Genomic DNA, 206,582 nt, shown 5'->3' with positions numbered 1-206,582 from the left:
AGAGGGAAGACGTTTCGTTCGTGCAAAAAAGTTGTCTTCCCTTCAATTGCATTGAAACGCATTTCCATCCGGTGTCCCTTGCCAGCTTGGGGCAACGTTGCAAGCGCCAGGGGAAGACAAATGGAGAACGTTCAGTCGGCTCCAAGTGCACAAAGATTTCAGCGCCGGCGAAGCGACAGAGAGAGAGAGAAGTGCGCATTGAAAGAAAGAGCCCAAGGCGCCAATGAGCGCCCCGCTTCCACTCCGGTCATTGCGTAAAAGTCAACATTTAGCCCTGGTCAAGACTTGAGTCGAAAATGACACTTTTTCTTTTTTTGGGGGGGGGCAGTAATTCATGCCTTTGTCGTGCCCGGCTCGATGACTGCAATGTCAGCCAGTCCTCCATGAAGCCCCTTCAGCTGCTCCAGAACGCCGCCGCTCGCCTCTTGGCTGGTACTCGAAAGAGGGAGCGCAGAACTCCTGCTCTGGCTCTCAGTCAACAGGTGGCGAATCGATTTTGACGTGGTCGGGAGTTCCTCCACGACAGAGTTGGAGGAAAGCTTCAGAGAACCGTCAGCACTTCCCGCCAGCGGCTCGTGCTGAGGAGGCGCGGGCAGGAGCTGCGCGGCCTGTCTGGCCAGAAGCCCCGACGGCGAGCTCTTCCAAAGGCCTCCCCGAGACAACAAACAGGACAGTGGTGTTTATTATTCCCTTGTTTTTCCTGCTTGATCCCTCTAGGCACCCCCCCCCCAAAAAAAGCAAAGAATTCAGCGTGAAAGCAAAACGTGGATGAAGGAAGCCGCGGCAGTTTGGCAGCACGGCGCACTCGGGGTTCGCACGTCTGCCTCCCTGTCGAGAGGTCGCCAAACATCAGCGTTCAAGAACCCAGCACTAATTTGACGTCGATCTTCAGTCAATCGCAGCTGACATTGCCCCCCCCCCCACCCCCCTGATGAGTTGCCGGTCCATCGGAGGACATTGGATGAAAAACCACCCTCCCCTGGGACCATTCCCCCCAGTTTTTGGCAAGGACGGAAGGGCCGCTTTGTGCAAGGCGCTAACGTCAGTCCAGAAAGCACTTTGAGATCGGTCGGATCGGTCATCGGCTTTCCGTTCGAGGGATTTTTTTTTTTGCGGGTGGCCAACAGCCCCGGATCGCACCCAATAGATCCGACTCTGCCCTCCCCAAGAGTTGATTCTCAAAAAGGCAACCACAACAGCGTGATTCCACGCAAGAAAGCAGGACAAACAAGCCACCCCCCCCCCCTCCCGTGCCCACGCGCAGGCAAAAGGCAAAACAGGAACGTCTGGCCTGCAAACGGCACATGACAAAGTGCAAACGCCCAAAATAAGCGCAAGCGCTCCCACATTCTTTTCGGCCACTTCATGACAGAGGACGTCCCGTCCAAACATGCATCCATCTTCTTGGACTCCGCCTCCCTCCTGTCAAATAAAAAAAAAAAAAACAATGTTTGCAATTGCCAAAGCGGCAAGAGCAGCCAGATGAAGAGCGAGCGTCGGCCACTAATAACGAGCATGTGCTCAAGGGGCCGTTTTTTGCGGCTGGCCTCGGAACGGTTGCCATCGATCTCCTTATCTCGCCCGGCGGGTTGTTCAACTGGCGAGTTGCTCCCTTTCATCCGCGCTCAGATGGCCTTTGTCCCGCTTGACTCGGAAGAGAGGGGAGGGAAATGTGGCTTGAACGCTTGGCGTGGACTTGAGCTGTCCCCGGACAATCTTTGCTCAATCCGCAAATGGGGGCCGCTTGAAAACGGATGTGGGCGTTTCCCCTCTTAACTCATTCTGTAGCATCCAATTCTAGACCAAGTCTGAAAAGACGCCTAAAAACGTCTTTGGGAGTGAAGGAGTTAAGGCGTAGACGTATGCAATCATGCGGCAACTATTCAAACATCTGGATTTGATCCTGGGGCCCCGAGTATGCGGAGCGCTCCGAAAGAACGTTGATCTGGATGTCGTTAAGATGGACGAGAACGGCAGAGTCGGGAAGCAGCTCGATGCCTTGATCCAGCCAGCAAGAACGACCTTTTGGTCTTTGCCCGTCTCTGACGTGAGCATTGCGGGCTTCGTTTGCAGTGGATCGACTCTGGTCTTGAACCAGCAATTGAAAACAAACTGGGCCCCATCCTGACAAACGGAGGCCAAATGTTGAAAGGCTCGCCGCCGCCGGCGTCATTTGAAGGAAGGGCGTCGGGGAGGAATCGCAGCTCCACCTCAGCGGAGGCCAATTGCCGGCGCGATTGGGACTCGAGGGCCCGCCCGGCCCGTTCGGGGAACTCAAAGCGAGAGCCGCCGGTTTTGCGTTTGCTTTCCGCCAGGATTTTTTTGCGGTGGCGGCATTCCACTATCTCGACAACATCCGCTTTATCGCTTGACAAGAGCTCAGTGTGCTCCATCAGAGGCCTGGCGCTCATGACCCAGTTAGCGCGGGAGCGACGGACAGAGAATCTTTTTTTCCCCCTGCGCTCTCAACATCACGCAGATGCGAAGCATGTGACACGCACGCTAAAAAAAGCTAAAGTAGGAATGCTGCGGTCATTGTGTTGCCTAACGTGCAACGGCGCTTGCAAAACGCCATGCGTCACCTTCTTCTTTTGTCTTCTTTTCATACGACTGGAAAAGTCAAGCAAAGAAATGCCAGTCGATGGACACGTCGGGTCGGCGCGGCCTCGTGAGCCCCGACGCGAGTCTGCCTGGAAAAGGCCCGTCGCGCCGACTCTCCGCTGAAGCTGCCGCGGAGGCTTCCAAACCACGGCGCCGTTGAAAACAAAAGCTCTCCGACACGGCATCCGTCCAAAGTCAGCACGCTAGCGAGCGGACGGCAGGTCAAGTGTCTGCCGCCACCTAGCGGCTCATTCGGGGAATGACCGGTCGCCGGTCAATCGACAAATCAAAGTCGGCTGACGTTTCTTTGGAGAAAATTGACCTTTAATAAACATCGGCAGTGACCTCGAGCGGGCTGGCGTTCGTCCTCCGACAAAAGACCCATCAGCGATCGCGTTTCTACCGCACGGTGGTACAAAAAGATGGACGGGAGGCGGCGCGGGGTATCCGGCCTTCCGAATGAATCACGCCAGTGACTCACGCGGTGCGGGACAGAAAGACTACAGGGCCGGACATCCGACTCCGATCACAAAAACGCCCACGATGAGAAAGTCAACAAGGATGTTTGGACTCCCGATGAAGTTGGCGAATGAAGTTGGGCTCGCCGGGCTAAGACAAACGAGCAACGTCGGTAGCGGCTACACGTAGATGCGGCCGCGGGCTCGTCCGCGCCGTCGGTGGAAAACAAACAAATGAAATGCAACCTTGAAATGGGGGGCGGGGGGGCGGTTCGTCACTAAATGGAAGCCAAGTGGACAGAGTAAAAGCCAGGCCCAGTCTTAACAAGTGGACCTGAAATGGTGTAGCCTGCATAGAAGAATCAAGTCCCTCATGCGGAAAGACCAGAAGAAATATACCAAGAAAATCAGCTCTCGGCCACCCGCTCCAAAGTTTTTTTTTTGCAGTTCTGTAGCTTCGGCGCAGAGTCCTCCCGGTAACGCAGTACGTCTTTGGTGAGTGGTTCCCGGGGGGTCGTCGGCGCGAGACCGGGCTCGACGGGTTGCCGGGAGAGGTCTCCGCAAACAAATCTTTGGGTTTGCTCGGAGGGATTTTGGAGGCGGAGCGAATGGGCGCAGGCGCGGCGGCCTACAACTGCTGCTGCACCAGTCGCCTGTAATGCGGCATGACTTTGCTTTCTGGCAGGTAGAGGGCCATCTCCAGGGCCACCAGGATGGTGAACTCAAAGCTGATCAGCTCCCGTCTGCCGATCCTGAAGCGCTCCTCCAGCTTCTGCTCAAGACAAACGCTTTGCTCAACTTCAATTTGTACATTTAAGAAGAAAAATATATATATATATTTTTTGCTTTTTGGCCATGCTTTTGATCTAACGGACATCATTCGGCTTCATCTCAAGTTACTAGGCACTTGGATCGCAAGGTCACCAGTTGATGCGCCATCATTTCAGGCCGTTGATGAAAGTCGCTGCTGCCATCTAGTGGCGGAAAGTCGCAAGCTCGCGCCCAAGTCAAGTTTTGCGCTTGAATCCCAAAAGCGCAACGATTTGGACTGGCCAAATACCCAAACAGACTCGCAAATATGTTCGAGGGGCTCGCTTGCCACGTGCAAACGGAGCCACGAGCTATCGACTTGCGCGCCGTAGTCTTTTTTGGGGGGGAGTGGGGGTAGAATTGGGCTGCCATTTGTAATTTGGGCATTTTATTTTGGCTGCACTCTGCAGTGCGTGCTTTCCCTTGGGCGTTTTGTTCTACCCCGTGGAATTGTGGGAAAATGCTACATTGGTTCCCTTTAGCCTAGCTTGGAACCTATTTGCGAGTAGGTTTCACTCTGACTCGTGTTCACTCACCTGTTCACACAATAGCTAGGCATGTTATTGTTTGAAACTATTTATTTAGTACCTTCTTGGTACTCTAAATTGGTGTGTGTGTGTGCGTGTGTGAGAGTCTTACGTCGATGAGTTGTACGACCTCCTGCTTCCTTAGATCGCTGCTGATCTTGGCGGCCAATAGGATGCAGGCGGCCGACACCAACTTCCTGTTCAATCAAGTCAAACAAAGCGGAAGGTTCGACTTGAGCTCATTGGAAAAGAAAAACGACTCGAGTTGCAATGACGACGCGCCAACACCAGAGGGAGCCAACGAGTCACATTTGATTGGATTTTTTTTTTTTTAGAGCGCGCAGCGGTTGGCGACGGCGAAGGAAGGAAGGAATGCTTCTTTTGTGAGCAACGCAAAAGGAGGCCTACCTGTTGTGCTTGTTGAGTCGCCCTTGCAACACCAACTTCTCAAAGTAGACGAAGGCCATGGCCATGGTGGCGGGCTGCAGGCCGCAATCCTCGCCCACCGAGCGCATCTCTCGCTTCAGGCTGAGACGCAGAGAAGCAAAAGATGCACAGCAATTTTGGGAGCAAGCGCCACAGCCCCCCCCCCCCCCCCCCCCTTGGCCATTTTCGTTGGCGTCACCTTACCTGCGGATCTTGCTCAGGGTGAGTTTGATGTGTGGAAACTTCTCCTTGAATGTCTCGTTCATGTCTTTCTTCAGATCGGAGGGTTTGACATATTCGATGACGGTGGTCTGCGAGAAGGCCGAGGAAAGGTTCGCTTTTCACGCCTCACTTTGCAGCTTCCTCGCGGCCGACGATTGACACGCACGCGGCACGGCCGCCGCCGTCGTGAAAATCCGCCCGGACGGATTAAGCGAACGCTGTTGGTTGGAATGGATCCCGCTAAGCTGCTGCCTAGCGCGCGCCGACCGCTAAGCCGACATGAAGGCGGTCGCCGCGCATGCGCGCGCAGCTAATTGCCACTTCTTGACCGTCACCGTTTTCCCAGAGGACGTTTTTGAGAAGCTTTTGGATCAAGGTCAAAACAAGAAGCGGGGCAAAAATCATTTTAGCATCCCAAAGGAGAAATGGTCCGAGTTCAAGCGGCTCTGGGTTTTTTGCCGCAATGCGAGGACGGGCGCGGCAAAGTTTGTTTCCCCGATGGAGCGGTCAGACGTCTCCACGTTTTTGCTGCCAACGAGCAAAATGAGGACCGGGCGACGTCTCGGATGCCAAGCGGCCACGTGTCGATCGATCTGTTGTAAGCATCTGCATTGAAGAAAAAGCTTCTCACCATGTAAGAGGCAAAGATCAGCACCCGCTTGTGCTTGCCGCAAGGCCACTGGGGGTCGCTGAGGACGTTTGGGTCGTACTCGCTCACGTCCTCCGCTCCTGCAACAACAGGAGAGATGCGGGTTGCCAATCCGGCCCGATGCAAGGAAACCAGCGCGAATCCTGAAACAAAACTGCGGCCGCGGGGTCGATCGAAGAAACACGCTTTGTGGCTATTTTTCTTTTTTTTTTTTTTTTTATTTTCGACGCTGCCATTTTCTCTTTGACCGCAAATGAACATGGCTCCGAAGTCTGGATGACGAAGAATCGTGCTCTACCGAGGTCGAGTCCCACCGCGGCGTTGAGCCGGCTCGGGGGCAAGCCGCCGGCGGGCGCGCCGCACCCGCTCCTCCAGAGGGGAACCCGCGGCGTCGGGTCGGCGGCGGACGAGGCCTCGCGCCTGACCAGGGCGTCGGTGGGGTACAGGAAGCGGGCGTACGACACCGACTGGACGAGAGGCAAAGAGAGGCTCAGGCGACGAGGGCTCTCGGCCGCGCGGGCGCTCGCGGGCGTACCCGGTTGTACGTCTCCATGTGGAAACCCTCCAGCGCCGTCATCTCCAGGGAGGTGGAAATATTCCCCGACGAGTGTCTCCGCCGGGGGTGGCTCAACGTGGGCTCGCTGGAGACGTGGGGGGGGCGGCACACAAAGACATTGGTCGGATGGCAAAGGTGGAAGGTGATGTGGGGCGCGCGTGTGTGAGTGCGCCTACCTGAGGTAAAAGCTTTCTCCGTACGGCAGAACGGAAAAGGCGGCACACAGGGACCTTTTGGCGCAGATCAACACGATCCTGAAAACAACAAAAGGGCACACTCGCCCATCACGTTCCGGTGGAAAAAGTCAAGAGCAGGCCATCGCTGGCCATTTCATCTCATCGCAACGTGTCGGAAGACATTTTTGACCCAGCAGAGGCTCCAAGAAGACAGAGTGCGGCCGTTCTTTGTCTTGCGGTGCCTCGAGCAGAGCTCATGCTTTGAGGCCCGGCGCATTTAGGAGCCCCCACGTGACACGCGCAGCATCTTTTCTTTTCTCATTGTGACAAGTGAGCTACAAACGGCAACGACGGCGCCGCTCACGCCGAGCGTCTATTTTGGTCCGCCGCGAGTCTACGATGACGCCGCGGCCGGCGCTCCTTCCCCCGAGCCGCACGTCGGATTCGCTCCGTCTGCAAGCTAGTGCGAGAATAGAACACGAGAGGGAGAAGAAGAAAAAAAAAGAAGCACAAAGCGGCTTGGAAAGCGCTTCAAACGCGAGATCGCGGCAAGGCGTCCGACACCGATTTCTTGCCTCTGCCTTGAGAACTTTTCCTGTGCGGGAGAATGACATTTTTGGGGTGGGGGAGGGGGGCGAGTGTTTTCACAGTGCGAATGTCATTGCCCGATGACAATCAGGTCTTCTTTTTTTTTTTTTATTCTCCAAGACAAATGATTCCACATCAATGTCAGAATCGGAACATTCAACGCCATCGACGTCGAGACACGTCATTTAGCTAAGGGCGCTGAGATTTGGCCGTCAAAAGGCGTTCCTCCCTCCATCTTCTTTTTGCTCTTCTCTAGCTGGGAAGCGCTTTCACTCAAGCTCAAAACATTCCTTCTGCTTGACTTGTGACCCCCGCCCTCACCCCGCCCCCTCCAAAAAAAAAATGTTCTCAGCTTATTGTAGAAACTATAACAAGAGCGCCCAAACATCTCCCCAGTGTGGGACAAATCAAGGATATTGATGGAGAAAAAAGCCGGGCGACGGCGCTCCGGGCGCTTTTGTCTCACCTGCTGCCTCTGGTGTCGTACTGCTTCATGTTTTTGATGAAGTGGATCTTCTTGGCGGGTCGCGGCCGGGGAGAACCGCCCGAGAGGTTTCGGGTCCTGCAGTAGAAAGTCGGCAATCAAGACCTCAGAGAGCGACATAAAGGACACGCCGGGCCGAGGAGAGTGACAGCAAAACCTGAAAGATTTTGAGGATTGGGGGGGGCTGTTTGTTTGTTATTATTTCTTGCAAATTGATGGCGATACAAAGAAAGCAACGACCACCGCAGTCCTTCGCTTCTCATCCACTCCAAGCGTTTGCCGCGGCGACCATCTGCTTGAGGTTGAACGGCGTCGTTGACCTCGCGGATTAAAACGCAGGAAAAAAAAAAAAAAAGCAGGCCAAGGAGATCGGCCCAATGACGTGGCGGCGGTTACGCAAGCGCTGCGACGTCAGCGCGGCGGGCACGCGGCAGCGCCTGCGAGGGACTCGGCTCGCGTGCCTCCTTCCCGACAGTCGGCCATTTCCAAAGTGCGCTTTGGGCTTCGGTGATGGTTGGCCGTCGCTCATCACCGCTACGCTTTCCTTTCCCTGTCGGGTGATGGAGAAGAAATCGGATTTTCGACCCCCCCCCCCCCCCCCCCAAAACTGGCAACATGCCATCTATGTGGACTTGAAACATTTCTAAAATCCTCCGGAGCAAATACATTCAGGGGAACCCACCCCCCTCCCCCCACGACAACAACTTCTTTGCCGAGCTAAGCCCCATATCGATCTATGGCGCTCGGGTTCGAGAACGGGGGCGCGGGTGGAAAATGGGCCCAACGCAGCCGACGGCAGGCGCGAGCCGTGGCTCCTTCTCATCGGAGTCCTTCCGGCCAATCAGCAATCAAGCCCATCTCCACGCCACTTTTGCCAAGTCCCCGGGGGGCCACGCGAGCGTGAGAGAAAGCCTCCTTCTAAATGCGTCCCGGCATCCGAGCCTTTCCCACGAGAACCCGCCGGCTTCTTTCCTCCCTCGCCCATGTTGTGGAAACTGGCGTGGGAATGGAAAAATCTGTGAGGACAACGATGGCCGTTGCCGTTGATGATGAAGCGCGCACGTGCGCGCGCCGATGCCCCCGAGCCAAGTACCAAGTAGAAGTAACTAAAGTAACTAAAGTAACTAAAGTGAGGCTCAGAGGGTATCTCCCACTGAACATTGGGCCAGCCTCCTCCAAACTCACTTGTATTCTTTGGCATTCCACTCGGCATGACTTGGATTTGTTCTTGCTTTTACTGTTTGGTGCTTTCTACCGCCTTTATTACTCATTTGTCTTGTATGTTCAATTGCTCCATGTACAGCGATCATTTGCGCAGCCCGTCGTCACGTGCAATCGGACGTCTTCGTGCCACGGCACGCGGCAAACGTCCGTTGATCTTGACGAGCTGAGCACGTGTCCTTACCGCTGGCATCCGCGTGAGAAACAAAAAAAAGAGAAAAAAAGAAAAAAAAAGCCCCAAAGCATTTTGCGCTCATTTGACTTGACGCCGACTGTGGTTTTCTCCTCCCCCGCTTCCTCTCAACAGAGACGGCACTTGGCAATTGGGCGCTTCGGCCGGCCGCCGTTTCCAGATTCTCCCATCGGCCGTTTTGAAGGAGTCCGTGAGAAAATCTTCCTTTTAAGAATCGCCGGCGGTGGCGCTCGCGATTGGGGAATGACCGAAAGGAGTTGAGGAAGTGTGACAAACTGGAGCAAAACCGTTCCCTGACTTCAGCAGCTCTCATGAAGTTGCGCTCGTTTTGCCTCACCAAAAGACGCCCCCCATCCTCGATGGAAACGGGGAAAGAGATGCGGCGCTTTTTGGCATCGATGACGGCGCACAATTAAAGCTCACGTTTCGATCACATCCACGTTTGACTCGGGGTTGTTCTGCTCTTCATTGGAAACAGACTTACAGTACGCAGCCTCGAGTTTGCGTTAGTTGCCGTGCACTGCGATTTGGGCTTTTCGACCATTGTGTATTTTATGTTGGGGACGACGTGCGCAAATGAACTTTCTGCTGGAATTCCGCTCGAATCTTTTGATCTTGATTCATGTGCGCCATGCGCACATTGGCCATGAATGAATTCCTTTTTTTTTGTCTAGAAAGGGCAAACGTTTTTCACTCGGGTGACAAGCATTTTTGAATTCTTCAATCCTTTGTTTCCCCTCGGTTGTGCTTTTATCATCCTGAACATGTTTGCACTTGACTTTTGTTTTGAACATTAATTTATACAACGTTTGCGAAGTAATAAAGGACATCATCCTAGCTTTCGCTTTAGAGGGGGCTCGCGTCTTTCTTGCCAAGCAAACAAGGAAGAAGAAGTTGCGCTCTCGCCTCGCTCTCGCCTCGCTCTCGCCTCGTCTCTTGCGCTCACCTTTGCCGCAGGTCGGAGGACAGCGAGTTGCAGCTGTGCACCGACAGCAGCGTGGACGACTTCCGCGGTGCCGCGGGCGAAGGCAGCAGGCTGCCGTCGGACGGCGACGGCGACGGCGAGAGCAGGTGTCCGTCGGCCGCCGAGGGCGCCGAGTCCCTGCGGCGCCCGAGCGGCAGCTCCGGGCGCCCCGCGTCGGAAGGCAGGACGACGATGGGCGGCACGGCCGGGAGCCCGGCGCCCGTCCGCCGCGTCGCCGTCGTCTTTTTCGCCTCCCCGCAGATGACGGAAGTCGACAAAGTGGCCGCCGAGCGCGTCCCGTCGTCGCTCCGCGGCTCCGCGAGCGTGGCGGAAGCCGCCTCGCTCGGCTCCGCGACGGCGTCGTGGCGCCGCCGGGTCCCTCCCCGCTCGGCCGAGCCGCTCCGCGCGGGGCGGCCGTCCAGCGAGATGTTGGAGAGGAACAAAAGAGCGGCTCGTCTCCGCTTGGAATTCTCGCGGTTCCTCCGGGTCTGCTCCCGAGTCTGGCTCTTTGTGGCGCTCCCGAGCTGGCCGCAAGCGGCGGCCGCCGCCGCCATGCTGCGCGTCGCGGCGCCGAGCTCGTCCGCTTGGGAATCGCACTCCCAACTGTCAAATCCCTTTTACCCGGCGCGAGAAGAGCTTTAGCCCTCCCGCGCTCCCATTGGACCAAAACTGGCCTGCGTCATGACGTTGCCCTACGTCGTCTTCCGGGACCGGCCGAAAAAAAACAACAACAAAAGAAAACATGACGCCCGGCGGGAAAAAAAAAAGAACAACAAAACATGACGCCGTCATTTGACTGGACTTCAAGCGGGGAGTTTGACACTTTATTCAACCGACAGCGAGCCACTTATCGGGAAGTGACTCATGTCAAATGACGCATTTGCTCAAATGACCTTTGACGAGTTATGATTAATAGCGACTGGTGAAAACGCCGATCCTGTTCATGATTTGTCAATTTGATACCCATCTGGAATCAACACGCATCCGAGCAGTTTATTTAAAAAAAAAAAATAATTCTCCCAAATTGCTAGGAAATGTGAGCTCCCGGGCCGCGTGCCGGTCGCGTGGTCCTTGGCTTCTGTCGTGCCGATGACTTTTTCACAGGGTTTGTAAACGGGTGGAGCCGGGCTACATCCAAGTGACAAAATGAGAGTGACGACCTCCGAGCCGAGCTGAACAGATGTGACAGGATGCTGAGGCGTGAGCGGTGTCGCCGCGCCTCTGCCCGACAGCAACTTTGATTAGCCCTCAGCACGTCGCCGCCGTTACGAAACCGCAGAGGATTTGCTCGCACTGATCCCTTGAGTGACGCCGCTGCTGTCGGGACACTAAATATAGGCGGGTGGAATCCCCGCAAGGCCAACGTCTGTGGTGGCACGCGTGCCCTCTGATCGCAAATGTCTGAAAGGCAACAAATGAAATCCCAATGACCGTCCGGCTGCTCTCATGGGCTGACAGCTGCTCATCCAAATCAGACATCAGTTAACATCGACTGGGGGCGGGGGGGCGACCCCAGGGTGGCCGGATGAGGGCCAGGGCGCAGCACCCAGAGTCCTTGGCCTGCATGTCGTGCCGTCAGCCCTTAGTGACCTTTTCACCCTGACGTGCTGGCCTGTATTTGCATTTCGACAGGCAAAAAGAGATCTGGCGGCTAGTTAGCGTGATCATCGGGGTGGGGTCGGATCATGAATCGACTTTTTTTTGCGCAGACTTACCGAAATGGACGTCTTTGGCAAGCAGGCCGTTCCTCTTGTTTGGCTGATGACTCCAAGAAAACCCACGCGAATGTTTTCGACATACCTGAGGCTGTGAGAACATGTTGGAGCTTTGCTGCCAGTCTGTGCCTTTACAAGAAGTTGGCCAACGACTTGCGGCATCCTCTTCAACGACGGTTTCCAGAAGAAAATGCTCTTCTTTTTTTTTTAAATAATAATTTGGCAGCGCAACCCTGAGCGGTCGTCCGTCGGAAGTCACATTCTAGCAGTTGTTTTTGACTGATTCTCCGTTTTGGTTGACTTCCGGTGACAGCCTTAGAGCACCCCCTGTCGGCTGGCATTTTCACTGCAGCCTTTGCATCGCTGTTTCATGGCTTGAAAACATTCCGTGTTTCCAGGAATCTTTTGAAAAGTGAAAAAGATCAATCGGCTCCCTTTTTGTGTCGACGGGGCAAGATGGTCGCAACATCCATCGTGAGGTTGGAGTGAAAGCGCTTCGGAAAGCAAGTCTCCCAAATGGTTTCCTTGCGCTGTCCGTTTTTCCGTCATGGTTTCAGTCGGCTCCTTTTCATTGGCCCGCTTGTTAAATGTCTCTGGTTTGCAAATGCTTCCAAATGGAGTCATTTGAATGCTATCAATGCGCCATTTCGAGTCAACGCCATCAGCAAAGTAAGCAAATTTGACGACATGAGAATGCTGCTGCAAATGTCAATCGGCTATCGACGGAAAGTGTAGCTGCGCACATGGCCGGGAAGGCCCGAGCGCCTCGGCCGCCATCAACGCATGACTGAGGGACGATTCAAAGACGAGCCTGAGCTTGCCCTTACCGGTGACTTTTTGTTGTTGTTCTTGTTGCTGCTCTCAGAAAAGCCTCAGCATAATGTGAGCGGCCTTTTCATGTCTCGCCCGTGTCGCCCGTGTCTTTTTTTTTGGGGGGGGGTACACGTGCCATTCTGCGTCAGCGGGCCGATGGTGCCGCCGATACTGGCCCAGGGGCGCTCGCAAAGATCAATGACGGCACTCTAATCCGCCGACGAGCGCGGCTCTCGCGATGGCACACAAACACAACGGGCGCACTGAACGCCGGCGTTCCCGCGCCTGCAAGAAGAAGAAAAAAGAAAAAGAAAAAGGTCGGCCTATTACATCACCGCTTTGCCTGACGCACAGCGAGTCTGGCAGAGGTCGCGGGGTCGGCCCGGCGCTGAGGAAGCAATGCACCATGGGAAGATTGTGAAATGTGGCCTGCACATTTCAACAAACGCAAAGAAGTGTTTGTTTTTTCACATCCGTCGCATTCCATAGTCATCGCCTTGATGAGAAAAGAATGGGGGGGGGGTCTCCAATGAGCTTCACATCCTATCGCTACAGGAAGGGCCCCAACGCCCTCTGCTGGGGAGGCGATAGGAGATAACGATAGACGAGATGGTGTGCTGGTCAGAGCACAGGTAGGAAGAGACGGGAATTCCAGGGGGGGGTTCAATATTCTTTACTGGGGGGTGTTAACATGAATACGGAGAAATACAAACTATAGGGTGATGTTGGTTGAGGAGGGACGCTCAGGAGGACTGAAGAGCCATCGAGTAGAGGTTTAGGTGATTGCATTTCTGGAAAACATTGAAAACAATTTCGCCTTTTTTTTGTTGTTGTTGAAAATGTCGGTCTTCCTTAAAAGCCAGCGTGTTTTGGCAACAGGAGCTTTCTTGCGCGGGGCTGCGAGTCCAACGTCAACCAAGCGACTTGAATCACAGGTAGTAGTCCTCTTCCTCAATATCGGCGTGCGCGTCCCCGAAGCCCAGGGCTTGGATGTCGTGTGTGATGTCGCTGATGCGGCGGTTGAACTCCTGAGACCCCGACGTCACCGAGCAACTGTCGTATCTGCCGGCAGGAAAAAAAGAAAAAAAGGCCATTAAAGCAAGTTCAAATTGCGGCAAGAGGCGCGGCCCGAGCCCCCGCGAGGCAGCGAGCAAGGATTGCCACGTCAAGGCGACCCCGCCTCTCGTACCCTCTGACGGCGCTGGCCGAGGTGTTGCTCATGCTGCGCTTGATGCGTCCAAAGCTGTCGGTCAAAATTCCACCCTCGCGGATGCCGATGCTTTCCAGGAAGCTCTCAAACACGCCCGCGTCCTTGTCCGGGATGAACGGCCGCATACCTGCCGGGGCAAAGGGGGCTTTTGTCAAAGGCCCGACATTCTTGGATTCCACTTGGAATCGGCGAGGGCTTCCGATTCGGCTCAGAAGTGAGAGTCGGCTTCTCACCCAAAAGCAGAAACTTGCGCTCGTCCCCGTACAGCCGGAGCAGCTCGGAGCAGAAGTGGCCAACGTCGGAGCCCAGCCGGTATTCTCGCAAAAACGCCGCAAAGTGTTGCAACTCTGCGGCGCTCAGCTTGTTCCTCAGCTGCGGGCGCACGGCAAGAGAGTCTCGTGAGCGGACGAACAATCTCGCCGTGCCCGGCGGACATTTCCAGAGCATTCCATCGACAACGCCGGAGACTGATGGAAAAAATGTCTCGGGCCTCGGCGATGGAATGACGCGCAAACGATTGCGGAAAGCACCGTCGTCATGTAGTCCTGCATGAGCGCCAGGGGGGCGTCGCTCCGGAAGGCGTCGTCGACCGAAGCCACGCCCCCGTGGGAGTCCTGCGCCGAAAGCGACGAGCTCTCGCTGTACGTCTCGCCGTAGTAGAGCTCAAAGGCATCCTGGGATCCGTCGCTAAAGGGGACGAGAAACCGCAGGAGGTCGCGGATGAGCGAAGCGCAAATCCACGGCTGACCGTCGGGCGGCCGCAAAACCCGACTGACTGAGAGCTGCAGAATTCCGCCTCGTAGCCGTACGAGGCGTCCGTCAGGCAGCTGTCACCTGTCGCAGATGTAAAGAGTTACCGGCGGCCCCGTGGCCAAGGGGCTCCAAAAACCTTTTTTTTGTGGGTGTTGCTCAAGCCGCAGTTCAACGCTTCCACTGACTTCTCTGCAGCCAGTAGCGGTCCGGCACGGTGTGGTGAAATCCCGCTCTGTCCACGCACTCGATGGTCTGATGGCCGTAAATGATCTGGAACATCTGGCAGATCAGTGAGCAGTACTCCTCGGCGGCGTCCTGAACGCACACAAGGTTCAAAAGGTCACGGAAAGAGACCAGAACTTCGGTCAAAGCAGAGGTCGGGTCAGCAGGTCGCCACAAACTCTTGGGGCTTGGGGAAACGTATTTCGGGCTCACCCACCCGGTTGTCGACGGCCAGGACGACGAGGTTGCAGTAGGCGTCGGGGCACGGGGTGGGCTCCAGCGGGTTGTGGTTCCTCCTCTCCCAGCTTCCGTAGCTCTTGCCCCTCTCCCAGCTGCCCGTGCAGGCCCGGCGCCGCTCCCAGCTGCCCGCGCCGCCGCCGCCACCCGTTCCTGCTCCCGCTCCACGCCTCTCCCAGCTCCCCCCGCCCGCGGGCGCCGAGCCGCCGGCCGGCCTGGGCCGTCGGCTCTCCCAGCTGCCGCCCGTCTTGCGGCCGGCCTGTCTCCTCTCCCAGCTGCCCCCCGCTCGCTTCCTTTCCAAGCTCCCTCCGCCGCCGCTTCCTCCCCCTCCTCGTTCCAGGCTCTGGTTTTTGTCGTGGCCGCTCCTGGACAGCGAGGGCCTCCAGTCCACTCCGCAGATGGTGTGCCGGCGCTCCATGGTCCCGCCGGAAGGTCGCGGGTCGGCGTCGCAGCTCACCGTTTGACGCCGGCCGTCGATGCCCGTCGGATTCTTTCGGTCCAGGCTGTTGTCGCCGGCGACCACCGTGTCCACGTTTAGACCTGAATCGCACGCGTGCATCACAACGCTCGTATTTAGTCACGAAAACCAAACGGGATGGCCGGGACGGGACCGCGTAAAGGCGGGACCGAACGATGGGGCTGGCGAAAGTCGCCGGGACTCCCCCGCTTGAAGGAAAAACGTCGTACGCTGTGGGATATGGGCCCTTCATTGCCGGTTCTCATTTGCGCTGGCTTGAAGCCAGCTCCCCGACTGCGTAGGCCCCAATCGACACCTCCCGGATCGCCAGATGGCACTGAGCCCACAAGGCGTTCCGCTCGATACCGTCCTAGGCACATTGCACTTTTATTCGAGGGTGGCCTCAAACATTGGCCGTCCCGTTTTACTCCTTCTTCGCTCCCGGCTGGCGTCAAAAGCAAAAGGTGGCCTTTTGGGGCTTGAGATGCGGAGGGATGATTTGCTGAAGTTGTGGATGGCGAGCCCACCTGTCTTGAGGACCAGCAGGTGCAGCGCGTCGTCTCTCAGGTAGGATGCGGCGGCGACCTCGTGCGTGGGAATCCTCATCAGCAGCTTCTCGTTGTCTCTCCACGTCAGCAGCAGGCAGCGAGCGGACAGACTCAAGATGCAGTCCTGCTCCGCGCTGGTCTTGGACGGGAGGACCCTCAGCTGCTGCTCACCGACACAGCTCCGTCAGCGCCACGGCGCCACCGCTCACCAAATTCCCTTTCGAATGACCGTTCGGACTTGCGGAGAGCAAACGTCAGCCGCTGGAAGACGCGAGTCGCATTTTACAAGCTGACTTTTCCGGTGCCGCTTTCGGTTACTTTGGAACCGACCGCCGACGACTTTCCGTTGCGGCAGATGATCCGACTGAAAACGATCGGCGATTGGTTATCCGGCACAACGATGATGATCGGGATCGATCGTCCGTTTCCACTTTGGCGACCGCAGCGACGGATATATCATTGGACAAAGCACGCCGCGTGGTCGACCGAAGCGGAAGCGAAGCCAGAGGCGGCCATCTTACGTTGCCACTCGCTCGCTTCAATGCGTGCTCGTCCGAAGCGGAAGCGAAGCCGGAGGCGGCCATCTTACGTTGCCGCTCGCTCGCTTCAATGCGTGCGCGTCCGAAGCGGAAGCGAAGCCGGAGGCGGCCATCTTACGTTGCCGCTCGCTCGCTTCAATACGTCGTCGACTTCTCCGCGGCGTTTTCTCCTCGTTTCTTTTCTCCGCAACGGAAATGCCACCGTGTGAGTCCGAGAGAAGCGCTACATGCACGTTTCATCGGTACGAATGCAATTTTTTATACTTTACACCTGGGAGAGAAAGGCCATCCATCCATCCATCCATCATCTACCGCTTATCCGGGGCCGGGTCGCGGGGGCAACAGCTTTAGCAGGGAAGCCCAGACTTCCCTCTCCCTAGCTACTTCTTCCAGCTCTCCCCGGGGGATCCCGAGGCGTTCCCAGGCCAGCTGGGTGACATAGTCTCTCCAGCGTGTCCTGGGTCTTCCTCGGGGTCTCCTCCCGGTGGGACATGCCCGGAACACCTCACCAGGGAGGCGCTCAGGAGGCATCCGAATCAGATGCCCAAGCCACCTCATCTGGCTCCTCTCGATGTGGAGGAGAAGCGGCTCGACTCTGAGCCCCTCCCGGATGACCGAGCTTCTCACCTTATCTCTAAGGGAGAGCCCGGACACCCTGCGGAGAAAACTCATTTCGGCCGCTTGTATCCGGGATCTCGTTCTTTCGGTCACGACCCATAGCTCGTGGCCATAGATGAGGGTTGGGACGTAGATCGACCGGTAAATTGAGAGCTTCGCCCTTTGGCTCAGCTCCTTCTTCACCACGACAGACCGATACAACGTCCGCATCACAGCAGATGCTGCACCGATCCGCCTGTCGATCTCTCGCTCCCTCCTGCCCTCACTCGTGAACAAGACCCCAAGATACTTAAACTCCTCCACTTGGGGCAAGATCTCCCCCCCGACCCGGAGGGGGCACTCCACCCTTTTCCGACTGAGGACCATGGTTTCAGATTTGGAGGTGCTGATTTTCATCCCAACCGCTTCACACTCGGCTGCGAAACGCTCCAGTGAGAGTTGTAGAGCCCCGTTTGAAGGAGCCAACAGCACCACATCATCTGCAAAAAGCAGGGATGTAATACTGAGGCCCCCAAAACGGACTCCCTCAACGCTTCGGATGCGCCTAGAAATTCTGTCCATAAAGGTTATGAACAGAATCGGCGACAAAGGGCAGCCTTGGCGGAGTCCTACCCCCACTGGAAACGATTCCGACTTACTGCCGGCAATGCGAACCAAACTCTGACATCGGTGGTATAGTGACCGAACAGCCCGTATCAGGGGGTTCGGTACCCCATACCCACGAAGCACCCCCCACAGAACTCCCCGAGGGACACGGTCAAACGCCTTCTCCAAGTCCACAAAACACATGTAGACTGGTTGGGCGAATTCCCACATACCCTCAAGGACCCTGCTAAGGGTGTAGAGCTGGTCCACTGTTCCACGGCCGGGACGAAAACCACACTGCTCCTCCTCAATCTGAGGCTCGACTTCCTGACGGACCCTCCTCTCCAGCACCCCTGAATAGACCTTACCAGGGAGGCTGAGGAGTGTGATCCCTCTGTAGTTGGAACACACCCTCCGGTCCCCCTTTTTAAAAAGAGGGACTACCACCCCGGTCTGCCAATCCAGAGGCACTCTCCCTGTTGACCACGCGATGTTGCAGAGGCGTGTCAACCAGGACAGCCCCACAACATCCAGAGCCTTGAGGAACTCCGGGCGGATCTCATCCACCCCTGGGGCCTTGCCACCGAGGAGCTTTTTAACCACATCGGTGACTTCAACCACAGAGATAGGAGAGCCCACCTCAGAGTCCTCGGGCTCTGCTTCCTCCAAGGAAGGCGTGTTGGTGGAGTTGAGGAGGTCTTCGAAGTACTCTGCCCACCGGTTCACAACGTCCCGAGTCGAAGTCAGCAGCGCCCCATCCCCACTGTACACAGTGTTAGTGGTGCACTGCTTCCCCCTCCTGAGACGTCGGAGGGTGGACCAGAATTTCCTCGAAGCCGTCCGGAAGTCGGCTTCCATGGCCTCACCGAACTCTTCCCACGCTCGGGTTTTTGCCTCGGCGACCACCGAAGCCGCGGTCCGCTTGGCCAGTCGATACCTGTCAGCTGCCTCTGGGGTCCCACAGGCCATAAAGGCTCGATAGGACTCCTTCTTCAGCTTGACGGCATCCCTTACTGCTGGTGTCCACCAGCGAGTACGGGGATTGCCGCCACGACAGGCACCAACCACCTTACGGCCACAACTCAGATTGGCCGCCTCAACAATAGAGGCACGGAACATGGTCCACTCGGGCTCAATGTCCCCCGCCTCCCCCGGAACATGGGAAAAGCTCTGTCGAAGGTGGGAGTTGAAACTCCTTCTGACAGGGGATTCCGCCAGACGCTCCCAACAAACCCTCACGATACGTTTGGGTCTGCCAGGACGGACTGGCATCTTCCCCCACCATCGGAGCCTACTCACCACCAGGTGGTGATCAGTTGACAGCTCCGCCCCTCTCTTCACCCGAGTGTCCAGAACATGCGGCCGCAAATCCGATGATACAACTACAAAGTCGATCATCGAACTGCGGCCTAGGGTGTCCTGGTGCCAAGTGCACATATGGACACCCTTATGTTTGAACAAGGTGTTCGTTATGGACAATCCGTGGCGAGCACAGAAGTCCAATAACAAAACACCACTCGAGTTCTGATCGGGGGGGCCGTTCCTCCCAATCACGCCCCTCCAAGTCTCACTGTCATTGCCCACGTGAGCATTGAAGTCCCCCAGCAGAACAAGGGAGTCCCCAGCAGGAGTACTCTCCAGCACACCCTCCAAGGACTCCAAAAAGGGTGGGTATGCTGAGCTGCTGTTTGGTGCATATGCACAAACAACAGTCAGTACCCGTCCACCCACCCGAAGGCGGAGGGAGGCAACCCTCTCGTCTACCGGTGTGAACCCCAATGTACAGGCACTGAGCCGGGGGGCAATGAGTATGCCCACACCTGCTCTGCGCCTCTCACCGTGAGCAACTCCAGAGTGGAAGAGAGTCCAACCCCTCTCGAGAGAACTGGTACCAGAACCCAAGCTGTGTGTGGAGGCAAGTCCGACTATATCCAGTCGGAAATTCTCTGCCTCACACACCAGCTCGGGCTCCTTCCCTGCCAGAGAGGTGACATTCCATGTCCCAAGAGCTAGCTTCTGCAGCCGAGGATCGGACCGCCAGGGTCCCCGTCTTTGGCTGCCGCCCAGCTCACATAGCACCCGACCCCTTTGGCCCCTCTCATGGGTGGTGAGCCCATGTGAAGGGGGACCCACGTTGCCTCTTCGGGCTGTGCCCGGCCGGGCCCCATGGGTGTAGGCCCGGCCACCAGGCGCTTGCCAACGAGCCCCACCTCCAGGCCTGGCTCCAGAGTGGGGCCCCGGTGACCCGCGTCCGGGCAAGGGAAACCTTGGTCCATATATTGTAGTCATCATAAGGGTCTATGAGCCATGCTTTGTCTGGCCCCTCACCTAGAACCTGTTTGCCATGGGTGACCCTGCCAGGGGCATAAAGCCCCAGACAACTTAGCTCCTAGGATCATCGGGACACGCAAACCCCTCCACCACGGTAAGGTGACGGCTCACGGAGGGGGAGAGAAAGGCCGTCCCAGTTAATTTCGGTCGAGAGGGCAGAGGTCAGTTGCTGTTGCACGAGTATTCAGCCAACCTCTCGCAACAAGGATAGAGAAGAGATGCAAATTCTTAATACCGTACCTGTCAGGGCAGCTGGATTTAAAATAAAATCGGTGTCACCCATAAAAGGACTCATAATAACGGAGGAAGATCAGTTGAAGATTATTCCCAAAATGAGTTTGGCGACTAACCCTGGCTGTGTCCAGCAGTTGCAGCAGTTCATCTCGACTGGATGGGTTCAGAGAAACCGAGACCCAGGTCAGGTGAGCCAGAAACTGAGGGGGGGGGGATTGATGTCGTCAGAAGAGCGGGCAGCATACCAACAGCCCAAATAATAAGCACGTCCTTTTGTACAGGACGTGGCCAAAGCAACTTGCGAGAGGCTCCCCCAGGAAAAACAGTCCATGAACAAAATCCAACCCCGGAGCCCTCTCATGCCAAATGAATGGATCAGAGAAGGCCCAACGATTGGCTTCAAAGAACTCCTACCTTCACCTCCTTCTCCACATAGTCGAAGATGAGTCTTTCGGGGTGGATGAGGAAGTCGGGGGGGTAGAGCGGGACGGTGTGCAGGGGACGCCGGTAAACGCTGCCTCGCTCCGCCGGCCTGCGGCTGGCTTTGGACCACACCAGACGCTTGATGGGAGACACCAAACCCTGGGCGAGCGCACCGCACGCAGAGGAAAAAAATCGATTGGCGGTGGCAAGAAGCCTTGCACGAGATCCCTTCTCGAGTGTGTGCTAGAAAGAGGGGAGGCCAAAGATATCTGCCGCAACCAAGCAACATTTTACGATCGGCAGAGACCATTCTGAGTCGACTTGCCAGTTTTTTTCCCCCTATGAGTTGATGTGCAAAATATCTGCAAGGCCACCGACGTGCGTATCATCACGTAGAACGAAAAAATCCTCCGGAAGCAAATGTAAGGGCTGACAAAAAAAAATAAAATCTACTATTTACCTTTTTGGATTTCTTGGGTTCATAATCCATGGCAGCAGGTTGGCCACTTCCCTGCACACTTTCCTAATCCACTCTGACAATTTTGCAATTGCTTCAACTTGCTGTGGGATTTTTTTCCCGTCGCCACTTCGATGTCTCCAAATCCTTGTTCTTTGCCTCTCTGCACTGAGTGTTTTGTCACCATATTGTTGGGATACGGACACACACGCACACACACACACACAAAAGGGGACGGCAGGAAGCGAAGGAAGGCCACTTCCTGTCCAATAGGAAACTCCACCACAGGCTGATAAGGCCCAGTATCACACACACACACACACACACAATGAAGAAAGATGGCGGGGAAAATTGTCTTGTTGCTCCATTATGGTGCCCTGTATTTATCAGACCCAATCAAAACTTGACTCTCCAGGTCCTCCTTACGTGAATGGTTTTGTTGTTCGGGTTGACAGATGACTCCTCAAATCATCAACGTGTTCAATCACACCCTCGTCCCGTGATGCTAATGGTAGCCGGCACTGATTGTTCATTTGGAGGTTCTTCAAGGGCCCCCCCCCGTCCGCACGCCGTTTCTCACTCAGGACAGGGCACCCTCGTGCAAGTTTCCAAAGCAGCCGACAGAGGTCGCTGTCCCCCGTAAAAAAGCACCCGCGGCGTGAAAATGGAGACGTTAGCCGCTAGCTGTTGAGGCTGTGCCTTTTCTGTGTTGCGTGACGGACCAAAGGTCTTTGGTGTTTTCAACATGGATGTGAAAGTTTCCCGTCACGGCCAAAAAATAGTCGTCAGTGCCTCCAGCAGTTCCTCAAAACTCGGATTGCACTTTTGGGGGCTCGCTAGCAAATTTCTTTGAGATCAACGAATGAGTGCAATCTTCACGCGGGAATATATATCTTTGATAATTATCGGCAATTTTTTTCGGTCACGTTAATTCTTGTGAAAATGATTTATGGGGCATCGTTTTGTTTTGTTTTTTGGATGAAGTTGTGTAGTCATGGAATGCTGATGCGCAATCATTTCCGGGTAGCCTGTTTGTTTCTATGAGGAAGGGGGGCGTGGTTATTGTCGTTCCGTTTTTTTTCATGATTGTTTGATCCCTGCAAGTTTGGAGCATTTTTTTTTCAATGCTCGTGTAAGTTGAGGGGTTCGTCAACGCGGCAACGACCTGAGCGTGGTTTCATTGTCGGGTCCGTTGACTTTTGTTGCGCGGCCTCGCGCTCTTGCCGCCTGATTGGTCGGGCCGCCATTTCGTCACGAGTGGCGCGGCCGCGGAAGCCGGCGAGTCTCGGGGAACGCGCGCGGGCACGAGCTGCCAGCCTGCCTCGCCGGCTTCTCCGAGCCGCTGCCGCCCGGACTCGGCGCGAGAGGACGGCGTCGGCGGAGCTCTCCCGGCGGGGGGCCTCCGGGGCCCGGCCGAGAGCGAGCTGGTCAAGAGGGCGGCGGCCTTCCTCAAGCGCTCCGGTCGGAGTAAAAGCGAGCAGAGCTCCGATTCGCCGAACCGACGGCCGTTGGAAATGAACGGCCACGCCCCCTCTTCCTACGTCAGTAGCGATAATGACTCTGAATTGGACGACGCGGACATGAGGAAAGAACTTCACAAGCTGAGAGAAAAGTAAGTTGACCCGCACGCACACCCTGAACCGGTCGCCAGCCCATCGCAAGTCACACTTTGCGTTCACACCTGGGGAGGGACAATGTTTTCGAAAGGTGGGGGGGGGGGGGAGTCCTTCAAAGCTGCCTCCTCGTGAGGGTTTAGCAAAAGAAAAATCACACAAGCGCCATTGCCGCAAAGTTGAGCAAAGCATCCGACGGAGCTGTGGAGAAACCGGATGCGCTCCACTAATAGGAAGGTTTTTTTTTTGTTTTTTGTTTTTACCAATGTGAGCAGGCACATGAAGGAGATATCGGAACTCCAGGCCTTCCAGAGGAGCGAGATCGAGCGTCTGTACCGAGAGGTGGGCAAATGGCCGCCCCCCAACGCGGGCCTGCCCCACGCCGCGCCTCCCTGCGGCCGCCGGCGCAAGGCCGCCAAACACAAAGTCAAGGCGGGAAAATTGCTCAATCCGGTGGTGCAGCAGCTCAAAAGCCATCTCGGCGCCGACGCGGCCCAGAGAAAAGGTGGGCGGCTTTCGCTGCGGGGGGGGGGGCGCCCAAAAGCCGCCCAAAAGCCGCCCAAAAGCCGCCCGTGCGGGGATTCCACGCGGCAATGTTTGCTTTGGTCTTCTCGTCCCACCAAAGGGGAAAGTTCTGGAAGTTCCTCGGGATCCCCCGCCAGGAGTTGGGTGCCGTCCGAGCGCTCCGCCGGCTCCGGCGGGCGGCGCGGCGCCAGCCCCGAGCGAGTCCACATCTGCCAACCGCGTTCCTTCAAAGGCTCTTTCTCCTCGGACAACATCCACGCGGGCCAACGCGCTGACGGCACCGCGAACTTGACGAGCCGAGGTATGATTAGACTCCAACTCTTATGATTAGATTGAATTTTATTTTTTTCCTACAAAAAAGTCTGAAGTTTCTTCTCTTCTCTCCTCTGATATGATTTTCTCACAGGCTGGACAGTTTACCACCAAACGTCGGAGAGAGTCGCCTTTCAACCCAGTAGCAAACCACGCGCTCGATTCCTCAGCGGACCCGTGTCTGTGTCCATCTGTTTGTATTCGTTCCTTCCTCTGCTTCATTGCCACAATCTTGATTGTAGACGAGCGCGACTTGGGCGCTTGGCGTTTTCCGGACGTCGCCGCACAGTTGTTTTGCATTCTCGGTTTGTCCTGAAACGTCGGCTTAAAGGCAGACGCTTCTGCCGAGCTTTTTGCGAGTCGCCCGTCAAATTGGCCCGTCGGAGGCACGCAAAGCTCCGCCCTCCCCTGCTTCGTTGTTGGAGAAGAGGGCGAGCAAATCAAAGAGGAGACAAAAAGAAGCCGAGGCCTTGTTGGCGGCCTTCCCGCCGGATGGGAAGCCGGCCTTTTTCTCCCCTTTGCCAGCTCAATAAAGATAAGATAAGATAAGATATCCTTTATTCATCCCACACTGGGGAAATTTACAGCCTCCAGCAGCAAGAATGTATGTAGAAAGACGAAAGAAGAAAGAGAAAAAAAAAACAACAACAAACATCTTTCAATTAAATACAATATGAACACAGACGATAAAAATTATTATTATGATTATGATTGTTATTTTTTATTCAATGTGCACGTTGCCGATGTCTTGGGCCTAATGCTCTCCGTCTTGTGCTCTTGTACCTCTTTGTAGGGTCCACACTGAAACGACTATGTCTAGGCAAAGAGCGCAGTCATAGTAACTAATCTCATTTACTTGCTTGCAGCCACCCCCCCCCAAAAAAAAAATCCCTTTTCATTTTTCATTCACGTGTGTGCACGTCATTTTTTCATTTTTTTTCCTGCACTTGAAAATGCAATTGTAGTCGTGCTTGCTCCTGAGATTGTTCAGTTGACACGTTTTGGACGGGGGGGGTTTGCATGCTCATTTGTGTCATTGCCTGCATCCTGTGGCGGCCATTTGTGACTGTCCTGTTGTGATTGTCTGGCCAAAAGTGTTGGTGAATACGGCACCTTTGCTCTTTCATAGCGCGCATTTGCGTCAGCCCGACGTCTTTTCTTCAGGGTCTTCGCTCCGCGCCGCCGCCGCCGCCACGGCCGCACCCTCGCCGCCGTCGCCTCGGCTCCAGACGAACAACGGCAACAATAAGAAAAGACGCTTTCGCGAGGACCTGCGCCAGTTGGCAGACGACCGGGCGAAGGAGGCGGCGGCCCATCGCCGGCCCCCCTCCTTCAGATCAAAAAACAGAGGCGCCCAAACTCCGCCGGGACTAGCTAACCCGGAGGCCGCGCTACGTCATCGGCGTGTTGGGACCGCGTCCCCGCAACGACCGCTTAGAGACGAACGAAGGACGTGCGTGCTTCTCGTCAAATGCGCTCCTTTTTCATCTTTGACGGAGCACTTTCCATTTCGGTCGGCCGCACTTTCAACACTAGTCCAAAACCTGCGGCTTTGGTTTCAGACACCAACTGGTATTCACCTTGACGGAATGTCGTGCCTTGAACCTTCAACTTGTTCTTCTGTCCCTGATTTCACAGCTCGCTTGAGTCAAGTCTTTTTCTTTTTCACTGTAGCGGACATGTTTTGGGTGGTTTTTTGCTTCGGAATGCCGTTGTCGCACTGCAATATTGACACAGCAAATGCTCTTCTTCAAACCATCAAATGACTTTTTTTCAGGGGGGGGGGGGGCTCCTCTCCTTTGGCAGTATGTTGTGGTGATGAAAGACACTGTTGCCGCCCAAAGGAAAAAATGAATGAAGGAGGCAGGACGCTGCAAGCGGACGCGAGCCTCTTTCGGGTCAAACGGTTCTTGTTTTGCTGCTTGTCTCGTTTTCATAGACGGCGGCACAAGATTTGCACAATTTATTCTTGCGCTTTTATTTTGAAGCGTTTGCCATTCTTACAGCTCAGCAAAAAGCGCGGACGTTTCTTAAACCTATCAAGGATCTTTGCAAGCTGTGAATTGTACAGAGTCGTCAACAGTCTATTTTGTTCCACTTTGTGCAGGGGTGGCTTGGGAGTCGCGGTATCAATTCGCTTGGAATTGGGACTTTAGTAGTCATTTATGCAGAATCCTCTACTTTGGGGAGTTACGGTACTTCCGGTTGAAAGAGACTTTTGTTCTCTGGCATTTCTCTCTGGGCGCTTCTGCTTTGTTTTTGTTTGTTCTGCGTAGAGGACTCACTGGACAAATTTGGGTGGCGGCTGGCGTTCCCTCACAGTTAATACGCTCCCATGGAGGGGGGGGGGGGGGTTTACTTAGACCTGCCACGCTGCGTCACTCATCCGACCCGCTGCACTGTTTGATCGTGTTGAGAGACAAATAAATATTTTCAGTCTGACGGTCACATTGGATTGTTTTGATTTGAAACGAAGCACCCGGCCACTCTTATTAACGTGTCGGGATGAGAGGCTCGGATGATGGATGGATGGACCGAAGGCACCCCTCTAGTGGTTCATGGTAGACTGCTTTCAATGTTGCTTTTAATCCAGTGCTGCGTTTATTTTAAGTACGGTACTTTTGAATCCAACCTTTTACAACTCTTACTTTTCAAACATTTATTTCGTTATTTTGTATGACTTGTGCACTACATTTGAATTGAACGGTTAGGGTCGTTACACCCCCATCTGCTTCCATTTTTCAGATTACAATCCCATGAAATACAAATTTCCGGACTCATTTAAAACACGGTGGCGTCAATATGTTTTGGAATTTTATTTTAGTTTATGAATAAACACGTTCCACCAAGACGGCAGTTTTCGATTTCGTGAGGTCGAAGACGGATAGTCTACAAAGCGGCAGATTCGCTCGGACGCGACATGAGAACGATGTTGATCACACGGGATTACAAAGGCCAATTAAACAAGTTGATACGAACCCCCAAAATGTGACCCAGTAACAAAGGCGAAAACAGAGAGGGGGGGGGGGTCTGGGAAAGGATCCCTGTTTTCCCGCTTTGTGTGTCGAATGTGCCGACGGGCGCCCAAGACGACGGCGTTGTTGGAGCAATGGCGGCCCCCTTTGTGATTCGGCCCAACTGACCGAATCGTTCGTTTCTCTCCGACTTTTTCTTTTTGGATTTCTTTTCCGCACGCAATGCAACGCCCGCGAGAGGACATTGTTTCCTGAAACAACCGCGCGCTCGCCTCAAACGTCGTCTCCTGGGACCCGGGAACCACTCGGCGTCGATGCGTGAGCCTCGGAAGGCTCGGTGCGATGCGATGGAAGGGGTAAGTGAACGTCGCTTGCTATCCGCCAGTAAATGAAAGACTGGGAGAATAAAGCAGCGAGTGTTTGGGCCCCGCTTGGCGGGCGGCTGCTTTGTGGCGTTTCGTGGCTCGTCGGGGGGAACATTAGCTGACGCCGGCAGGCGTAGCGCTAAATTCCAAACCGAGCGCAATGTTGTCATTCGGATGCTCAGCGGGGACCGAGTCGAGACTGGAGCCGAGCGGTGAGGTGCTCGTCGCCGTTGGAGGGAAAGGCTGATCGAAAGTCAACTTGCGGACCGAATGTCCTTGTTCGCCTTTCGATCGGCTAAAAAGAGTTCCCAAATCCCCCCCGCAACGCCCCCGGGTTGGAAGCTAACAAATGCTCGCAAATGCAGTAAACGAGCGTCCCAGATCGCGCGAAACAAGCCGAGCGACCGCCGAAAACGCTCGTGTGGTTCTTTTTGTGCTTTTTGCACTTCAGACGCGTGTTGAACACGAACACGCGTGGGGGGTGCTCACGAGCTCGATTGCGGCGACAAGTGGCCCCGTGCTACGCTAACGTTAGCTTTGCTGACGTGCGGAAGTTTGGTCCTCAACTCGCTGTTAGTGTACACAAGTCGACCGAAAGCACGTTTCGCTGCGACAAAAAAAAGCTCACTCGCCACATATGCGCCGTACACACCCGGAAGGCGAGAATTCGTCCATTTCAGTTAGCTTTGTTGACACATTCGACATTCGCCAATACGGAAAGGAAAAATAAATCAACTTTGGCTATTGCCTCTGGCACGCGTAGCAATGTATCCAGATGTTTTAGTATCGTTTACACCTCCGACGTCATCGCCGGCCACCAGAAACGGTTTTGCCCCCCCGCCCCTAGTTTAAGCCAACTCGAGTTCGAAAATATGCGAAATGTACTACTAGGACCTAAAGCCTTCGAACATAGTCACCATCCAATGCCGTAACTTGGGTGCAATATCAATGATATGCAAACGAGTGTCGTCGGGTATCTTTATGTTTCTGTCAAAACACGAACTTGGAGTTGCACACCGATTTCGGGAGGGGGGGGACCATTTGATTTGTGTCTTTTGGGACACCGGTCAAGGAGTTATTCTGACACCTTTACCCCGCGCACAACAGACGACAGGGCGGCGTAAAATGTCCCGCCTCGTTTTCAGATGTAAACCCGAGCAGCGTCCGAGCCGGCCGCGGCCGCCGTTGGCGTGATGGGACTGGACTTTGACGTCAAGACCTTCTGCCACAACCTGCGGGCCAGCAAGCCGCCTTACGAGTGTCCCGTGGAGAGCTGCCGGAAGGTCTACAAGAGCTACAGCGGCATCGAGTACCACCTGTACCACTATGACCACGACAACCCGCCGCCCGCGCAGGCCGCGCCCCACAAGAAGCGCAAGGGGCGGCCGCCTCGCGCGCCGCTCGCCGGCTCGCCGGATCCGGACGAGGGCGGGCCGGAGCAAGGGGCGGGGCCGGGGCGCGGCGGGAGCTCGCCCCGCAGCCCCGGTCGCTCGGAGCCGTCGCGCTCCCCGGGCAGGGACGCCATGACCTACGCCCAGGCGCAGCGCATGGTGGAGCTGGAGATCCAAGGCCGCGTTCACCGCATCAGCATCTTCGAGAACATCGACGTGGTGTCGGAGGAGGACAGCGACGGCGAAGACGACCCGCCGTCCGTCCCGGGCGTCCACTCGGCGGGGGCGTGCAACGGGAGCGACGGCGGCGAGGCGGGCGGCGCCGGCGGCAACGAGCGGCCCGACGTCGCGTCCTCCAACGGGGGCAAAGCCACGCCCAAGTCTGGCAAGCATAAGAGCAAAGAAAAGAAGAAGGAGGGCTCGGCCTACCACCACGGCGCCCAGTCGGGCCCCGCCGTCAAGCTGCCGGAGGCCGTCTTCCGCGAACTGGACCAAGACAGGCCCGACGCGCCCCCGCGCCCGTCCTCTTACTACAGGTCAGATTTGCCTATTTAAAAAATGGATTCATGAATGAAGCGGATTCCAAACAAACAAAGAAAAAGGGGGCTACGATTTCAAATCGACAGTGCAGAAAATGGAGGAAGTTTGTCAAAGTGATGGCGCCGACTCGCTCGGCCCCGCCTCTTCCAGGCGCGCCGACGCGGCATTTTCTGTGGGCCAATTTCGGGGGCTTGAAATTCATTTGGATTGTGTTGCAGAGCTCCGTCGAAAAGTATACAGGACCTAAACTTTGTATGTTAGGGGGGGGGGGGGGGCGGCTAAGTGTAGCCTGGGTCGGGAGTGGACCCGTGCAAGGTGGCGTCCGTGTGACCGGCGCCGCGGGGGCCTTTGACTTCAGGTACATGGACAAGTCGGTGGAGGAGCTGGACGAGGAGGTGGAGTACGACATCGACGAGGAGGACTACATCTGGCTGGACATCATGAACGACAAGCGGCGGATGGACGGCGTCACGCCCATTCCTCAGGAGGTCTTCGAGTACCTCATGGACCGTCTGGAGAAGGAGTCCTACTTTGAAAGCCACAACAAGGTACCGCCGCACTGCCGGGTGCGCCCGCCAGGGCCATTTGGAGCTGCGCTCCTTTCCCTTTTTCATCGGAGCCATTCTTGCTCTTTTCTTGCGGGTGGGGGCAGCTTTAAACCGGCGCTCTCGAATATCGCCCTCATTAGTGGTAACCATTTTCAGATTTTTTTTTTCAAGTCATTGTTTGACTATTTTGATGAGAGACCACAAAATGAGTCAATTAATTGAAAGCAACACGGAGAAGATAAACAATCATGCCGAAAGTCTAATCCCAAAAGAATTTGATTTGATTGAAGGAAATTGATAGTTTTCCTTCAATCAACAATAAGATAAGATAAGATATCTTTAGAAATTTACAGCCTCCAGCAATGGTTCATCGTTGATTATTCCATCGCTTCATGAAATAATGGGGTCAAAACGTGTATTACAAAATAGGGATTGCTCGGCCAACTCCGCGTCTCAAGGCGGCGTGCTTTGCTTGGTACCAGGCGGACCCGAGCTCGCTGATCGACGAGGACGCCGTCTGCTGCATTTGCAACGACGGCGAGTGTCAGAACAGCAACGTGATCCTCTTCTGCGACATGTGCAACCTGGCCGTCCACCAGGAGTGCTACGGCGTGCCCTACATCCCGGAGGGCCAGTGGCTGTGTCGCCGCTGCCTGCAGTCGCCCAGTCGGGCGGTGGACTGCGCCCTGTGCCCCAACAAGGGAGGAGCCTTCAAACAGACGGACGACGCGCGCTGGGCTCACGTGGTGTGCGCCCTCTGGATCCCGGAGGTCAGCTTCCATGTAGCCGACGCGACCCCGAGCGCCGCGCGTAGGTTCCCCCCCCCCCCCCCTTCCAAACGCACAAGCCGCGCCGTCGCTCGCAAACGGAAAGCCACTTTGGACTTTTCGGCCTTATTTGGACCTATGTCACCGAATCGGCCGTCCTCGGGCCGCGGCGAGAGCATTCCGGCATTTGACAGCGATTGCCCCCCGCTTTCCATTTTTCAAGCTTTTTTTTTTTTTTTCGCCGCTCGTCAGGTGTGCTTCGCCAACACCGTCTTCCTGGAGCCCATCGACAGCATCGAGCACATCCCCCCCGCGCGCTGGAAGCTGACCTGCTACATCTGCAAGCAGCGGGGCTCCGGCGCCTGCATCCAGTGCCACAAAGCCAACTGCTACACCGCCTTCCACGTCACCTGCGCGCAGCAAGCCGGCCTCTACATGAAAATGGAGCCCGTCCGAGAGACGGGGGCCAACGGAACCTCCTTCAGCGTGCGTAAGACGGCCTACTGCGACATCCACACGCCTCCGGGATCGGCCCGGCCCGCCGGGGGGCCGGGCGGCGCCAGCGCCGGCTCCTCGCAGAGCGAAGGTGAACCGGAGGAGGACGACGAGCCCGCCGCGGGCCACGACGACGACTCCAGGGGCTGGAGCTCGGAGCGGGCCAAGCGGGCCAAGGCCAAGTCTCGGCTGAAGATGAAGAGAGCCAGGAAGATCTTGGCCGAGAGACGGGCGGCCGCTCCCGTGGTGTCCGTCCCCTGCATTCCCCCTCACAGGTACTGTGTAAAAGAACACGTGTGAGACTAAACGGAACAAAATGTGCGAGTGGCGATAGCGGAGCTCTCCGGAGCGATCGGATACTCGTCAGGCGAGCTCATTTGTGATGTTTGATTTAATTCAGGCTGAGCAAAATCACCAGCAACTTAACGGTGCCCAGGAAGAGCCAGTTCATGCAACGGCTTCACAGCTACTGGACCCTGAAGAGGCAAAGCCGCAACGGCGTCCCGCTGCTGCGGCGCCTTCAAACGCACCTGCAGTCCCAACGGCACCCGGAGCCCGTCCCGCCGCAGCCGTCGGCCCAACTTCCCGCGGTACGTGGCCGGCCGCTCCGCGTCGCCGTCTCTCGCCGACCGCGCGCCTCACCCCGTCCGCGTTTGATCTCGCCGCCGCAGAGGGACGGCGAGGAGAAACAAACGCTTCTGAAGGAGCAACTCAAGGCGTGGCAGCGACTGCGACACGACCTGGAGAGAGCCCGGCTGCTCGTGGAACTCATCCGCAAGAGGGAAAAACTCAAGAGGGAGACGGTGAGATTGCGCGCCGGTGATTTCAATTGGCCAAAATAAATAGGCCTTGGGGGTCCTCCGGGGCCCCCATCTGAAGAGCGAAACGCCGTTCGGCCGGAGGGCAAGAGGCGCGAACGGAGCCGCGTCTCAACCCGGTGACCTTTGAAAGGCCGCAGGTCGGGTCTAAGCGAGGCGCGTGACGGGTGCGCTCGCTTGAACCTCCTTTTCTGCGTTCAGATTAAAATGCAGCAGATGGTGCTGGAGATGCAACTGACTCCCCTCCTGGTGCTGCTGAGGAGCACGCTGGACCAGTTGCAGGAGAGGGACACCAACAACTTCTTCACTGAGCCCGTGCCTCTTGCGGAGGTCAGTGGGGGTGCGGGGTGGGCCGTCGAGAGCGCGTCCCGCGGGAACGTCTTCCTAGCCGCGCAGCGCGAAACCCGGGCTTTCCGCGCAAAACTGGCTTTGCCCGCTGTGGCCGCAGGTGCCGGACTACCTGGACCATATTGACACTCCCATGGACTTCCAGACCATGTGGAACCGTCTGGAAAGCCACCGCTATCTGACTTTTGAGGCCTTCGAGGGCGACTTTGGCCTCATCGTCAACAACTGCCTCAAGTACAACGCCAAGGACACGGTGTTCTACCGGGCCGCCCTGCGCCTCCGGGAGATGGGCGGAGTGGTCATCAGGAGCGCCAGGCGGCAAGCGGACAGGATCGGCTTCGACTACGAGACCGGCATGCACCTGCCCCGGGAGGCCAGTCCTGACACCCGACGGGCGCTGGAGAGGGAGCGCCAGCGGGAGCGGGAACGAGAGCGGGAACGCGAGCGAGAACGAGACTGGCCGCTGTCGTCCAACGAAGACGGTGAGCCGGCCGCTGCGGACAAAACTAGCCTGTCGTCCTTGAATGCGTCGCTTTGCTCCGCGCACACGCAAACGCACGCAAAACAAATGTGGCTTTCAGATGCAATTTTGAATGCATTTGTCCAACTGCTCTTATTTCGCTACTTTTCGACAACAACTGAATCTGGGCCGCCCGATGCGTCCATCCGCAGACTGCTTGCGAGGGTGAAATGGGGGCGTGCATTTTTGGTGTAGCATCCCACCCGTTTCACTTTTGCCCCAAAAGTATTTTTCAAAACTCAAATAAAAAAGCAGGTCACCCCCCATCGCCGCAAGGAGCTAGCGCTCGGCATCAAACGGTCAGCCTCAACTGACGCGTTCAAAAGTTTCGGGGCGGCCCGATGAAGTTGACTCGTAGTTTTCACCTCTTTTTGGCCGCGCGGATCCCTCCACAGAGCTCCTGGTGCCGGAGAACAGGCGGCGCTTGCCTCTGGAGGAGCAGCTGCTCTACGTGCAGGCGCGGCTGGAGGAGGCCAGCTCGGGGAAGCACAGCATCGGCCAGTCCCGCCGGGCCAAAGCTCTGCGCAAGGAGCTCAGCATCATCAAGAGGAAACTGGCGCACCAGCGAGAAGGCGCCCCGGGCGGGGCCCGCGATTCCCTCGGGGGAGGACCCGGCGCCGATCGAGCTTCGCTCCCGCATCGCCCGTCGTCGGCGGGCCGCCACGACGAAGGCGAAGAGAGCAGCAGTCAAGAGCTGGGCGGAAAGGGTCGGTACCGCCGTCCCTCGCCGATTCACCTCTCGCCGAGTCGCTGAAAAACTCCGTTTGATCCCAAAATCCAATCTTTGCAAATTTGTTTTTTTTTTTTTAATGCTTTTCGTGGTGATGTTGGGAGACAAGGTTGAAATTGTTTGGGAAAACTACAGATAAAGGCAGGAATAAAATTTCGGGGGGGGGGGGGGTTGTCGATTGCATTTATTAATGTTGTTTTAGGCTTTATTGTGTTTGAGTCCCACTCCTATTTGTCGTGGTTTGTCACTCTCACCAGATCTGAGCGCGTCGTCGTCCGCCTTGGCTCCGGAGGTGGGTCGCCGGACGTCCGTTCTCTTCTCCAAGAAGAATCCCAAAATGGCCGGCCCTCCCAAAAGGCCCGGACGCCCCCCCAAAAACCGGGATCCGGGCTACGTGGCGGCAGGGGTGGCCCCCAGCCCCATCGGGCCCCCTCAGTTGCCCATGCTGTCGCCGGGCAGGCAAAGGAAGCGTCCCCGCAGCCCCCGCACCAGCTCCACCTCCGACAGCGACAGCGACAATGATGATCTGCTGCCAGGTACTTTTGTGCGATTTTTTTTTTTCTACTCCGGCCAACTCCCCAAAATACTTTCCTGCTAGTGACCATCATTTTGTATATATTATGTTATATAATAATTACATGTAAATACAAGTGAGCTGTACTGGCAGCACTTACTGGACAAAACCAAAAAAAATTAAACAGTTTCAGCTTCATTCAGTACTTTTTTGATATACCACCAGAGGGCGCTTTATTGGTGCCCGCGCCACACTTTGGAAATGAATGACAGCTGATTTCTCCCGCGTGTCCGTCTTTGCTTCGGGGATGCCTTTTTCTTTGTCAAAGCGTACTCTTCAAGTCGCCATGAAATCCAGTTGTTTTTCCTCCCTGCGGACGGCGCCGGATGCCGTCGCGGACACGTTGCGATGAGCGGCGTATCCCCTCATCCGTCAGGCCCGCGTCGCCTCAACATTTCCGCTCCGACGCGCAGGTCTGCCCAGCAACGGATTCGATGGGGGGAACCAGCCCGTGACGGAGAGCTTCCGCGTGTACCGAAACGACACGCGTCTTCCGCGCTCCAGCTCCGACTCCGAGTCCACCAGCAGCAGCAGCAGCAGCGCCGCCTCGGACCGGACCAGGTCAGATGTCCCTTGTTGCGATCGAGCGCTGACCGACGCGGGGGGGGGGGGGCGGCCTTGCCGTCTCACCGCGCCAAAATGGCGCATCTTCATCCAGACCTACTCGAGCCCACGTTTGAAACGGGTGGCGAAGGTTTGCGAACTCCCCCTGAAACCAAATTGCAGGAGGGAGTACCGCGCACAGTTTATCTCCGTGCCCGCGGCTTTAAGAGGCGGGGCCTGTAGGGTTGCAAATGCGGCTGTTGGGCCCGGCGTTCTTGCCCAAATCACAATGGCGATGGCGTTCCCTTGAACGGCCCCGAGTCCGGATCGGAAGCGTGAACCCGCCCCCGATATCATCCTGGGCGCTCCGGCGTGTGCCGTCACGGACCCGATTCTCCTCTTGTGTCGACAGCACCACGCCGTCGAAGCAGGGCCGCGGAAAGGCGTCCTTCTCGCGCTCCGCCTTCCAGGAGGACAGCAGCGAGGAGACCTCCGGCACGGAAAACGAGTCGTACTCGGTCGGAGGCTCCCGGGGAGTTTCGCACCGTGAGTCTGTGGGAGGGAGTGGGGGGGAAGACGAGAAGGTGGCGCCGCGCTCACCCCGCCCCCTTTTTTGTTTTGCGGCCGTCAGTGGTGCGCGGACGGGCGCGGGCGGGCTGCTGGATGACGTCGGACGACTACGCGTCGTTGGAGGCGCTGGACTTGGTGTGGGCCAAGTGCCGAGGCTACCCTTCGTACCCCGCCTTGGTGAGTCCCGCGCGACGTCGGGCTGCGGCCGCGGCGCCTTGAACACGGTGACCGCTGTGCGCAGATCATCGACCCCAAAATGCCCCGCGAGGGCGTGTTCCACCGCGGCGTCCCCATCCCCGTGCCCCCGCTGGACGTCCTCAAACTCGGGGAGCAAATGACCCAGGAAGCCCGCGAGCACCTCTTCCTGGTCCTCTTCTTCGACAACAAGAGAACCTGGTGAGCGCTTCGCTCGTCTTTATTCCGCCAAAGGCGTCGCCCGCCGCGGTTCTCGTCCACGTCTTCGTGGCGGCAAGGAAAGGGAACTTGGCTTTGTCCGTTTGAAGGTACTTGCCGGTCCAAATATTTTGACTCCACATTGGCAGCAGCGTCACGCTTGCATCGTGCAGTGTGTGTGTGTGTGTGTTTGATCAAATGGATTCTTGCCCAAGTCAAGCAGAGGGCATTCTTGATCTGTCAGCTGGAACAAAGCGCTTACCGAACGTTGGGGAACCCCCCCCCCCAAATAAAATAAATAAATAAATAAATAACAATGATGCACATCACATCAAATATTGACATTGAAAGGTCAATCCATTTGCATGAAGCTTTGAACAACAGTGGTGGGTTTTTTTTTTTTGTGGGTGGGGGCAGGATGGGGGGCTGGACAGCATTTGCTGCAATCGTGTTCATTTTGTTCCCGGATTCGTGCGGACGCCGGCCGCGTGTGACATGAGGAGAAAAGAGAGCGGTCGGGTTCCCCCCTTTCTCTCTCTGTGCACACAGGTGGCCCATTTCTGTGAAACGCTCTTTGATGATTCGCTGAGCTTGCGTCGAAAGCGGGCCAGCCAGCCACATGCGTGTGCGCACTTGGGGGAAAATGTGAAGCGCCGGGCGGGGGTGCGGTTTTCGGTGGTTGAAAGGGGGCGGGCTTGAGGCGCCGACCGTGTTTGATGCGATGCTGCCGTGAGCGCGCGCCTCAGCTTTTCCTTCCAACGTGACGACACGTCGAGCGCAAATGTCAACGGTAGGCTGTGACCTTTTGAAATCGCTGCGCTGGTGCATCGCGAGGGGCTTCATGCTGTTGATGGCCACTCCTACCGGATGTTTGCGCCAAAATTCGGCACAAAGCAACGACGAGTCCGCGACGCGGCTAGCGCAAACCATTTTGCTCGCGGTGAGCGCTGCACACGGTCCTCGAGGCGATCGCCAAAGTCACTTTCATGATGTGCAACTTTCCACGATCGAACAGTCATAACCAAGATATGAGAAGCAACGGCACCCTCCCTCCTCATGCTGCGCACCGTCAGCTTTTTTAACGAACCTTGTGGCCCATCTCAAATGTTTCTTCGTGTGACGGGCCGCTGAAAAATGGACGGCGGCTCGCAAATGGCCCCCGAGCCCGAGTTTGGACTTGAGCAATATGCATGTCATTGATCGCATTTTGGAAGGAACTTGCGCAATGCTGCTGACCAAACTAAACGGCTCACGGCTTGAAACTTGATCTGTTTAAAAAAGAAAGGGGGGGGGGGGAGCACACCGGAAAGTCAAGTTGAACGGCATCGCGCCCGACTGACATTCCTTTTCTTGTTTTCTCTGCGCGCGCGTTTGCGCGGGCGTTTCCAAACGCAGGCAGTGGCTGCCGCGCTCCAAGCTGGTGCCGCTGGGCGTGGACCAGGTGCTGGACAAGGATAAGATGCTGGAGGGCCGCAAGTCCAACATCCGCAAGTCGGTGCAGGTGGCCTACCACCGGGCCATGCAGCACCGCAGCAAAGTGCAAGGAGACCCCAGCAGCGAGACCAGCGACAGCGACTGAAAGCGCCGGCCGGCTTCTCACCGCAACGGCCCACGTCCTCTTGAAATCTGCAAGCTGGCGCCGCGGAAACAGCCCGCCGCGGTCGTCCTCTTTTTCTTTTTTTTATTTAATCAGACATGTGAAATGTAATTAAAAGCACGTGCCGAATTGTGTACAAAGAGGAGGCCAGAAAAGTGGCCGCGCGGCGCAGGCAAAAAGCCGCCTTCAACCAAGCACGTCCGCCTTCGGACACCAAACAAAGCAGAAAGTAATTCCGCCTAATTTATTCAGCGCGCGGCTCTTTGGCGAGCCCCTGCCGACACTCGGCCATCTTTTTAAAACGTCACCTTCACAATCATGATGTCACTAGTAATCCCGACACTTCCCGTTTGGAAGCTTTTGTAATGCCGCGCAGGTCGGCGACCCCAAGTGAGGCGGCAACGCCACGGCCTCACTGATGCTTTGTCCCAAGATGAGCGCTTTACAAGTTTTATATTCATGCAGCTGGCAGAGGTTTTTAATAAAAAAAAATTAAAAAACACACACACAATGGAAATGTGTGCCGCGCTGTGCTTTTGTGTGTCTCGACTGTTGTTTGTTGATGTGTTTTTCTGCTCGTTGGTGGCTCCACTCCAAATGTCAGCGACACAACAAACGAGAAGAACAAAAGAGAAAAACTTTCACAATGACCAGTTTGGCCAGTTTGACGCATACGTCATGCGGGTCAAAATGGCGATGGAAACGAGAGGATCCGAGTTTGGCGTCATCGTGACGTCATTCGACGCGACAGACAATTGGCGGCGCGAAACGAGACGCGATCATGGCTTCGAGCGTCCCAAACTTTTGAGAGATGTCTGATAAGTACAGGGGGCAACCCCCCTCTGTCTTTGCAGAAGATAGGGACTGGGGCCACCTGTGAAGATCTGCATGTAATTGACGCCCCCCCCCCCCAAAAAAAGTTCGCGAACAACTGTTTCCACGCGTGCCGAACTGCGAGTATGTGTGGGCTGCCTCGACATTATTGTGAAACAAGCTAGCAATAGCATTAGCTTCAGATTCTACACTCCACGTGCCGGAGACTCTCCCAGATGACGGGAGGGGGGGGGGGAACCCTGGAGTGGTCGCAAAGAGACAAGAGCATTCACATTCACACCAATTGATTGACGAATCTCGATTGTTGTTTTGTGGCTGCGGCGAGAGGCGGCGTCAAGCGCCGCGACGAGAAACGCTCCAGGGAGGGACGCCACGCCCACTCGGCGCTCGGCGACCGGCCCCACGAGCGACGAGTCAAGTGTCGTTTCTCGTTCGGCATTTGGCTCCAAAGCGACGATGCGACCGGAAAGTTGGCGCCTGGCTTCCCTCGTCGTCGTCGTCGTCGTCGGGTTGCTGCTTCCCCACCGCGGCGACAGCTTGTCGTGTCAGGTGAGCGAGTGCCGAACGAGCGCAGTCACGGAGGACTCGTTTGCTCCGAGCAGGAAAGAAACGGAAAAGAAAACGTTCGCCCCTGTCCAAAGTGCATTCTTCACCTTACTTGTGCTCCCGTTGAAGTAGCTCCTTTGGACAAATAAAAATCGCCCCCCCCGAGCTGATTCGGAAACGTTTTCGCCGCATGTTTTCTTGATAATGAGCTCAATGACTTGAATTCTTGAAAACGGTGTCCCGACGACAACGACGCTCCTCTGGAATGTCGCTCTCCTAGAAATGAAAGAAAACAAGGTGCTCGAATCATTAATCCACCGACTGCAGATAGCTGTCCTTTGCACTTATGTAAAAATGTTCCTTACTTTTGTCACGGTTAAAAGATGAATAAAAAAAGCACTACGTCATCATCATTTGTCCGTTCCGCGATTGAAGAGAAAAAATGAAATTATGATCAAAGTTCACCCATGTGAGTCGGAGTGTGTGACGTCAGCAAACTGTGTCATTTGTTCACAAAGTGCGGCGCGGCGGCAAACATTTTCAGCGGTCGTTTGATTTAAAAAAAAAAACGCAGGTCGAAAATCATTGCGTTTTGTGTTTCTTCTTACGCCACTAGAGGGCCCACGAAAGCGGTGAGTCAAGTCACGTCCTGGCAATTTGTCTTCCTGTTGCCGTCATGATGATGCATGTTGACATGTTGGGCAGCCCCCGAGGCGGAGGGCTGCCCCGTCAAGACCGCCCGCCATCCCTCCGTCAGCAATTGCGTCAGCGTCCAGGTGCGGATTCAACACGCAGGTAGGAGGCGCCGCGTAGCCGCGTAGGCGCTCGTCACGAGCCGAGTCGTCGCGGTGGGACGGGACGAAAGCAAATGTTTGCCCGTTCCAGACTTGAGTCTGGCCCCCACCATCGAAATCACCTCCTTGACAAAAGAGACCATCCGGCCCGTCTTCAAATACAAGAGAACAAGGAAAAAGGTTCGCCAGCCCCCTCGTTTTCTCCCATTCTTTGTTCCTCTTCATCATCATCTTCCTCACCCGCGTCACCCCTTTTGATGTGTGTGTGTGTGTGTGTGTCGTGGCGCCATCGGAAGAACGGCAATGAAATTCAAGTGCTGTGTCACGAGAGCTCCGAGCGGCCCGGGCCGCACGTCAACGCCACTTTGAGCTCGGTAATGTCTTTCGGCCTCCATTTTGAGCCCCTTTTCGACACGCCGACGGGTCGCCGGTACTCAGGAGGCGGGCGCTGGTCTTTCTTCCAGTGGGAGCTGCTTATCGACTGCGTGGAGACCAAGGGCCGGCTCCCGCTCAGCGTGTCCTACAGCGCCGCGTCGGTGCGCTGCAGCCTCAACTACACTCTACCAGGTAGCGGGTGGGACGTAGCGCCGGATCCTCGGGAGACTTTAGGGCCTTCCGTTAGCCTGCCGTGCATGTTTTGGGGCTCGCGTGATGAAAGGGGAGCACCCGGAGAAAAGCGGGCCCGAGGCCGCCACGGAACGCCTCGTAACGCAAAGCCGCAGAGCGCTAAAGTCTCAGCACAGTGGGAAAATGATAGCCACCGAGATCTTGGTGGCTTTTTGGCGGGTGCTCCGGCCAATTTGTGCTATACCAGCACATTTTTCTGATTCCATCCGTACCGCATCGTCACGGAGGCGTGTCAAATCTCGCTGGCCGTTCCCGGCGCAGCCAAACAAAAGTCGACTTCCCGGTCGCGGGGGAATCGTTGACTTTGCTCGGTTGCCCGATGACGGAGGAGGTTGGCGGAAGCCGCAGGGAATGCGTGCGCTATCTCCCGTGTGACTCCAGAGGCCGTGGCCGACTTCTCCGTGTCTGTGGATCGCGCCTCCAAATCCATCAACGTGACGGTGCTGTCGGAGAGCAAAGTCCTCGCCAGGTGGTGCTACAAGCAGAGCGCCCACTACTGCGTCCAACGCCGCCCTTCCAACATCACCGTCGTAAGCGTGGCCGGCACGCGAGCGCCCAAACGCAACATTTCCTGTGATTTGCTTTTCTTTTTTGTACCTCCCAGATGGACCCGTCTCGGAGCCGCTGGGCCCTGCTGGGCTTCCCGTTCCTGCTTCCTTGCGTCTGCGTGCAAGTACGTTCGCCCCCCCCCCATCTCGCCTTACGTCATCGAACGGCGCCATATTGGGAATTGGATTTCCCGCGGCGGCGGCCTCGGTCGGGAGTCGCTGCCGTCACGTCTCCTCTTGCGTCGGCAGGTTTTTTCCACCCACGCGGACCCCCTCCGCAAGACGGCGTGTCCTCTGCAAGGCCTCCCGATCGCCGGTGAGTACGGCGGACGGCACGAGAGAGTCGGCGCCGGCGTTTTTGGCTTTTTGTCAAACGCGCACGGCTCGTCGGCAGACGCGGCGGCGGACGTGTGGCCGTCTTCCGCCGTCACGCTGTACCGGTCCAGCCTGACTTTGAGCTCGGCGTGCCCCGCCCGCGACTTCCCCGTCTCGGCGTCCCTCTGCTGGAGGCGCCACCCGGACGTCTGCGTGCCCTCGCCCGACTCCAGCCTCCTCGCGCGGGAAGACGGGACCGACCTGGTACGTTGCTTTGGCGCCGGCGGGCCTCTGGCCGACTTGCCGCCGGATCAACTGACGGAGACCGCCCGTCGTGTGCCCCCCCCCCCCTCGCAGATCTTTGACATCTCCGCGGTGGATCGACACCCTCGGATCTGCGTGAAGGTGAGAGCGCCGTCGCGGCCTCCGGGCGGAAGGTGCCCCCGATGCCCGCCTGGTTTCCTTGCCCCTCAAAGAAGGGAGGTGGCCATCTTTTGACCTTTGACCTTTGACAGCAAAAAAAAAAAAAAAAGGCTTCATTGGCCCGCTGATTTTCCCCGTCTGCTTTTGTGCTTGCAGTTTTCCCTGGGGGGCAGCCACAACGTCTCGTGCCCCTTCCGGGCCGGTGAGTTCAATCTTGTTGACTTTTGTCTCAACGCCCCCCCCCCCCCCCCATCCTCGCAAAGCGTGACGCGCGCCCCCCTCCCCTGTGTTGCAGAGACGCCGTCGTGGCGGGTTTCTCTCCGAGCCGGCCCGTCCATCGACGTGGAGTCGTCGGCGGCCGCCACCTTCCGGGCTCAGGCGTGCGTGCCGAGCGCCGGGGGGTGCGCGGCCCGCGGGCCCGTCCGCGCCGTGGCGGTGGTGAGCGGCCAAAAGGAGGCGGACCGGCCACGCTGGCGCCGCGGCGGGACCTGAAAGCTGCCTTTTTGTCTCCGGCAGGAGGCGGCGTCGGCCGGCCGGATCCACGTGCCCCTCGGCTGGGCGGGCGAGGGAGCGTGCGTGCAGGTAACGTCGGAGCGCCGCCCGACGCCGCCCAACTTTCGCGTCTCACGGCTTGAATTGGCGCAGGTGTGGCAGTCCTCTCCCGCCCTGAAGGGCCGAAGAATCCTGTGCCCGCACCGTGAGTACGCTCGACGCCCCCCCGTTGTCGTTCCCCGCGCGACCGGTGGTGCGCCGCCTCTGTTTGCGCAGGTACTCGCGGCAGGCGGGGTGCGCGGGCGGCGGCGGCTTTCTTCCTCCTCGCCGCGCTGGCCTTCTCGGCCGTTCTTCTCCGCTCCCTCGTGACGAAGAGAGCGACGGGTCAGTGGCGTCTTTTCATTCTTTTCCGGAAACGGCCGGCGCCGGTTTCTGCGTGAGAACGCCGGAGGACTCACTCATGCGGAATTTCCTCTGCGGTCTCCCCCCGCGCAGCTCGGCTGTCCATCGGCAAGCCGGTGCTGCTGGTGTGCTCGTCGTGGCGCCACGTTTCGGCCGCCCGCGCTCTGGCTTCTCTGCTCGGCGGGGATCTGAACGCCACGGTGCACCTGGCCCTGGGCGGGGCGGGCGGCGTGGCCGACCTGGGCCCGCTGCCCTGGCTCTACGGCCGCTGGGAGGCCGTGCGGGAGGCGCGAGGAAAAGTCTTGATCGTCTGGAGTCCCGAGGCCAACCGGACCTACGGCAAGTGGAGGCGGCGGTGGCGCGGCGACGAGGCCCACGGGCCTTCCCCGCGCCAGCCGGAGAAAGATGGCGCCGACGAGCGGCCCGCCGACGTGTACCGGCCCTCCGCCGTCATCCCGACCGTGTTCGAGGCTGCCCTGACGTGTCTGGAGGGGGCGCAGCGCCGGCGCCAAGGCAGAGAAGTCGCCCTGGTCTACTTCCGAGGCCTGGGCCGCAGCGGGGACATCCCTCGGAGCTTCCGGAACCTCCCTCGCTACGGCCTCCCGCGGGACTTGGCCCGCCTCGTCCGGGAGCTCGGAGGCCCGAGGGCGACGGAAAAGACGCCGCGGTGGCGCTGTCTGCGCCGACTGCTTTCAACGGGGGCGTCCGTGTGGCTGGAGCGGCGGTTGGCCCACAGACTGCGCACGCCGCTGCCTCCCGTGCAAAAGAAGAGCCGATTCCAAAAATATGGCTTCTTCAGGGTCTTGCCGGCAGAAAGCGCGACGGACGGCGCGGAAGCGGCGGTCAAGCTCGTGTGACTCCCGATGTTCCCGCGGAGAGCCTGACACTTCTCGCTGACGGCAACTCCGCCCTTGGTGTCCTTTGCCGCGCCAAGTAAGGCAAAAGCGTTTCTGGCTCCGAGGTGCGGGCCCTTCGCTCGCTGCCGTAACCGAGCCGCCGCCGAGCCCCTTTCGGGCCGATCCGTACGAAGGAGCGCCGACGGCGAGTGGCAAGTGGCATCCGTGTTGCCAACGCTGAGGTGGTCGCCGGCCACTGGGAAGTACGACGCCTCTTCGGAAGAAAAAAAAAGGGGGGTCAGGCTCTGGAAAGAGGACATCGATGGTTTGAAAGTGGAGGCAGGCCAGGAGGCTTCCGACACCGCCGATCTCCCACGATACAAAGGCGTCCTTTCATCCCTGACAAAAAAAAAAAAAAATCAATGATTGAGCCTCGGACATCCGCCAACCAACATGGCCTCTTGTGGCCCCATTCACACGGAAACACATTTTAGCGTCTCCACAAAGCTTTATTCTTGTTTTCAGTTGAGGTCCCCGGGCGCGTGTTTTTCTTTTTCCTTTTCGCACTTCCACATTTGTTAGGAGAACGTTTTACAAATATAAATATTCTGCCACAGTAGTAGTAGTAACCCGTTTTGGTTGGGTCGGCGTTACTGCCAGATTAATTGTTATTGATTTATTTAGAGATGTTTTTTTTAAAGTAAACCCGGCGGGGGGCAATGTGGTACAGTAGTCCAATTTCAAACAGAATAAAAGATCTGCTTTGTTTTGTGTTGTTCGTTTTTCGCTGTTTTCCGTGTTGTGGCGTCATCAGTATTTGAATGGCCCTGATTGGTCGATAGACCATCTCCGGGATTTTGGGGCGGGACTTGTGCTGCGTTCGCGGAAGATGGGAAGTCGGGATTTCCGAGTAGGATCATTCGGACTTTCCCCGAATGCGGCATCAGCCCCCAGCTCAAAAGAAACGCTCGTCGTTCATTCAAGAGTGCGGACGTCCGACCGAACAAATCAGCCAAGCTTTACTCTGCGATGGCTGCACAGACGGCGCGTTCGCCCGGGCTTTCCCCCAAAATATGACTGCGCCTTTTGCGAGCGCCGGACGAACGGAAAGGACGTCGGGTCGACGAGGAGGCGTTCAAAGCTTCGACTTGTCGAGGTAACGACAACTGCAGCTAACGGTTAGCCATCTTCCGCCGCTTCTAATATGACCGCCGCCCCCGCCCCAACAGCACCGGCCTATTTAGTGCGTTTCGTGGCTTCACGCCAAAAACAAAAACGGGCAGGGCAGCAAAGTAAGCTGAGCTAAGCTTCGGTGCAGATGCTGTGCTGACTCACACGGGAAGGAAAGACGTATACAGAGTCGTATACAGTGCAATGGATATATGCATGGATATATAATCTGTACATTTGGTGGCATGCATTGTTAACTCGTTGTCGTGTTTCTTTTCTGGCCGTGTTGTTGTGCGAAGCGCCATGCGGCGGGCCTGGCCAATCCTGCCCACCCTGATCCTGCTGTCGCTCGCGAGGGTCCGCGCGGCCCCGTGCCACACCTGCCAGAAACTGGTGGAGAGTTTCATCAAGGTAGCGCGCTTGCATTTGCGCACGTCGCCCCGCCACTTGGTCATGGACGGCGCTTTTCCAGGGCTTGGAGAGAACGGCCAACAAGAACTTTGGGGGAGGCAACACGGCCTGGGAAGAGGACAAGCTGGCCAAGTATGCGAGCAGGTCGGTCGCCGCGTCCGCACGCCGTCCAATTTGGCGACGGGAAGAAACGGACCAAAACCTTCGAAGCGCACCTCGCGTCCCTCGAACAAAAAAGGCTTCACATTAAGGAAGTCGTAGTCATAATGAACGCCATCCGAATTCGTCCTTCTTTTCTCAATGTAGCTTCTCTACATACGGAAATGTTCATTGAACTCTTTGCGATGAACATTTTGACTCTGTAGCGAGACTCGTCTCCTGGAGATCGTGGAGAGCGCGTGCGACCAGAGCGACTTTGAATGCAACCGCCTGCTGGAGCGCATCGAAGACCAGGTGGAGACGTGGTGGTTCCACAGGTAACGGATGCCGCTCAAATCCTCTTCTGCCTACTTAATGGCGACGTCGCTGCCTCCACTTACAAAAAAAAACTGTGAGTCAAGGCAGGAGTGTTTTTTCTTTGCGGCGCAGGCAGCGGGAGGCGCCCGACCTGTCGGAGTGGTTGTGCATCGAGCAGTTGCGCCTGTGCTGTCCTCGCGGGCGCTTCGGACCCGACTGCGAAGGTTGGCCCGAAGGCTCGGCCCTTCGCCATCATCAAAAGGTGACGCGAGCGCGCGCTAACGCTTTTCCCACGCAGAGTGTCCGTCGGGGCCCGGCGGCGTGTGTGGCGGTTTGGGCCGCTGCGAGGGCGAGGGCACCCGAACGGGGGACGGCCAATGCGTGTGTGACCCCGGATACGCCGGCCCGCTTTGTCGTGACTGTGCCGACGGCTACTACGCGGACAGAAGCGCCAACGCCACCGACATAGCCTGCGCAGGTACCCGATTTCCGCCTCGGCTCAAGTTGACCCCGGTCACCTCGCCGCGAACGGGACGAGAGCGCGCACCTGTAAAATCCGCCGCCATCGATATGGGTAACCCCTCATTTTGGCGAAAGGTGAAAACGACGAGGTCGGATTTCCATTAACCCATCGCTGGGCAAACTGCGGCCCGCGGTCCAGATCAGGCCCCTTGGTCTCTTTAATCCGGCCCTCCGAAGATTGGTACACAATTATGGTTTGATTGCATTCATTTCGCTTGGCCTTGTAATGACAAGTATTTCAACACCAGGTGGCGCACAGGGAGGGCGGGGAAGACGAAGAAAGAGGGAAAAAGTCATGACCATGGAAGGGAAAGTGATATGTAACTGATTAAACGAAGCGGGTAACAAAGTACGAAAGATTCAGGAGACATCCGGAGTCGGAAAGACTCAAATCTATGAGAAGCGATTCTTACTCGGTCCGATTCAGGCCATTTCCATGCTCAGAGTGAATTGCTTGTGGCTCAAGTAAATGAACATTTCCTAGAATGGTTTGATTGTTATCATGTTCAAAACTTTCCGCAAACTGGACCACTAATCAGAGTCGGAGAGCAGTCAAATGTGTGCTCAACGGAGCGTGAACAACGGGGGGCTCGGTACGCATCCTTGAGGAGCACCGCTGCCGAGTGTCATGGTGGAGGAGAATGTTCCACTATCACTGGCATACAAAGACATTGTGCCAACTTCTTTATTTTCTATTTCTAACTTTTGGCCCGGCCCTCCACAATATTTTCTGCTTCTCATTTGGCCCCCCCGGGAAAATAATTGCCCACCCCTGCCTTAACCCCTACCCGGCAAGGCAAAAAAAAAAAAACCTCAAAAGACCCCATGTGGAGGATGCCGACATTTGACGGCGTCTTGTCGTATCCAACAAGAAGAAGCGAGACGCCGCCCCCCCCCCCCCCAGCCTCTCTGAACCCAGAAGAAATCTCCAGAGTGGTGCCTGCGAGTGGTCTTGCGCCGCTCAGTCGGTGCAAATTGCGTCCGACAACAAGAACACAAAGAAGAAGCCTCAAGTCAAATTGGGCAGTCACGTGGCTCGGGGAGTCGGGGGGGGGGGGGGGGGGATGACGGCAGCGATGGTTGCCTCATTGCGCTGGGCCTTTCCTTTCGTCCGCAGCCTGCTTCCACTCGTGTAAGAAATGCGGCGGGCCGCAGGACTACAAGTGCCTGGACTGCAAAGCGGGCTGGATGCTTCACGACAACAAGTGCGTGGGTGAGTGGCCTCCGTCGGCCCTTTTGTGGCACCTTTTGTTCCGCCAGCGCACTGGTGGGCGTGTGCTTTCTAGACGTGGACGAGTGCGGCACCGAGCTCTCCCGTTGTCCCTCCAACACGTACTGCCACAACACGGACGGCTCTTACGACTGCAGAGGTAAGCGAGCGCCCGCGGCCCAGCCGGCCTCGCCCGGAGCCTGACTTTGCGGCGGGCGGGCGTCTTTTCAGGCTGCGACCAGGCCTGCGTGGGCTGCATGGGCAGCGGCCCCGCCCGCTGCAAGAAATGCGCGCGTGGTTACAAGCTGAGAGGAGCCAAGTGTCAAGGTGAGGCCGGGATTTGCCCCCCCACCCCCCGCCGAGGCTTTGCGTCCTGTAAAACGCCTTCTCGCGGCAGATGTGGACGAATGCGGCCAAGGCGCCACGCCCTGCCCGGGACTCAACGAGGCCTGCATCAACGACTTGGGCTCCTTCCACTGCGACTGCGCCGACGGCTTCATCAGGAGAGACAGCATCTGCGTTGACAACAAAGCTCCCGGTACGTCGGCGCCGACGCCACTCGTCTGCCGCCGTGACGCTCCTTATTTTTTATTTTTTTTCCCCCACGCCTCCCCTCAGCCGGTCCGGAGAAGGGCCTGTTTGACGACATGACGGAGGACGAGGTTCAGGTCCTGCAGCAGATGTTCTTCGGCGTGGTCATCTGCGCCTTGGCCACGCTGGCCGCCAAAGGCGACATGGTTTTTACCGCCATTTTCATCGGGGGCGTGGCCGCCATGGCCGGCTACTGGCTGACGGAGAAGGGCGACGACGTGCTGGACGGATTCCTGAAGGCCCGCTAGGATCATTGACACCCCCCCCCACTGCATGTCGGCTCAGGGAGGCAGGCCTGCTTGCAGCTGCTTTGAAGGGAAACGCTTCAATCATGAGGATGCCGGCCGTTTGTGTTGCCTGGAATTGATTTGGAAAGTTTGGAGCCTCAGACGCAGAACCATGCGGCGCCGTTCCAGATGTCACGCATGTACAAAGTGCTTTTTTGGGTCAGCAAATGAAGATTCCTGGAAGGGCAGGTAGCAAAACGTTGAGGTCAAAGAAGGACACGGGAAGCCGAGGCGCGCTCCATTTGCCTCACGAGACATCCGCTTTGTTCGTGGCAACGGTATGAAGCCCGCAATCGAGTGTTTCAAGTGCGAGCGATCAATTTTTTTTGGGGGGGGGGGGTCACAAGCGACCATTGAGGATTCTGGCACAAATTAGATTTTTTTTCCCCCCGCGTTACATCTGGCGCGCTGCGCTAACGCACTTTCCAAGTCGCGCTTTCATTTGACCCTGTATGGACAGTCCGTATGGTCCGTCTGCCGCCGCTTGAGTTGTCACGTTTGGGCGGCAAAAAGTTCATTCTGCGCCTTTTCAATAAACGCAACACAAGACAAGTCTGGCTGCGTTGACGTTTGTTGCGTACGTCATGGCGGGAGGGAAGAGACACAATGGAAACGAGTCTCTCGACGTTGATTGGGGGATTGGACGCGGGACGCTGATCAACAGCACCCGTGAGGCAGAAAAAAAAAAACACGTTGGATTTTTTCTTATTTGCATTTTCTGTTTTGGAGTTAGGCGGCCCGGTAGTCCAGTGGCTAGCACGTGGGCTTCACAGTGCAGAGGTACCGGGTTCGATTCCAGCTCCGGCCTCCCTGTGTGGAGTTTGCATGTTCCCCCCGGGCCTGCGTGGGTTTTCTCCGGGTGCTCCGGTTTCCTCCCACATTCCAAAAACATGCATGGCAGGCTGATTGGACGCTCTAAATTGTCCCTAGGGGGCGACTGTGAGCGTGGATGGTTGTTCGTCTATGTGTGCCCTGCGATTGGCTGGCAACCGATTCAGGGTGTCCCCCGCCTACTGCCCGGAGACAGCTGGGATAGGCTCCAGCACCCCCCCCCCCCCCCGCGACCCTAGTGAGGATCAAGCGGTACGGAAGATGTTTTGGAGTTGAAGCCACATAAGAAGCATTCGCCGTGCAAAGCACCTTTTTTTGGGTTTGGGGGTGAAGCTCTTTATTCACAGCGATGACGACGTTGCATCAATGATTGTCATCCTGAAAAGTGGATGCGAACCTGCGAGTCATCAAACAGGCGAGACAAACAACAAAAACACAATTTATTGTCCCTTTTGAGTTGGGCTTTAAAATGCAAATCTTGCCGCGAGGACTGAAAGCCGTTGATGTGGACGCGTCGTCTTCAGATTCCCAGCGCCTCCTGGTTTTGCCACAGCCAGGCGTGATATTTGTTCAACATGTGATCGTCGGGCGTCACCTGGAACAAAAGACGGCAGGGCCAAGATGGGCACCCCAAGTCCCCCCCCCACTCCCAAACTGAGAGAAATGGCGACTGACCTGCCTCCATTCTTCCACGCAGAAGATCCTGTAGGAATCGTTGCCGTACTTCCCGATGCCGTGCAGCTCCACGGGGTAGCGCCACGCTTTGCTCAAGTATTCGTCTGCGCGCAGCACAAGATCAACGTCCAAGCGCGCCCAAGCTGACGTCAAAGTCAAAGGCGAGCGAGCGAGGATTTGCGGGCGGCTGCTCGGAGAGGACAAGAATTTCATTCACCCGAGAATCTGATGAGGATTTTGGCCCGAAGCTGAAAAAGGCCCAGCGGCTTGAGGAGCTGCGACAAGAGCTCGCGGTCGGCCCGGCGCGCCGCCTCCGCAGACGGATAGCGCTCAAAGAATTGCCAGAGGAGCGGAATGGCCGTCTTACCTGCACACACACACACACGAGACGTTTTTGCTCCCGCCAAAGTGCATGCGAATGTTGCGTTTTGGCCAGCTTACCGCTGGTCTTATTGAGAAAAATGGTGGCCACCAGCAGTTTCCAGGCGTTATGGAAAAGGAGTTCTTGGACAAGGTGGAACGGAGAACGAGGAGGTGTCCACTTCTTGAAGGCCTTTCTTCGAGGGGGGCTGGGACCTTCACACACACACACATATGGCAGAGATGACATCGGCCACATCATTCACGCACGGCCGGTCCCGACGCACCTTTCCCACTGAAGTAAGGGCTCCTTGTGCGTTTGTCTTGGGAACTTTGGCTCTGTGCTCCTACAAACACAACAACGCCACGTGAGCATGAGTGGAAGAAGGTGGTGGGGGCTCATTTGGACACCCCTGACTGACGTTGCGGCTTACTGTTCTTGGGATGCGCCACTTTTTTGCTTCCAGCAGTCGCATCAGACGGGAAGTCCTCCTGTCGGTCGTCGAGGGCAACCTTCCATCTTGGATTCGGTTCGCCCTCCATCCGCTCCTCAGCTTCACCCGCCTCGACGGCGTCCGCATCGGGAGGTTTGCCGCACGTCCGCCGCGCTCTTGGCGGGCCCGGCCTGTCAGTCGCTTGGCTCTCAGCTGCATGGCCTTTGTGGGAGGAGCTTGCCCTTTTCACTGCTTTCGGAGGCGGAGCCAGTCTTTTGAATGCGTCCTCCGGGACGTCCCGCTCGCCATCTCGGGTTTGTTTTTCTCCAACAGGGAGACACTGCGTGCACGGCGCTGTGAAATCCAAGAGGTTGATGTCCACGTTTTGAGCCTTTTTGACAAGGAACGCTCGCAGAGAAGCTCTTGATCGAAACCTCTGCCCGCGGGGACTTGAAAACAGAAACGTACGCTTGGTTGGGCGGCGCACGGCCGAGTCAACGCGCTTGGCTCGACGGAGGCCATTACCTGCAGATGTACACGTCCGCTTTTCCCGCCGTCTTGCCCGCTCGGCGCCGCCGAACCTCCCTGGTCCAACCTTCGGGCAGTGGGGGCTGGTGGCAGCACGCGCACCCATCCATCTGGGTTCCACTTTCTAGCTGCGCATACAAACAAAAACCCTGAAATGTGTGGAACGTTTCTGCTGCATTTCAATGAGAATTCAAGCTGGGGGATTTGGGAAAGGTCGCACACGAGAAACTTTCATTGTAATTCTTCCATCCATCCATTTGCTGATCCGCCGTATGTCGAACCAGTTTGGAAAGAATACAAAGAGTACAGATACATGCCAAGAAGGACTTGAGTCCACACGCACGGTTCGTACGAAAGCGCAACTCGAAGTACGAAGGGTTGATCAATTGGGGTGCGCTCTATCGCCGCACGGGGGCACTACAAGGTCCCTTAGCGTTTGATGGGGCAGAAGAAGAGCCCTCCTGATCCGCGGTTGTTTTGTCGCTAAAATTGCTACGAAAATCCTTACTTTCCCCAGACCTTTGCCAGAAAAGCAATCGTTTCCATATAAACGTGCTTTCCTCGACGCGCCGGATCAATCAACAGCAGCGTCGAGTGGTTTGATTTCAATCAATTGGCGATCCCGCTTAGCATCCCGCCGACTGCTTTCGGGAGACAGCTTTGACGTCACGAGCGAGCAGGAAGCAGGAAGTGTGAAGCAGGAAGTGAGTCTGCGTCTGCGCGCCCCTCCCCCGCCCCCGGGAGTCCTGACTGGAGAAGCCAACATGAGCAAGTGAGCGGGCTAACAACCTGTGGATCCAAATTCGAGTTGGAACCTGTCAAGAAATGAGAGCCGTCTTGGTCTGGAAAGAAACAACACGTCAGCATTGGTGAGCGTCTTTGCCTTGCGTTTACGTCATCGTCATGACCGGGCAGGATGCGAAGCCGCGCGATTAGCAACAGCGGTTGCTATGCCAACCGCTCCTAAGCCAACTAGCTGTGTGTTGCTAGGTTAACTAGCAACCTACTAGTGTAGGTTAGCACGGCGCAGGACAACTGACACCATTTGCTTCATCGCAATGCTTAACCCCGTAGGAATGCTAGTTTACACATTGTGCTTTTTTGGTGACACAATTGGACGTTTAGTCAGTGCTAACATTGAGAGGCTAGTTAGCACGTTCGAGTCAAGGGGATGTCACATGTAGGGTTTGCGGGCCAGATCGGGCCCTCCATGTCCATCCATCCATCCATTCATCCATTTTCGACACCGATTATCCCGAAGACAGGCGTTTCCTTGCCGTGTGATGGATGTATGGCCCCGGTCATCGACTTAACAATGTTGCGTCTGTTTTTCCGCTGCACGTCTGAAGCAAAGGTTTCAATCCGACTCTTTCCTTGCAGTGTTTATGACCTTGCCTTCAAGCCAGATGGCACTCAAGTCGTAGTGGCGGCGGGCCTCCATGTCCTGGTAAGTTGCGACGCGTGCCGTGCTGCTGGATCAACAGCAGTCGAATTGCTGGTGTCCAACTCAAGGCCCCGGAGCCGGATCGTGTGTCGACTTGGATGAACCTCACTAAAATCTGGCCCGAAATTGTCTCATCTTCCGAGCCGCTTGATCCTCACTAGGGTCGCGGGGGGTGCTGGAGCCCATCCCAGCCGTCTCCGGGCAGTAGGCGGGGGACACCCTGAATCGGTTGCCAGCCAATCGCAGGGCACACAGAGACAACCATCCACGCCCACACTCATACCGAGGGACAATTTAGAGCGTCCAATCAGCCTGCCATGCATATTTTTGGAATGTGGGAGGAAACCGGAGCACCCGGAGAAAACCCACGCAGGCCCGGGGAGAACATGCAAACTCCACACAGGGAGGCCGGAGCTGGAATTGAACCCGCTACCTCTGCACTGTGAAGCCCACGTGCTAACCACTGGACTACCGGGCCGCCTCCGAAATTGTCTCATCCCCCACAAAAAAAAAAACGGACTCATCCATTCATTTGTTGAGTAATAATGCAATATTTTTGCGGATTCACAACGTTGCACCCAACGTTCCCTCTTAATTTTCCATCCGTCTGAGCATTGACGCTCCTCGCAGCGCGTTGAGCAACGTCAGACATGCAGTCGTCGTCCAACGATTAACAGCTGACGTTTAGCTTTCCGATCGACGTATTCTTTCATTGATTTATTTATTATATCATATTTATTTGACGATAGGGCTGCCATTTTCTCCCTTGGAAGTGGTCTGAATGAAATGTATTTCGGGCTCCTTGCCCGATCGATCAGTCGAGTGTGACTTGTCAGCTCCTTGGCAAATGCTGTGTCTGTGGCAGGTGTACGACGCCTCGGACGGAACCATTATTCAACCTTTAAAAGGACACAAAGATGTCGTCTACTGTGTGGCTTATGCCAAGGACGGTAAGGAACTCATTAGTCTTTTTGCGATTTGGCATCTCTTTCTTTTTGTCCCGGCCGCTCACTGTCGTCTTGCAAACCGCCTTTTTGCGCAGGTAAAAGGTTTGCCTCCGGCTCAGCAGACAAGAGCATCATAATATGGACGTCTAAACTGGAGGGGATTTTGAAGTACACGTAAGTGGCGTGTCATTCCGCCTTGTGAACGAAACGCCATTTTGGAAACGTGACTTTGCCGCTGGTTGGTCTTCCCCCTTTAGCCACTACGACTCCATCCAGTGCGTTGCCTACAACCCGGTCACTCACCAACTCGCTTCCTGTTCCTCCGGCGACTTTGGTCAGCGCGCGCGTTGAGTTTGCGTCGCCGGCGGTTCTTGCGAACGATGTTTGGCGAGCGTCAGCGGTCTCCTTTCCCCTCGCAGGCCTTTGGTCGCCGGAGCAAAAGTCGGTGAACAAACACAAAGTGAGCAGCAAGATAACATGTTGCGGGTGAGTCAAGGGGGCTTCCTTCCGTCAACCACTTGCGTCAAGCGCGCCTGCGTAATGGAAGCGTTTGGCCGCAGGTGGACCAACGACGGGCAGTACCTTGCTCTCGGCATGATGAACGGCGTGGTGAGCATTCGCAACAAGAACGGCGAGGAAAAGGTCAAGATCGAGCGCCCGGGAAGCTGCGCCGCCCCGGTCTGGTCCATCGCGTGGAACCCATCCAAGTGAGTCTCGTCCGTCCGTCCGTCCGTCCCTCCGCCTTGAATTGGATGAAAACGGGAGCGTTTCGGGAGGGCGGTTCCACATCGGCCCGACAGGTGGCAGCAGATAGCCAAGAATCTGAGGCAGGGATGAGACGTGACGACAAGTGACAACCATTCACGCTTGCGCTTCAGTGCGGTTTTTTTTCAGACACTTCAGCTTCTAGCAAACTTTTGGACAAGGCAAATGATGACAAATAAAAATGACAAATAACGCTTTTCTCATCTTATCCTTCAGAACAATTGCTAATCATCTTTCGCGAGGACGTCGATGATGTGAATGATTTTCCGCCATCGTTTTCAAAAATGATTTCGAAAGGCAGCAAACCGTCGCTCAAATCTCGAATGTGCTTGCATTGTCAAATGACAACGACGCAATCGCAGTGCCTGATCCCTGGCGAGCTCACCGTGGTCTTTGGACTGTCCGCTGACCTCTGCCATCGCAACGGCTCCCGAGCGCGAGTTGTTTTGCGGCCTCGCACCTGTGAAAGTATTGACCGTATAAAAAGACGTGCCGTCACGTGAGCATCCGGCGAAGCGCCATGTTTGCCTCCCCTGCTAACGTGTGTTCTTCGCTGTGCTTCCCGAGGGACGAGCAACATGACGTTCTGGCCGTGGCCGACTGGGGTCAGAAGCTTTCCTTCTATCAACTCAGTGGAAAGCAGGTGACTGTCCCGAGCGCCATGACACACCCTCCGTCGTTTATGAGGGAGCGACGGAGGGGGTGTGTGTGCATGATAAATCAGAGGCGTGCCTTTTCAGCCGTCTCTTTTTGTGTCTGCGCCAGATTGGAAAGGACCGGACTCTGTCGTACGACCCGTGTTGCGTCAGTTACTTCTCCAAGGGCGAGTACATCGTCATGGGCGGCTCCGACAAGCAGGCGTCCCTCTACACCAAAGACGGCGTGCGACTGGGCGTCATTGGCGAGCAGAATTCCCGGGTGTGCGCCTGCCGGGTCAAGCCCGACTCCAATTTTATGGTGAGGCTTTTTCATCCCGCCCCCCCCTTTCCCTGCGTGTGGATGTTCCAACCACAGGAACATTCTCCCACCCTCGCAGTCTTTTCCTGGATGTGCTAATGAGATGCGGTGCGACGTTGCCGCGGTGTCTTGTGCAGGTGATGGGCTGCCAAGACGGGACGATCGCCTGCTACCAGCTCAACTTCAGTACGGTTCACGGCCTGTACAAGGATCGCTACGCGTATCGAGACAACATGACCGACGTCATTGTCCAGCACCTCATCACCGAAGGAAAAGGTGCGCTTTTGCTCCAGCAACCCACCGCGACAATCATGAAACTCGCGCGGTTGCCATTTGGACTCGCGTGACTTACGAGGATGATCCTTACAAGGGTCACGGGGCTTGCACCTCGGGACAATTTGGAGTGTTCAATCAGCCCGCCACACCTGTTTTTGTCATTTGGGAGGACCCGCAGAAAAGCCACGCTGGCACGGGGAGAATACGCAAACTCCACAGAACCAAAACCTGCGCCTCTGCGCGCCTAGCTCGACGTGCTAACCGGTCGACCGCCTCGCCACCCCATACGTCAAACATTTCATTCAAAACAAACAAAACCAAACAGTCATCGCACTGACCACATTGGAATGGGCCGGTTTATTGCTCACTTCACATGTTTCAACAATGGAGACCACCAAAAGGCACTAAATGAAGCTTCCTGAAGCTTCATTTGTCCTTTGATGGACACATTTCATTGTTTACGCATCAAAACACAAAAATACAAAATTTCAAAGGTGAACTTGGGTTTTGTTTGGTTATTTTATTTATATATACTATATATATATATATATATATATACACACACATACTGTATGTATATAAAACACACACACACACGGTATGTGAACAACTTTTAATTCTTATCCTTGCTTTCTTCTTCAGTGAGGATCAAGTGCGGGGAGCTGGTGAAGAAAATCGCCATCTACAAAAACCGTCTGGCCATCCAGCTGCCCGAGAAGATAATCATCTACGAGCTTTTCTCCGAGGACGCTTCGGACATGCGCTACCGCATCAAAGAGAAAATCCTCAAGAAGTTTGAGTGCAACCTGCTGGTGGTCTGCTCCAATCACATTGTCCTGTGTCAGGTTGGAATGGAAGGGCTTCGCCGTTTCTTTTGTAGCCGAGGGCGACCGCGGAGGCTCTTTTTGCCGAGCGATTTGACGCAGAGCGAGCGTCCCGCAATTTGGTGCTCGGTAAACGTTGCGCGGGCCCCGTCTCGCCACGACTCGTCGCAACCCCCAAATAGTCAGTCAAGGCAAAGGACCACGTGAAGGCCATCCACTGTGTGTCCTGAGGAGAAGCTGCCATAACACGTAGCTTACCTCCTTTTAAATCATTCCCATCTTCCTCGCACACACACACACACACACACACACTTGCGCGTGCTGGAGGTTGATCCTTTGGACGGCTTTTCGACACTCCAAATGGGCTGTTTTCACGTGGGATGTCGGCCTCGACGTCAAAGCAAATCTTTTGTTTATCTTTCCAGCGTCCTGTTTGTACTCTTGTTTGAATAAAAGAGCGGTCGCCAAAAAAAGAAGGTGCTTGAAGGAAATGAGGCAGGTGATTTACACACTGTGACGTGATGTCAAGCCAAGCGCTTTGCGCCGATGTGTTTTCCAGGAGAAGCGGCTTCAGTGTCTGTCTTTCGCCAGCGTCAAGGAAAAAGAATGGCTCATGGAGTCTCTCATTCGCTACATCAAAGTCATGGGTGGGCCGCCGGGCCGGGAAGGCCTCCTGGTGGGCTTGAAAAACGGAGCGGTGAGTATGTCCGCATCTTTGGGGAAAATACAGGGAGCCCAACAGGAGCTGCGTTTCTCCCGCAGATCCTCAAGATTTTCGTGGACAACCCCTTTCCCATCACGCTGCTCAAGTTGTCGACGTCGGTGCGATGCCTGGACATGAGCGCCTCGCGCAAAAAGCTGGCGGTGGTGGACGAGCACAACACTCTCCTGGTCTACGACATTATCAGCAAAGAACTGCTTTTTCAGGTGGGTGAGCGGCGCGGGTGGCCGGCCACCCGCGTTTCCCCCACCGAAAGAACACAACGCCGTGTGTTTACCTGGGATAGAAAGCGTCGACACCCCCCCCTGTTCAAATGGTCGATTTTTCTGATGGGAAAAAAATGGCAGACCAACAGCAAGTCTTCTTGTCTTTTTTTTAAGATAAGATAAGATAAGATAAGAAAAACCTTTATTAGTCTCGCAATGGAGAAATTCCAGATTCACAGCAGCAAAGTTATGAAAGGATGAAGGAGAACAACAAAATATAGGAGCTGCTGGAAAGGCAGCCACTCTCGCGGCGCCATTTTGAAGTCAAAATAACAAAAATAACACAAGACAACACATAGGACACAGACAGTCGTTCAATCTTCACCAATTTTCTGCATACACTTTGTTGTCTGAAGCAGTTCTAGATGAAAGAGGAGAGGATCAAAGTGTCCTTTCACCAGTGGATCAGAGATGAAAATGTGCACACGTCTGCTACAAGCTAAGTTTTGAAAGCAAACACAAAGCTGTAGCATCCATTGATGAAAAGAGATTAGTTCACTTCTCCTGTCCCACGTAATCCGCTTCAAACTCCAAGCCGCGACTCCCAGCTCCAAATCCGCATCGGCACTCCGCGCCAACGCTCCTTTCTTCTCATCGTCGGCTCCTCAAGACCTCCATCCATCCAGCCGCAGACCGTTCAACAGCACCGATCTCTCCGCTTTTTTGGTTTTTTGAGCAGATGTGTTTCTTTGTTTCTTTTTGCGTTGCCTCCAGGAGCCAAATGCTAACAGCGTGGCCTGGAACACCCAGTGCGAGGCCATGCTGTGCTTCTCCGGCAACGGCTACCTGAACATCAAGGCCAGCAACTTCCCCGTCCACCAGCAGAAGATGCAAGGCTTCATGGTGGGCTTCAACGGCTCCAAAATCTTCTGTCTCCACGTCTATTCCATGTCTGCCGTGGAGGTCCCTCAGGTGGGTGCGCCCAGAGCGCCTCAAAAAAAAGGGCTCGCCCCACCAACGTCACGCGGCCACCGTCGCGCGTTGATGTTGGCTTCCGCTTTGTTTTCCCGCCAGTCGGCCCCCATGTACCAGTACCTGGAGCGCAAGCTGTTTAAGGAGGCCCACCAAATCGCCTGTTTAGGCGTGACGGACAGCGATTGGAGGGATCTGGCCAGCGAAGCTCTGGAGGGCCTCGATTTGGAGATTGCCAAGAAGGCAAGTTACCCCCCCCCCAACGTCAGAAAGATTCCGCCTCATCATTTCCTGCAAATGTTTTTTGCGGGCCCACAAGTCACGGCTGGGGGAGGCCCGGCGGATTCCCGGACCCCCGTTTGAGAACCGCCGACATTAGCCACGTGTCCGTTTTGAACGTTCGATCCACCATTTTGTGCGCGCGTGGCGGCAGGCGGCATGTAAATCCTCTCGGCTGCGTTGCAGGCCTTCATTCGGATACAAGACCTTCGCTACTTGGAGCTCATCGACAGCATTGAGGTAAGAGACGCTCCTTTGCTCACCTTCATTTTCAGGCTCTTTTTAATCCTTTGTGCGCTTGCCAAAGCTGACGGAAGCACGCCACGATCAAATTCGGTGCCACATAACGTGAATGTCAAATTCTTGGTGTCATGAATTGTCATGACGTGCCCACAAAAGATTGGAAAGAATGAGCTCAAGCGTGTGTGTGTGTGTGTGTGTGATTGTCAGGCGAGGAAGAAGAGGGGCGAGAACGACAACGACTCGTTCCTGGCCGACATCTACGCCTACCAGGGGAAATTCCACGAGGCGGCCAAGCTCTACAAGCGCACCGGGCAGGAGCCCAAAGCTTTGGGCATGTACACTGACCTGCGCATGTTCGACTACGCCAAGGTGATCCAATCGGCCGTCAAGAACGCGTTCGCGCGAGCGCGTCGGACCTTCCCATGCGGGAGCTCTTTTTACGGCCCGTCGTCTCCTCATAAATCTTCCTGTGCATATCATGCGAACAGCACGCGGCGTGCTTTTACACGCGCATTCTTTCTCGACGCAACGCTATTTCTGGAGCACTTAGAAACCAGCTCGGCTGCGGACAGTAAAAAGCACAAAAACCGTCCCCCTAAAAACCAAGTCTCGTGACGATTCAAACATTAGAAACGAGTCTCGAGGCGAGTTTGAAAGATGGCCAGCGAGGTGGAGGGCGGGGGAGGTCTGTTCATCCCGAAGAGAGGGAGCGGCAACCCAAAAGGCTCCATCCCCTCGGAGCTTAGTTCTCGGGACCCGTAATGGCGTCCGGTCCGCAGACCGAGAGGTCGGGTGGGGCCAGGCCATTTCAAGATCAATTCAAGGATGTTGAGAAGAACTGGAAAAAAGGAGCCAGCGGAGTGACGCGCGCCCTCTTGATACGAGTACCAGGCAAGGGCCGAGCCGCGGCATTATGGAGCAACTGGATAGGAGGCTCGGCTGGCTCCAAAGTCAAGTGCGCTTGAATTTTCCGGCCGCGTTGTGACGAAGGCACACGTGACCGTTTCAAACACTCAAGAGTTGTAAATGGAGCGTCTGGTATTCCGCGGATTCCTCGGCGCTCGCTTGGTGTTGGAGAAAAACATTTCCGATTAGACCAGGCGGAAAACGAGGGCGGTCTGATCATTCCCCCCCCCCCCCCCCCCCCACTGAAGATGACGACGCGCGTTTGTTTGCACGTTGCAGGACTACGTCGGGGCGGCGGACCCAAAGACGTCTCGCATCCTGATGGCCAAGCAGGCCGACTGGGCCAAGTGCAGCAAGGAGCCGCAGGCGGCGGCCGAGATGTACATCTCGGCCGGAGAGAATCTCAAAGCCATCGAGGTTTTGGGAGAGCACGGCTGGGCCGACATGTAGGTGCCTTCGGGGATGGAGCCGTTGGTTGCCGTCGGTTACCAACGTTGTCACGCTGTTGCCTAATTGCTTTGAGTGGAGGATCATTCACTCCCAAAGACGTTTAAACGTCTTTTCAGACTCGGTCTAGAATTGGCTGCTAGCGAAGGAGTTAAAGTTGCCGTGACCTCAGAAAACAGAAGTTTGGCTCTTGTGGATGGCACCGAAGGCCTCATCCACAAGCTGCCCATGGAGCTCCTGCAGCTGGGATGTATTTTGATTTCCTCCTTTTCTCCAGGCTGATCGACTTGGCTCGCAAGCTGGACAAGGCGGAACGGGAACCGCTGGCCAAATGCGCCTCCTATTTCAAGAAGCTGAAGCACCACGGCTACGCCTCGGAGACGTATTCCAAGATGGGCGACTTGCGGGCCCTGGTGCAGCTCCATGTGGAAAGCCAGCATTGGGACGAGGTCTGGCCCCTTTCTTCTCACATCCACTTTTAACGCGTCACCGAACGTGCGCCACAACTTAGCGCCTCGCCTGACTTTGATATGACATCAAATTGTTGGCATCGCCTGATTTTTTTTTTTGAACAAGGTCGCGCCTCCACCGTTTTGTCTTCTCAGGCTTTCTCACTGGCGGAGAAGCACCCCCAGTTCAAAAACGATGTCTTTGTGCCTTACGCTCAGTGGCTGGCTGAGAACGACCGTTTCGAGGAGGCGCAAAAAGGTGAGCGGATGCGATTTGTCTCCGCATGAGCGGAGCACCTTTTGGTTAGCGTAAAGAGTTGTCCTCTTCCCAGCCCGACGGCAAGATAGGACTGAGAGAGAGGGCCCAACGATGTCGAGGACGCGTTAGCATGTTTTTGGCATAGCCCTTGAACAAGCCAACAGCCCCCCCAGCTGCGCTTTTTCCGGGCAGGATTGGCGGCGGGCCGCGGTTGCGTCAAGCTGCTTCTAATTACACTCTGACAGCGGCGCTAGCTAACGATAGCGCGCGCGCGCACATGTTGCCGTTTGCCCGCGGCAAATTCTTTAGCGCTGAGCGGAGAGCTTTGGCGCCAAACGACAACAATCGGGGCCGTGGCTGAAATGAGGCCTCGGCGCTGACGACGCTCCGGCTTTGACTCCCTAGCGTTTCACAAGGCCGGGCGACAGAACGAAGCCGTCAGAGTGCTGGAGCAGCTGACCCGCAACGCGGTGGTGGAGAGGCGCTTTGATGACGCCGGCTACTACTACTGGATGCTCTCCATGCAGTGTCTGGACATCGCCAGAGGTGAGGCCCGCCGCGTCCCGACGCCTCTCGGATTGGTCGTTTTGTTTCGTTCTCTCTCCCACTCTGTCTCCTAACAACAGAAAACCAAGATCAGCGAGATGAAATGCTGACAAAGTTTGAACATTTCCAGACGCTTGCAGAGCTCTACCATGTCTACCACCCGATTCAGCGCTACACGGTGAGAGCGCTTTGCCCATTGCCCGCACCACCTCCAAATTGGTTACCGTCTTGTCATCGTCGGCTTGCTCACGCTGGCCACCTTCTGGTACTCGGCGGTAGTGACCAGCAGCCATCCTGTCTTTTTTTTTTTTTTTTTTTGTCTTCAGGATGAGCCCTTCAGTTCCCTGATGCCAGAGACGCTGTTCAACATCTGCAGGTTCCTCCTGAGCAACCTCCCCAAGGACAAGCCGCCGCCGGGCATTTTTAAGGTGTATCCTTCCCTTCCGCACAGCGCCCCAAGCGGCCAGTCCGCGCCGGTGCAACTTGCGATGACGCCGGTGATGATGGCCAATGATTAAAAAAAATCATTTTTAAATCACGTCTGCATGGCAACACAACTATGCGGACCCTCAGACGAGCATGATTCTCGGCAGTTGTTGTTTTTTTTTTTTTTATCCTTGACGTGCTCCCAAGTAACACCTTGTACGCTTTGGCCAAGCAAAGTCGCAAACTGGGCGCCTACAAGCTGGCCCGACTTTGCTACGAGAAGCTGCAGAAGCTGCACATTCCGTCGCGCTTTCAGGAGTGCATCGAACTGGACAGCCTCACCATCCGGGCCAAGCCTTTTCACGACAGCGAGGTTCGTGGCGCGGCGGCCGCTCATCGCTCTTGCGTTCACGCCCGTGACACCTTTTCCCTTTCCTCTCCTTTCCAAAAAGGAACTGACGGAAGCCTTGATGTGTTACCGCTGCTCCAACAAGCCGCTGCTGAACAACCAGGGCACGGCGTGCCTCAACTGCAAGCAGCCTTTCATCTACTCGGCCTCGTCGTACGGTGAGCGCCGCCGCCGCGGGCGCCATGACGACGACGCCCGACGGCGGACTTTGAACATCCCGAGCGGTCGTGTGCGCAGAGGTGCTGCCGCTGGTGCAGTTCTACTTGGAGGAAGGCGTCGGCGACGAGGAAGCCGTGTCTCTGATCGACCTGGAAGTCCCTCATGCCGAGCGGAGCGACGCGCCCTGGCGGCATCTGGACAACGGTAAGCCAAATACGCTTTTGCTCACCGCGCCGCTTCTTTGAGCTAAGCCGCCGCCGCCGCTAAGTCATCTTAGCCGTGGCGCTAATAGGGTTAGCGTGTCTCATCTTAATGACGCTAACCCCGGAGAGCCGCCAGCCCGAGGGGGGGGGACTAAAGCCGCGTTAGCCAGCGGGACGCTCAAGGGCAGCGAGGCCCCCGGCTCTCTGCCGGCCCCCAAACAACCGAGGTGGCGCTTTCGACACCTAAGCTCTTTAAGTCGAGGCAAAGAGGCCGCAAGACCGCCTTAAGCTTTTGACAAAGCCAAACGCGCCCGCGGCCGGCCGAATGACAATCGAGTCACATGTCATTCGGGTGAGGGAGATCCCATTTGAGGTGGGAGGGCCTTTATTTTCAGGGGTGGGGGGGCTCTAAACGATGGCAAGAAGCAAATCAAATCATTCGGGAGGAAAATGGGCATCACCGAATGCTTTGTTTTGGTTTCCGTGGGCGCCGCAAGCACTATTTGTTTGCAAGCCCCTGGAAACGGACATAAGCACGTTCAGCACCGGGATCGCCGAACGGGCTCGGTCAGCGTTTGTGGTGCGCTTTCAGATGCGCAGGTGTTAAAGATGGACGACGGTTTGGAAGATGCCGAAGAAGACCCCTTCACCCCCAAGATGATCTTTGAGGTAAGAAAGGAGAGAAGGGCGGCTGGCGCGGCGTCGTCGCTGTGCCAGAGGACGAGGCGCAGGAGGCGCGTGACCCTTTCCTCCGAGCAGCAGGGCGGCTCGCACTTCGTCCCCGTCAAGGTGAATCGTTCGGTGCTGCGCTCCATGAGCAGGAGGGACGTCCTGATCAAGCGCTGGCCGGCGCCGCTCAAATGGGAGTACTTCCGCTCGCTGCTTCCTGACGTCAGCATCACCATGTGCCCCGCCTGCTTCAAGGTACGCGGCTGGCAAAAAGTGGCCCGACGCTCTCCTGGCGCCCGGTGGCGGGCGGCGACGCGTCCTTTTGCGCTTCCCGACGATGCTGCGCTTTTGCTTCCGGGCAGATGTTCCACAGTGAAGACTACGAGCTTCTGCTGCTCCAGCACAACCGCTGTCCGTTCTGTCGGAGGCCCATCGATGAGCCCAACTGACGGACGGGCGACTCCTGCGCGGGGGCTTCCTCTCACGCATCGCCCGAGACCACCGAGCCGGGCGGGGGCCGTTCCTCCCGAGCGCGCCGGCCGCGCAGCCCGCGTCCCCGCGGACGGAAAGGCCAATGTATGAATGTCCAAAGATGTTCCGGCCTTTCTTTGGACTCGGCGTCTCCGCCCGGGAACCGTAACATATGTTTCATATTCCTTCCCGGTCAGCAAAGGCATCTGGCCCGGATTCAGCATGAAGCTGGCACAGCTGGCCTGGCATAATGCATGTGGGCCCAACACGGCCCAGGAGTGGCAAAGGCGGCACTGGCTTGACTCTGGCAAACCGGTTGTGGAGTGAAGTATTTGGGCCAGAAATCAATTTACAACTCAGGGCCCATATATGGCCGGCCAGTATTGAGCCACCCTTAAATGCAGTTTCACATTTATTTTTTCAAAACGCAGCCTTGTTTTACAATTGCACGCCGATGCGGAATTACATTCAGCACACACACACACACACACACACACATACGCGCGAGGTTCAATCAGGCCCGCAGGGTAATTTACAAATGAAAAAAAATGCATAAAAGACACCGAATTAATATTTTTAATAAGGTCCAATTCATTGAGTATCCGCTAGGGGACACTGTTTTTGACCAGAGAAGAAGACAACAGCAGCCTCAGTCCGTTACGGAGACAGACCCGTGACAGCAGACGCTAGCAATAGCAAACATTTACCGGTACACATTTAATAGCACACTCAATAGTTTGTAAGGTGTAGGCAGGGATTACATTTAGATTTTATATGCACGTGTAAATGGTTTAAAACTTCCTTTCTTTATACATCTTGTTTAACCAAAGTGCATGACTATATTTTTCAATACCAATTACTTGTTAAAAGTTTGTACAATCAATGGGATCAGTTGTTCACATTTGTTGACGGAAATGTAAGGTGCTTCATGAAATGTTTTGTAAAAGATACGTTCATTAAATTTCAACATTTTCCGAATGTTCTTGTGCTTCTTTATACCAAAAAAAAAGGAAAGACATTGTTTTGGTTGTTTATAGCAAAGTATGGTATCCTTTATGGCACCGTTTTGAGCCGAAAAAAACCCGACCATGTATAGTAAGGCGTTTTTAGCGGAAAAAAACGACCATGTATAGTCAGGCGTTTTTGGCCGAAAAAAAACGACCATGTATAGTAAGGCATTTTTAGCCGGAAAAAAATGACCATGTATAGTAAGGTGTTTTTTTCCATCAAAAACGCCTTACTATATACATGGTCGGGTTTTTTTTGGCTAAAAACGCCTTACTATACATGGTTGTTTTTTTGGGGGACTAAAAACGCCTTACTATACATGATCGTTTTTTTCGGCTCAAAACGCCTTACTATACATGGTCGTTTTTTTGGGGGACTAAAAACGCCTTACTATACCTGGTCGTTTTTTGGGGGGCTAAAAACGCCTTACTATACATGGTCGGGTTTTTTTCGGCTCAAAACGCCTTACTATACATGATCGTTTTTTGGGGGGCTAAAAACGCCTTACAATACATGGTTATTTTTTTGGGGGACTAAAAACGCCTTACTATACATGGTCGGGTTTTTTTCGGCTCAAAACGCCTTACTATACATGATCGTTTTTTGGGGGGCTAAAAACGCCTTACAATACATGGTTATTTTTTTGGGGGACTAAAAACGCCTTACTATACATGATCGTTTTTTTCGGCTCAAAACGCCTTACTTTTGGGGGGCTAAAAACGCCTTACTATACATGGTTGTTTTTTTGGGGGACTTAAAAACGCCTTACTATACATGATCGTTTTTTTCGGCTCAAAACGCCTTACTATACATGGTCGTTTATTTGGGGGACTAAAAACGCCTTACTATACCTGGTCGTTTTTTGGGGGGCTAAAAACGCCTTACTATACATGGTCGGGTTTTTTTCGGCTCAAAACGCCTTACTATACATGATCGTTTTTTGGGGGGCTAAAAACGCCTTACTATACATGGTTGTTTTTTTTTTTTTTGGGAGGGGTGTCAAGGGAACAACACCACTCGCCCCCCCTCCCCCACCTCCCCCGAGGGACATTTTTCCAACCGGTATAGCTCTCCCATCCCTCGTGGCATCAGTTTTTTTGAGCCACTCTTGCAAAGGCTCGTCGTCGCTCAATCAAGGCCACCATGGCGCTAAAATAACGCTGAGGAAAGCAAGCAACGTCACACGGCCACATCCAGCCAACGTCAGCGCCTGAATAAAGTCGCCCAATTCCTGAAGCCGCTTTTCATTTTGTCTCTCTCTCTCTCTCTCGCTCGGAGGTCACAGAGAGGAGACAAGGCCGAGATTGCGCTAATTCCATTTTTGCACGTGGCCCCGTAATCCCCCCCCGCGCGTCAAGTTAAAAGGTGGCTCGGGGGGCCGCAGAGCTCGTCTTCATCCCGTCAGACTACCTTGTCCCACCGTCGCGGCCATGAACGGCACGGAGGGAGCCGACTTTTACGTGCCCATGTCCAACAAGACGGGGCTGGTGCGCAGCCCCTTCGAGTACCCGCAGTACTACCTGGCGGAGCCCTGGAAGTACTCGCTGGTGGCGGCCTACATGCTCTTCCTCATCGTCAGCGCCCTGCCCATCAACGCGCTGACGCTGTACGTGACCTTCCAGCACAAGAAGCTGCGCACGCCGCTCAACTACGCCCTGCTCAACCTGGCCGTGGCCGACCTCTGCATGGTGCTGGGGGGCTTCACCGTCACGCTGCACGCTGCCCTGCGCGGCTACTTCAGCCTGGGCGTCGTCGGCTGCTACGTGGAAGGCTTCTTCGCCACGCTCGGAGGTCGGAGGTCGGGGCGTGCGTGGCGCCGTCAAATCCCGCGGCGCGCTCAGCCGTCTTTGCGTCTCGCCGCCGCCGTTTGTTTGCAGGCGAGGTGGCCCTGTGGTCCCTGGTGCTCTTGGCCATCGAGCGCTACCTGGTGGTGTGCAAACCCATGAGCAACTTCCGCTTCGGGGAGAAGCACGCCGTCTGCGGCCTGGCGCTCACCTGGATCATGGCTTTGACCTGCGCCGCGCCCCCCCTGCTGGGATGGTCGCGGTACGACGCGCTTCGGCTCCATTCGTTGCGGATGTTGTCGATTGACTTGCGCCGCGAGGCCCCGCCGTGTCATTTTGCACCGGACGGCAAATGGCATTGCGAGGCAAAATGGCCGCCCGCTGAGATGTGTCAAAACACCGCTTGAAACTCCATTCAATAATTGCTCAAACTATTCCCATTGTGCCCCCCCCCCCTCCACCGTGGTGACGCCACGGGTGGCTTTTGCGCACGCAGGTACATCCCAGAGGGAATGCAGTGTTCGTGCGGCATCGACTACTACACGCCCAAACCGGAGATCCGCAACGGCTCGTTTGTGGTCTACATGTTCGTGGTGCATTTTGTCATCCCTCTTGGCGTCATCTTCTTCTGCTACAGCCGCCTGCTGTGCACCGTCAGAGCGGTACGGCACCCACGCACACCCAAAACGGCCTCGTTTCTACTAATAATCAAAAGCATGGAGGGGGGTGGTGTAAAAAATGGCCCGAAAAAAGTGACTCGAATGTGCCCGCCCACACCTCGGAGCGTCTCAAGGACACCAAAGGGCGGGGTGGGGGCGGGGGGGGGGGGCGCGCCAAGGCTTTTGCCAGCACGCCGGCATGGAGCCGAGGCATCCAGCTGAAAGCAAGTCTGCTGCCTCACTGCGTCACCCTCATGAATAATAAGCCGGCAAGCCTTCATAATTCATGCGTTCATCCTCGAGTGCTCTTGTTACTAATGGAAGCGGAATTTGTGACAAAAGTGCTGAGTTTGTTTTTACACCACAGCTGGCAAAACGATTCGCACTCACAAAAGAGGAATTACAAGTGCGGCTGGTGGTGGGAAAAGTAACAAAAATAAATTTGTTTGCCGCGCGCGTGTCCAGGCGGCGCAGCAGCAGCAGGAGTCGGAGAGCACGCAGCGGGCCGAGAAGGAGGTGACCCGCATGGTGGTCGTCATGGTGATCGCCTTCCTGGTGTGTTGGGTGCCGTACGCCAGCGTGGCCTGGTACATCTTTGCCAACCGGGGCATCCAATTCGGGCCCGTCTTCATGACGGCGCCCGCTTTCTTTGCCAAGGGCGCCGCCCTCTACAACCCCGTCATCTACATCCTGCTCAACAAGCAGGTGAGCACGCTTTGCCGTGACAATATTTGAAATGAGTCCCCCCCCCCCGCCCCCTCCCTCACAACATATGTATGATAGGATGCCACTGGGAGCAAAATGCCACTGATGCAATGTTTGTTGTTGTCTGTACATCACGGGTAGAAGGTCAGAGGAAGTTTTTTTTTGGGGGGGGGGGGCACGCTCGGGCCCCCTTCGGCGTCAACCCCGGTGCGGTGGGTCACACCCCTGTGTTTGTTGTTCCTTCAGTTCCGCAACTACATGATCACCACCGTGTGCTGCGGCAAGAACCCGTTTGGAGACGAAGACGACGCGGCGGCCGCCGCCCTCTCCAAAACGCAGATCTCGTCCGTTGCCTCCAGTCAGGTGGCCCCCGCTTGAGATGTGCATCCCGACTGTCTCAAAGGCGCCCATTATAACCCCCCCCCACCCCCCACGCATCCCTGGTGTCCCATCTGTCCCTTCTTAAAATCCACTGTCACTGCCCACAGCCAGCAAGTACCACATATATATTTACCCCCCCCCCCCCAGCCCCCCCTTTTTTGGGGGGCGGGGGGTGACTTTCCTAATCCGCATCCCCTCGTGCCTGCTGCCGCTCTTCGGCAACGCGGAGCCGTTTTGTCGTGCCGCCGGCCAGCGCGCAAATGATGCTAGCGAGCGGCTAATCCGCTTTGAATGGACGAATGTGACAGCGTAGCGAATGCCGCTAAAGGAACATTCAGGCCTTGTGACGTTTCAACGTGAAGGCCGTCAGGAAGGAAATAAACGGTTGCTTTCAAAACGACATTTCGGTCCTAGGTCCTTAAGCCGGAGGCTGGCAAACTTTTCGGGTCCGGAGAAATATTTGTCTTTTGGACGAAACGCCAAATAAACATAGCTAGCATGTCGTGAGCCGATTAGCATCGTTGCCTGTTGGAACTTTTTTTTTTTCGCTAAAACGAGACAAACGGCTCAACAACATGGAAGACGACTTGCCTGACTTAACAAAATGTCCTTCTTATTCATGTTGTCACACAAAATTAAGAATGACTCTTATGCTAGTAGGCTAATGCTAATGGGGCATCCCTAAATGCCATTTTGGTTCTTTTCTGGGGTGATGTCAACATATCACATTTCAACAGAAACATTCATGACTCATGACATTTAAAAATAATAATAATTTCCCACCGCACTTGAGCAAATAAGTGGCCTCTTTAGTTCCTGGGAATTTTGGCTTCTTCTTCCGGATGACTCGCATGCGGCCTGCTTTACGGCTTGCGCAAGCCATCATTCGGTCAAGCCGAGGTAGCTGCTCGCAAACCGCACATTCTTCCCAGAGGTCACCCGGCCTCCCCGATAAATTTTCCATGTTTCCGTGTTTGCAAACATTGCCTCCAAGATGACGTCAGTGTTGTTTGAAAGACCAGCGTTCGTAATTGCCTCCTCAGTCCAATTCTCACGCCGTCAAGCTTGTAAGCGTAACTTTGTAACTCAAGTCCCGCCCACTTTTGCTCATTTGCCTCCCTCGGTTGAAACATTGGCAGAATTTTTCCATGTGGGAAAAAAAGCCACGGTGCCATTTGGCAGAGCAGATGGCGGCGACGGTACAGGCACAATGGAAGCGCACACGCCGTTGTTTATTTCATCCGCGCTCATTTGGCATCACAAATACAGTCGTAGGAGACATTTCTCTTGAGATAATAGATCACGTTTCCCGCGCGCGCGGACGGACGGACGGACGGACGGACGGCTTCGCCGGCGTTTGAAGACCAGCGACTTCGCTGGTCTCGACACGTCTCCGCTTTGCCCGCAAAGCACGCGGGGACAAAAATGTTCAAAGCACTGACGGCGATGAGTCCCACCTGAGAACGTTACAGGCGTTACCGACGACGACGACGACGACGACGACGGCTCCTACGGGCGGTCGGACGGCCGCTCCAAAACACGACGACACATCTCTAAATATTGCTATGGACACGATATCATACAGCGCAGTGCATCATTGGGCTCGTTCCCTCGGGGAAAGGTTCAGTGCATCAAGACCGGCCGGGCCTCGGGTCCCCAAGTCTCTTCTCGGACTCCCTTTCGAAGCCGGACGCCTTTTAAATGGGGGGAAAAGGGGGGGGGGGGGGGGGGGGGGCTCCACACTGTGCTTCAATCCTGGCAAAAAGGCAATAGCGAAGGCCAATAGGATGGAGGATGGAGGGGGGGGGCGGAGACTCAGGCCTCGCTGCAACACTCGTAGATGTTGTCCTCCACCAGGGCGACAACCTGCTCGAACTTGTGCTGCAGTTGAGTGCGACGAGCCATCGGGTTGCACTCCAGGGCGTTGGTCACCTGGACACAAGCGCAGCGCCCCCCCCCCCCAAAAAAGCAGACTTTGAGGCCACGCAAAGTGACACCGTTGCCTTGACTTCAGGTTCGGACAGGCCCACGCAGGTGGAGAAGAATCTCGCTGCTGAGGGACTCGCTCGGCCGAAGATACCGCACGCCCATAGTGTCTGTCTACAAGCCCTGCCGCACCATTTCTGTTCAAATCTCCACGGTACGAACAACACCGCTTAGTGCTCGGACCTCATTACGGACCTTATTTCCCATCATTCCAAGCAGGAATTGGAGTCTTTTTTGGGGGGGGGACTGTGGCTCTCCTTTTGCCACATGTGCATGCAGGAGAGGGACAGCAACAAAACAACCCCCCCAAAAATGGCGTCCGCGTTTGAGTGTTGAACGACAAAACGCTTTTGCGATCCAAATCGAAACTTGATCGGGCTTGTCAAGACGCCCCATTGGGGGAAAAGCACGCCCCCGCACCAACTCCAGCACTCGGCGTGAGCGGGAGGGGGGGCAAGAAGAAGCTCCTACCTGGTTCCTGTATCTCTTGGCGTACTTGTAGATCTCCGTCAAGGCCAGGTTGGTGTTGAATTCATTGCGGTACTTCTGCAAGAGAGTTGGGCCGTCAGGGAGGCGGTGCCCGGCGGCGCCCGGCGGGGGGGGGGGGGGGGGGGTGGCACTCACCCGAGACTCCTCGGCCAGGTGAGCGTTCATCTCCTGCTCGCTGAGAGGCGGCATCTCCTGGATCTGCCGGTAGTAGCACTGCACCCGCTTCTTGTACTCGGGGATTTCCTTGGCGTAGAGCAGCTTGTTGGTTGGAGAATCCTGAAAAAGGGACAAAAGGCTCGTCCACGCCAAACGCTCGCAACTTGTCAAACGCGCGTTGCGTCCGTCGCCTCGCCTCGCCTCGCCACAAAAGGCCTCCCCCCTTGATAGACAAAGTCGCTCCTCCCGATCGCGAAGCCTCTCACATCCTGTTCGCAAGGTCACTTCCTGCCGTTTGCCCGTCTGTTTGCCAACCCCCCCCCCGTGACCTCTCACCCCTGCGTGAGTGTGCTTCTTGCCAGATAAGAGGGTTTCCGTGGCAACGGGCTTGCTGTTTGCCGTGGCTGAGCGTGTCCTGCTCTGCCCCCCCCCCCCGGCCCCCCTCACTGTTCTCATCATTCTCAACATTCTTCCGCAAAATGTGGGGAAGGAAGTCAGTCAGCGAGAGACAGGAAGCAGAGGCTCGGTTGGGGCCCCGATCCCGAAGCCTACTCAAAGGGGGCGTCGGCCTCAAAGGTCAAACGCAGCGCCGACCGCGGGCGAGGGGGCGGACGGACGGCTACGTTGCGGTTTTGCGCGCGGCGTCCGACCCGTTTTTCGATCAGAGCGGCGGCTCGGCGCCGTCGGCAGATCCGGCGGGCTGGTACCGACCTTTCCCAGCTGCAGGTCGGAAACGGAGCAGGCGTCAATGAAGGCCTGCGCGATGACGGACAGACACGCGTCCATGTGATCCGTCTTGTCGATGTCAAAGACGAACTGGGGATTCTTCAGGATGTTGACCCAGAATCGCAGCGGTAAACTGTTGGGAGGGCGGGCGGGGGGTGCGGGGGTGAGGGGCTCTCTCAAAAGCTGGCCAGCCGACCGGCGGGGCTCACCTGTTGGTTTTCCAGATGTGGAGGGTGTCCGGGTCGGTGATGCCCCGTTTGTCGGCCTGCTCCTCCAGGAAGTCAAAGAAGTATTTGACCGCCAGCGGGGGCCGTTCCGGGGGGATGCTGAGGATGGCCTGGAACAGGTCGTCCAAGAACTTCTGGAGCGTTCCCTTGGGGAGGAGCGGACGGGCGGGGTCAGGAGAAGGAAAAGCCACGCCCCCCGATCCCTCCGAAAGCATCCCGCCGAGAGCGCACGCTCACTTTGGTGGACAGGAGGCGCGTCAGGTAGATTTCGGGCAGCACCTTCTTGCGCCGGCTCTGCCCGTGCGACTTCTTGGGCTCCGTCGGCTCGTCGTGCGGGAGGACCTGCAAACGCCGGCGGCAGGCTCACGGTCAAAAAGCCGTTCCCAAAAAGCGAGCGTTGACCCGGCAAATCCCAGAACTCATTATCCCGCCGTCAAAGGGCCGCGATCTCGGCAGAAAAGAGCTTAAGCCGCATAAGCGCCGCATAAGCGCCGCTCTTTCCCCGCGGCGGCTTTTCCTTTTCACCTCCATCTCGGCGCGTTGCCAAAGCGACCGCCTTGAGAATTCGCCGGCGCTCACTCACCAAGTGGACGTACTTTTCCGTGTCCAGGTCTTTGACTAGGGAGAGACCCAAAAAAAAAAAATCAAGATTGTCCAATCGACAAGAGAGAGAATGAGAGAAGACGGCTGAAGGCGAGCGGCGGCGAGGGAGGAAAAAAAAAGAAAATTCACAAAAGAAGCCAAAACAAAACGACATTGCGAGCGGGGCAGAAAGTGATGAAAGGGGGGGGCCGCAAGGCGAAGGACGCTGTCGGGCAGCGCCAAGGGCAGAGATGATGAATGAAAGGCGAGAAAAGGAAGAGAGACGCGCGCACAACATTTATTTCTAAGTCCCGATTTCACACCACAAAAACAGCCACAAGGCCTTGCTTGCGACAAACGCCGCCCTTCTTCCGTTTGCGCTCAAGGTCATGCGAGCGAGCGACGTACCTCTCCCGAGCACCTTCTCCTTCTTGTCTTGCAGGCTCATGGCGAGCGACGCCCCTTCCGGGATCTGGAGAGGGAAAGCCCACAGAAGAGGCCGCAAGGTCAGAGGCCGCAAGGTCAGAGGCCGCAAGGTCAGAGGTCGCAAGGTCAGAGGCCGGCGTCGGGCCAGCGGGGAACCGTCGGCGTCGCGCCGGCCTGCGTGGAAAAAGACGGCCAGCCTTCGCTCGGTCCGGCCCGCGGCGCGCCGCTACTCTCGCCGCTAAACTAAACACGGGGGGCACTTAACGCGCGCGGGGAAGAGGTCAAACATTTGAATGGACCCGGGATCGGCTTTCCAAGCAAGTGAGCAACCTCCCGCCGTGGACTTGTTCCCACCGTGAGACCCCCCCACATGGACACTTTGTCAAGGGCCGACACAAACTAGCACGGGCGCCAACGCTGCGGATTGCCGTTCTTTGCTAGCGCCGCGGGTGAAATCAAAGCTTTATGCGGCGAGTGCGGACCGCTGACCGCTAACGACATCCGCCGATGCAGATGGGGCGAAAAGGTGACCCGAAGGACACCCGAAATCTGTCAACGCAAAGACGGGGCGCCAACACTTCTGAGGAGGGGCCGCCGCAGTCGCACCTGGTAATGGAAGACGGTGTTGAGTTTCTTGCGGCCGTCCTCCATGAGCGAGGAGTTGTCCAGGTCCTGCAGAGCTTTGCCGTTGCTGCCCGAGTCGAACCACTCTGTGGGGACGCGAGACGACAAGCGTCGGCGTTTCTGGGCGGACGGCCAATCAAAAAAGGAGGACGGGCGTCGCCCTTACCCAGGTCCACGTCTTGCGCTCGGGGCCACTGGGAGAAGGGCAAGTTCTTGTAAAAGGCTTCGATGATTTTCTCCTTCACTTGGCAGATGGTGTCGGTGTTCATCACCTTGACGGCCAGCGAGTCCACGCCGCAACCCTGGAAGGACACGTTGATGTTCTGCAAAACAAAACGACAAAGGCGCCGTGAAGCCAAGCGGCCCCTCGGCTTCGGGGAAGGCCGACGGCGGCGGCGGCGGCGGGAGGCCCCCACCTGCGGCTTGGCTTCAATGTTCTCGCGCAGCAGCCACTCCTCGTTGAGGGTGTAGCGCGCTTTGCCCGTGATGGCGTCGATGGAGCCCTTGTTGATCTGCTGCTTGATGGCGCACAGCAGCAGGAAGAAGGGCTCGCCCACCGTTTCCTGAAGCGGCCGTCCGATAGCGTTAGCGGCGCGCCACGCCTCAGCCCCCCCCCCCCACCGAGCCGCCGTTCTCACTTTGAGGTAGCTGTACATGCAGATGGACATCCAGTTGGTCAGCATTTTCTCCACCACCGACTCGGTGCGGCGCAGCATCAGCTTGGGGTTCTTGGAGGCCGAGGCGTCGATCAGGTCCACCAGGAGGTCTTTCATGATGCCCGTGTAGTACTCCAGCTTGCCGTGCAGGGCGATGGTCAGCAGGGAGGCCAGACTGCACCTGCCGAGGACCCGACAGACGCAGCGGCCCAAGCTTCAGACGCTGACCATCCTTGCTCTGTGGCGCCCTCCGCTGAGGCGCACTTGAATTGCGCAATCAACTTGCAAGCCCTTTTTGGACTCGCAAATAGCGCCCCTGAAAAATCTTGCAACCGATGGCCCAATGGATGCTTTTAGCCCTTTTGCAATTAAAAAAAGAGACCTGGTGCCGGTTCTTGGGAAGAACGCGTTTGGCCAAGTAGGAGCGACGGTCATGAGGTCAAAGGTCAGCGCTTGACCCCAAAACATCATCATGCAGTCTTTTGCCTTTTCTACTTTCTCAGCTTCAAGATCAAAAGCGGCACGCTTAGCGCGGGAGGCGCCCGCTTACCGGTCGCGCACAGCAAAGTCCTTCTGCTGCTCCAAGGCGTGGACGAAGGTGATGAGGAAGTGCTTGTTGTTGAGGAGGGTGGCGAACAGCGCCATGCCTTCCTCCACGTTGGCTCTGCTCGGGCTGGAGGCCTGAGGGCGGCAAAGCGGTATTAGGCCGTGTCGGCCCGGTTTGTCGGCCCTTTGTGCATCCTAAACACGCAGAGCCCCCCCCCCCCCGCCCCCCCCCCCCCTCGGGCGCAGCAACCAGAGAGAGGCTGACAGAGGTGCGCATGAAGATAAATGCTCGCGCCTGAGAGATTTAATTTACGTGACCTGGAAAGCCTTCCCGGGAAGACGATGTGGGCGAAGGGCGCTTTGTCACCATCAGACGCCCCCCCCCCACCCCCCACCTCCTGATTGTTACTTTGTCTTGTAATGGGCGGACGGCTGCGAAAGGGCCCGCCCTCCACCGCAAAACAAGAAGCTAAAGGTCGGGCCCCGTTTGGCATCGGACCCCCCACCCCAATTCCGCCAGGCCCCGGCGCCGCCAGGAGCCAAACGGAGGCGCCTTCACCCGAGAGCGCGGCGTCAAATTTTCCTCACCTGCCAGTCCCGCAAGAGCGGGTGCGTCTCCGGCAGGGCTCGAGGCCCCGAAGAATCGTACTCGTAGGTGGGCTGCACCAGACTCCTCTCGTAATCGGAGAACATCTGAAATCAAAGCCGGCCGCGGTCACATATCGTTTGGTAGTTTGTGCCATTCTTGAATGGCCTTTTTTGGGGGGGCTGCCAAAAGGAAAAGGCGAGTGTGTGTGTGTAAATGAGAAAAGTGATAAAAGTGAGAGCGGTGACCTTGGGGAAGAAGGTGCGCATGACAAAGTGTTTGTACTCCAGGAAGGGGATGCCTTGGCTGCGGTTCAGCTCCTTGGTCAGGTCGGTCATGTCCGTCTGCAGCTCCGCAAAGCCTGAAAGGACCAATGGCAAGTCAGACACCCGTTTTGCCCCGCCCCCTTTCCGCCACGTCTTCTATTTCCAAATCAAGGTCATTTGAATTTGGGTTTATTTTCTCATCTCTTCCCACAGCGGGTAACGCGTGAGCAGCCCCGAAGCCGGCGGGGAGGACTCGCCGGCTCCGCCCCCCCCCCCCCCCCGCCGCTTCGCTTTTGCGGCCTTTTCATTCCTCCCACCAAGATGTGCGCCTTGAAATTCTCCGATGCCATTTCAGTCGTGAAGAGATTCTCGCATGGGCTCATTTCACGTCGTCCTCCTCCTCACGTCGCAGGCCCAGTCGGGGTTTTATTCCCGTTTCTTCACAAAATCAAATGATCTGCGCTTTCTTCCTCATTTCGGGGCGAGAACTGAACGTTGCATTTCACGGAGACTTGGGAAAGGGAGCCGGGTGGGACCAAAGTCCGTCATGTCGCCGACATTGAAGACGTTGAGCGTCATCCGGGTCTCGGATCAAAGCCGCAACTCGTGATTGGCCCAAAGAGCCCAGCTCCCCTTCCTGTCAGCGCCCCCCCCCGCCCCCCTCCACTTCTGCTTTTCCTCAGACTGGACGCCTCGTTCGGCCATCCCTCTTCCTCTATCTCAAAGGCATCAATTTGAGAGAGCGGCCTTGGCCGAGCTTGAGCTCGGGCCAGGGCGCGCGGTGAGGCGGCCTCGGCCCGTCTCGCCGCGTCACCGTTGAAAACGCAACAAACACCGACAAGCGGAAAAGTGCGCCAAACAACACCCGCAAACATGGGAACATGGGTGTGTGTGTGTGTGTGTGTGCACTCGTTTCCATGTTTTGAGGGGACATAAAAAAATTGGAAACACAGTCTTGGGGACCATTTTTCTTATGGGGACAAAAAAGCAGGTCCCCATAAGAATAACATATAAAAAGCATCAGAGGGCTGCCCTGAATGTGCCTGTGAAGTTTTTAGCAAAAACCCACAAGTCACCATTTTTTACTGATTGTGTGTGTGTACATGGTGCTCAGCAGCCCCCCCACATGGTTAGTGCTATTGCACTCACTCCTCCACACACACACACACTTTGCATATGCCCCGCCCATTTGTGTGTGTGTGTGTGTGTGTGTGTGTGTTGCATTAAACAGACCTTTGCGGATCTCCTCTCTGATCTGGGACTCCATCTCTTCCATTTGGAGTAAAGTTTTCTGCCAGTAGCGTTCGGCCCTTCGACTCTTTGTACAGTACACCACGAGGGCTGGGGGGGGACACACACAGACGTGACGTTGTTTTTTTTTTTTCTGCTATTGTTATTCTAATTTTGCTCCGCGCTCACGGCCGCTGGTCAAGGCGCGCCCGGCCACAAAGGCACGCGATGGATTTCCCCAACGAGCGCGCTTCGATCCGACCGTCCGCCAAGACGATGGCCGTGGGCTAAACAAGGCGGCCTTTTGCGCCGCCCGAGCGAGCCCCACGTGGATTTTCTTACCCGCCGTGCAGAGCAGCAGCAGGACGCAGCAGACCACGATGGACACCACGATGGCCAGCTCGCTGCCGCCCAGCTGCACTTTGGCCACGGTGTGCCGGAAGTTGCCCACTTGCACCTGCCATTGGAGGAGAGCGGCCCGGAAAAGATGACACGCACATCTTGCAATACATTCGTGTATTGTATTGTATTGTATTGTATTGCGCTTTCTGCCTGGCGCGGGCCCACATGATTGGCCGCAGCTGGCACAAGTAGTCACGTTCTGTGTACGGATCTGACAACTAAAGATCAAATTGTGAAATTAGAGGGAGTGATTGCATTCTTGCATTCGAGAAGACCCCCCCCCAACACCCCATCCTGCGAGCTAGCGTGGACTCATCTTCAAGCCGTCATCTCGGGCCAGCGCGGCAGATTTACATCAAAGCGCCTTCCGCCAGCCATTTGGGCGATACTTCGCTTAGGTTTCAAAACCGCCGAGGTGTCATTTTGGGAGGGGGCGGGTTTGATGGCACGCTGGGCTGAAATTGCCATTGTGGCACCCCCGCTGCTGCATCACAGCAACATGACAAAGTGTCCCGTTGAATTAAGGGCCAGCTGATGTTCCTTTTCTCATCATGAACTCAAGCCGCTGTCGCTGTGGGGAGACGGGTTGCGAAAAAGAAAGGGGCGGGGGGAGCATCCCAAGCAAACATGAAAAAGCCGTTGTCAAACATTTTGTTTTGAGGAACTGGCAGAAGGAACAACAGACTTGATACAAAAGCCCGCAAGAAAAAGGCTGCGCTTTGACAGCAGCGGAGAAGACAGACTTTTTTTTTTCTTTTCTTTTCAAGGGCTGCATTTCAACGTACCCCGTTGACGGCCTTTGCAAGGTTTCACGTCAGCCGACGACTTTGTAACGTCCACGTCACTGTCACAACTGCATTTTTGCCACATGGCCTTGCCTGCGACAAACGGCAGGAAGCGAACCGCCGGAGGCAGCTGGGCCAAATTGGCAAAGTTAGCGACAGAACCACGGCCCACATGGTGGCCAAGCGATAGAAAGACCATCGTCGACGGCTCGGCCAAATGGCTCAAGTTGCCGATTTTGACCGCGCTCTGTCACGGCGGCAAAGAAAGACGGAACGATCGTCGACTGCAATGGGATTGGCCGCTTTGCCTTTTCGGACATTGTCGCCGGGCTGGACGGGAAGCTCCGAGGCGTGCTGAAGAAATCAAGCGAGGCGAGGATGCGCCGGTGCACCTCTCTGACAAATGAGCGCGTGCAGAGTCGCATGACACACGCTGAGCCAGATGTGACAAGAGAAGGACTTCTTCTTGCGCCTCGTGACCAGTCAGCAGGCGAGGACGGTCTCGCCTCATCGGCTGAGGGCCGAGGTTCGTTGAGGGAGAGAAAAGAAAACATTTCATTAAAAAAAAAAAAAGAAGAAGAAGAAGAAAGCGCCTCCCTCCAAATCGGTTTCTTCTTGGGAATCAATGTCGAGCGCAAGAGAGACCTCACTTTGCTCCGTTTTTATTTCCAGACAATGTGGGAAAAACACAACCGGCGTGTGTTGTTGCGCAGCCCGAAACAAATATTTCTGTTTCTGGACCCCCCCCCCCCCCCCCCCAAAAAAAAAAAGAAAATGGGGAAATGGTTTTTGCAGCAGGCAGCACTCTGGCGGCAGACTGACATTGCTTCCGGAGCAACGGAGCCAAAAAGAGGGAACGCGAGCAGCCGGGACGCCAACGTCTGCTTTTCTGGCGACGCAACTGGCGTGCAAGGGAGGTCACGCCCTCCGGTTCGGAGTCAGCCCACAGTTGGCGGAAAGATCCCGAATAACCTCAAGGAGCAAAGGCAAAGCGCTCGCGGAATTCGGCCGTCGGATGAGGAGGTCCGTGCCGTCAATCCGGGCAAGGGAAAAAAAGTCCATTGGTTGCGGCCATATCCCTCCCCCCTCGTGGTGACTGCTTCGGAGCCCGGGCCGCCGCGCGAGCACTTACGGTGACGGGCATCTCGGTCTCCCGGGAGCTCAGCAGGCCGCCGATGGTGCAGTGGAAAAGTTGGTCGTTGTGGAAGCTGATGTTGCACGGGTAGGGGCCGACCATCACAGAGTATTCGTCCGGCATCAGCTCCAGATCGCTGGGCCCTTTCTGCCGTGGGGAGAAAAAAAAAAACACACACACACAGGCGGCCGTCAGGGGCCTCGCGCACAGGAAGCCGGCGGACGTCCCTTCGGCTCGGAGCGGCAAACCGGCCCGCCAAGTGAGACGGCCGAGACTAGAAAAACAAAATCTGCTGCCGACTGCCCAAAAGAAGTTTCTCAGGCCCTTTGCCGGACGACGTCGGTCGGAAAAAACAACAGAGCCGTCGCTCGCCGCGGACACCGCAACCCCCCCCACCGCCCCCAACTCGATCCTCCTGCTAAACGCATCATTGGTGAAAGCTTCACAAAACGTCGAGCCACGGAACGGCTTTTATGGCCACGGAAAACCAGCCATCCAACCAGCCCATCAAGTCCTACTCGTGGCTTGGCACCCCCATTTTTACGGGAAACGTATCAGGAATGTTTCTCAGCTTTTTTTTTAGGTAAATGGGATGAACGAGAAAAGAAAAACTGTCGTCATGATGCAAGATAAGAACCACAATGAGAGCCTCATCGGATGTTAAATCCCCGACTTGATGCTTTGATAAGAACAAAAATTACACACACACACACATTCCTGCACTTGTGGCACAGTGAGGACCGAGTAAAAAGGCCTACAAAGCGAGGACCACCCTTTCTGCTTGACAAAGAAATGAAAAAGACACATTTCTAGACACAGGAGGGCGCCCTTAGGCAATACATTCCTTTAGATTAAATAAAACACCAAAGGTTAAGAAAAAGTTTTTAACTAGATAAGTGAGGACCGGGCACTGTCGTGAGTACAAGAACACACACACGCTTGTGTATCTATATTCTAGGTTGCTTTTGCAGTCCAACGACAGCAAGAGAAAAGCCAAGGAAATGTGACAATTTGCTTTTGGCGCAGCCAAGTGGCAAACGTGCGGCTTTGTTTGCGAGACGCTTTGTTTTCAAATTCAGGCTGCACTTTTTTTTTTTCCGCAATTCACTTGCTGACCACAAGGACGGGATTACCAACTGGGAACCAGGCCAAAGTAAGGAAAGTGAGAGCCAATTTGGATGCAAGTGAAATCCACCACCCCCCCCTCTTTTTTTTTCCCAAAAAGTGAGGAAGCGTGCGCGTGCGTGTTTATCGCCAGTGTGCTTCCTCGCTGCCTGAAGGCCCTCTCCTGTCGCCAGCGCAGGATGCGCAGGATGCCGCCTCCCAGGACTCTGTCAACAAGTCCTTCCCAATCCAAACACAGCACACGCTGACATCAAAAGCAAAACAAAAATAGGGGCGGGGGGGCTAGTTTCTGACTTCGGGTCAAGCCGTCCGAAAAGAAAACAAGGCAATCGGACGTCGGGTTAGCGTTAACGTCAATCCTCCCCAATGAGTTTTTGGATGAAGGCGCTGGTGCGACTCACATTGATGATGAGCGTCAGCTGCTCCCCCGGGTGATGTTTGATCAACTTTTCCTTGTTGGCCGTGAAGAACTGCGGGTCCTCCACGTATTCCAACGGGAAGCGACCCGTGCGCGGCTCCTCTTCATCCTCCTCCTCCTCCTCCTCCTCCTCGGCGTCGCCGTCAGAGGGGGAGGGGCGCTCCCCCGCGTAGAGGACTCCATTCAGGTAGAACTGCACCGAGGTGGGCCGGGACTGAGCGGAGGGCGGCGACGGGCATGTGATGGCGGCGGGCGAAACCACGGCGCACACCTGCAAGGAGATCAGAGCACTTTAGCGCTTTAGCGTAGCGGAGCCGGCCGCTTTGCGCGTCATCGTTTGTTTCCCAGACGGGCGCCGGCGAGGGCGTTTTGGCTCACCGTTTGTCCGATTCCCGCCACCTGCATGGTGGCGCTCTGCACCAGGTCAAATCCGTGGCCCGCCACCGTGATGGTCCTGCCGCCGCTGCAACGCACGCACGCACATCAAGACCAATTGCGTTTCTTTCTTTCTTCGGGGGAAGGGGTCCTCGGGCGCGGCCCACCTGAGGAAGCTCCTGCCGGGCTTGATGAAGCCGATGGTGGGGTTCTTCTCGTACGCGTACGTGGCGGCCAGTCGCTCCCGCTGGCACGGCGCGTCCTCAAACTGGACGCAGAGCGGCACCGTGCCGCCGTCGCCCGCCTGCGGGGCCGGCGGCATGGTGCACTCCAGGGCGTCGTCTCGTTGCCTAAGAGACCGCGGGCAAAGGAGCGCCTGGTTGCCTCTTTTGCGAGCGACGCGGCCGAGAGGACGCAAGCGCGGCGCCGCCGCCGACTCACTCGGTGATGACGCATTCCAGCGTGTCGTTGATGACGACTCGAACCCGAGAACCGGTCGCCAGGTGTTCCCCGTTGATGGTCACTCTGGTTCCTCCGGCGCGGGAGCCTTTCCCGGGCTCCACGGAGACCACCTTGGGGACCTGAAAGCGCAGACGAGGCCAAAGTCCGCGTTGACAGCGTGAAGCGGGATGAGCGCGGACCCACGACAGCCATTGTGTGTGTTTGGGGCGCCGCGGTGGCTGCAGGGAGCCGGATGTTTCCTTCCTGGGGCTCGCAGACAAATATCCTGTCTCCCGCTTCTTTTTGCCTCGCCTCGCTTTCGAGCGGGGCCGCCGACACAAATATGCGAGGGCCAAGAGGGCCCCCGTTTTTTCACGTGGGCTTGAAATCGCTTGTTTGCGATTGTTCGGGGGCTTTCCGCGCCAGGAGCGAAGGATAAAATAAGACGAGAGCGGCGGCTTTTACGGCTCGTTCGGCCGCGGCCGACTCTTCTCGGGACGGGTCAATTAAGGTCAAGGTCAACTAACGAGCGGAGGCGGCGGACATGATTTGTTTTTCCTAGCTGCTGGCTCGCAGCTGCGCTACACGTCGGAAGATTCCCACACCGAGCCGTAAAGCGCATCTGTTAACACTCGGCCGGCTCGCCGTGGGGGGTCGGGGGGGGGGGTCGCCGCGGGATACGCGAGGGAAGGGAAGAACGCGGAAGCCGGCGAGGCCCATACTACTCACCAAGTAGGAGAAGCTTTCCTTGGACTTGCCCGTCCCGCCCTGATCCACGTCCACTCGCACCGGGTCCGTCCCGTCCGACGGAGACCTCCCGGTGATGCACACCAGCCTGCGCAAATCAAAAGACAAGGAGGGGGAGGGGGTTAGAACACTCGCACGTTGGGGGGGTGGGGGTCGGACGAAGTGACGCATGGCAGTGGTGGGCCCCGCCCACAGCTGCCGTGAATGCAATGACGGGCTTCGGCGGAGCGCGACCAGATAACGCTTTTCATTTCAGCTCCGATGCCTTCGGAAAAGGTTATGACGGCCGACCTCGCCGTCGCCATGGTGACGCCGCGATAATCCCGTTGACGGGGTGTCATTTCAAGGGAGAAGCGTCTCGCATACAAAGAGTGGCGTGAAGGCGGGAAAAAGGTGGGGGTCCTCAGCGGCTGACGGACCCCTGGGGCTTGACTGACCAACTGAAGCCAAATTTACAGATGGAAGCGTGGGGAAAATAACCAGTGGGGGGGGGGGGGGGGTATTCGGTCATACTTACTCGACAGAGACGGAGTAGAGCTCGGGCACGAGTGCGCACGGGACCTCTCCGATGGACACTTTGACCGCTTGGGCCCGGCGACCCAGGTTCTTGCCCTGCACCGTCAGGCGGGTGCCCCCCTCCACTGGACCCCCCAGCGGGAAGATCTGAAAGAAACCCAGAGACACAACGAATCCCATCAGCGATGAGGAGGAAGGAGGCGCACGTTGAGGCGGGGGCTGTCGGCAGAACATTTTCAGCGGGGCGGCGGCCAGGGTAGCGTGGCATTTGGCGGAGGCGTGGCCATAACGGGCGCCCCCGCCCACTTGCACATTTGCATGCAACGCAAGGCAAAAAACAAAAACAAAAACAAAACACTCCACCTACACCTCAAGTATGTGGGTGAATGATGAATCTTAGCGCCCCCCCACCCCCATTGACCCCCCCCCCATAGACCCCCTCCCACCCCCATGACCTTCTCATGACACCTCTGCGTTATTAGCTTGGCGAGTGAGAATGAAAACAGATCTCGTCGAGAGGGCGAGATAACATTTCGGCACGCCGATGATCTCCCGCCCCCCAAGAGCGACGGAGCGGCTCAAGATGGAGTCGCCTTCCGCCGCGGTGCCAAAACACGAGCGCGGCTTTGATTTGACAGCCATGACGGGACAGGAAACGGCCTCGTCGTCTCGGCTGCTCACATTACCTAGCGCCACATAACTCATGCCGGACGTTTGCGTTTCAAAACGGCAAAGCCGCATTCCTCGGCTCGGCCTCCGACGGAGCTCGGTTGAAATTACGATCGGGGCGACGCGCGTGTCTTATCGAAACTTATCGATTGTATTCAAGAAATGCTAATTATGATGACGATCAGAAAATTGAAATAAAAAAGGAGGAAGGGCTCTCAATGATGAAAGCCCATTCCAAGGGTTTCCAGAAACAAGCGCGGACAAGGAAAAAAAAAAAGGGTGGGGGGCTCCGGCTTGTAGTATGTCGGACGGATAGAGAAGTGGCGAGGGAAAGTTAATCCTTTTCTTTGGAGCGCAAGCCCTCAAAAATCGCAGCCACCGATTGGTCTTGCGTCATCCATACGCCCCCGCTGAGCCGCAGCGCCGCTTCCCGTCCGGCGGCCCGCCGCCCTCCGGGGGGCGCAAACTCTGCCCGTGTGCATGCGTGTGTATGAGGGAGGAAGAGTGAGAGCTTTGCAACAATGGTCTGCTCACGCGGGGGGGGGGATGGAGCGCAGCTCACTTGAGTCACGGAAGACGTCGACCTCAGTTAGCGTGGCAGCATCCCGTTTGTCGCGCGGCACTGACAGCCCAAGGGGGGGGGGACGCCTCTCTCTGTGGACAGTGTGTGTGTGTGTGTATGTTTGTATTCTCCCGGGCAACTCGGGCTTTTATCTCCAGGAAGTTCAGGCCGATTGGGCCTCATGTGAGCCGTGCTAGCCAGACCGCCCGCTGGGGGGGGGGGTGTCACTCGGCTAACGTCAGCAAACGGCTGAGCGCTAAACACACTCGCTACTGTGGCAACAACAACCTCCGCCAAATCATCTCGTAGCAAATAATCACATCGCTAGATGGAGCCAAAGTGAGCGTCGGCCCGGGATTCGGGGTCGCGGAGGGGGGGGGACATTAGCGTTGCCACGCGCCAGAAAGCCCTTCGGACGTGGCATCAGCAGCCGAGCCCGGACATCCCGACGGCTCACAAACGAACCCGGCCAGGGTGGTCTCGAACGCGGGGCGCTCGTGCGTCGATCTTACCTTGTGGATCTCGGGCGGCGGGCACCGCCGCGAGACGGGCTGACAGTCGGCCTCCAGTCGGCATCCGTCGTCGCACCAGCCGCAGAGGTGGCCCCCTTCCTGGCGGCCCCAGCACTGCGAGCAGTCGCCGCTGCCCACGCCGCAGTTGTACACCTCCACTGGAAGCAAAGGTTATGCGCATGTTATTCATATGATATCTTTTTTGTATTCACTTTGACTTTCCCCCCCCCAAATTATTTGGAAAAATGCAAAAGCTGCGGGGGCGCACGATCCGCATCGTCGCAAGTTGTTAGCGCTCGCTAACCTGCTAATCTGCAATTGCAGCTCGCCATCGAGCCGTTTGTTTCGTTATCGTCATTCCAAGTTTGTTTTCGCCGATGGCACTGACAAGAATGGCCGTGCGGAGCGCCGCCGGAAGCCTTTTCAAACGTAGCGGAAAGACGTCGCAAAAGTGCGTCCCGCGCCGCCATGTCAGGTCTCGACCAAGCTAGGCGGCAATTTGCCATTTGCAAACCGTCACGTGGACCTTATTTGGGCTTTCGTTGACGGCCGTTGCTCATCGTGGCACATGCGCGAGGTTGCTCGCTCGGAATGTGGATCTTGGCTCCAACAAGGTTGGCCACCCCCCCTCCCTCGGGGATTTACGGGATGGAATGCGTCACAATCATAACGGAGGTGTTAAGTGGCCAAAGGAGAGGAATTGCTTTCGTATGTCGCTCGACTTTGGAGGTCCGCACGTCTTCCAAAAAGAACGAGTGGAAATGGATGTGGCCCCCCACCCCCCCCCAAAAGCCACAGCCGGCGTTGTGCGAGAAGCACCGTCCTCCATTCCCTTTGTGAGCATCTGCGCATGGGATCGCGGCTGTGTCCCATGAAGAAGTCTGTTCTGTTTTTGTTTGGACTTGCGATGACTCAGCGGACTCGTCATGTCCGTCAAATTGGAATTTGGACCGTTTGGTACTTTTGGCAGGGCCCGCCTGCGAGCCGCGCATCTGGAAGGCCCGGCTTGTGACTCGAGCACCGACGGCAGAAGGTCACGTCCACGCTCGGCCGTCATGGCGACCGAAACGTTCTTGCAATTCCTTGGAGCCGACGATCATGAAGTGTAATTAGCTAGCGGCCGCGCGGAAAATGACGACTGATGTGTCGCGATACCCAAATTAGTGTTGTTAGCGCTATGTCTCGGAGAGCAAAGACTTCCTTTTTCTGCCACCCCCAAAAATCTCAGCGGGCATTGTTTTTGAAGTGGTGTGAGCAGAGGCGGGGGTTGGGGGGGGCTGGAAATCCTTACCTTTGATAGGCTGGGGGCTGTCCACAAAGGCGCCCTGGCGAAGGCCCCCCCTCCTCCTCAGGTTGAGCTGGTAAAGGCGATTGCTCCCGTCGGAGGTCAGCTGCACGGGCACAGGGGGCGTTAGAAACGCGCACCCAAGCGCCCGCTCGCGCCAAAGCGCTTTTCTCGAGCGAAGGGACTCGCCGGCTGCCGTCACATTACCGTCACGCCGCTGCACTCGACGGCGGAGCTGTTCAGCCACGTGGCGCGGTATCGCCGCTCCGTCCCAAAGTCGCACTCCAGCTCCTCGCCCTGGAACCAGAAACACTCGCTGTGTGTGTGTGTGTGTGTGTGTGTGTGTGTAGACATTGGTTTGTGGCTCGGAGCCTGTCGCCATAGCAACGCCCAGGAAAAGGACGCAAAAGGCCAGCCAGGTTAGACAAGGGCCCGACCACGCCTGGCAATTTGTCGGCCCTTCATTGTGAGAGCATCGAGTCCTTCTGGGTGAAAATGACTCTGTTCAGATTGGGTGGTATGCGCCGACGAGAAGGCAAACGCCAAAAGGCGGGTTTTGCTACGGCGCTGGCCAAAAAACATCCATCTGCGCCATGTTCGGCTTGAGGCAAATCCACCATATGCTTCGGTTTTAGTCCAGCGCAGCATGGATGTTGGCTCGAGTCCACATTGCGACTTAAAACGTGTTTGTGTGTGTGCGCGTGTGAGAGAGAGAAGTACCTCCTGAACGTTCCTCAAGGATACGGCAAAGTCCCGGGCCGCCCCCGACGGCGACGGAGGAACCTCGGCGGACAGCAGCCTGGGACAGGAAGCCACGTCCTGCGGTGAGGCGGCGGCACAGGAAGTGACAAAGGCCGGTTAAGAAAGACAATGGGTGGGCTGCTGCGCGCATCCGCTAACCCAAAATACTTGTCCTGTTTTTCTGGAGCTGCAGCAGGAAATGAGAGGCTGAAGTCTCACTCGGGGGGGGGAAACGACACCCGCCTCAATTAGAAAAGGCGCTGAGGGATGGGGGAGGAAAAACAGGCCCGCTGGACAGCACAAATGAAAACAATGGTTCGGCCCTGCGTCGCCATTAAAAGGGACTCCCATTTGAAAGGGGGGGGGGGGGGAACTTTCCATCGCCCTCGGAATAAAGCGTCCGCAAAAGGATCTGTGGATTCACGTGACGATAGCATACGCAAATCCAGCGGCCGTTTTCAAGGGGCCGCGTGACGCCAAAGCAAAGCTCCCAAAGCTTCGTTAGCACGGAAGCTAACCGCGGACGTTAGCACGGAAGCTAACTGCAAAAAGTCGCTACGCAGCTGGAACCCACGACCAGAGAGCAACCAACCAAATGCCAGCGAGCGTGAGGGAGCCGGTAAACCCACTTGCCACGTTAGAAACACCCGGCAGCAAGCCTACTGGACACGTCGCAAACTAGCATACAACCGGCTAGCAACGAGACCCGACAAAATGCCACCCAAACGGAAGCAAGACACAAAGCAGGAAGAGGATTCCCGCGGCACGCCTGCTTTTTCTTCTTGGGCTTTTCACTTGGTTGATTTTTTTTTTTTTTTTTTTTTATTTTATTATTTTTGCAGACTCGAGTTGCGATCGGAAGCTCGTTACCTTTCCGATTTCAACACGTGTCAATCATTGTGGGAGCCCCGCCCCGAATCTCCGCACACAAACCATCGCGGATGGAGAGAGCGGGGGCGGGGCTAACGCCGATCGGCCCGCCTTCTTCTCATGCCGAGATCCTCAAGGCGGAAGGTGCGACTGACTTACCTCCAGGAGGTCGCTCCGGCTCTCATCTTGAGCGGAGACGCATCGCTGCTTCTCTGGCTCCCAGTAGCACTTCCACGTCGCGCTCAGGCAGCTGACGCAGCTGACGGACGGACAACGGAGGCAAAGGGTCAAGGGTCACAAAGAGGAACATTTGCAGCCCGCTCGGCCCATTCGTTGCACAAAAACCAAAGAGATTGCGAAAAGTTAAAAAAAAAAAAAAAGGGGGAAGTGAAGATGAGTCACGGCGATCATGCCGCGGTGACAACACATTCCAGGCGCAAGGTCAAAGCGGCTACAAAGACAACATTTGACAAACGGTGAAAATGACGAGGCACCGCGGGATTGGGTGAATGAAAAAGGAAGAAGAATGGCCGTCGCCGGGCAGACGGCGCGCCCACGTGACCCCAACGCGTGATGCTTAACGAGGTCTGATTGTGACGCTCTTAATTAACGCTCAACACAACGCGGCTCATCTGGTAACACATCACACGTTGACGTATTAATTTTGAAGTCCGGGACAGACCGCACCCAAAACGGTTTTTGGTGGGATCGTCTGCGCGGTCTGCAAGAGACACGCCCATTATTTTTGGGTCCGCCATATCAGGAGGAAAGCCATCATGTGTCTCTAACTGGGGGGGGGGGGGCGCTTTGGATTTCCCCAGTGGATGACACGCATGGCCCTTAATCGACACGCAATCTGTCGGAGTGGAGGAAAGGCTGAAAATAACCCCCCCCCCCCGTTTGCGGATGTGTCGAGCTTTTCTGGCATCACCTAAAAAAGTACGAAAAGTGCCGTGGCGCGCGTGTGCGCGCGTGCATGTTTTGCCCCCAGGAAGAGACAGATGTCTCACACCGGGAATGACAACGCCTCCGGTAATAGCGACACTCTCACAAGCTTTCAAATTGGAAGGACTCAGGTGTGTGTGTGTGTGGGGGAGGGGGGGGCGGCAGGGGGGGCTGACAACATGTAATGGAAAAGTGCGGACGTGTGTGAGAAGTGATTTGAAGCAGACGACCTTCTCGCGACTCTTATCAGCTGCGGCGTTTCCGTTTTCACAAGACTAGCTTTGTGTTCAGCGTAGCAACACGTATGCTACCCCCCCCCCCCCCCCACACACACACACACACACACAAACGTGCACTGTGGAGATGGCCGCCATTTCCCATTTGCAGCTCGGAGGGCTTTTGGGAGACTTTGAACAGGATGTCGGCGTGTTGCTCTCCCAAAGGACTTTTGAGAACAGCTGTTTTCGTGACTTCCTTTTCAAGTGTTTTGGATTCGCTCTCAGAAGAAGTGCGATTGTTTGAAAAGGCTTCACTTGAGTCGCTTTTTTACTTATTTATGTTTTTCAGAAGGAGGGGTGCGTTTGTCGCGTGCAAAAAACGACTCGACAACATGATAAAGGTGAAGATTTTCACGTCCGTGAGCCTCACGCTCAAGTCAGGCCGCTTCCGATGCCGTCCGCAAGCCCCGCCCCCCACAGCCACGTCCAGGCTAAATACACAAGCGCACATCCTCAATCACGTGTCTGTCAGAGAGAGGTCGCTTCGGGAGAGAAGATGGCTTTCAAACGGGGACAAAGAGCAGCCGCACAAGAAAGCGAGAAACAATATGGAGGTGCCAAAACCTGAGACGCAAAACATGGAAGGTGTTTGCTTAAGGGAAGTGAGAAGCGAGAGGGAGGGAGGGAGGGAGGGAGGGAGGGAGCGTCGTCATGTGTGTGTGTGTGTGTGTGTTCCTAAGAGATGGAAAGCGAGTGGGAGGGCAGCTTAGGTGTTTGTCCTCGTCGGTGCGCTGGTGGAATGCTGAGCTCTGGTTACCATTAAGTCCACATAAAAGAGGCGCGAGAGGAGCAAAATACCCGCGCGCACAATCTCCCCCCCCCCCCCCCACGTTCGCATGCCTGCTACGTCATGAGTAGAAGCGGCGAGCTTTGAAAACGTCTTTTCGGGACAACATCTGTCCACTGTTTATCGTCAGGGTACACGAGTGACCCGAACATGAGCGGCGCAGGCATGCGGACACAAACATGGCCGCCGGTTGTGGAACACACACACACACACATGCACGTGCACACGCACACACACATGGTTGCTTTCTGAGAAAATAAAGTTGTCCGGAGAAACATGCGGCTCAGATCGCTTGCGCGGTCTTTGTGGAAAAGATCTTCTGCGGAGTGGAGGAAGTTTGCGGTTAAGATGGCCGAAAACTCGCTTTTCTTTGATTTATTTTTTGTTGTTGTCGTTCTTCCCCCCTCCCCCCCTCTAATGTGAAACTTCTCTGAACTCGGCATGGAGTCCACTCGGGTGCTCGGAAGGGGCTTTCCGGCCAACCGCTTCTTGTTGTCTCTTTATGGCTCTTTCCACTGCGACTGCACTTAAGGCTAAAATTCAAATGTCACGGCGCCGTGTCCACTGACAGGCACAAAAAGCGCAGGCGCGCTTGTGTATTTAGCGTGGACGCGCCTGTGGGGTGGGGGAGGGCTCGCAGACGGCATCAGAAGTGGCCCGACTGCTGCGGATTTGCATTCGATCTGCAATTGCAATCGGCGGACACAAAAGTAGCGCAGATTGGCCGCTAGCGGGTGACGCCCAAAGACGACATCTTTGTGGATTAGCGGCCCTCGTCGTGATGAAAACGCGACGCAACGGAGCAGCTCGCCGGCTCTCATCCTGCGAGAACTCATTATCACCTTGGCTGCAAACCGTCGTCGACTTTCACACGCGCGCGCAAATTGGGTGAAGGCTCGCACACGTCCACCTGCGAGCGTCGCGCCTTCGCACCTCGCCGCCGTCTCTAAAGAAAAGCGCTCGCGATTCCCTCCAACAATCGACGCACGCGCGATGGTGCTCGTCAGATAAACGGGATCCTCGCCTCCGTGCTTGGGCCAGCTGGACGGCCCTCCAGATAGGAGAAAAGCAAAAACAAACATCCAGCCCGAGCGGCCAGACAGACATCTCCAATTTCCTTTGGCTTAGCGTGACGGCGTATTCATCGCACGTTTGATCCCGCGCCGGGAAACCTTGAGCCCACCAAATAGAAAGGAAGCCCCCGCAGGGGAACGTGACAGTACTATTTACCCGCCGAGGCCCAGATAGGAAAAGCAGGGGGCGGAGGGCGGCGCTCTGAGACCCCCCCCCCCCCCCCCCCCCCCGATTGAAGGCATAAAAGCAGGCATTACGGCAGACGACAACCTGAGTGATTTTGGGCAGGGGTCGTCGCTGCTAGCTAACGTGTGAAGCCGCTGGCCGTCGACAGGCTAAGCTAGCGTGGCTAACGTCGATTAGCGCGCGACCCATTTCGACTGTTTATGATCTTCGGTTACACGGCGGTCTCACGGTGTCGCGTCATGCGCGCCGGTCGAGCATTCCCAGACCCAAATGGAGTCCGGCAGAGTCGTACCAGAACACAACCGTACCAGTTTTCTTCCCCCGATAACTGACAAAATGGTGGCAGGCAAGGATTCGCATCACATCAAGATTTCCGTGACTAACCCATCGATTGCTCATGTGACAATGTTCAGGCGAGGACGGCGATACGGCTTTTGCGCTCAACACAGCAGGAAAGCGTCACGCCGGAAAAACGGGACTTTGACTGGTTACGGTGCGGTCGCGTGGGATCACAATGCGGCGCGACTCACGAGGTTTTGGGGTTGATCGCTCCGGTCCGCCCGCAATCGTAGACGACGAAGCTTCCGGACACCACGGATGTACCGTTCACTTTGATCGCCAGCGAGACCGTCAGATGATCTGCCAAAATAAAAGCACGCAGACAATTTGTCAAGCAACATTTGCTGCTTTCAGCAGCCCGTGACGGGACATCGCCCCCCCATTTATTCCTTTGTAAGTGGTCCGACTCAGGAAGGGGGCGCAAAAGTGAGTTTGCCTCAATCGTGTAAAAAAAAAAAAAAAAAGCTGAAGAGTACACCGATTGCAGCGATTGTCCCAATCCTCAGGCACAGTGATGAAAAAAGCGGGAAGGGGCGGGGCCTGGACGGGGCGACCAATCACAACAAGTAAGACGTCATACACGTCCAATCGCAGGGCTGTTTACAATCGGAAGATGGAAAGACTGATCGGGAGAGCTCGTGAAAACTCCACGATAAGGTACCTGACCCCCCCCCCCTAAAACTTTTCTCAACGGATTTAGACGATTGACAAAAATGATCAATTTAAGGCGCGCGGCTCACCTGTGCCCGGGAGGATGGGCCGGTAGTTTTGCAGCGAGAGGAGGGGGCACGTCTGGATCTGGGCGGGGCCGCGGCCCAGGTGCAAGGTGGCGGCCGTCCACAGACCCGGCCCGTATTCGCACTCCACCCGGAAGCCCACCAGGTCGGGAACCACGCCGTTGATCAGGATTCCCACGTCCTGAGGCACAAACCCCCCCCCCCAAAAAAAAAGCTCAGAGCAAGCCTCTCCGACGCGAGTCCATTTTGGGCAAGGTGATGTCAACGTGGGAAAAACGGAGAGGAAGTGCCAGAGCAAATCTTCCAAGGCTGGACAAATACCAACGGAAGGCCATCGCAAACACCGCCACAAAAATGCCTCTTCAAAAGCTCTCCTATTGTTCGGGGCCATGAAATCATTTCCCGGCCAAGGCGCCCCCCCGCCCCCCGACTTCCTGCCTGCCGCTTCCCGTTTGAGCTGCGCTTCCTGCCCGACGCACCCACGTAACGGATTAATCCGCGAGTAACGAAGCAATTAATGACGCGTGGTCTTTGAGCCCACGGGGAGGGCACGACAGACTTGATGCCAAAAGAGATGAAGATCAGCCGGGGGGGGGGGGGGGGGGGGGGCGATCGAGTCGGTCAAGAGAGCAATTCCGGATTGTCGCTAGCATCTGGTTCATTTTCTCGACTTTCTGTACAATGTGTTGGGGGGCAAAGAGTTGAAGATAATAGACGCAGATCATTTTTCTCACGTCGCGTGCCGCTGAAAAACGGACGCTGGCCCGCAAGTGGCCCCCGGGCCGTCGTTTGGACACCGCTGCTCTGGTGCTATGTGAAAGAATTACCGCATTAAATGTTCAAATTGTGCCGTAACATTCACTCAAGTGTGTCCACTCAAATGAGTTGAGTACAGCTACGGTTGCATTAGCGATGAAGTACAGTTCCCCCCCCCCCCAAACATTTATATGATTAACATTTGTATTTAATTTGTTTGGAACTTGTACTTGAGAACAAAGTCTTTTTCGCCATCTCATTGATCTTTGGGAACTGTGGCCCGTTGAGAGATGAAAGGTGATGCGCGTATGTGGGTGTGTGTGGGTGCACCTTGATGTCTGCGGTGATGCTTATCTCCGGGGGCGTCAGGGTCATAGAAGGACACTGGTGGGGGCCCTCACCCATGGCGATCCAGGCGCGTGCCAAGGCTCCCCGGGCGCACTCCTTCTGCATGCTACACCTGCACAAACGGGTGGAGCCAGCCTTTGATGGACAAGTCGGGTTAGCGCGCGTCGCTTGCGGCTCACGTGACCAAGTACGCCCCTTCCCCGCCCCTTTTGTCACGGGACTGCACAGCGCGCCCGCGGAAGCAGTTGCTCATTGCGGCGATTCCGCCCGCCTCCCTGCTGGGAATGCATCCAGCACGCCTGCGATGCTCGTAGCTCACCTGTCACGTTGCCGCGACAACCTTGACTCCGGGTCACATCACGAGCGTCGCCATGGTAACCCCTCCCGGAGGCGCTGCCATGGCGGCCGGCCCGTAATCCAGGGAAACGAGCCATTCTTCAAGCCCCCCCTCGCCGTTTCTCCAAACACGCACGCATGTCATGGGCACACCACAGAACAACGCCACCTAGCATCCGGGGGACCCCATTCAGCCGCACTCCAACGCACTCCACAACGAGTGCGGTGCACCGCCACCCCGCCACCTCCTTTGCGGTCGTCGCAAAGTGCGTGCGCGTGACCGCAGGCTCTCGCCTCTGCCGAGTCTCGTCCCATTGGAACCGGGCGGGGGCTGAGAACGGTCACGAGGTCAGCCGCTGTGATAAAAATAGCACTAAGTGGCTCTGACAGCCACCCGAAAATAATAAAATCCCCTCCACAATCTCACAAATTGCAAACAGACACTTGAACAGACGGTTGCGGCCATGTTGAAGCGTGCTCATCTCTCCACTCACCTCAGGCCTGACTGTCATCATCGCAAAACAAGAAAGGAAATATTTACAACACAAGACATCCTAATTTATTTCGTGCTTTCACAACAGTTGTAGCCGGGATGTAGAGATGAAATATATATACAGCATATACTGTATATGTTTATGTATTTATTTACACACACACACACACACATTCCTGCACTTGTGGCACAGTGAGGACCGAGTAAAAAGGCCTACAAAGCGAGGACCACCCTTTCTGCTTGACAAAGAAATGAAAAAGACACATTTCTAGACACAGGAGAGGGCGCCCTTAGGCAATACATTCCTTTAGATTAAATAAAACACCAAAGGTTAAGAAAAAGTTTTTAACTCGATAAGTGAGGACCGGGCACTGGCCATGCGTTCTTAATGATTTTGAAGTAGATTAGGTGCCGTTCACCTTACTAAACATTTAATGATGTCAATTTATAATCAGATATGTTATTTTTAAACAGTTTATTAACAGGGTACTGTCATCATTGCAAAACAAGAAAGGAAATATTTACAACACAATACATCCTAATTTATTTCGTGCTTTCACAACAGTTGTAGCCGGGATGTAGAGATGAAATATATATACAGTACATACTGTATATGTTTATTTATTTATTTACACACACACACACACACACACACACAGAGGAAGTGAGCCTCTGACGGCAAATGACAAACATCTTTTCCCATTTTCCGGTGACAAGTTCCAGTGAGGCAAAGAGTCGATGTTATCCGCGTGCTAGCGCCGGGGAAAACGTCGTGACCTTTCATCTCAGAGGGAAAACACGAACAAATACGCGATTCGGCTTGCAGACCGCTGAAGCTGCAACGGGACTAAACGGATCAAATCGATTCCGGGACGGCGTCGGCTTCTCGCGGGTCCAATAAGCGACTCCAAGCGCGAGGCGACACGCAGGCTAAGCAAATCCAAAAGGCGTGCGTTGGAAAGCGCCACTTCAAATAAACACAGTCAACATACGCGGCCAAAATAGAACCCGCGAAAACTCATCCCCGCCGCACGCACGCTTCAGATAAGGTGGCAAGCGACTCGAGACTGCTAAATGTGAGGCGGCACCTCCGCGCCCCCCCGATAAGGCCCATGATTTGCACAAGAGACGCCGTTCGATTCCAATCGAGAAATTGAAGTGCTCTCTGAAACATGAAATATTTGATCAAGGAGCGAGCGTTCTCGCCGACGTGGCTCCCTCCGCAGACGACGATGCTTCGTGTTTTGCGTCAAGCGCAAACACGGAGACGGCGGCGGCCGCTGGCGGCGTCTTGGAGGCCCAGACCGGCGGTGATATATCACACGCTCTGATATTTGCTTGTCAAAAGAGCCAGTGTGCGCTCCCCCTCCCGCCACAATCAACGCGCCTTTGTCGGAGGGGGGGGGGGGGGGGGGTGGAAAGGGGGTCAAGACGCGGAGGATGACTGAGGGATGGCCAAATTCTGGAAGCTACCGGAAAATCTGAACGTGCGCAAGAGAGAGAGAGCGAGAAAAGGAGCCGAGGAGAGAACCAAAGTGCAGCCAAGCGAGAGACAAAGAAGGAGAGGAGACAAGGAGATGACAGGCTGAGCGCTCCTCGGCGCTAAAGTCACTCGCTCATCCGACGTGCTTTCATCACGCCGGCGAGCGACTCTTGCTCTCTTTGACTGGGCCTCTCACACACACACAATGCCGCTCGACTGAGAGCTGGCGAAGACACAGCGAGCAAAGCCCCGTCCGCCCTCCCCATGCCCCAAAAACAAGCCCAGAAGAGCTGCAAGTGCACACACCCGGCCGACGAGAGGCCCGCCGAGACAACTCATTCATTCATTCATCTTCCATACCGCTTGATCCTCACTAGGGTCGCGGGGGGTGCTGGAGCCCATTCCAGCTCTCTCCGGGCAGGAGGCGGGGGACACCCTGAACCGCTTGCCAGCCAATCACAGGGCACACAAAGACGAACAACCATCCACGCTCACACTCACACCTAGGGACAATTTAGAGTGTTCAATTGGCCTGCCAAGCATATTTTTGGAATGTGGGAGGAAACCGGAGCACCCGGAGAAAACCCACGCGGGCCCGGAGAGAACATGCAAACTCCACACAGGGAGGCCGGAGCTGGAATCGAACCCGGTACCTCTGCACTGTGAAGCCCACGTGCTAACCACTGGACTACCGGGCCGCCCGCCGAGACAACTCTCTGGCCAAAATCCCAAATGTCGTCTTGCGTCTTCCAAAGCGTACGGCGGCGAGAAAAAGTCTTTTTGGCCCCTTCCTGATCTCTTGGCATACTGATGATGGCACACAAAGGTTTCACTTCATCAAACCAATTTTCGTAGCACAAAGAAACGAGCCAGGCAATACAAAGCCCACTTTCCAAATCATGATTTCATTCCCCAAGGGAGAAAAAAAAAAAACATTCTTATCTATCTGGCTCTGTGTGAAAAAGTCATTGCTCCCCCCCACCCCCCATCCCCGCTTGTGAAATCACTGAGTAAGTGCGACTTACGACAGTTTCAGGAAAGCCAAGTTCAATTTCACAGGCGACACCCGCGCATCACATTTGTCAACAAATCACATCAATAGAATCCGTCAGGCCAAGTCAAGTCGGCGACAAGATCTCAATGAAGGTGGGGAAGAATTCTTTTGCAACGGGCGGGCGCAAATTGCTTAATGGCGCGCAAGTACGCTCGGGGGCGCCAGCTTACCTATTTTCCAACGTGCACCATCCGCAGTGGGCGTCAGCCGCTCCCAAACAGTCGCCGCAGCTCGTCCACTGCTCGCACTGGGCCACTTGGACACGCAGCATCTGCTCAAAAAGCACAAACCCTCAGCAGATGCCAAAAGGGAATGATCAGCGCTCGTCCCAAAAATGAAGAAAGCCCAAGCCCAAAAGTGAACACACTCGCTCAAGTCGAGCTGGCTGAGAAGGAGAAGAAAGGCCGAACGGGCGTCTTACGTGGTGCGAGGTCATCACATAAAGATAGCTCCTGTCATTGGGATCAAAGGTCATGATGTGGTGGACGGCTTCGCCGGCCGGCAGCTTCAGGGTCCGCTGGCTGGCCGACGTCATGTTTGGAGTGAGAGTCACCTGCGGAACACGAGTGGCGTGGCGTTACGAAACGGAAGACGTAAAGTATGACATCAGAACTTTCCGCGATGATGTCACGGAGGCCATTCGGAAACGAAGCCCCCCGGCCCCAGTGAGCGCACAACAGGCCGCACGCCCGGACAAGAAGCAGGCCTGACGTTGCAGGAAATCAATTCAATTCTGGACTAGAAGATGACAAAATGCTCATCTCTGTACACGAGTTAGCAAGTGAGTGCAGTGTACTGCGTTTTGCCTTTGGGTTCCATACGGTTTGGACGTTTACATCCTGAAATGAATCGCTCCAACAAACACGTTTAAGTCAATCAAAGGATTTAATTCAAAAGAATTTCAAAGTGGCCCTTGTCTGCTTGTGTGGAAGAAAAGCTTTGGACACCCGCCCCATATAGCAGAGTGGCAAAAATGTCGACGCCGACGACAATGAATGAATTGTCTTACACTTGAGGGCAGGGTACACGACCCTCAAGCTGGATATCAAATAAACGCTCAAGTTCGTTCATCGGAAAGACAACAAAACCACCAGTATGTATTTCAAGCTCGTGATCTACAGAATTACCTCATTAAAATGACCGGACTGTGGCCGCAATGAACTATTTGCTGTCCGCAGACCGGTACTGGGCCGCACGGAGATTTTTTGTTTTTGTTTTTGCTGGACGTCAGTCAAACACGCCACCAGCCCGTCAACTACCCTCCAAAGGGCAATAGAAATACGGCTGGGTGATTATATGATCGAAATTCGGGACATTACGCGGCCAGCTGAGAGCAAATGGACTCCATCAGACGTGACGTAAAACTCGCGCGACTCTCGCGCATCGGAGTCCCTCTCCTATATGGTGGCTTCGCAAGTTGAAATCAACAGAATGAAAGCCAAGAAATTAAAGAAGCCCAAAACAGAAAGTAATCGTCACAACTTGACCAAACGGCCAGCTAGCTTAGAAATTAACGAAGCCCAAAACAGAAAGTAATCGTCACAATTTGACCAAACGGCCATCTAGCTAAACGCGCGAACGACGGGCGACTACGACATCCAAAGACGAAGCCATTTGGACAAGAGAAGCTCCTCCCCTGACCACCACGAGTAGGAAGCCGTCGTGCGCGCGACGGCTTTTCCTACTCGTTGAATCTTTTCAACAAGTAGCACCTTAGCAGCGATCAAGCGGAAAGCTTGTTCGCACAGTCTGCCCCCGTAAACGTGATCAGTTTAGTCACTCACAACTAGCCGGCAACCACATCTTTTGATCAGCACGTTTGCAAGTAGCAATGATGCTAACGCTGTATATAGCATCATCCGGCCATTTTATCCTCACATGGGTCACGGGGGGGTTAGGGTTAGGGTCCATGCCACTTCAAAATGATGATGTTGACATGATAAGGCATATTTTACTAGTCCTTTTCTTTGTAGTTTACAGCATGCGTTTGTCTCAACTGGTTAGCGACACAAAAAAGGTTGGGGACCGCTGCTGTATGGGGCCTCTCTGTGGTGGCCACAGCTGGGCTCCATACAAGAAGGGATAAGAAAAAGAAGAAGGTCCCATTGTGCGTCTACAGAGCCCCTAAATAAAGTGACATGGAAGGGGGAAAAAAAACAACTTGGCGTGCATTTCCCTACGTGCCCCCGTGAATGTTCAGATGGTTTCCATGAAGAGCAGGAGAGGGACAGGTGGTGGTGGGCAAAGATAAAGTCTGCTTGTTTACAAAATGAATCACTGCAGTCACAATCAAACTCTGTGTGTGTGTGTGTGAAGGGTATTAGTAGGTTAGTCGCAGTATGTCTGTAACATTAGGTTAGCAGATAGGAAATTAGCTGAGACGGGGGGGGGGGAGTTCTTTGATTTGGAAAAAAAAAAAAAAGGCCTGTAATTCCAAATGACTTGATCACGAGCTGCCTCCAAACGCAACCAAAGAGCCATCGTAATTTAATCTGCGCCAGCGCGGGTCCCCCCCGCCCTGTTTTTCGTCGCAGCCACAATCGCATTACGCCCGCTAACAGCTCCATTAAGCTCGGCAACTGCCCGCCACTCGCTGTCCTCGGGGTAGCCGCGCACGCGCTCGCACTGGCGGACCGCGACGGAGCGACACCATGGGGGCAAATGTTAGCGAGGCGCACCCCTTCGTTTGTTCATTCAGTCGTCGTAGGTCGGGCTCGAGCAGGGGTCGGCGACCTTTCGGAAGGTGACAGCGACTGATTCATGCCTTATTTGTTGGTCTCTATTGGGTTTTTCTGTTTGTTTTTTGGCCATGTAAAGCGGTTTTATTATTTCCATTATTATCACTTCTCCGACATTCCGAGGAAAAGACAACGTGCCATCGCTCGCTACAAATGTTACGATTCTATTCCTGTCAATGTATTCTGTTAAGTGCTCGACAGTCTAATTGTTTTGCAAGGCCCTTTATTCAAGATGCAGCTGTTATGGAAGCGCCATAGAAATCAAGAGAGACGCATGGATGTGTCAACAGCTATTTTTAGTGCGGGCCAATCGGGCGCCCTTGTCTCAAGTCCCCGTCAGCCATGATTATTATTATTTTTTTTGTCTTTGTCTTCCCAAGACATTTTTGACATCACAAGCCTGCATTTGGGGGGGGGGGGTGTCACATTTAAGCACACTTGCCGTGGAATCTGTTTTCGCCAGAGCAGAACAGGAATGACCTCCTGATTTGTGTGTAAGACTCATGCGAAAGCAGGCGAGAGCCAACATAAGCGGCGGGGAGCTTTTCTGGCGGCAATGTGGCAATTACGTGGGGGCTGGACCGGCAGCAGCTCAACGACGCAGCCAACTGGCGGGAGCCGCCGAGCGAAAAAAAGGCCGGATGGTTCGCGCGTGGACTCGTTTCCAGCTGTTGAACCGTCAACCAAGGTAGTATGTTAGCATCAGCGGCTAACTAGCGCCGATCACCAGATAGACGAGCGACTTCCAAAAATCAGACAGTTCGGCACCCCCGAGCCGCCGCCCATGGCGCTCGCAGGTGGAGCCAGCCCGGTCGGGGGTGACCGAGAATGTGCTTGGGACAGAATTCAGGAATGCTGTTAATTGGATGGGAACTTTGTTTTTTTTTCCTCTCTCCACCAGCTGCGGGCGTCGGAGGCGGTCGCAACAAAGCCCGAGCACTTCAGACGTGGCCAAGCCAGCTTGTTAACATGTTTCGGCTGCTGTGTCACGCTGGAAGGCAACAGTTATTGGGACCACATCAAGGGGCAGGATACCTCATGACTGACTGGGGCACGGGGGAGGTGGGGGGTCATTGGGGGAGAGAGGATCATATATGTGAGTGAACAATCTCTCGAGGCCAGAGGGCGGCCATGTTACGACGCCACTGTTCCTGACAAATGTGAGTGAACGATCTCTCGAAGCCAGAGGGCGGCCATGTTACGACGCCACTGTTCCTAACAACTTGTTATTTTGTTACCACTTCAAACACAGTCATGGGTGCGTGACTGATGCTCGGAGAATGAACTTTGATTTTTTTGGATGGACTATTCACCTCTTTTCACTAACCTTGTGGCCCATGTCTCAAGGCATTTTTCGTTTTGTTTTTTTGTTTGTTTTTGGGCATGTTGCGGGCCGCTGAAAAATGGATGGCGGGCCGCATATGGCCCCGAGGCCTTATGTTTGCCAGAGAGACCGAAAATCAAGTGAAAACGCCAAGGAAGATCAATATATTCAAGGTGGGCGGGCCCAGCCGGTGGCAACGTAAGATGGCCGCCGTCGCCAAGTCATTCATGTGGCACTGAGACGGACGGACCTACTTGCAATCCAATTCTGTTCTGAAAATAGCTCACCAGGGCACAGGACATTGAGATTTCCGAGGGGTGTCATTCCAAACACCTCTCAAAATAATGAACTGCATCTTGTTATGCTTCCAACCCTGTCCGATGAAGGGGGATCATGATTGCGGGGAGTCATAGCCGCGATCATTGTGTTCACATGGATGAATCTCAACAAATTGTTAGCAAGAACATCCCGCCGCTCAAGGTCCCAGAATTTGTTGATATGGCTCGCCGAGAAGTAGCACCCACGTGCTCGCATTACGTGCGTCTTACCTTTCGAAGTCGTCCGTTGGAGGTTCCCAGAAAGAGCGCGGTGTGGTTGAGCACGTCGTCCACGGCCACGGAGCTCAAGCCATTGTATTGGAGCAAAGGAAGCGCCCTGAGGGGCCTCCGCAGGGCCAGGGGGTGCTGCAGGTGAGCCGCGCCGCAGTCCAGCTGCTCCGGCTGCAGCTGCAACAAACACACACGCGGGCGGCCAAAAAATGAACGAAAAAAAAGAGACCAACAAGCCGAGTGATGCAAGCGAATGAGTCGGACGAGGGCTGATCACAATGAGCCGCTCGAGGCTTCGAAACCGCTCACGGCTTTGTGGAAAGCCCTACAAAGAAAAAAAAGCGTCTTCAACACTCATCGCGCTCTGCTTTTGTCACACGCAGGCAGCAGATCGACCAACAGTGCCACGCTAGAATGAGCACCGCCGTCGATGGGGAACCAAAATGTCAACAAACATAAAAATAGCAAGCATGGATATTTGCACAGTGGTTTCACACAGGCTAATGGACTGGCGGCTTTCCCTCCCTCCTCATAAATTGTGGGCGCTTGTCGCCGGGTGCCGGCCTTCACGCCGCACAGCGCTGGAAATGCTCGCCACTAATTAGTCAGGAATTCAGTAGAGATGTCTGTCTCTCTCCGACCAAACGAGATCACTGAGGAGAATGTGGGCACAAGGAGATTTTTTTTAAAGGGGTGGCGAGGGGGTGACCTGACAGCAGAAGGGTCGAGGGGCCGGCCTTACTTTTGCTCTCCGCTGTCACTCAAACCCACAATTTCCAAAACGTTGCAATTGCGTTCCCTCAAATTCCCTTTGTAGTGACTGGCCACTTGGGAATGAGTGACTGATTGGACTCATTCAGCATCCCCTGCTCCCCAATCACCGCAATGAGCAATTAGCTCTTTGGGGAAGGTTTTTGTTTGTGTGTGTGTGTGTGTGTGTGTTGTGGCCTCTAGAAAATCTGGTCAACTAAAGACTGAAGCATGATGATGTCTCGACATAGTCGTTTGGTGCGCTAAGCCTTTCTATTTAGCTGACAGAACCTTTTGTGTTTGCCTTGTTTGCACTGAGTCACTATATGCTGTGTGGCGTTCCACAGGGCTCCATTCTGGGGCCTCTGCTGTTCACAGCGGATCTGCTCCCATTGGGTTCCATCTGAAGGAAACGCGGTATTTCCTTCCACTGCTATGTCCGATTGATGTCCCGCTCAGCAAAAAAGTCGCTTTCTCGCGGAGGCCATTTTGATCCTCTCTGGAGGAAATCAAGACCTGGATGCGGTGGTGGTTTGAAAGTGCTCGAGACATACACTTGAGTTGAGTTCTCTGATTTAGCAGTACAGACTCTCCACCAATCGCAACGTTTCGAGACGCAAATGCGTCAAAATTAGCACAGCCATCAGCTGCTCTACCCTGTTGTGGAGAAATTTCGAGGCCTTTGTTGAGCGCTTCCTCCGCCGGTGCGAAACTTCCACAGAAATGGCGTCATGTTGTCCGAGACTGCGCGCAAAGTACTCTGGGCGCGCTTCATTTCAGTGACACAACTACCAAAGAGAAAACAAGGCTGGCGAAAGGAAGGCGACGACGCGGCGTGAAATGTCCTTCCGGGGGAAATATTGCGTTTTGGTATGCATGAGGAATTGCCGTTGGAGAGCGACCAACGGCGCAGTCATTTGACTTGGATGGTGTTTGATGACACTCTTACTTACTTTGGACATAAAATACAAAGAGGCCTTTGTTTCACGCCCCCCCCCCCCCGCCCCTCCCCCATTCATACAAAGATGCTACTGTCGGATACGACGATAAGGATGAGTTATGAGCATGCGTGCCATATGCATCAGGAATGCTTTTTTTTGGGGGGGGGGGTTGAACTGAGTGACGTCAAAGGCTCACATGTCAAGACGTCAGGCGAAATTGCAAGTGAGAGACGGCGTTTGCAAGGACACAACTCCGTTTGGCCGCTTTTGAAGAACGACTGAAGAAACGTTTCCGCGGCAAAGACCTTTTCACACGGATTGGCCCACAAAGCGGTGGAGATGATTTTGTTGCCGGACGCATTCCTTTTGTGCTTTCCGCCGTGTGACCGTGCTATCGTGTCACACGGAGAAATAAAATCAAGATCACGTCGTGTACTTCGAAAGGCAAGATAGCATCTCCATTTGTGTGCGTACCAGAAAGACAACAGAGCCCTTTTTATTGGCAAATTGTTGAGGATTTTTTTTTGGGAGGGGGGGGGGGGTGGCCAAGGGCCTTCTATCTCGCAGAAAGATCCGGCTCCGCAAATAACAGCAGACGCACTTCCGCATCAGAACCCCCCCCCCCCACAAAAAAAGAAAAACAGATGACCAACAGTTACTTGAGGCTCGTTCATGTGACGCCTTCATCACTCGAGCACAAAGTGGAGGAAAATGGAATCATCTTTTTTCACGACAGTCTTTTGAAGATCAATGATGTGACTCGTTTCGTCGTGAATGATTTATTTGTATCGTTGAATAGGGAATAAAGTTCAACAATAGCCAAAACAAGTAATCCCTGCTTTGTCGCGGGGGTTCCCTCCCCAAAATAACCCGCGGCAAGCAAAATCCGTCAAGTCGTCGCCATTATTTATTGCAATTATGACGTATACAAAACTGTATCGGATGAAACCAAAGATGACAACTTTTCAGGCCCAAGCGTTTGAAAAAAATTGACAACTGACAGTTTTTAGGAATACTCGACCGACCGTTTCGTCGACATTGTGAGTATTGTCACGGAGCAAATTTGGCGAGCCGTACGGCGGCGAGGCGCAAAGGCTCTACAGGCCCTTAGCCAATCAGGTTGCAGAACACGACGCAATCGTGATAGCGACACATGACAGTAATGGCAGCTATTTTTCTGACAGCGTCCCGCTTCTCACTCTGCCCACCGTGGCCTTTTTGAACTAACCTTGTGGCCTGTGTCAAATGTCATTTGCAGTTGTTTTTCTTTTTCTCGCGGGCCGCTAAAAAATGGACGGCGGGTCACAAATAGCCCCCGGTCCGTCGATTGGACCCCAGTGGCAATTTCGTCGCAGGGACAGAAAATAAAGTGGAAATGTATTCAAGTTAGGCGGCTTAGCGAGCGTCAAGGTAAAATGGCCGCCGCTGGCTTCACTTCCCCCGTGCGGGGGTATTGGGGGGGGGAATCCCCACGAAGATGCACACGCACACATCCGGCACAAATCCCCGAGTCGCGGCGACCACTGACCTTCTTGTCGGGAAACCTCATTTCGAAGCAACCGCATATTGTAGCGCATTTGTTTTTAGCGTAGCGCAAACAACGCGACGTGATTGTCGAGGAAGAAGCTTGAAAAGATTCACCTGGTGGAGATTTGAAAGGCTCTTGACGATGATCTGGCCCCATTTATTGAGCGCACTCGCAAAGACTGTCCGCGCTCTGCTTTTTAGCATTCCGAAATGAGAAAGAGAGTCGGCTACGATTTTGCGCTTGCTAACCAACCACTAAAATGACATTGGGAACAAATTAGGTGCACGTGCACAAACTACGAGCTCTTCATATATTTCCAGTTGCCAATGCATGCATGACCCCCCCCCCCCCGCGCCCCCCTCGATCCTAACCCAACAACAAAACAAAATAATCCCATAGTGTCGTTTTCAAGGGCTCTGAATAAGAAACGAGGTTAAATCCAAGAACTCGTTTTGTGCGTAGTTTGTAAAGGGGGGGGGGGGGGGAGTTTGCCGGAGAGCGCGAGTCACTCACCACCAGGTTCCACTTCTGGACGCAGGCGGCCCCCGAGCCCTGGATGACGCTGTCCAGCACCCGCACGTCTCCGGCGGGCGAGTTGGAGCAGCTCCTGCGGCCTCGGCGGATCTCCTCCTCGACGTCGGCAAAGTTGAAGGCGCACAGGGCCGTCCTGCGGTCGCCCTTGGAGAAGACCCCGAAGAGGAAGGCCTCGGCGCGCACGTCGGCCGGGTAGACGGACAGCAGCCGGTTGTAAATGTCGCCGTCGCGCCCGCACTGGAGCGGCAGCTGGATGTAGGACTCGGTGAGCTTGCGGCTCTCGGGCCCGTTGGGCTTTTGGCCGGCGGCGGCGGCGGCGTCCAGGCAGATCCTGGCCAGGACGCTGTTGGGCCGGCTCTCCTTGTGGCCCGTCTTGGCGTCGTTGTTGAAGGCGATGTAGGAGTAGGCGCGGCGGTGGAAGGCGCGCACAAAGTGCAGCTGGTTTTTGGCCTTGGCCTCCTGCTTGATCTTGAAGACGTTGTCCTCGGACGGGTTGATGTCGTAGGTGAAGAGCCTGGCCAGGTCGCGCACGTCGAAGGAGCGGATGGCGATTTCCGGGGTGTTTTCGAAGCGCAGGTCCTCCTTGCTGTGGTTCTTGGGGAAGTAGCGCGTGCCGGCGCCGGTGTAGGTGGCGGCCACCAGCAGCCGGGTGTCGCCGCCGGAGCGCAGCAGCAGCCCCACGGTGGAGGCGTCCGGGTGGTTGGCGGCGATGTTGAGCATGCTGGGGAAGACGGTCTTGTCGCCGGCGGGCGGGAACTCCACGGCCGCCCGCGAGACGTTGGCCAGCTGGCGCAGCTCGCAGAAGCCCTGGTACACGGAGCCGCACGCCAGCACGACGCCCTGCCGCCCGTCGAGCTCCAGCAGCTTGTTGTGGTTGTCCGTCGGCCACTTGGCGTGCTGGCACGGCGCCTGCGGCAGCTGCGGCGCGTGGCACAACAGGTTGTCCTCCACCGGGCCCGTGCTGCGGTGCGCCTCCACGCGCAGGGCGGCGTCCAGCTGGTACAGGCTGTTGACGGTGGCCACGTACACCCTCCCGGACGCCGCGTCCACCGCGAAGTTATTGGTGCGGTTCGGCGCGTAGAACTGCCGCTGGACGCGCGGCGCGCCCGCGCCCGACGAAGAAGAAGCGGCAGCCTCCGGAGAGGAAGCCGCGAGCGCGCCGAGCAGCACGAGAGCGATCCCCATCGGAGGTGGCATCTTTCCTTCTGGCCGCCTTTCGCGTCTTCTGGGCCGGGGGGCGCATTGAGCGGCGACTAAATTTGCCTGCTCCTTCCCGGGGGCGACAATCCGAGAGGAAAGGCTGCTTCCTGCTTCGCGCCTCGCGCCTCGACCCGGAGTGACGCGATAAGGCGAGTCGTGCTTCCTCTCACCCCCCTCACACCCCCCCCCCCTCGCTTTCATTTCACGTCGCACGCTGCCTCCTCTGGCCCTCTCTTGGAGTGGAGCGAGCGCAAATAAATGCGAGCCGAACGCGTTCGTCCTTCCCTCCTTGGCTGAGCCGATGAAGGCGGGCGGTTTTCGGCTCAACCAAAATAGTGGCGGCGCCGCTGTCACAAAAACTCCATTTCAAAGCCAAACGAACGAAGGAATAGTTTTCGCCCCCGTTCGTGGGGCCGGGTCGGACTGCTCGGTTCAGTGTGGCCGTCTCACTTCATTCCACTTTTGCTTCTCATGAGCGCCCCTGAAGATGGCCCACTCGATCCGGTCCCGCTCGTCCGCGCGGCTCTCGGACGAGCTCGGCACGCCGCCGCGTCGGATCACAGTGAAAGCGCAAGCAGATGGCCACGCGAGCGCACCTTTCCGCTCGTTGCCACTCGCTCCGTTTCTTTTCCTTGCTGTCGCTCCTCAACATTCAAGCGGAACACACGCGCTCCCCCTCAATGGCCGGAGCGCGCATATGCATTAGCAATGGAAATATGTTTTTGGAAGGGCGCGCAGAATAAATATTCATGGTTGATGCAAATCGCTTCGGCGCACGTTTCCCGTTTGGGTCGAATCACCGCGACGCCGTCACACTTGACGCGCAAAGGGCAACGAACGGAAGGCCTCGCCTCGGCAGCGCCGCGACCCCAAACGGGGCTTCCGCTCCCAACCTGTCACCTCCGTCACAAGCACAAGCCGGGAGAAAGGCGCTCATGTCCATCAAACAAACGCCCGCTGCAAGAGACGCCCGTCGGGAGCGATGCAAGCTCGACGGCGCCATCTTGTGGCCGCACCGTCACGGCGTTCCGCGCTCGGGAGGGACACACGCACCAACGGGATTCGATTTAGGTCGGAGGTGACTTGAACAAAGGGGAGGGGGAAAAAAAACATCAGTTGGCCAGGAATGCATTTTTATTGATTCCACACTTGGAAAAGTAGATCAGAAGGCACTGCGGCGGCTTATCAGGTAAAGCGACGTCAAGGTCGAGCCGAGGTCAAACGAGCGCTCGCTCCCGATTCCCTCACGCGGCGACGTTTTGCATTTCACTTTGGAATCGAGATGAGGTTTTCAAAATTCTGCCGCAAAGCATTTCGAATCGGCAGAGAAAAAAGGGGAGTGGGGGTGGGGGGGGGGGTTGAGGTTACGGTTGGAAGTCAACAAGTGGTTTCAAAGGCAATCGAGCACACTTGAGGCTTGAGGTGAGCGGACGAGTGTGGAGTGTCGCGCGACACGATACGGAATAAAACCAACGTCATGACATGGAGTCAAATCTATAAATTAAAAAAAATGAATTAAAACATTGAATCTAAAAAACAGACAACCCCCCCCAGTGTGTGTGTGTGGGGGGGGGGTTGAAACAGTGTGGTCCTTGGTCTCCGAGTGGCATCATCTCTGATCTGCTGTCCTCACCTGAGTGAGCAAAGCACGGCGGCGGCGCCGCTCATCCGGGGGGCCTCGGGGCTCGCGGCGCGCAACACGACAGCGCGTCGCGGTTCCTCCACAGGAAGGCGGCGAGGATGACGAGCAGCAGGGCGGCCAGCGAGCGCGAGCGCGTCCTCATGAGGGGCGCGGCGCAGTTGGCCACGGTGGACACAAAGACCAAGAGGACGGCCGTGAGGGCCAGCAGCACGTTGATGACTTTGCCCAGCAGCGTCCTGGCCGCCGCCTTTTCCAGCCCCTCCAGCTGCGCCGCCTGCTGCTGCTGCTGCTGCTGCTGCAGCTCCATCTTGGAGATTCGCGTCTGACAGGCCTCCAGCGCCTCCTGCCGAAAGACGTTTCCAAAGGGGTCACCTGAAAGTCCACATTATGGTGCCCTGTCCCTGTTTTTGTCTGGCGTCAGAAGACCCCCAAAACCTCAAGCCGTGATTGACTTTTGTCTATTTTACATTGTCCCTCACGGAGGCTGCAAAAAAAACTCACAAAGTGGACTATTTGGGGGAAAAAAATCGACTTGGAAAGAATCCAAGAATGAGTCAATTCGCATGGATCGTGAGCGCCGCCCTAGCGGCCAGGATAGGAAATGCAGCGCAAAGAGAAGCGCCGCCCTAGCGGCCAGGATAGGAACCCTACGGATCAAACCCTACGGAGGAGGCCAACCTGAATGTCTCGCGCCCTCTCGTCCGAGCGGTAGGCCATCTTCTCCTCCATGCTGGCCAGCTCCTGTTTCAGGTTCAGGATCTCGTTCTGGTGAAGTTCCGTCAGGTCGTTCAGCTGCTCCTCCAAGCGCTCGCACCTGAACGCACGTCGGGGCACGATGAGCCGAAACGAGCCGACGCGCTGAGCGCCAGACTCCGGCGATGACGAGATGGGGGGGGGGGGGGGGGGGGGCGCCGAGTCTGCCCAGAGTCTGCCGGGCGTCGCCCTAGTGGCTCCCTCTAGTGGCGCTGGAAAAAACCACTGGACTAAACGCTAGAACAGGGGTGGGCAATTATTTTCCCGGCGGGGGGCCAAATGAGAAGCAGAAAATATTGTGGGGGGCCGAGCCAAAAGTTAGAAATAGAAAGTAAAGAAGATAGCACAATGTCTTTGTATGCCAGTAATAATGGAACATTCTCCTCCAACATGACACTCGGCAGCGGTGCTCCTCAAGGATGCATACCGAGCCCCCCCATTGTTCACGCTCGACACATTTGACTGCTCTCCGACTCTTATGAGCGGTCCAGTTTGCGGAAATGCTCATTTACTCGAGCCGCGAGCAATTCAAATGGCCTGAATCGGACGGAGTAAGAATCGCTTCTCGTAGATTTGAGTTTGAGATTTTCCGACTCCAGGCATCTCTTGAATCTAACTGCGCCACCTGGCGTTGAAATCTTGTCATTACAAGTCCAAGCGAAATGAATGCAATCAAACCAGAATTGTGCACCAATCTAGAATGTTCCTTTGGCTTATCATTAGAATTTTTTTTTTAATCCGGTCACTTTGTTCAGTACAGTTGAGTTGTTTCAACTTTAAACTGCATTTGAATTCAGTCATGTGGAAGCGTTTGTTTTTGTTTTGAGATGCAATCCAGATTGAACTTGCGCGCAATTGTCTCGTTATTGCAGTCCCGAGTTTTGTTTTCGTGTGCCTGGTCTCACATTTGGCTCATAATAAAGTAAGCTTATGTTCTAGTAATAATGATCGTTTTATGTTTGAGCATCATATTATTTCATGTTAAGCATACTGAAATTATATCCTGTTGTTTAATAATTGCTTGGACATTTTTTTTTCATGTTGATAGGTTCTGATTGGCTGTTCAAGTAAGAGAAGCCGGACGTGATTTGAGTTACGGGGCTTGTGTTCTCGGACGTTTCGGAAGTATTTGTGTTTTGTTGGACGTGCGACAGGGAGATGATGTGAAGCCAAAAGTGCAACTTCTATCACAGCAATGTATTGAACAAGAGCGCCCCCCCCCCTGCCTGGTCTGACCTGAAACGCTCCTCCTGCAGCGCCCGCGCCACCAGCGCGTAGTCTCGCCGGTAGCGAGTCTTCAAGGCGTCCAGACTCTCCTCCAGCCCGGCCTGGCCGCCCCTCAGCTCCCGGAGCTCCTGCAGCAACAGGTCCAGGGCGGGATGGTGAGGGCTCTCCGGCGCGTTGCCCCTGGAGCCGGGGGGGCTTCCGGGGGGGCCGCCGGGCGCGGCCGCGCCGTCGTCCCCCGCCGAGCCGGACGTGGCGCTCGAGCGGTCGTCTTCGCTGCAGTACCTGGGACTGGACAGCGGGCGCGGGCTGGCAGCGGCGGCGGCGGCGCCTTCTTCCGCCGAGGGCTCGTCTTTGAGGGCGGCGATGTTGTCGGCGCTGCCCAACTTGTTGCGGATGAGCGAGGCCATCTCCCGCGGCTTGGAGACCACGGCGGCCGAGTGCGACAAGCTGCACAGGCCCCCCTTGACTCCGCCCACCACGCCCTCGCCGAAGCCCGTCACTTTGGCGCCCACGTCCCTCAGGCCTCGCCGCACGTCCCGCAGAAGGTCCTTGGGCCGGCGGGGGATTCCGTGGCGCTGGGCCTCCCGCAGCTTGCGGCGGGAATGATCCAGTTTCCTTTGCAGCTGCTGGATGCTCTGCGCCGACTTGTGGTTCTTTTTCTCAAAAACCTGCCGGCGACAACGGCAGCGCCTCGCAAATGCGCAAAATGCTCGCGCAAAGAACCCCAAGCAAAAACACCAGCGCTTGGCTTGATTTGAAAAAAGGTTCCGGTTCCGGTTCAGGTTCAGGTTCAGGGTCTGGGTTGATGTTCCGGCTCTCCTACCTGCTTGATGCGGGCGCTTTGCTGTTTGTTGGCGCGGTTTGCCAGTTGGAGGTACTCGGCGACGTTGTCGTCGCGCGCCGTCTGCTGGATCTTAATCTGTTCGCCAAGTTTGAGGATCTTCCGCTGCAGCTGGGCCACGGCCCGCTTGGCGCGCCGAGGATCCTCCTCCGCCGCCGCCGCCGAGTCCGGCCCCATGGGGGAACGGACCGAGTCGCTCGCCTCCGACCGCTCGACCTGCCGTGGCGACGAGGGAAGTCACTCGGAGGAAAGCGTGACTTCCAAAAATAATCTGCGAGCTGACAAACTCTGAAGACGCTTCTGCTTTTTGGGAAAAACTCGTCAGGAAAGTGAGAAGTGGAGAAGGCCACTTGCGGTCAATCTTTTTTTTTTGGGGGGGGGGGCATTTCAACCAAAGTCAAAAGAAAGCTACTTTTCGAGAAACGTGACAGGAAATCAGCAGGGCGCAAAGCACAAATGAAGCTTCAGCGCAAAGCACAAATGAAGCTTCAGCGCAAAGCACAAATGAAGCTTCGCTTGCCCGTCCCCAACACATATTCAGACTCGTTATGCTCATGCTATTTGTCCAATCCAAAGTTAGAAAGTCAAATAGCGAGAACTCAACACCATCGCTGACTTCACACCAAAGCACGACGTCACCCGTTTCTCATTGGAGTGTATTTAGGAGTGGATCCATTTTCTCTTGTCGCAGTGAAATCAGGGAATGACGCTAAAGTCTTTTTGTCAACGGACGCTACGGCTTCAGCGCGTTTGCTTTCAAAACTTAGCTTGTAGCTAAGACACATTTTCATCGCGACGTCTCTGAGCCACCGGTGAAAAGGACGCTTTGATCCGCTTCACTTGATCGCGCGACGGGCCGTGTCGTCTTTTGTGATTTTGACTTCAAGATGGCGCCGCCAGAGTGGCAGCTCCTAGATTTTGTTCTTCGACGTCTTCCTTTCAGAACTTTGCTGCTGTCCATTGCGAGGCCAATCAAGGTTTTTGTAAAAATGGGAACATTTGTCAGTGGCTAGCAAGTGCTATTTTGGAAGGTGCTCAAGAATGAATTGTGTTTGTTTTGACACTCATTTTCAAACGTTATGTTTGGAAGAGAAAAAAAGAACTAAACGGCCCCCCCCCCAAAAAAATAAATAAATCAGAGCACGACATAATGACGTGACTCGATTTGAATGGTGAAAATGACATTCAATCACAGAAGCAATCCAGTTCGGAAAATCGAAATCATCCCAATGATGTGGTCTCAAAGGAGGAGCCCCCCCCCCCCCCAGAATCGGCGACCATTGAGGGGCACACAACAGGAGGAGCGTTTGATTGCTCCGCTTGTCACCGCACGTCACTGACGCCAAAAGAACCCGTTTTTTGAGGACCCCCCCCCCCCCCCCCCGTCTTCGGAGTCCGTCGCGGGGGGGCACTTGCGACGCACACGTGCGTGGCGGTTGGCAACGCAGCGCTCTGAGGTGCAAAGTTAGACGGAGTTGCGCTTACTTTGCCCCGTTGCTTTTTTGTGTTCCGTCTTCAAATGGATTTGCGAAGCCCCCCCCCCTCCCCACCCCCCCTCGACTTGCTCGCTCACCTTTCCGTCGTTGGCCCAACGCAGCAGCTGTTGCCAGTGCATTTTGGGCTGGCGCTCGCTTTCATGGAGGCGCGCCGAGACGTTTTACAAAGGCGCCGTTTGACGTCAGCGTCCCTTCGCCTCCACGTCGCCGCTCGGTCGAGACGGGGGGGCCACCGAAGCGGCGTCCGCGCTCGACTGCGCCCTCTCGGCAAAGTTGCCGTCCCGAGGCCGAGCGTTGCGTCATCGCTTCCGCCCCCCACCCCCACTCCCCCCGCCCGGACCGTTACGTCATCCTCGGGACCGAGGAGACGGAACCTTCGCGTCCCTCATCAGATAAGATAAGATAAGAATAGCTTTATTCGTCTCGCAATGGAGACATTCCCGATTCACAGCAGCAAAGTTGTGAAAGGAAGAAGTCGAAGAACAAAATTGTGTCTGCCGGAAAGGGCGGCCACTTTGGCGGCGCCATTTTCAAGTCCAAATAATCGAGGCCAATTTGAGCGTTGACCCAAACTTTTGCACTGATGTGGATTGAAAAAAAAAAAATAAAAATAAAAAGACAAAAGCCAAAGACAAAAAAAAAAAAGCCAAGCTCTCCCAGTACGTTGGCCTCCAGATAAGGAGGGCAAAGGACAGCCCGTGAGCTGGAGAGCCGGAGATCGAGGTACAAGGCGCGGCGATAACAGGAGGCCCGCCGACTCCCGAGGCCACGTCACCGTCGGCGACGCTCGCCGCAAAGTCACGCCGGCGAATCAACACTTTCCGTCATCTCCTTACGCAGCTCGCTCGTCTGCCATGCTAGCACGCGCATCTTTAGCACAGCTAAAGAGACGACGCGGAGTCGCCCCCCCCCCCTCTCGCCCCCCTGGCCCCTTTGCCTTCACGAGGACCCAAAGCCAGGCAGCCACGTTGCGCAACGGCCCGTCGCTCCTCCGCATTCCAACGGACAATTGATTTGCTTCCGCCGGCCGCATGGAGCGATGAGGCGGGCCAGATCTGGCCCCCGGGCCTCGACTTTGAAACCGGTGATCTGCACTGAAATGATCTCGACTCTCCCGGGCTAAGATGCTTGGGCCCGCTCGCCAGGGGATCATTGTGGATTGATGGATGGAGCGCTCGCTCGCTCGCTCTTTGTGCGCGAGTGAAATTGTGGACGTACGCAGCCAATGCAGACCAGGTCAAAGTTGAGCGGAACGTCCCCGGCGACCCGGAAGGCGGCGAGCCGGCGACGGCTGCGAAAACACCCCCGGACACGCCAAGCGCAAGAGGAGCGGCCAGCTGCGGGCCCAAAATAACGACGCGCGGCACGGCCGCAAGTGAGTCAGCGCTGACGTCACGCGACAGCACCGGCGCATGACTCCACGCCCCCCCCCCTTCTTCTTCTTCTTCTTCTTCTCCACTGTTCAGGACACCTGCATTGGGCGCTGAGAAGTCCCGTGCCAATCTATTCTTAGTTCCACGGGCCGCACATGAGCAGGTTTCGAGTGAGCTTCTGCTTTCCTGCCATTCACCTGACGTCCTCACGCTAGCATTGGGGGGGGGGGGGGTTCCCAACCGATTCCCGTCGCTCGCGATGAGCCGAAGAGGCCGCGCACCACGAAATGAACGGCGAGGCAAACGCTGGAGTCGGCTGAGCGAGGCACTCACCTTGTCCGTCTCATCCGTCGACTGGTACCCCGAGGACGGCGCCGGGTCGGGGGCGGGGCTACCGGAGGAGGAGCGCGGACGGGCGACGCGCCGCGGCGGGTCGCGGGCGTGGCGGCGATGCGAGACTTGGGGCGGGCTGCCTTCGGAGAGCGGCTCGCGGTCCCCGCTCACGGATCCCGGGCCTCGAGCGCTCCAACGTCTCATCGGGCCCGCACGGGGCCGGTGGCCGGATCCGGCTCCGGCAAGCGGGAGGGCCCGCCCCCGCCCCCGCCCCTCGCTCGCCCGTCTGCTGAAACGACAGAGGAACGCGGGAAGATGAATGCGGGCGACGGTGGAGGTGTATTTGCTAAAACACAGAAAACTAAATCCCAAGCAAAGTCATGAAAAGAAAAGGAAATCCAAAGTAGCAAACAAAAACCGCGGCAGAAACTCTCAATCACCAAAACAGGAGCGAAAGAAAGCCGACAGCAGCAAAAAACAACAATCCGCCCACAACCAGCTAATGAGCAACAGGTGCGCAGCTGCAGGGGGGAGCCCCACAGTGCCACCTGCTGGTCACAAATACAATCATGACAGGTGGAGAAGCCCACGAGAAGCGGGGATGGATTTTGCTTGAATTCAAAGGCAGACGCGCACTATCGAAGAGAATCTTTGAAAGCTGCTCCCATAGGAATCCCGAAATGACTTTTCCAAAAAGGCTCATGAGCAAATGACAAGTCAGCATATGGCGGCCGTAAGACACATGAGCCAAAGTAAAGAGAAGGGGGAAAAAAAAAATCATCGTTGATATCGAGCTCCCAATCCGCAAGGAGTCACTCTTGCGGATCACCTGAGAGAGAAAGAAGAGAAAAAGTGGGCCAATTCCAATCCAAAAGGTCGCTGACCTCGCGACGACTCAACTCATGAGCGACTAGCCACCAATCCCGGTGGGAAACGGGGTACAAGACTGAAAGTCGGACTCAAGTGGGTGAAAAGAGTGCGCTCGGGACGTCCCTACGAAATCGATCGGAGGAGGATCACTTTCCCGCACCGGCATTTGGCTCTGCTGTAAATGGCATGACCACCAGGGGGCAGCGTGCGCCTCAAACGTCCTGCACTCCAGAGGCGAATGACTCACCATCCCCGAGACAACGGCCCCTTTGGAAACATGTCGAGCGGGCTCATCCCCGTGCCTGCACGCACGCACACACACACACACACACACACACACACACACGCTAATAATGCGTTGCAGCCATCATTGTCTTTTGCGGTAAGCGCGGGCGAATGCGGCAGAGAAGATCCCCAAAACGCGTCAAGTAACAAAAACAAAGAGTTGAGACACGTAGGCTCAAACCTACGAGCTTCTTGTGTGTGTGTGCAGGAGGCAGAGAAGAGCATGTGTGTGTGTCCGTTGTGACGGCGGAGGAGATGATGACTTGATGAGATGCAGCTTGCTCTTTGTTTGGGAGACAAAAGTGACAGGAGGAGACAGAGGGGCTTCCGGCAGGCGGCGGGCGGCGGCGGCGGCCGTGTCAGGTTCAGCCCGCCGGCTGACCGTGCGTCCCGGACCGAGGCGGGCACAATGTGCTATTGTGCAAGCGGCCCACGATCCGCCATTCCCGCTCAGCCATCATTAAATCAATCATTAAAACTCATTCAGTAGCAGCCAATTCTAGACCAAGTCCGAAAAGACGTTTAATAACGTCTTTGGGAGCGAATGAGTGGTGAAATGACTGCATGCTGCTGGACGCAAACAGAGAATGAAATGTTAGCGACAACAAATGCCAGTTAGCATCACGGGCAAGTTTGACCTTTGCCGTTCCAAGGTCGCAATGTGCCCTGTGCAGATGCAAGAAGCGGGCCCGGAACATAAAAGAGCCTCCTTCGTGTTTCCCAGCGGGGGGGGGGGGGGGGTGTTCTTTTCTTCGTACGCTTCTGCTCTCCATCTGTGAGCTTCGACGTGTTGAGGGTGGCGCGCAACAAACGGCACGCAGACGCCTCGTCGCCCTTTATTAAAAAAAATTCACTGACAAGTTTGAAGACAACGCTGATGCTATTTAGAGGACACAACTTGGTCAAATTCTTTTCAATCTTTTGGAAGAGCAACCTAATGTTTTCCAGGCTTGTTTCATTTTTTTTTTTTAAGATATATCCTTTATTTGTTCCACACTGGGCAGCAAAATTGGGGGGGTAGAAAGAAGAAAAAACAAAGTGTTTGCATGCACAAAAATAAATGTTTCAGAAGAGAGCTGCACACAGTTCGATATAAGCGCCGTTAGTCGCGCCAACGGACGGAAAGTGCGTGTCGACGGTCCCGTTAGTGTGTCAAGTCCAGTCAAGTCACAGCCGCTCATCGGAGCGGACGGCCGCGCGAGCGAGCGAGCGAGCGAGCGCGGGGAACTGCGGTCGCTCGCCGTTCGCGCTCCAAACGCACCGACGCCAATATTGTCATTCAAATGTGGAAGAATACATCAAAAAAAGGAGAACACTTACATGTGTGGCGAAGCTCAAAAAGTGTCGCTCTCGCCGTAGCCGGACTCGCTTGGCTGGCGGCCGCCCTGCGCCTGCGCGCGCGCTCGCGTCCGCTCCCGCTTTGCCCCGCCCACTGGAGGTCGACGTCACACGACGACATCGACAGAGATCCATCCCTCACTCGCCTGGTTAGAGGTCTCACTTCGAGCGTATCTCAGGCCAAGGCCGAAACTTGCTCAACAAATTCTTTCTTCCTGTAACCAAGTAGATTTTTTTTCAGGTGTCTTTACTTCAATTGAGTATTTCTCTTAATAAGCAACCGCAGTGGCGGCGAGTGGAGGCTGGCTCGACCGCAGTCGGCGGCGGCGGCAGCAGATATTGTAGTTGCCGTTGTGAGTGATCTCGCGCGTGGATCGAAATCGAAACGATAAACAACGCTTCTTGAGCCCCACCCGTTGACTATTGTCAACTTCGACGACGGCGTTTGTTTAGTACTTTAAGTTCTTTCGCAGGACATCGGCGCGTGTTGTGAGCTCGCAACATGAACAAAGTGGCTTGGTTTGTGCTCGTTTGGAGTCACGTCGCTTCCGCCGCCCTCCACTCTCTGTGGCACGTGTACACGGTGACCAGCAACATTCCGCGTCTTCCGTCCATGATGGCGGTGGTGGTGGTGGACGGCGTGATGACGGAATATTACGACAGCCGCACCAAGGTGGCCGTGGCTAAACAAAAGTGGATGGACGCCATCCTCCACGAAGAACCCTACTACTGGACGAAGCAGACGGCTTTCTGGGAAAGACAGGAACACTACGGAAGCATCAACCTGCGAATACTAAAGGATAGATTCAACCAATCGGACGGCGTCCACGTGTTCCAGGTGCTGCACGGCTGCGAGTACGACGACGAGAGCCGCATGGTTTGGGGATTCAACCATCACAGTTACGACGCCGACACCACACTGGTTCTGGACATGAAGCGTCAGCAGTGGCTCTGGCTCAAGCCTCAGCTGGAGCCCACCGGACGCAAGTGGAACAACAATGAGGGCTGGCTGGACTTCATGGAGGGCCGCCTGCTCGGTGAATGTCCTTACCGCCTGAACAAGACACTGGAAGCTGGGAAGAGCGTCCTACAGAGGATACAGCGGCCCCTGGTGTCTCTACTGCAGACGCGACCATCGGCGCCGGTCACGTGTCACGCCACGGGATTCTACCCCGACAAAGCGGACATATTCTGGGCGCGCGACAGCGAGCAGCTTCACGAGCATGTGGCGCATGGCCAGATACTTCCCAACCACGATGGAACCTTCCAGGTTAGCGTCAGCCTGGATGTGGACGCCGTGCCGCCCTCCGACTGGCGCCGCTACGATTGCGTCTTCAGTCTCTCCGGACTACCCGGGCAGATCATCACCACGTTGGACGCCGCCTCCATCAAAACAAATTACGTGAAGCCTGTGGATCACACCGGCGCCATCGTGGCCACCATCGCGTTCATTGCCGTCACGGTCCTGTCTGTAGGCGTCGGCATTTTTGTCTACAGGAAGAGACGGCGTGAGCACCATAACGGCACGTTACAGCAAGCGGCTTCCCCAAGCTGCGTGTATACCGACACCGGGGAAAATGTCTCGCCTGCCGCTAATGAAGATGTCCAGTCGAGGGAGACATCGTAAGGTCCACTTGAAGACGTGCTGTGGTCAGATGATAGCAGGTATCGCCACGTCTTGACTCAATAAAGGTTGGGAAATGCTGTTCGTCACTTTGGGGGACAGCTCAGGACAAGCCAGGAAAGGAAACGCCATCCCTTGGAAACTTCAGAATAAAACTCATGTTGATGCTGCTGATGACGACAAAGGCAACTATCGTGACTGTAAGAACAACAATGAAGATGACCAAAATCATGATGATGATCCCACCAATGTGGATAATGTTGACAACGACAAAAAAAAAACGACGCTGATGATGACTTAATGTATCTGCAGCGAAACATGATTAGCTCATCCGAAGCAATTCGATGACAGCCGCCCCTTCAGTCGCAACGTAGACAAATAATGGAACCGAGAGTCGCCGCTTGGAATTGAAGTGGACTTCCATGGGACAGGAGAAGTGAACCAATCTCTTATTTCGTCAACGGCTGCCACGGCTTCATGTTGACTTTGAAACTTAGCTTGTAGCCGACGTGTGCACATTTTCGAGCAGGACGTTTCTGATCCACTGCTTAAAGGACACTTTGATTCTCTCCTCTTTCCTCTCAAACATGTCTTTCGGGACATGGAAGGACACGTAACAGATCAGACAAAACAAAAACAAAAGACAGGACTGACCACACAAGCAGGTGGTCCAGTTCAAGGGTCTTTTGGTTGGTTCAATGATTTTGTTGTTTACGATGATACTAATGCAGTGTGTTATACCGAAGACAAATTCCTTGTGTGTTCTACATACTTGGCCAATAAAGTTGATTCCGATTCTGATTTTGAGAGTCAAGGTCTGTAATTACGAATCGGGCCTCTACAACGGAGGCTGGGCCTGCATCAGCGAAGCCTGCATTGATCTTAAACTCTGAATCAGAGAGGAAGAACTCCAGATACAGAAAGTAAAAACCTTGCCACAGTTTTGTTTTAGCCCCAACCATAGTAAATGTCCCCAGTGCGGGACAAATAAAGGATATCTTGTAAGTGCTTCGACTAGGTCCAATTTGCGTCATCTATTTGAATGGATGTCCGGAGAAGCCCTCGGCCAATTTGCGACATGACCAAGAACAAAGGTACTTTGTACCTTCTGCTGAAGTTTACCTGCGAGACGAACTCCATCGCAGTTGCGTTGAGAGGCAATTGGAACTGGAGATCTTCGCCCGGTAAATGTCAAACACTGCGCAGTACATCCAATGCACCACTGGAGGGCAGTATGGGTACAAACATACTGGCACCACCGCAGGCGGCTCGTGACGAGAAAAGGAGCAGGCAGTCAGGGCTAACCTCCACGTCAAGAAAGAAGAAAGAATGAAAATGATGGTCGTTTAACCTTTGCCCTCTTTACTTCATGTGCTGCCTCAGAAGTGCTTTTTGTAAAGAACCCATCCAAGGACGTTTGCTTTTGTCGGATTTTAACAGTCCTTCGAAAATGTCCGAGGCAAACATCAGCCTAGTGAGCAATCGCCCTACCGGCGAACACTTTTCCTGGGGATTCACATTTACGTCGGAACACTTAATGGCCCCCGGGGTCGAATGACGGGGATGTTGCATAAAGACTCAATCTACACCAGGGGCGCCCAAACTTTTTGGACCGAAGATCGACTTTCCGATCAACCAACCTCCCGCGATCTACCGTTACCGCGCACACGCACGCCCCCGGGCCCGGAATTTGACACCTATGCGTTCGACATTTGATCGCTCTCCGCCTCCTGCGGTTCTCTTGCAATTTGCACTTGTCGCAGGAATGGGATTCGATTGTAAGTGACCCTTGAAATGACTGTGATGACCAAATTAAAAGGTCCAATTATGTTCATTAAGGAATAAAATTAGATCAAGTGGGAGTCATTAGCAAACGCAGACGTCTCTGTTGCAGATTTTGGATTTGGATTTTGCAAGTGGACTTTGGAAGCCCAAAAGGACCACTTCAGAGTGCCAAGGCGGTGCCCCGTCAACAAGTGACCCGTTCACCAAAATGTCAGAGCGAGCCAAACGCCGGCCGGTCTTGTGTTTGTCTCGCGCAACAGATAATGGAGCATATTAGTGCGAGCGTCCGACGCCCATGAGCCTTTCTCTGAGGATGCCGGCTCTCAGTGGCCCTCGGCAATTACAACTTTCTCGCCGCTAATGAAGAGTAAGCGGAGGCGAGCGGGCAGCCATCGATCGTCTGTTCGCTTGGGGGGCCCCCATGCGGAGCCCGCTTGGGAAAGCCTGCAGATTGAGAGCTCACGTTGAGCTCCTCCTCACACACATGCAGCCCCCCCCCCCACGGGCAAACGGGGCTCGCTTTGTCTCGCTAAGCCAACTTCTTCCGCGGGCAACATTCGGCCTTGTTGTCCTGTCCGATGATGCCCTTTTTTCCCTTCTTGAAACTGAAAAGTCCAACGAGAGCTGCAAAGGATCCTTCCATTTATCCCTCCCGCGTGCACTTGACAAACAACCGTCACGTCCTAAAACAAATTATTTATAATTTGTAATTATAAATATTACAATTTTATATTATTTATAATTTAAAAAAATAAAAAATAGATGTGCTAGTGTTCAGCGCATCTGCCTCAGTTAAGAGATCGAGGGGCTTTGCAGTGTGCGTGTTTGCATGTGCCTGCATGGGTTTTCTCCGGGTATTCCAGTTTCCATTTTTGGATGGCTGAGTTGGTGACCCTCGTCAAGACAAGCGGATCAGATGGATGTAAGGAGAGAGAGACACACAGACAGATAGATAGATAGATAGATTAAAAAAAAAGTTTTTGCATTGACAGTTTGTCCGCAATTTTTACTATCTAATAGTTAATCGTGAAAATAGTTCATAAGTAAGGAATATTTTATTGCAAAAGCCAAATTTGATGATAAAATACAAATATACACGGATGAAAAATAAATCAAAAGACTCTCTGGGGTATCGTTCAGGGTGGCCGGATCCGGCCCGCGGGCCGCAGTTTGGTGACCACCCCGACTTAAAGCGAGGCTTGGAATCCCGAATCCAGGAGGCGAGATGAGACCGATGCTAATTGGACAGAAGGCGGCGGTTCCCGTGAGAGGAAAAGGGCAGCAAGAAGAGGATGGCTCGTTTCCATGGACGAAGAAGGAAGGTGTGACTCGCCTCTCGCTCGACTGATTACGGACGCGGAGGACTCAGTGGAGTTCTGCTGCAAGTTCTTGCCGCCTCACTGTTGAGTGTGCCTGATGCGCTCTCCCCTCCATTATGGCCCACAGTCCACAGCCACCACACACACACACACACGCACAACAAATAACAAGCACTCGTACCTTTAACTCTTCACTTCTCTCCTGCAGAGAAGCACACGCTTGCCTGTGAACAACAGCAGAAGCTTCAGTATCACGACTGATCCACTTGCCTCTTTTAAGCAAGCTTAGCAAAAAAACGGCAGTAGAAGGGATGCAAGGGACTGATGTCATCATCCGGCTGGAGTCAAGCCCCTTCTTTGTCCGGTGAGCACTTTGAAACAGTCATTCGTGCCTTCGTGCAATCCCGGCCGGATGACTTGAATGCAATCGACTTTGGAGTTAGCCAATCCTCCATTCCAGTTGCTCCAAAGTGCCGCTGCTCTCCTTTTGACTGGTACTCGTAAGAGAGAGCCCCCTCGCTACCCATCTTTTTATTCTTTGGCTTTGGACTCCCAACGGGTTCAGGGTGTCCCCCGCCTACTGCCGGAAAACAGCCAGGATAGGCTCCGCCCCTTGTGAGGATCAGGAAATGGATGGATGGATGGCTTTGGACTCAGCCTGAGACTTGATTTCAAGTGGCCTAGGAATACAGTTGAGTTGTACGTGCTCTTGTTTCGGTTGGAGATTTTCTTGTCACTTTTTGACCCGATATTGCCATTGAAATAACCATTCAGCACACGTACAAATGTAGGCGTGAGAAATCCTTGTGGGCCTCCACAGAATATAAAGAGCCTCTCGGAATGAACCCCCGAAAACAAAAAACGGAAGAGGCATCCGAAAGCTGTTCGGATGGTGTTCTGAAGAATCCTCCAAGGTCCGGTGAGTCACTCGGTCTGTCACTGGAGTCCATCGCCGAGGGCAGGAAGGCCGGGGCGACGATTGACTGACATCTGACTGACGGCAGCCCAGGGAGGCCGAGTCACAGAACCCCAAGCGCCGATGTGCCGCGCGCACATTGCAGGCTGCAGAGTGAGCCCAATTGGAAAGCAAACCGTAAATCTTGGCGATTGGTTAGAATTCCTCCATTTTCATTGATTGGATGGAGCCACTTGCAGGATGACGCGAGGCCGTCATCTCCAGAAGTCCATTAGCGCTTTGAAGGCCGACTGAGGATCAATCACGCCGGGCGCGCACAGCCAAAGTGTTAGTCCTCGACTGGACGTCTCAACCTAATCACAAAGCTATTATCTCGGAAAGCCAAATGGCATCCGCTGCAGAAAAAAAAAACCATCCGCGTGTCCTTAGGGCCAAAAGCACCATTTCACAGAAATAGGAGGGGAGAAAAAAAAAATGACCGAGGATCCAGAACGCTGCAGGTCCACCGTTTTTTGCCTCCCGTTTGACCTTTGCCCACTTGAAAATAATCGCATCCTGCATCGATGGGAAGTCGCATCGTGAGCACGTGCTTACGTACACGCCAATCCCTCGCGGTGCCTGCCGCCGACGCACCGTACAATCCTGTGAGGAACACTCAACTTTTGCCCCAAAATAAACACAAAAATAAATAAAAGATCTCGAATGGTCACAGCAAGAACTCAGGCTTGTAAAAAAAAAAAAAAAAAAAAAATTTTTAAAAATCAATAACATACATACGGAAATTCAAAGTACATTGAAAAGGAGTTCCAAACAGGTTAGGACCTGCTGATTCCCCGGTTGTATTTGTCTCTTTGAAGGCCAAGAGTAAAAATGAAATGTTTTTTTATTTTTATTTTTTAATTTTGGGCACTAACCCAAGATTAGGGCAGCGCGCCATGACACGCCCGGGATGCGGCGGACAATCAGCATATTGCCAAGGGATATGGGTTTGTTTGTTTGTTTTTTTTGTTGCTTCATAGCGCGCTCCGGTTAAATTAATGACGCTCACGCCAACAGAAAAGGAAAATAGAATATAAAAATGCCGGGCCAGCAAGAACCAGATTTGGATAGTCAGCTCAACTCATCTTCTACACCACGACTCTGAAGCCGTTACTTAGTCCACAGGTTTAATGGTGGAGAAAAAGGTGAAACTGTAACATGCAGTGCAAGGCGAAATTACCTTAAATTCACAAACATGATAATAATAACAAAGCAAATTCGCAGTACATATGAATTGCTTTTCCTACAACCAACTAAGTAAGCTAACATTACCACGACCGCAATAGTAACGAGACATCGTTGTGCTAACGCGATTAGCAACAGCTAGCATCGATCTTAACACGTTTTATGCACATCGCCGAGCAGCATTTTTTTTAACCCAAAGCGTCACAGAATTGTTTACCGATAAAAATACAATCGTGTACATACCCACGATGCTACCAAAGGCATAAAATGTACGTGGAATAAACTGGATGAGACTCGACTTTTAAAATTGTATTCTGACTTTTTCGATTAAACAAAAAACACTCTACTTCCTGCTTCCGTGTACGCATTTCCCGCTTCGATGACGCCACTTCCGGTTGTGACCAACGCCGTTTACGATGAAACCGAATAAAGTTACGTTGCATTAAAAAATACTCTCAACTGTGCATAGAAATATTAACGTTACTTTAGTGTAACTTAAACGCAACATTCGAACTTAAATCGACTGTAAATTGGGGACAGAACAAATGGTCCTCAAGAAATATCAGCTCGTCGGCTGCTGGCTAATGACAAAGGCAAAACACCAGGCCTAAAAAGACCTTCCATCGGGGCTCGTTGTACTCACTCTACGACACGTTGGAAGTCTTTCCGCCGAAAAGCAAACTGTCTGTGGTGTATTAACCATCATAGATTTGTATGTTGTTTGGACACATTGACTTCCCGTACTTTGTATTGCCATTTACTGCGCATGTGTGAAATGTTACCTGGGAAGCCTCAACAGTACAATTCCCCCACGGTGGTTAATGGTGCAACTCGACGGTCGAATACATTATAGAAAACGCGTGTGTGTGCCTCGTCATTTCAAGACACAACACTGTCCGAGGAAGGAGCCTTGCTCGGCTCGTTGATCCATCTCACTTTGAGTGCCTGCTCCGTTCTCCGTTTTGGAAGTCAACCAGAGGACGAGTGGACACAAATTTGAATCGTCGTCTCCCCGCGACCTTTCAAGACGCGCCGAACATTGCCAGAGACGCTTTGCATCTCGATCCACGCTTGCGGGCAATTCAATTGGCGGGACCGATGAGGCCGTCCGTGGCGCTCTTTACCGTATAACGACCGCTTGGTCATCCCGGGAGACGAAAGATTGATCGCATGTTACCGTGATACGATCCGGGCTAAATTCAGATAGAATGTCGATGGCTCCGGAAAACCAGAGGCAACCTTGTTACCCAAGACAAAGCTGTCCAACAATGGTCTCCGGCCGTTGTTTGGCTCCAGCCCGACTCAATGGCACCAATGTTATTAGCAGCGAGCCAGCTGCAGCTCCGGAGTGTTCGTCCCCAGGGAAAAAGGTGACTCGCGGGAACCGTCGCCTGCTGTTGTCGGGTGCGGGTGTTGGGGGGGGGGGGGGGAGATATTCGTTGTGTTGTCATTGGCGAGCGTCGCCTAATAATGCGCTTGCTGCACACTAAACGGCAGGCTACAGTCCCGGTTTTAAAAATGTCATCGACAGCGCAAGATGTATGCGCACAACTTGACAAGTGTTTTGGGGTTGGGTTTTTTTTTCCTCGCCAAGTGATGGTGCGCCCGGTTGTTCCATTTACAGCACTTTCATTCCAGTGTCTCTCTCTTGTGTCCCCGGGCAGGCTTTGTTGACGTGATCGACCCGACAGCAGGCCGGGTTGATCTGCTCAAGGTCAGCTAACGAAGCACTTCGTCGCTGTTCAAAGTCTTTGTTTCACAAACAGCACTTTTTCAGCCTGTTAAAACAAAATTATAAAAAGAAGAACAAAATCCGTTGCCAAGAAAGCACTTTCAACTTGAAATACATGGAAATTCTTTCTGGACTCCTCACTGACCACCAAATGTGAAATGGTGTCAATGAAGTCAAAGCATTTTGTTGTTTCATGTCGAGAAATGCGCGTGAGTCGCTGCATTTCAGGCTTTTGGAGCGCCAAACCCTCCCATTTCTTTCCTCCTCGCGCCAAAGGAAGCGCCGCAATAAGGTGGCCATTTTTTTCCCCTTTGCGCGCGTCCGCTTTTTCACATTTTCCCGCGTGAGTGTGGAACGCGCACCTGCTGCGGAGCTCATCAAGCTCGTCAAGTGACGTGATCAGAGAATCGGAATCGGATGCATGAAGACGGCTGTCGTAAATGCCTCGGCCCACTTGTGAGAGACGCAATCAAGCGAGTCTTTGGCTCAGCGCCCCTGATGGCCGCCCTCTTCAGATTTAAAAAAATAAAAAACAACCAACAGACTCAAAAGTGGTGTGAGTGCATCTCGCTTAAAAGCCGGCAGAGCACAAATCGATGCACAAAGTACAAAAGTGAACCGTGAAAAGTGAAGATTGGATTTGGATTTTTTGGTTTTGTTCCATAGCAGGTCATTTTAAAATGAGCTGAGGGACTCCTGCACATTTCTATCAACAGGCGAGACATGTTCAGACGGGGGGTGGGGGGAGTTCGTGTCCCATGCTGGTGCGTTCTCTTTATAAAATCCACTGACATCCACCACACGCCATTGTTGAAATGGTGCGTTCCGCCACCCCCCCCCCCTTTGAGTTGGAGGGGGGCGGCGCGACTTTAAAATGGGTGTGCACTCTTCTCTCTCCAATCATACGTGAAGGTCCATTTCTAATTGGCATGAATGGTTGGCCCAATATTCCGCATGGCTACCTCCAAAAGAATCCATCGATAAGCGTCGTCGCGGTCTCTTTTTTATTTGGGGGGGGGAGCAGGATATCACGCGATCAAAGTTAGGAGTCCAAAGTTTAGACTATTTGGGACTTGCCTCCACTCCAAAATGGCTCTGGGGGTGTTATTTATGTTTTTATTGCATTTATTTGGGGGCTGTGGAGGGGGGGGGGGGGGGCTCTGTGATTTCAGTCAGCCAATCCGTAGCCTTCCCCGGTAACCAGAGAACGCAACAACTGTAGCATGAAGTCGCCGAGGCTTTTTTGGGGGGGAATTTGCTCCCGTATTTGAGCGAGCGCCGCATCAAATAAATTTCCCCAGTGTGGGACGAATAAAGGATATCTTATCTTATCTTATCTTATCTTATCTTATCTTATCAATGGGCGCTTCTCCAAATGACGCCTCAGGTTGGCTGCCCGATTTTTCAAACGCGCCGATGCTCCCTCCGGGACACTTGAGCACGACTCGATGACATCGACGGGGGGCGAGGGGGAGGGTATGGGTGGGGGGGGGGGGCAAAGAAGGCAGAAGACAAAAGAAGGCGAGCGTGAGCGTGACGTCGACAGAGAGCGTCTGGCTATAAAAGACGAGACGCACGCTTGTGCGCCCACACCAATTTGACGGCTCAGTCGGCAGCACCGTTGGAGGTGGCGCGCAAACACCGGAGGGAGAGCCCACGTCGCCGCCGGCCTACTTCAAGAGGACGCAGGTCAGCTTCCTCTCCCCAAAAGAGGTAAGGAGGTGACATTTCACCCTGTCGCCCAGCGGACGGTCCCTTTTTTGAAAGTTGCCACCCTCCGCAGGCTCTTAAGTGAGACGCCATGAAGTGGACGCGCCTGCTCTTCCTGGCTTGCGTTCTGCTCTGCAACTTGACGGCGGCGCGCGGAGGAGCGCGGAGCATCTCTTCCGAGGAGGAGCCGGACCCGAGGACGGCAGAAGACCTCCTCCTGCGCAGAGCCGAGAGCCTCCTGCTGCGCTCCGTCCTGAGGAAGATGCAAGCGCAAGACGACAAGAGCGGTGAGACGCGATCCAGAGGTGCAACTTTGAAATGATCCCCAGTGACCCCCCCCCCCACCCCCCACCCCCCTTGTGAAATGGCGAATGACGCGCGCATATGCGACCCTCGGTTTTGGCAGCGCGAGCAAAAAGTAAGTCCCATTTCCCTCCCTCCCCAGGAGAAATCTCCGCTCAGGCGGCTTGGGTGACAAAGCGCCAGCATCCCGGCAAGAGGCGCACCGAGGACGGGGCCGAAGAGGCCGACGAAGAGGATTCGGACGTGGAAAGGAGACAGCACCCGGGGAAGCGCGCCGCCGCCGCCGCCGCCACGGGACGCCCCCCCGCCACGCTCGCGCAAGGCGAACCTTCCAAGCGGCAGCACCCGGGCAAGCGCTACGCGGCGGTCACGCGGAGCCGGCGGCAGCACCCCGGGAAGCGGCAACCGGACCGGGAGGACGACGAGGACGACGAGGACGACGAGGAGGAGGAGGAGGCAGAAGAGGAGGAGCGGGAGGAGGAGCAGGGGGAGCATCGTCGCCTCCCCGACTTGCACAGGCGCCAGCATCCCGGCAAACGCTTTTGGGATCGTGCCGCGAGCGGTCCTTGCGAATACCTCCGGGACCCCGCGCGATGTGCCGAGAGCGACCTGCTGCTCCATTTTTTAGACCGCATCGGCGACGTGAAGCGCGGCGACGAGAAGAGACAGCACCCGGGCAAAAGGTTCGCTCCCGAGGAGGAACAGTAGAAGCGCTCCTTCCGGGTCAGCGAAACAACGCGTAGCCTGCGTCGCGGTCACTCGTCAATAAAAGGCAGTAGAAAAGAAACCAATCCACCACTTTACCTGTTGCTCTTGCTTCACTCTTTCGCCGAGTTGTGTGTGTGGGGGGGCGTGATAATTACAGTCAAAGCTCGGTTTTCGAACGTCTCTATTCTCCACCAAAAATTTCGAGTTCTGTATGCTTCGGATGACGACCGAAAATCTTTTCTCCACCAACCTGAGCGCACTTGAATGCGCCACTTGACCTCTCTCGGCTTCCTTACGAGGAAGTGACGCTTTTTTTAGTGACACTTCCTCGTGTAGCGTTCCATTGTGAGCAGACGTGTTCAATAAAGTTTTTTATTGAGCGTGGTTTCGGTTTTCGAACAAAGCATTTTTCAAACAGCCTTCTGGAATGGATTATGGTGGAAAACCGAGCGATGACTGGAATCGCAAGGGTGTGACTGCTTTGGTCGATTTATTTTTAGAAGCTAATAGCCGCTGCGTGTGACGCATCGCGACGGGTGCGGTGAAAGTGCGGTCGGCGGCCACAGCCGAAATCAGAGTTCAAAACAATCTTTTGAAATCAGAAGCCAGTAAAGCAGGGGTGTCCAAACTTTGCCAACCGGGCCAGATATTATGTGGTAAAATGTCGGGGGCCGACCTTGGCTGACATTCTTTACATTGAACAACAATATTGTTCAACAAATTTTACTAAGCCAGTCTGTTTCACATTTCCATTTTTATTTTAATTTCAACAATCTTAAGAATTTCTTTTGGTTCATTTGAAACAGGAATTTGAAATATGACATATCAGTCAATATAAACACGGAGCGATGTCTTGTTAACTCGTGAGTGATGCCCCCTAGTGTCTAAATGCTATTACTCATTTAGTGAATGCTATTACTCATTTAGCCACTAGAGGGAAGCAGTACTCTATGAAACATTACTCACCAGTCTACGATACCTCAGTCAATGCAACACGTGTTCCATTGCGCCCAACCTGCGGGCCAGACGGCACTGATTTGATGACAGGGGCCGAGGGCCGGACTTTGGACATGACTGCAGTAAAGTGTTTGTCCAACTGTGTACGGCGAAGGGGGGCGTCGACAACAATACATTCTGCCATATCATACATTCCTTCGTGGGCCGATCTGGTTCTCCTTGAATTTGACACCTGTGGCACATCATGTGAAATACTGATGATCGTGTCTCAATTCCTTCGCTGATGGATTTAATTTGCTTTCGATGTGGGTCCGGTTAGCTTGAGGCTTTGCTATTAATCTGCTGCATGAATGACAAGTGGCTATGCAGCTTCATTGTAAATTTGTGTTCCATTTTTAGTTACGGTTTCAAATATGTTTGAGATAATCGCCCAAAGCATATTGCTAACAATGACGTATGCATTCACCGCTCCCACGTCAATGTATTGTCACACTTTACAGTCGTGTCGAGTGTTCGCCACCACGAGAGCAACGCGACCGTCCCACCGCATGCGAGCGGTTTGTCCCTTCCGCCTTTCCGTACCGACCTCCCGACCTGGTTGTCACGTGACCAGTCAGGCCGAAGGCTCGCTCCGGGCCGGCTGATGTCGTCCGGCTGTCAAACGCTTCTCGTCCACTTCAAACGTAAGTAGGAAACGGCACGTTTGGTTGCGAGGCCGTTCGTCGCCATTCGGTTTGTCTCCCGCGACGGAGAAAGAGCGAAGATGGCGAGAGCCGCGCTTAGCATCGGCAAGCTAACCTTGCTACAGCCGCTCGAGCAACTTCGCTAACGAATTCACAAGGCGGCAGCGTCTCGTGCCTTTGGGGAACGCGGCTTTGCTTTGGCTAGAGTCAAATCACGACCCCGATTTCGTCGCCGGGTTGTTTCCAGACGCTCTATAAGCATGATTTGGAAAATGGATAGGCGCTCAAAGAAGTATCGTGACCAGAAAGGGCGTGAATGAGCTTTCCGGTGATCCCGAGGTTGGTTGAGAACCTGTCAAAGTCAGTCGTTTTGGATTTCGTAAAAGAGGCTAAGACTCAAGACGTGCTTTTCATCCCAATAAGGCACTTATTGGAAATAACAAACGATCCAACCGTCGTACTTTGCCAGAACGAGTCATTTCATGAACGCGAACATGGTAGTGTTCGAACTCGGGTGTCTTTCTTGAAAACGACCAGCACTGTATGCAAAGTGCTGTACGGGGAGCAAAAATCATCCCTACAACAACAAAGACGGTGGGAAGCACAAAAGCGGTCCAACGCAAAATCAAGTCTCGTGCCGAGTCCCCCGCCAAAGAAAGAAAAAGGACTCATTTGACGGATGGGCGGCGACGCCCAACGTCCCTTCCGAAGGGAGGGAGCGGCAACGGCAACGGCAACGGCAACGGCTTTACTCGGTGAAAGATGCGAGTCTCGGAAACTCGATGGCGGCCACCGAAAGAATCGATGCTCATCCGCATACCGCCTGTGAAACTGATAACGCGGCCAGTGGGAGCACGAAAAAAAAAACCCAATCGTAGACACTAATCTTGGCGTTTTGCTCGAAGGGCAGGCAGGCTGAAGGAGGAACAAGCATGGGCCGCTTTCCTCTCGCCGCCAGTGTGACACGAGGATCGCAGAAGGTTGCCTTCCGTCATGGCTGCTAGCTTCTACCCGAGCCCTTTTGAGGAGGCGGCGGGCGAGGAGGTCAAGGAGGGCTTCCTTTGCCCGCTTTGCCTCAAGGACCTGCAGTCCTTCTACCAACTCCAAGAGCACTACGAAGAGGAGCATTCCGGGGAGGAGCGCCACCACATTGGAGGACAACTGAAAAGTAGGTCGGGGGTGTTGAGCCCCAACGCACGGCGCATCAGCCTCATCGTCGAGAGGTTCTGGGTTGGAGTCTCGGCCCGGTTTCCTGTGTGGAGTTAGTTCACCAACTCATGAGAACATCAAATAAGTTAAAAAAAATGTTAACCTCTGAGTCCATTGAGTTGGCCAGTTTCGGACATCCGCATCACAGTTTTTAGATTAGTTAAAGGAGGGAGTGGGGGGGTCCAATTCAAGCTCTGACGTTCCAGTTTGGACTTTTCATTGTGGTCCTCGTGCTCAAGTGCCTTTTCTGGAAAACAAAGTGTGAAAGGGCGGCCCGGTAAAGTCCAGTGGTTAGCACGTGGGCTTCACAGTGCAGAGGTACCGGGTTCGATTCCAGCTCCGGCCTCCCTGTGTGGAGTTTGCATGTTCTCCCCGGGCCTGCGTGGGTTTTCTCCGGGTGCTCCGGTTTCCTCCCACATTCCAAAAACATGCGTGGCAGGCTGATTGAACACTCTAAATTGTTCCTAGGGGGCGACTGTGAGCGTGGATGGTTGTTCGTCTATGTGTGCCCTGCGATTGGCTGGCAACCGATTCAGGGTGTCCCCCGCCTACTGCCCGGAGACGGCTGGGAGGGGCTCCAGCACCCCCCGTGACCCTAGTGAGGATCAAGCGGTATGGAAGATGAATGAATGAATGAATAAAAGTGTGAATTGTTGAATGTTGCTCAACAGCAAATTTTAGTCTTCACATACTTTTGACGCTGATATCAAAAATATTTTGCGCCAGCACATCACATTTTTGAGATTTTTTTTTTTAAAGTTAAGTCAATTTTTTCATGTATTGTACTTTGTAGTTATCACGTTGCAGGAAAAAAAAATCCGGAGCCAAATTCATAAACAATTTCTCCGTATAGTCCAATATTTCATTTCTATTATTGTGTGCTGAGGGGAAAAAAAAGTGTACTTGCATCTGTGATTTAAAAAAAAAAAAAGCGCCATCCCCAAAATGGCGGCGGGAGATTGACCGATGTCGGCGCATGCCTGCGCAGGTTTGGTCCAGAAGGCAAAGAAAGCCACAGACAAGCTATGGAAGAAGGATGGCGACGAGCGTGGCGACGCCGGCGCTTACGAGTCCTTCTACTACGGCGGGGTGGACCCGTACATGTGGGAGCCTCAGGAGCTGGGTAAGGGGACCAAAAGCCGACGCGGCGGGGACGGCAAAGCTGCGCGGACGCTCCCAAAGCGTGTCTTGCAGGAGCCACCAGAAGCCACTTGGACTCGTTCAAGAAGCAGCGCGCCGCCAGGATCGACCACTACGTCGTCGAGGTCAACAAGCTCATCATCAGGCTGGAAAAGGTGCGCCCCGCCCCCGCCCTCACCCGCTGTCCTCATCGGCGCTGAAAAAGACAAATGTCCTTGCAGCTGACGTCTTTGGACAGGACCAATTCGGACCCGGCCAAAATCCGAGGTTGGTGTCGGGCGGGCGGGCGGCTGGCGCGCGGCGACGCCGTCGTTTGAAAGGCGCTTCCCTTTTTGCAGCCGCCGAGAAGTCGCTGGTGTCGTGGGTGAAGGACTCGGACGTGCCCTTCTGTCCCGACTGCGGGAGCAAGTTCAACCTCCGCAACCGGCGGCACCACTGCCGCCTCTGCGGCTCCATCATGTGCCGCAAGTGCATGGACTTTGTGGCCTTGCCTCTCGCTCGTACGTATTGGATGCCGGGGGCCCGCCGGGGTCCAAGTCCAAGTATGTGGAAATGCCGATCCTTTGATGCGTGTCATCAGGAGACAACCCCCAAGACATTCACAGCGGATTTATTCCGAAGTAAAACTTAAGTACAAAAAAAAACGAACACAATCCACCTGACCCTGAAATTGAAGAAAAATCCCCCCCCCCCATCCAAAAATACTCTCACAGTCCCAGTGAGAACACCATCAATGAAAAGTGGCCAGCAATCTCCATCCATCTCAAATTGCCCCCCCCCAGCCCCCCACCCCCGTTTCATCTTCCCACTCGAGGCCTTTGGGCTCCTCCAGTCGACCTTTGCCACGAGTCAGCCTTCGAGCGTTTCCAACAGTGGCGACCCCCCCCCCCCCGATTGAACGCCCCCCCCCCGTTTCATCTTCCCACTCGAGGCCTTTAGGCTCCTCCAGTCGACCTTTGCCACGAGTCAGCCTTCGAGCGTTTCCAACGGTGGCAACCCCCCCCCCCCCCGATTGAACGCCCCCCCCCCTCGATTGGGCGAGCCTCGGTTCGTCGGACAAATGAACGTCTAAGCGTTTTTTCTTTGCCACCCGACAGAAAAGCTGATCGGCGGGACACGTGAGGCCCCGAGCGCGCCCGGGGGCGGCGGGGCCGCCGCGGCCAATGCCGCCGCGGGCCCCCGCAGAGGCAGCCTGAGCAGCCTGAGCAGCGTCACGTCGGCGTCGGATGACAAAGACGACGACAAGATCCGCTGCTGCGGCCACTGCGCGGAAACGCTGCTGAAGAGAGAGCGCAAGATGGACGAGCAAGACTTTGTGCCCGACGTGGTCAAGCTCTACCAGGTGAGGGAAACGGCGCTAGCGGAGTTAGCGAGCGACCGCCGACAGACGTGAAAAAATGAATTGAAAGGCCAGCCCCATCGGGTGGCCCCCCCCCCCCCCATCACGCGACTCCTTGTCTTTTCGTTAGCGTCTGAGGATGTGCATGGAGAAGGTGGACGAGAAGGCCCCGCAATACATCCGAATGGCCGAGTCGCTCAAGTAAGTCCCGTCGGCGTTTTCGCCGTCAAATGCCGCCCGCCCCGCCCCCACCACGCGACCTTCTTTTCTCAGCGCCGGCGAGACCACGTACAATCTTGAGACGGCGGGGGGGCTTCGACTGGAAGTGCAGAAATACTACGAATTAATCGACGCTCTGAGGTAAGTTTGCCGTGCTCCCTTTTGGAAAAGGGGCGGGCCTTCCCCGCTGCCGACGCCCCCTTTTTTTTTTTTTTCTCTCTCTCAGCAAGAAGATTCTGACGCTGGGAACGAAAGACGAGCCGCAGCCGCGTCCGAAGGTGCTGCAGCTGCAGAGGATGGTGCGCTATTCGGCCACGCTCTTTGTCCAGGTGAATGCCGGCCCCCAAATTGTCAAGGGGGGGCAAAACGGGGAACCCCATCAGAAGAGTCCGTTTTCTGATCTGCTAAGAATAAAGTTGCATGTTTCCAAGGCGGGAAAAAAAAAAAAAAAAACGAGTGTATTGCCAATCAAGGCGTCGGTCCATCAAATTGAAGGGCGTGTGCCTCGTTGTGCTCGCAGGAGAAGCTGCTCGGGCTCACGTCCTTACCGACCAAGCAGAAGTATGAAGAGCTGAAAGAAAAGAGAAAAGAGGAACAAGAGCGGCGACTCCAACAAGAGAGACTGGTGAGCTGCCGCACATTATCATTATTTTTTATTTTTATTTTTATTTTATTTTTTGCAAGGAGTACGCTCGTCTTTTTTGCGATTTCCTGCTTCGCAGGCCGCCCAGGAGGCCCCGAAGAGGAGGCAGGAGTCGGAGAAGAAGCGCCCGCCCGCCGACGGCAACGGAGAGACGACGGCGCAGGCCCCCCATCCCCGCCTGACCAAAGTCGGCGGCTGGTTGCCCTCCTCCCGTCCGGGCCTCGCGCACGACGGGCCCGAGGACCCCCTCCTGCAGCAGATGGACAACATCCGCTCCTTCCTGCGGCAGGCGCGCGAGGCCCGCAGGGCCGACGAGGTGACCGTGCTGGAGGAGAACCTGCGGCAGCTGCGGGACGAGTACGAGCGCCAGCAGGTGGCGCAAGAGGACGAGCGGCGCCGCCCGGAGGAGAGGGAGGAGAGCCGGCACGCCGCCCCTTGCGATCTCGTCCTCGCCGCTGGAGATTTGGAGCCGATGGAAGAAAGCGCCGTTGCGGAGCGGGACCACGAGTCGCCGCCACTGAGCCGAGACACATGCGACGACACTTTCCGCCGAGAGGGCTCCACACCCATCGAGGAGGATGCGTCCAATCCCTTCTGCGAGGACATCCGGAGGGAGCGCGGGGAAGTCGCCAATGGAAAGAAAGAGTACAACCCTTTTGACGAGGATGAAAACCAGGAGGACGACGCGCCGGCTGAGCGCGTTCCCGGCAACCCCTTTGAGGACGACGACGACGCGGCAGAGAGCGCCGCCCCCTTTGCGGCCGATTCCAACGCCGGCTCCTCCAGCAACCCTTTCGAGTGCGCCGACGCCGCCGACAACGTGGACTCGATCGAGGAGGAGCTGCTGCTGCAGCAGATCGACAACATCCGAGCGTACATTTTTGACGCCAAGCTCAGTGGGCGGCCCGACGAAGTGGAGCTGCTGGCGGAGAACCTGCGAGAGCTCCAGCGCGCCCTGCGCGAGCAGAAGACTAAGCGACAGTGACGCCCGCCCGCCAGCCCCTTGGCTGTCCCGCTTCGGCCTTCCCGTTTGGCCTTCGCCACCGACACGACCGGCAGAATGACGCATTCACCCCCCCCCCCCCACCCCCAAGTGTCTTCATCCCAGTGTCGGCTGCACGCGATGATCACCTGCGCTTCGGCTGCTTTCCACGTCCACCACACGCACGGCAAAACGAATGCCGGCAAGCGTTTGTACTCGGTGTCGCTTGACGTTTGTTAGCCGCGCGATTAACTGACAGCCGCTTCACTTGCGTCGGGTTCGGGTGTTTGATTGACTGCAGAACGACAACACTTTGGATTGTTTATTAACATGCGAGCACAAGTAAACAAGTTTTCAAGTCTGATTTGTCATTTTGCTGGGTGAACGTTGAGTCCGCTCGCTTGTGTGTGTGGGGGGGGGGGGGCGGGAGCTGCGTCACACAAGATGTATGTCAAGTCCAAAGAAAGGCCGGCTGCACCGCCTCAACTCTCGCTTGTCTGCGCCAGGCGGAAGGAGAACCCCCCCCCCCCCCCCGGCCCCCCCAGCTTTGGATTTGAACTAGATCTCTGGTGAGGCACCTTGGATTCACACTCTGTTGGAAGTCTGCTTTCAACGGCGCGCCAAGAAGAATGCCAGACCCGTCGCCTTTCCTGGCATCTTTCCGGGTTCTCCAACGACAAAAACGTCGCCGGACAAAGCTCCTCGTGAATTTGCGACGGGCAAAAAAAAAAAAAAAAGTCTGTTCTTCTCGTCAGTCCCGTTCCGCCTTCATTCGGGCGCGATACTTGCCTGTCATCTCTTTGGGCAGCGGCGTGGTGCCGGGACAGGGCACCTGACCGTCCACCTCGCAGATGCACTCTCGCAGGCAGTACTTTTTGGGGCCAAAGTTGGCGGGGTTGGACGCCTGCATCTTCGCTTGCGCTTCTCCCTCCAACACCGTCCTGGGGGGGGGGGGGGGCCAAACGGGCCACGGTCACAAAACGACAAAAGAACACGCGCGCGACAACGGTGCACGTCCACACTTGTGTGACATTTTTGCTTCAATGCTACTTACTGGGATTTGCCCAAAATGGTCCTGATGTGTTTAGCGATGTCGGTGTGCTCCTTGCCTTCCACATCCACCAGCACCTGTTCGCCGTCATCTAGACCAAAGGCAACCAATCAGCTCGACTCTCGTTGAAAATAACGTTTTTTTTCAGGCACTGTGCCGTGAAAGATCATCACTTCACTCCAACGTTTCATTTTCCACATGTATTGACCGCAATGATGTATCTTGATGATGAAAATGATTTTCTCATCCACTAGATAGCAAAAAAAAACATGTGCGTGGATATTTTATTGGACATTTTGGCTTGGTGGAGAGCTGCAATATTTTTTTCAAAGGCCAATGGGTATGTTACTTGGCTAAATAACTAAAATACAGCACTAATTTGTAGACATTGAGACACAAGACGACTAACCCAAGTAAAATCTCAAGAAGGGCGACGGGGTCATGTTTTTGAACATCATTATTTGGACCCACGGGTTCTTGTACTGAATCTGGGGGATATTGAAGAAGACAAATTTCCTGTGGAGCAACAACAAATAAAAGGGTGGATATCGACATGTCGGCGAAACGGTGCTTTCTTTCCTCTTCGCTAGTCGCGTTCTCGCTGACCTTGCTCCGTCGCTGAGCTCTCCGTGCGTGTTGTAGTTGACCGTCATGATCTTCACTCGGCTTTTGAAGATGATGTCGCCTTTCTGGAGATACTGTAACGTCCTCCTGATCGGGAAGCTTCCTTTCATCGGCATTTCAAGACCTTCGTCGGGAACAAACGGCCATTCGAAGCTTTTCCGCCAACGTTGTGACGCACGAGTATAGTCGACGCGTTTTGATGACGTTTCTTGTGCGGTCGCCAAGACTCGGGGAGACGTGTAGAGCGACCGCCATCTTGAACGGGGAGATTTTCATACAATACTATACAATACATGCTGATTTCTATCGCGCTTTCAAAACAGCGGCAGCTGTAACAAAGCGCTTAACAAAACAGTTAACATAAAGTTAAAATAAACACAACACATGTTGTAAATCCACGCAGACCATTCAAATATAGAAATGCTTACAACTCAAAAACTTCTTCAAATACATCGTGAAGATTCGAAAAAGTGTCAGAATGTCATAAAAGAAAATTCTCCCCCAGAATATCATATATTAAATCAGGAAAAGGAGCATTTTATATTTAATGTAATGGCGACGGAATAGCTCCCAGAATGCTTTGCGGCACTAAGATGAACTTGGTGTTGAAACCGTCAGACGTGGCTGGAACACAAAAAGCAGTGTGCGTCGTTTCTTCACTTAAAATTGTTTTTTTAAGGAAGATAAAAATTAATGGAGAAACGGAGGTACTCCGGTACAGAGATACAGAATCAGAATCATCTTTATTGGCCAAGTATGTAGAACACACAAGGAATTTGTCTCCGGTATAACGCACTTCTCACAAACAAGTCTTGAACTCAACATGGGAGCAGTCATAGAGGACATTGGGTGTTGCAGAAGTCCCCCGCCTTGAAGAGCTTCAGGACGTTGACCAGCGGAAACATGACGACGGAGCCCACCAGCGAGCCGGCTTGCGCTGCCGCGCCACACCAAACGAGGGCGCTGTGACTTCGGTCACGCAGGATGACTCCTACCATCACTTTGACGTAAGACAGAGTTCCAGTGAAGAGGAGCCACGAGAGGACCTGGCGGAGGGCAAATAGACGGCATTCCACTTGGGACAGTAGAAAATAATGAGAATAATAATAATAATGAGCTCTAGGCACGGACAATTTTCCATAAAGAGCCGACTGTAAGAAGCAATCATCGCTCAAGCTGTGAGCACAATCGCTCAACTGTTTGGTTCAGAAGCTGGACTTTGGCATTTCCTGGATAAAGGTGCCCACAGATGTCAGGTCTCGCCGCGTTGATGCAACGTGCGTGCGTGTCACTCACAATGACGACCTCTCCCGCCACGGAGCCCTGAAGTAGAGGACAGGGACTCATGGCGGCCATGGCCATGTTGTAGCTGCCAAAGGCCGTCCCCAACAGCGCCAGCGCACCCAGAAACACCACAGACCTGAAAGCACAATCCGGTCAGGAGTTCTCAGCGGGCATGATTCCAACAATCACAATGTGACTCAAGTGGAGCCTTCTCCTTTTTTTTTTCGGTTTAGTTTTTGCCGCAAGTGGCTCTCCTTCTTCTTACGCAAAGAGGCCCGAGTGCTCCGACGGTACCTGTTTTGGAAGAACATGGCAACGGTGCAAGCGAGCGGATTGGCCATCGAAGCCAGAGCGGCCGAGAGGTGATAGGCCAGGTTGCCGTAGGGCATGCAGGAGTACGTCTGCACGGAGGGGAGCGCGCCGTTGGTGGCGCCGTTGACCCACACCACCAGGAAGTAGATGAAGGTCAGCCGGTATCGGGAGTCGGCGCCCCCCTCGTCCCGCCGTTTCAAATCGATCTCCGCCGCCGGGTCGTCCGGGCCGGAGCCCGGCGAGCCCCCCGTCGGGTTCTCGTCGGAGTCCGGGCGAAGCCTGCAGAGCGCGACGAAAGCGGCCAGACTCACGCACATCATGGCCGTCAGGAAGAAGAAGAACACCTCCGTGGAGAAGTTGGGGGGGAGATATTCGGTCTGGAGGAAGCCGTCGTGGGCGCCGCTGTGATTTCCCGCCGGCCCCTGCGTAGCGTTGACGCACTTGGCCGCGCCCACGCCTTGGGCCAGGGCGACCACTCCGGGAAGGAAGCCGCTCAGCCCCTCGCCGACGTAGTAGCTGGCGACGTAGGCGGCCGGCAGCGCCGTCATGAAAGGCAGGAAGGTGACGGAGGAGGTGCAGTCCACCAGCGAGAGGAAGAAGGTGATGACGAAGAAGGCCACGCTGCGCCGCGCGCCCGCCACCCACGCTGGTGCGGTCCCAGAACAAGGTGAGCAGGACGCAGGACAGGACGCCCACGCAGAGGACGGCCAGGATGACGGGGCGCTCCTTCAGGCGCCCCGGCGCCGCTTTGTGCGCCAGCGCGATGAGCAGAGGCCCCAGGTTGGCCGTCTGGATGAGCACGGTCAGGTAGGAGGGCAGCTCCCAGCCTTCGGGGAGGGCGTTGACCAGCAGCGGAAGCTCCACCCACAGGCCGTTGACCGCCACCCAGGAGCCCAGGCCCAAGGCGCAGGCCAGCAGGTGGACCCGCAGCGCCATGACAAACCGCCCGGCCGCCCGCCGCGCGATATTCCACCTCGGTGAGTCCGTTTGACGTCGATTTCAGCGCACGGCAATCGTGGGTGGGTCTCCAAAATACTCCCACCTCGCCTCTGCCGTCCCCTGCGGGCCTCAGAGACGGAGCGGTGTCATCCCGCAAAGGACGCGAGAGAGTGAGGAAGTGCTTTGCTCGGGAACACGTGGCTCCCGGGGTCAGGGGTCAGAGTCCAGTCCGGCTGTGAGCGCCGCGTAACGGAGCTCTCTCATAATTAGGTCAAGTCTGACACGTTGGCTGCGTCCTTATTGGTCTCCAGGCACTCTAACGACGTCATCTTTTTGAGAAGGTACTTTTCAAATGGTTGTTGACTTTTCCTCTCCGTGTTTGAACCTTGAAAAAGCCCGTGAATTCGGAGATTCGAAGAGTTGACAACGCTGCGGCCACTTTAGAGATCCGTGTTGTCCACCGCGAGTGTGTGCACGTCATGTTGAGAAAAATGCAAGCGTGACGGTAAAAAGTCCCACTTGACACTCGGGAGCAGGCGGACTGACAATGTGCCCCTCCGGGGGCTGGTTAGCGGCTAACCGTGAGCTAGTCTGCGTGTCGAGTGCCTCTGGGTGAGGCTTCGAGCGTGCGTCACTTGTTTTTTATGCCCGATGTGGAAGCCTGCAGTTTCACCCACGAGATAGACGGCTTAACTGGTGATTTTTTTTCCAGGAAGTAGTCACTTCTTCTTTATCTTCTCAGCCGTCTTCATTTTCATTGCGCTCCGAAAGGGGGGGGGGGGGTCTCCCCACTTGGACTCTTATTGACATTGTAAGTAGCACGGCCACCTTATGTATGCATAAGATGGATAGATGCAAATTTTATTTATACTGTGTAGTACACAGTGTGTACAGTTTTCTGAAACATTAATTTTGTGCATGCAACACTTTTTTTTTCTTCTCTACCCCCCCCCCCCCCCACCCACCCAATTTTGCTGCTGTAGACTGAAAATTTCCCCAATGTGGGATAAGTGAAGGTTTTCTTATCTTATGTCATCGGTAGCTCTGATAAGAGCTTCGCCCATTTCATGGGTCAGCTCACGAATAATACACAAGACAAAATGTGTAGTACGTATTGTAAACTTGTTAAACTATTGATTATTTTCATTTGATATTATTTTGTGTTACAGTTCCCTAGGTTATATTTCGTTTAATAATTGCTTCAACAAGTTTATGTTGCTATTGTCTGATTGGCTGAAGGAAACCAGGAAGTGTTTGAGTTACCGGAAGAAGGCGTGTTCTCGTTCGTTCGGAGATGCAGACGTTGGAAAAAAAAAAAAAGCTGCCTTGAAAGGATCCCATCTCTCCTTTTGCCCTTTCTTAAAGTAGAGATCAATCTTGTTACCGAAATTATTTTCAAACCCTTTTTTTTTAGGGGAAGGCGGTGAATCATTGTCATTCACTGCTTAGTGTCAACATGCTATTATTCGCATAAATACCTTCTGGCTAGATTTCATGTCCAGTACTATTTGCTAACTCAACGCTTAAAAAACTCACTGCTATTACTTTTAGTTCCGTTACCCAAATGAGTAAAACGCGACCCACACAAAATATGTGGGTCATGTTTTGGTATGCTTAATTTGGCGAAAGCTAATATTTTCCCGGATTGATTGAAAATATGTGCACAGGTATGTACATAGTCAGGCAGCAGGGGGCAGTATAGGAAGGGCGTCGTGCCAGCCGCGCGTGCTCGTTTTCAAGACGAGCTGCCGTAAAGTGTTACTGGTGTCGCCATTCGGCATAATCCGTCCAACGAGCAGTCACCCACGTCCCGTGCAAATCATTTCTCCTGCATTTACAAGACCCTCATCTGTCCTCAGGCCTGTATCAAAAACAATGACACGCCCACCCAACCCCCCCAAAACGAAGTTCCCTGACATAGGCCTGTCCACATTTTGTGTGTGTGTGAAAGATCATATAAAGATTTGAAAAAAAAAAAAGAAGTTTCAAATGAATATTTCTAGTCACAACAATCAAATGGCACCAAACTGACGGAATGTTCAGGGCCGGTCGACATTGACGAATATGATTCGGCGCGCAAAATATCTCCCCGACTCATTTCTGTTACAAGAAGGCGACGCACAAAGAGGGACACTTCATAAGATTATTTATGCTATTGTACAATCTGCTATTTTCCACAAATGATCAAAAAGAAAGAAACAAACAAAAACCAGCCCAAAATGGGGGATGTACAGTTTTCCCAACGATCACAACCAATGATCACTTCGGCATTGGGAGAAGAGGAAAAAAATCGGCCGCGATGACGCGTGTGGATAATGAACCAAATGTGTCTGCAACCGTCGTACGCTGGAGCTCGACGGCGTCGCGTGTTCTCTCGACCGATGGAACGCGGGGACGCAACGGCGGCGAGTGAGCCGAGGCGGGGGGGGGGGGGGGGGGGGACAAGATGGAGACGGACAAAGCTCAGTTGGTATAGATCTGGCCCTCGGGTGGCTGAGGCAGCTTCATGTTCTCCTTGCAGGTCATGAGCCGCCGCAGTTCCAGCAGCACCGTGCGGATACTGTACGAGTTCTGCCACTTGGCCAACGCCGTCACCGCGTGCATGTCCACCTGCGAAAATGGCACCGGACGCAAAGGCCGAGGCCAAAGCCGAGAGCTCGTTAGCCGACGAGGTTCCTATTTGTGGTTGTTGATGAGAATGTAGAAGAAGAGCCGACCGCTTCCAAGGAATAAAGCCGCAATTTAAAAAAAAAAAAAAAAACAACAATTTGAACAGAACCAAAAAGGGGTTCATCCATTACAAAGAACAATGAGACATTCTCGGCGCAGTGGCGCTAAATGTTCAGCATTTGTCGGCGTACTTGACGGAGCCAAAAGAGGGCGGGGCTAATTGCCGGCCCCGCCACGCGAACGGGCGAGAGAGAGACGGAAAAAGGCTACGTACCACGCCGTTGGAGGTGTTCACGCCGTTCAGGTTGATCTTGGTCACAAATCTGACAAAGGGCGGCGACTCCGGGTAACCCGGCCCGCATTCCACCTTCAGGTTGTACATCCTGTTTTCGTAGCTCGTCTGCGGAAGAGGTCGCTGGGTGAGCGCGTGTCCGAGAGCGACGCAAAACCCTTTCAACAAAGCGCCGGTCCAAAAAGACAAAGGCCGCACTCAATCTCACAACACTTTTGTCATGTTTAGCATCTTGCTCAAGGGCACTTTGCCATGTGGCGATGACCGGGGATCGAACCGCCAACCTGGGCGTTGGGAAACGACCTCTCTACTGCCGCCAATGACAAGAAAAATGAAAATAAAAGAACAAGAAGGCTGTTAAAAAAAAAAAAAAACGACACTAACACGACATTTTACGTTTGTAAAACTAAATGCATACCGCAAATGAGCTTTTGTCTTTTTTTTTTAATCGTGCACTCAACAAGCATTCTGTTATATCACAAAAAAAAACCCCTCAAATGAAAACTAAATCTAAACTGAACCAAGGCACGTTTGAAACAAATAGCAACACATAACAGTTGAAAAAGGGCATGAAAAAGGTGGCTGGCACTTACTCGAGGGGGGCCGAGGATGACTCCTCGCCACCTGGTTAAGGTCATGTCCTCGTCATCTTCCAGACCCCAGCTGACAGTGCCGTCCCCCACGCCTTTCTGTCCTTCCTCCAGCTCTTCGAGGAGCCGGAAATTGCGAGGAACTTTCACTCCTGTGTGCATACAAAAACAAGGGAGGTGGCAAAAGTGCTCGCGGGCCGTGCAGAAGTCTGAGTACAGAGTACCCCCCCCCAAAAAAAAGACCGCTAAAAGTAGAAGGAATTCTGAATTGACAAAGTTCCTCAGACATTGGGGGTGAGGGGGGGAGATAATGGCCTGATTGGTTTGAGTGTGGTTTGGCTTTGTCAGCTACCCAGGGAGCCCGTTCTCTGATTGGCTGACCTCTTTCGGAGGCGTGGTCACGGTCATGGTGATTGTTTGAAATGCGACCGACCGAGAGAAGTTGCCACAAAAGTTCAGACCGTTTTTGAAGTCCAAAAGGACAAGTCTTGTCCGCGGTGCGGCGGCCGGGGAGTGTCGAAAGCTCTGGCCGGAAATTACGAGCTGGGGGTGCGTGGTCTTGCCACCAACTTTCGCCTCTTCTCGCGCACTGAAGGAGCCAGACCCGGCGGGATCTCTTGGCGGACGAGCTCGCTCGATTTGTGGCTTCAAAACGCCAGCAAAGACGAAACGGAGCTTTTCCGACACACCTGGCGTCACGATCGAGTGTCGTGAATGAAGCCGAGCATCTGCCGCATCATTTGGCCTCTGCGGTGAGCTGCGACGGGGCGGCTCGCATGCAAATTGCCGAGCGGCGGAAAGCGAAAGCACACCTGCCGCCCCCCCCCCCACTCTCCCTTTCGTGTCTCCGACAATTCCGTCTGATCTTCACCAAGTCAGCAAGCAAAATGCTGAGCGGCGAGGGTCGCGACTCGAACGCCGATTAGCCAAAGAGCATTTACTCCGAGTGGCTAACAGGCGTCGCTCCAGGATTCGCGGCTACGAAAAAAAAAACGCTACTTCCGATACATACGCGCGCTAGTCGTCCGTTGTTCGGCGAGACCAAACCCGATCCGACTAAATCTGCTGGTCGCCACTTGCAAGATTGAAATGGCGCGTAGCCTAATGAGCTAATGCTCTTTGCTTTCAATTCATTCTCGCCGGCGGCTCCGGCGTCGTAAACAAGCTTGTTTCTTGGCATTCGGCCGAGGGCGAACCGCGACCCGCGACTCGTACGGGAGAAAAACACCGAACGGCTCTGATAATTGTTCGCTGTTAAAGTCGGCGGGATGGCATTGTTCCGTGACGGGCTCTTTACCTGATCCGGCGGCGAGCGCCATGTTGATGGTGCACGACGGGAGCGCGCACGTCGCCAAAACCGTTGTTCGCGTCGCGGGCGCGCGCGCGCGTGCGTCACCCCTCCTTGAGTCAAGAGTCGGAAGCGACTTCCTCTCATATCGGGCCGCTCCAAAACAGAACACTCGAGTCTGGATGGAGGGTAGATTTCTTTCATGCAAAACTGACTTTATGCTATACTGGGAAACAAAAGTACTATTTGTGTTCTACAAATATAAGGAGAAAAAAAACACTAAACAAACCTTCGTTCGAAATGTAATAATAATTCTCGCTAAGTTCCATATCCACAAATCCAGATGGAATCATTCAAAACCTCTTTTCTTCATTTTTGAGGGAGTACCTGAGCTCTATTATGGATTCCAAAAACAAAAAAGCTGTCAAGACTCTGGCTATATGCTCCTTATTTGACATTTTTGTCTAAAAATCCCCTAGCTTCCTTCTTTTTTTGTTTAAACGTTTGTAATGTGTATGTATTGGTAGCACGTTCGTTTTGTTTTCCGTTTGCTAAGTATTGTATTCTGACTTGTTCAATAAAGATTTTTTTTAAAAAGGAGGTGTGTTCTCCTTCATCCGTTTTTTCTCTTTCTCCTTTTTAATAAACTGCGTTAAAGGATTCCATCTCTCCATCTGTCATTCGTAAAGAAGAGCCATCTGTGGTGTAATTGTGTACAGCATGACGATAGAGTCGCGGGGTGACTACGTCATGAGTGTGCGCCGAGAGCGGGAGACGAGAGAGTGATTAGAGAGAGGATACACGTTTCGGAAAAGCTCAATAAAGTTACCCACGTTAACACGACAGCTGGACTCACGTGTGCCTGACTTGATAACACGACACCATCCACTGAAAAACAAGCAACCCGTCAACTTACACGAAGACTTACATGGTGCCCTAAAACGAAGCGAGTCGTGTACTTTGGAGTCCAACAAAAAACATTCGTGTGAGGTACGCGCGCGTGACGTCACTTCAATCTTTTCACGATCCATTGAAGTTGCCGCAGTCTTTCTCATTCAACATAAGCTGCTTTCACCCAATATGAAGTGATTTGATGGATTTCTGTTGAAATGTCAGCTTTTTGGTGAGATTATAAAAGGAAGCCGGCAACCCGGTGATCCGGTGCTTAGCGGGCCACAGAGGCACACTTTGGACGTGGGCTTTGAAGGTTGGATAGTGTTGCCAACGATGATCAAGAAAGAATCCGAGTGCTCAACTTTTATTGGCTTGACTTATAAATAAGAGTTTCATACATTATACACATTGTACATCTCCCCCATGGAAGACAACAAAGAGGCATCAAGGTACAGTATGTTAGTGTGATATCGAAAACTTGCCTTGTCGTCCAGAAAGGGCAAAACGCTCACTCAAGTCAGGGAGCCGATGAGGCAAGTCCATATGCAAGCAACTCAACATCCACCATTTGAGCCAAACTTGTCAAAGCGGACCACCGGCCGGCCGACCGACTGACTCACTTCCTGGCACGAATTCAGCGAGAGCGCCCGATTGCGGACGAAAATGCGATTCACGCGATGCACAATCGCTAACATTTACACAAAAGAACACACACTGCTTTTGTGTTGAAGCAAACACCCAAATCTGCCGCAAGATCCCCGAACAAAAGTGAGCTCCATCCATTGACACCCAAAGTCGCTTCTCGCGATACACAATCGACGGTGGGAAGAGCTTCCCAAGCGTCGCGCTCGACACTTCAGGAAAAGAAAGCAAGGCCCTTTGACCAATTGCAACCGGTTAAGACATGAAGTGACACTGCATAGTCGTTTTTTGCGGCACGAGGCGCCTTGACGGGACCGATGATGGAAAAAAAGCCTCCCGCCGGCGGCTCCGCAACAAAAATCGCATCCGTCACCGAAGCCCTTCGGACGTCTCGAAGGTACAGTGGTGCCTTGAGATACGAGCAACCCGACTTGACTTGGGAGTTTTTTGGGCCGTTATTGGGAAAGATGGCCGCGAACGCCATTCGACTCGCGCGTCACGACGACGAGCGAACAAGTGGTCGACATCATTCACAAAAGGCATGAATTCTTTCTCCTCACTACGATCACCATCTTAAAAAAGCCCATTTCTTTGTCGTTTAAGTCGTGGACGGCGCGGCCTCGGTGGCGCCACCCAAAGGAGCAAACTGAAATCACCACGCGCACAAACGGTTGTTCTTGACATTCTTTGATTTTGTCATCGCTCTACTTTTATACAATACAACATTCAACAGTGCTAGTTTTCCTTATTCAATACAGTTTTCATGTCCTTTCCACATGATTTGAGATGCCAATCTCACAAGGCACCGTCGTACGAGACACGTGGGTGGGATGGAAAGCGCTCCCAACGCCGTACAAAACACGCCGACTCCCGTCTAGCGTCAGACAAAGAAAAGTTTGGAAAAAAGAGCCCAGATATGAAGAACGTGAGCCGTGTGAGAGGTTCTCTGGAGGCGGAAAAAAAACAACAACTAAAAAGTGACCGGACACACCCGGGCCACTCCATTAGGTACATTCGGATGTGACGTGACTCAAAGGCTGGACTCATTCTCGCGCGAAATGTGTCTATTCTGTTATTTAAGTGTAAGACACAAGGTTTAATATAATGCACTCGATGACGACATCCGCTTCGGAAGCAACGTTTTTTTTTTTTTTTTTAAATGGAAGGAGGACGCGTTTGAGAAGAACTCGGAATCCTCTTGAAAAAAGGAAAATGTGCAAGAGTTAAAGCGTATGGCATCTGAAAAAAATGTTAGTTTGTCTCACGGAGAGAGGCAAGACGGGCTCGGGGTGGGGCAAGGGGGGGTTGAGGGGGGGGTCGTCTGAGGTAGGGTGAAGCTGGCCTCCGCGGCGTTAATTGGTTTTATGAGCCCATTTGAGATCGTCGGCCCTGGGCTTCTCTCCCGTGACTCCCTGGATGAGATCCTCCAGGTTCCTCCAGAAGCCCATCTTCTCCAGGGGGTAGTTGAGCCAACCTGCAACAAAAAACATTAATAATAATAATAATCAAGCCTGCGCCAAGACTCTCGGGCGGCGGCAAACCTGTGGTGATGCAGAAGTAGGTCTCGTGCGGCGAGACGTGGTGGACGCGGTGGTGCTTTCGGGGCAGGATGACGTGGCAGTCCTGGAGGAAGACCACCCAGCGGGGGAGACCGAAGTAGGTGTGCGACCACTTGTGAATCTGGTTGGTGAGGGTCACGAAGATGCCCAGCGCAAACAGGTAGCAGTACCACGGGTACAGATGGTAGATCTCGCCTGCCGTCGACAGGGGGGGGGGGGGGGGGGGATCAAATATGGTCATGGGGAGGGAGCATTTGTGTCACGTGTGGAGGTTGGATGGAAGGAGGAACTCGTAGTTTGGAGGCAAGACAACCGAGTTGGCCAACGCGGTGCGAGGGACTCACCGGGGGAGAGGGTGAGGAAGTTGAAGGCCATGTTGGCCAGCGGGACGAGAGTCAACATGCAGTTGTCGCCGTTGGTCTCGATGAAGTCGTGACGGGTGATGGCCGTGGGGTCAATGTGGTGTTCTCTAAAGGGTCGGATAAAGGCCTGCATGCAGTAGGATGACAGGACGCGTGCACGCACACTGTCATTACAGGAAGGGGGGGAAAAAAAAAAAAGAGCGCAACGTCGTTGAGGTCACCTTTCCGAAGACGGGGAGATCCACCGATCCCCACGTGTCGGCCGCCCAGTGAACAAGGCCCGAGGCAAAGTCTGCGGTGAGGATCCCCGCCGCTACACGTTCGAGCACACCATCGGAAGAGTCATTTCAGAGCACGTCGCGGACGAATAGCCCTCGATCGCTACTTACCGATAGCCAACAGGATGTGCCACGAATGCCCCAGGTGGAAATTGGCCAGGAGGTGAAGGAAATTGAAGGCCATGAGAGAGAAGCAGAGGAGGACACTAATCCACTCTTGGCATCTTTTGCCTGCAAGAACGGTGGCCGAATGAACGGCAGCTTCGGGAGAGCATTTTTCAAAGGCGCAAATGCCCGCAGATACGAAGAAAGTCGGTTCCAAAAGTGTGCCCGTTATTCGCTATCCGTTTCCATTGAGCTGGAGGACATCATAGCAAAGTGATGTAGTTGTTCCATTTCATCTTTTAAATGGACAACGAGTGGAATAATAGAGCTTTAACCTGTTCACTGCCACTTTGGGGTCAAAGTAAACATCAAACAAAGCGATTCCACTCGTTGTAATAATAATAATAATAATATAATATTTTTATTTTATTAAAATAAAAATATAATATAATATTTTTATTTTATTATTATTAATAATAATAATAATAATAATAAAGATTAATATAATATTTTTATTTCCATCCATCCATTTTCCAAACCGCTTAATCCTCACTAGGGTCGCGGGGGGTGCTGGAGCCTATCCCAGCCGTCTCCGGGCAGTAGGCGGGGGACACCCTGAATCGGTTGCCAGCCAATCGCAGGGCACACTGAAACGAACAACCATGCGCACTCACACTCACACTCACACCTAGGGACAATTTAGTGTGTTCAATCAGCCTGCTACGCATGTTTTTGGAATGTGGGAGGAAACCGGAGCACCCGGAGAAAACCCACGCAGGCCCGGGGAGAACATGCAAACTCCACACAGGGAGGCCGGAGCTGGAATCGAACCCGGTACCTCTGCACCGTGAAGCCGACGCGCTAACCACTGGACTACCGGGCCGCCCATATTTTTATTTTAAAAATAAAAATATATAATATTTTTATTTTATTATTATTATTATTACAACGAGTGGAATCGCTTTGTTTGATGTTTACTTTGATTTGATATAATAATAATAATAATAAAATAAAAATATTATATTATATTTTTATTTTAATAAAATAAAAATATATTATTATTATTATTATTATTATTATTATTATTATTATTACAACGAGTGGAATCGCTTTGTTTGATGTTTACTTTGACCCCAAAGTGGCAGTGAACAGGTTAAAGCTCTTTTTTTGTTTTTGTTTTTGAAGTTGAGTCTCTCATATACACTGTAGTGACCTTCTGACCTCAAACAGGCCACAGTAGGGCTACCTGACGTGACGTCATTTTATTCGAATCACCCTCCAAAGGTGAATAACCACGCGATGACGTCACTTTATGATGACATTGGTGATGCAACGTTGCTCCGTGGTGGTTACATGACTCTTGTTTGCAACTCTAAAACTGACAGGCAGCCAAACGGCGTGCAAGGGAATCGAACCCGTACAACGTGCTCGCATGCATTTCCAAATTGTGAAGAAAAAAAATACTCGCAAGACTGTAAAACGCCACGGTCTCGGATAAGTTCGTGGCCTTACTGCACTTTCACGGCTTTTGACGAAGGCGCTTATTTGTCCTTCGGGGAAGGTGAGGCGAACATTTGTGTCGCTGCTGCTGCTGCTTGAGGTTTCGAAATGCAAATCGTGAGCAACACAAGGAGTCCGACGCAAATTGAAGCGACTTCACGTGAGTGCGGTTGTGCAACGCGCACAGTGGCCCAAACGAGACTTGTCGACGAGAGTGGACCGATCAAGAAGCTACACGCTTACTTGGTCATTTAATTTGCGTTTCTCGAAGGAACTTGTAGACTCCGAAACTCCGGTCGAATACGCCCGACCCGGTTGGTATGTCACACGTCTGGGTGATGGTACCGGAGGAACAAGCCTAGCATTGTAGCGACGCGGGGTGACTCACCTGGCGAATATAAATTGGCCAGTTCTCGGGCGCCGGCGTGCTGCGGACCCCACCTCGCCGCTCCCCGGTCGGGTTCCTGTCGCTCGGGCTTTTGTGATTCCTCTCCGCGCCCGCTCCCGTCCACCATTCTCGCCATTTCTCCACTTTGGGCCCAACCCCTTCGGTTGAGTCTGTCTGCTCCTCGTCAGGAGCCAACGGAAACGGCAATTTCTCGGCCGACCGCGAGCATAACGTTGTGGACCAATCGGGTGCGAGAAAGCGAGGCCGGCAGCCAATTAGCTCGCGCAAAAGGTGTCGGCGTCCGACCAATGGCGTTGGCGAAAGAGAGAACCCATTTCCTGAGTTATGGCTGACCCCGCCCGACCTGTTTTAGGAAGCGACACGATGCCGTACCACCCGCTGTACGACAGATGGCGACAAAGCGTCATATACATCACGGCTCTTCATCCAACCTTTGGAAAATGACATTCACGTCAATATCATCGTTTTCATATCTCAGGCATTGTCCAATGAATACTTACATACGTCCTCCGAGGTTCACAGAGGACGCCTGTCACTTTGGAGAGATTGATTTCAAAATTCGACAATTACGGGAGAGTGCGTGTGAAACGAGCCGAACGCGATTGTCAAGGGGTCACATCAAAACTAAGATTATCACATAACGGCAAAAAAAAAATACTGAAGCAACTAAAACAATTGGGGAAGAAATAATTGACACAAAACATGCATTTCAACTCTATTTACATCCTGAGCGACGCAAAGAATGTTGGGAGCGCATCCGGTCTCCCAGCGACGCTACGATACAATTTGTGACATTTGGGGACGGGGGGGGGGGGGGGGGGTCTGTTATCATGATTTTTTTAACCCCCACCCTTTATTTACATTTGAGCGTCAAGATGATGTTTTCTACTTGATTTCTTACACCACGAGATGGCAGTCAATGCTCAGTTAAAACCTTCCGCCGGTTTTTAGACCGCCGAACTTGAGTTGCACAAGATCACCTCGCGATGAAGCGCATAACAAATCTGTCCATCCTCTGAACCGTTTTATCCCCACAAGGGTCGCGAGTGTGCTGGAGCTCAAACCAGCTGCCTCCTGGCAGTAGACGTATGTAAGATCACATTTATTAATCTCATAACAAGAACATTTGCAACATGTCACAGTAATCATGAATGCTGTAAATCAAGGGGTGGCCAACCCGCGGCTCGCGAGCCACATGCGGCTCTTTGGCTGGTTCGGGTATTCACACAACAAGCGTGGAAAACGCCTCGGTGGTGGCGATGCAAGGGGTGTGTGTGTGTGTGGGGGGGGGGTAGATTTGTGTGTTTGTGTCTGTAGCTTTCGTTCATGTTCGGGCCGTTCCAGCGGTCGCTCACGACTGGTTGGCCACCCCTGCTGTAAATAAACAAACAAGTTTTCCTTGTTCAAAAAAAGGACAAATGCTCATTTATATGCCTGTCGTTCTTTTGACAATGATACACAAACAAATAATTTCAGAGGTATACTGCCCTGGTGGGGGGAGAAATATGAGTGCAAAATCCCTGAAACTTTTTTTTGTTTAATATTGAGCCTATTTTAAATCTCTACAAATAAATGTGCGAAATGACAATATATGTACTTGGAATTCTTATAGAAGAAAACAAAATTCTCATTTTACTCAGTATCTGCAAAAAGCTAAAGCTGAGAAAACGACATCTTTGCAATATTTCTTTCCCCTTAGAGCCGGACATCATAATTATAAGATAAGATACGATAAGATAAGACAAGATAACCTTTATTTATTCGACACTGGGGAAATTTGCATTCTAGAGCAGCAAAATTGGGGGGCGGGGGGATAAAGTGTTTCATTGCACACAATAAATGTGTCAGAAAAGAACTGTACACAGTTCAATAGAAGTGTAATATAGAATAAAGCATTGGCAATATATTTGTAGAATAAATATAATAAATGAGCATAGTCATATATATATACTGTATGGAATTAGCCAATAACAACAACAACAACACAACATATAGTCAGACAAGAACCAAATAATAAGAACAATAATAAACAGGAATAAATCAGTCATCGCTGCCCGTGTTTTAGGGGGGGGGGTCTAAAGTGGATTCGTCTGCTGACGTCACAAGTACGTAAAGTGAAATTTTCCATGCTCGTCTTTAGAGGGCGTGATCGGACCAACTGTCAACAAGTGTGGCTTCTCTCGCGATTTGGGGATGGCGGCCAGTCAGTTATGTATCCTGTTTATTGTTTGTGTCAAGTGAGTGTTTGTGTCGTACTGGAGGCGTTCAAAAAAAAACAAACAAAACCAAAACAGTGCGCTGATAATGGCGCAAAGTTGGGGGTGACTGTCAAGTGTCCTCTTTAGTACGTCACACACCTGCCGAGCTAAGCCACGCCCCTCGGCTGCAATAAAACTTCTCCCCGTGACAGGAAGACCTGTCAATTCCTCCCAAATCCACGGCGAGCACGACTTGTCGGTTGCTCGCGTACCATAGAAGCGTTTGTGTGAGCAACGCCAAAAGAAGAAAAAGTAGAACAACAACAACAACAACAACGGCAGCAAGAGAAAGCGTCGCGCCACGCCAAGAATTTAGCGACGCGGGCGCCTCATCAGCCCCCGATGCTGGTGCAATCCGGCGGGTGTTAAGATCCATGGAAGTGGCCGGTTTCTACGACGAGGGCGGCTTTGCTATCCACGCGAGAGACGGCATTCTCAACCCCGGCGGGGGCGGCGGCTCGTACTGGAGGCTCGGCGACTCGATGACGGAGTTGGGTATCGAGGAGCGAGAGAGAGCGATCGACTTCAGCCTGTACTTGGACCCGTCCGCCGCCGCGCACTGCCCGCAGCTGGCGGCGGCGCCGCACTCGCACCCTCCGCAGGGCGACGTGTTCTCCGACTTCCTGGCCGAGAGCAAGCTGAGGAGAGCGGCCGCTTTCAAGAACCACACGCTGCTGGGCGAGCTGGAGGCGGCCCAGCGAGACCCCCGCGGAGCGCCCTACGGGCTGGCCTACGCCGACCTCCAGGAGACGCGCGTGGACAGCGTGCTCGCCTCCGACCTGGCCCGCTACCGAGCCGCGGCCAGAGACGACGGCAAGGAGGACGCCGCCGCCAAAATGGAGAACGGCTCGTCCGTCTTTGACATGCGCCCCTACCTGCCCTACCAGTCGACCGGGGGCAGCATGGGCAACATCTCCACGGCGTCCTCCACTTGCTCCAGCCCGCCCGGAACGCCCGCGCCGGCGGGTCAGGGCGGGTCGCCGAGGTCCCCGTCTCGCGGCGCCAAGCTCTCCGGCGGCAAGGCCAAGAAGCGCCTGGACAAGGACAGCGACGAGTACCGGCAGCGGCGCGAGAGGAACAACCTGGCCGTGCGCAAGAGCCGCGACAAAGCCAAAATGCGAAACTTGGAGACGCAGCACAAAGTTTTGGAACTGGCGGCGGAGAACGACCGTTTACAGAAGAGAGTGGAGCAGCTCTCCCGGGAGCTGGCCACCTTGCGCAACCTGCTCTCGGCTACCGGACAGTGTTAGACGCACACCCCCGGACACCCCCGGCCCGAGCTGCGACCCACAAACATTCGGAAGATGCGATTTGGGGCGTGGGGGGTCGCCCGGGGGTGGCCGTACGGACCACTTTTCAAGGACACTTTGCATTGGGACTGAAGAAGTGGCTTGCGCCGATTGCGCAATCACTCGGCATTCTTCGTTTTTTTTTCTTCTAACCTTTTTTTTTCTTTGATGTTTTTTGGACACCTCGTCGAACTGCGTGTATGCGGTATTTGTGTGCAGGTTCGAGCCGACGCGTGAGTCCATTTGGACGCGAAATTGGAGCAGCCGCCTCGGTTGTCAGACGAAGAGTTTGCGCTGCAGTGAAATGATGCAACTCTTCGTAATAGCACGAGCGACGGATGAAATCGGTGGAATTATGTAATATCGACGGAGGTGAAATGCATTCGTTGTACTTGATACTTGACGGAATTAAAATCATTTCTACTTTGGTCTAAACAATTTCACTTGGCACGTCTTTTTTTTTTTTTTTTTTTTTTTTGCGACGGGATCATGTGGACTGCAGTGAGCGCTCATGGCTGCCGCATTTTTTTTAAAACTGTGAAAAACACAAGCACCGTTTCTCATTCATGATGGGGGGGGAGAAAAAAAAACCCAAAATGGACGCAGCGGTGATCTGCACAACCGCATTGTCATGCTTTGTTATGATTTATGTTGCCACCAATAAATTTGCATACAGTGACACATTCGTCTTGGCTGAATAGCTCGTGCAACATTTTTGTGGCCCGGCCGCTATTTGATCCAAAACAGTTTCTCGCAGAGAACCAGCTAAAAGAGTGAGTTGCCCTGACGTTCTTTGCAGATCGTGGCCTATGTGATAGTGCTGAGTGCAGCACATACCCCCCACCCCCTCCTAAAAAAAAGAAGTCGGCAGGCAGTGCAGAAATGTTGGCTTTATCTGCAGTGCACGGCTCTGTCAATAGTCTGCTGGGTCCACTGGCCCGCAGACAGGGGTGGGGGGGTGGGTTCAAGGTTGCGGGGGAAATTAATCAGCAACTAACCTCCTCACACCAGCTCAGGTCACGCTTCGGCCGCACGTTAAGCGAAGGCCTCATTCCCGTATCCCTTGCCAACTTGTCGAGCGCGGAGCAAACACCTGAGAAAAGATGGCGCCCGCCGCTCCCGTCGCGAGTGCCGCCGGTGAGGACAAAGAGTTGTCCGTGGGTCTTAAAACTGCGGGGATAGCAAACAAATGAGTTGGCCGAAGCGCGTAGGTTGAAATCGGGGCTTCGGCCTTCCCGCGTGGAGTTTGCGTGTTCGTCCCCTGTGCCGGCGTGGCAAGATTCTCAGTTTTATCTCAGAATTCTGTCACGTTATGAGGTGGCGGTGGTGGTGGACCCAGGCAAGGGGGAGGAGCAGGGTGTACTTGAAGAAGTGTATTGATAAAACACAGAGTAGCAAACAAAAATAGCAACCGAAGCTAAAACAGAACCATGACTGAAACAAAGCTGACAGCAGCAAAGAGCAAAAAAAAAAAAAAAAAAAATGAGCCCACAACGAGCACTCGGGCTGGGAGTCCTTTGAAAGCACAAATGACCTAAAGACCAACAGGTGTGCAGCTGCAGGGGGAGCCCTACAGTGCCACCTGCTGGTCACAAACGCAATCAGGACAAATTCTCACATTATAACGTCCACATTTTCACTTTATAGTCATTCAAGTAGAACTCCGACTTTCAAGCAACAATGTTTTCAAAAGTTGCCGGACGAGTACGAGCGAGTCATTGGGTTGCTGTGCTTGATTGTCTTTGCACGAGTGAGGACAAAATGGACCTTCAGGTGGACTTTGAGAATGAAACTCGTAATTTGGCGGTGGAGTTTCGCCAAAGGCCTCCCGCACGGCAACAAGACGAGCTGCCGCGGGCGAGCCTGGTAAAGCTCGGAGAGAAGATGAAGGTGGGACGTGGGAAGGCGATCCGTGTCAATTCCGGGTGGGGGGCCGTCGACGACTTCAAACCCAGCCGAGAGGAAAAACCACCTCTGCTCGTTTTTCAGGAGCGGCCGCTTTCAGCACCGCAACGGCACCGCGACGGGACTCTTGAAATCAATCACCCACTGCTTGTTTCTTCATGTATCGCAAAGAGATTTTCACTCTCGGCGTGGAGCAGCTCTGAGTTATTGGGCAACATGTTCCCCACCCACATTTGAAGAAGCAAATGTTAGCCTGCGTGCGCCGCGTTAGGACAAAGGCTGCGAGCAACATCACGAAACGCTCGCCCCAATGCGGAAACCGTTCAACAAATAAGGGCGGCAAATGACATCATTAAAAAAAAAAAATCAACAGACATGAGTTACGTTGTGTGTCGTTTAATCTTCATTTCCTTCCATGTACTGTCGGCCCTGGTGATTTACGACTTTGCGGGCGATTGATGATTTTTATCTTTACAACCGCTGTCGGGTGGCAGTGAACTCAACTGCAGTCAACTCACTTCACAAAAAAGTTGCACTTTGGCAAAGGGTGCACAATTCTTCTTCTTCTTAAAAAAAAAAATCATCATCTGACATTTAATGTCAAACTAAACATCAAACAAAGACAATGACGCAATTGTGTGTTGAAAACGACTGGGAAGGTTTGCTTGGTTTAACACTACCAATTATGCAAAACGCCATCGCCAACAAATGGCATCAACAGTCACGGCGTTCTCGCCCTTTCAGCAACGCCTATCTGGACACAAATGGCGCAGCAACACCTGTAGACAAACAATATAACAACACACCCATCTATTTCTGTGCCGTCTGAAAAACGGTAAATATGACTGCAACTGGACGACGAGTAGTAACCAATTCCTCCATGCAAATATGTGTCCATATGACACGATATATCGTATGTCTATCTTGCAGCCAGGCGCTAAGAAGCGCTAACCCGAAGGAGCCGCACAAATTGATCAAGGTGTACAAACTGTTTTTTTTTTACATTTTACTGAACATTTGTTGTTTTCCTAATAATTTTTAGTCCGCTGCCGCTTTGATACATTTCTTCCTCAGAAATAAAATTTGCAAAAAGAAAAGAAATTAGCATCTCATTTTCCCCCTGTCAAAGCTATTTTCTTTCTCAAAATTTGGAGTAGATCTCGCAATAGAAAAATGTTGTGTGACTGAACGTGCCCGAAAAGTCTTCATGTCACCGCGTACGGTGAAGACGGACGGACGAGTTCAATTGCGGAGTCGTGTTGTTAATAGAGCCGTCTACTATGGCACACTGAGATGAAAGCGGTTTTGAGAAATTCAATTCCGATGAAGAAATACACCAAAGCAATGGAGAAAAACGGTGTAAAAAAAATAAACCCAAAACAAAACCCAAACAAATTGGGACTTGTTTTTGGGTGAGGATGGGACGGATTAATGGTATTTCCATTCATTTCAATGGGCAACGACGATTTGAGATGTGCACCTATAAATAGCTCCACGTATAAATAGCACAAAGGGAGAATTGGATCATTTTGCAGTGCGCTGAATATTTTTCCAGAGCGCTAGACAGCAGAGATTGCATTTCCCTTAAGGGATTATAAAATGTATCATAGGTCAAAATGGAGCCTTGCACTTATTTCTGTGGATATGTTTTGATGAATAACATGTATTGATTGTCTGCACTTGATTATGGCAAGACAATCATTCGGGTCGGGCCCAGCAAAGTGAACAATGGCTTGCAATTAAAGCACGCTTTTAAAAGCACACATTGTCACGCTCTGAGTGCTTGGCGCCATTTCAAACATTTCAAGAATGTCTTTTTTTTTCTCTCTCCCCCCCCACCCCTCATGCAATGACCCCCCACTCGTGTTCCCTCGGATCCCCAAGCTATCTTTTCCTTGCTTCTTGCTCAAATGCTGACAGGAGAGGGGGAAATTCCCACACAGGATGACCTCCTCGCTTCAAAGTTTAGCCCGGCCTCCTCTCCTCGTTTTACCGTCAGTGGGCAGTATTTGTCCGTAACCTCGGTGTTGCATCACAGCTTCTCACAAGCCAAATGGCGTCAGCCGCCACCCCCCCCCCCCCCTGGCCTCCACCCAAACCCCCGCCCGGCAAACAAACAAAAAAAAACTGTGACAATACAGCGCAACCAGACAAAAGTACACCTGACACTCTTGAGAGGTAAGTACGTTTTTTTTTTTAAAAAAAAGCTCCTTAAATGGTTCAATACCGTCGTGCTTTTTTTTTTTGATCGTTAAAAAGTTCCAAAATGATATTTAATAGATGACGGCCAAAAGGACAGACAGACAGACACACAGCTAGATTGCTCTCCAGCTAGCTAGCTAGCTAGCTGGGTGGCTAGGTAGCTGGCTAGCTGGCTAGGTAGCTGGCTAGCTGGATAGATAGCTACAATTTGGGTATTTTAGCAAGAAACACGAAGTTGACAGACATCATTTGCTTCCGCGTGACACATCAAAATGAGGATAAAATAATGTTGCGAGGCAGATCAGGTCTCTGGGTCTTGAGTTTGACGCTTGTGCCGTCGAGGAAATGCGGATGGTTTATTATTAGCGGTCGTAGCATGCCGTCCAAATACGCGCCGCGTGCCATACACTCAGTGTCCATTTTGTGTTAAAGAAGACAAACGTATGATGACCTAAGCTGTGAGATTGAAAAAAAAAAACTGGGGGTGTTAGTTTTTGTTTCGTTTTTTGCAAACAAAACAAACAAGTTCCCTAAAATACAGTGAAGTATTTCTGATCTCAGACAACATACACGACGACTTCATGACCGCAAAGTTGCAAAGAAGAAATGTCAACGTTTTCTTACAATACAAAGTAGTCGGTCCACTTCATTAAAAAAATATTCATTCCAGAAACATCTCGTAATTCAAAATCGATCATTTCGTGAGTCAGCCGGTCAGTCGGCTGCTAAGCTAAACTTGAGCAAAGTTGGTCCCATTCAGTTTTTTGATATCTTAACTTTTGATATGAATGCTTTTTGCTTGTTTCCTTTAGACCGGTGGTGTCCAAACGACGGCCCGGGGCCATTTGTGGCCCAAAAGGCGAAATAAAAATGAAATTTTCCCAGTGGCCCACTGTGAGTTAAAAAAAATTCTAATAAATTGCTCAAATCGAAACGTGTCGGCGGGCGCAGTAGCATTTGTGCAGACGTGCGATTTGGCGATCGTTGCGCGCAAAAGGAAAGGCGCGTCGGACATCCTGAACAATGGCCTCGTAACGGGAAGCTCAAGCGGCCGAGCTCCGGTAAACGGCCGCCAACGTGATCTGTCTTAAAGTGAAGCAAAGTTTCGACATCGCTCTCCACTTCTGCTATTTGGCCAAAGACGAGTGCGAGAGCGCACGAGCCGGGAGCAGAAGTGACTTGCGGTCACTACGCAGCGAGCATCTCTGCCCACTTATTGTGTAACACGGCGCCATCTTTGCACGAGGAACGTCACTTTGGATATCAAAGAGCCAGCGCCGAGCTTTTAGAAAGTCGCCGACGTGGCTCGACCGATGATTTAGTATGTGAAGGCGAGGACGCCCTGTTCAATTCGCTTTGATCGGTATCACCTTGGGAACCCCCCCGCACGGTGACTAGAAATCTGTCTTGAAAATTGGACGTACGCAGCGGAGTGCTCATGTCGCCCCATTTGAAATCATTAAAAAAAAAAAGATCCCCTGTTAATAATATTGTTCTGCCCACAGTAAAAGTTTTGGGTCATTTCATTAATAGTAATTCCGTTTAGAATATTCATTTAGTTATCGCGGTGCATTGTGGGTAGCAGACGTCATGTTTCAACAGACGACTCATTACAGAAAGCGTGACCGCGATCGTTGCAACTGGTCCTCCTGAGTTATAATTCCTTTCGTTTCACCTTCGAAAGCAATGGCTGTAAGTCTGCTCGTGTTTATCATTATTTAGAAATGTGTTTCAGAGATTGTTATTGGAAATTCGCTAGTTTAGAGTGTTGCTAACGACGTAGCGACAATGCTAAAGCGGTGCTAACGAGCTAATTAGCATGCGAAGGTGCTGCGAAAATGCACTGTTTATCGTTGTTTGTCACATTTTGAGCTGTATTTATGTCCTTGTTGAACACCTGACGATTTGTGTACACAATATTTATGCATGTTTTAAATCTGTTCATTTCAGTTTCAATTCATTGAGTCGATGTCACAGTTGTTCACTGTACGCCGTCAAGAAGACCGTAATAAAGGAGCAAGACGCTCACTTTCCTGGCTCATGAATAAATGAGTTTGGCTTGCTGTTGACCTGCGTTAACATACCTATAGTATCCAACACGTAGCGATAACAGTACGAATATAATAACATTACATCTATGGTAAAAAAAAAAAAAGATGTCCTAAATCTCAAACGACGACCATGGATGCAAATCGTTAGCATGTGATTGGCGTTTTCCATTGGATGTTAGCATTAAGCCTTTCTTTGATGGGGCAATTTTCCGGCTTATTCTGACGCTAAATGGCGCCACGTCTATATCAGATCGACGTCGATTTCGAGGTCGAAATCAGAGCGCCGGATGGGCCGTCGGAAAAGGTTTAGGACGTCAAGAGTCCTCCAGAAGGAGGCGAGACGTGAAGCGAGTGCGCCGTCATGAGTCAGAATTTGCGTCAAAATCACTGGAATTGTGACTATAGAGGCCAGGCGCGGTTCCTTCTAATCATCCACGTTCAGCACATATTTGATGAGTCAAACGGCCGGTGCTGATTTGTCATCCAAACTCGGCGCTGATCCCGACAGCGGCTAAAACTTCTGCTCCTTGCTCTGTTCCTCCTCGAAAACTTTCCCAAATGACCAGATGCCGCAAGTCATGAAACGAACATCCCGTTTTAGCTCCACAAGCGGACCTCCTCGATTAGGGACGTGGCGGAAGTGAAAATGCGGCCCTTTGTGTGAAATCAAGACGGAAGGAGAAGGCGGCCCGCTGCAACTTGTACTCGACGGAGGGGAGCGCTTACTTGCTTCGCGTGAGCGCGCTTGCAACTCCAACGACGTGTCGCTCGGCCCGAGCGCTGAAATGATATAAAATGTGGCACTCCTCCCATCGCGAAAACACCACCGTAGCTTCAATAGAATCTAGAAAAAAGAAAAATGCTCATGGATGCTAAAATGATTTTTTTTCCCGTCAAGAAGTCATTTGACAAATTCAAACGTTCAACTTTTTGGACTTGCTCTGCATCCTTTTTGCCTTTTCCAATTATTATTATTATTATTATTATTTTTTGTCATACTGCAAACTGAGTGAGAAGCCAGAGAACATTGTGAACACATCGAAACAATCCAGAGCACAGGGGAGGCAAAAAGAGGAGGGGGTGCGGGGGGGGGGGGGCGGTGAAATGGGAGAGAGGTGAAGTTGTTGCTCCTCAACCCTGATGGACTGAAGATTAGCAAAAGCTTTCTTGTTCGACTCTAGAAAATATGGAAAAGAGGGGGATTTTTTTTGGGGGGGGGGAACACGGCGCCTGCGCTGGTGCGAGCAGGACAACATGCGGACCTGCACAAATGAAAGTGGAAAAAAGGGTCGTTTACAGCGGAGGTCCCCCACCCACGGGCCCGCGGGCCCATTTGCAGACGTGGCGCGAATGGTCGCCACTCGAGCCGCTCGGAGGGGAGCGGCGGCGTCAGTCGATCGTACGGCGGCCATTCCTTTTGCTGCACGAGTCGTGATTTATGTGCGACTTTTCAGCCGCGATCTACGCCTCCCAAGCCGCAAATATTGAATTTGCTGAGGTTGTACAAATTCTCTCTGACAAAGGAGCGCGAGCAGCAGCATGCTGGGGGTGTCCCGTTTATCTGATCTGTCAGCGTCGTATCGGCGCTTTTGATTGGCCCGACGTTACGCTGCGTGGCAGCAGCTGATTGAGCGGAGTTTGTTTTGTTGGTGCCAGTCACTTTTTTTTTTGTCCAAATGATACGACAGGATTCGATTCTGCGCCCTGGCCTCCCTGTGTGGAGCTTGCATGTCCTGCCCACGGCTTTTCTCCGGGTGCCGCGGTTCGCTCCCACATTCCAAGAACGCCCACGGCAGGTTGACGGTACACTCCCCAAAATGTGTGAGCGTGAGCGTAAACGGTTGTAGGTCTAGTCTGCGCCCTGCGACAGGCTGGCGACCGGTTCAGGGTGTCCCCCCCGCCCCCCGCCTATCGGCCAAAGACAGCTGGGAGAGGCTCCGGCACACCCGCGACTCTCATGAGGATAAAGCGCTTCAGATAATGGATGGATGGATGACATCATTTATTGCGGACCCCCTGAGTTACACGGAGCAGATGTCCAATCGCTCACTTGTACGAGACGAGACGGGGGGCGGGGGGGGCCTCCCACTTTAAATTCTGAGGATTCTGCAAGAAAGGAAAATAAGTGCAGTCATTCTCCAGCTTTGGAGTACTTTGACAAAAACATTACGCAGGACATTTGGCAATTGGGCGGCCCTTCCTGTGTGGAGTTTGCAGGTTCTCCCCGTGTCCGCGTGGCTTTTGTCCGGGTGCACCGCTTTCCTCCCACATTCCAAAAGCATGCACGGCAGGTCGATGGAACACTCCCGAAAAGTGGCCCGCGGTCTGACAGTGAGAGCAAATGCTTTCTACTTGAGGTACAATATCACAGAGCGGGGGTGGGCAAACTACGGCCCGCGGGCCAAATCCGGCCCGCTGGTCTTTTTAATGCGGCCCGCCCGAGGTTGGTACAAAATTAAGGTTGGATGTCAACGACTGCATTCATTTCATTTGGACTTGTAACGACGGGCATTTCAACGCCAGGTGGCGCCGTTACTTGAAGTTGCAGAGCCTAGGGAGGAAGGGGGGGGGCGTGAATCCCGTTCGATACGACGGAATAATGTACTCTTAAAGTCTGAAAAACGTGCCCAAAAATGCCAAATGCTGCTTTTTAAATCAAGAAATCCAATTGTTATGATGTGGAATTGAGTTCAACCTTTTGATCCGGCCCTCCGTCATATTTTCTGGTTCTTATGTGCAAAAAAAAAAAAAAAATGACCCTCCCGCACACGCGCGCATGTGACCACCATCACGTCGCGCGCGCCTGTGGCCTTTCACCTCATTGCCCAACGTCATCAAGTCGCAGACAAGGCGGGGAGGCGCCTCTCTCGGCGAATCGTCATTGCGCTTGTGTCGTTACCTTTCAAAACATGCGGCCGACCGGCTCAAAAGAACACGCCGGTGACATGGGCTTTGTTGACATGCGGTCCCCGTCGGCGTCATCGCCTCCTTGCTGCAATCTGCAAGAGGAAGGATGCGGAAACCTCGAAGCGCGCCGTGTGTCGGGGGGGGGAAACACCGGCTTCAAACTCTTTGTCGCGATGGGGTGACCTACATGCATGAGTGTCATCTGCGGCTAGCGAGGCCGCACTTTGTCGCATCGCGATCTGCGCCGCGGGCGCCGCGTCCTGGACGGCAACCGCTCACTTGCCAAACGTCTTTGCGCACGCAAGTCAGTCGTCAGCGCGGAAAAAAAAAAAACAAACGACGCGCTTCTCCCCGCATAGCGTAGCCTTTCGCTACGCTTATCCGGATGCCAACGAACACGCGGCCGCTAACTTTTCCCGAAGGGTCACCGGATCAAAAATAGGCAAAACTTTTTATAGGAAGCTACTAGGGGACATTTGCTGGGGGGGGGGGGGGGCGGCATGGCGTCCGAGACAACGGCGGGCGACCGGGGCGGCGTGTCGGACAAATTCCAGGACTGGTTCCGCAAAAGACATACGGCGGCGATATACCGGACGAGCGAGTCTCCTTCCGAGTTTGTCAAAGTACGAGGCCTCATTGCGCCGATTTCCTTTTTTTTCCTTGGGACTTGTTTGAGACGCAAAAGTTTGAGACGCAAGCACTGATGGCGGCGAACTCCGCCGAGCTCACTCGAAAACAAGCGGCGGTCTGGCTTTGGTCAAACAGGCTTCAACCTGTTTATTGCCACTCCCGCTTCAAGTTTAGCGTCAAACTAAACATCAAACAAAGAGCGACACATCTTTTTGCATTCACGACGGCAACATAAGCGGACCTTAAAGTTTGCTCGCTAACGCACCGCGGGAAATAAACAGGCTAAAGATTGGTCTTTTCTATACTTGGTGCATACGGTAGCTCAATATATGCATGTGAGCTGCTTGCGTTCCCCGTATTTTGTTCCCTTTCTTCAATAAAGCGGCGGAAAAGAAGAAATCGGCAAATAAGCAGGATTTGAAAATGGCCGACGCATCGAGGCCAAAGTGAACGGCGGCGTCGCGAGGAGTGACACCGCTTTGAGCCCTTTTCCGACACGCCTTGTATGTCGCGAAGCAAAGCAGAAGGTCCCGCTGCTTACTCATCAACGCTGCCTTGTTGTCTTTGCGAAATGTTTCAAATGAGTGGCACGGGGCATGAAGACACACGCCGCACATGACAGTGGACCAGGCGCTTCCTGGTAGAAAAACGAGCTTCCAGCGTACTGTGAGCGTATCGTGACTCACGCGTTGCGTTGCACAGTCACACTTGGAAAGGCTCCTGTTGCGTACTGGAATTTCCTGATCTGACAAAGAAAAAGGCGGCCGAGGGCTTGAGAGACCAGGCCCGGCCTTGCTTGGCAGCTGGACGGCTATTGGGAAGTTCCAGGTTAATCGCTAAACAGCTCAGGGTAGACCCAGTGTGGCGGAGTCCACGGGGGCAGGGTGGGGGAGGGGATTTCAGAGGGGGGGGGGGCATCCCCTGCGGTCGAACTGGCCTAGCTCCCATCTATGAACCTATTAGTGGACTTTTGGCACTGGTTACTTTTGTATGTCAAAATTCAATCCCGCTTCTCTCTCTCTCACTTACACACACACACACACACACAAACACACACACAGAGAGACGCTACTTGTTTGAAGGCAAGGTTAAAAGTCCAAATCAATGGTGACAAGCAGGTTGTGGCTTTCAGATGACTTCCGGTCCCCGGTCACACCTTGATTGTAGTTTTCCTACAGCAGATAAGTTCAGCCTGTACAATCTTGCACGCTTGACGTCAGTAAGGGTTGGGGTTGGGTTGGGGGGGGGGCGGAGAGTGCTATTACTCACTCTGTTTGACTTGCATTCCTGTACGGCACGTACCAGTGTGTGCCTCTTATTTCCCAAACAGGAAGTTGTCGATTGCCAAATCTCCCGCAAAAGTAAAAAAAAAAAAAAAAAAAAAAACGTAGAGGGTGGCGGGGGGGCTTGACTAACTTTACCGACGTCTTGTTTTGTCGCGGGGAAAACAAACGGCTTTCCAGCGCGCTCAGTTCTGGCGTTGTGAATATTAAAAACGGAAAAGGGGGCATTTTTTGTGCGCATGTTTTTGTTTTGATTTATTTCACCGCGACGACAGCGCGCATTTGTGTGTGTGTTAGGCCAGTAGAGGAAACCTCATAACGGCACCGCGTTGCAAAGAAGCACAAAGGGATTGATCAAAGCCAGCAGGCGCAGGCGAGAAACAGGAAGTGTGGGCAACCATCAAAAAACAGCGAGTGGAAAGCTCGTCAGCGCCACCTTGTGATTATTAGGGGAGGCGGCCTTACTTCGGACTTTTCAACAATTCTCAAGAGACAAAGCACATATTCGACATTAGAATGCGTCTCAATTTGAGACGCATTCTAATGTCAATGATTGAGACAATGGCAGCAGAAGAAGACTTGGACCAGGGGTGTCCGAGCTCGGTCGTCAAGGGCCGCCGTCCCGCCTGTTTTCCCGGGAGCAACGCGCCTGATTCAAATCATCAGAGCTGGCCGATGAGCCGATCGTCTGAAACAGGTGCGTTGCAGACGGAAAACAGTCCGGACGGCGGCCCTCCAGACCCGGAGCTGGACATGCCTGACTTTAGTGATGTGTCGTTCGCGAACGAGCCGGCTCCTAGAGCCGGGTCTCTGAAGTGAACGATGGGAGCCGGCTCCTCCCCATTGGGAGCCGGAAGGGGAGGGTTAGACACACACACACACACACACACATACACACACACACACACACACACACACAAACACACTCTTGTTCTTTTTGTTTTACAAATTTTAATTTATAATTAGTTGTGTGGTATTCAAAGCTTACTTGTGTTGTTTTACTGTAAATAGTTAAAAGCTTATAAATATACACGTTCAGAGATTGGAACTTTTTGACGACCTTGTTTTGAGATGTGTCTTTGTACTTTGTTTTTATTTTTGTAGCACTCCATGTTGAGTATGTTCAGAAGAATCTAAATAAAGCCATATAAATAATAAATATTTGATATGTCTATTTTTTGCATTAGTAATTCATTTTACACATGATATTACGTTATTTTTGGTATTAAATTTATTTAAGCAACAAAAAAAAACCGAGGAGCCATTTGGGAGCCGAAAGAGCCGGCTCTTTTTAGCGAGCCGAAAGAGCCGGCTCTTTTTAGCGAGCCGAGCCAAAAGAGCCGGCTCTCTAAAAGGAGCCGGAATTCCCATCACTAGGACAGGCGCCCTAAGCGGGAGCGCGCTCGCTAGGTATCTTATCGCCAGCCCTCGCTGGCGCTTGCCGCCGAATGAGCGCGCACGCACGGCACGGCACGCACGTCGAGCGTTGATTTCGTGTTTACGTCCAGCCACCGCAGTGTCGCTGCGGCCGAACTCTTCTCAAGGAGCGGGATTCTTTTGATTTTGCCATATTTTGAGGATGTGCACATGATGACATCGCAACATGGACTGACTGTAATCGGGATATTTTCTCCAGGCTGTCTTACAGCGACAACCGGAAGGAGGGAATTCGATGCTAAAGCTAGCTGGCAACGCAACTTAGCTTGACGCTCGGAAGCCGCTTTGACACGGCGACAGGTACTCTGTCCATTTGTGACCAGCTCCCCCTGCGTGTGTCGCTTCATGTCTCGTCCTCCTCTGGCCATTGGCTGACTTTCTATGGCTGTTTTTCTTTCGCTGTTGTGTAGCGTCGGCGGGTTAGCCTTCAGCTCTCGTCCGCTGCTAGCTGATGTGTAGCTATAGTTATTGCCTCCCAGCGGTGGAAAAAGTATTCAAATCGTTAAACGGTAAGTTGTATGCTCCATGTTGTAACGCTAATACAGAGGGTTTTTTTTAATGTTATTATTTTTCAACGAAATCCTCAGTTAATCAACGTGGGCGTGTGTCATCAACAACAAGTGTGCATGATGTCAAAGGAAGTGCAGACCTAGGCTACCGTTTTTTTTTCTTTTCAAAATCGCATCAATAATCGAACATCAGAAAAGCCTCTGAGTGACACGCATCGCTAGCACCACTCCCACACACAGAGTTGTGTCCCATTCGTTACTTAAAAGCCCTCTTGTTACATTTCATCGTTCTGCCTCTCGCGAGACTTCGCCGGCGTGGCTGTTTGAACAATGACACATAACATATTGTCAATTAAAACATTTTTGACTGGTGAAGTTGTATAATTTCCCAGTAATCTCTCACGCCACCCTGATTGGGAATCGCCGCTGAATAGCGAGTGATGTTGTAAGGAGCGACGACCAAGCGAAGTGAAATACTCGAAGAGCTGTGGTACAATCCTTTATTAGCAAACACCCGATACGTTTTTTCCACCAGCAAGGCGGGCCTTAGCGTAGCAAAACGTCCAGTCATTGGATCAAGATCGATTTCCGGCCGCCAGCTAAGCCGGGGGCTGTGATTGGTTGGTAGCGAGCGACAGCGGGGCCGCCGATTGGCTGATCAGTCTCACAGCACGAAATTCAACTGTCAGAGTCCTCAGAGGGCATTTGTGGTTGCTACAATGTGTCTGTAATTGTCCTAAAGACTCCCCTGTTTTGTACTGTCTGTCATTTAGATTCCTTGAGTGGTTTGAGAGCTGCGAGTGGCTCTCAAGGCAGCATGGCCCCCAAGGACATCATGACCAATTCCCATGCCAAATCCATCCTTAATGCCATGAACTCTCTCCGCAAGAGCAGCACACTCTGCGATATAACGCTACGGGTGGAAAATGCGGATTTTCCAGCTCACCGGATTGTCTTAGCAGCCTGCAGTGACTATTTCTGTGCCATGTTTACCAGTGAGGTAACTCCAAACATCTTTTGGGGTTGTTTTTTTGGTTTTGTTTTAGTAGATGGGCGATGTCACGAGCGGTTCAGAGTTTAAACTTTAAAAAACAAAAAGATTGGCTAAAATAAAAGCACCAAATTCAATGAAATGTTCCTCTTCTTACCCCAAAATGTGCGTTAGCTTGCAGAGAAGGGCAAATCCTTCGTGGACATCCAGGGGCTGAGCGCGTCGACTATGGAGATCTTGTTGGACTTTGTCTACACAGAGACGGTGCTGGTGACGGTGGAGAACGTGCAAGAGCTGCTCCCCGCGGCATGCCTGCTGCAACTTAAAGGTTCGGTCTTTCCGCCGCGGTGACTCCCGGTTCCCGAGTCGACGGCTCGAAAGATTGCCGCGCCTGCAGTGACTTCTTTGCTCTCCTCAGGGGTGAAAAGAGCCTGTTGCGATTTTTTGGAGAGCCAACTGGATCCGTCCAATTGTCTGGGCATCCGCGACTTTGCCGAAACGCACAATTGCCTGGACCTGATGCAAGCCGCCGAGCTCTTTTCCCAGAAGCATTTCTCTGAGGTGGTTCAGCATGAGGAGTTCATGCTGCTGAGCCAGGCAGAAGTGGAGAAGCTCATCAAATGTGACGAAATACAAGTAAGGAAACGGACGGCAGGGGGCGCACCTTTGCAGTGGCTCAGGCGCCATTAAAACTGCCATTAATGCGACCAACATACTTGATTAAATATGTATACAGTCAATTTATTATTATTTTTTTTTCCAAAAGGGAAAAGAAAAATAAAACACAACATATTTTCCCCTTTGTGTGTTTGGAAGATTTTATGGTTTAGTGAAACTGGCAGCATCAGGCCTTGGGAGGGCTGCTTTTGTTCAGCTGGAACTCCTGGAGACAGACCAAGTCCAGGTCCGGGGAATTAGCAAGAGTTTCGGTCTCGGCACAAATATTTTTAAGCTATTGCTAGAAACAATTTCCCGTTCCAGACGCTCAAACCTCCAAAGTCACAATTTTGTAAATGGCGTAGTGTATATGTTGACAAATCTATGAGCTAATCCACATGTGCCGGTGTTGTTTAAACAAATTACATTGCTCGTCCAATTTTTTTGCGCTGCTTTCTTCTTTTTTTTTTCTCGAGCACATCAGGTTTACCTAACAATAATATTCATACAAATCAATATCACATGATTTAGATACCTTCACTATCAGGTGGATTTTTTTTTTCCTGAAACGTTACAGGTATGGATGACAACGTAAGGTCGGATCAAATCGGTATTGCGCAATCTGAAATAGCTCAAACCTCCAAACCAAAAATGAAAATATCTTAAAAACCTGATGGGCGGGGCGTCCGAGTGGCCCGCACCAAAGGCAGCAGTTTGTGGGCGCAGGCAAAATCACGTTGGAACCGTTTCGTGAATGGTTCTTCTGAAGGTGCTTTGTTTGCAGGTGGACTCGGAGGAGCCCGTTTTCGAAGCGGTGCTCAACTGGGTCAAACATAACCGAAAAGAGAGAGAGCCCTATTTGCCCGACATGCTGGAGTTTGTCCGAATGCCGTTGCTGACCCCCCGCTACATCACGGACGTCATCGATGCGGAGGTGAGACGCGCCGCCGCCGCCGCCGCCGCCGCTTCTCGGGCGCAAGGATCGCCTGCCGCCGTGGCAGTCATCCGCCATCTGGCCCCCTTCTAGCCCCTGATACGCTGCAGTCTGCCCTGTCGCGACCTTGTCGACGAAGCCAAGAAATTTCACCTCAGGCCGGAGTTGAGGAGCGAGATGCAAGGCCCGCGCACACAAGCCAGATTAGGCGGGTGTCTTGTTTTTACCTGCACTGCACCAACCTTTGGCATTCGCATGTTGAAGTCTTTCTCAATGTCACCCCCACCCCCCTCCCCTCCCTCCCCACAGGTGCCAAAGAAGTCCTGCTGGTGATCGGCGGCTTCGGCAGCCAGCAGTCGCCAATTGACATTGTGGAGAAATATGACCCGAAAACTCAGGAGTGGACCTTCCTCCCGGTGAGGATTGAACGGTGTGGGGGGGGGGGGGGGGGGGGGGGGCACACATTAGGAAATTGTCAAGCAACCCATCCATCCATCCATCCATTATCTACCGCTTATCCGGGGCCGGGTCGCGGGGGCAACAGCTTTAGCAGGGAAGCCCAGACTTCCCTCTCCCTAGCTACTTCTTCCAGCTCTCCCCGGGGGATCCCGAGGCGTTCCCAGGCCAGCTGGGTGACGTAGTCTCTCCAGCGTGTCCTGGGTCTTCCTCGGGGTCTCCTCCCGGTGGGACATGCCCGGAACACCTCACCAGGGAGGCGCTCAGGAGGCATCCGAATCAGATGCCCAAGCCACCTCATCTGGCTCCTCTCGATGTGGAGGAGAAGCGGCTCGACTCTGAGCCCCTCCCGGATGACCGAGCTCCTCACCTTATCTCTAAGGGAGAGCCCAGACACCCTGCGGAGAAAACTCATTTCGGCCGCTTGTATCCGGGATCTCGTTCTTTCGGTCACGACCCATAGCTCGTGGCCATAGATGAGGGTTGGGACGTAGATCGACCGGTAAATTGAGAGCTTCGCCCTTTGGCTCAGCTCCTTCTTCACCACGACAGACCGATACAACGTCCGCCCGTCTTTGGCTGACGGCGGACGCAGCCGAAGCGTTGAGGGAGTCCGTTTTGGGGGCCTCAGTATTACATCCCTGCTTTTTGCAGATGATGTGGTGCTGTTGGCTCCTTCAAACGGGGCTCTACAACTCTCACTGGAGCGTTTCGCAGCCGAGTGTGAAGCGGTTGGGATGAAAATCAGCACCTCCAAATCTGAAACCATGGTCCTCAGTCGGAAAAGGGTGGAGTGCCCCCTCCGGGTCGGGGGGGAGATCTTGCCCCAAGTGGAGGAGTTTAAGTATCTTGTCAAGCAACCCTCTATGATTTTTGCGCTCCGCCTCACTTTCGCAGAACATTGCCAGGAAGCGGCGCTACGTTGCCACGGTGTCTCTCCACGATCGAGTCTACGTGATTGGAGGCTTTGACGGGAGGTCCAGGCTCAGCTCCGTGGAGTGTCTGGACTACACGGCGGACGAGGACGGCGTCTGGTACACCGTCGCCACCATGAATGTGCGCCGTGGCCTGGCTGGAGCCACAACCCTTGGAGGTGACGCCTTGTGTCTTTTTTTGTGTTTTGCTTGCTAAGCAAGTGCAAAAATGGTCGAAGGGCGAGGCGCATGGATGTGACGGCAACACATACGAAGAGCACACGGCGATACTCGCAGGCATTAACTGGATTCTCTCTACCTAGTGGCAGCAACGACTATTAGTGAAGAGAAGTTGCGAACCTTCTCAGCCTCTTCTTCTCACTGTTAATTGCATGCTGCATCTCGTCCACTAGACCTCAGGTGATGTCCGGCGCTGCGCTACAAGCTAACGGCACACAACTCTAATATGGATTTGCTTTCCTGTGGCAAAGTAAATCACTAGCCGTCAATAATTCAGTAAATTTTTAAATTTAGAAAAATTAGTAAAAAATTAGTAAATTTTATGAATTCAATAATTCATAAAAATTGTCCCTCCAAAACAGTTCCGAAGAAATGCGAATGTACTGGTCTTGAAAGGCAAATGCACAATATTGGAACGTAAATGTCCTGTACTAGATCTTAAAATAAAATTCATTGAAACTCCTCTACAATGAAATCATATTTGCAGCAAGTCATTTTTCACAACAGGGGATTTTTCACTGTTGCAAATTTGATCTCAGATGTAAACACTCACGCACACAAACGTATGTGTACACGCACACACAAACCTATGTGTACTCTTTATTTTTCTTCCAATAGTGCATAAGTATGAGTATACACTTATTTGACACTTCATATAGTCGAAAGAAATTGCAAAATGTACGATCAGCATTCACTTTCACTTACTTCAATTTCTTGGATCATGTCTTGTATTTTCCTTCCTCCATCTTTCATTTTGATCACTTTGAGCCTCTCTTCCAGCGTCAGAGCTCTTCTTGTCTTAGCTGCTTGACATCCAAAGGTCCGTTTTGTCGCCGGTTTAGCAATGCAACCTTCTTGCTGCGTCTGAAAAGAACAATAAAAAAATTAACAAATACTTCCTGGACGACTGCGTATGTGTAAACCAGTGCGGTGGTTGCTGTTGCCGTTTCCGAACGAAGCAGTAGAGGTCGCTGTTGGATTAGACTTTGTTGTAGTGAATCTCATCGCGAGGCAAGAGCAGAGAAAAAGATTTTGTATGACGCAACAGGTTTTTTTTTTTGTTGTATGGGGTGCAGGAAAGTGGGAATGGTGTTAATGCAAGTTTTTTTCACACTTGGGGGTATTTTCGCCCATGTAGGTTTCGTTGTAGAGGAGTTTCACTGTAGTTGAAGTCACTGTCACATTTTGCTGCGTGAACGTTTAATTTTGTGAGGACGTGGGCAGGTGTGTGTATGGGTGGGTACCACCAGAGGGAGATGTTGAGAATCACGGCTGTCGTTGGATTTCGATTGTCTTTCTACAATCAAGTCTCCGAAGCATTTTGCTGTTGTTGTTGTTCTACTCTTGTTGACTCAGACATGATCTACGTTGCCGGCGGCTTCGACGGCAGTCGACGCCACACCAGCATGGAGCGATATGACCCGAACATCGACCAGTGGAGCATGCTGGGAGATATGCAGACGGCTCGAGAAGGCGCCGGTCTGGTGGTGGCCAGCGGTCTGATCTATTGTCTCGGTACGGACACCTCATTTCATGCCGTCACGCTTACGAGGGCTCTCACTGCATATTTTGCTTTGCCGTTTGCCGAAGGAGGCTACGATGGACTTAACATACTGAATTCAGTGGAGCGCTACGACCCCCACACAGGCCACTGGACGAGCGTCACCCCGATGGCCACCAAGCGCTCGGGTGAGTTTTTCCCGCAAGTCTTGGTTGGAGCCGGTTGAGGTGTAAACAAGATCCGGCTTCCTCAGGGGCAGGCGTGGCTTTACTCAATGACCACATCTATGTGGTGGGAGGCTTTGACGGGGTTTCCCACCTGGATTCCGTTGAGGTCTATAACATCAGAACCGACTTTTGGACCACTGTGGCCAGCATGACCACACCTCGATGCTACGTGGGAGCGACCGTCCTCCGAGGACGACTGTATGCCATCGCCGGGTAAGGAGTGTCCTGGCTTATTGATCTCTGGTTAGTACCGTCGCGCGCGCCGACGGGTGAATGTTAGCTAACGGCCGCTCGCGACGCCGCTCGTCATTTTCCGCTTCTCTTCGTATTTGTTCAACGGGCTTTCCTCGCCGTTTGTCTTTGCAGATACGACGGCAACTCTCTTCTCAGCAGTATCGAATGTTACGATCCCGTGATCGATTCCTGGGAGGTGGTTACCTCCATGGTGACGCAGCGGTGCGACGCGGGAGTCTGCGTTCTACGAGAAAAGTGACCTGGCCATGTGAAGTGCCAGACTTGAATGCGAGGCCGCTTGAACAGACAATTTGTTCAATTGCTCGGCGGCTCGATCGAGGGAATGTCCAAAATCACAGCTCTCATTCGCTGGACATTTAACCCGTAAATGCGGGGCCCACGATTGATTGATCGACGGCGATCCCACCGCCACCTGCATGGCTCTCCTTAGTGCCACTCGTTCCTGTTGTTACTTTGTGAGATTCTATATTTGTACACGTCCTCAGAAAGCGATGCTGCTAAATGCCTTATGACCTAGCTTGCGTCGCATGGTGACCATTCATGCTGCCTCTCAGTTTGATGGGCCATTTGCTTGTTGTTGAGCATTTGCAGAGTTCCGAGCAACCCTCGTTATCGTTCTCTTAGTAGGAATCGCCTTGAGACTCAGATCCCATTTATAAAATGACTTTGTTCACATCTGGACTAAGCGTTTGAGAAAAGAACGGAATCTGATCCGCTTTAGTTGGATTCTTTTCTGTTTTGTTAATGACCGCCATTTGAGGTACACGGCATGTCATTTGTTTCCCTCGAGCATTTCAATTGGAGTACGTTTACTTCCAACCGTCCAACACGGTTCCTCAGAAAGAAAATAAACCCACAAGAGAAGTGTAATTTGTCTCTCTTTTTTTTGTGTGTGTGTGTATGAATGGCTGTCAAGTGGTGTGGACACACCGTCAGCGACTCCCAAGTTTCACTGACCTTGCAATAACTTTTCGGAAAGCAGATTTGGTTCATGTTTTGCTTCCTATTACGACAATAAGGCCGACGCTTTGCTTTAGAAGCGTGCAGGGGGAAAGGTGTCGTAAATCATAAGCTATTGACGTAAACAACTGTCGCACCCTCAGGTAGCGCCAAGCCCGATGTGCGAAGCGGAAACGCGCTCGACTGTAAAAGCAACACCAAACAAAGAGAAAACTGAAGGTAATGAGTGAAACACTGAACGATTCTTGAGCACCTCGTTTGGATTGGGAACCTGGTTCGTTCATTTATTTCGCGGTGGTAACGATTTACTGTTTTGTAAATCAGTTTGGTTTTCATCCACTAGAGGGCGCAAATGCGCCTTGATAAATATGTAGCAATGCGATACAGTTGCACAGAGTTCCGTATGGTTTGATCAATCGTAAATAAATAAATGCATCATGAACCCCGAAAGTTGATTTCGATCCTGAAAATTCATGAGGCTTAGTCGACTAAAACGAAAATGCAAGACATTTTTGTTCCAATTATAGTTAGTTTTCGTTTTCATAAAGCATTTGCCTTTTTGTTTAACTTCATTAATGACAATGTTTTTTTTTCAATCTTACTCGTCGTTATTTTGTTAGTTTTCATAAACTATACTAACGTGTTGTCATTTATCTCAGTCGCCTCCTGCCACAGACTGTGACCCTCCCTCAGCATCTGACATCCACTTATTGCACTTAAACAACGCACCACCTAACTTTAACCCGCAATAATCACAAGTGCCCTTGGTTGTCTGTTGATTGCTATTTATTATTTTATATATATATCAGAATCAGAATTACCTTTATTGGCCAAGTATGTAGGACACACAAGGAACCTGTCTCCGGTAGTACACGCTGCACTAGTATCATCCATCATAAACGAGGCCATTGTTTATGATGGATGATACTATAATGATACTGTAATTGTTTATTACAACTGTGAGACAAAGTATCAAACAGAGCTTAAGTGGTCGATGGTAGAATAGAATCCTGTACCAGTTGAACAGTTGGTACAGAAATCAATGTGATCAAGTGCGCAATTATGCAGATGTCCTTGAGCGCTTTTAAAGTGTCTGACTTGACCTTTAAATTTAATAGGAATTGCCTTTTTCCGTGAGAAAATCTGGATAATTGATGAGTTGGCCTTTATTATACAAGGTTATCGTTGAAGTCAGAGATTAATTGCGAGTTTGACGTTGTGAAACGTGCCGGCTGGATCGTCCAATAGCAGCTTTGAGTTTTTAAAAAAAAAAAGTCCGACGTCGCTTCAGGTGTCCCCTGAAACATATTCATCCGCGTCAGCGTAAACAGAAAACAATCCACCCCCAAAAAAACAAACAAACGATTTGACACACTTGTGTTCATAAAAACGTACCGTTCTAAAAGTACGCCTTTTTTTCTAGACTTGATATCACGTCCCAAGACGGTGACAATAAGCAATCAAGTACAGTGAGTGTTTCATGCTTGCGTAGTTTTAAGGAGTTCAAGTACAAGCATCCATTCTCAATAGCGTGTATCCTGAACAAGGTCGCGGGTAGGGGTTGGGTTGGGGGGTGCCCGAGCCTATTCCAACAAGGCACATAAATAGACCAATAAACATTCACACCCACATCCACCCCGTCACCCGGTGGAGAACCGATCCCACTGCCCACACAATGTACCACAACACGATCAATGACTAATTACAATCAATAAATCAAATACTCTCTCTTGCGTTTGCACATACACATAGAATGTATCTGGGTCATCAATCAGTTCCGGGCGCTATTGTAGCCAATTCGGTTCTTAATTGTGATTTTTAAACCAAACACCGTGACGTCTCCCCGCCATGGCGTGGGCTATGACGAGTCACGATGGTGAACGTGGATCGTTTCAACTAAGCGCAAAGCTCGAGGTCAAACCACGAGGACCTTGGGAGCAAATTGGTGTCTAGTTTTTTGAGCGGACGTGCTCACTGCCTTGGAACATTCCCGACACGGTGCGTGGATGGGTGTGCGCGTGGACGCGGGTGCGCGTGTGTCAGCTGCCTCATCTCGTGTTGATGTCGAGTGGCTTGCCACCGGGCCCGACGGTTAATAACGGAATAAAACGTCCCCCGGCCCCCCCGCCCCGTACACGGAGCCCCCCTTTCCACGACACCGTGACCCGACCCGTCCTGCCCGAAACGATGAGCCAGCCTCGGCCGGACGAGTTCAAGCCGCCCCCGGAGTGCCCGGTGTTCGAGCCCAGCTGGGAAGAATTCGCAGACCCGTACGCCTTCATCAATAAGATCCGTCCCATCGCCGAGAAAACGGGCATTTGCAAAGTCCGGCCGCCTCAGGTGAGCGTGTTCGCGGATGTCTAAACGCCCCTTCGGACGCGGATGCTCGCTCGGTCGCGACGCTTGTTAGGAGGTGAAGCGGCGAGGGATTTAAAGGGACTGCTCAACATGGCGGATGAACGGCTAGGTTCATTCTTTTGTGCTGCCGCGGCTCGCCGCGTCGTTTTCGGCGTCGCTGGCGTCGCCAGCGGTCCGATTTCCTCCGTCCCGGACGCGTTACTCGTCCCACCAGCGTGGCCCGAGTGGAACCGCGTCGTTGTTGGCCGTGTGTCAACAAAGCGTCGGGCGCTCCGGCCACTGAGACTTTGAGCTAATAGGCTAATGCTAACTAGCAGAAACTGTCATGATGTAGCACACGGTGCTGTTGTCATAGGTGGATATGCGGAAGACAGACAGCCTTGTGCCGTATTCGGCCAAAAAAAAAAAAGTCATCGTGAAGCACATCGCTTTTTTTTAAATCTCCCATATGGGCCGTCGCGCCTGAGTGGATTCTCGGGCGTTATTTGCCGAAGAGCATCCATCGCTGTGCGGTCGGCGTGACACCCAACACTTGTCATCAACCGTCACTTTATATGAATCTATCCCGCTTTGGCCGGTGTTAAGAATGGACTTGACAAAGTCATCAAATGGCGTCCTAACAAGTACAGCAGGTTATGTAAATAACATGCAGTCATTAAACAGCCGTGCCTCTTAAAATGGAGGTGGATGTACCCACAGCACGAAACCTAGAGAGTTTCATTTTCATATTTAGGCTGACTTAAGACGGCCTGAAGACGAGCTCCGATTCTCGGGCTCAGTTTGTTGGGTGTCGTCCTCCATGTTGGCTTTGTGGTAAGCTGGCCGAGTGACTGCCTTGAGTCTTCCATCTGGCCATTTTGTGTGCCAGTGGGGGGGGGGATGTATGCTTCTTCTTACTTGGAACAAAAACTTGGGCCTCCCCTTTTGTGCGCGACCATTCTTGTTTTCCACGCTCAGCTGTGTAAAGAAAGGGTTTCTTTGGGGGGTGGGGGGTTATCTGTAAGTTACACCCCGAGGACGATCAGAGCGTTCCATGTCAAAAGGCCTTTTGTGTCAATTACATATATCTCTCCTAAAAATTGTTTTAAAAATGGGAAGGCTTCACAAAGGAAAGCCGAGAATCTACCGAGGCGGCGTGTAAGAGTAATAGACTGTGGCCCCCCCCAACGTAACAAGCCTCCCACTTCCAGACAAAGGCTCATGTTCTGATATTGCTCTGTTGCTGTTCAGGGTTGGCAGCCTCCATTTGCTTGCGATGTTGACAGACTTCACTTTGTACCTCGGATCCAGAGGCTCAATGAACTGGAGGTGAGCGTTTGTCCATGGGCCACATGTTTGCTGTGGTCAACTCATTTGCGGCGTTTTTAGAAGATGAAGATGCGTACGCGGGCATGAGAAAAACGTCGTGGCTCGAGAACTGTGAATAACGAGCGGCTTCATAAAATGGCGGGAGGTGTTACAATTGTTACAAACGATTGTCTACTATCCCATCCCAGGCTCAGACGAGAGTCAAACTCAACTTTCTGGACCAGATTGCCAAATTCTGGGATTTGCAGGGATGTTCCTTGAAGATTCCCCACGTGGAGAGGAAGATTTTGGATCTGTACCAGCTCAACAAGGTTGGTGTCATCTAACCTGGCCCCCCGTTTGAATTGCCTAACGAACCTTCCGTTTGCTGTCTGTCACGTGCCATCGCAGTTAGTGGCGGAGGAAGGCGGATTTGACGTGGTGTGCCGCGACCGACGTTGGACTAAGATTGCGATGCAGATGGGCTTCGCCCCTGGGAAAGCTGTTGGCTCACACCTGCGAGGACATTACGAGAAAACGCTCTACCCCTACAATCTCTTTCAAAGCGGCGCAAATCTGCTGGTAAGACGCACGCCTCGCCGATAGGCTCGTCGTGGTTTCTTCGCGCTACAACTGATACAAGACGGCGGCGCCATGAGAGACGACTTGAATTGTTTCCACGCTCGTAAAAAAAAAATATGGGAAGGTGCTGGGGGAGCGCGCGACGATGCGCAGCCAATCGGTTCACGTGTTGGATCCACTCGTGCCCTCAATGGTTGTTGTCGCGCCAGGAACCAATCACGTGCCTCGTGTGAGTGCATCAAATTCTCTGAGACGAAGCACCGCGGCTTTCCGCAATATGGCTGTGCTTGTTTGTTTTTGTTTTGTTTTTTTTCTCCATTTTTATTTCTTGATGTCGCATGATGATGACGCAGGGTGTCCGGGCTCTCCCTTAGAGATAAGTTGAGAAGCTCGGTCATCCGGGAGGGGCTCCGAGTCGAGCCGCTTCTCCTCCACATCGAGAGGAGCCAGATGAGGTGGCTTGGGCATCTGATTCGGATGCCTCCGGAGCGCCTAGAGTCGAGCCGCTTCTCCTCCACATCGAGAGGAGCCAGATGAGGTGGCTTGGGCATCTGATTCGGATGCCTCCGGAGCGCCTAGAGTCGAGCCGCTTCTCCTCCACATCGAGAGGAGCCAGATGAGGTGGCTTGGGCATCTGATTCGGATGCCTCCTGAACGCCTCCCCGGTGAGGTGTTCCGGGCATGTCCCACCGGGAGGAGACCCCGAGGAAGACCCAGGACACGCTGGAGAGACTATGTCACCCAGCTGGCCTGGGAACCTCTCGGGATCCCCCGGGGAGAGCTGGACGAAGTAGCTAGGGAGAGGGAAGTCTGGGCTTCCCTGCTAAAGCTGTTGCCCCCGCGACCCGGCCCCGGATAAGCGGTAGAAGATGGATGGATGGATGGATGGACGCCTTACTATACATGGTCGTTTTTTTTGGCTAAAAACGCCTTACTATACATGGTCGTTTTTTTTTCGGGCCAAAAACGCCTTACTACGCGGATACAAGCGGCCGAAATGAGTTTTCTCCGCAGGGTGTCCGGGCTCTCCCTTAGAGATAAGGTGAGAAGCTCGGTCATCCGGGAGGGGCTCCGAGTCGAGCCGCTTCTCTTCCACATCGAGAGGAGCCAGATGAGGTGGCTCGGGCATCTGATTCGGATGCCTCCGGAGCGCCTCCCCGTTGAGGTGTTCCGGGCATGTCCCACCGGGAGGAGACCCCGAGGAAGACCCAGGACACGCTGGAGAGACTATGTCACCCAGCTGGCCTGGGAACGTCTCGGGATCCCCCGGGGAGAGCTGGACGAAGTAGCTAGGGAGAGGGAAGTCTGGGCTTCCCTGCTAAAGCTGTTGCCCCCACGACCCGGCCCCGGATAAGCGGTAGATGATGGATGGATGGATATTTCTTGATGATTCTTATTTTTTTATGAAGGCACTATTTTGCAAAATGGCGCAAAACATGAAACACAAAGTGGCGAACATCTCGCGCGAGTTGTGTTACTCGTCTCTCAAGGCGCCGCTGAATCTGCAAACCGGCTCGCGGTGGGATTTGAAGCCTTTTGTGTACGCCGTAGATGAAACGCGTTCACGCCCCTTTGACGCTGTTAAATGGCGGCTCGCCCTAAAGTTTTTGGCAAGAAATCTGTGACGTATATCTTGGATGGGCGCCCCACGACCTCTTTCGTGCAGGTCGCTCCAAATAATTGAATTACTTGGGCTCTCTCTCGCCTCAGACACCAGAGGCGGCTTCCAAACTGATGCGTTTGGAGGCTGATGGCGAGCGCCAAAAGGTACGTGGCCGGCCGCCACAGACGACACAAGACGTCTCCCGAACAACCGCCTGCATGCTGTGGCTGCGTTTGATGCCGTTTTTCCCCAAAGTCTTGCTTGCAGAAACGATTTGTTGTCGCAAGCCATGTTACTGAACCTTTGCTAACTCGTCCAATGTTCTCGACTCGGAAGCCAGCCGGTTTCTCAGTACCAAGATTTCCGGGCAGGAAAAACACGTGGCGCTAAAATGGAGTCATCATAACGTCGTGTCTTCTATTGCCGTGCTTCCCAACCTCTGCTGGGTTTGGCGTGCCGCTCTGTTGTTCCTCTTGCACGCTAACGACATGCCACCCCTGCGCGTCGTCTCTTTTCTCACCTTTTATTTCCACTCTGAGCACAAAAGCATCTCTTGAAAGCGGCATTCTCTCGCTCTTCTGCGCCAAGCCGCTCGATCCGCACGTTCACCCGCACGTTGTTTGCTTCAGTGCGTTCAAAAGGCAGTCCACGCAGAGCCAGAGGAGGCTGCAGAACATGCGGATCCGGTCGACACCAAGGAGCCGCCCACGCTGCCCGAGCCGCTTCAGAGTCAGCCCATCCAGATGGCCAATTCCTTCCCCGGCGCTCGCAGAGGCAAACGCATCAAGTATGAGGTGGGGCCTCGTCCACTCAATGCTTCTCTACGCATTTGTCGCCACGACGACAGGTTTTGTGATTTCATATTGTTGTTCCACCATTCGTGTCACCTACAAATTTTTGAGGAAGCCCCCCCCAAAAAAAAGCCAAATAATGTGGTTGTAACAATTGCCGCTAACACTGTGACGTGGCAATGTTCAAAAATAAGCAAACCTGTTCAAATTCATGCTAAATGGAAGTCGGCGCATGGCCCCCACCATTCTGAGGAAACTCAAATGCACCCCCCCCCCTGCCCCCCCCCCCCCACCTTTCTAAAGAAAACAGCCCCAAAGTTTGAGTTGTGACGTTTGGAGGACAGGAATGGTGGAACATGTTCGGAAATGACAAAAAACTGCCATTTGAATGGGGGGGGGGTGGGTGGGGGGAGTCAGGTGACCTCCAGTTCATGGGCCCCCTTTTCCCGTAGTCTGCGTGTGTGAAGAGCGAAGCGGGCGAGGCGGCGGGCGAGAACCGTCCCAACTTGAGGAGGAGGATGGGCTCTTTGGTGGCCAAGCCAGAAGCAGGTCAGCCTCCCACCCTTTTTGCGCATCTGCCGCGGCGGTTTCCGCTTTTTGGAAACGCGGACACCCACGCGTTGCTCCCGCCCGTCTTGCAGAAAACGAGATTCCCGTGCAAGTCAAACAGGAGCCGGCGGAAATCAAGGAGCCGCTCTTTGAGGAGGACAAATTCAAGCAGCGCTACCCAAAATACGTTCCAGCTGTGCCTCCCAATCCGGTCAGTACGGGCTTTCGCTCTCAGCTCAAGTTGCTCCTTTTTCTGTGCGCTCTCATTGCGAAGACGCGCGTTCGAGCTCAATGGAGCATACGCTGAAATGAAACTTTGAAACATTCATTCATTCATTCATTCATCTTCCGAGCCGCTTGATCCTCACTAGGGTCGTGGGGGGTGCTGGAGCCTATCCCAGCTGTCTTCGGGCAGTAGGCGGGGGACACCCTGAACCGCTTGCCAGCCAATCACAGGGCACACGGAGACGAACAACCATCCACGCTCACAGTCGCCCCCTAGGGACAAGTTAGAGTGTTCAATCAGCCTACCATGCATGACTTTAAAATGTGGGAGGAAACCCGAGTACCCGGAGAAAACCCACGCAGGCCCGGGGAGAACATGCAAACTCCACACAGGGAGGCCGGAGCTGGAATCGAACCCGGTACCTCTGCACTGTGATGCCCACGTGCTAACCACTGGACTACCGGGCCGCCCAACAATCATAATAATAATAATAATTAAATGATGTGAAGGAAAATTGTAAATAGTACTGCGGTTTATCCATTTTGTGTATAAAGGATATCTTATCTTATCTTATCTTAACAAATGATCAGAGGGGATTTTTTTCAAGATGGGCCCCACCGCTGCAGCGCACCGAGTAGCAACCTTTGCTCGCTTCCTCCTCCAGGTGGATCTGGTTGCGTGCCTGGTTTGCGGCAGCGGGGGCGACGAGGACCGCTTGTTGCTATGCGACGGCTGCGACGACAGCTACCACACCTTCTGCCTCATCCCCCCTCTGAGCGACGTCCCCAAGGGAGACTGGAGGTGCCCCAAGTGTCTGGCTCAGGTAGCGAACGCTCGACGTCGACAACGCGCCGGCCCAATAAAAGGAGTGCCGCTGCCACTGAATGCGTCGTCTTTTCTCGTAGGAGTGTAGCAAGCCTCATGAAGCCTTTGGCTTTGAGCAGGCTTACCGGGACTACTCCCTGCGGGCCTTCGGGCAAATGGCGGACGCGTTCAAGTCGGATTATTTTAACATGCCGGTTCACGTAAGTTGAGCGCAGTTTTTTTTTCCGCACCAAACGTTCTGATCGTTCATCAATCTCCTCCAGATGGTCCCTACGGAGCTGGTGGAAAAAGAGTTCTGGCGCTTGGTGGGAGCCATCGAGGAGGACGTGACGGTGGAATACGGAGCAGATATCGCCTCCAAGGAGTTTGGCAGCGGATTCCCCATCGCCAACGGGAAATTCAAGGTCTCGCCCGCGGACGAGGTAAAGCCGTCGGTGGTGCGCAACGTCGGCGGCAACCACGCCCGCGTAAACGTTTGCGCGTCTGGGCAGAAATACCTCCGGTGCGGCTGGAACCTCAACAACATGGCCATGATGAACCCGTCCGTCCTCACCCACGTGACGGCGGACATCTGCGGCATGACCTTGCCGTGGCTTTACGTGGGCATGTGCTTCTCCTCCTTCTGTTGGCACATCGAGGACCACTGGAGCTACTCCATCAACTACCTCCACTGGTACGTCCCCAGCGGGAGCGGCGCTCGCGGAGCCCTTTCATATCCTTGCCGTTGCTTTTATTCACTCCGAGGGGGGAGCCCAAAACCTGGTACGGAGCTCCCGGCGGTGCCGCCGAGCAGCTGGAGGAGGTGATGAAGAAACTGGCCCCGGAACTGTTTGAGTCTCAGCCCGACCTCTTGCACCAGCTGGTCACCATCATGAACCCCAATACCCTGATGGCGCACGGGGTCCCGGTTTGTTTTTGCACATCGTCGGCACGCCGCCAGGAGCCTCTTCCGACGGATGCTCATTTTTGGGGTGGGGGGCGGGGCTTGTGCTTCAGATTTATAGAACAAACCAGTGCGCCGGTGAATTTGTCGTCACCTTTCCCAGAGCCTACCACAGCGGCTTCAATCAAGGCTTCAACTTTGCCGAGGCCGTCAACTTCTGCACTGTCGATTGGGTAAGCGGGATTCGCTCGGCCGGAACCTGTTCCGGCTGATGTCACTCAAACAAAAGTGCAGCCGGCACCATTTTGGCAGCGGAGGCTTTGCGGGTTTTTTTTCCGAAACGGAGCGTTTCCTTTGGCCGCGGCTCTTTTCATACTCAATCGGAAAGGAATGACCTGCTCACCAAAGCTGCCCGATCCTGACATCTCCTCATGACCCGACCTCCATCTTGCCTTGCCATCCCTCCAGATGTCTCTGGGCAGGCAATGCGTCAGTCACTACCGCACGCTCCACCGCTACAACGTCTTCTCCCACGACGAGATGGTGTGCAACATGGCGGCCAAAGCCGAGACCCTGGATGTGGTGTTGGCCTCCGCCGTCCACAAGGACATGGCCGCCATGATCGCCGAAGAGCGGGAACTGAGGGCCAAAGCGGCAAAAATGGTGAAGCAGTCAGAACGGGCTCGGTGGCCATCCGTCGGCCGTGACCTCTCACCCCGCGCTTTGGCCTTGGCGTTTGAAGGGATTGCTGCGGCGGCGCGAGGCCAAGTACGACCATCTCCAGGATGACGAGCGACAGTGCGCCAAGTGCCGGACCACCTGCTACCTGTCGGCCGTCACGTGCCCCTGCAGCCCCGGCGTGCTGGTCTGCCTGCATCACGTGGGCGACCTGTGCGCCTGCCCGCTCGACAACTACACGCTCAAGTAAGTGGCGCCGCCCAGAGGTCGGGCAGGCCCTTGCGTCTCCGCAGGCCCGACGCTCGCATCGCATTCGCTGCTGTAGTTTCAGGTACACGCTGGAGGACCTCCTGCCCATGATGAATGCCTCCAAGCGGCGGGCCGAGCAGTACGACGCCTGGGCCTCCCGCGTGTCGGAGACTCTGGAGGCCAAACTGGAAAAGAAGAAGGGTAAGGCAAGGAGACGTGGAGAAAGGCGTTGCGCCCGGCCCCGCCAGTACCGTCAAGGGTCCCCCCCCCCTCTCCCGCAGGCTTGCCGGTTTTCCGCTCGCTGCTTGCCGAATGCGAGTCGGAAGGCTTCCCTGAAAACGACCTGCTGCGTCGCCTGCGTCTGGTCACGCAGGACGCGGAGAAGTGCTCCTCCGTGGCGCAGCGGCTCTTGAGCGGCAAACGGCAGACCAGGTACGCTTAGCCGAGACGAGGCCGCCTCGGGACACGGCCGCGGCCTTGACCCCGACCTGCTCCCCAAGGTACCAATGCGGCGCGGGGAAATCCCGGAGCCGGCTGAGCGTGGAGGAGCTGCGTTCGTTTGTGCGGCAGCTGTATAACCTCTCCTGCAGCCTCACGCAAGCGCCCTTGTTGAAGGTAGCCTCGGGGTGAAGTGAGCTTGAGAATGCGCTCGGAGCGATCCTGCTCCTGCTCACTCCCCATTGCCCTCTCATTGAAGGACCTCTTGAATCGCATCGACGACTTCCAGCAGCACAGCGAGAAGGTCCTGGCCGACGAGTCCCCCGGCGCGGCCGAGATCCAGAGCCTGTTGGACGTCAGCTTCGACTTTGACGTGGAGCTGCCCGAGCTGCCGCGCCTGAGGGAGCGGCTGGAACAGGCGCGCTGGCTGGAAGGGGTGCAGCGGGCCCTCATCCAGCCCGCCGGCCTCACTTTGGAAAGCATGCGGAGGCTCATCGACCAGGGCGTGGGCCTGCCGCCGCATTCCTCGGTGGAGAAAGCCATGGCGCGCCTTCAGGAGCTTTTGACCGTGTCGGAGCGCTTGGAGGACAAGGCCAGCGGTCTTCTGAAAGCCAGGTGAAGGCGGCGCGTCCACCGATCGAACAATTTTGAACGATACCATTTCCTGCGTGGACTGGAAACAATGCAACAAAAGAATTTCCAATAGTTTCTGCATCATTTTCAAGTTTTCCACAAAGGAACGACCTCCTTCGTTTGATCTTGACCGTCACGGTGTCCCCTTTGGTTCTCCCGCTTGACCCATCAGGCCGCCTCACTCCATCGAGACCCTGAGTGCTGCGGCTGAGGAAGCTTCCGGCGTCTCCTCTCACCTCCCCAACTGCCTCCTCCTGAAGGACACCATCAGAAGAGCGCTGGAGTGGCTCCAGGAAACGGAGGAGCTTCAGGTCAGGATGCACTTGCGGGTTTGGCTTCTCGTAAAGCTTCTGACTTTTCGTGTGAATGCCAATGCGCCCCCCCCCCCCACTTAAAAGACACAAAAATATGATGGACTGACGGCGCAGAAGGAGGAAGCTCGTCTGTGAGCCCGGTGGAGGGATGCACTAACCCCCCCCCCCCCCCCTGTTGTTTTGCAGGCCAATGAGCGCAGACCCCTGGTGGACAACTTAAGCGACATGGTGCTACGAGGACAAGCCATCCAAGTCCACCTGGAGCCCCTAGACCGACTCGAGTCCGTCGTGGCACAAGCGCAAGACTGGAAAGAATCGGCCGCCTCCCTTTTCCTTCCCAAGGACACGGGCCACACCCTACTGGAGGTAAAAGCCCCTCCTGCGCCGGCGTCGTCCTCGCGGCTCTGAGGAGGCCCGACCGTTGCCTTTTGCGTCGCAGGCTTTGTGTCCCAGATGCGAGCTTGGACATGAAGGCTCCCCGAAGAGGAAGGCCAAGAAGGGGAAGGAATCGCCTAAAAGTAGCAAGAAGAAAAGCCCCCGGCTCCTCAACACCATCAGCGATGTGGAGAAAGCGCTTTCGGAGGCCGAGGACTCCGCTTCCGTCGTAAGTGGTCGTCCGCCAACAACCTCCGTCCGTCGGCTTGACGCGCATCGTCTTACCTTCCCAAATCCTTTCCCGGACGTTGAACGGGGGGCGGGGACCGGGCTTGGTTTTCAGAACGCGACGCTGGAGGCTCTGCGGGCCAGGGAGATGGAGGCCTTCCGGCAGCTGCGAGTGGCCAACGAGTCCAAGCTGCTCCCGACGGCCGACTGCACGGACCTGAAGGTGTGCGTCTGCCACAAGGCGCCCATGGGGGCCATGCTGCAGTGCGAGCTCTGCCGGGACGCCTTCCACAGCGTGTGCGTCCGCCACCCGTCGGACCTCGGCCACGCGCCTCCGTGGCTCTGCCCCCGCTGTCGCAGATCCAGAAAGCCGCCGCTGGGCAAAGTTCAGCCCCTGCTGGCGTCCCTGAGGCGGATCGGCGCTCGGCTGCCGGAAGGCGACGCGCTGCAGCACCTGCTCGAGAGGACGCTGGACTGGCAGCGGCGGGCGCAGCGCGTCGTGCAGTCTTGCCGGTTGAGCGAGCCGGCGCCGCCCGTGCTGACCCGCTGCGCGTCGGACTCCGCCGACACTTGCGGCGACACGCAGGTCGCGCCTCGTCTCCCCGTTTGGCTCGCTTGGGGGCATCGGGGCTTTCGTCATTTTGCCGTTTTCCCGCAGGCGCCTTGTTTGACTCCGGAGTGGAACAAGACCAGCCATTCCCAGACCGTCTTCTACACCGAGCAGAGATGCATTCCGCTGCAGGGTCAGCCACGCCCGTCCCTCCTCCCGCGCCCGTTGGATCGGCGGGAAAGGAAACGGCACTCTCGTTTTTGGCTTGACAGGCTTGAATCGGGACCTGGAGGAACTGATGGTGGAAGGCCTCCTGCTGCAGGTGTCGCTGCCAGAAGTCCACACGCTGCAGCGTCTTTTATTGGACAGAGCCACCAGCCAGCGCGCCGCGTCTCCGGCGCGGGACGATTCCGCCGACTGCGACAAACGGGGGCGCTTTCACTCTCAGGGAACCAAAGTCAGTCAGGTAAACCCGCCACTTTCATCTCTTTTCCAACAGGTGGCGTGAGAGAGTTTGGTCGGGTTTACCCCATCCGTCGGTTTCTGTCACTTTTTTCACGTCCGCTTGCAAATCCCAAATGGAAAGGGAGAAAAATACACCGGATTAATTTTATTTATTGAATACGCTTGTCGTCTTGTAAGGAGCGACGGCCAGGCAAAATGAAGTACTCGAAGAGCTGTGGTACAATCCTTTATTTTAGCAAACATACGATCATTTATGTTCCAGCAAAGGCGGGCCTTAGCGTAACAAACGTCCAGTGATTGGATCAAGATCGATTTCCGGGCCGCTAGCCAAACCGGGGGCTGTGATTGGTTGGTAGCGAGCGACAGCGGGCCCGCCGATTGGCTGATCAGTCTCACAGCACGAAATTCAAATGTCAGAGTCCTCAGAGGGCATTTGTGGTTGCTACAGTCTAATGCGCTCCGTCTGTCAGGACGCAAAAGCGAGGGACGCTCCGATGGTGCCGGAGAAGAAAGCAAAGAGGCACCTGCCGATCCACGGCGAGCGGCGGGCGAGGGACGCCACGCATTCTCACAAAAGGCAGAAGCCGAATCCAAAGGAAGTTCCGCGCAGGCCGGCCTCCAACTTGCCCTCGCCGCGTTCTGATATCTCGCAGTCCGACGAGTCGGACGAGGACATGGCCGCGTGTCCCGCGGAGCGATGCCAGCTCCCCGAGGGAAATGAGGTGGGGGGAGAAAGTGCCGGAAATGAGCGCAGGCGTCCAAAAAGTGACCGCGTTTGCCTTGTGGTGCGCAGGTGGACTGGGTCCAGTGCGACGGCTGCTGCAACCAGTGGTTTCACCAAGTGTGTGTCGGCGTCACGGCCGAAATGGCGGAGAAGGAGGACTACGTTTGCGTCCGGTGTGCACTCGGCACCGCGCGCATGACGGAATGAAGCGCTGCCGCCCAAAAGGACGCTCGGCGGGTGCCACCAGCCTCACCCTCACCCTTTGTCCAACCCTTTTTGTAACAATGGTGCTATTTTCTCTTTCTTCACTTGTTGTCCGGAACTATAATTGTTTGGGGGGGGGATTTTTACATGCATATTATATATATTTACTTATGAATTGTTTGTGGATGTGATGTGCATTGCATGGGATGCCATTACATCGACGCAAAGAAGTCTTACTTCAAACGCACCCAGTCAAGGTTAAATGGTGGATGGGGGGGGGGGGGGGGTCAATATTCTCTTCTCTCAAGCCCGATTGCATGCCGAGCAAGATTTGATGACGTCGGAGCCCAGGTTTTCTCCCACCTCCCTTTGGAATCCAGCGTTTAGTACATGCATCTTCATATGATCCTTGCCCTTTTTGTAGAATAGTTTTATTTATCCGAGCAATAATTTCTGTCCGATTAAACAAACGGATCTCCGGCGAATCGTTGTTGCCGTAGCAACGGTGCGATGTACAGCGGGGGGGGGGGGGGCGCGGCTGCTCACGTGTACAAATGGCAGCGTGGAACTTGGGATAGGATACTCAGTGTGGACTTGCTAGAGTTTATATTGTGGAATAAATTCATTTTGTTCTATGGATATAAGTCTGTCGTCGATGCAGTGATCGGTTGTGTGTCGCGCCGTGGCAAAAGCAAGATGTGTGCTTTTATTTTGAAAGCTGAAGAGGAGGATGCTCAGCCTTTCGCAATAAAATGAACCAAAGCAGCAGGGCGGCAAGTTTTGTTTGAACATGACAGATGCGCGTCACTAAACGACAGCACTGGCAGCTTGATTTTTGTTTTTTTAAGAATGCTTCAAATAAGTCCGGTGATTTTTAAACGTATGCGCTCCATTTCCCCCACAGTTAGACGTACCTTCTGCGATATGATTTGTGTTTGAGGGGAGCGCCGTGATTTTTCGAACGTAAAAAGTGTCATATATGACTCATTGAATTGGAAGGAGGGCGGCACGGTGGGCGACCCTGTGAGCACGCCCGCCTCGCAGTGCAGAGGCGCAGGCTTCGATTCCGGGCATGGCCTTCCTGTGTGGACTTTGCACGTCCAATACAATTCCAGTAGATTGAGGCACAATTGAAAACGACAAAGTAGCCGAGCTACTGAGTGAAAAGTTTTCACCGAGGTTGAAATAAGCGCCCGAACACGGAGCGCTGCGATTGGCTGATCTTGAGCCAATCAACGGCCGTCGTCTGGATCCTTCCGCACGTTCGCCCAGTATGATTTTTCGGGCACGGACGCATTCACACAGCCGAAAACGGAAAACGGTGAGTGTTTTGACAAGCTTCCGAGTCCCATTTGCTATCGGTCGCACATCTGTCCAGCTTTCAACTCCGGTTGGTTTTGGTCAATACCGTTGAAGTCTCCATCGAGACAGAAAAACGAGGCGCGGCGGGAAGTGTATTAGCGCACAGGTTCGCGGGTTGCTAACCTCAAGCTAAATGATTAACTGCGGTTGTTGTCGACAGAAATCGCCCCTGTGGCGGCACACCGCTGTCACGGAAAGTGTAGCTTGTTGCTTCTGCGCTGGAGAGCTACCTCAAAGTGCCCTCGGTGGTGTTGGCTGTAAAACTCGACTTGAGTTTTGCCGTCGCCCCTTTTAAAGTGAAAAGGGTGATAAATTGAGCTCGGCTTCGATTTCATATTTCTCCGTGAACGCAACGATAGTCGACGCGGTGCTTATTTCCTTATTCGCAGTAACATCCGGTGTCGCTTGTCATGTCTTCATTCCATGGACGTTAGCGTAGTGCTAGGACAGTAACAGGACTGTCCTAGTTTTAACAGCAACTCACGAAACTTGGAGCGCCCCCCCCCCTACCCCATTGTATTTAAAAGTTTATTTTCTTTTGTCACGCTGGCAATCGCTGACTTTTTCGCTTGGGGATTTCGTGCGGTGGACAAGTTTGGCAAACTATTAGCCACACCCTTCCTTTTCGACAACGTCTTTTCTGTAATATGACGTCCAGTTTATTGCTATCATTCCAACGGCCCCGCTTTCCTTTTTGTATTAAAAGTGGCTTACAGCGAGTTTTTGGACAATTCGCCCATGAAGTGTTTATCGTACGTCTATGTTGCTTTTACTCGGTACGAAATGCTTCCGCCGGGTAGCTCTCAACCCGTATTGTTTTGATTTTTTTGTTATTTTAAAGTGTCCTTGGGTGTCTTGAAATGCGCTTATAAATAAAATCTATTATTATTATTATTAACTGCATGTTGAGTTTGACTCCGTTCAAAGCAATAGATCGCGCTGTCCTCCTTTCATTGAAGCTAACTTTTAATAAACATTCCCTTTTCTAGTCTGTTTGGTGCTTTCTACCGTCTTTTTTACCGATTTGTTTTGCTGTTTATTGTGCATGTTAAATCGCTCCATGTACAGCACTTTGTATGCAGCGATGGCTGTTTGAAAGTGCTCGACAAATACACTTGACTTGACTTGACTTTTCTGATGAAGCAGGACGGCCTATTTCAAGCTTTGTGGCCCCCCTTTGGTGACCCGGAGCACCCGCCGCTGTCTTCTGTGCACCCAAGGATCTCCCAGATGTAGAGGGAGTTGACCTTTGCAGCTGCTGTCTACACAGTATGTTGATGTGTTTTTATTTTCAGATTGCTGAATAAAAATAGTAGTAATAATAATAATAATTTAATGATGTGAAAACAATTGTAAATAGCACTGCGACTTATTCATTTTGTTTTTATATTACACTTAATTGAACAGTGTTAGTTTTTTTCTTCATCTTTCTACCCACAATTTTGCTGCTGTAGACTGTAAATTTCCCCAGTGTGGGACAAATAAATGATATCTTAATTTCGAAGGACTTATCGATACACACGGGGCTAGAATTACACTTCTGACAGATTAAAGGAAAATCTGAACCCCAAGACGAAGGCAATAAAACGCTTCGTTTAAAGGCCTTTCGCTCTGCGCTTAACAACACGCCCGCCCATCATAAACGACGAGCCCATTCTGCGAGGGCGCGTCGATGAAACGCCGCGTTGCCTTGGGCGGGCATTTGACATCGCAGTGATGTCAGACGCCGCATCTAATTGGCAAAGGATCGGCGGAGTCATCGGTAGAGCCGCCAGAGGGAAAAGCGTCCACGCTACTTCCTTGTGGTGTATGTTAGGAAGGCTAGTTTGTGAAACAAAGCCAAATTTTAGCATATACAAGTATTTGTGATTTGTTACCGGAGAGAGGAGGGCCTGAAACTCAAAATAAATCACCCCCCCCCCACACACCTTAATGCTTGTTGCCATTCCTGTACTTGAAACTGCAGCTATGTAATCGAATCGTTGGTTATTAGAGCAGCGAGCATAACATGGACAGGTTCAGTTTGCACTTGACTCTCGGGTCGGATTTGAATGTCACGGCGACGCCTGCGGCCTCGGATTTCCATTTTGGGGTCGTACGTGCCCTCCAGTCGAGTGATCACAATGGCCCATTGTGGGCTTGCGCGTGTAGCTGTCGGCGCGGGCCTCTGCTGGCGCAGCGCGCGTCATTCTTCCAATTGCAAATGCTGCCCGAGTGTGACAGAGTGCTTTTTGTATCGCTTTGGACAAAGCTCCCAAACTCCCACGACGATAAATATGTTCAGAGAGGCTCAGAAATGAGTGCGAAGTCTTTCTCTCTCTCTGTCGCTATCGAGGCATTGGATGATGAGATAACGAATACAAGTTGTATCGCCCCGTGTAGTGCTGACTTTATCCCTGCAAATCACGACTATAAAGCTTGTCTTATCTTATTCTTTGAGATTTTCAGTTTGGCTCCAACGCGAGTCGCCCTTGTGGAATCCCCACCCCCCCCTCCACCCCCACCAAATAAACAATGAAATAAAATCCACAGCGGCCCGGTAGTCCAGTGGTTAGCACGTCGACCTCACAGTGCAGAGGTCGTGGGGTTAGATCCCGGTTCCAGCCTCCCTGTGTGGAGTTTGCATGTTCTCCCCGGGCCTGCGTGGGTTTTCTCCGGGTGCTCCGATTTCCTCCCACATTCCAAAAACATGCGTGGCAGGCTGATTGAACACTCTAAAATTGTCCCTAGGTGTGAGTGTGAGCATGAATGGTTGTTCGTTTCTGTGTGCCCTGCGATTGGCTGGCAACCGATTCAGGGTGTCCCCCGCCTACTGCCCGAAGACAGCTGGGATAGGCTCCGGCACCCCCCGCGACCCTAGTGAGGATCAAGCGGCTCGGAAGATGAATGAATGAATGAATGAATAAAATCCACAAGCACTTCCACTGCCTCTGAAATCCTCCAGCAACTTTTGACATTTTTAGCTGAAACAAGTCTGTTAATTGGATTTTTAGAGCAGGTGGGGAACGGGAAATATGTTGAGAAATAACAACATTGTACTGATTTAGTCTAAGGGTTTTTTTTTTTAAACCATTTTTTAACACCCCCCCGCCCCCCCACACACACACACACACACCGAAGCACTTTGGCCCAAGCAGCAGATGGAAGCGGCGCTTTTGGAGTTTGACCTGGTCGCAAAGCAGCAAATTGTTGTCCGTTTTTGTGGACCCCCCCTTGAAACGGTTTTCTCTGGCAAAAGCAACTGGACTTGGGGTGGAACCAAAGTGTGGGGTTTCCTGTCGCCGAATGTCACACGCGCCCCCTCTCTGACTGCCTCTCTGTCCTTTCGCAGACCCCTCGTGGTGTCCACTGAAGTTGGCCATCATGCGCGAGTACAAGCTGGTGGTGCTGGGTTCAGGAGGCGTGGGGAAATCCGCACTGGTGAGGCATTGACGCCGCCGTTTCAAACGTCATTCAAATGTGCAAGTCGATTCAGATATTCCTGAGTAGTGAATTGGACTTGAGGGCATTTCCGTCAAGTACCGTACCGTGGAACCTGCGTTTTTGGAGATCCATCCCCAAATTTTGGTTCAAAACCAAATCATACGAAAACCAATTTCCCGTAGGAAATAATGGAGAAGTCATGTGTACATCTCAGACACCCAAACAAATACTGTATATCTCTTATTGAGATTAACCATAAAACAATGTGAAATTGATTTTAAATGGCATCCCAGGGGAAGAAATGAATATGAAACGCCACTTGCACCTTTTTGGCCAGCCGACGTGCTCTATGAAGGACGGTGAGGAGCTGAGCTTTTCGTTTGGAAGGAAAATCTTTGTTCGTCCCCATAAGGGATTTAAGAGTCACACTCGATGTGTACAGTAAGCAGCAAACTCTCCAAATACCTGCGATGAAAGTGCCGCTGTTTTGCACTGACGCTCGCTCAACAAGAGAACACTTCATAAAGTCACAAATCCACAGTGTTTTTTTTGGGGGGGGTTTGCTTCTGAGAAATGTGCGGCACAGTCACACGGGTTTAGTCCGAAAAAACAAACTGCGTAGCTGTCGTGTGGCGTTCCACAGGACTCCGTTCTGGGGCCTCTGCTGTTCTCATTGGATCTGCCCGCATTGGGCTCCATCTAAAGGACACGGATGGTATTTCCTTCCCCAGCGATGCGGACAGATGACCGTCAGATGGATGTACCGTCACTTTGTTTGTTTTCCAATCTTGAAACGGCCTCTCTCGGTGCCTCGGGTCTGCGGACCGGACGCTATTCGAGGTACCGAAAACCAAGCGGAGGCTCCGAGGGGCTGGAGCCTTTCCCGTTGCCCCTCCCTCTCTTTGGAATGAGCCCCCCCCCCCCCCCCCCTCGCTGGCCATTTTTGACACTCCCCTTCCAACTCGTCATTTTTAGTCTTTAGCTTTGGACTCGGCATGAGGCTTGCTTCTGAGTTGGACTGTTTTTTGTGCTTTCTACTGTCTTAGTGATTCATTGATTGTTTTATGGTTTGTTGTTGCTGCGCGTGCGGCACTTTGTTGACAACCGTGGTTGTTTCCGAGCGCTGGCAAAATACACTGGAGTTGAGATTGTGACGGTTATTGTGTCGATATTGTTGGAATTACACCATCGTGACTTAGCTTTTGTTTGTTCACTCCAGACGGTGCAGTTTGTGCAAGGAATCTTTGTGGAAAAGTATGACCCGACAATAGAAGACTCCTACAGAAAGGTAATCTTCAATAGGGTGCCAGTTTTTATTTACTGAAATTTACTTTCCCAGCCAGGGCCCATTTGGGCTTTGTTGGCAGGCTGTTTGAAATCTCTTGCAGCCCCCGGGCTGAAAGTTAATTTTCAATCTTGTTTCCTCTCCCGCAGCAAGTGGAAGTTGACGGGCAGCAATGCATGCTGGAGATCTTGGACACGGCCGGAACGGTACGTGGAGCCGGAGCCGGCCGGCCGGGCGCTTGCCAAAGTCAAATCAAGCCAGTGTGTGTCCGCTTACCGTTGTCGCCCCCCCACGCCCCCCTCAGGAGCAGTTCACGGCCATGAGGGACCTTTACATGAAGAACGGGCAGGGTTTCGCTCTGGTCTACTCCATCACGGCGCAGTCCACCTTTAATGACCTGCAGGACCTCCGCGAGCAAATCCTGCGAGTCAAAGACACCGAGGACGTGAGTGGCACGCGTCAAGTCGTACTTTATGCGGCGTCCTTGCGACCGCTGTCATGGACTAATTGAGTCGTAACCCCAAATATTTGTCGTTGGTCAAGCAGGTCCCCATGATCCTGGTGGGGAACAAGTGCGACCTGGAGGGCGAGCGCGTGGTGGGCAAGGAGCAGGGTCACAACTTGGCCCGTCAGTGGAGCAACTGTGCCTTTTTAGAGACGTCGGCCAAATCAAAGATCAACGTGAACGAAGTAAGTTTGCCCGCGGCGGGCGGGCGGGCGGCCGTTTCCTGCTCCCTTGACCTTCCTGCACTTGTAGATTTTCTACGACCTGGTACGACAAATCAACAGAAAAACGCCGATGGAAAAGAAGGCCAAAAAGAAGGGCGGCTGCACTCTGCTCTAAAAAGGCCCCCCGCCGTGCACGCCTTCACCGAGTCAAGACTGCAGGAGTCACCAGCACCTGTTTGGAAATCCTCTTTCTTTGCTCGTTTGTTTGTTTTTAATGGACTAAGTTTGTTTCAGAGTCATCGTGGATGTTTTTTGGGTGAATACGAAAAGGAGCCGTGTTTCCGATATAAAGTGTTCTTTTGTCCATCTAATTAAGCGTTGGCCTTTTTGCATTTCTGAACTAACAGCGGCAATGGCAACGCAGCATTGTTCTCGACTTACGCTCCCACTTTGATCATATTTCGCAAGTGACTTGGTTTTATAATGAGCTGCAAGCCTTACACGTCATATACTCGACTTCCGTTTTGCATAATAAAGCTGAGCTGATGTTAAAGTTTTAAAGACTGATGGTGGGGGTTGGGGGCTCCTTTTTAAAAAATTTTTTTTTGCCCTGAAGATGAAAACGCATTGTACTAAATCGCTTCAAAGATTGTCCTGTTTGTCTTTTGGAAATATTAAAATTACGTACATTTTAATTTGTTTCCGTGTGTGTCTTGATGTTGAACAATGACTTTAGTTTCCATGGAAACAATATATTTAACATGATGTGTACATCTATGAGATGAAAAAGAAAATGTCACGAAAAAAATATATTTTTCCACTTATGTCAAGGAGACAGTTTAAACATTGTTTGATCCCCCGCCCCCACTGTTCATTATTTCAAAAACTGACTATTCATTTCAATAATAAGCAGAGCAATCGATTTTTTGATGTTAATTCAGGCGAACTGATCGCTAATGATATGGCACCTGCAGTGCCTCCCCCTTCAAGAGGCTGCCATGTTTCGCCGCCATCTTTCCACTACGGCGACTCAAAGTAGACAAAGTTCAAATACGTAGTTCCTCAACCAGAGATGACTACAGCACGTGGAACAAATTCCCAAGACTGACTGCGTCGCTTGAGGGAATCCTCCAAATTGTTGGGATGATGTTTTGCTTGCACTTCTGCTGAAGAAATTGCTGTTTATACTGCCCCCAGGTGGCCAGACACCGAAATCGGCAGTGCCATGTGTATTGAATTGAAAGTGTAATTTAAACAAAAAAACGACTTTTAATTCTATTTAAATGTCATGACTATATAATGCAGAGTAGAATAGTTTCAAAAACACAAGTATGTAAGGAAACCACTGTACACGGGTGCTTTTCATGGATTCAGACGATACTTCCTACAATTTGGGTTCGGTACTTCATATCTCATGGCAACTTACCTGTACGGAACATAAAAATAATATCAAACATTCGTGGTATGTGAAACAATTTGATGCAGGTACATTTGGGCATTTTTTTAAAATGGCGCGTCCCATCTGGCAGCTTGGAATTGAAATCCTCGCCCCCTCTCATCCGAGCAGCAGCCCTGACCATGAAATGGTCATGACACCATTTCAGCTGATCGATGAGCGACGGTTGCGCCTCACCTTACCGGCCGTCCCTCCTCTTCCTCTACCCCCCCAGCCCACACACACACACAGACCTCGACCCACCGAAGCTGCGCGACCCCTCCTCGCCCTCCTCCCCCCCACTCTCCATCATTTCCCTGTCCTCCCCTCCGACAAACATGGCTGCGAAATCTGACGGCGCGGCCGTCTCTCCGCGAAGCCAAATAGCGGCCGACTCTCCCTCCAGGCCGGGCCGGCGGGCTTCGCAGAGCCTCTGGGACGAGCCGCGCTACTCGGCGGCGGACTGCTGCTGGACCCTGGGCGCCCTTTTGGTCTTCTTCTCGGACGGGGCCTCAGACCTGTGGCTGGCCGCCGACTACTATCTCCGGAGGGAGTATTGGTGCTTTGCGCTCACGTTGGTCTTTGTGATCATTCCCTCCGTGGTGGTGCAGGTGTTGAGCTTCCGATGGTTCGCCTACGATTTCTCCGAGACTCCGGAGAGCGGCGCGGCGGCGGCGGCGGCGGCCGCGGTGGCGGCGGCGTCGTCGTCTGCGGTGGACGGGAACGACTTGAACGCCAAGGATGGCGGCGGTGAGCGGGGCGGTGAGCGGGGCGCTGGCCGCTCCGCCACCGGGGGACGTGCCCGAGGATGCTGCAGACTGTTCGTGTGGCTCTTCCAGGCGCTCGTTCACATCCTCCAGCTGGCTCAAGTGTGGAGGTAAGAACGGCGCAGATGATGATGGGGGGGGGGGGGTCACAAGTCCTTTGTGCGAGTGTTTCTGGATTTGGGCGTCAATGGAAAGCCGTTTGAGCGTTTGCCCCCAATCTGGCTTCAAGCCCGAGTGCTAGTGCTCTGTATGTTGTCACTCGTAAGACAATTGCGCCCCCCCGCGGTTGAATGGCATTTCTGTACGCTAGTAGGACAACTCTGGCATACGACTCGGGCACTGCTGGGCACGTTACTCGTGAAGGCAGAATTGGTCAGCAGTTAGCTACATACTTGGATTCATGCTACAGTAACTGCTAGCTAGGTAGCAACTAGTGGCATGGTCTGCCATTCATGGTCTTACTCGAACACACGACTATAAACATTGCTGTTGTCCTTGTTGTAGGGCCCAACAAATTAATTGAAAACGAGATTATTTATTTGGGGCAGATTTGACAATCAACCCCCCCGCCTCCAAAAAAGGTCAACATTTGCCAATGTTCTTCCTGTTGTAAAGTTAAACAAAATGCTAAAGAACAAAGAATTGTAAAGCAGCCACATGTTACGCCTGTATTTAGTATCTTCATTCCTCTTCAAATGGAGATAAATGCTGCCCCCCCCCATAAAAAGCCTCTGTGACTATCGCGGATGCGTTGAAGCGGTTTTCCTTTACGCTAGCGACCGCTAGCTAGCTAGCAGGCTCAAGAAGTAGACGGCAGTCTTGATGCTCAGCCAGAACCAGAAGTGAGGCCTGCACGGGTTCAACTGTCAGCTCCGGTACGAGAGCTCAACGGTGATCGTGCGTACCGACGCATTTGGCCGTGTCGCCCGGTTTGCAGTGGCCGCACGATGTTATCAACTGAGAACGAAGTGTTGTAGCCACGCAACAGTGAAACTGAGGTCAGCCCAACTTGGTTGCAGGCCCGGAACGCATCCATTGCATTTCCATCCATTTGAATGAGAAACGTTCCCTCACTTGGTCAACGTCAATCGAGTCATGGAACGAATGAAAAGTTTGTGAACCGAGGTTCCACAGCGAGGCTGGAAAGAACTTTTTTTTTTTTTTTTGCAGAGCAGTTTAGAAAATGAATGACTTTAATTTGAGGACGTTCTAATTTTGAGAAGCAATTATTTTTCTTTGCGGGGTAGTCCCGAAGCAAAGGGTTTTATGATCCATCCATTGTCTACCGCTTGTCTGTGGTTGGGATGGCAGGGGGCAGCATATGTCAGGTCAGGGTCTGTGGGGGGGAGGGGGTTAACAGTACCGCCTCTCCCGGTCCGCGGCGAGAGACTAGACGTAAAGGCTTCCTCCCCCACGAGGCTGCGAGTAGGTCTGTGGGTCAGCGGCTCAGTCAGGAGAGCGGAGGCGGCACTCAGACTTTTTCACAGGCCCGAGTTGTCGGCGGGCTGGAGGAGGCGTTTGCATCCAGCCCTGCCAGCTGGATGCTCTTTCATCCACCCCCCCCCCCAACCCCTATGATGTATTGCACGATGAAATAAGATGCTCATTGGAATGAACATGAGCGGTTCCTGTGATTCTCGCTATCTTGCATCTTTGTGTGCAACGGCAGCCCGATATTGATTCCTTACTTCCTCCTGGAGCTGTGTGTGGGTGTGTGTGTGTGCGTGTGTGTGTCCAGCAACACATTAAACACCCGAATTACCGGTAATGCCATTAAAAGCGGTGCTGCGGATTCCGTTTGTTGCACTCATCCTTCATTGATAGCCAAACCGGACCATGCGACTCCAAAATCGGTCACAGCGCACGTATTTTCTGAGGCTGAGCCACGAACGGCTGACTGCAGGGGGTGGCTAAACATAAGGCCCCCCCCCACCCTCCCAAAAAAAAAAGACATTTGACATGTGCCGCAAGGTTGGTTAAAAAAGGCAAAGGTGGGCAGAGTTGCCCCGAAATCGCACGGCTCAAAAGCTCTCGTGGTATCGCTTACTTGGTATCGGTATCGTGAGCACGATACCGTGAGCAAGAGTTGAGAACTCCTCCAGGTATCGTTTTGAAAAAAAGAAAAAAAAATGGTGGTATCGAACATCCTTTCGTCATGCCACGAAGCCCGCCAAAGGAAGTGGTCCGATCCGCGCCACAGTTGAGGTGTCAAGTGGGCTCCTTCGGTGTGAAGGGGGGGTTTTCTTTGCGCAAGAGATGTCACATGTGACCCCCCCCCCCCAACGTCCAAAGAGAAAACCCATTTGCGCCGACTGCCGCGTGTGTGTGTCTCCCACATGACGCGACAGTGGCAGAAGGTCACCATCAAAGCAACGGTGGGGGCGGGGCTTCAGGTCGGCAAGGGATTTGCGCCGAGTCGTGTGCTTGCCTAGCATTCAAGCCCTAAACGCGAATGAGTGCTTTTATTTTGCTCCCCCCCCCCCCCCCCCCCAAGAGATTTGTGTGCGCTCACAGCTGCCAAATTGCCTCTCTCGACAAATGCCAGCGTTTGGTCCTCACACCTGATGGCGCACGCTCCGCAAACGCCCGGAAGCTCGACTTTGGCGCGCTCGAAGCGAGTGAGGTGACGCGAAGGCTTTGTTTCCCCCCCCCGCAGGTACGTCCGAGCCCTGTATTTGGGCGCGCAGAGCCGCTGGCGCCGGGAGCCGGAGCGCCGGCACTTCCGCCTGCGCGTGATGTTCGAGAGCGCCGACATCTGCGTCCTGCGTCTGCTGGAGTCCTTCCTGAAGAGCGCCCCCCAGCTGGTGCTGCAGCTCTCCATCATGATCGTCAGCGGCGAGGTGCTGCCTCTTCAGGGTGAGGCCCACCGCTCGACTCCCAACGCATTGGCAAGTGTGCGCGCCGCTCCGAAGAAGGGGGTGGGGGGGGTGTTGGAGGGGGGGGTTGAGCCGTTGGAACGTTGGAGTGGTTTGCGGGGGTGAAAAAGCGTCCACGTTGGGGGCGGGCTAGCATTCATTTTGTCAACATATTATGCAGGTGGGGGGGGGGGGGGTTGGGTAAATTGCCGAGCAGTTGGAATGACTGGAATCGCTCAAAACGTTTTGAAATTTGAGGTTAAAAGGCCCAGCTGTTAATTTGAGACTCTTATTTTGAAATTCCCCCCCACAAAATGAATGGAGTGAACAGTTTCAAGGTGAAAGGCTTTGAAAAAAATGTGAATTTTGCACTTTTATTTTGAAATTTCCCCCTACAAAAGTGAATGGACTACTGAACAGTTTCAAGGTGAAAGGCTTTGAAAAAAAATGTGAATTTTGCATTTTTATTTTGAAATTTCCCCCCACAAAAGTGAATGGAGTGAACAGTTTCAAAGTGAAAGGCTTTGAAAAAAAATGTGAATTTGCACTTTTATTTTGAAATTTCCCCCCACAAAAGTGAATGGAGTGAACAGTTTCAAGGTGAACGGCTTTGAAAAAAATGCGAATTTTGCACTTTTATTTTGAAATTTCCCCCCACAAAAACGAATGGACCGAACAGTTTCAAGGTGAAAGGCTTTGAAAAAAAAATGTGAATTTTGCACTTTTATTTTGAAATTTCCCCCCACAAAAGTGAATGGAGTGAACAGTTTCAAAGTGAAAGGCTTTGAAAAAAAATGTGAATTTTGCACTTTTATTTTGAAATTTCCCCCCACAAAAGTGAATGGAGTGAACAGTTTCAAGGTGAAAGGCTTTGAAAAAAATGCGAATTTTGCACTTTTATTTTGAAATTTACCCCCACAAAAACGAATGGACCGAACAGTTTCAAGGTGAAAGGCTTTGAAAAAAAAATGTGAATTTTGCACTTTTATTTTGAAATTTCCCCCCACAAAAGCGAATGGAGTGAACAGTTTCAAGGTGAAAGGCTTTGAAAACAAAAATGTGAATTTTGCACTTTTATTTTGAACTTCGGCCAAATCAAAACAGGAATGAGCCCCATGGTCAGCAGCTGGACTGTTAGCAGTCCCCTTTGCTCCGTGGAATTGCTCTGACCCGGGGCCCGGATCAAATTCTGATCACCTCTAAATCAGCGGCTGAATTATTAAAAAATATGCCCACCCCCCCTCTCCCCCCCCCCCCAGGGCTGTCGGCGTCCGCCTCCCTGATGTCCCTGGCCTGGATGCTGGCCTCCTACCAGAAAGTGCTGCGGGACTCGCGAGACGACAAGCTGCCCATGAGCTACAAGGCGGCGGGCGTCCACATGCTGTGGCACCTGTTCACCATCGGGGCCCGAGCGCTGGCCTTCGCCCTCTTCGCCTCCGTCTTCCAGCTCTACTTTGGCATCTTCGTGGTGGCGCACTGGTGCGCCATGACCTTTTGGATCATCCGAGGCGAGACGGACTTCTGCGTGTCCAAGTGGGAGGAGATCGTCTACAACATGATGGTGGGCGTGGTCTACGTCTTCTGCTGGTTCAGCGTGCGGGAGGGCCGCACCCGCCGCCGGCTGCTGGCCTACAGCCTGACGGTGTGCGCCGAGAACGCGGCCCTCACCGCCGCCTGGTACCTGCACCGGGGGCGGCGGCCCTCCGACCTCCGCGCGGTGGCGGCGGTGTGCGCCGTGGCCGGCAGCTACGCCCTGGGCACCTTCTTCATGGCCGTCTACTACTGCCTGCTGCACCCCGACGGGCCCGTCGCCGGCCGGGGACGCGCGGCGGCGAAGCGGCCGGCCCCCGACGGGGCGCCGGCGCCGTCCGGCCCCCCGCCGCCCGACGCGCTGAGCGGCCCGCCCGGGACCCTGCAAAGAACTAAAGACCGAGAGCGGGACGCGGACGTGTTTCAGGTGCGAGCGCCTCGGGGGCCCCGGGCGCCGGTGCGCCGGCCGACGCCCGGGACGGAGGGGCCCGTCATCCGGATAGACCTGCCCAGGAAAAGTTACCCCGCCTGGGACGCCCACTACATCGACCGGCGGCTGCGCAAAACCATCCTGCTGCTGGAGAGCGCCGCCCCGGTGGCGCCGCGCATCCAGTACCGCTGCCTGGCCGCCCCCAAAGAAGTCGCCGAGTACGAGACCACCGTGTGAGGCCGTGAGAGCGGCAAAGCGTTTGGATTTTGTTTTTCTTAACCAGGGGCCGAATGGCAAAATTCACCGCGGGGTGAGCCGACCGATACGCTTCGCGCAGACTCGCCATTTGAACTCATTCAATTCCAGCCTGAGTCTGAAAAGACGTTTCAAAACGTCTTTGGGAGCGAATGAGTCAACGGTGCTTTTCATGGCGCCGTTTACATTTGGACAATCGATCAAAAGCAGGCGGCCGTTTCGAGGCTTCAAACGGGAAGAGGTCACTGAGGGGGGGGGGGACGCTTGCAACCAAGTCGGGGGTTTTTGTTTTCGGAGCCAATTTGCCGGCTTTCCCCACCCGTCCTCTTTTTTTGGGACTCACGAACGCAAAATTCTTCCGATGTCGTCGGTGACGGCGGTGCACGCTACGGCTTGCACCTTTCTCAGGTGAGGCTCATATTTACCCCCGAAGAGCTCCGAGCAAAGCGGAGCACGCCTTCGACGTGTCTGATCGTCAACAACAGCAGCTAGCAGGGAAACGTGGCAAATGGCCAGACGCTTGTAGAGTCGAAAACGTCTTCGTGTTGGACGAGACTTGAGCGTTCCAAAACCAAAAACCAAAGCACATTATGGAGGGGCCAAAGCAGTTCACTCGCTCACAACTAGGTGGCAGATGAAAGCGGTGATCCGTCGTCTCATCTTTTCGGTCCGTCACGCTTGCGAGTTAGCCGTGATGCTAACGCCGGATGCGCGACCGTCACTTCAAAACGATTCTGTTGACATGACGAGGCCTATTGATCACTCCCGATGGTCCCGAGGAAAGCCACGTTACGTCGCAGTTCACTTCAAGCTGTGCCGTTTTGTCGTCAACGCTGTCCAGACACGGCTAATCGATCCAGAGTCCATTCAACACCTTCGACAACCCAAAGAAGACATCAAATGGGCTTTATGGTGCTAAGCGTCAGACTCGGTCACGTATCGGCAAGTATCTCGCGCTATCACTCGAAATAAGCTCGGAAGGAACTGGACCTCAAATGCAAATCAAGACTGAAAAAAAAGCCTTAAAGTGGCCGCGTCGGAGCGGTGCGCAAAATGACAAGGTCGAGTCGATGTCGAGAAGCCGCTCGCTTGAATAAAGAGCAAAGTGTTGACCTGACGTGCCGTCCTCTTTCCCACTCGGACAAAAGCCAAGAAGGATTTCTTGTACGCGCTGGCACCGATGTTGTCCGAGACCACAAAGACACCCGAGTACCCGGAGAAAACCCGTACAGACACAAAGACGACACGCAAACTCCACACGGGAAGGCCGGGGCCAGATTCCATCACATGACCTCAACACTGTGAGGCGGACGCACTTACTTTTCGGCCGACCGAAAGAATTCCTGAAGAAAGACACGCAATTTAAATTATGATCCGGGATTACGGAAAAACATTGACCCATGTCTCTCAAGGCACCATTGCTTCTCAGCCCACCTAAATTATGTGGCGGCCGCCAAAGTTAGTAGATTGAAAATGAATGTCATCATTTCTCATCAGCTTTCCTGACAACTTCAAAGCGGGTTCTCGTTTGATTTCAAAGCAAATGACAAAGCTTGTCCCGATCAAGGCACCACTGTAGCCCAATAGCAGAGCTGCCTAAATTACGTATATTTTCAGGAAAGAAGAAAAAAAATACAAACTCAACAGACAAGAGTGCAGTTGCCTCATTTACAATGTCCTGCTATGTGGAAAATATACAGAGATAAAAACGATGAGATTATTTTTTAGCCATTTGCTCTACTGCTAACAAAAAAAAGATGGCGTGTCGTCGTGTATCAGATGCATTATCCAATCAGATGAGAGAATTCGGGACTTTGGCAACAGCCGAGAGAGAGAGAGAGAGACGGGGGGCGGGGCTAGCCTTGTGGTACCGCCTCCTTACGTCACTTCCCTCCGAGCAAGCACCACCCCTCCGGCCGCCACCACTCGTACCGTTTGGAAGTAGAATGGCAACGGCCGTGTGCGGTCGTCAGCCCGTTGGCAGCAGCAGTAAGGCGACCAAAACACAGCGGGAGCAGCGAAGGAAAAGCAGAGATTCCAAAAGGCGACAGGCGGCCGTCTTGTTTCTCAGCAATATCTCACTCGACGGACGGCCTCGGTGTCCGTCGAGCAACGACGCCGCTACTCGAAAAGCCGCCGAGGAGCCGCCGCGGTCCTCGCCGACGGAGAGCCGAGGAGCGCCGTCGCAGGTGGCGGAGCCCGCTCCGTCCGCCGGGAGCTCTTCGTCCAGTTTTCCGCCCGGCGGCTTCGGTCCTTCGGTCGGGGCCAACGAGGTGTTTTTGGAGGGCGGCGGCGCTGCAGCCGAGCGCCCGGACAGCCCGCTGCTGCCTTTGACCGGCGCTCAACAGCCTTGCGTCTCCCGCGGCCGCTCGGCCCCCGCGGGGAGCCCTTTGCCCGCCGGCCAGTCTCGAGATTCAAGACCCAGGTTGGTGCCTCGCCGTAGGCCCGGAGCGTCTCCTCGGTGTCGCGGATAAATTGTTCCAAATGGCCGCCGCCGTACTTCGTCACAGGTGGCAAACGTACGCGCCCGCCTCGACTTATTGTGCGTGTGGCCAAAGTGGAAGTATTCCATCAAATTCATCGCCCGGACCCGAGCCGAGGACGTCTTAATGATTGGAAGATAAACGGATGAGTCGAGTCGCCCCGAGGCAAAGCCGGTCACGGGTCTCGGAATGGAAGGAAAGGCTGGCCTATTCCCGAGCTCGATTCGAACCTTCAGATCCTTCTGGAGGCTTCTTCTTGTCCTCGGATAAGATCGACAGACACTATTTTCAGACTTGCCTACTGGCGTGATCAAGTGAAGGGGTTGCTAATAATAATTACAAATTTAAAAAAGAAAACATGGCCTGAGCACTTGAAACGCCTTGAAACTCCTCCAGAACAACAAAACCCCACAATTGACGACTAAAGTACGGAGCAAAGTAGTAACAAAGAAAGTGAAGTCGGAGCATACGAAAGAAAAAGGCCCGTGGTGGGAGGGGGGCACAAATTAATGATCAAGTTTTGTTGTTTTTCTTGAATTCAGCGAATCATATGAAATTTTCTCCAACAGAAAGTCGAGAGCCAAATATTAAAAAAAAAACATCAATGTGATAGACCTCCCGTCACCAGTTGGCCCCGGTTCGGTTAGCGTGTTCCAACTGGAGCAGTCAAAGGAAAAAGTTCAGACCGAAGTGCGCGTACGTCCCATCTTTGCGTCGACGTTGAATCCCTGCGGTCCGCCTGACAGGTTGAGGAATGTCTCCGGTTCCCCCGGAGCCAAGGTGGCCAAGAAAGTCCACTTCATCAAGAGCATGCGGCAGTATGACACCAGGGGCTGCAGGTGAGGCGTCGCGTCCTTTGCCGCGACTCCTCAACTGATTGTGCCCCCCCCCCCCCCCCCCCCCGCAGGATCATGCTGATTTGTGCCAGGCGCTCGCTCTACGCCGCATTCTCAGTGCTGCCCTACGGAGAGGTTGCTCAGCTCAGGTAACCCCGGAAGCAGCGCCGCCGCCCCATTTCCATTCGCAGTGCAGTGGCTCGCCGGCGAAGGAATGACACCCCCCCCGACCCCTCCCGGGCCATTCCCTGTGAACAGCGACCTTAAGCTGGAGGCGCAGAGAAGGCAGTCCTCGGTGGCGGCGGCCGAGCTGCTCCCTTCGCTGGAAGGCGCCGAGCCGGACGTTTCGGACGCGTGCGGCAAAGTAAGTTCCGCCCACGTGTTATTACTTTGTAATAAACAAGGAAGTGGCGCCGGTTTCGCCGAGCCCCAAAATCCAGCAAAAGCCAAAGTTGCGTCCAACATTCGGTGGGAAGGTTGCACCCATCCGCCAATTGTTTTGAGCACGTCCAATTTATTGAGAACCCCCCCCCCCCCATGTGTTCCCCCCCCCCCCTCCTCTGCGCAGACCATTTCCTACGCTCAGTTCCTTTATGCGACCAACGCGTTGGCGAGACAGCGGAGCTGCAGCGGCGGCGCGCCGGAAAGCGGCGCCCCCCACACCCCGCCCACGCGTTTCCGCGGGAGGGCGCCGAGGACCTTCCCACTGGCCCGCCTCAACAGCGCCGGGGCGCAAGAATTGCGTATGTACACTTGCGCCTCCCATCGTAGGCCACGCGCGACCTTGACCCAATATTGCGAAGGTCACGCCGCTGTCGGACGAGTCGCACGTTGTCGTCGCTTTGGTCTCAGATACGGAGGAGGCGGCGGCGGCAGAGTACGACCCCGACCTGCTCAGTGACCCTCGGTGGCCCTGCGGCAGACACAAGAGGGTCCTGATATTTGCGTCCTACGTGGTGGGTGTGGCGGGATTTATTTTTCATTTGGTTTCATTTGGGCAGGATTGTTTTCTTCTGGGTGAGATGAGATGAGAACATCGTTATTTCAGGATCCCGTGTCTGCTTTTTGGCCCTTTCTCAGACGACGGTGATCGAGTACGTCAAACCCTCGGACCTGAAGAAGGACATGAACGAGATCTTCAAGGAGAAGTTCCCTCACATCCTGCTGACCCTCAGCAAGATCAGAAGGTATAAACAAGTCTTCAAAACTCCCCCCCTGCCCACTGAAAGAAAAAGAAAAAAAAACGTCCTATTTTCCCCCCCCCGGGTCAGCCTGAAGAGGGAGATGCGGGCCGTGAGCGAGGAATGCGGCCTCCAGCCGGTCACCATAGCGATGGCCTTTGTTTACTTTGAGAAGCTGGTGCTGCAGGGACGCCTCAACAAGGCCAACAGGAAGCTGGTGGCGGCCGCGTGCGTGCTGCTGGCCGCAAAGATCAGCAGTGACCTCAGGAAGCACGAAGTCAAGCAGCTCATCGAGGTGAGCGCTCGCCCCGAGTTCAAAAAGGTCTTCTCGGCTAAACGTCACGCGAAATAATTCCCTCCGTCGCACTCCCCCCAACAGAAACTGGAGGAGCGCTTCCGCATCGGCAGACGGGAGTTGCTTCCTCTGGAGTTCCCCGTGCTGGTCGCCTTGGAGATGGGCCTCTACCTGCCCGACAGCAAGGTCATGCCGCACTACCGCCGACTGGTGCAGCAGGGCTAGACCGCAAAGCTCGGGGGGGGGGGGGGATTTTTGCACCTTGATGCCCTAAGTCACGAATGCAGTTTGAACCCTGTGACGAGACGTTGACCCGTTGATTGTGGCACGTGACGACTTTAATGTATTTCATGGCAGCTCCGTGTAATGTTGTTTGCTCTTTTGTGCGCGTGTGCGCCACCGGCACTCATTTGATATCTCAGGAATTGTGCTCTTTGGCGCGCGTTGTCGGACGTGGACACGTGCGAACGTGAAAGTGCCTCTGACTCCGGTGGCAATGAATGTTAGCTGTCGTGCCGTTTGTGATTTTTCTGTCCAAAGAAACGTTTGTGGTGTGAAACCCGTTGCAAAGCGACGAAATACGTTGCCCAATGTTGGTGTAAAGCTGTTCAAATAAATCAAAACGTTTTGGTATTGTGTGAATGATTAAACGTATTTTAAACGCCGCTGCTCGTAAGTGGTTTTTATAATTTTGTAGCACAAATTGAAGGATTTTTTTTTTCCATATTTAGCTTTTACATGATGATGAGTGATAAATATGTCATCGAGAAAAAAGCTGATTGAAGAATGCTTCATATGCAAACATGTGCCACTGCCTCTTTTAAATTGTAAGTTTTGAGCTGAAAAAAACACCCTGGTAAGGCGTTATAACAACAAAAACGACCACGTATAAGAAGGCGTTTTTGGCCGAAAAAAACGACCATGTGTAGTAAGGCGTTTTTAACAAGGAAGAAACGACCATGTATAGAAAGGTGTTTTGAGCCGAAAAAAAAAATCGACCATGAATAGTAAGGCGTTTTTCGAAGATAAAAAAAGACCATGTATAGCAAGAGGTTTTTAGCCCAAAAAAACGACCATGGATAGTAAGGTGTTTTGAGCCGAAAAAAACGACCTATGGTAAGGCTTTTTTTGAGGAAAAAAAACAACCATGTATAGTAAGGCGTTTTTCGAAGATAAAAAAAGACCATGAATAGCAAGAGGTTTTTAGCCCCAAAAAACGACCATGCATAGTAAGGCGTTTTCTCATGGCTGAAGTGACTATGGGTGAATTACAGAAGGCTATTTCCCGACTAAAGCCGAATAAATGCCCGGGCACAGATGGATTCCCCTCCGAGTGGTACAAGGCTTACAGTGACATTTTATCGCCACTATCTATGAAAGATGTGGCTTAGTTGAGATTGAATTCAGGCTGATATCAGGAACCTGTTCTGGCCCAGCGTCGGGCCGGAGTAGGGTCAGATATGGTTTTACAACGCGGCTCAGATCTGGGCCGAATGCGGCCCACATCGTGGATGCCAGACGTGGGCCACTGCAGGACCGTCATTCATTGAGGTATGTGGGCCGAGTGTACGTGCCGTGTCTGGCCCGGAGCTGGGCCAGACCAATTTTGCTGACTTGGGTATTTTAGTCCGCAAACTGAGGAATTGCGCGGATGCAAGTTTGAGATGGCGGCGAAAAAAAAACTCACAAAGGTCTACTAATTACGACATTTAAGAAATGGGAATGCCAGTCTGATTTTTCGTGTGAATCGTCGTCTTGGGAAGAGGATGTCAAGCCACATCAATAATTACCTGTATTAATGATTACCAGTCAATTAATCTTTGCAGTGTGAGATTGGAAAAAAATACTCTGATGACGCCACATGAGTACACCAGTTTTTGATTCATTTATTTTTTACACATTTTTTACATTTTGTACACAGCTACTGATGTCATGTTCATTGTTAATGCATCGTTTTCAAACATTTACCCTTGAAACGTTATACTTTCGAGTGTCAGAATTCTTGATTATGAAGATCAGTCAAAATAGAAAAATTGGTTCCCATGATGAACGTTTACGGAACCCAACGTTAGTTACCGTGGTTTCCCATTGGGTAATCCGACGTGAATTTCCGAAATCCTCGGGCCTGCTACTGAATTATTTAAATTTTTGCAGCATTTGTTTATAATTGTATGTATATGTTGTTGTTTCTGTTATTATCATATGCAATTGAATAAGTAGGCCATTTCAGAATTCGAAATTTGGGACT

At 53.8% G+C, this 206,582-nt stretch overlaps 23 protein-coding genes across 37 annotated transcripts; 15 read left to right on the top strand and 8 right to left on the bottom strand.

Annotated features, from left to right (window-relative positions):
• Positions 1-3,458: 3,458 nt before the first annotated feature.
• Positions 3,459-10,516, bottom strand: LOC127593570 (CDK5 and ABL1 enzyme substrate 2-like). The gene is made up of 10 exons (XM_052055119.1): positions 9,858-10,516; positions 7,480-7,575; positions 6,426-6,503; positions 6,229-6,334; positions 5,992-6,160; positions 5,676-5,773; positions 5,027-5,133; positions 4,805-4,924; positions 4,509-4,593; positions 3,459-3,831 (listed from the first exon to the last, which is right to left on the bottom strand). Exons 1-10 carry the CDS (start codon positions 10,427-10,429, stop codon positions 3,688-3,690), a joined length of 1,575 nt encoding a protein of 524 aa, XP_051911079.1. The 5' UTR covers positions 10,430-10,516; the 3' UTR covers positions 3,459-3,687.
• A 2,587-nt stretch (positions 10,517-13,103) lies between these two features.
• On the bottom strand, positions 13,104-21,264 carry LOC127593458 (cerebral cavernous malformations 2 protein-like). Its single transcript, XM_052054921.1, has 11 exons — positions 21,021-21,264; positions 20,552-20,719; positions 20,254-20,337; positions 15,810-15,993; positions 14,806-15,365; positions 14,552-14,681; positions 14,390-14,447; positions 14,144-14,300; positions 13,847-13,985; positions 13,593-13,740; positions 13,104-13,465 (listed from the first exon to the last, which is right to left on the bottom strand). Exons 1-11 carry the CDS (start codon positions 21,048-21,050, stop codon positions 13,333-13,335), a joined length of 1,791 nt encoding a protein of 596 aa, XP_051910881.1. The 5' UTR covers positions 21,051-21,264; the 3' UTR covers positions 13,104-13,332.
• Positions 21,265-22,343: 1,079 nt separating this feature from the next.
• On the top strand, positions 22,344-24,272 carry LOC127596477 (serine/threonine-protein kinase WNK2-like). Its single transcript, XM_052058995.1, has 5 exons — positions 22,344-22,629; positions 22,906-23,135; positions 23,256-23,456; positions 23,562-23,755; positions 24,261-24,272. Exons 1-5 carry the CDS (start codon positions 22,532-22,534, stop codon positions 24,270-24,272), a joined length of 735 nt encoding a protein of 244 aa, XP_051914955.1. The 5' UTR covers positions 22,344-22,531.
• brpf1 (bromodomain and PHD finger containing, 1) lies at positions 23,563-37,151 on the top strand. 2 transcript variants are annotated; one of them, XM_052054260.1, is made up of 18 exons: positions 23,563-23,660; positions 24,261-24,305; positions 24,632-26,798; positions 27,953-28,734; positions 29,097-29,286; positions 29,769-30,056; positions 30,306-30,823; positions 30,949-31,138; positions 31,220-31,351; positions 31,568-31,696; positions 31,815-32,196; positions 32,630-32,941; positions 33,222-33,500; positions 33,952-34,099; positions 34,494-34,627; positions 34,713-34,828; positions 34,893-35,047; positions 36,440-37,151. In XM_052054260.1, exons 4-18 carry the CDS (start codon positions 28,001-28,003, stop codon positions 36,621-36,623), a joined length of 3,891 nt encoding a protein of 1,296 aa, XP_051910220.1. In that variant the 5' UTR covers positions 23,563-23,660; positions 24,261-24,305; positions 24,632-26,798; positions 27,953-28,000; the 3' UTR covers positions 36,624-37,151. The 2 variants fall into 2 exon arrangements, with proteins under 2 accessions (XP_051910220.1, XP_051910211.1); XM_052054251.1 differs by having other exon boundaries at positions 30,949-31,351.
• A 690-nt stretch (positions 37,152-37,841) lies between these two features.
• Positions 37,842-42,852, top strand: LOC127593243 (interleukin-17 receptor E-like). Of its 3 annotated transcripts, none has more exons than XM_052054570.1 (16): positions 37,842-38,024; positions 38,638-38,653; positions 38,727-38,816; positions 38,907-38,995; positions 39,112-39,189; positions 39,280-39,382; positions 39,824-39,972; positions 40,047-40,115; positions 40,240-40,306; positions 40,385-40,569; positions 40,663-40,710; positions 40,885-40,930; positions 41,024-41,166; positions 41,245-41,425; positions 41,497-41,604; positions 41,716-42,852. In XM_052054570.1, exons 1-16 carry the CDS (start codon positions 37,932-37,934, stop codon positions 42,477-42,479), a joined length of 2,229 nt encoding a protein of 742 aa, XP_051910530.1. In that variant the 5' UTR covers positions 37,842-37,931; the 3' UTR covers positions 42,480-42,852. The 3 variants fall into 3 exon arrangements, with proteins under 3 accessions (XP_051910530.1, XP_051910528.1, XP_051910523.1); XM_052054568.1 differs by having other exon boundaries at positions 39,112-39,382; positions 41,245-41,310; positions 41,374-41,425; XM_052054563.1 differs by having other exon boundaries at positions 39,112-39,382.
• Positions 42,853-43,249: 397 nt separating this feature from the next.
• LOC127593616 (protein disulfide isomerase Creld1) lies at positions 43,250-47,509 on the top strand. Of its 2 annotated transcripts, none has more exons than XM_052055186.1 (11): positions 43,250-43,614; positions 43,928-44,039; positions 44,101-44,183; positions 44,405-44,515; positions 44,628-44,719; positions 44,794-44,973; positions 46,135-46,230; positions 46,304-46,387; positions 46,459-46,554; positions 46,625-46,765; positions 46,846-47,509. In XM_052055186.1, exons 1-11 carry the CDS (start codon positions 43,394-43,396, stop codon positions 47,064-47,066), a joined length of 1,437 nt encoding a protein of 478 aa, XP_051911146.1. In that variant the 5' UTR covers positions 43,250-43,393; the 3' UTR covers positions 47,067-47,509. The 2 variants fall into 2 exon arrangements, with proteins under 2 accessions (XP_051911146.1, XP_051911155.1); XM_052055195.1 differs by having other exon boundaries at positions 43,257-43,636.
• A 755-nt stretch (positions 47,510-48,264) lies between these two features.
• On the bottom strand, positions 48,265-50,606 carry mbd4 (methyl-CpG binding domain protein 4). Of its 2 annotated transcripts, none has more exons than XM_052055387.1 (8): positions 50,486-50,606; positions 49,931-50,057; positions 49,406-49,854; positions 49,259-49,318; positions 49,053-49,187; positions 48,829-48,978; positions 48,612-48,715; positions 48,265-48,531 (listed from the first exon to the last, which is right to left on the bottom strand). In XM_052055387.1, the coding sequence occupies exons 2-8, from the start codon at positions 50,041-50,043 to the stop codon at positions 48,457-48,459; spliced, it is 1,086 nt and encodes a 361-aa protein (XP_051911347.1). In that variant the 5' UTR covers positions 50,044-50,057; positions 50,486-50,606; the 3' UTR covers positions 48,265-48,456. The 2 variants fall into 2 exon arrangements, with proteins under 2 accessions (XP_051911347.1, XP_051911357.1); XM_052055397.1 differs by having other exon boundaries at positions 49,406-49,759.
• LOC127593114 (intraflagellar transport protein 122 homolog) lies at positions 50,605-63,489 on the top strand. The gene is made up of 29 exons (XM_052054337.1): positions 50,605-50,802; positions 51,314-51,380; positions 52,243-52,327; positions 52,420-52,498; positions 52,582-52,658; positions 52,744-52,810; positions 52,885-53,031; positions 53,657-53,732; positions 53,855-54,046; positions 54,184-54,322; positions 54,965-55,167; positions 55,706-55,843; positions 55,909-56,073; positions 56,848-57,045; positions 57,148-57,288; positions 57,511-57,564; positions 57,775-57,936; positions 58,753-58,919; positions 59,198-59,369; positions 59,526-59,628; positions 60,034-60,174; positions 60,255-60,352; positions 60,501-60,604; positions 60,808-60,973; positions 61,053-61,167; positions 61,247-61,372; positions 61,964-62,040; positions 62,131-62,295; positions 62,403-63,489. Exons 1-29 carry the CDS (start codon positions 50,759-50,761, stop codon positions 62,487-62,489), a joined length of 3,555 nt encoding a protein of 1,184 aa, XP_051910297.1. The 5' UTR covers positions 50,605-50,758; the 3' UTR covers positions 62,490-63,489.
• Positions 63,490-64,940: 1,451 nt separating this feature from the next.
• Positions 64,941-67,199, top strand: LOC127594108 (rhodopsin-like). Its single transcript, XM_052056050.1, has 5 exons — positions 64,941-65,310; positions 65,397-65,565; positions 65,800-65,965; positions 66,428-66,667; positions 66,914-67,199. The coding sequence occupies exons 1-5, from the start codon at positions 64,950-64,952 to the stop codon at positions 67,043-67,045; spliced, it is 1,068 nt and encodes a 355-aa protein (XP_051912010.1). The 5' UTR covers positions 64,941-64,949; the 3' UTR covers positions 67,046-67,199.
• Positions 67,200-68,222: 1,023 nt separating this feature from the next.
• Positions 68,223-104,740, bottom strand: plxnd1 (plexin D1). The gene is made up of 36 exons (XM_052054105.1): positions 103,290-104,740; positions 99,558-99,734; positions 95,369-95,500; positions 95,118-95,218; positions 91,564-91,693; positions 90,481-90,658; positions 89,932-90,040; positions 86,291-86,390; positions 85,241-85,339; positions 84,728-84,817; positions 84,527-84,626; positions 83,236-83,393; positions 81,494-81,639; positions 80,959-81,064; positions 80,230-80,369; positions 79,956-80,138; positions 79,792-79,876; positions 79,397-79,684; positions 77,868-78,017; positions 75,891-76,005; positions 75,552-75,659; positions 74,301-74,413; positions 74,055-74,159; positions 73,471-73,601; positions 72,903-73,101; positions 72,681-72,827; positions 72,431-72,587; positions 72,247-72,350; positions 71,623-71,686; positions 71,216-71,250; positions 70,870-70,974; positions 70,615-70,778; positions 70,391-70,538; positions 69,659-69,799; positions 69,506-69,580; positions 68,223-68,980 (listed from the first exon to the last, which is right to left on the bottom strand). The coding sequence occupies exons 1-36, from the start codon at positions 104,709-104,711 to the stop codon at positions 68,864-68,866; spliced, it is 5,922 nt and encodes a 1,973-aa protein (XP_051910065.1). The 5' UTR covers positions 104,712-104,740; the 3' UTR covers positions 68,223-68,863.
• Positions 104,741-105,626: 886 nt separating this feature from the next.
• On the bottom strand, positions 105,627-112,456 carry LOC127593579 (transmembrane and coiled-coil domains protein 1-like). Its single transcript, XM_052055131.1, has 5 exons — positions 112,176-112,456; positions 108,956-109,189; positions 108,142-108,800; positions 106,831-106,966; positions 105,627-106,495 (listed from the first exon to the last, which is right to left on the bottom strand). The coding sequence occupies exons 1-5, from the start codon at positions 112,377-112,379 to the stop codon at positions 106,175-106,177; spliced, it is 1,554 nt and encodes a 517-aa protein (XP_051911091.1). The 5' UTR covers positions 112,380-112,456; the 3' UTR covers positions 105,627-106,174.
• Positions 112,457-115,170: 2,714 nt separating this feature from the next.
• On the top strand, positions 115,171-117,062 carry LOC127593734 (major histocompatibility complex class I-related gene protein-like). Its single transcript, XM_052055359.1, has one exon. The coding sequence runs from the start codon at positions 115,171-115,173 to the stop codon at positions 116,293-116,295; it is 1,125 nt and encodes a 374-aa protein (XP_051911319.1). The 3' UTR covers positions 116,296-117,062.
• A 7,704-nt stretch (positions 117,063-124,766) lies between these two features.
• On the top strand, positions 124,767-126,084 carry trh (thyrotropin-releasing hormone). The gene is made up of 3 exons (XM_052055623.1): positions 124,767-124,981; positions 125,052-125,265; positions 125,424-126,084. Exons 2-3 carry the CDS (start codon positions 125,070-125,072, stop codon positions 125,987-125,989), a joined length of 762 nt encoding a protein of 253 aa, XP_051911583.1. The 5' UTR covers positions 124,767-124,981; positions 125,052-125,069; the 3' UTR covers positions 125,990-126,084.
• Positions 126,085-127,427: 1,343 nt separating this feature from the next.
• Positions 127,428-133,525, top strand: LOC127593302 (rabenosyn-5). 2 transcript variants are annotated; one of them, XM_052054665.1, is made up of 12 exons: positions 127,428-127,629; positions 128,535-128,797; positions 129,827-129,961; positions 130,033-130,133; positions 130,200-130,245; positions 130,317-130,478; positions 131,076-131,320; positions 131,448-131,518; positions 131,591-131,677; positions 131,763-131,865; positions 132,057-132,161; positions 132,259-133,525. In XM_052054665.1, exons 2-12 carry the CDS (start codon positions 128,623-128,625, stop codon positions 133,162-133,164), a joined length of 2,136 nt encoding a protein of 711 aa, XP_051910625.1. In that variant the 5' UTR covers positions 127,428-127,629; positions 128,535-128,622; the 3' UTR covers positions 133,165-133,525. The 2 variants fall into 2 exon arrangements, with proteins under 2 accessions (XP_051910625.1, XP_051910615.1); XM_052054655.1 differs by having other exon boundaries at positions 127,430-127,629; positions 128,544-128,797.
• On the bottom strand, positions 133,469-135,049 carry mrps25 (mitochondrial ribosomal protein S25). Its single transcript, XM_052055886.1, has 4 exons — positions 134,819-135,049; positions 134,622-134,728; positions 134,216-134,303; positions 133,469-134,102 (listed from the first exon to the last, which is right to left on the bottom strand). Exons 1-4 carry the CDS (start codon positions 134,950-134,952, stop codon positions 133,913-133,915), a joined length of 519 nt encoding a protein of 172 aa, XP_051911846.1. The 5' UTR covers positions 134,953-135,049; the 3' UTR covers positions 133,469-133,912.
• A 584-nt stretch (positions 135,050-135,633) lies between these two features.
• Positions 135,634-137,368, bottom strand: slc52a3 (solute carrier family 52 member 3). The gene is given in 4 exon segments (XM_052055254.1): positions 135,634-135,882; positions 136,133-136,256; positions 136,415-137,073; positions 137,075-137,368. Coding segments are annotated over 4 exon segments (1,290 nt in total). The 3' UTR covers positions 135,634-135,669.
• A 2,132-nt stretch (positions 137,369-139,500) lies between these two features.
• Positions 139,501-148,176, bottom strand: LOC127593833 (ubiquitin-conjugating enzyme E2 variant 1-like). 3 transcript variants are annotated; one of them, XM_052055540.1, is made up of 8 exons: positions 147,940-148,151; positions 146,058-146,177; positions 145,890-145,981; positions 145,651-145,795; positions 145,289-145,501; positions 140,927-141,075; positions 140,316-140,441; positions 139,501-139,981 (listed from the first exon to the last, which is right to left on the bottom strand). In XM_052055540.1, exons 1-8 carry the CDS (start codon positions 148,073-148,075, stop codon positions 139,835-139,837), a joined length of 1,128 nt encoding a protein of 375 aa, XP_051911500.1. In that variant the 5' UTR covers positions 148,076-148,151; the 3' UTR covers positions 139,501-139,834. The 3 variants fall into 3 exon arrangements, with proteins under 3 accessions (XP_051911500.1, XP_051911490.1, XP_051911480.1); XM_052055520.1 differs by lacking the exons at positions 139,501-139,981; positions 140,316-140,441; positions 140,927-141,075 and adding an exon at positions 144,817-145,221 and having other exon boundaries at positions 147,940-148,176; XM_052055530.1 differs by lacking the exons at positions 145,289-145,501; positions 145,651-145,795; positions 145,890-145,981; positions 146,058-146,177; positions 147,940-148,151 and adding an exon at positions 142,221-142,373.
• A 2,122-nt stretch (positions 148,177-150,298) lies between these two features.
• cebpb (CCAAT enhancer binding protein beta) lies at positions 150,299-151,945 on the top strand. The gene has a single exon (XM_052055476.1). It carries the CDS (start codon positions 150,593-150,595, stop codon positions 151,466-151,468), a length of 876 nt encoding a protein of 291 aa, XP_051911436.1. The 5' UTR covers positions 150,299-150,592; the 3' UTR covers positions 151,469-151,945.
• A 12,291-nt stretch (positions 151,946-164,236) lies between these two features.
• Positions 164,237-171,476, top strand: klhl12 (kelch-like family member 12). Its single transcript, XM_052056021.1, has 12 exons — positions 164,237-164,431; positions 165,205-165,431; positions 165,597-165,750; positions 165,841-166,058; positions 166,864-167,013; positions 167,107-167,221; positions 167,323-167,429; positions 168,367-168,562; positions 169,980-170,138; positions 170,214-170,312; positions 170,378-170,564; positions 170,718-171,476. Exons 1-12 carry the CDS (start codon positions 164,374-164,376, stop codon positions 170,842-170,844), a joined length of 1,797 nt encoding a protein of 598 aa, XP_051911981.1. The 5' UTR covers positions 164,237-164,373; the 3' UTR covers positions 170,845-171,476.
• A 2,068-nt stretch (positions 171,477-173,544) lies between these two features.
• kdm5bb (lysine (K)-specific demethylase 5Bb) lies at positions 173,545-186,163 on the top strand. 4 transcript variants are annotated; one of them, XM_052054226.1, is made up of 28 exons: positions 173,546-173,906; positions 175,155-175,232; positions 175,421-175,543; positions 175,623-175,793; positions 177,504-177,560; positions 178,026-178,190; positions 178,640-178,736; positions 178,829-178,947; positions 179,627-179,785; positions 179,868-179,987; positions 180,051-180,209; positions 180,279-180,460; positions 180,532-180,694; positions 180,784-180,903; positions 181,139-181,333; positions 181,413-181,594; positions 181,674-181,798; positions 181,879-182,029; positions 182,098-182,212; positions 182,295-182,650; positions 182,841-182,979; positions 183,169-183,348; positions 183,422-183,586; positions 183,701-184,171; positions 184,244-184,328; positions 184,408-184,601; positions 185,071-185,322; positions 185,394-186,163. In XM_052054226.1, the coding sequence occupies exons 1-28, from the start codon at positions 173,628-173,630 to the stop codon at positions 185,529-185,531; spliced, it is 4,740 nt and encodes a 1,579-aa protein (XP_051910186.1). In that variant the 5' UTR covers positions 173,546-173,627; the 3' UTR covers positions 185,532-186,163. The 4 variants fall into 4 exon arrangements, with proteins under 4 accessions (XP_051910169.1, XP_051910186.1, XP_051910161.1 ...); XM_052054209.1 differs by having other exon boundaries at positions 173,545-173,906; positions 180,051-180,460; XM_052054201.1 differs by having other exon boundaries at positions 183,701-184,328.
• Positions 186,164-186,710: 547 nt separating this feature from the next.
• On the top strand, positions 186,711-192,962 carry LOC127594008 (ras-related protein Rap-1b). 3 transcript variants are annotated; one of them, XM_052055841.1, is made up of 8 exons: positions 186,711-186,849; positions 188,037-188,159; positions 190,222-190,310; positions 191,533-191,601; positions 191,748-191,804; positions 191,903-192,043; positions 192,145-192,288; positions 192,356-192,962. In XM_052055841.1, the coding sequence occupies exons 3-8, from the start codon at positions 190,254-190,256 to the stop codon at positions 192,440-192,442; spliced, it is 555 nt and encodes a 184-aa protein (XP_051911801.1). In that variant the 5' UTR covers positions 186,711-186,849; positions 188,037-188,159; positions 190,222-190,253; the 3' UTR covers positions 192,443-192,962. The 3 variants fall into 3 exon arrangements, with proteins under 3 accessions (XP_051911801.1, XP_051911809.1, XP_051911818.1); XM_052055849.1 differs by having other exon boundaries at positions 186,768-186,849; positions 188,034-188,159; XM_052055858.1 differs by lacking the exon at positions 186,711-186,849 and adding an exon at positions 186,871-186,996.
• Positions 192,963-193,680: 718 nt separating this feature from the next.
• On the top strand, positions 193,681-199,652 carry LOC127593420 (XK-related protein 7-like). The gene is made up of 3 exons (XM_052054870.1): positions 193,681-194,579; positions 197,126-197,325; positions 198,584-199,652. Exons 1-3 carry the CDS (start codon positions 193,879-193,881, stop codon positions 199,519-199,521), a joined length of 1,839 nt encoding a protein of 612 aa, XP_051910830.1. The 5' UTR covers positions 193,681-193,878; the 3' UTR covers positions 199,522-199,652.
• Positions 199,653-201,358: 1,706 nt separating this feature from the next.
• Positions 201,359-204,602, top strand: LOC127593599 (CDK5 and ABL1 enzyme substrate 2-like). 2 transcript variants are annotated; one of them, XM_052055151.1, is made up of 9 exons: positions 201,359-201,964; positions 202,769-202,861; positions 202,930-203,007; positions 203,117-203,222; positions 203,427-203,601; positions 203,711-203,814; positions 203,939-204,045; positions 204,130-204,334; positions 204,419-204,602. In XM_052055151.1, exons 1-9 carry the CDS (start codon positions 201,486-201,488, stop codon positions 204,557-204,559), a joined length of 1,488 nt encoding a protein of 495 aa, XP_051911111.1. In that variant the 5' UTR covers positions 201,359-201,485; the 3' UTR covers positions 204,560-204,602. The 2 variants fall into 2 exon arrangements, with proteins under 2 accessions (XP_051911111.1, XP_051911117.1); XM_052055157.1 differs by lacking the exons at positions 203,427-203,601; positions 203,711-203,814.
• Positions 204,603-206,582: the final 1,980 nt, after the last annotated feature.

This window comes from Hippocampus zosterae, chromosome 2 (genome assembly GCF_025434085.1).
Source record: "Hippocampus zosterae strain Florida chromosome 2, ASM2543408v3, whole genome shotgun sequence".
Classification (NCBI taxonomy): Eukaryota; Metazoa; Chordata; class Actinopteri; order Syngnathiformes; family Syngnathidae; genus Hippocampus; species Hippocampus zosterae.
The sequence above is the reverse complement of the archived record's forward strand: the minus strand, read 5'-3'. Positions and strand labels throughout refer to the sequence as shown.

What these genes read in the sequence shown, in the direction of transcription:
- LOC127593570 (XM_052055119.1), bottom strand. Translation starts at nt 10,429, where the DNA reads ATGGCGGCGGCGGCCGCCGCTTGCGGCCAGCTCGGGAGCGCCACAAAG. An exon ending in GGAGAAAGCTTTTACCTCAG is followed by an intron (nt 6,335 to 6,425) that starts GTAGGCGCACTC and finishes CCACGTCTCCAG; the next exon opens with CGAGCCCACGTTGAGCCACC. An exon ending in ACCCTGAGCAAGATCCGCAG is followed by an intron (nt 4,925 to 5,026) that starts GTAAGGTGACGC and finishes TCTGCGTCTCAG; the next exon opens with CCTGAAGCGAGAGATGCGCT.
- LOC127593458 (XM_052054921.1), bottom strand. Translation starts at nt 21,050, where the DNA reads ATGGATTATGAACCCAAGAAATCCAAAAAG. An exon ending in CCTGCTGGTCCTCAAGACAG is followed by an intron (nt 15,366 to 15,809) that starts GTGGGCTCGCCA and finishes CGTGCGATTCAG; the next exon opens with GTCTAAACGTGGACACGGTG. An exon ending in TGCAGGACTACATGACGACG is followed by an intron (nt 13,986 to 14,143) that starts GTGCTTTCCGCA and finishes GTGCGCCCGCAG; the next exon opens with CTGAGGAACAAGCTGAGCGC.
- LOC127596477 (XM_052058995.1), top strand. Translation starts at nt 22,532, where the DNA reads ATGAACGGCCACGCCCCCTCTTCCTACGTCAGTAGCGATAATGACTCT. An exon ending in CGACGCGGCCCAGAGAAAAG is followed by an intron (nt 23,136 to 23,255) that starts GTGGGCGGCTTT and finishes GTCCCACCAAAG; the next exon opens with GGGAAAGTTCTGGAAGTTCC. An exon ending in CGCGAACTTGACGAGCCGAG is followed by an intron (nt 23,457 to 23,561) that starts GTATGATTAGAC and finishes ATTTTCTCACAG; the next exon opens with GCTGGACAGTTTACCACCAA.
- brpf1 (XM_052054251.1), top strand. Translation starts at nt 28,001, where the DNA reads ATGGGACTGGACTTTGACGTCAAGACCTTCTGCCACAACCTGCGGGCC. An exon ending in CGCCCGTCCTCTTACTACAG is followed by an intron (nt 28,735 to 29,096) that starts GTCAGATTTGCC and finishes CTTTGACTTCAG; the next exon opens with GTACATGGACAAGTCGGTGG. An exon ending in TCAAGAGCTGGGCGGAAAGG is followed by an intron (nt 32,942 to 33,221) that starts GTCGGTACCGCC and finishes CACTCTCACCAG; the next exon opens with ATCTGAGCGCGTCGTCGTCC.
- LOC127593243 (XM_052054563.1), top strand. Translation starts at nt 37,932, where the DNA reads ATGCGACCGGAAAGTTGGCGCCTGGCTTCCCTCGTCGTCGTCGTCGTC. An exon ending in CCTCAACTACACTCTACCAG is followed by an intron (nt 39,383 to 39,823) that starts GTAGCGGGTGGG and finishes GTGTGACTCCAG; the next exon opens with AGGCCGTGGCCGACTTCTCC. An exon ending in GGGAAGACGGGACCGACCTG is followed by an intron (nt 40,570 to 40,662) that starts GTACGTTGCTTT and finishes CCCCCCTCGCAG; the next exon opens with ATCTTTGACATCTCCGCGGT.
- LOC127593616 (XM_052055186.1), top strand. Translation starts at nt 43,394, where the DNA reads ATGCGGCATCAGCCCCCAGCTCAAAAGAAACGCTCGTCGTTCATTCAA. An exon ending in CAAAGCTTCGACTTGTCGAG is followed by an intron (nt 43,615 to 43,927) that starts GTAACGACAACT and finishes TGTTGTGCGAAG; the next exon opens with CGCCATGCGGCGGGCCTGGC. An exon ending in TCACGACAACAAGTGCGTGG is followed by an intron (nt 46,231 to 46,303) that starts GTGAGTGGCCTC and finishes TGTGCTTTCTAG; the next exon opens with ACGTGGACGAGTGCGGCACC.
- mbd4 (XM_052055387.1), bottom strand. Translation starts at nt 50,043, where the DNA reads ATGGATGGGTGCGCGTGCTGCCACCAGCCCCCACTGCCCGAAGGTTGG. An exon ending in AATCCTCATCAGATTCTCGG is followed by an intron (nt 48,716 to 48,828) that starts GTGAATGAAATT and finishes TGCTGCGCGCAG; the next exon opens with ACGAATACTTGAGCAAAGCG. An exon ending in GCGTGGAAGAATGGAGGCAG is followed by an intron (nt 48,532 to 48,611) that starts GTCAGTCGCCAT and finishes CTTTTGTTCCAG; the next exon opens with GTGACGCCCGACGATCACAT.
- LOC127593114 (XM_052054337.1), top strand. Translation starts at nt 50,759, where the DNA reads ATGAGAGCCGTCTTGGTCTGGAAAGAAACAACACGTCAGCATTG. An exon ending in ACCCGATTCAGCGCTACACG is followed by an intron (nt 60,353 to 60,500) that starts GTGAGAGCGCTT and finishes TTTTGTCTTCAG; the next exon opens with GATGAGCCCTTCAGTTCCCT. An exon ending in AGCCTTTTCACGACAGCGAG is followed by an intron (nt 60,974 to 61,052) that starts GTTCGTGGCGCG and finishes CTTTCCAAAAAG; the next exon opens with GAACTGACGGAAGCCTTGAT.
- LOC127594108 (XM_052056050.1), top strand. Translation starts at nt 64,950, where the DNA reads ATGAACGGCACGGAGGGAGCCGACTTTTACGTGCCCATGTCCAACAAG. An exon ending in CTTCTTCGCCACGCTCGGAG is followed by an intron (nt 65,311 to 65,396) that starts GTCGGAGGTCGG and finishes GTTTGTTTGCAG; the next exon opens with GCGAGGTGGCCCTGTGGTCC. An exon ending in ACATCCTGCTCAACAAGCAG is followed by an intron (nt 66,668 to 66,913) that starts GTGAGCACGCTT and finishes TTGTTCCTTCAG; the next exon opens with TTCCGCAACTACATGATCAC.
- plxnd1 (XM_052054105.1), bottom strand. Translation starts at nt 104,711, where the DNA reads ATGAAAGCGAGGGGGGGGGGGTGTGAGGGGGGTGAGAGGAAGCACGAC. An exon ending in AGCTGACGCTCATCATCAAT is followed by an intron (nt 78,018 to 79,396) that starts GTGAGTCGCACC and finishes TCCCCACGGCAG; the next exon opens with AAAGGGCCCAGCGATCTGGA. An exon ending in ACCTGGCCGAGGAGTCTCGG is followed by an intron (nt 69,581 to 69,658) that starts GTGAGTGCCACC and finishes ACTCTCTTGCAG; the next exon opens with AAGTACCGCAATGAATTCAA.
- LOC127593579 (XM_052055131.1), bottom strand. Translation starts at nt 112,379, where the DNA reads ATGAGACGTTGGAGCGCTCGAGGCCCGGGATCCGTGAGCGGGGACCGC. An exon ending in CTGCAGGAGGAGCGTTTCAG is followed by an intron (nt 106,967 to 108,141) that starts GTCAGACCAGGC and finishes ACGTGCGTTCAG; the next exon opens with GTGCGAGCGCTTGGAGGAGC. An exon ending in AGAGGGCGCGAGACATTCAG is followed by an intron (nt 106,496 to 106,830) that starts GTTGGCCTCCTC and finishes GTCTTTCGGCAG; the next exon opens with GAGGCGCTGGAGGCCTGTCA.
- LOC127593734 (XM_052055359.1), top strand. Translation starts at nt 115,171, where the DNA reads ATGAACAAAGTGGCTTGGTTTGTGCTCGTTTGGAGTCACGTCGCTTCC.
- trh (XM_052055623.1), top strand. Translation starts at nt 125,070, where the DNA reads ATGAAGTGGACGCGCCTGCTCTTCCTGGCTTGCGTTCTGCTCTGCAAC. An exon ending in AGCGCAAGACGACAAGAGCG is followed by an intron (nt 125,266 to 125,423) that starts GTGAGACGCGAT and finishes CTCCCTCCCCAG; the next exon opens with GAGAAATCTCCGCTCAGGCG.
- LOC127593302 (XM_052054665.1), top strand. Translation starts at nt 128,623, where the DNA reads ATGGCTGCTAGCTTCTACCCGAGCCCTTTTGAGGAGGCGGCGGGCGAG. An exon ending in GGACCCGGCCAAAATCCGAG is followed by an intron (nt 130,246 to 130,316) that starts GTTGGTGTCGGG and finishes CCCTTTTTGCAG; the next exon opens with CCGCCGAGAAGTCGCTGGTG. An exon ending in TGTGGCCTTGCCTCTCGCTC is followed by an intron (nt 130,479 to 131,075) that starts GTACGTATTGGA and finishes GCCACCCGACAG; the next exon opens with AAAAGCTGATCGGCGGGACA.
- mrps25 (XM_052055886.1), bottom strand. Translation starts at nt 134,952, where the DNA reads ATGCCGATGAAAGGAAGCTTCCCGATCAGGAGGACGTTACAGTATCTC. An exon ending in GAGCTCAGCGACGGAGCAAG is followed by an intron (nt 134,729 to 134,818) that starts GTCAGCGAGAAC and finishes GTTGCTCCACAG; the next exon opens with GAAATTTGTCTTCTTCAATA. An exon ending in ACCATTTTGGGCAAATCCCA is followed by an intron (nt 134,103 to 134,215) that starts GTAAGTAGCATT and finishes CCCCCCCCCCAG; the next exon opens with GACGGTGTTGGAGGGAGAAG.
- LOC127593833 (XM_052055540.1), bottom strand. Translation starts at nt 148,075, where the DNA reads ATGGCGAGAATGGTGGACGGGAGCGGGCGCGGAGAGGAATCACAAAAG. An exon ending in GGCCAATTTATATTCGCCAG is followed by an intron (nt 146,178 to 147,939) that starts GTGAGTCACCCC and finishes CCGTTCTTGCAG; the next exon opens with GCAAAAGATGCCAAGAGTGG. An exon ending in TGAACACCTCCAACGGCGTG is followed by an intron (nt 139,982 to 140,315) that starts GTACGTAGCCTT and finishes CCATTTTCGCAG; the next exon opens with GTGGACATGCACGCGGTGAC.
- cebpb (XM_052055476.1), top strand. Translation starts at nt 150,593, where the DNA reads ATGGAAGTGGCCGGTTTCTACGACGAGGGCGGCTTTGCTATCCACGCG.
- klhl12 (XM_052056021.1), top strand. Translation starts at nt 164,374, where the DNA reads ATGTGTAGCTATAGTTATTGCCTCCCAGCGGTGGAAAAAGTATTCAAA. An exon ending in GCGCACACAAGCCAGATTAG is followed by an intron (nt 167,222 to 167,322) that starts GCGGGTGTCTTG and finishes CCCTCCCCACAG; the next exon opens with GTGCCAAAGAAGTCCTGCTG. An exon ending in GATGGCCACCAAGCGCTCGG is followed by an intron (nt 170,313 to 170,377) that starts GTGAGTTTTTCC and finishes CGGCTTCCTCAG; the next exon opens with GGGCAGGCGTGGCTTTACTC.
- kdm5bb (XM_052054201.1), top strand. Translation starts at nt 173,628, where the DNA reads ATGTCGAGTGGCTTGCCACCGGGCCCGACGGTTAATAACGGAATAAAA. An exon ending in ACTTCTGCACTGTCGATTGG is followed by an intron (nt 180,904 to 181,138) that starts GTAAGCGGGATT and finishes CCATCCCTCCAG; the next exon opens with ATGTCTCTGGGCAGGCAATG. An exon ending in CTCGACAACTACACGCTCAA is followed by an intron (nt 181,595 to 181,673) that starts GTAAGTGGCGCC and finishes TCGCTGCTGTAG; the next exon opens with TTTCAGGTACACGCTGGAGG.
- LOC127594008 (XM_052055841.1), top strand. Translation starts at nt 190,254, where the DNA reads ATGCGCGAGTACAAGCTGGTGGTGCTGGGTTCAGGAGGCGTGGGGAAA. An exon ending in GCGTGGGGAAATCCGCACTG is followed by an intron (nt 190,311 to 191,532) that starts GTGAGGCATTGA and finishes TGTTCACTCCAG; the next exon opens with ACGGTGCAGTTTGTGCAAGG. An exon ending in GAGTCAAAGACACCGAGGAC is followed by an intron (nt 192,044 to 192,144) that starts GTGAGTGGCACG and finishes TTGGTCAAGCAG; the next exon opens with GTCCCCATGATCCTGGTGGG.
- LOC127593420 (XM_052054870.1), top strand. Translation starts at nt 193,879, where the DNA reads ATGAGCGACGGTTGCGCCTCACCTTACCGGCCGTCCCTCCTCTTCCTC. An exon ending in CAGCTGGCTCAAGTGTGGAG is followed by an intron (nt 194,580 to 197,125) that starts GTAAGAACGGCG and finishes CCCCCCCCGCAG; the next exon opens with GTACGTCCGAGCCCTGTATT. An exon ending in CGAGGTGCTGCCTCTTCAGG is followed by an intron (nt 197,326 to 198,583) that starts GTGAGGCCCACC and finishes CCCCCCCCCCAG; the next exon opens with GGCTGTCGGCGTCCGCCTCC.
- LOC127593599 (XM_052055151.1), top strand. Translation starts at nt 201,486, where the DNA reads ATGGCAACGGCCGTGTGCGGTCGTCAGCCCGTTGGCAGCAGCAGTAAG. An exon ending in GGAGAGGTTGCTCAGCTCAG is followed by an intron (nt 203,008 to 203,116) that starts GTAACCCCGGAA and finishes CCCTGTGAACAG; the next exon opens with CGACCTTAAGCTGGAGGCGC. An exon ending in TGATATTTGCGTCCTACGTG is followed by an intron (nt 203,815 to 203,938) that starts GTGGGTGTGGCG and finishes GCCCTTTCTCAG; the next exon opens with ACGACGGTGATCGAGTACGT.